This window comes from Dendrobates tinctorius, unplaced genomic scaffold (genome assembly GCF_039654945.1).
Source record: "Dendrobates tinctorius isolate UK_male_01 unplaced genomic scaffold, ASM3965494v1 ptg000007l, whole genome shotgun sequence".
NCBI lineage: Eukaryota > Metazoa > Chordata > Amphibia > Anura > Dendrobatidae > Dendrobates > Dendrobates tinctorius.
Genome location: NW_027361675.1, coordinates 38,267,105 through 38,545,000, shown reverse-complemented (window position 1 = coordinate 38,545,000; position 277,896 = coordinate 38,267,105). Strand labels below are relative to the sequence as shown.

At 44.5% G+C, this 277,896-nt stretch overlaps 4 protein-coding genes across 8 annotated transcripts in view; 2 read left to right on the top strand and 2 right to left on the bottom strand.

The window, feature by feature from the left end:
* Positions 1 to 15,335, top strand: part of RAD51D (RAD51 paralog D) — a 60,827-nt gene extending 45,492 nt beyond the window's left edge. For all 4 annotated transcript variants that reach the window (XM_073573581.1, XM_073573553.1, XM_073573571.1 and 1 more), the window contains 4 exons: positions 5,514 to 5,604; positions 5,680 to 5,750; positions 10,246 to 10,404; positions 12,342 to 15,335. In XM_073573581.1, the coding sequence (XP_073429682.1) occupies positions 5,514 to 5,604; positions 5,680 to 5,750; positions 10,246 to 10,404; positions 12,342 to 12,422 (402 nt within the window). In that variant the 3' untranslated portion in view covers positions 12,423 to 15,335. The remainder of the gene's footprint in view (positions 1 to 5,513; positions 5,605 to 5,679; positions 5,751 to 10,245; positions 10,405 to 12,341) is intronic.
* Positions 15,336 to 34,587: 19,252 nt separating this feature from the next.
* Positions 34,588 to 161,773, top strand: LOC141087742 (multidrug and toxin extrusion protein 1-like). The gene is made up of 17 exons (XM_073573518.1): positions 34,588 to 34,831; positions 79,564 to 79,665; positions 93,538 to 93,606; positions 101,138 to 101,286; positions 121,719 to 121,761; positions 128,147 to 128,191; positions 136,494 to 136,591; positions 137,045 to 137,142; positions 138,685 to 138,798; positions 138,881 to 138,948; positions 139,028 to 139,136; positions 142,919 to 142,994; positions 145,556 to 145,625; positions 146,228 to 146,360; positions 147,947 to 148,041; positions 159,555 to 159,621; positions 161,485 to 161,773. Exons 1-17 carry the CDS (start codon positions 34,730 to 34,732, stop codon positions 161,664 to 161,666), a joined length of 1,620 nt encoding a protein of 539 aa, XP_073429619.1. The 5' UTR covers positions 34,588 to 34,729; the 3' UTR covers positions 161,667 to 161,773.
* A 7,922-nt stretch (positions 161,774 to 169,695) lies between these two features.
* ALDH3A2 (aldehyde dehydrogenase 3 family member A2) lies at positions 169,696 to 266,039 on the bottom strand. Of its 2 annotated transcripts, XM_073573496.1 has the most exons (12): positions 265,886 to 266,039; positions 256,764 to 256,933; positions 256,207 to 256,438; positions 232,732 to 232,817; positions 231,754 to 231,962; positions 229,587 to 229,704; positions 223,654 to 223,795; positions 215,768 to 215,934; positions 207,314 to 207,413; positions 181,837 to 182,072; positions 175,176 to 175,278; positions 169,696 to 172,534 (listed from the first exon to the last, which is right to left on the bottom strand). In XM_073573496.1, exons 2-11 carry the CDS (start codon positions 256,917 to 256,919, stop codon positions 175,213 to 175,215), a joined length of 1,512 nt encoding a protein of 503 aa, XP_073429597.1. In that variant the 5' UTR covers positions 256,920 to 256,933; positions 265,886 to 266,039; the 3' UTR covers positions 169,696 to 172,534; positions 175,176 to 175,212. The 2 variants fall into 2 exon arrangements, with proteins under 2 accessions (XP_073429597.1, XP_073429607.1); XM_073573506.1 differs by lacking the exon at positions 175,176 to 175,278.
* On the bottom strand, positions 183,042 to 198,108 carry LOC141088917 (uncharacterized). Its single transcript, XM_073575155.1, has 3 exons — positions 197,444 to 198,108; positions 196,012 to 197,228; positions 183,042 to 183,056 (listed from the first exon to the last, which is right to left on the bottom strand). Exons 1-3 carry the CDS (start codon positions 197,643 to 197,645, stop codon positions 183,042 to 183,044), a joined length of 1,434 nt encoding a protein of 477 aa, XP_073431256.1. The 5' UTR covers positions 197,646 to 198,108.
* Positions 266,040 to 277,896: the final 11,857 nt, after the last annotated feature.

The following is a 277,896-nucleotide window of genomic DNA, read 5'->3' as shown; positions in this document are numbered from 1 at the left end:
ACCTAGGGGCACACCGGTGGGGTAAGCTCACAGCTGGGTTCTCATTACTCAGCTGTGAATCTATACTTCCTATAAGGCTTTCTGTGGGTTCCCTCTGCGTAGCCACCCCTGTACGATCCCTTATAGCCAGCCTCTGTGCACTATGCCGGGCTCAAGGAAGAGAACCAGGCAGGAATGTTTCTATGCATTCTGCACAGCCTGCAAAGCCACGCTCCCTAGTGGCAGCACGTATCCGCACTGCCGGGTCTGCATCCAGAACTCTGGGTCAGAACCCCAGGGAGTCCCTACTGACGCTTCAGTGTCACAGGCCACGCCGGAATGGGCAACTCAGATGTCTCAGTCTATGTCACAGTCCATAGACAACCTAACTGCTACATTGCTGCAAGCTCTGCAGAGTCGGACCCCGGCTATGGACGGTACACAGCAAACGGACAGCTTGTCTCAGGAACATGCTGCTTCCGACTCTCACAGACGTAAGCGGACTCACAGGTCTCGATCACCTGAGTCGCACTATAGCACAAGGTCGTTCCCCTCTAGGGAGAGACAGCGTCATTCCAGGTCTCCTGGGCAGTCCCCTGCCACAGACAGACAGTGCAATTTACCACAGGGATCCCCCACCACAGAAGACCCCCGCCCCAGGTCGCCCTCCAGGGATCACCTTAGTGAGGCACAGGATTCGGAGGGCATCTGTGACTCCGACTCAGATAATGAAACGGTCAGGTCCGTGGTACCTTCTCCCCCTAGCAATACAGCGCTAGTTGAGGACATAATTTCTTCTATTCATCGGGTGCTAAAAATTCCAGAGTCGCCCCCGGAAGTCCCAAAACATAGGATTTGCTTCGAAAGTGTTCAAAAACCACCTAAGGTCTTCCCTAATCACAATGAGTTTGAGAAAATACTTACCAAACAGTTTGCGCAGCCTGACAAAAAATTCGCTAATCGCAAATATCTGGAAGCGAAGTACCCCTTCCCACAGGAAGACACCAAACAATGGGCAGATCCACCTGAAGTGGACCCTCCGGTTTCTAGGCTAGCAGCGCAGACTTTACTCTCTCTGCCGGATAGCTCAACCCTCAGGGACGCAGCAGACCGGCAAGTAGAACGCATGGCTCGTTCTATTTTCGAAGCGGCAGGCGCCTCTCTGGGCCCTGCGTTTGCTTCAGTTTGGGCAGCCAAGGCCATCCTAGCTTGGGCCAAAAGACTACAGGAGGGTCTTCAGGCTTCAAATCCTGAACTCTCGGACCAAGCGGTCCAGATGGCAGTGGTAGCAGACTACATGATTCATGCAGCCCTGGATTCCGCCAGAGGTGTAGCGGGAATAGCATCAAACGCCATCACGATCCGACGCATCCTCTGGCTGCGAGAATGGAAAGCGGATGCGGCCTCAAAGAAGTCCCTCACGCGACTTCCGTATTCTACTGGTAGACTTTTCGGCGAAAAGTTGGACACCATGATAGCCAATGCCACCGGGGGTAAGAGTACCTCTCTCCCTCAACTAAAACCGAAACGCACGTTCAAACGAAGAAACCAGACGCGATTCCGATCCTTTCGGAATTCCTCGGGCTGGTCCGTTTCGCGCCCAGTGCAAAACCGCAACCGTTCTCCACGCAGAGACAACCCACGGACGCAGCAGCGACCGGACAGGGCTTGGCAGTCGAAAGCAGGCCAAGCGAAACCCAAGGGAGGAAAACCTCAGAACTTCACTTCATCATGACTCGAGACCTCCGGAAGACACCCCACCAGTAGGCGGCCGACTTTTACTCTTTCAGCAAGTCTGGCTGCCTATTACAGAAGACAGGTGGGTCAGGGAAATAGTGTCTTCCGGATACAAGATAGAGTTCACTTCCGTTCCACCGAACCGGTTCTTCCTTTCTGTTCCTCCAACACCACCAGAAAAGGCTCGTGTCTTCCACCAAGCGGTTTCCTCTCTCCTTCAATCAGGAGTTGTGGTGCCGGTTCCCGAGAACGAGAGATTCCGAGGATTCTACTCAAATTTGTTTGTAGTCCCCAAGAAAGGAGGCGGCGTCCGACCCATACTGGACCTAAAACAGCTCAACAATTACGTACGGGTCCGTCATTTCCGAATGGAGTCCCTCCGGTCCATCGTTGCATCCATGGAGCAGGGAGAATTCCTCGCCTCCATAGACATACAGGATGCGTATCTCCACATACCAATTGCTCCCGCCCACCAAAGGTTTCTCAGGTTCGCGGTCAACCAAAACCACTACCAGTTTGTCGCCCTTCCGTTCGGACTCGCCACGGCTCCAAGAACGTTCACCAAAGTCATGGCGGCCACCATGGACGTCCTGCACTCAAGAGGCATTCTAGTCGTCCCGTACCTGGACGACCTCCTCGTCAAGTCTCCCACTTTCAAAGACTGCGAGGTCAGTGTCTCAATCACTCTAGACACTCTGAGTCGCCTGGGATGGCTAGTCAACCTACAGAAATCGTCGACCATCCCAACTCTGACTCTAACATTCCTGGGAATGGTATTCGACACCACCAGGGGCCTGGTGCTCCTTCCCAAGGACAAGACACTGGCCATCCGTCTGGGAGTTCGCACACTCCTTCGCAGTCCTCCTCGATCTCTCCGGTTTGCCATGAGAATCCTCGGCAGGATGGCAGCAGCAATAGAGGCAGTGCCATTTGCCCAGTTTCACCTCAGGGTCCTTCAGCTAGCCATACTCAGATCTTGGGACAGGAACCCCTTCTCCCTCGACAGGGAGTTCAGGTTGACGTCATCGACCAGGAGGTCCCTGCACTGGTGGCTCAAACCAACCTCGCTTACACGAGGGAAGCCATTCCTCTCAGGACAATGGAAGATCCTGACTACCGATGCAAGCCTGACAGGCTGGGGGGCGGTACACCTACATCACAGGGCACAGGGCAAGTGGTCACCGAGGGAAGTGACATTGCCCATCAATGTTCTGGAAATCAGGGCCATTCTCTTGGCACTGAGAGCCTTTCATCACTTGCTTGCAGCCTCGCACATACGGATACAGTCGGACAATGCCATGGCTGTGGCATACGTGAATCACCAAGGCGGGACCCGCAGCGCCCAGGCAATGAGAGAAGTGGCTCATATCCTCCGCTGGGCGGAAGACACAAGGTCGGTTCTTTCTGCGGTACACATTCCGGGTGTAGAAAACTGGGAAGCCGACTTCCTCAGCAGGCAAGGAATGGACTCGGGGGAGTGGTCTCTCCATCCCGAGATTTTTTACCAGATCTGTCAACGATGGGGAACCCCGGATGTGGACCTAATGGCATCCCATCTCAATGCCAAGGTTCCCAATTTCATGGCCAGGACACACGACCCGCGGTCGCTCGGAGCGGATGCCCTGGTCCAGGACTGGTCCCAGTTCCGACTCCTGTACATCTTTCCACCCCTCCCCCTAATAGCCAGGGTCGTGAGGAAGGTCAAGCAAGAGGGAGTTCCGACCATCCTCATCGCGCCAGACTGGCCCAGACGTACTTGGTACGCCGACATCGTCCAACTTACGGCAGACGCCCCCTGGCGTCTACCCGACCGCCACGACCTTCTGTCTCAAGGTCCGTTCTTCCACCAGAATTCAGGGGCCCTCAATTTGACGGCATGGCCCTTGAAACCTGGATTCTAACCCAGGCAGGTTTTTCACCGGCAGTCATTGCAACTATGATCAGGGCAAGGAAGCCTGCCTCTGCCAAGCTCTATTATCGTACCTGGAGAGCCTTCTTTTCTTGGTGCGAATCTCATGGACAAGTCCCACTCCCTTATTACCTCCCGAAGGTACTAGGTTTTCTTCAATCGGGCCTAGATGCCAAGCTATCCTTAAGTTCGCTTAAGAGTCAGGTGTCGGCGCTTTCAGTCCTTTTTCAAAAGCACATTGCTATTAAACCGCAAGTAAGGACTTTCATCCAGGGAGTTTCCCGATTGGTTCCTCCCTACAAACGTCCGATGGATACGTGGGACCTCAATCTGGTCCTGACAGCATTGCAAGCTCCACCCTTCGAACCTCTTAGAGAAGTTCCACTCTCCATTCTGTCTCAGAAAGTGGTTTTTCTAGTGGCTATCACCTCGTTACGCAGAGTGTCGGAATTGTCAGCACTTTCCTGCAGACGACCTTTCCTAGCCTTTCACCAGGACAAGGTGGTTCTCCGCACGGTACCATCCTTCCTTCCGAAGGTTGTGTCCAACTTTCACCTTAACGAAGAGATTTCACTGCCTTCCCTTTGCCCGGTTCCGGTACATAGAGTGGAGAAGGCTCTGCATACGCTTGACCTAGTCAGGGCATTGCGGATTTACGTGTCCAGGACTGCACCTTTCCGGAAATCCGATTCCCTCTTCATTCTTATGGAAGGTAGTCGCAAGGGGTTGCCGGCTTCCAAGGCTACCCTTGCCAGGTGGATCAAGTCCACCATACATGAGGCCTACCGACTTAACAGTTCCCCTCTTCCGGCCGGTATCACGGCACACTCTACACGGGCAGTAGGGGCCTCCTGGGCCATTCGGCATCAGGCTTCGGCACAACAAGTGTGCAAGGCGGCCACTTGGACTAGCCTACACACGTTTACGAAACACTACAGTGTTCATACCCAGTCCTCAGCGGATGCGAGCCTGGGTAGACTGGTTCTGCAGGCGGCAGTACCCCAAGTCTAGGGGACTGTCAGCACAATATTCGTCCACTGCTTCCCACCCAGGGACTGCTTTGGGACGTCCCAAGGTTCTGTGTCCCCCAATTAGGCGACAGAGTAAAGGAGATTTTTGTGTACTCACCGTAAAATCTCTTTCTCTTAGCCTTTAATTGGGGGACACAGCTCCCACCCTGTTGCCCTTACGGGCCGTTGTTTCCTGTTGAGTTCTCATATTGTTCTTGAGCTCGTACATAGTAGCCTTCTTACAGGCATGGTTATGTTATTTGGTTACGTTCCTCCTTATGCTTTGGCACAAAACTGGAGAAGGCTGACGCCGTCCAGGGGTGTATACTGCAGAGGAGGAGCCAAAGTTAATCTTTTTTCAGATTATGCATAGTGTCGCCTCCTAGTGGACAGCAGCATAACACCCAAGGTTCTGTGTCCCCCAATTAAAGGCTAAGAGAAAGAGATTTTACGGTGAGTACACAAAAATCTCCTTTTTAACCCTTCCTAACAAATTAAATCATGTTTCCAAAATTGTGCTGATGTAAAGTAGACATGTGGGAAATGTTGTTTATTAACTATTTTGTGCGATATGGCTCTCTGATTTAACGGCATAAAAATTACGGTAAGCTTGAAAATTGCTACATTTTCAACATTTTGCCAAATTTCCATTTTTTTCATAAATAGACGCAAGTCAGATCGAAGAAATTTTACCACTAACATGAAGTACAATATATGACGAAAAAACAATCTCAGAATCAGAGGGTCCATTGAAGCGTTCCAGAGTTATTTACCTCATAAAGTGACACTTGTCAAAATTGTCTCGGTCACTATGGGGTTAAATGTAGATATATTTGGTATTATATAAATATAAATAATTACCCTGTTTTTGTTTTTAGCTACTAAGATCTGGAGAGACCCTTAGACTTGTGGTGGTTGATTCGGCATGTGCAGTCATATACCCATTATTGGGGGGCAAGCAGACAGAAGGTGGGTTTATTTAATTTCTATTTACATTTCAAGGGTTAGAATTGTGTAAAAAAACATCAGTTTTTACTTTTCCAGGAATGGCTGTTATGATGTATATAGCAAAGGAACTACAAACACTTGCACATGATTTCAGCTTAGCAGTACTGGTAAGTATGGAAAAAGACATTTCTGGGATCCCGGGAGTGGGTTGTCTCTGAGAGATGGTGCATCTAAACATTAATTTGTGGAATGCCTAAAAATCCATGTTGAAATGTGGGTGGTCTTCTAACATAGGTGCTAGACCTTTTTAACGCAATAGGTATATGTAAGAGCACTTCACCCCAAATGATCTGCTTGCAATTAAGATGAAAATAAATAAATAAAATATACCGTGTGTGTGTGTGTATGTATATATATATATATATATATATATATATATATATATATATATATATATATATATATATATATATGTGTGTATATGTATTTTTATTTCATTTCAGATGCAAGCATATCAGTGGGTGTGAAGTGCTCAGCTCAAAAGGCAGCCTGAGTGTGCACAAACAGCAGAGTACGGATTCAATAGAAAGTCTATGAGGAGTACGAATACAATAGAACGCATAGGTTTTCTATTGAATTTGTACTCCGTTCTGTTTGCACTTTCAAGCAGGAGCTTTGGCCCATGTCTTCTGAGGTGCGCACTTTACAAAGGTTTTTTGAGCGATTCATGGTTGTCTCAAGACCCAGGCGCACCAATCTGCTTGCAATTAAGAATAAAAAATGTTAAAACTGTTTTCAAAGGCTTAGTTACTCTTTAAAGGGAATGCGTCATGATTTTTTAAAACGTTTGAACTTTATGTTTAAAAGTTTATTAATAAGTAAGTAAAATTTAAATGATGTGTTGTTTTTTTTTCTAACTTTTTGACTGTTGCTGGAGGTAACCATTGTTGTTTGTTGGTGTGTGAGTTTCAGAGCACAACACTTGCACACCGCAACCGTAGCAGCCCCAAGCCATAGGAGAATGCTCTTGGTGTCTGACCCCATCTCTTATATTGTGGCTGCCTCCGTTGTGAACTGGGCATTCTCCACAATAACATGACTGCTCCGCTCAGATCACAATAATAACCAGTTAGCTGTGAGCACAGGACTGTAACTGTGAGTTTATCCTGTAGTGAGATCACTGGATAAAATAACCGCCGCAGCGCTGGTGCCCGGACCTGGTGAGTGCTCATTACAGTGATCTGACCGCTGCAGTGACATAAGCTCAAATCACAGTTCTTGTCTTTTACCATGAATCTAATCCTATCTTTTGTGACACTGACTGCTTACCTGTGTAATTACTGTGACCTGAGTACTGCAGCTGCAATAATATGATTCCTCCACTCCAACCTCTTCAAAGACCAGTGAACAGCACCAACTAACAGAATCAGCGCTGCCAGAGGTCCTCAATGACACTTTTCACATCTGTATCATATTGCAGTAACCAACAAAATGGCTCTTCATTGTTATCCGAAAATTCATGCTTTCTTATCGTTTTGCAAATGCCAAGAGGGGAGGAGTGACATCGGACACATCAGCAGATCCCACACACTTTTTCTGCAGTCATAATGCAAACTACAGTGGGGAAATAAGTATTTGATACACTGCCAATTTTCCATAGGTTCGCTTTAATTATTTAAAAATCATACTATCAGCTGTTTTGACCGCTATAAGATTCTGACTCTCAAAGACCTGTTATTTTTTCTTTAAGAAGCCCTCCTACTCTGTACTTATTACTTGATTAATTGTACCTGTTTGAACTCTTTACCTGTATAAAAGACCCCTGCACTCTCAATCACACTCCAACCTCTCGACCATGGCCAAGATCAAGAGCTACCTAAGGGTACCGTTACACTTAGCGATGCACCAGCGATCCCGACAACGATATGGATCGCTGGTGCATCGCTAAGTGGTCGCTAGTGAGCTGCGACACAGGCAGATCTCAGCAGCGACATAGCAGGGGTCGGGGGTCGCTACTTGCCTGTCAGACGCGGCGATCCTGACGTCCTCCCGGCCGCGTCCACGCGTCGCTCGTCGGCGCCACAGGAAACTCCCAATGAGAAATGGTCCAGGACGTTCTCGCGCGACCAGCAGCGGGGGAGCCGGTCGGAGGTAAGTATCAGACATAGCGATATCGCTAGCAATATCGCTGCTACATCACAAAATTGGTGACGTTACAGAGATATTGCTAGCGATATCGCTATGTGTAACGGGGGCTTAAGGATGCCAAGGACAAAATTGTAGACCTGCACATGTCTGGAATTGGCTACAGGGCAATAGGCAAGCAGCTTGGTGAGAAAGCAACATCTGTTTGATACACTGCCAATTTTCCAAGTTTTCCTACCTAAAAAGAATGGAAAGGTGTGTTATAATTATCATAGGTACACTTCAACTGTGAGAGGCAGAATCTAAAAATAAAAAAACAGAAAATCCCACAGGTTCGCTTTATTTAAAAATCATACTATCAGCTGTTTTGACCACTATAAGATGCGGCCACTGCCTTTCAGGGCTTATCTACAGCATTCTGTAATGCTGTAGATTAGCCCCCGATGTAACCTGAAAGAGAAGAAAAATAAGTTTTATTATACTCACTCGGGGGGGCGTCCGATCGGTGTCACAGGTCTGGGTCCGGCGTCTCCCATCTTCTTGCGACACCGCCCTCCTGCTTGCTGGCTCCCCAGCATCAGGTCGGATCAAGGGCTTATCTACAGCATTATAGAATGCTGTAAATAAGCCCTGAAAGGCATTGGCTGCATCTTATAGCGGCCAAAACATCTGACAGGGTCCCTTTAAATTGCATTTTATTGCATGAAATAAGTATTTGATCACCTACCAACCAGCAAGAATTCTGACTCTCACAGACCTATTATTTTTTCTGTAAGAAGCCCTCCTACTCTGTACTCATTACTTTATTAATTGTATCTGTTTGAACTCGTTACCTGTATGATAGACCCCTGCACTCTCAATCACACTCCAACCTTTCCACCATGGCCAAGATCAAGAGCTACCTAAGGACGCCACGGACAAAATTGTAGACCTGCACATGTCTGGGATTGGCTACAGGACAATAGGCATGCACCTTGGTGAGAAGGCAACATCTGTTGGCACAATTATTAGAAAATAGAAACACAAGATGACTGTCAATATTCCTCCGTCTGGGACTCCATGCAAGATGGCTGCACGGTGGCTCAGTGGTTAGCACTGCAAGGACAACATTTGCAATGAGTTTGTATATTCTCCCTGTGTTTGCATTGGTTTCCTCCTGGTACTCTGGTTTGCAGCGCTGGAGTCCTGGGTTCAAATCCCACCAAGGACAAAATCTGCAACGAGTTTATGTTCTCCCCTTGCTTGTGTGGGTTTCCTCCGGGTACTCTGGTTTCCTCCCACGTTCCAAAGACCTACCGATTGGGAATTTAGATTGTGAGCCCCATCGGGGACAGTGGTGATAATGTGTGCAAACTGTAAAGCGCTGCGCTATATAAAAATAAAGATTATTATTACTAAGATTATTAAGATCTTTCCTCGTGGGCTAAGGATTAGTCCGAGGAAGGTCAGGAATCAGCCCAGAACTACCTGAACTACCTACCAGAAGAACCTGGTCAATGACCTGAAGACAGCTTGGACCACAGTCTCAAATATTACCTCTAGTAACACTACGCTGTCATGGATTAAAATCCTGTAGGACGCACAAGGTCCCCCAGCTCACGCCAGAACATGTCCAGGCCTGTTTGAAGGTTGCCAATGACCACAAAGTAGCATAAGAACACTGGAGTGATGGTTGTTGGAAATGGGCCTCTATACACCTATGAAGATATTACATTACAAACCAGACGTTTGCAGCTAAAATAGTCATTTACCACATTAACAATGTATGGAGTGTATTTCTGAATCATTTAATGTTAGCTTCATTGGAAAAAAATGTGATTTTCTTTCAAAAATAAGGAAATTTCTAAATGACTCTAAACTTTTGAACGGTAATGTGATTTATTTTTTTTTTTTTAGATTCTGTCTCTTACAGTTGAAGTATTCCTACGATAAAAATTACAGACCTCTCCATTTCTTGTAGGTGGGAAAACTTGCAAAATTGTCACTGTATCAAATACTTGTTTTCCCCACTGTAGCAGTAGACCAGGTTTTCATGGCAAATTTCAGTAGCTCCTCCCCCTAGTGTTTAAATGCTGAAAATATCAAAACTTTATTGATCACTTTTCATATTTTATGCAATTAAACATTTGGTTTTTTTTTTAAATTAAAGCATACTACATGTACATTTTTGAGTAAAAAATGTTTTCTGATTAAATTTTCCTTAAGAACTCACAACCATCTAGATTTGATGGCATCACTTGCTTGCATTTACCTCACTGACAAGATTTACTGCCATTTTTAAACAGGGACTCAGACTGGAGCTGTTACAATAGAAAATTGGTGAAACCAAACGATATGACTGTGTGTTGACAACCCACTCCCACCACAGTGGCCAATGTCTGCACAATTTTCCATAAAACATGCAGTCATTGACCTCCGTAGGTCAACGTGGTTTGCGAACTATGCCATTTAGTTTCACTCTTTATGGTGGTGTCATTCTGATGTTCACATGTGATTAGTGTTGATATGGCTTTCTAGGTGACTAACCACATTACTAAAGATGGATCAGCAGGTTTTCGTCCTGCATTGGGACGCTCATGGAGCTTTGTACCCAGTACCAGAATTCAGATACACAGGGATGAGAGCAACAAGCAGAATGGGAATCGTTTAATGTCATTGGTGAAATCTTCTCGACAGGTGGGAGGATTAAATATTGATATTTGTGCGTTCTGAGTGACCAACTAGTCTTCTCATAAGTGGCATATGTGTAGTAATTAGTGAGCAAATGGTATGGGGAGTTTATTCTGCAGTATTCCGCAGCTTTAACCCCTTAGTGACAGAGCCAATTTGGTACTTAATGACCAAGGCAATTTTTACAATTCTGGCCACGGTCACTTTATGAAGTTATAGCTCTGGGATACTTCAACGGATCCCGATGATGCTGAGATTATTTTTCGTGAGATATTGTACTTCATGTTAGTTGTAAAATTTCTTAGATATGACTTGCGTTTATTTATGAAAATATTGGAAACTTGGCAAAAATTTTAAAAATTTTGCAATTTTCAAACTTTTAATTTTTATGCCCTTAAATCAGAGAGTCAAATGCACAAAATAGTTAATAAGTAACATTTCCCACATGTCTACTTTACAGCAGTACAATATTGGAAATATTTTTTTTGTTAGGACATTATAAGGGTTAAAAGTTGACCAGCGATTTCTAATTTTTCCTACAAAATTTAAAAAAAACATTTTTTTTAGGGACCACTTCACATTTGAAATGAGTTTGGGGGGTCAATATAACAGAAAATACCCAAAAGTGACACCATTCTAAAAATTGCACCCCTCAAGAAGTTTATTAAGCCTTCAGGTGCTTCACGAGAACTAAAGCAATGTGGAAGGAAAAAACGAACAGTTTACTTTTTTCACAAAACTTTGGAACCAAACTTTTTTTTATTTTCACAAGGGTGTCAGGAGAAAATGGACCACAAAATTTGGTGTGCAATTTCTCCTGAGTACCCCATATGTGGGGAAAAGCTACTGTTTGGGTGCATGGCAGGGCTCAGAAGGGAAGAAGCACTGCTTGACTTTTTGAACGCAAAATTGGCTGGAATCAATGGTGACGCCATGTCGCGTTTGGAGACCCCTGATGTACCTAAACAGTGGAAACACCCCAATTCTAACTCCAGCCCTAACTCCAACACACCCCTAACACTAATCCCAACCATAACTAACCACAACCCTAACCCTAACTTTAGCCCCAAGCCCAACTCAATTTAGCCCAACTCTAACCCTAATTGGAAAATGAAAATAAATACATTTCTTTATTTTATTATTTTTACCAAACTAAGGGGTGATAAAGGGGGGTTGGATAATCTTTATTTTTTTTTTATCACAGTGATCAAAATGAACCAGTAGGAAAAATTTCCTATTGTTGCCGGGTGCTCACCGGCAGATCTCGGCGGGCGCACTGCGCATGCACCTGCCATTTTCTCCCGGAAGAGCTCTGAGCTCTGAAAAAGAACAAGGTTTTTGTTTGAAACGCGTAGCCCATTTGTTCCTCATGTAAATTTTACGGTTTCTGGACTATATTTTTTACAATAAATTGGACTTTTTGTGAAGCTGGACCTTTGTTCCACTTTGCTCAGAGAAAAATTAAATCGGAAATCTGACTTTTTTTTTTTTTTGTGGTCGCCGTTATTCAGTGAATAACAGCAATCACAAGAATGGGGTCTGTAAAAACCGAAACGAATCAAAAACCGACTCAGTAGCCGAGACCCAGAGAAATTTTGACCCTGGAGGCGCTATAACCTTATTTCTCAGCACCGTTAAAAAGCGGCGCTGAGGAATAAGTACCCTTAACTGCCGACATTAAAAGGTGTATCGGCGGTCGTTAAGGGGTTGACTCTGTTGTGTCTTTTTATGTTGAGAGACGACATTATAAGACCTAAATGCACCCAAATTATTGTTATTTTTATATGCTGCTATTGCTGTTCTTTTTGGAGTCATTATTGTTTAGTGAAATTCCACATTATCATGTTCATAAGGGCAGTAAGTGTACTCGTTCTCAAGAAAAAGAATTTCAGACTGTGTGTGTATATAGCTATATGTAACCTAATATATTTCTTATGTTTTAGCCCACTAATTTACAGGTGGAAGTTGAGATTGGACTTTATGGAATATTAGAGGAGAATGTGAGCACAGCTTGTGGATTGTAATTTCATCAGGACTTTCCAATCAGACTTGACAAATTACTATTTGAAGCACTCCTATGGACAAATGACATGGAAACCTATTGTTTTGTTGAACTCATTTTTGACTTGCATAATTTTTTCTTCTGACTGTAGGAACACGCTGCCTTAATCCTGATTGTTGGGTATTTGCTAACACTGTGAGTACTATGCAGCACTTCATAAGAAATGTAGAATTGGGACCAAAGTAAGCTAAATGCTCATACATTAGTTGCCTATTAACTTAAGTGGCATGGCGTCGTGTAGCCAGTTTTGACTTCAGCACCCTTTCTAATAAAGGTCATTCTACATTGTTCTACATTCTTCTAAATTGGTCTGAGTTAGCTTATTTACACCAACAGATATTTTTGTCTTTTTATCTCTTGTAATCATCGTAAAATAAAACTCTCCCATTCTTTATAATGAAATGGTCTTTCAGGTATCTGCTTATATGTTACCTTCATATGTTTAGCAGAGAGATTTAAAAAAAAAATTCAGATCAATTTTCCAGCAGCTGAGTCAGATTTCAATAAGATCAAATGAGCATTAAAGGTGCCGTCACACTAAACGATGCACCAGCAATCCCGACAACGATATGACCTTGTCAGGATCGCTGGTGCCTCACTATATGATCGCTGGTGAGCTGTCTAACAGGTAGACACATCAGCGATCAGGACCAGCGAGGACACTGGTATCCAAGGTAAATATCGGGTAACTAAGCGCGCGCATCACTTAGTTACCCGCTGTGTACCTTGGATACCAGCTCCCAGTGCGAGCACGCAGGTATCCAAGGTACACAGTGGGTAACTAAGCGACGCGCACGCGCGCTTAGTTACCCGATATTTACCTTGGATACCAGCTCCCAGCGTCTGCTTACAGCGCTGGGAGCTTGCTGATCGTTGGTCTCCCGCTGCCACACAATATCCAGCGGGGAGCCGGGTCGGAGGTAAGTGTCACATGTAGCAAGATCGCTACCGATATCGCTGTTGCATCACAAAATCGGTGACGCCTTAGCGATGTCGCTAGCGATCTCGTTATGTGTGACGGGGACTTTAGAGACTCCAAGTTTGGCCTAGTTAGATAGAAATTGGTCAGATATCAGGAATTCTGCCAAGTGCTCCTGTGTTCCATTTGAGAGAGCCCCTGCTAGACATCTTTGATGACAGCTTATCTCAAGAGAACAAAAGGATTGTACGAAAATCAAATATACCGGATCCTTATCTCATCCAAAATTATCTGTTGGGCGCCCTATGCACATTAAAACAATATCTACAAGTTCAGCCAATGTGTATGATGGTCTTAAGAATGGTTTGGTTGTCTTAAACTTCACCATCCAAGCTTATTTTAAAGTCAAGATATTAGATGTCAGGCACCACCAGTAGATTGGTTGAAGGAAATGCAGAAAGATTCTCTTTTAAATTCACATTATGCCAGCAGTCCACATCGCCTTCTTGTATTTACACCTTATTGCATATTCTTCAATTTATATTTGAGGTTGACAAGACACACTTTTTAGTGTCAAGCGTATGGAATGACTTGTATAACATATGAAGTCATTGTATTTGTGCTTCATTTATGTTTTTTTGATTAGTAATATTTTTAAGATTAAAAGAACATTTTTTTCTGCAACTTGTTTATTAAGTAAATAGATATCAGGTAATATTTCTAATTGTGTTTAGATGCTTAATACAATACACATTTTTACAATCCTTTTATGCTAAATTTATTACTCCTAACCTTTTTTTTTTTATTAAGCCTCTTCACTACGTTTTTTGTTAAAAGGACCAAAACTATAAAAAAACAGAGGCGTTTTATCATTACAAGCACACAAACCAGAGAGCTGCCGGAGAAGGCATGTGGCAGAAGAAATAAAACTCCTTGGCTGGCTGAGCACAAGGGTTTTTTTCCCCACCAGCCTCAGTCCTTTGTGTACAGTCAGCTAAGAAGAAGATTAATATATTTTTCTGTCATAGCCCTTTTCAGGTAGCTTTGGTATATGTGCTTCTGATACAACTCCTCTGTCAGTTGCGACACAGGTTTTTATAGACTGCAACCTGTCTTGACGTGGCTAGGACTGGCTGCTGTTTGAATTACGTGGGTATTATATCTTTTTTTTTTTTTTTTTTTTTTTTTACTTTCAAGCTCTATAAACAAAGGGATCACCTCTAAGGGCAGAGACACACTGGCGAACTTTTAGTCCGAGAATCGGATCGTAAACTTGCCCTGGCCGGCACCTCTCCTGACCTGAACTTGACAGCTGCATAGTAATCCATCACGCTGTCATGCTAAATAATTATTATTTATTATTTTTAGTTATTTTTTTGTCACTATTCACATTTTTCCCCTTCTCATCCGGGTTTGTCTGTGGGTTATATGCTCAAGTGCGCATGTCTGCGGTCTGTGTACTTGGAGCATTGCCGGTGGCGCCTTGTTGTGACGTTTGGGTGCCAGTGACGTCATTGCGACGCCTCCTGACACGCGGCGCCATGTTAGTCGCTGCTGGTGATGCAATTTCCGGGACGCAGGACCGGATACATGCGCCGTTAATGAGCACCTGCTGATGGGGTATTTAACCCTGACCCACCACACAAAACATCACCGCACCTTGAGAAAGAGGCGACACACGCGTCGGTGGCGGCGCTGCACTTGTCCTGGTTTGATGATGGGTAGGCATATTTATATTGGATAATGGGTTTTTTTCATTCAGTGTGCGCACCTGTTTGTGACCTCCTCTAACTTTTAGAGTCCTTCATAATTGGCCCATCACCATTAAATGCACTAAGCACTTTATATTTTGTCTTGGACAAAAGCAGCTTCTAGTACCCTGATCCTTTTGTCATGTATTTTATATGTTATGTCAGTAAAAATTGATGTGATTAATAAATTGTACCTTTATTTACATTGGACGTGTACTCCATTTTTTTCTGTGCAATATGCTATGCAGGAGTGTCCACTCTAGATCCCCTTTTAATGGCCTGTCACACTAAGCGATATCGCTAGCAATATCGCTATAACGTCACTGGTTTTTGTGACGTTATAGCGATATTGCTAGCGATATCGCTATGTGTGATACATCAGTACTACATAGTGCATGACTTATCTGGGGGTCTTCATGTTTGTGTTCCATTTGGTTTTGTTATATATGCTTGCTGTCTGTGTTTTCACAGTTACCATTAAGGAACACATGGATTTTCGTGACCGCGAGAAAGCGTGGCAGACTGAACTTGATAAAGTATTTAATGAAGAATCTGGTATTAATACTTATTGTAAAATATAAAGAGCTACTCAATAAACGCATGCGATTGTGGTGGAATAAGGCATTCATGGATAAATACCTAGTCTGTGGCCTCATACCAAGAGGTTTACGGATACAGGTATTTCCATCTTTTAATATCAGTGATAGTGACTTTGTTAATCAATGGGAGGATGCTGCCTCTACATGTTCAAGAAAATATATGGAGTTATTATCCAAGTATAATGAAAAACAGCTCAAAGAATTGGATGTGGATATTGGATCAATACAGGATGAGATCAATAAAGGTCTCACTAGTGAGATGGTGACTAAGGTTAAAATGGAGGTGGATGTATCTTTGAAAAAATGGGAAACAGAGATTGTTCAGAGAAAAACTAAAAAAATATCAACGTGATTTGGTTGATTGACAACAAGATCGGGTTTGTAGATGGAGAGTAAGCCAAACCAATAATAACAGAAATTCCATAAGAGGAAGATCCACCTCTGTGTCATCGGTCTCATCCATGGAGGAGTCCACTAATTGTCCGGATGGTGTAAGATCTCTTTGGGAGAGGAGGGATCATGTGAGAGATGGACGGTGGAAAAATGGAAAATCTAATAAAAGGAAAATAGCTACTTCACCCAAAGGAGATAAAAAGGCTCGTACCAATACGTTGGAGGTAATTAACCTCTCATTGCGTGATCTCTCTGATCTACATAAAAATGTGTTGCAACTTGGTTTGTCTTTCTCTCCTGTAAGTAACTTTGACTATTTTACAGCGATAAAAGACCTCCACCTGTTTTCCCGAAAGATCGTCCTTAGAAGATTACACTTACGCCCCTTGCCAGACCAAGGATTTTCAGTCACAGAAGTTGAGGCTTTACATACTCTGGAAGAGTTGGAGAGTGAATCTAATAAAGATTTGGCAAGTGTACCATTACCTCCTATAACAGCTAGATGTACCACATTCCCCCCATTGTAATTATGTCCTCAAGTGGAGATCTTTGCAAGATTGGTAACAGAAGATCTTAAAACAATTAACAATTATAAAAAAGTGATTTAACTCCGCAACAAAGACAAGCTCTACATGAAATTAAGAGCTGGGATGACATAGTGATAAAACCTGCAGACAAGGGGGGAAACGTGGTGCTCTGGCCTGTGGATAAATATGAGGAGGCTTTGAGACAACTGAAGAACAAGGAAACCTATTCCCAGTTGACAAATAGTCCTCTCAATACATTTGAGTCAATTACATAATATCCTTGAAATGGCATATGAAAGGGGAATTATAACAAAAAAAGTGTTAAATGGTCTTTTGGTTCGTACTCCAGTTGTCCCTACTTTTTACCTTCTCCCCAAGGTCCACAAGGATCCTGTCTCTCCTCCTGGATGTCCTATTGTGTCTGGCATGGGGGGGCTATGTGACCCGGCCTGTAAATTTATTGAAAATTATTTACATCCACAGGTCGAGACACTGCCCTCCTATGTCAGAGACACAAATGACATTCTTAGGAGACTGGATAGTCTGTTTGTGGATGTGGATATGACTTTGGTGGCAGCCGATGTAGAATCATTGTATACCAATATTCGCCATGAGGATGGATTGAGGGCATCCAGATTTTTCCTGGAAACAAGCAATTTGGATCCAGACATGCGTGAGCTGGTGTTGGAGTTGTTGGAGTTCATCCTTACCCATAATTTTTTTACTTTTAAGGATCGATACTTTTTACAGAGGCAGGGCACTGCAATGGGGGCGGCGTGTGCGCCTTCTTATGCAAATCTATTTTTGGGATACTGGGAACGTGAGGTGTTCTCGGATGGCTCACACACCGCTCCCCAAATTGTAGGATGGTTTAGGTATATTGATGACATCCTTTTCATCTGGCAGGGCCCTGTCTCTGAGTTACATGATTTTATGGGGGGCTGAACCGAAACGACTCCAACATCCATCTCACGTATGTTTTTCACCATCGCCAGATTACATTTCTTGATGTATTGTTGAAAGTACAGGATGATGGGTATATTCATACGGATCTAAATAGAAAGGAGACTTCTGTGAATGCCCTCTTACACACATCCTCGTCGCATCCGCATTCCACGATCAGATCAATTCCAGTCAGACAATTTCTTCGTGCCAGGAGGATATGTACCACCGAGGCCTTGTTTGAGGCACAAGCTGTGGACCTTGGGGAGAGATTCTCACAGAGAGAGTATAGCAGGAGATGTATAAGGAAGGGATATTGGCGAGCCAAAAAGGCTTCTAGGACAGATCTTTTGGCAAACAGGTGGAGATCACCTAAAAGTAAAACTGATGGAGAGGTAAGATATATATCAACTTATAACCATAGGTGGGACATGATGAGATCAATCCTGAATAGACATTGGGCGGTCCTAAAAACAGATCCTATTCTAAGTGAATGTCTTCCTGATCGCCCTCTTATGACTGCACGGAGGTGCAATACCCTAAAGGACATGTTAGTTAAAAGTCATTATGTCTGCAAGAAACCAGTTTTATGAAACTGGTTTCACCAGTTTTATGAGTTTTAGCTCATTTTTATAAACTGTCTTGTGTTTTGTGCTGTTATATTTATTTATGTTACTCATTGTTTTGTATTGTATCTTTATATTAGTATGGTCTCGTGATTGGATTGTACATTACCATGACGTTTGAGTTGAAGATCTGGTGGGATTATTGGTGTAATTTTCATGGCTCTAAGGACGAATCAAGATGTGATGAAGCAGAACTTTTTATATTTCTATTATATCATAATGTAGTGCACATATTTGTATATAATTGGCATAATTCTTGATAAGCACTGTATATATTTAATATTTACATTCTAGTGAATGTCACAATGTTCACTGTTTAGAATTTTATGTATTTTTCTTTTACATTTTTTTTTTTTACTTTTTATTTTTTTTTCCCCTCATTATTAATGCTTATGCACTATTAATTGATATACACTGATATATGATATGCAGTGTCTTTTGATATTACATACACAGTTTTATTTTTTGTCACTATTCACACTTTTCCCCTTCTCATCCGGGTTTGTCTGTGGGTTATATGCTCAAGTGCGCATGTCTGCGGTCTGTGTCCTTGGAGCATTGCCGGTGGCGCTTTTTTGTGACGTTTGCGTGCCAGTGACATCATTGCGACGCCTCCTGACACGCAGCGCCATGTTGGTCGCTGCTGGTGATGCAATTTCCGGGACGCAGGACCGGATACATGCGCCGTTAATGAGCACCTGCTGATAGGGTATTTAACCCTGACCCACCACACAAAACATCACCGCACCTTGAGAAAGAGGCGAAACGCGCGTCGGTGGCGGCGCTGCACTTGTCCTGGTTTGATGATGGGTAAGCATATTTATATTGGATAATGGGGTTTTTTCATTCAGTGTGCGCACCTGTTTGTGACCTCCTCTAACTTTTAGAGTCCTTCATAATTGGCCCATCACCATCAAATGCACTAAGCACTTTATATTTTGTCATGTATTTTATATGTTATGTCAGTAAAAATTGATGTGATTAATAAATTGTACCTTTATTTACATTGGACGTGTACTCCATTTTTTTCTGTGCAATATGCTATGCAGGAGTGTCCACTCTAGATCCCCTTTTAGTCAGTACTACATAGTGCATGACTTATCTGGGGTCTTTATGTTTGTGTTCCATATGGTTTTGTTATATATCACTTGCTGCTTTTGTAAGCTTGCCCACTGACAAATGCGTGAACAGTCTATAACTTTAAGGGTAGGTGCAGTGCACCAAAACTCCTCCTGACGTGTGCAAATTTTATCGTCAACTACAAAAAACATCTGACTGCTGTGCTTGCCAACAAGGGTTTTGTCACCAAGTATTAAGTCTTGTTTGCCAGAGGTATCACTGCAAAATGCAAATCAATTTATATAATTTATACAATGTGATTTTATTTTTGATATTCTGTCTCTCAATTTTAAAATTAACCTACCCTTAAAATTATAGACTGTTCATGTCTTTGTCAGTGGGCAAACTTACAAAATCAGCAAGGGATCAAATAATTATTACCTTCACTGTACATAATACTGACCACAATACACATCCATCCATACACATTTGGCTAGTTTCACACTAGCGTATTTTTGTGCTGCGTTTCGAGCGCACATCAAACGCATAAAAGAAACGCTTACAAACGATTGTAAACGCAGCATTTTTTTGTAACATAATCGTGCGCGGTAAGCCAAAAAAACGCAGCGATTATATGCGTTTGTAAGCGTTTTGCATGCGTTTGCGTGGTTATTGCGCATAATGTCACAATCACAGGATTAAAAATCATTGACCAATTAGTGACTCATACTCCACTAATTGGACAGCAGTGGTCGTGTGTTATTGGAAATCCTTATCTAGACCCAGTTTACAGCTATTCTTCACAGTTGCTTGCTGTTTTGATTGAAGACATGGATCTGCGCTGGAAGTGCTTTCACTTCAACTTGGATCTGGACATCAGGATGACTCAAGCTTACGCAGTTGCTTGCCATGAACAAAGGGAGAGAGAGAGACAGCGAAGACAGCAGCGTCGGCGTTTGTGGATTCATGCTATTGTTGAACTCCGGGAGAGCCGTGGAGCGTACCACACCCTCTACAGCGAGCTACCGGCAAACCCGGATAAATTTACGGATGACCCAACAAAGCTTCATGTATTTACTTGGTCGTGTACAAGATGTTATCCGTAGACAGGACACACCACTCCGTCATGCGATTCCTCCCGAGGAACGGCTCTTGGTCACATTACGGTACGTAATATAGCATAACCACTGACTGCATAATATTATTTGTTCTTTGATGTACTGTTATATTCTGGCAGAATTCTTGATCTGCCATGTACTTAACAAAAGTATGCTGCATTGTTTTGAGGCCATTTTTTAAAGAAAAGGATGCATATTTACTGATTGGTGTGCCCTTTTTTGGGGGTTTTTTGTTGTGTTAAAAATCCCTATACACAAATATAAATTCTTGTTTCTTTGTGTCCCAGTTTCCTGGCTACTGGGGAGACCCTGTCTTCTCTGCACTTCCAGTTCCGTCTTGGTATATCCACCTTGTCTGGAATAGTTGCGGACACCTGCCGGGCTTTGTGGGACGTTCTCTGTCCAGAATTTATGCCTCTGCCCACTGTGGAAAAGTGGCTTGAAAAAGCAGAAAGATTCTGGACAGTCTGCAATTTCCCTAATTCTTTGGGTGCGGTGGATGGGAAGCACATCAGGATTATAAAACCCAAGAGAACTGGATCAGAGTACTACAACTATAAAAAGTACTTCTCTCCACAGCCATTAAAACTAGAAACTGTGGATGAGGTGGTGAAGGCCTGTGTTCTACACAATTTTGTGATGGCTAGAGAGCACCCTAATTTTGAACTAGATGATTCCTTACCTGAATTTAATCAGCACCCTCTACGGTCATCCGTTGAAGTAGGACAAATGAGGGACCAATTTGCGGCATACTTCACCTCTGATGTTGGACGGGTGGCCTGGCAAGATCAAATGGTGTAACCAAATTTGTATGTGTTGTGTATGTTAATAAACAGCCAGTGTTTATACCTCTATTGTTTTTTTCTACAAATTTCAAAGTATGATACAAGGGCAAGGTCATGAACATATGACGTGTATTTTCTACATCATCTCAGTTTCTAAACACACATTAGAGGATGAAGTTATTTTAGAAGGTCTATCTATAATAACCTTGTATTGTATTCCAAACAGTTAAATGATGTTAAAAAACAACATAGTAGATTAACTTATAAGGATACTAATCAAGGTAAAGGCCCCGTCACACATGACGATTTACCAGCGATCCCGACAACGATATCAACGTGTCAGGATCGCTGGTAAGTCGCTATGTGATCGCTGGTGAGCTGTCAGACAGCTTCACCAGCGATTAGCACAGCGATGCCGAGCGCGCGGCATCGCTGTGTACTGTTAGTTACCAGCGCGCTGATGCAGGCAGCTGGTAACTAACGTACACATCAGGTATCGAAGGGACGTGCGTCCCTTGGATACCCGATGTGTACGTTAGTTACCAGGTACCTGCATCAGCGCGCTTCGTAACTAATGTACACATCGGGTATCCAAGGGACGCACGTCCCTTGGATACCCGATGTGTACATTAGTTACCAGCTGATCGCTGGGCTCCCGCCGGTCACACGCAGCGATGCATGCTGGCCAGCGGGAGCCCAGCGACCAAAGAAATGTCCTGGGCTTTCCTGCAGCGATTAGCGATACCGGCAGGGGGGCCGGTCGCTGATCGCTGTCACACTCAGCAATCTCGCTGGTGAGATCGCTGTTGTGTCACAAAACTTGTGCCTCAGCAGCGATCTCGCTAGCGAGATCGCTATGTGTGACTGGGCCTCAACAATAGATAGACCTTGCAATCAACACCATCCTCTATTACGTCTTACCAGATAAGACACTGAGGGCATGTAAAAAATGCACGTCATAGATTTTGTTTTTTTGCAAATGCATATCTCCCAGATTGGCACATGAAACGTGTCATTTCTCGAGATGTGTTCACAAAAAAGCAAACTGTACGGCGCAGTTTGTGTAGGCGGCGAAAGACACATTAACCAAACATTCTTTGAACACAAAATATTCAATATTTTTTTTTTTAAATTAATTTCCCTTTGAAGGACGTTTGGGCGAAGAGTTGGATACTTTGGGGGTGTGGAGAGAGGAGGAATGGCTGGAAACTGAGGAAGGGGTTCTAGGTGAAGGTGCTACTAAATTACTGGGGGAAGGGAGGTCAGGAATTATAAAGGAGGAAAGTTGTGAAACATTGGAAGGAGAGGGGGGATTGAGTAACAAAGTCGTTTGTTTCTTCTTCTTTGGGGCAGGAATCACCTGCCTGGACCGACTACCACCGTGTGACCGCCTTACATGGCTTGACCGCCTAGAGTTGGTGGTCCGTGGACGAGTGGAAAAAAACACAGAATGTGGGTCTCCTCTAGGGGGATCGGTGGTGGCGCTGGCGGTGCTCCTTGAAGGTGAAATGGTGGTGTCGGTGCTCATGGAAGGTGAATTATGCCCAGTGCTTCTGGTGGGAGAAGTGTGGGCGGTGCTCCGATCAGGTGAAGTGGTGGCGGTGCTCCTCTGATGTGGAGTTGTGGCGGTGCGATGAGGAGAAGTGTTGGCGGTGATCCTGTGCAGAGTAGTGGTGGCGGTGCTCCTATGAGGAGATGTGGTGGTGCTCCTCTTAAGAGTGGTGGGGGGGTGCTCCTTGTATGGTGAGGAGTTGTGGTGGTGCTCTCATACATTGGAGAAGTGGCGGTGCTCTGATCCGAAGATGTTCTCTCTGTGCTACGAACCGGTGAAGAGGTGGTGGCCCAACCAGATTTTGCGCTGGAGGTGCGCCAAGATGTGGTAACGGTGGCAGTACTGGTGCTCCAGACAGGAGCTGCGCATGACATGGTGGCGGGGGCGGAGTGACCAGCATCACTCGACATTGGTGTGGTGTAGTGGTGCCCGGCTTGGCTAGGAATGCAGGTGGCTGTGCAGTGATATGCAGCAGAAGTCGGTACTGTGGTGAAGCGAGTCAGTGGTGGCACAGGTGGGAATGACAACACTGACTGCTGCACGTACTGATTCTGCTGCATAGCCTGCAAGTAAGCAGTGTTGCAGGCGTGTAACACAGCTGTTGCTCAGGACTAAGGTGATCCGCCATGCCCCGTTCAATTTTACTAAAGAAATGGTGCGCTGGTCTATTGAGGTCGGCCTCCAGCCAGTCAATGCGCTGGTCGAAAGAGTGGAGTATGTGTTCCATGTGGTTAAAACCACGTTCCATTAGTGAGAACCCACTTTCCACTCTTTCGGACAGTGTCTTGAGGCTGGCATGAAAGGCCTCGCTCAAGTACATGAACTCGGGCAAGACAGGCCTGTCCAAGGCTCTCTGCCGTTGGCGGGTAGTGCCCGCATAACCAGTGGCAGAGACCTGGGACAGGGGAACACCGGATTGACCAGCTTCCTGGTCACCAGCTGTCTGTGTTGCTGACCTGCGAGGTCGATCGATGAAGAACCGCTCCTGGGACAGGGTGCTGCTCCAGGTGCTGTGGAAAAAAAAAAATCAACATTACCATCAAGCATTAACAAGACGGATCAGCTGTGGAATATAATAGGGTCAATCCAAACAAAAAGAAATACGCTCTGGTGGCAAGTACTGGTTGTAAGAATTCCAAGGCGCGATGATAGCGGTACTTGGTTCTTGTCCTTGCAGATGAGCCACTGCGAACCTGTCCCTCAGCACGAACATCAGTGTTGAAACAATCCTTGATCGAGCGCCAACGTGTGCGGACTGTTAACTGTTGAAACAATGGAAAAGACCAAAAAAATTAGGTTGTACAACACAATGATGGTAACATCTGTATCACCACACACACCTGCGTTAAGTTGTCATCAATGCTGAATCCCAAAAAAATTGCAATCAAAATGCGTACACTATTGAACCTGAGGACACGTGTGTTTACTGCAAGGAGATCTCTTGCAGTAAACACACAAGTATCATCAGGATCAAGAGTGAACCACAAAAAAGATACAGCATGACAATACACAATGCGTACACTATTGAACCTGAGGACACGTGTGTTTACTGCAAGGAGATCTCTTGCAATAAACATACAGGTATCATCAGGATCAAGAGAGAACCACAAAAAATATACAGCATGACAATACACAATGTGCATACTATTGAACCTGAGGACACGTGTGTTTACTGCAAGGAGATCTCTTGCAGTAAACACACAGGTATCATCAGGATCAAGAGTCAATGCAGCATCAGAGAAATAACAACAGAGAAATACTGAACGCCTTTTTTACAGTTGCAGAGGCGCTGTCCCAGCCCTCCATCAATGCTGCGGCCACTTCATTCCATAGCCGCTGGGTCACCACAATGTCCTTGTACTGCTGGTCAAGGCTGTCACACAACGGCACACGCTCCTGGACAAGGCTGAAATGAGTTGCTCATTGTCGAGATACACGTCCTCATCCCGTTGTGAAACCTAGAAAAGAAATACATTTAGAATCTTTGCATTTATGGAGATTGATATAGATGGAAAAAAAAAGGGGAGAAAAGCAGGACAGAAAAAATAATTGAAAAAAAAAAAAGATTCCTACCATGCGTCTCCTTCCCGCTGTGCTTTGTGTACGCTGCTCCGGCTGGTCACCATCACTTGGCTGGTCCAATGCTGAGGTCTGTCAAAGAACAGAAATAATTACACTTTTGGACAGGCCGGTATCCTTCAAAAAGGCAGCAAACTACTCACCTCACACTCTGCGTCTGCCAATTCTTCCGCTGCTGGTGAGTATTCTGATCCAGAAGACATTCTAGCAAAAGCAAAAAATAACACATTAGTACATTATATATTTCAAAGCACAGGCTCACAGAAAGTGATATACTCACATAAAAGGTGCTGTTATCCCAAATATGGATTATCTCTGGCTGGGTGGGTGTCTTTTCTTCTTGCAGTCTGTCTGGAGAGTGATGATGTGGCACTACAAAGCCCTTCTTTTATCTCCCATCCTCCAAAACAATGTTTCTTGTTGAGGGGCTGGATTTAGACAGTGTCTAGACATTGTTTACTCTGAAATCGCACGCGCTCGCAAAGCGCTGACATGCGCACTATACAGTGCACCCATAGACTAATACTATTTTTTTGCACTTTGCGTGCGCTGATACGCGCATGCGCATTTTTAACGGTGTTGGGCGGAACGAAAAATGCAACATGTAGCGTCCGGCGCGTCTGATCGCAGACATGGAAAATGCGCAGCGCACTGAAACGCTGAGGCATGCGTGCAAACGCTAGACACTGCTCCCGCCATTTTAAAGATAGGGGACAAATGCGCATGCGACCGATAGCGCACAATGCGCTGCGCGATAAAACACAAGTGTGAAACCAGCCTTAGACTGGCAGAAACCATCAATATTAGGTAGTTTGCCTGTCATTAGTCTAATGTGTATGGGTGCCTTATGTATTAATATTAAATAAGTTGGCAAAAGTAAGTAGTACTGATGAAAAACAACTAGAGGATCAGTTTTCAACAAAATCATATGACTTGATGTTTCCATTCAGTGATAGAAAGCAGATGAAGATGTGCGGGCTGGATCTAATGTATGCATAAGGCCAGACACAAAATTGGTAAAGGTGTAGTAATCCTTAAAGGGAACCTGTCACCTGTTTTGGCCGCTATGAGATGCGGCTGCTGCCTTTCAGGGCTTATCTACAGCATTCTATAATGCTGTAGATATGCCCCCAGTCCGACCTAAAATATAAGAAAAATAAGATTTATTCTCACCGGGGGGGGGGGGGGGGGCGTGGTCCAGTGCGGTCCTGTCTGATGGGTGTCGTAGGTCCGGGGCCGGCGCCTCCCCTCTTGCGCCGCCACTCTCCTTGCTTCCTCGCTCCCGTCATTGTGCTTATGGGCAGGTATACTTCTCTGCCCTGCTGAAGGCAAAGCAAAGTACTGCAGTGCGAAGGTGTCGGGAAAGGTCAGAGAGGCCCAGCACCTCCGCACTGCGTGAGCATAATAAAGCTTATTTTTCTTATCTTGCAGGTCGGGACGGGGGATTATCTGCAGCATTACAGAATGCTGTAGATAAGCCCTGAAGGGCAGGAGCCGCATCTTATAGCGACCAAAACAGGTGGCAGGAGCACTTTAAATTGCTCTCACCAGTGTCTTAGGGGCCTCAATTAAGCCATTGTTCTCCCAGTTTTAGTCCCATTGTGTGAATGGGGATCATAGACCCAGTGGAGCCGTCACCACAGGGGGTCTCACATGCAGTCCTAGGTAAGGGGCTCGGCCACAGGAAAATACCTCCACCAATGCATAGTTAGCTGTTGCGGGGGGGGGCGTTTCCCAAAGGTCAGGCTTAATTCCGGAGAGGTGGTTTGAGGTATTTAGGACACTGATGAGGAAATGGAAGGATTGTTGTGCGCTGGAGCTGGATCCAAGTGCTATAGTCGTGGTATCAGTCGTCTGGAGGGGCATAGGCTGTCACTGCAGACTATACTGGCAGGAGACACAACAGCTGTGGGCCAACCAACATTTGGGAGACAGGAGATATTGCCTGGACTAGGGGCAGTAGAACTACTGGCCTCGTGTTGGAATTTTGTGGACATCCACCCAGAGTTGCTGTAAGACCATGGATGTAAGGGATAAAAAACAGATTCATTGTTAATCTGCATAGGTGATTATTACAACCCACAACTTCAGATCTCCAATCCATAGCATTCTGGTTTTCTTTGCATTTTACAATATGTCTTCAAGTTTTTTGGAATTGGGTTTGTAGTTTCACTGATTGGTTGACACCTGCGTTTGTTTTTCTTTTTTTCTGATTAATACCCTAATGACTACTTACTTTTGTTACTATTATTACTACCTTTATTTGTTTCATTTTTGTTGTTGTCATTTAAGCGTCTCCTTCTACAGTACACTACCACCTCTTCCTATCTCCCCTACAAGCCAATATCATACACGAGCAAAAACACAATGGAATATAGAACAAGTGTGTGTGTGTGTGTGTGTGTGTGTGTGTGTGTGTGTGTGTGTGTGTGTGTGTGTGTGTGTGTGTGTGTAATAGTTAGGTCCATATATATTTGGACAGAGACAACATTTTTCTAATTTTGGTTCTAGACATTACCACTGTGAATTTTAAACAAAACAATTCAGATGCAGTTGAAGTTCAGACTTTCAGCTTTCATTTGAGGGTATCCACTTTAAAATTGGATGAAGGGTTTAGGAGTTTCAGCTCCTTAACATGTGCCACCCTGTTTTTAAAGGGACCAAAAGTAATTGGACAATTGACTCCAAGGCTATTTCATGGACAGGTGTGGGCAATCCCTTCCTTATGTCATTCTCAATTAAGCAGATAAAAGGCCTGGCGTTGATTTGAGGTGTGGTGCTTGCATTTGGAAGGTTTTGCTGTGAAGGAAACATGCGGTCAAAGAAGCTCTCCATGCAGGTGAAACAAGCCATCCTTAAGCTGCAAAAACAGAAAAAACCCATCCGAGAAATTGCTACAACATTAGGAGTGGCAAAATCTACAGTTTGGTACATCCTGAGAAAGAAAGCAAGCACTGGTGAACTCATCAAAGCAAAAAGACCTGGGCGCCCACGGAAGACAACAGTGGTGGATGATTGCAGAATAATCTCCATGGTGCAGAGAAACCCCTTCACAACAGCCAACCAAGTGAACAACACTCTCCAGGAGGTAGGCGTATCAATATCCAAATCTACCATAATGAGAACACTGCATGAAAGTAAATACAGAGGGTTCACTGCACGGTGCAAGCCACTCATAAGCATCAAGAATAAAAAGGCTAGACTGGACTTTGCTAAAAAAAAAAAATCTAAAAAAGCCAACACAGTTCTGGAAGAACATTCTTTGGACAGATGAAACCAAGATCAATCTCTACCAGATTGATGGAAAGAGAAAAGTATGGTGAAGGCGTGGTACAGCTCATGATCCAAAGCATACCACATCATCTGTAAAACACGGCGGAGGCAGTGTGATAGCTTGGGCATGCATGGCTGCCAGTGGCACTGGGTCACTAGTGTTTATTGATGATGTGACACAGGACAGAAGCAGCCGAATGAATTCTGAGGTATTCAGAGCCATACTGTGTGCTCAGATCCAGCCAAATGCAGCCAAACTGATTGCTCATCGTTTCATACTACAGATGGACATTGACCCAAAACATAAAGCCAAAGCAACCCAGGAGTTTATTAAAGCAAAGAAGTGGAATATTCTTGAATGGCCAAGTCAGTCACCTGATCTCAACCCAATTGAGCACGCATTTCACGTGTTAAAGACTAAACTTCAGACAGAAAGGCCCACAAACAAACAGCAACTGAAAACCACCGCAGTGAAGGCCTAGCAGAGCATCAAAAAGGAGGAAACACAGCGTCTGGTAATGTCCATGAGTTCAAGACTTCAGGCAGTCATTGCCAACAAAGGGTTTTCAACCAAGTACTAGAAATGAACATTTTATTTACAATTATTTAATCTGTCCAATTACTTTTGGTCTCTTTAAAAACAGGGTGGCACATGTTAAGGAGCTGAAACTCCTAAACCCTTCATCCAATTTTAATGTGGATACCCTCAAATGAAAGCTGAAAGTCTGAACTTCAACTGCATCTGAATGGTTTTGTTTAAAATTCATTGTGGTAATGTTTAGAACCAAAATTAGAAAAATGTTGTATCTGTCCAAATATATATGGACCTAACCGTATATATGTATAATATCTATTTATATAATTGCCTTGTAATGATTTCATTTCATGTTCTGTCGAGATGTCACCATATCCCAGAATTCCAAGCGGAGGAAGTTCACTGACCGTCATATTGGGACACCCAAGTGATGGGTGTCTCAATATGGAATCTGCTGCTGGTACCAACCTATTGAGTGGTACCACCAGCGGAACACCGTAGCACCACACACACACTCTATATGCCGTACGCACCACACACACACACGGACACACACTCTCACATTCACAGTCACACACTCACATTCACACACTCAGACTCACACACACAGTCACACTCAGACTCACTCAGACACACACTCACACACTCACACTCACTCATACACTGAGACACACACACACACATTCACAGTCACACACATTCACGCAGCCTCTTGCACAGTACCACCAGCAGAACATCGTTGCGCTGGTTTTACAAATTGGTTTTAAAAATTGTGTCTGACCTTGTACAGAGCATACCACATCTCCTGGTCAGGGGAGGAAGCAAAAGACAATACTAACATTAAAGAAGGGGATCACAGAGGATTCATTTTGTGAGGTAACATATTTCACTGACTGTTTTTAAACAATATTTTACCTCACAAAATGTATCCTCTGCGATCTCCTGCTGTAATGTCAGTATTGTCTTTTGCTTCCTCCCCTGCCCAGGAGCTGTGATATGTTCTGTACATGGTCAGACACAGGGGTGAGAGAGGCAGAGCACAAGGAGGAGACAGTTCAAACGGGACAGCACATGAGGGGAGAACACAGCACAGGAAGGAGAGAGACAGCAGACAAGGGGGATAGCACATGGGGTAGACAGGTTAAATAAGAGAGCACAGACAGGAGAAGTCAGCACATGGGGAAAGAGAGAGTGGATAGGTGGGTGAGCACATGGGGAGAGAGTCTCAACGCTGCAAAGCCTGCCCCCTTCGTGACAATACCGCCCTCCCGATGTGATGGCATCGGGCCTCCATCTAGTATATGTATAATATATATATTTTTTTTATTTATTATATATTATATAGCAAAAGATAAAGGGACACTTAAACAACACAATGCAACTCCATGTCAATCACACTTCTGTGAAATTCACCTGTCCAGTAATGAAACAACACTGATTGTGAATCAATTTCTCCTGCTGTTGTGTAAATGGAGCAGACAGCTGATAGAAATTATAGGCAATTAGCAAGACAATCCCTATAAATGAATGGTTCTGCAGATGGTGACCACATACCATTTCTCTATTCTTATACTTTTTAGCTGCTTTTTTGGTCACTTTTTTGCATTTTGTCATTGCTCTCACCACTAGAGGTACAGTAGCATGAGGCGGTGTCTACAATACAACACACAGAAGTTGCTTAGGTAGTGCAACTCATCCAGAATGGCACATCAATGTGAGCTGTGGCAAGAAGGATACCTGTGTCTGTCAGCACAGTGTCCATAGCATGGAGTAGAGACCAGGAGACAGGCCAGTACACCAGGAGATGTGAAGGGAGTCATAGTAGGGCAACGACCCAGCAACAGTACTGCTACCTCCTCCTTTGTGCAAGGAGGAGCAGTGCCAGAGCCCTGCAAAATGACCTCCAGCAGGCCACTAACATCCATTGGTATTTTAGTGTTCCCTTTATTTTTGTAGAGCAGTGTAAATAGGGTACCCAGGGTTTGAGCTATACCCCATCCAAATGCAGCTGTTAAATACAATTTGCAGAATGTATCAATATGATTGGTTCTTATATTTTTGGCTGTAATGACTATTTCCAGAAAAAGCACTTCAGCTTTGTATTCTTTTCTGAAAAGAAAAGTACTTATGACAATATTAGTATCTCAGAGTATAAAGTGTACCCAGGGATCAAACCGAGAATGGATATTGTTATGAATGAGTCACCGTAGGAGGCAAAAGCAGAAATACAAGCTAAGTCCAGAAAACCAGAGAAGTTGGCAACTATCAGATTGCAGACCCCTGAACCTATCAACACAACTAGCAGTAGCCGTGGGGGGTTCCTACGACGCCTTAGACGCCTCGATCACAGCCGGAGAAATACATAGGCCTAAAGAAAGAAAGGGGAAATCTAAACTGCCCCAGAGCAGACCCCAAAGCAATAGGCAGCCCCCAACATATAATGACGGTGAAGCAAGATGAAAATACTAACACAGACAGAAAGATAGACTGAGCAAAGACGGGGCCCCAAAACTACCTAGATAGGAAAGGACAGGAAGGCTGCTGTCTGCAATCTGCCAAAACCCTATCAAAGATATAAGCCAACCAGCTGATATGAAAAAGGCCCTGAAGCAGCTAGGCTTCAAAAACTGAATCAGCACTCAGGTATTTTCAGAAGACAGAGCTAAATGAATTCAGCACACCCCAGCAGGGAATGGCAGAAATCCAGAAAAACAAAGCAAAAACAAAGTCAAAGCACAAAAGCAAAAGGCCGAGCAGCAAACTTAGCTTTGGAGGAGCAGGAATTCAGACTGGTCTCCAAGGATCCCACAGAGAAATCACCCGCAGGGCAGAAGGGCGTCGGCAGCCTTATATCCAGTCCGTAACTCCACTCAGCCAGTCGTCATCATCAGCCTCAGGTGTTTTACAATCAGGCTCACTACCTTTCTTTACCAGAAGAGGGAGTTCCTCGGGCCTCAGTAATGAAGGGGAAAATGAACTCACAACAGGATATATTTGGATACTATTCTCACCTCTTTAGCATCAGTCACGGAGTTTCCTCAGTAGTGATCAAAGCACTTTGATTATTATTTATTTATATCGCACCATTGATTCCATGGTTCTTCACATGAGAAGGGATTACATATAAATTACAGCTATCACAGTAAACAAACAATCGCAGACTGATACAGAGGGGAGAGGACCCTGCCCTTGCAGGCTTAAGGCCCCGTTACACATAACGATGTCCCAGCGATCCCACCAACGATCCGACGTGGATGGGATCGCTGGGACATCATTAGGCTGATCGCTGGTGAGCTATCACATAGACAGCCCCTCCAGCGATCAGGACCAGCGAGCAAGCTGGTTTCTAATGTAAACATCGGGTATCCAGGAGCCGCGGCTCTTGGATACCCGCTGTTTACCTTGGAAACTGGTGTACACGCTGGTTTCCAAGGTAAACATCGGGTATCTAAGAGCCATGCGACTCTTGGATACCCGCTGTTTACCTTGGAAACCAGCGTGCACGCTGGTCCTGATCGCTGGAGGGGCTGTCTATGTGACAGTTTTTACCAACCCCAGAGCTGCGATAATTGTTATTAACAGTATAACGGCGATCGGAAGTCCGATTTTTCCATTTAATTTCACTCTCCTCTGATGTGATCGCACATCAGAGGAGAGAGAAATTAGGGTCCCTGCAACCCCCCGTGAAGTCCCCGGACCGCTGACGTCTTCTTCCGGGAGAAAATGGCGGGCGCATGCGTAGTGACTATCACAGTGATCAAAATAAAAAAAAAAGTAAATCAAACACCCTTTATCACCTCCTTAGGTAAAAATAATACAATAAAAAAATGTATTTATTTCCATTTTCCCATTAGGGTTAGAGTTGGGCTAAAGTGAGTTGAGTTAGGGTTGGGACTAAAGTTAGGGTTAGGGTTGGGGCTAGGGTTGGGATTACCATTAGGGTTGGGATTAGGGTTAGGGGTGTGTTACTTTACATGGCCAGTTCATTTCTATATTACTGAGAATTCAGCACTTGAATTGGTTTGCAAATGAGGCTGTAGCTCTGAAGTCTCTGTCACTCCAGCTCTATTCCCTGCCCAGCACTGCCTCCTCCTGCTTGACTGACAGCTCCTTTGTCTAAAGTCTCACAGCATTGAAGCGGTCAGTGAAGCAGCAAGGGGTGGGAAATAGAGCTGAAGTGATAAAGGCTGCAAATCTATACTCTCATGTGCATATTAATTCAAACACTGATTTTTCAGTAGCAGATGAAAGGACTGGCCGTGTAAAGGTATTGCTGGACTTGCCTTTGAAAGTACTACATGTCAATTCTGCTTACAGATTCCATTAAAAAAATTTATTGCAACATATTTATTAGAAGAACAGACGTACCTTTAGGGTATGTGCACACGCTGCGGATTCTGCTGCGGATCCGCAGCAGTTCCACAGACAGTGTACAGAGGTAGCTATTGTTTGGAAGATGTCATGCACCTGCGCAGTCCCCTCTAGAGATCAATGACGCCGTTCTGATCTGCGCCTGCGCAGTGGAGACCAGGGTCCTAACTGGCACAGTGGATACCAAGTTTATATATGGGGCGCTTCAATGAAATCATGACCTGCGCCTGCGCAGTGAATATCAGGGTTTTGACAGGCGCCTGCGCAATGGATGCCAAGTTTCTATATGGGGTGCGTCTATGAAACCATGGTAACGCTGCTATGACCGGCTCCTGCACAGTGGGTGTACCAGGTGATATGTGACGCCGCTTTGATCTATGCCTGCGTGATGGGTACACCGGGCGACTCGATATGTCCCCTAAGTTTGTGTGGCAGATGGGATGCGCCTGCGCAGTCTTCCTATTGAGATCAATGACACCGCTATGATCGGCGCCTGCGCAGGTGGTGCACTAAAGTTCCAGATAGGGCGCGTCTATGTAACCACAGCAACGCTGTTATGACCTGCGCCTGCGCAGTGGGTATACCAGGGTGTATGTGATGCCGCTTCGGTTTGCGCCGGCGTGATGGGTGAACCAGGTGGCTCGCTATGACAGGAAGTTGTCAGCACTAATTATTCACTTCACATGTGTAGATAGGATGTATGTAAGGTGGCGCGTAATATAAAGACAAATGGATAAGCAGCCTCTTTGATGGCAATTCTATGATAAGAAGGCATTTACCTACATCATATCAACTCCCCTGATGATATGGCTAACAGTGAAACGCGTCGGGAGACGGGAGATGTACTGTATGGAGGAGCCCATTACTGAGTAACATGGGTGAGATCCTCCCTTTTTATATGCCATGAGTGCAAACTTCTATGTGTAAGGAGGTATTCATTGATCTTGCATATCCCTGAATGGGAAGGGGTTCTATATAAATGTACCTCAGTTTGCAGGATATGCCACTTTCAAATATATAAGTTACTGTCATTGCTGCTATAGTGTCTATGGAACTGAGTCCTTTTTGTATAAGGAAATGTATTGTGTTTGGTGCTCTGATTGAGCCAGTGCTATACCATAGACTACGAAGTATTCACTCCTATGATTATGAGGAAGGATATATATGGCTCGATTGGTTTATTGAATTGAGAGCTTACTATAGAGGGACGGTTTATGTTGTCCCCTAATACTTGATAGATGCTCTCACATTGATTACAATATGTGAGAAAAGACCCTTGGGGTTCATTTTCTGACTATCTGAAAAGTGCAAATCTGATAGTCTGTATATGTTTGTTTGTCTTTTTCTGTTATGTGCACTTTTGTCAGGATATATTTCCTTTTTAAGAATTTGAAATAAAGTAGATTAATTTTATTTGTATCTTTCTATATTGGCACTAGCCTTGCTGCTCATCGAATTTTATTAAGGCACCCCTCAGCCAAATTGTGACATTGATTCTTTGAAGATCACATTAAAAAAGACAGATAAACCAGTCTGGTGACAGAAACTTGCAGATCCTCCCTGCCTTTAACCCCAAAGCGTTCTCATTGTCATTTGTTGTATCGTTCTTTTAGTGTCGGACGTTAGGAGACTCTGATGGAACATTAGCAGCCATGATCATGACCGAACCATTTACTATGAGAAAATACTAGACGCTCATTGGACGAAGATATTGATACCTAGGAGATCTAATTTGTCGACATGCCAAGAGGTTGCTGTGCTCACATCTTGCACAGGATCAAGGAAATATACCATGAAAATGTGCATGAATTTAGGATTCTGCTTTGGTATACAGGACCCTTGGTAAGTTACTACATAGAACTTCTTGGCGATCTCTTCAATATGGTCATAAGTGTAGTTTTCTTTACAGTTATAATTTGAATATGACTTTGTGTAATTATAAGTGAATAGTAGTATACTAAGTAATATGCCCCTTATCAGTACAGAGGATAATAATTTGCATACTACTTTTGCGATAATCAACCAAATCATCTGTGCATGGCTAGCAGAGGCCTACATGATGACCCTCGTCCTGGACATTCCATAGGTTATGCTTATGAACCCTACTATCTGGGTCATTGGAGGATTTATTGGATGAGATGTCTGCAGTAATGTAGAAATAAATAATTACTTTAAATATTTGGTGACCTTGAAATCTCAAGGAGCCAAGCTATAGGTTGAATTAAACTCAACCTTCTGTAGGTTTTAACTAGGAGGATTTACAATCTACTACCATTATGCATTCCCAGTACATATTTTTTGTCAATACACTGTATTTTTAACTGCAGTGCACTTTGATATACTGTTCTAAGAGACAATTGAAGGCAAAATTTGTAAAAGTCCTGTTTAAAGATTAAAAGAAGCACTTTACATTAAACCGGTACATCGGGCTGTGTGCACACGGTGCGGATTCTGCTGCGGATTTGGCCCTGCGGATCTGCAGCAGAACTGCATGTGATGTACAGTACCATTAAAGGCAATGTAAATCAAAATCCGCAGTGCGCAGGCTGCGGATTTTTCCGCGCAGATTTGCTGTGAATTTAAAACTGCAGCATGTCACTACTTTTATGCGGATTTGCTCCAGTCTAGAAATGTGCAGGTGGAAAATTGCAGGGGAAAACCGCACAAAAACTGCAGTAAATCCGCAGGTAAAACGCAGGTCATTTTACCTGCAGATTTAGCAAAAACTGCAGGGAAAATTCCTCAGCAGTTTCAACACCGTGTGCACATAGCCTAAATATAATGTTTTAGCAAGTCTTTTTGTAACTAAAATTTGGTACATTTTGCTTAGTAAATTTCCCTTAGCATGTCTCAGTCATAATAATATTAATAATAATAATTTTATTTATGAAGCACCAACATATTCCACAAGACTTTACAATTGAGATCATGTATGTATGGGTTGGAGACAGGGAACATGCTGATCTTCCTCTTTATTTCTATCAAACTATTGCTCCCAAGGCTATGTTACTTATGTAGAGACTCAGACTAGGTTATACTGGTTTCTATAACTTCCCACGTCCGTGTAAGAGGTATGTTGGTTTAAATTTAGTTGAGTAAAGACATCTTAAGACAGTGCTTACATTTTTCTTAAGCTAGGACCTTAAATGCTGTGGGACACAACTGTGACATGGTTGTTTCAACATGGTTGAGGCCTCAGCAGTCTAAAAGTGCCGCCATGTGTCACTAAAGGGCAACTCTATACTACACATTTTACCCTGCCTGCAAGGCGGGAGACGTCATACACTGGAGGACTTAATAAAGCCACTGATCTATATGCATAAATTAACCACTTTCTGACATCATAATCCGTCCTTGTGCCCTGGGCCTATTTGACCAGGGACAGATTATTACATCTGCGTGATCGCCCGCGCTGATTCTGACAGATGACACCCGGCACTAAATGCCCGGAGCGGTCACAGACCACTCCCGGCACTTTTTGTGTATTATATAGCATGGCACTACTGTAGGGTGCACAAGTAGGTTACCCAAATCAAAATCCAATAATAAAGAATAACTTGGCACTCAACTTCAGGCGTAAGTAGAAGATCATTTTTATTTGCGCAGTCTGCAAACGTTTCGGCCTACATGGCCTTCATCAGTCTGCGACCAAAAAAAACAAAATAAATACAGACATATAATCAATATGTCCCATTCCAAACATACGAAAAATTGCATCATATAAGACGTGATAATTAAAATACATTAACACGATGAAAAATCATTACAAGAGGAGTACAATGAAGAATTTAATCATGTGGAGAACCAGATGGGAAGACTGGAAAAAACAAGGAAAAAAGAATGAACCTACTCGACTGCTTAAAATTGTTGTGGTAATATGAAGGTCAAGCTTAGGACCCTATTAAAATGCAATATATATCAATATCCGTGTGGAAAAAAATGGGGTTATCCACAAGAGAAAGAGACATAAGGTATAACAAAATCCCTGTTTACAGTAGATTATAGGTGAGCTGTCCAGCTCCCTATAGTAATGGGATATTGTGTATTAATGTAGGGGAAAAAAATCCCGAAGAACTGATGGATTCCTATTATGGTAGGATACTGTAAATTCACGACAGTCCAGAGTAGCTGATGGCAGAACCTTTGTGAGGCCAAGAGAAAAGCGATCATAAATATTGGAACCCCACAGGAGGTGTTGAATCAGTGATAATTAGGGAGATATAATAAAGATACCTGCTATATTGAAAACGAGGCTTATAATAGAATTTTCTGTTGGGAATATATACAGTTGTGGCCAAAAGTATTGACACCCTTGCAATTTTGTCAGATAATACACAGTTTCTTCCTGAAAATGATTGCAAACACAAATTCTTTGGTATTATTATCTTCATTTAATTTGTCTTAAATGAAAAAACACAAAAGAGAATGAAGCAAAACATTAATCATTTCACACAAAACTCCAAAAATGTGCCAGACAAAAGTATTGGCACCCTCAGCCTAATACTTGGTTGCACAACCTTTAGCCAAAATAACTGCGACCAACTACTTCCGGTAACTATCAATGAGTTTCTTACAATGCTCTGCTGGAATTTTAGACCATTCTTCTTTGACAAACTACTCCAGGTCCCTGATATTAGAAGGGTGCCTTCGCCAAACTGCCATTTTTAGATCTCTCCACAGGTGTTCTATGGGATTCAGGTCTGGACTCATTGCTGGCCACCTTAGAAGTCTCCAGTGCTTTCTCTCAAACCATTTTCTAGTGCTTTTTGAAGTGTGTTTTGGGTCATTGTCCTGCTGGAAGACCCATGACCTCTGAGGGAGACCCAGCTTTCTCACACTGGGCCCTACATTATGCTGCAAAATTTGTTGGTAGTCTTCAGACTTCATAATGCCATGCACACGGTCAAGCAGTCCAGTGCCAGAGGCAGCAAAGCAACCCCAAAACATCAGGGAACCTCCGCCATGTTTGACTGTAGGGACCGTGTTTTTTTTTCTTTGAATGCTTCTTTTTTTTCTCCTGTAAACTCTATGTTGATGCCTTTGCCCAAAAAGCTCTACTTTTGTCTCATCTGACCAGAGAACATTCTTCCAAAACATTTTAGGCTTTTTCAGGTAAGTTTTGGCAAACTCCAGCCTGGCTTTTTTATGTCTCGGGGTAAGAAATGGGGTCTTCCTGGGTCTCCTACCATACAGTCCCTTTTCATTCAGACGCCGACGGATAGTACGGGTTGACACTGTTGTACCCTTGGACTGTAGGGCAGCTTGAACTTGTTTGGATGTTAGTCGAGGTTCTTTATCCAACATCCGCACAATCTTGCGTTGAAATCTCTTGTCAATTTTTCTTTTCCGACCACATCTAGGGAGGTTAGCCACAGTGCCATGGGCTTTAAACTTCTTGATGACACTGCGCACGGTAGACACAGGAACATTCAGGTCTTTGGAGATGGACTTGTAGCCTTGAGATTGCTCATGCTTCCTCACAATTTGGTTTCTCAAGTCCTCAGACAATTCTTTGGTCTTCTTTCTTTTCTCCATGCTCAATGTGGTACACACAAGGACACAGGACAGAGGTTGAGTCAACTTTAATCCATGTCAACTGGCTGCAAGTGTGATTTAGTTATTGCCAACACCTGTTAGGTGCCACAGGTAAGTTACAGGTGCTGCTAATTACACAAATTAGAGAAGCATCACATGATTTTTCGAACATTGCCAATACTTTTGTCCACCCTCTTTTTTATGTTTGGTGTGGAATTATATCCAATTTGGCTTTAGGACAATTTTTTTTGTGTTTTTTCATTTAAGACAAATTAAATGAAGATAATAATACCAAATAATTTGTGTTTGCAATCATTTTCAGGAAGAAACTGAGCATTATCTGACAAAATTGCAGGGGTGTCAATACTTTTGGCCACAACTGTATACACATAGATATAGTAAAAAAATGTAAAATGAGTAGTGTTGAGCATTCTGATACTGCAAATATCGAGTATCGGCCGATATTTGCTGTATCGGAATTCCGATACCGAGTACCGATATTTTTTCAATATCGGAATCGGAAGTTCCCATAATGCAATGAGCCACTGTTGTGGCTCTGATTGGCTGCCGAAATGACGTCATCATGATGCGCGGTCTGTGCGCATCATGATGCGCCGTCAGTTCGGGCCTTCCGGGGGGTCTGTGCCGACTGCCCGGGGGTCTGTGCCGGCCTGCCCGAGGGTCTGTGCCGTCCTGTCCGGGGGGCTGTGCCGACTGTCCGGGGGGCTGTGCAGACATCGTCCGATGGGACTACAAGTCCCATCGGGCGATGCCTGCTACCATGACGGTGATTGACACATTAGCCAATGATGGGACAGTAGTAGTCCCATCATCCGGCTAATGTGTTGAATGTAAAAAAAAGCAAAAACATACTACATGCATGCAACATACATACTACATATATACCGCATGCAACATACATACAACATATATACTACATGCATGCATCATGCATACTACATATATGCTACATGCATGCAACATACATACTACATATATACCACATGCATGCAACATATATACTACATGCATGCACCATACATGCAACATACATACTACATGCATGCAACATACATACTACATATACAACATGCATACTACATGCATGCAACATGCATACTACATATATACCACATGCATGCAACATGCATACTACATATATACTACATATATACTACATGCAACATACTACATATATATCACATATATACTACATGCATGCAATATACTACATGCATGGAACATGCATACTACATATATACCACATGCATGCAGCATGCATACTACATATATACCACATATATACTACATGCATGCAACATACAACATATATACCACATGCATGCAACATGCATACTACATATATACCACATATATACTACATGCATGCAACATACATATACTGTATACTACATGCAACATACTGTGAGGTAGCGCTGTTATTCAAGGTTGGGGGACACTCGCTTGGCAGCCACACAATCAGATCCAGCTCGGGTTTTCATAAGCCATAACAGTCCATGAGGTTTATTTGCCATCATAAACCACAGCAGCAATATACAACAGCGCAGCTTCCATTATATAGCTTCACATGACAGCATAGCGTCCATTATACAGGCTATTTAGCCCCAGGGTTATCTCACCCACGTCAGGGTTCCCATGTGGCTGTTTCTCCAGGCTGCAGACATCCACTCACTCCTCAGGGACTCTCAGACACTGGCCGCCATTACCCACACAGCCGCTCCACAGGCTGTTAGTGAGGAGATCCTTCTCCTCACGGGACCTTCCAAACTGGACCAATCAGGTCCCAGCATTCACTCTTGTGACCTACCCTGGCTACGTTATATGGTCCGTAGCCACGCCCCCTGGGTCACATGGCTATGACCTCATCACAGGTCCTTCACCTACTCACACAGCCTTTTACTATAGGTGTTATCAGACACACCCCTGGGTGGGTTTGTGGGCAGCTAGAACCCACCCATCTCTCCAGCTGCCTGAAGGCTTCTCCCTAACACATAGGCACGACAGATCAGCTCTGCTGATCAGCACATAACCAAGCCTTCATCTCAAAGCCACCCACTTTGAGACACACCACGGCCACTGCGTATTCTGCCACTCATCCTCTCTCTTGGGACATCCACACAGCGCCCCCTAGTGGACACAGTGGTCATTACACCACAATACATACTACATGCATGCAACATACATACATGCTACATACATACTACATATATACTACATGCATACTAAATATATACCACATGCATGTAACATACATATATACAACATATATACTACATGCATGCAACATATATACTACATGCATGCAACATATATACTACATATATACTACATGCATGCAACATACATACCACATATATACCACATGCATGCAACATGCATACTACATATATACCACATATATACTACATGCATGCAACATACATATACTACATATATACTACATGCAACATGCATGCAACATACATACTACATATATACCACATGCATGCAACATACATACTACATGCAACATACATACTACATATATACCACATGCATGCAACATGCATACTACATATATACTACATGCATGCAACATACATATATACTACATGCAACATGCATACTACATATATACTACATGCAACATACATACTACATATATACCACATGCATGCAACATGCATACTACATATATACCACATATGTACTACATGCATGCAACATACATATATACTACATGCATACTACATATATACTACATGCATGCAACATACATACTACATATATACCGCAGGCAACATGCATACCACATATATACTACATGCATGCAACATGCATATATACTACATGCAACATGCATACTACATATATACTACATGCAACATACATACTACATATATACCACATGCATGCAACATGCATACTACATATATACCACATATATACTACATGCATGCAACATGCATACTACATATATACCACATATATACTACATGCATGCAACATACATATATACTACATGCATACTACATACATACTACATGCATGCAACATACATACTACATATATACCGCATGCAACATGCATACCACATATATACTACATGCATGCAACATGCATATATACTACATGCAACATGCATACTACATATATACTACATGCAACATACATACTACATATATACCACATGCATGCAACATGCATACTACATATATACCACATATATACTACATGCATGCAACATGCATACTACATATATACTACATGCAACATACATACTACATATATACCACATGCATGCAACATGCATACTACATATATACCACATATATACTACATGCATGCAACATGCATACTACATATATACCACATATATACTACATGCATGCAACATACATATATACTACATGCATACTACATATATACTACATGCATGCAACATACATACTACATATATACCGCATGCAACATGCATACCACATATATACTACATGCATGCAACATGCATATATACTACATGCAACATGCATACTACATATATACTACATGCAACATATATACTACATATATACCACATGCATGCAACATGCATACTACATATATACAACATATATACTACATGCATGCAACATGCATACTACATGCATGCAACATGCATACTACATATATACCACATATATACTACATGCATGCAACATACATACTACATATATACCACATGCTTGCAACATACATGCATACAACATATATACTACATGCATGCAACATGCATACTACATGCATGCAACAAACATACTACATATATACCACATGCATGCATACTATTTATATATACTACATATATACTACATGCATGCAACATACATATATACTACATGCAACATGCATACTACATATATACTACATGCAACATACATACTACATATATACCACATGCATGCAACATGCATACTACGTATATACTACATGCATACTATATATACTACATGCATGCAACATGCATACTACATATATACTACATATATACTACATGCATGCAACATACATATATATACTACATACAGTATATACTACATGCAACATACATACTACATGCATACTACATATATACCACATGCATGCAACATACATATATACTACATGCATGCAACATGCATACATACTACATATATACCACATACACTCACTGGCCACTTTATTAGGTACACCATGCTAGTAACGGGTTGGACCCCCTTTTGCCTTCAGAACTGCCTCAATTCTTCGTGGCAGAGATTCAACAAGGTGCTGGAAGCATTCCTCAGAGATTTTGGACCATATTGACATGATGGCATCACACAGTTGGCGCAGATTTGTCGGCTGCACATCCCTGATGCGAATCTCCCGTTCCACCACATCCCAAAGATGCTCTATTGGATTGAGATCTGGTGACTGAGGAGGCCATTTGAGTACAGTGAACTCATTGTCATGTTCAAGAAACCAATCTGAGATGATTCGAGCTTTATGACATGGCGCATTATCCTGCTGAAAGTAGCCATCAGATGTTGGGTACATTGTGGTCATAAAGGGATGGACATGGTCAGCAACAATACTCAGGTAGGCTGTGGCGTTGCAACGATGCTCAATTGGTACCAAGGGGCCCAAAGAGTGCCAAGAAAAAATTCCCCACACCATGACACCAGCACCACCAGCCTGAACCGTTGATACAAGGCTGGATGGATCCATGCTTTCATGTTGTTTACGCCAAATTCTGACCCTACCATCCGAATGTCGCAGCAGAAATCGAGACTCATCAGACCAGGCAACGTTTTTCCAATCTTCTACTGTCCAATTTCGATGAGCTTGTGCAAATTGTAGCCTCAGTTTCCTGTTCTTAGCTGAGAGGAGTGGTACCCAGTGTGGTCTTCTGCTGCTGTAGCCCATCTGCCTCAAAGTTCGACGCACTGTGCATTCAGAGATGCTCTTCTGCCTACCTTGGTTGTAACGGGTGGCAATTTGAGTCACTGTTGCCATTCTATCAGCTCGAACCAGTCTGCCCATTCTCCTCTGACCTCTGGCATCAACAAGGCATTTCCGGCCACAGAACTGCCGCTCACTGGATTTTTTTTCTTTTTCGGACCATTCTCTGTAAACCCTAGAGATGGTTGTGCGTGAAAATCCCAGTAGATCAGCAGTTTCTGAAATACTCAGACCAGCCCTTCTGGCACCAACAATCATGCCACGTTCAAAGGCACTCAAATCACCTTTCTTCCCCATACTGATGCTCGGTTTGAACTGCAGGAGATTGTCTTGACCATGTCTACATGCCTAAATGCACTGAGTTGCCGCCATGTGATTGGCTGATTAGAAATTAAGTCTTAACACACAGTTGGACAGGTGTACCTAATAAAGTGGCCAGTGAGTGTATATACTACATGCATACTACATATATACCACATGCATGCAACATACATATATAGTACATGCATGCCAAATACATATATACAACATATATACTACATGCATACTACATATATACCACATATATACTACATGCATGCAACATACATATATACTACATATATACTACATGCAACATACATACTACATATATACCACATGCATGCAACATGCATACAACATATATACTACATATATACCACATGCATGCAACATACATATATACTACATACAATACATTCATACAATACATACATATAGACATACAGTACATATAACATAGAGTACATACTCACCATCACTTGTCACTTTGTTCCCCGAAGCCATTATCATCTGTGGAATAAATATTAAAATAACAAACCACCCATATACTTACCCCTGATCCGCAGAAGTCCACGAGTGTCCCACGACGATCTTGTGTGGAGAACAGCAGAATCAGCTGATGCTACCGCTCTCTATGGGCTCCAGGAATCCAATGTCGGGAGGTAGGTATCCTTCCACACTGTATTCCTCCGCCACTGTAAAAAAAAAGTCCCTAGTCTCACTTTATGGCAAAAGCTGCATGGGAAATTTCTCACACAGCAATGCCATAAAGTGAGACTAGGGACTTTTTTTTTTACAGTGGCAGAGGAATACAGTGTGGAAGGATACCTACCTCCCGTCATTGGATTCCTGGAGCCCGTAGAGAACGGTAGCATCAGCTGATTCTGCTGTTCTCCACGCAAGATCGTCGTGGGACACTCGTGGACTTCTGCGGATCAGGGGTAAGTATATTGGTGGTTTGTTATTTTAATATTTATTCCACAGATAACAATGGCTTCGGGGAACAAAGTGACAAGTGATGGTGAGTATGTACTCTGTTATATGTACTGTATGTCTATATGTATGTATTGTATGAATGCATTGTATGTAGTATATATGTATGTTGCATGCATGTAGTATATGTGTAGTATGCATGTTGCATGCGTGTGGTATATATGTAATATGTATGCATTTGCATGCATGTGGTATATATGTAGTATACATGTATGCTGCATGCATGTGGTATATATGTAGTATGCATGTTGCATGCATGTAGTATATATGTGGTATATATGTATGTTGCATGCATGTAGTATATATGTATGTTGCATGCATGTAGTATATATGTATGTTGCATGCATGTAGTATATATGTATGTTGCATGCATGTAGTATATATGTAGTATGTATGTTGCAAGCATGTAGTATATATGTAGTATGCATGTTGCATGCATGTAGTATATATGTAGTATGCATGTTGCATGCATGTAGTAAATATGTAGTATGCATGTTGCATGCATGTAGTATACAGTATATGTAGTATATATGTATGTTGCATGCATGTAGTATATATGTAGTATGTATGTTGCATGCATGTAGTATATATGTAGTATGTATGTTGCATGCATGTAGTATATATGTAGTATGTATGTTGCATGCATGTAGTATATATGTAGTATGTATGTTGCATGCATGTAGTATATATGTATGTTGCATGTAGTATATATGTATGCTGCATGCATGTAGTATATATGTATGTTGCATGCATGTAGTATATATGTTGCATGCATGTAGTATATATGTGGTATGCATGTTGCATGCATGTGGTATATATGTAGTATGTATGTTGCATGCATGTAGTATATATGTAGTATGCATGTTGTATATATGTAGTATGCATGTTGCATGTAGTATATATGTATGTTGCATGTAGTGTATATGTATGTTGCATGCATGTAGTATATATGTGGTATATATGTAGTATGCATGTGGTATATATGTAGTTTGTATGTATGTTGCATGCATGTAGTATATATGTGGTATGTATGTAGTATGTATGTAGTATGTATTTTTTATTTTTTTTTTTTACATTCAACACATTAGCCGGATGATGGGACTACTACTGTCCCATCATTGGCTAATGTGTCAATCACTGCCTTGGTAGCAGGCATCACCCGATGGGACTTGTAGTCCCATCGGACGATGCCTGCACAGACCCCCGCAGCCTGCACAGACCCCCGGACAGTCGGCACAGACCACCGGCAGGCCGGCACAGGCCCCCGGACAGCCGGCACAGACCACCGGCAGGCCGGCACAGAACCCCGGCAGGCTGGCACAGACCCCCGCAGCCGGTACAGACCCCCGGCAGTCCGCACAGACCCCCGGACAGTCGGCACAGCCCCCCGGCAGGCCGGTACAGACCCCCGGAAGGTCCGTACACACCCCCGAGAGGCTGTACAAGGACAGAAAAGGGTTTTTCTTATTCCGATACCGGAAGTCCCATAGACTTGAATGGGACTATCGGAATCGGCGATACCCGATACTTTTTTCGTATCGGGCCGATACCATCCGATCCGATATTTTAGGGTATCGGATGGTATCGCTCAACACTAAAAATGAGATATAAATATCGGTATAGAGAGAGTTGTGAAACAGGAGGCACTTTTACCTGTCACTATAGTGGATTCCATATATCAGTATGTCAGCTCCCTGTGAAGCTGTAAATAAAGGTACCAAGAAGCTATTATAGTCCCATAGAAAAACGCCCAAGACTAATTTGGTATATTGTGAGTGTGTGGGCATAATAATCAAAGTAGTTCCCGACACTTTAACCCCCAAAATGCTGCAATCGAACAAGATAACAGCATTTCGGGATCCGGCAGAGGGCTGACCGCCCCTCTGCCTTTGGTCAGAGACCCCATGGCGTAACACAGGGTCCCGATCATTGACATGGTGACCCAATTTCGTCACGACGACATCCGGGTCACCAGACCTAGAAAACTTGCTGATCATGCCCAGTGCAAGTTTGCCTGACAGTGCAGAGCTGACAGTTTCTACAGCATAGGGATGCTGCTTCATCTCCATGCTATAGAAGCGATCAGCCTGCAAAAAATTATTGTCCCATAGTGGGACAAAGTAAAAAAGTTCGAAAAAAGTTAAAAAAAAAAAAAAAAAAAAAGCTTAAATAATTGTAAAAACATTAATAAAAAAAATAAAAAGATATTGCATCTAAATAAATATTGTAAAAAAAAATTCCTGTAAGCCTTTAGAAAAATGAAAAACTTGGAGCTAAAACAACATTTTAGTGGTAAAAATGTAATTTATTCATTCTTCACCGCTCAGTGGTATAAAACTCTGTGAGGCACACGTGGTGTCAATATGATCACTGCACCTCTAGATGAATTTATTGAGAAGTGTAGTTTGTAAAATGAGTTCACATATAGGGGGTTTCTGTTGTTCTGGCACCTCAGGGGCTCTGTCAGTGTGAATATGGCACACTCAAAGCATTCCAGCAAAATCTGAACTCCAATATGGTGTCTCTTCCCTTCTGAGCTTTGCACTGTGCCTCAAAAGTAGTATTCCCCCACATATGGGGTATCGGCATACACAGGAGAAATTGCACAAGAAATTGTATGGTGCAATTTCTCCTGTAATTTCTCCTGTTACCATTATGAAAATGCAACATTTTGGGCTAAAATAACGTTTTTGAGAGGAAAATGTGATTTTGTTATTTTCACGGCTTAACGTTATAAACGTCTGGAAGCACCTGAGGGTTCAAGGTGATCATCATACATCAACAGCTCTGGCAAAAATTAAGAGACCACCATATCAAAACCCTGTCATGGGCAGCCCATTCTCCAGACCTGAACCCCATTGAAAACCTCTGGAATGTAATCAAGAGGATGATAGATAGTCACAAGCCATCAAATAAAGAACTGCTTAAATTTTTGCGTCAGAAGCACTGTGAATGACTGGTGGCAAGCATGTCAAGATGCATGAAACCTATTTTTAAAAATCATGGTTATTCCACAAAATATTGATTTCTGAACTCTTCCTGAGTTACTGTTGTTTCTAATGATTATGAACTTCTTTTCTTTGCATTATTTGAGGTCTGAAAACACTTCTTTTTTTTTTAATTTCTCCTTTTCAGGAAAAAACAAAACAAAATGTATTGCTTGGAAATACGGAGACATATTGTCAGAAGTTTGTAGACTAAAAGAACAATTTACTCAAAAATATACCTATAAAGAGAAAAATCAGACAAACTGAACATTTGTAAGTGGTCTCTTAATTTTTGCAAGAGCTGTAGATCAGTTCCCCGAGGGGTCTAGTTTCCAAATAGTTGTCACTTGTGGGGGATTTTCACTGTTTAGGCACATCAGAGGCTCTCCAAATGTGACATGGTGTCTGCCAAATGTTTCCGCAAATTCTGCATTAAAAAAATCAAATGGCGCTCCTTCCGAGCTCTGCCGTGTGCCCAAACAGTGGTTTTCTCTCTCATATGGGGTATTGGCAATCTCAAGAGAAATTACACAACACATTTTTGGGGAGTTTTTTTCCTGTTACCCTTGTCAAAATAAAAAAAAATTGGATCTGATATAAATTTTTTTGTGAAAAAAGTTAATGTTCATTTTTTTTCCACATTCCAAAAATTCCTGTGAAGCACCTGAAGGGTTGATAAACTTCTTGAATGTGGTTTTGAGCACCTTGAGGGGTGCAGTTTTAGAATGGTGTCACTTTTGGTTATCCTCCATCATATAGACCCCTCAAAGTGACTTCAAATGTGATGTGGTCCCCAAAAAAATGGTGTAAAAATGAGAAATCAATAGTCAATTTTTAACTCATAACTTCCTAACCAAAAAAAAAACGGTTCAAAAATTGTGCTGATGTAAAGTAGACATGTGGGAAATGTTACTTATTAAGTATTTTGTATGACATATCTCTGTGAGTTAAGTTCTTTTATCCGTTTGTTACTTCTCATAAGAGCCATCGAGTGAGCACACTGTCATTGTACATTGAAAAGAATATTGCACAGGGACAAGGGAGCTCAAAGCATATGTAGGCAGGTTGCGGGATGCAATGACTGACAGGAGGCAGAGCAAGGGTTAACAGTTTGTGTTAGATCAACTTAGCCTGTCAGTCGTCTTTCAGGCCATGGCAATTACGGAGCAGGCGATGATGTCAACAGCAGCTGGTACGGAGTTGTTCCGGTGAGGTCCTGTAGTAATGATGGTCTGGCTTCTGGGGGCAGCGGTTAGTGTCCGGTACCTTCTGCTGAACCCCTAATCCATTTGCTGCAGTGCCTGACAAGGTGCGGGCCACAGCACTGTACGAGCCCAACGTGGCTCGGCAAATATACACTGATAAATCAGGGGGCAAGTGTCTGTCCTATACCCGGTCCCTCTAATGTGGCACGTGCGCTGTACTCACGGGCCCGAACCTTGCTCTCTGTAGTCACCGGCACTCTGCAGCTCACTCTGTCTCTCTCTAGTCCCCACTGTTGGTGAGGGAGAATTAACAGGCGCTGGCCTGCACAATGATGATGCTCGCAGGACGGGGCACTCCTCTCTCTGGCTGCTGCTGAGTGCACAGCTCCCCCCAGCACAGAGGTCCCTCTGCAGACAGCTGGAGACCCTCTCAATATGTCCTGTCGCGGCATCGGTACTCTGTGGGGGGAACGGAGCATGCCGCTCACCTGAATGCTCGCTGCCCTGGGTTGACGCCAAACTCCTTGCTGCTGCTCGCGCTTTCCCCTTTATATCCCCCCGCCCCCCTTGGTCAGGGGTTGGTGCGGCTTACTACTACTTCCCCAGGGAACAGAGGATCCAGCCTCGACATTTCCGGCAAGCAGGTACTCGCGGTGCAGTCCTCCCCCTTTTACAGTAGTGTGAGGGGAGCCAGGGCTGCAGTCGTGGCTGACATAGATTGCTCAATCATGCCCTGGTCTCCCGCCACATGCATACAATGTCCCCTTTGTAGCTTACCTTCTTTAACGCATTTTGAACCATCAGGGTCCTCTCTGATCTGCTGTGGGTTCATTCCTGTCGGTTCCATACAAAGAGAGACAGAGTCCAGTTTCAACTTGTAACAAACAATTTTACTTGAATCCAGCTCAGTTACAGCAACATCACAAGGAACATCACGGTCCACATCCTTGTCTATTCTTGTGCTTTTCCCCACTTCTTCTAGAATGCTCCCGGGTCGTACTGACTCGTCCGGTACCACAGCGTTCCTACTGTCCAGCTTAACTACCTTCAGGAGTTCCCCTGTCCATTTCACCCAAGATATAAGGGCATCTGCCCATGTAGTCAGCTGCCACATCTTGGGGCTGCCCTGCATTCCTCTGCTGCTGTGTCCTTCGGTTCCCAAGCCCTGGACGACTGGGCTTCTAGCTTGAACGTTACGTGGTCCACTGCACTGCCTGGGCCCTAAGGCCCTACTGGACTGTCTGGGCTCCCTGACCCTACTGCCTAAAATGCCGGGAACTTGCTGGCTTACCGACAGTTGGCCCCTCCTAAGTTAATTGTTGCCTATCCTAAATTAAGTGTGCTAAAATGCCCTCCTTCTAGTGGGCTAACTTAGTTACTACATTTTCCTTGAACAATAATATATATATATATATATATATATATATATATATATATATATATATATATATATATATATATATATATAGCAACTTTAAGTACATAACATTATTTTTCTAAGTAAGACATTCAGAACCGGGAAGTTTTTAGGGCATTAAACCGCTTCTGTGACCCCTTACACATACAACAGAATTGACAACCAGCACATGCTCAATAGAGCAGGAACTAGCCTGCCCCTGAAACAGACATTACTGATGGTGCTTTGTTTAAGGGTAGGGACAAAGGTTACAGCACTTACTGCAGCCTCTGCCCCCTGATGATGTCCCATTTGAATATCCCAGCATGCACTGTGGATTCTCAAAAGAAATGTCATCAAAACGGAAGTAGGTAAAAAAAAAAAAGCAATTATAATAAATAGACATTGGGGGCGGCATGGCCGAGCTTCGGATGGCACTGGCTGTTTACTGCAGGAGCTCCAGCAGAGATGGGCTTCAGCTCTGCACAACAAGGTGAAAAATCACTCTGGGAAGCCCTAAATAAGTTACCTGGTGACCTGAGGACACAGTAGTCCGGATGGTGCGAGGCAGATCAGCGAGAAGGAGCTCCCCAACGAAGGTGACTGCATATTTCTCCCAGGACCAGGTACTGAGTGCAGCCTCTAAAATGGCTGTGGCTTCTTCTTCCTCAGCTCCTTGTTCCCGCTTATCAAGGGGTGGCTCACAGGCAGCTGGCTCAGAAAGAGGTGAGGAGGAACAGACAGATATCCCCCTTAGGCCAGGGTCACATTGGCGAGGAATACGGCCGAGTGAGAGGCGCTAAAAGCACGCATTAGACACGGACCAATGATTCTCTATGGGGTCCCTCGCACCAGCCGTATATTTCTCATCCGTATTCTAGGCTCCGTGCCAATCGCAGCATGCTGCGATTGTCAGCGTACTACGCCCGTAGTACACCAATGCAAGTCTATGGGTGCTCAAAAAATACGGATTACACACGGACCACACATGTGACTTGCGAGAAATACGCACCCGGTGTCTTTTAGCAAAGCCGGCAATTCAGTGCGCTATACAGTAAACTCACACTGACAGGTTTAATAAAGAAACGAAAGAATAGATATAGACACACAGAATGCATATATGCATTCTATGTGTCTATATCTATTCTTTGGTTTCTGTTTAGAAACCCTGTCATCTCGCCATACGGATTGCATACGGATGCTGACATGTGCAAAATACCCGACCACACCTTGATTACGGATGACATACGGAGCACTGTTTAGGGGCCATTCATCCGTATTACGCATGTAAAATACTGACCGTATTTTGCGTCGGTTAGTGTGACCCCGGCCTTACACAAAAAGAAACAATGAAGGCTTTGCTGAAGTCTCTGAGACAAGAGCTACAATCTGATCTGAAAGTAATGATAGACTTGAATTGAGATTTGCTGGAGCTGGGAACTAGGACAGATCATCTGGAGCAGAAACTGGCAGAGCTTACTAAATCTCATAATGGACTAATAGATGCTAACGAGGTTTTAGAAAAATAAGTTTCCCAAATCTACAACAAAACCCTGGACTTGATGACAGGTCCAGGAGGAACAATATTCAGATTAGAGGGATTGATGAATCTATCCCTGACAGAGACTTGCCAGGTTCCTGCAGAGCTTTATACAAACAGTGATCCCTTCTGCAGACAGCAAGGACTTAATGGTTGATAGAATACACAGAATTCCAAAACCAAAAGGCCTCAGACCAGATTTACCTCGAGATGTTGCCCGCATTCATTTCTATACAGTGAAGGAGACTTTTATGTCTGGCCTCAGGAAAAGGCCGAAGCTTCCAGATAATTTGGCCCAGCTGAAGATATTCCCTGATTTATCGGCAGGTACTCTAGCTCAGAGGAGGGAATCTATGCCGTATACTACAGCCCACAGAGAACAAGGGATAAAGTACAACTGATGGTTCCCCACGAAATTGAAAGTCTTGAGGGACAATTCCATATGTGTCTGCATATCACTGGAAAAGGCTAGAGATTAGTGATGAGCGAGTATACTCCTTGCTCGGATGAGCTCTGAGTAATTTGGCGTGCTCGGAGATTTAGTGTTTGTCAACGCAGCTGCATGATTTGCGGCTGCTAGACAGGCTGAATATGGATCACCTGCCAGGGCAGTGGGGATACTCTGTACCGGGCCGCTTCTTAAAGGGGAAGTGTCACAGCAGCTGTGACCCGGTCCGTGGCCCTGGGTGTCCAATTATTATTATTATTATACATTTCTATAGCGCCATTTATTCCATGGCGCTTTACATGTGAAAAGGAGTAAGTATAGACAAGTACAATAAACATGAGCAATACAAGACACACAAGTACAGACGGAGAGAGCACCCTGACCACAAGGGCTCACAGTCTACACGGGATGGGTGAGGATACACTAGGACAGGGTAGAGCAGGTTATGCGGTGGTTCAGTAGACTGAGGATCACTGCAGGTTGTAGGCTTGAGAAGAGGTGGGTCTTCAGGTTCTTTTTGAAGGTTTCCATGGTAGGCAAGAGTCTGATGTGTTGGGGTAGAGAGTTCCAGAGTATGGGGGAAGCACAGGAGAAGTCTTGTATGCGGTTGTGGGAAGAAGAGGTAAGAGGCGTGTAGAGAAGGAGATCTTGAGAGCATCGGAGGTTGCGTGTGGGTAAGTATCGGGAGACCATGTCACAGATGTATGGAGGATACAGGTTGTGGATGGTTTTGTATGTCATAGTTAGAGTTTTGAGTTAGAGCCTCTGGACGATAGGAAGCCAATGAAGGGCTTGGCAGAGAGGAGAGGCTGGGGAATAATGGGGAGACAGGTGGATTAGTCAGGCAGCAGCCTGTAGGATGGATTGGAGTGGTGCTAGAGTGGAGGCCAGAGAGTAGGAGGTTGCAGTAGTCGAGGCGGGAGATAAGGGCATGCACTAGTGTTTTTGTGGTTTCATGGTCAAGGAATGCACGGATCCGGGAAATATTTTTGAGTTTGAGATGGCAAGAGGAGGCAAGGGTTTGGATGTGTGGCTGGAAAGAAAGGGCAGAGTTGAGGTTAACCCCGAGGCACCGAGCATGGGAGACTGGGGAAAGTGAGCAGCCACTGACATTGATGGATAGGTCTGGTGGAGGGGTAGAGTGAGATGGGGGAAAGATTATTAATTCTGTTTTGTCCATGTTCAGTTTTAGAAAGTGAGCAGAGAAGAAAGCTGAAATAGCAGACGTGGGATTTTGGTAAGTAAGGAGGTGAAGTCAGGTCCAGATAGGTAGATCTGCGTGTCATCGGCATAGAGATGATACTGCGAACCGTGGGATTCTATGAGCTGTCCCAGGCTGAAGGTGTAGATGGAGAAGAGTAGGGGTCCTAGAACTGAGCCTTGAGGAACACTGACAGACAGGGAACAAGGTGAGGAGGTGGTGTGGGAGAGGGAGACACTGAATGTTCGGTTTGTTAGATATGATGAGATCTAGGATAGGGCCAAGCCTGTGATTCCAAGAGATGAGAGAATCTATAGAAGACAGGTCCAGGAGAAGGAGGACAGAGTAGTGTCGCTTGCTCTTTGCGGTTAGTAGGTCGTTGGTGACTTTAGTTAGGGCAGTTTCAGTTGAGTGATGCAGTCGGAAGCCTGATTGTAAGCGGTCAAGAGGGAGCAGGAGGAGAGGTGGGAGGACGGTTCAAGATGAACATGCTGTTCCAGTAATTTTGAGGCATAAGGGAGAAGAGCTTTTTTTTAGTTTTTTTTTTTTTTTTTTTTTTTTTTAAATCAGATAAATTTTTATTAACAAAATTCAAACAGAGAACAAAGTCTAGACATTACAATGTACAACAAGGTCACATATTTTCAATTACAGCACATCCCCACCCTCCCCCCCTTATAGAAAAAACAGCAACATATACTCAGAAGTACGTCCTCCTTTTAGGATCATCATCTCTCCACCCACTGTGTCGACAATGAATTAAACATTTTTTCCCATTTTCTTTTGGCATAAATACCTTTTTCCATATTTACAATAAAGTCTTATTGTCTAATAAATTCTTGTATCGCCGGCAGTTCTTCATTTATCCAGTGCCTGGCTATTAATTTACGTGCAATGTATAACAACCTAGCTATCGCCAATTTGAACTGATTTTGAATCTGAATCTCCTACACATAACCCAAAATACAAACCACAGGATCCCCTCTATAGTGTTAATAACTGCTGTCCAGTATTAGTTCAGTCTGGAGCATTGCCACAACATGTGTAAGATCCCGGCCCCATCAGCCTGACAGCGAGGGCATCCAGAAGTCTGTCTCAGTCCTACTCTAAATAGTCTTTCAGGTGTCCTATATACTATATGGAGCACATATATTTGTGAGAGTCTACCTGGCTCACTCAGTGACAATTGGGGTATATATTCCATAATTGCCTCCCACTTATCCTCTTCTATCGGCCCCAATTCGTCTTCCCACTTCTCTTTAGCCTTATTCGGGTAATTAATTAAAAAGGTGTTCATTAAGTCCTTATAAATACCTGACATAACTCCTTTTGTTCCCCCATCACTAAACACATAGTCCACCAATATGTCTTTTTGGACCCTCATAGAAACCGTCTTAGGCCTCTTTCACACATCAGGTTTTCGGCGTCAGGCGCGATCCGGCGCTTTTGACTAAAACCGGATCCGGCGAAATGCAATGCCGGATCCGGTTTCCCCCCCATTGACTTGCATTAGAGCCGGATCGAGCCGGATGGCCATGCGTTTCATCCGATTTTCGCCGGATCCGGCAATGTGACGCGATCCGGCATCTGGAAAAAACGGCTACTGTAACGTTTTTTGTCTCCGGCGAAAAAGCCGGACACGCCGGATCCGGCGTGTCCGGCTTTTTCATACAATGAAAGCCTATGAGCGCCGCAATGCGCCGGATCCGGCGACAGCCGGATCCGGTTTCTTTGGTCTGAGCATGCTCAGTAGCTCTGCCCACAGGACATATATAAAAGCAAGACAGTGGGACCCTCAGCCACACCCAACATGCCACCCAAGCCAAGAACCAGGAGCAGGAGAAGGCAGCAGACATCTGCAGCAGCAGCACCATCAGCACCACCCCAAATGGAGCAGCATGCTGAACAACGGGAGGGGAGTCCAGCAGCAGATGAGAGACGGTAATTATCAAATCCCCCATTCCTCCAAACTAGGGCTATGGAATATCAAGATATTCATTGGCCCTTTGTTTCTCTTTATTCAACAGCCGCCCAATAGATGCAGCAGCAGCAATGGCAACAGCAGAAACACCACCCACAGCCATGGAGTCTGGCCATGAGGAAGACAGCACATCTTCTGGGAGCCCTCCCTCGCATCGTCAGCGTTTGACGGTAAGTTTTTATTTCCAAAATCCATCATCTCTGTAATATATGTGTATTCATTGCCTTTTATTTCAAAACAGGAATCACAAGATGAAGAGGAGCTCCCAGAAGAAGAAGGAAGGGGTGGACAGACACTTGGAGTGGGCTCACAATTGGTAAGTTTTTTGCATCAAACGCAGAAACACAACATCACACTACACACAACACATAGAAAACAATGTTCTGCAGACCACACACAGCAAACAAATGCCTACATCCAAAGACATAACATTTTTTGTTTTCTTCTCTAGTCTTCCCAATCTGGTGCTCGGCCAAGAGGTCCTCGCAGTGCCTCCCAGGGTCGTCGGCGACAGCAACGCGGCGGTCACCAGCGTGTAAGTATAAATATTTTTGCTTTGTTTTTTTTGCACTTTTTATTTCATTTCTTTTGTGGAGGCTAATTATGTTATTTTTGTCTTTTTCTTACAGCCTTCACAGCATGCTCCCGACTCTGACGGTGAGGATGGAGGGATTGATGTGGACCGTCTCATCGATCTCGTCAGAGAAAGGGAGCCGCTCTGGAATATGGCTGACCGCCGCCACGCTGACCTGATCGTTACCCGACGACTCTGGGAGGAAATCTGTTCGCTCCTTGTGGACCGCTGGGAGGACCTCGAAGCTCGGGCCCAGATTAAAGAGCGTAAGTATATACAGTACCGGTTGCTTGATTTAAACCAGTGTTTCCCGAACTCCAGTCCTCGTGGTCCCCACGGATCATGTGTTCAGGATTTCTATTTACTTTGGAAATCCTGAAAACATGACCCCTGGGGACCATGAGGACTGGAGTTTGGGAAACACTGATGTTGTATACTAACCACTTTGTCCTTTCTCGTTTCAGGGGAGAGAATTGTGAAGCGGTGGCGGTCTGTGAGGGATCGTTTCAAGAAGGAGTTCAATAAAGAGATGCGGGCCCCGAGTGGATCTGGAGGACGCAGGAGCAAGTACAAGTACGCACGAGCCCTGTCGTTCCTCCGGGAGACAATGCTCACCAGAAGGTAAATATTACACACCACATGTGACAAAAAAATGTTTAGATGTAACTTTTTTTTTTCAGCCAGGGCCATACCATGTCACTATTTTAATTGTTTTTTTTTCTCTTTATTCCACAGCACGGTGAGCAGCACTCGGGAGCCTGCACGATTGGACCCTTCTGAGGCGATCCCTGAGGAGACCGGCACCGAGGGACACTTCGACCGCCCCGGTACATCTGCACCTTCCCAGCCTTCCCACACATTCGACCCATCTGTCCCATCCACCAGCACAGGAGCATCGTGGCCGCCTACATTACATGAAGCTGCTGGTGAGGAGATCGCTTTCCCTTTACCCCACCCTTCTGCCCCTGCCACCTCTAGTACACCTGCGGGTACTGGGCGGCAGCGGCAGAGGGGTCAGGAAAAGAGTTATGCGCCAGAGTTCTTGCATCTGAATGCATCTTTCCAGAACTGTCTAAAAGTCTTGTCAGAGCAAATCTCCGCAGGCTTTCAGCAGATCAACTCCAACATTCTGGAGGTGAAGACACTTCTGCAAACCATGCATTCAGAAGCAAGATCTTCGCCAAACCACACCTTTTTCAGGTCTGTTGTGGAGCGCATGGCAACACTATCTCCTACCCAGCAGATGCATGTAATGCATTCGTGCCACGGTGCTCTACAGCAGGTTACCTCCCAACCTCCACCTCCCACCACTTTAGTTCCTCCACCTGCACCCCCTCCAGCCACTTTCCATCCTCCCCCTCCTATTACATCTGCACCCCCTCCAGCCACTTTCCATCCTCCCCCTCCTATTACATACCAGCAACCTGGCCAGTACCAGCAACCTCCCCAGTACCAGCAACCTCCCCAGTACCAGACATCTCCCCACTTCCAGCAACCTGCCCCGTACCAAACTCCTTCCCCGTACCAAACTCCTTCCCCGTACCAAACTCCTTCCCAGTACCAAACTCCTTCCCCGTACCAAACTCCTTCCCCGTACCAAACTCCTTCCCCGTACCAAACTCCTTCCCCATACAACTTTCCATCAACATCATCTGCTCCTACAGTCCCTGCCCAACCCTCCACTCCACCGCCCACCACCTCTTCTGCCTCCCACATGTCCACCCATTCTGTAGCTTTTTCCACACCATCACCTCTAACTGTTCCTTCCCCACCACGATCCCAGTCCTCTCTCCACACTCCCATTGTCGAAGTGTCCCGCAGCCCCTCCAGCAGTATTTCCACCCCACACTACACAGATTTATGATGTGTTTTGTAATAAAAATGCCCAGTTGGTTTCAAACCTTTATTAAAAAAGTTTTTTTAACTTTAAAAAACAGTTTACAAAAAAAATATATTTTAAATAAAAGTTAAATTATTGTTTACACTGGTTGTCTGTCATTTCTTTCTGCGGCGAAATATGTTTAAAAAAAAGGTTAAATACAGGGTATTTAAAAGGTAAAAAGGTATTCAAAACCAGGTATATAACTGTGGGTAAATTTTAGCTTTTTGCCACAGTTGTGTTCCTGGTTGTGTTTGAAGCAAAGTATTTCACCTAAAAAGTTGTGTTTATTGTTGGTGATTTCCTAACAATGTACACAACTTTTGTTAAAAGGTGAAATACTTTGCATAAAACACAACCAGGTACACACCTGTGGCCTAAAGCTAAAAATAGAGACCATGACAAGATAGCCAACTTTGGTTGGCAAAGGTATATACTGTTGGTACAGAAGGTACACAAGTTTGGTTAGGGCACAAATCTTTCACACTCTGTCATCCTGCCAGTGTACTCTGCCTTGAGGTGACATAAAGTATAGTGCAAAATTGTCCCTCATTACTGAAACCGTCACAGAACTTCTAGTGGTAATGTCATGGTAATCTTGCAAGGTGGTTTCTTCAGAGGTGTCCTCAATGGAAATGGGTTCCTTGCAGATAACAAAATTGTGGAGTACCACGCAAGCTTTGATCACCTCGTCCACAGTTTCTGTCTTGAGGTTGATCGCAGTCAATAGGACCCGCCATTTGGCTGTCAGAATACCAAAGGTACATTCAACCATTCTTCTTGCTCTTGTGAGGCGGTAATTAAAAATGCGTTTTGGTCTTGTCAATCCTCTGCTAGAGTACGGTTTCAAAAGGTGTTCTGAAAGCTGGAAGGCTTCATCCCCTACACAGACAAATGGCATAGGTGGACCAGATGTTTGCGGCAGTGGTCTAGGTGGTGGGAACTGGAAGGTGTTTCCATACAGTTTACGCCCCATGGCAGACAGTTTGAAAACTTGAGAGTCATTGGAGCGGCCATAGGCCCCAATATCAACCGCAATAAATTTGTATTCCGCGTCAGCGATGGCCATGAGGACAATTGAAAAATATTTCTTGTAATTGAAATATTCCGATCCCAATCCAGCTGGCTTTACAATGCGGATATGTTTCCCGTCCACAGCGCCCAAGCAGTTGGGAAACTGACATATCTGTTGAAACTTGTCAGCAATTTCAATCCACCTCTCTGTTGTGGGCTCTGGTAAAAACTCTTCAGCTAAGGAGTCCCACAGTGCACGGCATGTGTACTTCACAATTCCAGATATGGTGGAAATCCCGAGTCTGTACTGGAAATGCAGTGACGAAAGGGATTCTCCAGTTGCAAGAAATCTGTGGGGAATTAAAAAACAATAAATTAGTTTTAAATCACAGCATTACATACCAAAACTGAGCTATAACACTTGGAGATACAAACTACCACCAACAAGATTGCAGTGAAAGTGTGCTCTGATGCGATCACATCCAATAAATGTGGCTTACCTTAAAGTCACCATCAGACGCTCTGCGGGTGAAACAGAGAAGCGGCAATAGGTGTCCGCTTTTCTTATGAGGTGTGCAATGCGCTCCACCAAGTAATCAAAATTCTCCATTTTCATCCTAACATATCCAAAAAATTTATCCGGGTTTCGTCGAAGGTCCATGCAGAGTGTAGAATAGACCCCACGCGTCATTCTCTTGGCTGTGATGGGGTGGATCCACAAACGTCGTCTACGATGCCTGATGCGCTGCTGTCTCGCTCTCTCCTTCTCCAGAACAATCACCCTCAAACGATTCGCCTCCGCTATAAAATCCGCCAAATTCTTCAAAATATTTCCAATGACAACATCCATCTTCGCCAGTAACTTGCTCTTCTCTCCAACCTGCACTTTCTCCTCTACAACCTGTCAAAGAAGGGCTGTAGGAACATGCTATATATAGTTTTCCAGTAGCCAATCCCGTTCGGAAGGCCACAAGGGTCAATTTTAAAAACCGGATCCGGCGTAATCCGTCGAAAAACGGATGAACCGGATGAGACGGATCCGGTTTTGTCTGTCAAGAAAAAGACGGATCCGGCAGAAAACCGGATCCGTCACATCCGGTTTTACTAAACATTTGCCGGATCCGGCGTTCCGGCACGACGCCGGATTGCGCCTGACGCCGAAAACCTGATGTGTGAAAGTAGCCTTACTCTGTGCTATGTAAGCGTGACAGAGCTGTCTATACTGGAACCCACAGATCTCAGATAACTCATATTCCTCCTGTAGTTTCTCAAAAGTCACTAGTCCATGCGAGTCCTGTAATTGGTCCATGTATTGAATTCCTTTCCACTTCCAGTTTTTAAATTCCCCCATTTTGTCGATCTCCGGCAGTTTTCCATATTGCCATATAGGGTGTGAGGTGCCAAGGGGAGAGGTACTAGAAAACAGGTATATTTCTCCCCGTTTCATTTCATATGTCTCCCTGTACTGATGATGAAGCCAGTTTATTTCACTGTAATCCAGTCCTGGTTTCCTTAGTGATCAGCATGGAAAGGACTGGTAGTTCCCCCTCCACTTATTCAATCCAGGTTTTGGTTTCCTGACTGGTCCAGCTGATATAATCAGGAGGAGCTGGGATCTCTCAGTCCATCTCGTCTGCTGAGCTGGGAGCTGACACAGTAAGATTACATGGACTTGTTTGCTGTTATATAGGTTTATTTTGTAGTTAGCCTGCTATTGTTAGTTAGTGGCCAGACGGCCTTAGATGTTTTATTTCATGTTTGGCATGGGTAACATTGAATAACAAGTGTGCACAATAAATATGCCGTGTCCATATTCATGTGGAACTTGCTAGTCTGCTGAAGTGACTTCATAGCCACACGCTTGTGCCAAAGCAAAGATCCCAGCTGAGCTATCTAGTCCCCACAAATGGTGTTTCGAATGCGGGCAACTGTGGCTGCTGGACTGTGACTGCAGAGAAAACGCTGTGTATGTCCTGGCTGAAAGCTTCTGCGCTTTTGAAGAGCCAAGAGTCCAGTAATATGGAGGAACTAGTGAAGCAGTTATTGCAAGCAAATGTACAACAACAGCAGACTAATACTTGCTTCCAGAAGGCTCTGGAGCAGCAACACCAGATGCAGCAAGAGCAGTTGGAGGCAATAAAACAGGCCTTGGTTCGGCAACCCCGAGATGAGGGAGACCGTGCACAAAGCACTGCTAGTGCGCAGAAAGCCGTACAGAAGACTTTGTTTAAAATGACCGCAGACGATGATGTGGAAGCATACCTCACCGTGTTTGAACGTATTGCAGAACGTGAGCACTTACCGCTGGACAGATGGGCTGAGGTAGTTGCTCCATTTCTGAGCGGAGATCCACAAAAGGCCTATTACGATCTGAGTGGAGCGGATGCTATGGACTATATCAAACTCAAAGGCGAAATCCTGGCAAGGCTGGGAGTAAACACGTATGTACGCGCACAGAGGGTGCATTTATGGAATTTTGTGGAGCATCAGCCAGCCCGCTCACAAATGCATGATCTCATCCATCTAGTAAAAAAATGGCTGCAACTAGAGGCTTTGACGTCCGCATAGATGGTGGAGCGTGTTGTTCTAGACAAGTAACTGCGGTCCTTACCCGCTAAGATCCAGAGGTGGGTTGGACAGGGTGACCCAACTACCGCTGACCAGTTGGTGAATATGGTCGAACGCTACAATGCTTCTGAAAGCCTACTCCAAGGGACGTTAGCACCCCACTGGCTCCCCAAGAAATCGCTGGAGAGTCCTGCGAAACCTACTTCATCTTCAAAAGAAGAGCACGTCACAATGAAGGGTAGCAGACCTACAAAGGACTATGGAGATGGTACGGGCTCACATCAAGCCAGCAGACCTCGTCTGGGATCTCCATCGAGGAGACAAGGGCCTATACAATGTTGGCGATGTCACGGGCTTGGCCATGTAGCAGCTAACTGCCCAATGACTACAGAGCCAATGGACTGTAATGCTATGAGGCGTCTTTCATTATATGTGCAGTCAGTCTGTGTGGCAGAGACCCTCACGGGAAATGAACAACACGTGTGCCACGTCGAGGTTGACTGTTATAGTGTGAATGCCGTCTTGGATTCCGGCAGTCAAGTAACTTTGGTACATGCCAGTTTGGTGGACTCTAGCGCCCTAACGAACTTAACCGTGGGCATTAGTTGCATCCATGGGGATACTAAGAACTACCCCACTGCCTGGGTTACTCTTGCCACGCCAGTAGGGACCAAAGGACATCAGGCGGCAGTCATAAAGTATATGGGACACAGTGCAATCCTGGGGAGAGACTTTCCCTTATTTTGGGACTTGTGGAACTTCAAAAGTGGCATGAACCCTCTAGTTGAAGACGGTACTCCGGAGCTAGCCCCTGAACCATTGCAGCAAGACGACGGAGAACCCATCTCAGAGGAAGTACTAGAATCTGCGGACTCTCCTCTGGCTGTGTATGCAGGCGAGGCAGACCAGCTAGAGGATGTTTTAGAAATGCCTGATCTTGAGGTGGCCCGTGGTAAGTTCGGGACCGCTCAGCACCAGGATCCTACTCTAGCAAGGGCGTGGGAAAACATAAAGGTCTCCGAGGGAAGACCATTGTACCCAGGGGCTCAAAACGAGTTCCCACACGTGGCAGTGCAGCAGGATATGTTGTATCACATAGACAAGGTGCGAGGAGTGGTGGTAGAACAACTAGTGGTACCTAAGTCCTTTCGCCAGGTAGTTTTGGAGTTGGCTCATAAACATCCTTTGGGAGGACACCTGGCGGTAGAAAAGACAAAACACCGTATTCTGCAACGTTTCTTTTGGCCGGGTCTAGTGGGAGACGTGACCCAGTACTGTCGGTCATGTCCTACGTGTCAATTGACCGCACCTATGTCACATTTTAGAAGCCCCTTAGTGCCCTTACCAATAATAGAGGTGCCCTTCGAGAGGATAGCAATGGATATAGTCTGTCCATTAGTTAAATCTGCCAGGGGTCATCAGTACATTTTGGTAGTATTGGATTACGCCACGCGTTATCCCGAAGCAGTGCCCTTGCGGAATGCCAATGCGAAATCAATTTCAAAGGAGCTGGTAGATATGTTTTCCCGCACCGGCATTCCGAAAGAGATACTTACGGATCAAGGGACCCCCTTTATGTCTCGTATACTTAAGGATTTATTTAAACTACTAAAAATCTCCCATTTGCGTACCTCAGTATATCACCCTCAGACTGACGGTTTGGTGGAGCGCTTTAACAAAACCTTAAAGGGAATGTTGAAAAGGGTGGTGGATAAGGACGGGAGAGATTGGGATGCCCTACTACCATACCTCCTGTTCGCTATACGTGAGGTACCCCAATCCTCCACAGGCTTTTCACCTTTTGAGTTGGTTTATGGGCGGTGTCCTAGAGGCCTGTTAGATATTGCCAAGGAGACTTGGGAACAAGAGGTGACTCCTTATCGCAGTGTAATTGAACACATAACACTTAAGCAGGACCGAATTGCAGCAGTTATGCCAATAGTTAAAGAGTGTTTAGAGCGCGCACAACATGCCCAAAGCACGGTATACAACCGAGCAGCAAAAACACGAGTCTTTCAACCCGGAGACAGGGTGTTGGTATTGGTGCCTACCGTAGAGAATAAATTTCTTACGAAATGGCAGGGACCATACGAAGTGCTGGAACGAATAGGTGAAGTAAATTATAAGATACACCAACCAGACAAGAGAAAGCCCGAACAAATATACCACATAAACTTGCTTAAGGCCTGGCGGGACAGGGAGAGTCTGGTGGCAGGAGCTGCCCTTGAGGATGGGCTTCGAGGGGCACCACCTTCTAAGGTAAAGGACCCCCAGGTAGCTCCGCCAGAAGTGGGTATTGCAGACACGCTATCCGAAAGCCAAAAACGAGAGACCAGGGAGTTCATACAGAGGAACGCAGATATTTTCTCGGAACTTCCTGGCCGGACTCGCCTAATTAAACATGACATTGTTACTGATCCACAGGCGCGGGTATGGCTAAAACCATATTGAATTCCGGAAGCTCGGAGACAAGCCATTGCCCGGGAAGTGAAGATGTTAGAGCTCGGGGTCATTGAGGAGTCCCGGAGTGATTGGGCTAGCCCTATCGTACTGGTGCCCAAACCCGATGGGACTATCCGATTTTGTAACGATTTTCGGAAAGTAAATGAAGTATCGAAATTCGATGCCTACCCGATGCCAAGAGTCGATGAACTGATAGAGAGACTGGGTTCAGCCAGGTACATATCCACTATTGACTTAACAAAAGGTTATTGGCAGATTCCCCTCACGGAATCAGCCAAAGAGAAAACTGCCTTTGTTACGCCCCAGGAATTATTCCAGTACCGAGATATGCCATTTGGGTTGCATGGTGCCGCAGCCACCTTCCAACGTCTAATGGATATTGTCCTAAAACCCCATGGCCAGTATGCATCCGCGTACTTGGACGACATCATTATCTTTAGCGATGACTGGGACACGCATTTGTCAAAAGTACAAGCCGCCTTAGACTCCCTAAAAACAGCTGGGTTGACTGCCAATCCCAAGAAATGTACGTTCGGATTGGAAGAGGCTCGCTATCTGGGATACAGCATAGGGAGAGGCGTCGTGAAGCCTCAAGCCAATAAAGTGGACGCTATTCAAAATTGGCCACGACTGGTAACCAAAAAACAGGTTGGAGCTTTTTTAGGGATCGTTTGGTTATTATCGGTTCATCAAACATTTTGCGACCATCGCAGCTCCTCTCACAGATCTTACTAAGGGGTCGAAATCTGTCACAATAAAGTGGAACGCAGAAGCAAAGGAGGCCTTTCAGCGATTGAAAACAGTCCTCTGTGACCAACCAGTGTTGGTTGCACCAGACTTTAAACGCGAGTTTATTGTCCAAACGGACGCCTCTGGGGTGGGCCTCGGCGCGGTTTTGTCTCAAGAAGTAAATGGCGAGGAACACCCAGTGGCCTATCTAAGCAGAAAGCTTACGAGAGCAGAAAAGAACTACAGTGTAGTTGAGCGGGAAGCCCTGGCTGTGAAATGGGCCCTGTGCACCTTGCGCTATTATTTACTAGGTCGCCAGTTTAGACTAGTCACGGACCGTTCGCCCCTAACGTGGATGTCCCGGGCAAAAGAAGGCAATGCGCGGGTGACACGCTGGTTCTTAGCATTACAAGGGTTTAAATTTTCCGTTGAGCACAGGGCGGGCACAGCGCACAGAAATGCAGATGTGTTGTCTAGAACGCACTGCTTGGTGACTCGTCGTGTCTGACCCCATGGGCTCGAACAGAGGAGGGGGGTGTGTGAGGTGCCAAGGGGAGAGGTACTAGAAAACAGGTATATTTCTCCCTGTTTCATTTCATATGTCTCCCTGTACTGATGATGAAGCCAGTTTATTTCACTGTAATCCAGTCCTGGTTTCCTTAGTGATCAGCATGGAAAGGACTGGTAGTTCCCCCTCCACTTATTCAATCCAGGTTTTGGTTTCCTGACTGGTCCAGCTGATATAATCAGGAGGAGCTGGGATCTCTCAGTCCATCTCGTCTGCTGAGCTGGGAGCTGACACAGTAAGATTACATGGACTTGTTTGCTGTTATATAGGTTTATTTTGTAGTTAGCCTGCTATTGTTAGTTAGTGGCCAGACGGCCTTAGATGTTTTATTTCATGTTTGGCATGGGTAACATTGAATAACAAGTGTGCACAATAAATATGCCGTGTCCATATTCATGTGGAACTTGCTAGTCTGCTGAAGTGACTTCATAGCCACACGCTTGTGCCAAAGCAAAGATCCCAGCTGAGCTATCTATTCCCCACAAGGGGAACAATTCATCAGGGCCTCCACTCCCCTAATCCTTTTAATCTCTTCCCACACCTTGTGTACCAGGGCCAGAGTGGGGCATGACAGTCCCAGTTTCCTAAAACTACCTCCAGTCCTTGAACCAATGAGTCTCTCCCCAGCACCTGAGTCAATATCCGCCACGTCAAACCCGTGCCCTCAGTCTCTCTGAATCCCCTCAGCTGTTGGCCCTGAGCTGCTAGATAATAAATGCACGGCCTCGGGAGTGCCAGCCCCCCCTCATCTTTGGGCCTCTGTAATATTTCCATTCTAATCCTCAGTTGTTTTCCCCCCCCCCCACACAAGATCCCTAAATATAGAATTGATTGATTACCGCTTAAGTAACCATATGGGGGCATTGTGCAGCACATACAACACCTGGGGCATCAGTACCATTTTGATCAGATTGTCCTTCCTACCACTGATAGATGTAATCTACACCACGCTCCCACTTTGCTTCTGAACTTACCCAATAGCGGGATCAGACTTAAGTCTGTATAACTCGAGAGCGGGAGCGATATCTGAATGCCCAGGTACTTGAACTGCCGCACAACCGCCAGCCTACTACCATCCCCCTCTATCCTAAGATATTCATCACTACCGTCCACAGCTAGAATATTGGATTTCTTCCAATTGATTTCCAGGCCCGACATAGCCCCAAATCTCCCAATGATGCTCATCACACCCCGCAAGGATTCATCAGGGTCTTCCAGGAAAAGCAGCATATTATCTGCATATAAAGCTATTTTTTCCTCTATAGGTCCATATTTAAACCCCCTGACTGAGACTGCCTTTCTAATTGTCTTTGTCAGGGGCTCCACGGTCTGGTCCCGCTATGAAGAGCTAATTGTCTGGATGTCTGCCCATTAACCCTGACCCTAGCAGTTGGGGATGTGTACAACAGCCTTATCCATGATATGAAGGTTGGTCCAAATCCCATGCACTCCACCACCTTCCAAAGATAACTCCATTCGATACTGTCAAACGCTTTACGCGCATCCAATGATACTACTACTCTACAACCCCCGTTATCGGACTGCAGGTTAAGGTCTACATATGTTTATCGCTATAGACCTATTCAACATAAATCCAGATTGATCGGGGTGGACAAGGTCTTAAAGGGGTTTTACACATAGCGATATCGCTAAGCATCACCGATTTGGTGATGCAGCAGCGATATCGCTAGCGATATCGCTATGTGTGATACTTACCTCCGACCGGCTCCCCCGCTGTCCATCGCTGATCGCGCAGCTCCATTTCTCGTCGGGCGCTTCCTGCTGGCGCCGACGAGCGACGCGTGGACGCGGGCGTGAGGATGTCAGGATCGCCGCGTCTGAAAGGTATGTAACGACCGCTGTATCGCTGCTGCATCGCTGTGAGATCTGCCTGTGTGGCAGCTCACTAGCGACCATTTAGCGATGCACCAGCGATCCTGACCGGGTCGTATCGTTGTCGGGATCTCTGGTGCATTGTTAAATGTAAAGGGGCCTTTACACCAAACTCGTTAATTGGTTGGCCAGAATTTTTACATTTTTTTACATCCACCGTCAGCAACTAAATGGGTCTGTAGGACTCTGCCAACTTCGGGTCTCTACCTTCCTTAGGGATGATCACTACCACAGCCTCCATCATGGACATCGGCAGTGCACCACACTCCAAAGCCTCCTCGAAGACCGCCTTTAGTCTAGTTGCTACCATCTCAACCAACTGTTTATAGATCTCGCCCGAAAGTCCGCCCGCCCTGGAGCCCTATTATTTGTCAGACAAATATTCTCCCTCCACAGATCTATCATTCCAAGCTCTTTCACATAGTTCACAAATGATGTCAATTTTCGGCCGCCTTTTCCTATTCCCTTTTTATGCCTGTCCCATCCCTCATCCATCACATTATTAAAATCGCCAATAATTAACGGTAATCCCGTAGCCCTTTTGTACAACTCTTATCACCTCCTGGATCTTCTTCCCCGAGTACGGAGGTGGTATGAACATGGCCACTATACATGGCAATTGTTCATAAATTTTACAAATTAAAAAACACGTATTGGCCTTCACTGTCGACATGGCTTTCAATTTCCTCAAAGGGTGTGGACGCTCCCACCATCAACAAGACCCCCCTAGCATATGAGGAGTACATGGAGTGATATGCCTTCCCGATCCACTTTCTCTTCAATATCTCCACATTCTCCTTAATCAAATGTGTCTCTTGAAGGCACATCATATCCGGCCTCCCCTTCCTAATATAGTCCATAATCGCCGCTCTTCGCGTTCCATCAGACAATCCCCTCACATTTCAATTAATAATTTTAATCTTATCACCTACCATATTCTCCTATTTGAATACATTCCCAATCCCATAGAGGACAGTTCTTCTCCCAAGAACCAACCCATAGCCTGAAGGGCCTCCCCCCCCTCCTTCCCCACTGTTGATGAACATAACAAACCATTACCAAAGACTCCCAATGTGTTTCTCCCCTCTAAACCAGAGAGTGGTTAACTCTATACCTAGAAAACTCACAAACATTATCTTGAAACTTTAAATTACTTTCAATCCCTCCATTTCTCCTCCGCTTATATGTGCTATCATCTACAGTCCCTCCATTAACCATGATAACTAGAATACAGGAACAAATAGTCTCTGTATAACAGCACCATCTTTCCACTTTCACAAGTATACGACCTGCCAGGTCTCTCAGCGTGTCTTCTCACTTCTCCCTTCCTTTTCCGCTCTGATCCTTTTATCGTTCAAGTCCAGCCACTTACTTTTTTTCCAACTCCGGAGGAGGTAACTAACAGTTCCCAGGACCACAACCTTGAGCTTAGAAGGATGCAAAGTAGAGTACACCAGTTCCATATCTCTCAACCTTTTCTTCACCCCACCATTCTTTGCTCCTGAACCTCAGCTGAATATTCGGGGTATATGGACACTGTTTGGCCGTTTAATTAAGGATCCTGGCCAGGATGGTATGGGGGGAGGAACCTGGAAGGAGGGTCCTCATGGAGACTCGAGCTCTCTCCACTGCAAACAGCCTGGTCAGATTGTTAGCACCAATTTTATTCCGGAGCCAGTCCTCAAAAAATACTGTAGGATCAGTCCCTTCCGCCTTTTCAGGGATGCCCACTAACCGCAAATTATTCCGCCTGGAGCAGTTTTCTAACTCATAATTTTTATCAGCCAGAATGGCACACCGCTGCAGGCATTGAGTGTGAGACTTCTGCAGCTTAGAAAGTTGGTCCAGTGTGCTCACACTTTCTTCCATCACCCCCACTCTGGTATCAGCCTTGTTAATGGATGCCTTCATATTGATCATTTCCTCCTTTATACCGTCCACTCTCTTTGTAAGGGTAGTTATTGCAGTTTTGCAAAACTTAACCAGATCATATATGTCTCTCATTGTGGGCTCCCCTACTACAGGCTCCTCAGAAGTCTCTTGCATCATGCTTTCCTGATCCTGCCTTCTCCCCTCTCCCTCTGGCCCTTCCTGTGTTACACAATCCTCCATATTTTCTCCATCCAGCTTCTCACCGGCCCCCTCCTCAACTCTTTCAGCCATCTCCTGTGCTACTCCATCCACCCACGCAAATCTTTCAAGTTTAGCAGCAGTTTCCAGCTGTTTTTTGTATGCTGCATTAGCTGCATCCGATTTCTCCACTGCCTCCACACTGTTGGCACCATCATGATCCTGGCTCCCTGCACCCGCATCCTTTTGCCATCTTCTTACGATAGCCACAGTACTCAGTTACACCGCACGTCAGGGCTGGTTCCTACAATCTTCTGCCACCGGTATAGGGCAGTACCGGTACTCTGGAGGCACTTTTAACCGGATAAAATCAGGATTACAGCAGAGGAGTCCTGAAAGCAGTCTGCTCACATTGGGTGCTAGGCCACGCCCCCCTTCCAAAGCTTTACTCACAGTTCTGGTGCACACAGATGCCCGCTTGGTGCCATGTCCTTCAGGTGAGGGGTCCAGCAAACTCCCAGGTAGATCAGGATGCACCTTTCAATGACTCCTTTCTGTATATGCCTCTCCTGGCCATCTCACTGTGCTGGCTTTCCTCCCTTCCTGACCAACACCACAGTCAGTGTCCCGAGCCAGCAGCCACGTACCCTGATGGGTGACGTCCTCTCTGCGTCCCCTTGCTCCTATGTGGCTGCCTTTTCAGCGAAGTAACTGTGGTTGTAGCTGAAGCACCTAGAGGTGCCCCTGCCTCCGGCTTTCTAGCTGAGTCTGGTGATTCTCCACTAGTCTCGGGGGCCGGTACCCCACTGCGATCTGGTCCCTCCACTACTGGATATGGGCCCAACGGGTGGCTTCCGCACTTCCCATGTCCCAAGTAACCCTTCTGCCCTCCGGGGCTTCCATCTGTCGGTTTCTCTCCCTGCAGCTCCTTCTGACCAGGAACTGCTTCACAACACGTCTCTCCACTTTTCTCTCTCTTTCTTCACTCTCCTTCCTGCTCTCTAAGCTCCTCCTCTCTCTTCCTACCATCTCCACCCACTCCCCCAACACCTTTACTACCCAGCCTGGGATGAGACCATCCTCCCTCAGGGTACGTCCAGAGTACCCTGCTGCAATAGTCTGTGTTGGGTGCAGGTGTTAGAGTCCTGTATGGTGCTCCATCCTTGCCTGAGAGTGGGATACCATACCTCTGAATGAGATGCAGCACTTCTGTGGCGACTGAACCCTCAGGGGCGCCAAAAATACATGTGGGGATTGCCTGTTTGTTAGGAATTCCACACATGTTTTCAGGCTGTCTAACAGCCCCAAATCATGCAGCTGCGTTGACAAACACTAAATCTCCGAGCACACCAAAATACTCGGAGATCACCCGAGCATGCTCGGGAAAACTCGAGCAACGAGTATACTCGCTCATCACTACTAGAGATTTATTGCTAAAGTGGAAGTTTCAGCCTATATATCCGAAAAGAGCTCCTCATGCACAGAAAAAGAAAAAACTGGACCGAGACTGGTTTAAGGGATGATTGGTTACTGGAGAGCCGTTCTGCTTCCTGCTTTCTACTCTTTGCCTGGTGCAGTCGGCAGACTTTAACCCTAGAGGTGGCGAAATCTCTCTGTCTCTCTCTCTCTCCGGACGCTGCACGTGTCATCTCGTTGCGCACAGTGTAAGTCCTTACTCATTGGCTGAAAAAAATCACGTGCAAGCATTCTGGGAAATCCGACTTGGCGCTCGTTTTGCCGACCGCATGGCCGACTTCACGTTGTGGTCGTGTTTCGGTCGGCAAAACCCAACTTTGGTATAAGTTGGCGACTTATGAATCTGGCTGACCTGTTTCGCTCAACTCTAATCTTTATATACCCCAAATGCACACCAATTTTCATTTATCAGACAAACACATAGGAGAGCTCAAGTGTTCTCTAAAGGGTTTAAAATTGTCTGTGGGGATTTCAACCTCCCCATGTCTGCCGTCTTAGATTGCTCAAACAGACGGACTTCTAGGGAAGAGATGAAATCTCTTGTTTCAGAATATAACTTACATGATATCTGGAGATATCTCCACAGCTCTGAGAGAGATTACTCTGACTTCTCCTCTAGATTTAATTCCTATAGAAGGATAGACTATATTCTTGTTGATGGTAGAACTCTAGGTTTTGCACTTAAGGCAGCGATATTTGCCATCTCGTGGTCTGACCATGCTCCTATCTCGCTCACCATATCTGATAGTGATTCTTTGGTCAAAGCAAATAGGTGGCATTTAAATGATTTTTTACTGACCAACAAACAAAACATTGAGTTAATAGAGACCAAGTTAAAAGACTTCTTTGACATAAATGATAATAACTCCACCTCAGACTAAGTGGTTTGGTCAGCCAACAAGGTATATAAGAGGTGTTTTTATTAAAATGGCAGCAATAGAAAAGAAAAAGAGAGAGGTGGCAGTGTTAGACCTATTATTTAAATTAACAATCTGGAACAAATCAACAAGAAAAACTCTACCCCACAGTTGTCCCAAAAAATAACAGAACATAGAATGAGGCTGCGTGCTCTACTTTTATTCCAGTATGAAAAAAGCTGTTAAAAAGTCCAAAGCAAAATATTATGCAATGGGAGATAGAGCTGGAAAGATTTTAGCTAGGAGAATCAAAAAAGGGAGATAAGAAATAGGATTGCATACTTGAATAAACCTGATAGGACAAAAGTACTAAATCTGATCAAGATTGCTAAAGAATTTAGGAGATTTTACTACTCACTATACAACCTAAAGCCCCCGTTACACACAGCGAGATCGCTAGCAATATCGCTGAAACGTCACAGGTTTTGTGACGCAGCAGCGATATCGCTATGTCTGATACTTACCTGCAACCAGTTCCCCCGCTGGTTATCGCTGATCACGCGAGAACGTCCTGGACCATTTCTCGTCGGGCGCTTCCTGCTGGGCTTCTTGTGGCGCCGACGAGCGACGCGTGGACGCGGGCGGGAGGATGTCAGGATCGCCGCGTCTGACAGGTAAGTAGCGACCTCCGACCGCTGCTATGTCGCTGGTGAGATCTGCCTGTGTGGCAGCTCACTAGCGACCACTTAGCGATGCACCAGCGATCCATATCGTTGTCGGGATCGCTGGTGCATCGCTTAGTGTAACGGTACCCTAAGAGAGGATCCTCATACAGTTCAGCGTAATACACAGGAAATTATGACGGCACTAGAATAGTAATAGATCTGTTGAAGATAATGGAGACTACTTTAGTAAACTCCCCGGTGTACTATTGTCTCTTGATGCCGAGAAGGCATTTGATAGAGTGCACTGGGGTTACATGAGAGAGGTTCTTGATAAGTTTGGATTTGTGGGAGATATTAAAAAAGCTATTTTGGCCCTATATTCTAATCCGAACGCGGTGGTGAGTGAGTCGGTTTTTGGTGTCTAATGGTACCTGTTAGGGCTGCCCTCTTTCGCCAGTTATCTTTGCTTTGCTAATGGAGCCACTGGCAGAGGCTCTTAGAACTAATCCAAACATACTCTCTTCATTTCTCTTCATGTTACAGAAAGAGAAGAAATTCAAAGTGCACCTGAAGAAACAGAGGAATGGAAACATGTGACCCAGAGAACAGGAGGATCAGGAGGCAGTCAGCACCCATACTTCTCAGGAACCAGTAACAGGCTCTCAGGCAGGAAAACGCTGAAGAAATACATCAGGATAAGACTTTGCCCACTAACAGCAACCTTGTACGCCTTCAGAGTCCTCCTGGATGGAGAAAGAAAAATGTTGTGAAGAAGAAACGGAGAGTGGTGGTCATGGGGGATTCCCTGTTGAGAGGAACAGAGGCCGCTATCTGCAGACCGGATATAACTTCAAGAGAAATGAGCTGTCTTCCAGATGCAAAAATTAAAGATGTGTCTGACAGAACATCACGACTCTTCAGACCTACAGATGACTACCCATTCCTGCTACTACATGTGGGGACAAATGACACCGCAAGAAACTACCTGGAAACCATCTGCAGAGACTTTGAAAATTTAGGCAAGAAAGTGAAAGAACTAGGAGCGCAGGTGGTCTTCTCTTCCATCCTCCCAGTGGATGGCCATGGAACAAGGAGGTGGAATAAGATTCTGCAGGTGAACAACTGGCTACGTCGATGGTGCCGTCCGCAACGATTTGGCTTTCTGGATCACGGATTGAATTACCTATACGATGGACTACTTGCTAGAGATCGGGTGCACCTTACGAAGACTGGAAAACATGTATTTGGAAGTTGCCTTGCTACACTTGTAAGGAGAGCTTTAAACTAGAACAACACGGGAAGGGGAGCAAAAGACCAGAAAAAGCCATACACCTGACAAATGCTATTGAGAACTCTGCTATTAGAAGTGGAAAGGAAGAACAAAGACAAAAGAATCTAATTAATACAAATATTGGAGAAAGAGAAACCAATCACAAACTAAAATGTTTCTATACTAATGTACAATGCATGGGCAACAAGCAAGGAGAATTGGAACTACTAACACAGGAAAAGAAATATGATGTCATTGGAATCACTGAAACTTGGTGGGACAATACACATGATTGGAATACAAGACTAGAAGGATACAACTTATTTGCAAGAAACAGACTTGATAAACGAGGAGGAGATGTCGCATTGTATGTTAGAAACGCGTATATCTGCACAGAGATTGAAGCTTCAGAGACTGGGAGTTCTGTGGAAACTGTTTGGGTAAGAATACAAGGACAGAACTATGGAAAGGACACCATTGTAGGCATTTACTACAGGCCGCCTGTGCAAGCTGAAGATATGGATGAACTCTTTATGCATCAAATGGCCAAGTTCTCCAAAAAATGACATAGTTGTCATGGGAGATTTCAACTATCCAGACATTTGTTGAAAATCTCTCTCAGGCAAAACTAACAGGTCAAGGAAATTCTTATCCTCTCTTGCTGACAACTTTATCTTCCAAAAGGTAGGGGAGAAAACAAGGGGAACTGCTACCTTGGATTTAATCCTTATAAACAGGGAGGAAATGGTTGAGGAGGTAAAAGTGGCTGGGACCCTAGGAGGTAGCGACCATGCTATTTTAGAATTTTGGATAACTAGAGGAGGAAGACCTGTGAAGACTCAGATGTCAAGGTTAGATTTCAGAAAGGCAGATTTTAAGGGATTCAGAAAGAGAATTGGAGGGATCCAATGGCTGGATATCCTTAAAGACAAAAATGTCCAGGAAGGATGGGAAATCTTGAAAAATGAAATTCTCAAAGCACAATTGTTAACAATTCCGAAAAGAGGGAAGAATAGGAAGCATTTAAGGAAACCAGGATGGAGGAACACAGAACTTAAGCACATGCTAAAAAGGAAGAAAAAAATGTTTATAAAATGGAAAGAGGGAGGCATATCTAAAGAAGAATATAATGCTGTCTGCAGAACCTGCAGGGCACAAATCAGATTATCTAAAGTTGACAATGAATTGAGGCTTGCAAGAATAAAGGATTTTGGGGATATGTCAAAAGTAAAAGAAAAGTCAAAGATGTTATAGGATTTTTACAGGTTGAAAATGATGAAATGGTAAGACAGGATGTTGAGAAAGCCGAACTTTTAAATTCCTATTTTGCATCTGTTTTCTCTCAGAAAGGAAATGTAACATCAACTGTTCTTCACTGTCCTATTAAGGGAATAGAAGAATCCAGGATATCTATAAACAGAAAGATAGTGAGGAAGCACTTAGCTAACCTAAATGAATTCAAGTCTCCAGGTCCAAATGAATTACACCCCAGAGTACTGAAGGAGATAGCAGAAGAAATTTTTGAACCCCTCTCCATAATCTTTGAAAATTCTTGGAGAACAGGAGAAGTCCCAGAAGACTGGAGAAGAGCAAATGTTGTTCCTATCTTCAAAAAGGGGAAGAAGGTGGACCCAGGCAACTATAGGCCAGTGAGTCTGACTTCTATACCAGGAAAGATCTTTGAACAAATTATTAAACAACATGTATGTCCTGTACCTGGATAAGAATGAAGTGATTAAACAGAGTCAGCATGGGTTTGTAACTAATAAGTCATGTCAGACTAACTTAATTACCTTCTATGACGGAATCACTGATTGGGTGGATCAAGGAAATGCTGTAGATATAGTATATCTTGACTTCAGCAAAGCATTTGACAAAGTCTCTCATACAATCCTTATTGAAAAAAATGACTAAGTATGGAATGGACAAGGCAACTGTTAGGTGGATTCATAACTGGCTTAGTGATCGGACCCAAAGAGTGGTCGTAAATGGCTGCACATCCAGTTGGAAAAATGTCTCAAGTGGGGTACCACAGGGCTCTGTCCTCGGCCCTGTATTGTTCAACATCTTTATTAATGATTTAGATGAAGGAATTGAGGGTAAACTGATTAAATTTGCTGATGACACAAAGCTAGGAGGGATAGCTAATACTAGAGAAGAGAGAGAAAGGATTCAAAAATATTTAAATAAACTGGAGCAGTGGGCAGCAACTAACAGAATGGTTTTTAACAGGGAAAAATGCAAAGTACTACATCTGGGCAATAAAAATGAAAAAGCATATACAGAATGGGAGGAATAGGGCTAAGCAACAGCATATGTGAAAAAGACTTGGGTATACTAATAGATCACAGACTGAATATGAGTCAACAGTGTGATGCAGCAGCAAAAAAGGCAAATGCAATTCTAGGATGTATTAACAGAAGCATACAGTCTAGATCACGTGAAGTCATTATTGCCCTCTACTCCTCTTTGGTCAGACCTCATCTGGAATATTGTGTCCAGTTTTGGGCACCACATTTTAAAAAAGACATCAACAAACTGGAGCAAGTTCAGAAAAGAGCGACCAGAATGGTGACCGGTCTGCAAACCCTGTCTTATGAGGAAAGGTTGCAGGATTTGGGAATGTTTAGTTTGCAAAAGAGAAGACTGAGAGGAGACTTAATAGCTGTCTACAAATATCTAAAGGGCTGTCACATTGTAGAAGGATCCTCTTTATTCTCATTTGCACAAGGAAAGACTAGAAGGAATGGGAAGAAACTGAATGGAAGGCGACACAGATTAGATATTAGAAAAAACTTTTTGATAGAGTGATCAATGAGTGGAACAGGCTGCCATGAGAAGTGGTGAGTTCTCCTTCAATAGAAGTCTTCAAACAGAGGCTGGACAGACATCTGACTGGGATGATTTAGCGAATCCTGCTTTGAGCAGGGGGTTGGACCAGATGGCCCAGGAGGTCCCTTCCAACTCTACGATTCTATGATTCTATACATGGTGTCCGTGTGGGAGATATGGACCATGTGGTGGGATTGTATGCAGATGATGTGATATTATCTCTCACCGGAGTGGAGGGGTCACTGATGGGTGTCATGGACACCCTAAATGAATGCTCCAGAATCTCATATTACAAATTAAATGCCGCAAAGTCTAACATATTCCCCATAAATATTACAGCTTTGGTAAAGGATAGAATACTAGAGTATTTTCCCTTTAAGTGGGAGGAAGCAGGATTTACATATTTGGGAATTAAAATTACAACATTTGGAAGTCTCATTAAGTTGAACTGTGAATCTCTGATTTTGGAAGTTCATGGGGACTTGGAAAGGCAGACCCTTCTCTCAATGTCCTGAGTTGCCAGAATACAAATGGTAAAAATGATGTTGCTGCCTAAGATTACCTACTTGTTTAGATGTATCCCCCTCAAATTCACATCTAGATGGATAGGGCTCATACAATCCCTATTGAGTAAGTTTATTTGTAAAAAAAAAAAAAAAGCAAGGGTGGCGGTTGGGACTCTGCATTTCCAATATTCCCATGGTGGCATGGGTGTACCAAATCTGTCTTTGTACCACAAGGCAGCCATACTCAAGGCCGCAAAAGGATTGGTGGGCTGGGGATCTTAATCATAGAGGACTCCAAATAGAAAGACAATTTGCTTCCCACAGGTCTACTAGACTTTTGACTTTTGCTAGAGATCGAACTACTGAAGCCCTGAATTCGGATTTTCCCTTGCCTGCGATGTCCTCATTGAATTCTTATTGGAATAACCTTGATAGAACATTGACAAAATCCCTATTTACATTCATTTCTGTAAAAGCAATAGAGGCACACATCTCTGGGCTGTCGCTAGACCGGTGCGTAAGGACAGGTGTAAGCACCCTTGACAAACTCTTTGATGGCCCTGTTTTCCCCTCCTTTGCAGATTTGGTCTAACTTTACAAGATTCCCAAAACGTGCTTTTATCAGTACCTCCAAATTTGTCATTTTATCCATTCGTGTACATTTCCAGCTTGGTGGAGTTCTGACCCTTCAGACATGATGCATAAATACTTTAAAGTAGAATATCCAAATAAACATGGATTGTTTCTGTTTTATAGGACTCTTAATTCGCCAGTGGAGTCGGTTGAACTCCCCTATATGAATGTCTGGGAGAAAGCACTTTCTTTCTCATCCACCCCCGAACACTGGTGGACTGCGGCCACATTCACTCAAAGGTACTCCTCCTACATTAATCATCTTGTACAACTGAAGAAGATACATTTGAACTGGTATCGGACCCCTTATAAAATTTCCAAATTTAACAAATCATATTCCTCCTTTTATGCTGGAAGGGATGTGGTAAAAAAGGGGATCTGGGTCATGTGTGGTGGTGGTGCCCCAAGATAAGAGGATTCTCGAATCAAGTGGCAGACTTAATCAGGACTTTAATAGGTTTCCCTTTAACACTAGATTGGTCTTTGACAGTCTTAAATATTGGGTTGGACCTTCTTCCCCCAAACTTAGCTCCAGCGATAACCCACGTTTTGATAGTGGCCTGTCATTGCTTGGCTAGGCACTGGAGAGAAGCTACTACCCCCACACAGGAGGACCTCATTGGTAGGATAAATTCTCATTATCTACATGAACATTGTTTGTTTGGTTCACTTGATAATGCAAAAAGAATGAGTTAAGGCCCCTTTACATTTAGCGATGCACCAGCGATCCTGACAACGATACAACCCGGTCAGGATCGCTGGTGCATCGCTAAATGGTCGCTAGTGAGCTGCCACACAGGCATATCTCACAGCGATGTAGCGACGCAGCAGCGGTCGTTACTTACCTTTCAGACGCGGCGATCCTGACGTCCTCCCGCCCGCGTCCACGCGTCGCTCGTCGGCCCCAGCAGGAAGCGCCAGACGAGAAATGGAGCTGCACGATCAGTGACAGACAGCGGGGGAGCCAGTCGGAGGTAAGTATCACACATAGCGATATCGCTGCTGCGTCACAAAATCGGTGACGCTTTAGCGATGTCACTAGCGATATCGCTATGTGTAAAGGCCCCTTAAGTCACCAGTGGGAGATTTGGGAGACTTCTGGATTGGCGATAGCTCACACTTAAGATGGTTTTAATATTTTTCCTGGCTTTTCTGGTCTTCTCATAATCAGATTGGTATACAAAAATGTTTAAAACAAAGCTCCTAAAGCTCATTCCCCCGCCCTACTATCCATTAATTTACCTTCTGTGTCCAATCTTGGCGCTGTTTCCTTCTGTGTGATCCTTTCTTTCCTTCCCTCTCCTATAATATCCAATTTGGAATTGGTTTTCTAGTTGTGATTTTTTGGACATGACTGCTATACTGATGTAATTTTGTAAACAAGTTATTTCTGTTGTTATAAGATTTAATTGAATAAAAAGTTTAATGTTGAAAAAAAGAATAAATAGACATTTGGGATTAAAATCAATATTGGTTTCCAATCACCCCTTTAAGTCATACTGTAATCTCATTGTTGGCTGAGCTATGATTAAAAATTAAGACTAATTGAAATAACTTAAATTCCCAAAAAGTAAAGTATGTGGCTAGAATTGTACATGCTTAAAATTATGTTAACTAACTACCCATAATTTATTCCTTATATTACTTATACTAATATTATTTTTTATCATTGCAAAATGTCTGAATGCATAATTTCCAGGCAAATATTTTGATTCTGAGATTTGCAAAATGATTGTGAATGTAAGCGTTTGCATTATTTGCAAGCAGGTTGTGAAAGTAAAACTTTTGTTTAATAATTTGGATTTAGGTTGCTCATTCAGTGTATCCATGAATTGTATCAAAAATACAGTATGTTTAAAATTAATTGTCCATCATTTCTTTTATTTTTTTTGTTAATTAAATCATGATGACTATTCTGCTGGAAGAGACTTATAACTTATGTGTTAGCAATATCTACAATACATTTTCAAATTTAAAAATCCCATTCAAATGATATAATGTTTAACTAATGTTTTTTCAAAAATCTTAGGTGTTTATAAATTTGTTGGATTATGTACCATTCATTATAACCTGTGTATTTGTTGGACATATTGGAAAAGTAGAACTGGATGCAATGATGCTTGCCATCGCTGTAAGTATACATATATACTTGGAATGTATCCTTTCACTTATTTGTGTGTAATATGTGTATTTTATTTTCCACAATTTCTACAGTGATTATAATAATAAAACTGCTATTTTTCAGTGGTCAGCAATAAAAATATAAAACCATAATTTTTAGTTATGAATATATTTTTATATACCGTATATTAGTGAAAATAGCATAAGTATTTATTCATCCTGCTATAATATTATTTTTAAAAGGGTACCTGTCATGTTGATCAAGCAGTGTCATCTGCCAGATAAACTTTATAGACAAGGAGAAGATAAGCAAATTAATATATAGCAGACAGTGGCAAGGTGTGGCCCACAGGACACATCTCGCCCTTTAGCTGTCCTGTCCTACTTGGAACAGTATTATACCGCACCACATGGCCACACTCTGACCCGATGTCTCAAGTTCACTAGTATCTGCGATGGATGCAGATGCCAGTGAATACAATGGTTGGCTCCCTCTTCCACAATTCAGCATGTTCATCTGAGTCTTAGCACAGCTGGTGAAAAGATGTCAGTAGATCGTGCCTTGCTGAGCAGAGTTTGTGTTCACATTCTGCACAGACCGGATCAGTAAATTGGGGGAAAGGTTGGTTTAATTTTTTTAATATATTTATTTTTATAATTGTCAGTCAGTAGTTGGGGAAACTGTGAAGGCCATTATACTGTGTGGTAGACTGTGGGGCCATCATTCAGTGTGTGAAGGGCTGTGGTCTTTTGATATGCATTGGGGCTGTTTGGCCATCATACCCTGTGTGGTTGGCTGTGAGAACATCATACTGTGTGTGGGGCTGTGGAGTCCATCATACTGTGTGTGGATCTTTAGGGGTCAACATATTGTGTTGTGAGCTGTAGGGGTTCACTATATCATGTGGAGGAACTGTGGGGTCCATCATACTGTGTATCAGGAAGCAGTAGAGCCATCATAGTGTGCTGGGGGTTGTGGGATCTATCATATAGTGTGTGGGGAACCATGGGGTCCACATGCTTTGTGTGCAGTGCTTTGGGGCCATTATAATCTGGAAAAGGCTGATGTGGGGCAATTATAGTGTGTTTGGGACAGTGGAGTCTATAATACTGTGTGAGGAATTGTGGGAGAATATACTGTAATTGTACCATACCATGTGAGGCCTCTGTGGCCATCATATTGTGTGTGGAGATGCAGAGGTATCACACCGTGGACGGAAGACTGTGGTGGAATTATATTATATATGCTGTCTGGTCATCTTACTATATGGGAAACTGTAGGGACAGCTATTATGTATGGGTGGCTGTGAGGGAATCATAGTGTGTGAGCAGAGATGTTGATCATGGTTTTTATTAGCTACTTCTAGTAAGAAAACATATTACATGTTACAAATAGAGATGAGCGAACCTTTCAAAGTTTGGTTCAGTTCGATTTGCCGAACGGTTTGATGAATGTATCCGAACGCCATTAGATTCAATGGGAAACAAAAAGCTTCCCATACAGCAAAAATTAGGGGCGGACACCATGAAAAGTGGCATCAATTGACCCACAGTAGAAATTTGCAAATGGCACAGCAGCAGTCAGCCATATGCCATGCATGTTGTATCTGGGTCTGGCCCAGCATTTACAACTTGTAATTGAAGTTTCAATGAGGACTTGGTGTTTAAGGGAGCGATGTAAGCCTTCTTTGCTGGAAGCCCAGATACCTCATACAACAGTTGAATTTTTTTTTAGTTTCCTAGGCACACTCATGTGGCACAAACATCAGTTTTATAGACTACTAGTGGTAGAAAAATGTAAGAATAGTAACACAGGTAATTGACTGATCAATTGACTCACAGTAGAACATTTTCTAATGGCACAGAAGCTGTCAGCCATGTGCCATGCATGAGGTATCCGGGACTTGGACAGCATTTACAGCTTTGAATTGAAGTTTCAATTAAGACTTGGTGGCTAAGGGAACAGTGTAAGCTTTCTTTGTTGGGAGCCCAGATACCTCATGCAACAGTTCAATTTATTTTAGTTTCCCAGCCACACTCAGGGGACACAAACATCAGTTTCATAGACTACTGTTGGTAGAAAAATGTAAGGATAGTATCACATGTAGATGACTGATCAATTGCCCCACAGTAGAACATGTTATAATGGCACAGCAGCAGTCAGCAATAGGCTATGCATGTGGTATCAGGGTCTGGGCCGGCTGTGCTGGGAGCCCTGATACCTCATGCAACAGCTCAAACTTCTTTGTTGCTCAGCCACTCAGGTGGTACAAATATCAGCTTGGTAGACTACTATTGGTAGAGAAATGGATTGTAACACAGATAGTTGACTGATCAATTCACCCACAGTAGAAATTTTAGAATGGCACAGCAGCAGTCAACAATAGGTCATGCATGTTTTATCAGGGTCTGAGCCAGCATTTAGAGCTTTGAATTGAAGTTTCAATTAAGACTTGGTGGCTAAGGGTCCCCTTACACTAAACGATGCACCAGCGATCCCGACAACGATACGACCTGGTCAGGATCGCTGGTGCATCGCTACATGATCGCTGGTGAGCTCTCAAACAGGCAGACTCACCAGCGATCAGGACCAGCGAGGATGCTGGTATCCAGGGTAAATAGTGGGTAACTAAGCGTGCTCGCGCTGGGAGCTGGTATCCAGGGTAAACAGCAGGTAACTAAGCGCGTGCAGTGCTTAGTTACCCGCTGTCTACCTTGGATACCAGCTCCCAGTGTCTGCTTACAGCGCTGGGAGCTTGCTGATCATTGATCTCCCGCTGCCACACGCGATTCGTGCTGGCCAACGGTCAAAAAATGGCCCAGGACATTCCTGCATGATCAGCGATACCCGGCAGGAGAGCCGGTCGCTGATGCGTGCCACAGACAGCGAGATCGCTGGCGCGTCACAAAATCGGTGACGCATCAGCGATCTCGCTAGCGATCTCGCTTAGTGTGAAGTACCCCTAAGGGAGCAATGCAAGTCTTCTTATCTGGGAGCCCTGATACCTCATGCAACACCTCCAATTGTCACTAAATGAACAATCACTATTTATTTTCTTAGAGAGTTTGCCTGAACACTCTTATACCTAATGATTTTAAGTGGAAATCTGGCCTTCTGATTTGCCACTGAAACACAGTTTTATCATAACCGATTTGGAGTAGCTAATTGGGCCTCGTGATTGCACCCCAATATTAGGTCTAACGATTTTTAAGTGGAAATCTCGCCTTCTGATTTGCCACTGAAACACAGTTTTATCATAACCGATTTGGAGTAGCTAATTGGGCCTCGTGGCTGCACCCCAATATTAAGTCTAACGATTTTTAAGTGGAAATCTGGCCTTCTGATTTGCCACTGAAACACAGTTTTATCACAAACCATTTGGAGTAGCTAATTGGCCCTCCAGTCTGCACCCCGATATTAGGCCTAATGATTTTTAAGTGGAAATCTGGCCTTCTGATTTGCCACTGAAACACAGTTTTATCACAAGCCATTTGGAATAGCTAATTGGCCCTCCAGTCTGCACCCCGATATTAGGCCTAACGATTTTTAAGTGGAAATCTGGCCTTCTGCTTTGCCACTGAAACACAGTCTTATCACAAACCATTTGAATTAGCTAATTGGCCACCAGACTGCACTCCAAAAGAAGCCTAACGATTTTTAAGGGGAAATCTTGCCTTCTGATTTGTCCCTGAAACACAGTTTTATCACAAATAATTTGGAGCAGCCAAATGGGCCTCCAGGCTGCACCCTAATATTAGGCCTATTGATTTTTAATTGGAAATCTAGCCTTCTGATTTGCCACTCAAACATAGTTTTATCACAAACAATTTGGAGTAGCTAATTGGGCCTCATGGCTGCACCCTGATATTAGTCCTAACCCCAACCCAATCAAATCAATCAAATCAAATTTATTATCGCCAAGTACATATTACATATATACAAGGAATTATTTGTGGCAAAGAGGCAACATAATATATAGCAACAGATACAACAAGTAACATCTAACAAGACAAATACAGTATATAGTCTACACATGACGATTTAATTGTTGAACAGAGAGTGGATAGAAGCTGTTCATATGGCGGTTGGTGCTGCATTTGGGGACTCTGAAGCGACGTCCTGAAGGGAGTAGTTGGAATGAGGAGTGTCCCGGGTGAGAGGGATCGGATGAAATTTTCAATGCGTGGGATCGAATACTCTTATCATAAAGATCCTGGATTTTAGGCAGGGGGGAACCTATAATTCTCTCTGCTGTTCTGAAAGTCCTTTGTAAGCGGAGTTTGTCATGCGCAGTGGCTCCCCCATACCAGACTATCAGAGAGGAACAAATCACAGATCTGATGACAGCATTAAAGAATAAGATCAGCAGATTCTTAGACAAACCATATCTTTTCAGCTGACGCAGGAAGAACATCCTCTGTTGTGCTTTTCTTATAACAGCATCCACGTTTTTCCCCCATTTAAGATCATGAGAGATGATAACACCAAGGAATTTGGTCTCTGTGACCCTAAGAACCACTTCGTCATGGATGTAGATTGGAAGTATCTCATGTTGATCTTTCCTAAAATCCACAACCATCTCAGCAGTTTTTTTTAGTGTTGAGTACAAGATTATTGGCTTTACACCAGTCACATATTCTTTCCACCTCACTCCGATACAAGTCTTCAGCATTTCCCCTGATGAGACCAATCAGTGTCATATCATCGGCAAATTTCAAGATTTTTACTGAGTCTGCTGAAGAGATGCAATCATTCGTATAGAGAGAAAACAGTAACGGGGACAAAACACACCCCTGAGATGCCCCGATGTTTGTGACCAAGGTGTCCGAAGTGAATGGTCCAACTTTTACACTCTGTATCCTGGCTGTCAGGAAGTTATAAATCCACAAGCATAAGTTAAGAGGGACTCCAAGAGCTACCATTTTCTTATGAAGTAAATTCGGATCAATGGTATTGAACGCTGAGCTAAAGTCCATGAAAAGAATCCGGACATATGAGTGCAGTTCATCTGTATGATCCAAAATGTACTTCAGTGCCAGATTGACAGTGTCGTTTGCCGAACGATTCTCCTTATAGGCAAACTGAAGCGGGTCCCATAGCTTCTGCGTGAATTTTATCAGGTGGGACATCATAATTCTTTCGAAGACTTTCATAGCTACAGATGTGAGTGCTACTGGTCTATAGTCGTTCAACTCAGAGGATCCCACTTTCTTGGGGACAGGGATAATTGTGGAATTTTTCCAACACTGAGGTACAACGCACTCTTTCAGTGACACATTGTATATATTTGTCAGTATAGGGGCAAGCTGGGTAGCACATACTTTCAGACACATTGGAGATACACCATCAGGGCCAGGTGCCTTTTTGACCTTAAGTCCCTTTAGGATGCGTATCACCTCTGCCTCGGAGATCACTACTTGGGTGTTGCACAATGAATGATCTTTATATGAACATACTGAGGAGCTTAGAGATGAATAGCCACTGTGTGTAGAGCTTGCCTCAAATCTGCAGTAGAATTCATTTAACTCTGCTGCCAGACTTCTGCTGGGGTTCACTATAGTGGGGTGGCTTTTATAATTGGTGACCTCTCTTAATCCTCTCCATGCAGATCTATTATCTTTTGATGAGAACCTTTCCTCCAGAATCTTTGCATACTCGTGTTTGGCTAACTTGATCTCTTTAGATAGCGAGTTCCTAGGTTTCCTGAATTCAGTAATATCGCCTGCTTTATAAGCCTCCTCTTTTCTCTTACGGATCAACCTGACTTTATTTGTAAACCACGGCTTGTTGTTTCCCCGAAAGTGGACAGATTTGGATGGAATAAACGTGTCTTCACAAAAACGGATATATGAGGACACTGCATCAACCCATTCATCCAGACCCGAGCATGTTTCCTGGAATACCTCCCAGTCCGTGCATTCAAAGCATGCTTGTAGTTGCAATTTTGCCCCCTCAGACCATGTCTTCTTTGTATAAACTGTAGGTTTGGATGTTTTCAACCTTTGCCTGTAGGCTGGAATTAAATGAATTAGACAATGATCTGAAAAGCCCACTGCTGCTCTCCTCACTGCCCTGTAGGCCCCTTTTATGACTGTATAGCAGTGATCAAGCGTATTGTTCTCTCTCGTGAAGCAGTTTATATGTTGAGTAAATTTGGGGAGATCCAGGTTGAGTTTTCCTTTGTTAAAGTCCCCCATTACGATCGCAAATGCTTCTGGAGATCCTTTCTCCCATTCTGATATTTTGCATGCTAATTCACCAATAGCAGCTTTAACAGATGCTTGGGGGGGAATATATACTGCAACCAGAACCATAGATGAAAACTCTCTTGGAGAGTAAAATGGTCTACAATTGAGTGCAAGGTACTCTAGATCTGGAGAGCAGCCTTTTCCCAGTATGTTAACATCACAGCACCAGCTAGTTTTGATGTAGAGACATACCCCACCCCCCCTTTGTTTACCTGAAGCTACACAATCACGGTCAGCTCTGTAGATAACAAAACCAGGTAGATCCAGACTACAATCAGGGATGGTCTCATTCAACCAGGTCTCAATAAAACAAAGAGCAGCTGAATTGGCCATATCAGATCTCATGTTACAAAGTAAGTTCAGTTCCTCCATTTTGTTAGATAAGGAACGGACATTAGCCAAGTGGAGCGAAGGAAGAGCTGTTCTGAACCCTCTCCTCCGAAGGCGTGCCAGGACTCCTCCTCTCCTACCTCTCTTGCAGTACACCTCCACAGGTTTCACAGAAGTAATGGATTTTATGTGCTCAATTGTTGAATTAGCAATCATGCTCCAAGAAGGGGAGTCCATGAGAAATTGCGGATGATTCCAGAATAATAAATCGTCCCTTGAAATCATAAGAGTAGGTTTACAGAGTGCAGTGGCCATGATTACACTCAGCTTGTAGCTATAAAGACTGAACAGTCACAGCTTAGCAAAGTTAAATGTACAACTTTCCATAAAGGGTGCTTCCAGCACTGCTGGGGGGGAGGGCATGGGTGCAACAAGACAGGGACATCAGGGGACATGCCAACAGTCAGTCCAAACCTGCCCAGCTCACCCCTTCAGCTCCACTTGGACCACAAGATCTCCAGAACATCTCCAGCACCGCACACTCCACCAGCTTTCCTATCCCGGGATCATCTGCATTCTGGAAATGGGTACAAGTTGTAGGAAAGTTGGCAGGCAGCTAGCAGCTTCACTCTCCCCCAGCTGAAACCAGGCACGGAGCTCCACGAGGACAGAAATACACCGGTCCCAGCTGGTCGCAGTCTCCACACTACTCCCAGCTCTGCCGAATCCTGTAGCCCTACAGCTCCACGTGGACCACAAGATCTCCAGAACAACTCCAGCACCGCACACTCCACCAGCTTTCCTATCCCGGGATCATCTGCATTCTGGAATTGGTTACAAGTTGTAGGAAAGTTGGCAGGCAGCCAGCAGCCTCACTCTCTCCCAGCTGAATCCAGGCACGGAGCTCCACGAGGACAGAAAGACACCAGTCCCAGCTGATCGCAGTCTCCACACTACTCCCAGCTCTGCCGAATCCTGTAGCTACGCAATGGTGAGTGCTCCAAAGGGAGAATTAACAATTAAACGGGGTAAAAAACTAAAAAAACTCAGGAGCCTCATGCCAGAGCAGCCATCTCCTCGGCGCTCCTCCTCCTAACGATTTTGTAAGTGGAAATCTGGCCTTCTGATTTGTCTTTGAAACACTGTTTTATCACAAATGATTTGGAGCAGCTAATTGGGCATCGTGGTTGCACCCCAGTATTAGGCCTAACGATTTTTAAGTGGAAATCTGGTCTACTTATTTGCCACTGTAACACAGTTTTAGCGAACACAATTTGGATTAGCAAACGGAGACTGCCACACAGTTTTAGTTAGATTCTGGAAGATCAATTTCACACAGGACAAGATCCTATCTATCTAGCAGACAAGTTCACTTGCAGCACTGGAGTGGCTTCTCTGCACTGTGACATTGAGCAGAGGGCGCCAGCAAAGCAAGATGTCCGCTTTAAATATGGCCAGGAACATGTGACTTCGGCAGCCAATCACAGAAACCCTTGTGTCACAACGTTATGGATGGTTTCTGCGCCCTGAATGACTGCCGAAATCAACACACATAAAGATAATGAAAAAAAAAAAGAGCTCGCCGCTATTCTAACCTCTCCACATCCCCTCTACTCATCAAACACGTCTACCCATTCCCCTCGCTCATCATACAGCACCACTTTACTTGCCAAAGTAATAACAAAAGCATTAGTGGAAGAGCAATTATTTACCAAACTGTGACCGAATTTTGCCAACTTTGAGGAAAAATGCTTGTGAAACCGAACACAAATCCAAATGTGCTACCTTCGTGCCGAATTTCAGATTGGCAAACCTTTTCCGAACAAGTTCGCTCATCTCTAGTTACAATAAGTCATTTCCTAACATGTACTAGCAATAGCAGCTAGTGAACATACTTAATTCTGCTCAATATTAAGTTATACAAATTAGTATAAATTAATAATATTGAGCAAAAGATTGGCATATTAGTTCAGCCCTCCATAACAATCGCATTCTCATTGTATTTAAATTTCTGCCCATTCTAGGCTTAAGAATCGAGTAGCTGTTGCTACTCAATGACTGACATCTATGTTTGTTATCATACTCTTACACAGAAGGCTGTCAATTTTTGAGTGAGCCCACCCACTGGACTACTAAGCCCAAAATGAGAGTTTTGAATGCAAATTTTACTGAATCTTTTCACACAACACTACGGGCTAATACATCAAAGTATTTACCTCAAAACCTTTTCGTAAAACATTTTAGAAAAGTCACAACATTTTTAGTACAATTTGGGTTGTTCAAATATTTTGTGAGTTTGGCGCTTTCACACCAGATTGTAGCAGCTTTGCCAAAATGGGCATAGCTGTGAAGGGGACTGAGCAAAGCTATGCTGGTCCATCAACTTCACCAAAAGTGCTGGTGTTTCTTACACCTGAATAATTACTCTAGTATGGAGTAGCTTTTCTGTTTAGGTGCAAGGAGATGCACACTACTGAGAAGATGTGCCAAATTAATGGATTCTGGGCATCCTATAACAAAATGCTTCTTCATTAAGACTGGCATGTATAAAGCCATTCTTAATGAATCAGGCTCTATACTGTATATCCATATTAAGGTGGGTATCACACATAGTTTATGGGAGGTATGTATCACAGAGGTGATTGTCATCTGTGATGTAATCCTAGAGTATTGCTCTAGTGCACATAGTACTAAGAGACTTGTTTGGTGCATCTGGGCCAGGTTTTTCCAAGCAACCTGAGAGATGGGCAGGTCTGGCTGTCCACGTACCCCACCCCTGGGTGTGGTTCAGGAGGTAAAATGGAGTCTGTTTGTTTAACACCTGGTCTGTATCTTCTGTGTGGTGACTTGAGACTGAGCCGATATGCTGGTTGCTATCTAGCCAGTGTATCCTGGGCTGTCTCTCAAGTGATTTTGTTAAGAACTGGTTTTTTTTTTTACCTGCACTCAAAGGTCACTTATTTTTCTTTGCTTGTGGCTTAGTGTATGAAGGGCCAATTTACCAGCATGGACATTTAAATTGAAACCGTTCCTGTGTTACATCACCACACACCCAAGTGAGTAGCATTGCCACAGTTGGTGTTAGAAGTGCAGACAGCGTTCCCAGGGAACACGTGTGACTTGGTCCTGGGTAGAGGCAGCCATAAGCCAGCCATCAACATGATACAGAATGGAGGACCTGGTTAAACACCTGGAGCAAGCCCAGCTGCAGCAGCAGCAACATCAACAACAGCAGCTGGCGCAACAGGAGATGAATAAGTCCTCTCCCCCTGTGCAGATGGTAGAGTGAGGGGTAATGCACTCATTTTCGAGGCCAATACAGCCTTGAGTTGCCCAGGGTGATCCAAGGAACTCCGATGACCTGGTCGGACTAGTCGAAAGGTATCAGGGGGTGAATGGTTCCTTGGGAAGCCTAAGAACACCATCCCAACTGTGAAACACGGTGGTGGCAGAATTATGTTGTGGGGTTGTTATGCTGTAGGAGGGACTGGTGCACTTCACCAAATAGATGTCATCATGAGAAAAGAAGATTACGTGGCAATACTGAAGCAACATCTCAAGACATCAGCCAGAAAGCTAAAGCTTGGGCGGAAATGGGTTTTCCAAATGGACAATGACCCGAAGCATACTGCCAAAATGGTAACAAAGTGGCTTAAGGATAACAAAGTCAATGTCTTGGCCATCACAAATCCCTGATCTCAATCCTATTGAAAATTTATGGGTAAAGCTAAAAAGGCAGGTGCGAGCAAGGCGACCTACAAACCTGGATAAGTTACACCAGTTTTGTCAGAAGGAATAGGCCCAAATTCTGACCAACTATTGTGAAAGGCTTGTGGAAGGATATCCCAAACATTTGACCCAAGTCATTCAGTTTAAGGGCAATGGTACCAAATACTAATGAAATGTATATAAACTTTTGACATTGCAATAAGTAATAAAAATGCCTTACAACATTTTCTCTCTCATTATTCTGGCATTTGGCAAATGTTAATAATTGTGGTAATCCTAATTGACCTAAAACGGGAAAGGTTTATTCTGATTTCATGTCAAATATTGAGAAAAACATGCATCTGTGTCTTTTTATATAGTGTATGTAAACTGGTTTCAACTCCACATGTTGTTTAATAATTTGTTCAAACATCTTTCCTGGTATAGAAGTAAGGCTCACTGCCCTGTAGTTTCCTGGCTCCATCTTCTTTCCTTTTTTGAAGATAGGGGCAACATTTGCCCTTCTCCAATCTTCTGGGACTTCTCCTGTTCTCCAGGATTTTTCAAAGATTCTGGCTAGTGGTTCTGCAGTTTCCTGTGCAAACTCTTTCAGTACTGTGGGATGTAATTCATGTGGACCAGGAGATTTAAATTAATTTAAATTAAGTTTTCTCTTACCATCTGAGAAAGAACGGGATTGACATGTTCGGCAACTTTGTTTATTTATTCTACTTGATTATATAGCGCCATTAATTCCACAGCGCTTTTCAGACAGGTTTGTCACTGTTCCCAATGGGGCTCACAATCTAAATTCCCTATCAGTATGCCCTTCAATTTGGGAGGAAAGCAGAGAACCCGGCAGAAACCTAAACAAGTACTGGGAGAACATACAGACTCCTTGCAGATGTTGTCCTTGGTAGGATTTGAACCCAGAACCCCAGCTCTGCAAAGCAACAGTACTAACCACTTACCATATTTTACCCTCTTTAGGCCGGGATTACACATGCGAGAAACAGGGCCGAGTCTCGCATGTTAATACCCGGATTGGAGGGTGCGGCCGTATATCAATACATGCAGCCACACGCTCCACTCCTGAGTGCCGGCGGCAGTGCTGGGTATTAACATGCAAGACTCGGCCATGTTTATCACATGTGTGATCCCGGCCTTACACACAATCTGGTGTTCAAAATCCCGCAAAAATACTAGATTGATTTAATAAGATTGCTAATAATGTCATAATAAATTATTATAGGGATCCAAATATCATCCACCCACTGAATTTTCAATTGTTCATTTAAACATATAATCAGCTATCAATTGCTTAGGCAAACTGAGATAGCTACAATGGAAAGAAATCTTCCTGTGACAGGTACATAACATGGGGGCGTCCACTACTGAAGGATAGAAAACTTTTCTATCACCATACTGGGGGGATGCCTTGCAGTAAGACTATGGAACTCTGTTTCAGAGGTCTTTGTAATGGCTGATTTGCCATGACTGTAAAAGTAATAATATTATAATAATAATATTACAAAGATCCAAGGTTCACAAGAATTGCACAGTTTAGGGATCCAGGAAGATAAAGGTACTGTCACATTTAGCGATGTACCAGCGATCCCGACCAGCGATATGACGCGGTCAGGATCGCTGGTGCATCGCTAAGTGGTCGCTAGTGAGCTGCCACACAGGCAGATCTCACTAGCGACATCGCTGGGGACGGGGGTCGCTACTTACCTGTCAGACCAGGCGATCCTGCGTCCTCCCGCACGGCTCCACGCGTCGCTCGTCGTCACAGCAGGAAGCGCCGCAGGAAGCTGACGACGAGAAACAGTCCTGAACGTTCTCGCGCGATCAGCGATAACCAGCGGGGGAGCCGGTTGGAGGTAAGTATCACACACAGAGATATCGCTAGCAATATCGCTATAACGTCACAAGTTATAGCGATATTGCTAGCGATATCTCTTAGGCTAAGTGCACACGTACCGGAACTCTCGCGGAAATTACCGCGAGAATTCCGGAATTCCAGTCCGCGGGAAAATCGCATTTTAAATTCCCGCGATTTTCCCGTGGAAAAACTAGCATTTTGCAAGCGTATTTAGCTTGCAAAATGCTAGCGTTCTCCAAGCGATCTGTAGCATCGCTTGGAGAACTGATTGACAGGTTGGTCACACTCGTCAAACATAGTGTTTGACAAGTGTGACCAACTTTTTACTACTGAGGCCGCCTATGCGGCATCAATAGTAAAAGATAGAATGTAAAAAAAAAAATAAAAAATGGTGTTATTCTTACCCTCCGACGTCCCGCGCATCCGTTCCCAGTAATCCTTTGCGAAAATGCCCGCGATGACGTCAGTTCTCGCGGGATCGCAATGTCTCGCGGTCATTCGCGATGACCGCGAGACTTCGCGATCCCGCGAGAACGGACGCCATCGCGGGCATTTTCGCAAAGGACTACTGGGAACGAGAGCGTGAAGAGAAGCAGGAAGGCTGCGCGGGACGTCGGAGGGTGAGAATAACAATATTTTTTATTTTTAAATTCTATTTTTTACAGGGATATGGTACCCAAAGCCCGGAGGACAGTCTCCTCTCCTCCGGACCGTGGGTACCATCCGCAAATGTTCTGCTTACTTTCCGCATGGTGTGCACAGCCACATGCGGAAAGTAAGCGGAACAATGCATTCCTATGGGTGCGGGATCGCTGCGATTCCGCAAATTAATGAGCATGCTGCGGTTTTTACCGCGAAGCGATTCCGCCGCGGTAAAAACCGCAGCATTAGTACAGCATTGCGGAATCCCATAGGAATGCATGGGATGCTTATTTTTCGCGGCAAAATCACGCGGTTAAAACCGCCGCGGAAACGCGAAAAAAACGCCACGTGTGAACTCAGCCTTAGTGTGACTGGCCCTTAATTCTTGTAGACAGGAACAATTGGTCACCTTTATAGGGTTTTCTATGACTTCTGTATTTACACAGTAGGTTATTGATTTGCATTTAATGGACTTTGCCTGTTAACAAAGTTAATAGTTTTGTCACTATAAGGGCTCACTCATCAGATGAGTGATGTTTCATCGGATAGCACTCAAACCAATGTTATTCTATGGGGAAAGGCTGATCGGAGTTTTTTTTCTCATGCTGATTTGGCATGAGAAAAAATTTCAGCATGCTGAGAGTGGATCCACAAATAGGATGACACAGACCCATGCGAGTACAAGTCTATGGGTGCATGTGAAACATTGGCCTGCACTTGGATGTCAGCTGAGTGCAGTTTGATTTCCAAAGACTCAGACAATGGAGAAGATGGAGAAATTAAGTATTCCTTCTTCTCCACACCTGTGCTCTGATTTTCTCAAGCGAGAGGATCGGATCACTGTAAGCTGACACTCTGATTAAACTCGGAGCAGAGTTTGAGCAGAGTGTCAATAATCAATCCAATTCTCTTGCAGACAGAATATACGATTGTGTGACCCCAGCCTAAGTGTCAATTCAAGCGGAAACGTTATGTGACATGAAATTCTGCACTACTACTAAATGATTAAATCTGCACCCTGTCATCCAATGACATAACAATAATTCTATATGATTTATTTTTCATCAGTTCACAGCAGTGACTGGAGCAGCAGTGGGATTTGGACTAACTACGGCATGCGATACTCTCCTATCACAGGTAATAAAGTGTAGCATTGATTTTCTTCCTAAGGGTATGTTCCCACGGTCAGTAAACGCTGCGGGTTGAACGCTGCGTATATCTGCAGCGTCCAACCCGCAGTGTCCAGATGTTACAGCATAGTGGATGGGATTTCAAGAAATCCCATGCCCACTATGCGTGCTCCGACACCCGGGGTTCACCCGCAGAGACGGACATGCGGCGCGTCTTTCCTGACCGCAGCATGTCTATTTATCTTGCAGAAACGCTCAGTCTCCTCAAGATATATTTCACCCGTCCGATGTATTGGACGCGGTGATTCTACACGGTTCAATGAACACATGCGGAATCACCTGCGTTCAAAAGCCGTCAGCCAGTGGCGTAACTACAAAGTTATGGGCCCCGGTGTGAACTTTCAAATGGGCCCCCCAATGCCAAAATACACGCACATCTCCGCTCCGCACACCTCGTACATGCGTGACTCTGCACACCTCGTACAGATGCAGCTAATGCTCCGTACACCTCGTACACACGCGGCTCCGCTCCGTACACACGCGGCTCCGCTCCGTACACACATGGCTCCTCTCCGTCCACCTCATACACATGCGGCTCCGCTCCGTACACTTCACACACACGGCTCCGCTCCATATACTTCGTACACGCGCCGCTCCGTACACTTTGTACAGGCTCCGCTCCATACACTTCATACACACGCGGCTCTGCTCCGCACATAAGGCTCCCCTTCGTCCACCTCATACACATGCGGCTCCGCTCCGTACACTTCACACACACAGCTCCGCTCCATATACTTCGTACACGCTCCGCTCCGTACACTTCGTACAGGCTCCGCTCCATTCACCTCTTACACGCACGGTTCTGCTCTGTCCACCTTGTACACACACTGCTCTGCTCCGTACACCTCGAACACGCGCTGCTCCACTCCGTACACACATGGCTCCTCTCCGTCCACCTCATACACATACGGCTCCGCTCCATACACTTCACACACGGCTCTGCTCCATATACTTCGTACACGCGCCGCTCCGCTCCGTACACTTTGTACAGGCTCCGCTCCATACACTTCGTACAGGCTCCGCTCCATACACTTCATACACACGCGGCTCTGCTTCGTACGCACAAGGCTTCTCTCTGTACACCTCGCACACACACGGCTCCGCTTCGTACACACACGGCTCCGCTCACCTCGTACACACACTGCTCCGCTCCGCTCACCTTGTTCACACATGACTCCGTTCACCTCGTACACACACGGCTTCGCTCACCTCATAAACACACAGCTCCACTCACCTCACCTCGTACACACACGGCTCCGTGGCAATTGCAGCCTGGCAGCCATGGAGCTGCACAGCCAATGAGCGGCTGCAGCTCTGCGGTCAGGCCCCTAAGGACTCCGGGCCCCATCGCAGCTGCGACTGCGGTAGTCCCGTCCCTGCTGGCAGCGCTTTGGACAGAGTGGACATGTGCTGCGTCCAAAGCGCTGCCGGATACTGACTGTGGGGATATAGCCTAACTCTACTTGAATGGATCCTTCCACCTTTCATATGTAGGGATTCGCTCTGGTAGGTAATGGCAGGGCTGCAGTAGCGAGGCAACACACAGGCTTAAAGTCCAATTTTAGTGGTTTAATGTCACATTGCAAACAGCAGGTTAACAGAAAGTAAGGAAAAACATAAATATACTCCAGCTTGGAGAACCACTGGTCCCAGACTCACCCCTTGCACAGGACGGGCTTAACTAAGCAGCTGCCAGGTCCGCAGCATCTGCCAGGTGCCATTCCCAGGGTTGTTGAGAGTCTTGCTGCTATAGTCCTGCAGCATGGGGATCCTGTATACAAGTTCAGGCTAAGTCCAGCCAAGTTCCTGTAACTTCCAGACACACTCACCATGTGCCAAACACCAACCTCCATTACATAGCCCATAACCCCTCCCACAAGTGTGGTAGACATCACATGGGCTGATCACGTGACCATGACATCATCGCAGGTCCTGTCTTTAGGGAAAAACCAGGCCAAACATTAATCTGCCGGGCGAAATGTATCTCCCATCCAGTAAAACACACTTTACTGTACCACATACCTCCCCCCTATGTTCAACCTTAAGGGGGTGGACACATGACATACAGTGAACTCTGGACAGGGTATCTGCATTCCCCTGTAGTCTGCCTGCCCAATGTTCTACTGAAAAACTTAAAATTTTGCAGTGACAGGAACCAACTCCTCTCCTTAGCTTGACTCATCCACGTAAGAGGGGAGTGATCTGTCACCAACCAAAATGTTCTCCCCAGCAAATAGTAGCGCAATGACTCCAGTGCCCACTTGAGGGCCAGGCACTCTCTCTCCACAATACTGTACCTGGTTTCAGCCGGGGTAAGCTTCCGGCTTAGGAAACTAACGGGATGCTCTTCCCTGTTGACCTCCTGAGACAGCATGGCCCCGAGCCCTATCTCAGAGGCATCCGTCTGCACAACGAACTCTTTTTTGAAATTTGGAGTGATCAGGACTGGCGTACCACACAGTACCCCTTTTAACTTTGTAAAGGCTTCCTCTAACTGATCATTCCAGATTTCCTCTCTTTTAAGCAGTCTGTTAAAGGCGTGGACAGGGCTGCAAAGTTGGGAATGAACCGCCTGTAATATCCCACCAAACCTAAAAAGGCTTTTACCTGGTTTGTTGTGAGGGGATGGGGCCAGTTCCGGATTGCCTCCACTTTGTTTACTTGAGGCTTGAGAACTCCTCTCCCAATGACGTAACTCAAGTATCGAGCTTCCTCCAACTCTATGGAACACTTCTTTGGGTTGACAGTTAGCCCTGCTTGTCGCAGAGAATCTATCACTGCCTGTACTTTTGCTAAGTGACTTTCCCAGTCGGTGCGGTACACAATAATATCGTCAAGATAGGCTGAGGCATAGCGGCGATGGGGACGGAGAACAATATCCATTAATTGCTGGAACTTTGCTGGTGCGCCATGCAACCCAAAGGGTAACACCTTATGCTGGAACAGCCCCTCGGGTGTTACAAAAGCCATTTTTTCCTTCGCTGCCTCTGTCAGGGGTACCTGCCAGTAACCTTTTGTGAGGTCCACAGTTGTAAAATACCGTGCCTGCCCAAATCGCTCTATCAACTCGTCAACCCGGGGCATAGGGTAGACGTCAAACTTTGAAATGTCATTAAGTTTTCTAAAATCATTACAGAATCTTAGGAACCCATTAGACTTGGGTATTAGGACTATTGGGCTGGCCCACTCACTTTGGGACTCTTCTATGACCCCTAACTGTAGCATAGTTTTTACCTCTTCCGAGATGGCTTGTCGCTGGGCTTCAGGCACCCAATATGGCTGCACGGTGGCTCAGTGGTTTACACTGCAGCCTTGCAGCACTGGAGTCCTGGGTTCACCAAGGACAACATCTGCAAGGAGTTTGTATGTTCTCCCCGTGTTTGCGTGGGTTTCCTCCGGGTACTCTGGTTTCCTCCCACATTCCAAAGACATACTGATGGGGAATCTAGATTGTGAGCCCCATCCAGGACAGTGATGATAATGTGTGCAAACTGTAAAGCGCTGTGGAATATGTTAGCGCTATATAAAAATAAAGATTATTGTTATTATTATTATTTAGTCGGACTTTGGCCTGTGGCTCCGTGACAATGTCATGTTGGATAAGGGAGGTGCGTCCGGGTAGCTCCGAAAAAACATCTGTATTTCGGCTAATGAACTCCCAGACCTCCTGAACCTGTCTAGGAGACAAAGTGTCGGCAATTTTGACTGCAGGTAGGGCTTCTCCTGTCTCGCCTCGAGGTGATGGATCCTTCTCCATCTGAAACGCAGGCAGCGGACTATCCCCACCAAGGTTTTCTCTATCTTTCCATGGTTTAAGCAAATTAACATGGTAAACCTGTTCTGGCTTTCTCCGTCCTGGCTGGTGTACCTTGTAGTCTACTGGCCCCACCTTTTCCATGATCTCGTAGGGTCCCTGCCACCTTGCAAGAAATTTGCTATCTACGGTAGGCACAAGTACCAACACCCGATCCCCAGGGCTAAAGGTTCTTACCCGAGCCCCCCGGTTATAGACCCGACTCTGTGACTGTTGTGCTGCCTTCTGATGCCTGCCTCCATATGCTCCCGGACTAAGGGTAGGACTGTCTCCATTCTTTCTTGCATTTTTGCAACACGTTCTATCACACTTTTGTGGGGGGGGGGGTAGGTTGGTTCTTCCAGGCCTCTTTGGTTATATTGAGTAAGCACTGTGGATCTCTGCCGTACAATAGTTCAAAGGGCGAGAACCCCGTAGATGTCTGAGGCACCTCCCGCACTGCAAACAACAAATATGGCTTTTTTAACATGTTCTTCAGCATCTTATTGAATCTTTCTACCAGACCATCTGTTTGGGGATGATAGACCGATGTGCGCAACTGTTTAACATTTAGCAAACGGCAGAGTTCCTTCATAATTTTTGACATAAAGGGGTTTCCCTGGTCTGTTAAAATTACTTGAGGAATTCCCACCCGCGAAAACATACCCATGAGTTCCTTTGCTATAAGCTTAGCTGAGGTGTGGCGCAGAGGAATGGCCTCAGGATATCGGGTAGCATAATCTAGAACTACCAAGATGTGTTGGTGTCCCCTTGCCGACTTAATGAGAGGCCCGACCAGATCCATTGCCACTCTCTCGAAGGGTACCTCTATGATTGGTAAAGGCACCAAGGGACTCCAAAAGTGAGGCTGGGGACTGGTTACCTGGCACACTGGACAGGAATTACAGTACTGTTTAACTTCTTCATGGACCTCTAGCCAGTAGAACCGCTGCAGAATTCGGTCTAGGGTTTTCCTTTGGCCCAAATGCCCCCCAAGTACATGCGCATGCTCTAAGTTCATTACCAGCCTACGATATGCCTCAGATACCAGTAACTGTTCTACCATTTTCCCACGTATTTTCTCCACTCGGTACAACAAATCTTGGTTCAGCTCAAAGCGTGGCAACACTGTAGCTGCCCCAGGTTGTTGGGGTTCCCCATTAACAAACAGTACATTTTCTCTGGCACGGGCCAAAGTAGGGTCTCGGAGTTGCGCCATACCAAAATTATCACCTGCTACATTCAAGTCTGACAACTCGAGTCCCGGCGGCAAGTCTTCCACCTCTCCAGCCAATACTTCTATGGGAAAATTCTTCCCCTCCTCCACCAAAGGGAAGGTTACCCCTACCATCAGCACTTCTTTCTCTGGGCCACCAGGTTCATGCCCTACTTCTGGAGAATGTAACCTGGTTGCCTCTGGTGCCAGCAGTTGCTCCGTGGGTGGGACAACGGATGGCCACAGCACAGAAAATAAAGGAAAGTCTCTTCCAATTATCACTTCATAATGCAGATTACTCACAACCCCCACCTCATGGCACTGCCTTCCCGCTGGCGTGTTTATCACCACTAGTGCGGTGGGATAGGCTTCTAAGTCCCCATGTATACACAACACCCCTATTTTCCGACCCGTATACTCGCTGGTTTGTATCCAGCTGGCTTGTACCAGGGTTACAAGACTCCCTGAGTCCAATAGGGCCACAGCCAGGGTGCCTTCCACTTCAACCCGACACAAAAGTTCCATATTGGGACCTTTCGGGGTGCCCATTGCACACTGCACACATCGGTTCGGCATAGTGAGACTGGCGGTACCCAAAGTTTGTGTCCATGGGCTCAGCCAGGTGGGGGCAATCAGCTCTCATATGACCTGGTTCCTGGCACCGCCAGCAGATTATGGGGCTCCTTACTTCCCCAGATAAGTCCTGAGCAGCCTTCCTAGCCTCCGCTTGCCGAACCAGGGGTGGAGACTTAGGGAACCTTCCTGTTACCTTCCGGGGAGTTCCCCCTGTAGGTCTTTGGTAGCCCCATACCTTTCTATGAGGTCTATCATCTGTATTCCATTAGTAGGGGATGCCTGTCTGACCCATGTCTGGAGGGAGTGGGGCAAAGCCCTCCAAAACTTATCAGTCACTATGCGGTCCAGCATGGCCGTGGGGGATAACACCTCAGGCTGCAACCACTTTTGTAACAGGTGCATCAGGTCGTAATACTGGGACCGAGCCTGCTTGGAGGGAATAAACTCCCACTGGTGTACCCGCTGGGCCCAAACTAACACATTTACCCCAAGACGTGCCAATATCTCACCCTTGATGACCGTGTAGTCCGCCCTTTTCTCCGTGGGTACGTCCTGATACGCTTTCAAAGGTCCTGGGACCTGAAACGGAGCGATGATTTCTGCCCAATGGTCCCAGGGTAGCTTCTCTCTCTCAGCGACTCCTTCGAACATCTCCAGGTATGCCTCCACATCGTCCGACTTCTCCATTTTGGGAGCTGCTGTATGAACCGCTTTCCGGACATCATGGATTCCCCGGTTAGTTCCTTTTGTCTGCGCTGCCGGATTGGTTCCATACTGCTGCTGCATAGCCTGCTGTCGCATGGCCTTCTGCTGCTGCTGCATGGCCGCCTGCTGCTGCTGCATAGCCTGCTGTTGCTGTTTAGCTTGCTGCTGCATAGCCTGCTGCTGCTGTCGCATAGCCTCCTGCTGCTGCTGTCGCATGGCCTCTATGAGCGTTTTTACCGTGGCCTCCATTTCTGGAAAGTTCCCCGCCTGGGTCTGTGCCACTTGTTTCACCCAGGACATAGGCTGGGGTACAAATCAAAAATAAGGAAAACAGCCGGGCCTCACTGCGTCTACCCGCATTCTCCACCAATTCGCTCTGGTAGGTAATGGCAGGGCTGCAGTAACGAGGCAACACACAGGCTTAAAGTCCAGTTTCAGTGGTTTAATGTCAAGTTGCAAACAGCAGGTTAACAGAAACTAAGGAAAAACATAAATATACTCCAGCTTGGAGAACCACTGGTCCCAGGCTCACTCCTTGCGCGGGACGGGCTTAACTAAGCGGCTGCCAGGTCCACGGCATCTGCCAGGAGCCATTCCCAGGGTTGTTGAGTCTTGCTGCTATAGTCCTGCAGTACGGGGATCCTGTATACAAGTTCAGGCTAAGTCCAGCCAAGTTCCTGTAACTTCCAGACACACTCACCATGTACCAAACACCAACCTCCATTACATAGCCCATAACCCTTCCTACAAGTGAGGTAGATATCACATGGGCTGATCACGTGACCATGACATCATCGCAGGTCCTGTCTTTAGGGAAAAACCCGGCCAAACATTAATCTGCCGGGAGAAATGTATCTCCCATCCAGTAAAACACCCTTTACTGTACCACACATAGATCAGATCCTTTACTTTTTAATCTAAAGAATATTATCATTTGCTATAATAAAGCAGTGCTTTACAGAGTGTACATTGCAAAAATGATACTATCATACAATATCCAAATCTTAACACAAAGAAAAATAGAATGCAACAAGGGGAGCAACAGTTGCAATTATGGATGCCACATCTTTTAAATATGACAAATAATAAAAAAAATTAATGAATAAAGCAAACCATCAATATTCTTAGTCATAAGCTTGGGCTTTGTATTATTATAAATGATATGTTGCATTTTTATTTTTTTTAAAGATTTATGGTGGAAGAAACCTTAAGTACATGGGAGTCATTATTCAGCGAGCGATCCTTATTCTATCACTAGCTTGCTTCCCATGCTGGGCTTTGTATATCAATACAGAAAACATTATGCTTCTTTTTGGGCAAAACAAAGAAGTAGCAAGGTAAGTTTTGAATTTTTGTACCTATTATATGGCTTACAAATACTGTAAACAGGTAAAGGCCCTGAGCAAAACATTTTCTGAGGAAATCAAATAATGAAAGAATGCGGCATTCTATGTGGTTTTTAAAGGTATTATTTATTGATCCGATTAACAGTGTATAAATGTGATTTTTCAATCTTATTGACCTCCATTAAACATATACATGGTGATGAAATGGACCTAAAGAGAAGGAGGTGACTGTCGCAAGGCAACAAGGCGTATGATGTGACTAGTGTTGTTGTGAAGTGGCGCATCATACACCTTGTCACCTTGCCACAGTCACATCCTTCTCTTCAGGTCTGTTTCAGCACTATATGTATGTCTGATGAAGGTCCGTAAGACCAAAACGTCACACTTATACACTGTGAATCTGATTAATAAATAGTACCGTTAACATCCACATAGGGTGCTGGATTCTTTCATTAGATTTTCATGCTATAGGATCCAATCCGGGCACATAAACATTCCATGAGTACCATATTTCATCAACTGAATCCTTTTGTGAGAAAAACCAGGATGAAAATGATAGAAGTTTATAATGCCAAAATAACAGTGCTCTAATAATACCTTCTTAGGCTAGTTTCACACTTGCTTTTTTTTGCAGCACGTTTTTCCCGCAAAAAAACGCATTGAAAAAACGCATACAAACGCTGCGTTTTTTTCAAGCATTTTTATGCGCATGCAGGAAAAAAACGCAGCGTTTTTGTGCGTTTGTATGCGTTTTTTGTGCGTTTGCGTTTTTTTTACAGATTTTGGAAAAACCCCACAAAAAAGAAAAAACAACCATTCAACAACACACAAGACCAATGGGACTTCATTGTGGGTGTGGTATGTTAATATATAGACCCTGTCTACAGTATTCTTCACATTTGCTTGATTCTTCTCGTGACCATGGATCTACGCTGGAAGAGTTTTCACTTCAACTTGGATTTGGACATCGCGATGGCTCAGGCGTATGCAGTTGCTTGCCATGAACAAAGGAAGAGAGAGAGGCAGCGAAGACGGCGGCGTATGTGGATACATCCGATTGTTGAACTCCGGGAGAGCCGTGGGGCATACCACACCCTCTACAGCGAGCTCCAGTCAAACCCGGAGAAATTTACAGATTATATCCGGATGTCCCACGAAAGTTTCATGGATTTGCTTGCTCGTGTCCAACAATCCATCCGGAGACAGGACACACAGCTCCGTCGTGCGATTCCTCCTGAGGAACGGCTACTGGTGACATTACGGTATGTTTTAAAAACCAAAGGGTGCGGTCTGATGTTTTTTTTTTAAATTTAGTATTCAAAACCTTGGGTAATTAGTTTTCGTGAATGTACTAATATTTTATTTTATAGTTTTTTAAAATAATATACATAAATATTAATTTTACTTCTTTGTTCACAGATTCCTGGCGACTGGAGAAACCCTATCTTCACTACACTTCCAGTACCGTATTGGAATCTCTACCTTGTCTGGAATTGTTGCTGACACCTGCCGGGCTCTCTGGAATGTTCTTTGTCCAGAATTTATGCCCCTGCCCACCGCCGAAAAGTGGATGGAAATTGCTGACAAATTCTGGACAGTATGCAATTTTCCCAACTGTTTGGGAGCTGTTGATGGTAAACACATACGGATCATCAAACCCCAAAGAACGGGATCTGAGTACTATAATTACAAAAAGTACTTTTCAATAGTACTCATGGCGATTGCGGATGCCGGATGTATGTTTGTAGCAGTGGACATTGGAGCATTTGGCCGTGGTAATGACTCACAGGCTTTTAAAAACTCAGACATGGGCCGGAGGTTGTATGGCAACCAATTTAATTTCCCTATGCCACGGCCTCTTCCTCACACCGAAGCTCCGCCACTGCCCTTTGTAATGGTTGGCGATGAGGCTTTTCAAATGTGCGGAAACTTACTGAAACCCTACTCCAGCCGGGACTTGGACCACACCAAAAAAATATTTAATTACAGGCTGACCAGGGCCAGAAGAACTGTCGAGTGTGCTTTTGGGATTCTTGTCTCCAGATGGCGAATTCTGGGCACGGCCATTAATCTTAAACTTGAAACAGTCGATGAGGTGGTGAAGGCCTGTGTGGTTCTACATAACTTTGTGATGGCTAAAGAGCACCCGACCTTTGAACTGGACGATGATGCTCCTAACCCATTGCCTGAATTCACTCAGCACACTCTCAGGTCATCCGTTGAAGTTGGCCAAATGAGGGACCAATTTGCGGCCTACTTTATTTCTGATGTAGGACGGGTGCACTGGCAAGATGAAATGGTGTAATGTTTTTGTTTGTTTATGGTAATAAAAAACCTTATTTGATACCATTACTGAGTGCACTATATTTTTTAAACTCCAATTAAATAAAAATATATTGGAACGAGCAAAGCTGCAGGCCATGAATCAGGAAACCAATTTTTTTCAAGAGAAAATTGTGCAACTAGTTGAAAAAAAAGTATGTGATTTTCTCAAAACACAACCCTCAAAACCCAACCCCAATGAAAGTCCATGGGGAATACAAGTTAGCATTGAGTGGATGAATGTAATCTGCTCCATTCCAACTTACAAGTTATTACACTAGGCCTTGGAATGACTATACTAGGCCGTGGTATTTCAAATATGAGTATAGTAGGCCTTGGGCCTACTAGTATAGTCATATGTGAAATACCACGGCCTAGTATAGTCATACCAAGGCCTACTCGATTTTTGCCAACTAGGATCTTGTTTCACGAAAAACAAACTGGTGAAACTTGACAAGTTTCAACAGTTTGTTTTTCATGAAACCAGATTCTAGTTGGTAAAACTCGAGTTATTACACTAGGCCTTGTAATGACTACACTAGGCCGTGGTATTTCAAATATGAGTATAGTAGGCCTTGGGGCTAGTAGTATAGTAATATGTGAAATACCACGGCCTAGTATAGTCATACCAAGGCCTACTGTAATAACTCGATTTTTAACAACTAGCATCTTGTTTCACAAAAAACAAACTGGTGAAACTAGAAAGAAACTTATTTTTTAGACAAGTTTCAACAGTTTGTTTTTTATGAAACCAGATTCTAGTTGGTAAAACTAGAGTTATTACACTAGGCCTTGGAATGACTACACTAGGCCGTGGTATTTCAAATATGAGTATAGTAGGCCTTGGGGCTAGTAGTATAGTAATATGTGAAATACCACGGCCTAGTATAGTAATACCAAGGCCTACTCGATTTTTACCAACTAGGATCTTGTTTCACGAAAAACAAACTGGTGAAACTTGACAAGTTTCAACAGTTTGTTTTTCATGAAACCAGATTCTAGTTGGTAAAACTAGAGTTATTACACTAGGCCTTGTAATGACTACACTAGGCCGTGGTATTTCAAATATGAGTATAGTAGGCCTTGGGGCTAGTAGTATAGTAATATGTGAAATACCACGGCCTAGTATAGTCATACCAAGGCCTACTGTAATAACTCGATTTTTAACAACTAGCATCTTGTTTCACAAAAAACAAACTGGTGAAACTAGAAAGAAACTTATTTTTAAGACAAGTTTCAACAGTTTGTTTTTCATGAAACCAGATCCAAGTTGGTAAAACTCGAGTTATTACACTAGGCCTTGGTATGACTATACTAGTCCGTGTTATTTCACATATGACTATACTAGGCCTTGGGTTGGTTTTTAACATGTATTTACCCATCAGTGTGTGTGAGCGGCGCAAACAACATTAATGAAACTTTGTAATGGTGAACCACAAATGTAAATTTATTTTTAATCACAAAAATAAACCAAAAAATTATTTTTTCCGGCGTTTGGGGGCAGATGGTTTCAATTTGGGGGTGTGCAGGGAATATGCAACACTTGCAGTTGAAGACGGTGTTTGAGGGGAAGGGGCAACAAAACTTGTGGGGGAAGGTAGTCCAGTTAAGGGAATTAAACTAGGAACACTTGGAGGAGAGGAAATCTGTTCAGGTACATTAGTTGTAATGGCATGTCGCCGTAGGCTTGTGTGCCTGGACCGACTTTGGCCCAATGCCCGCCTTGATAGATTTCGCCTTGAACTAGGGGCAAATATTGAATGTAGGTCCCCCGTCTGCTGGTGTGGCTGCTGCTGCTGAGGTGGCTGCTGCTGCTGCTGCTGAGGTGGCTGCTGCTGCTGCTGCTGAGGTGGCGGCTGCTGCTGCTGCTGCTGAGGTGGCGGCTGCTGCTGCTGCTGCTGAGGTGGCTGCTGCTGCTGCTGAGGTGGCTGCTGCTGCTGCTGAGGTGGCTGCTGCTGCTGCTGAGGTGGTGGCTGCTGCTGCTGAGGTGGCTGCTGCTGAGGTGGCTGCTGCTGCTGAGGTGGCTGCTGCTGAGGTGGCTGCTGCTGCTGAGGTGGCTGCTGCTGCTGCTCTTCGTTGGCAGTGCTCGTCCTTGCAGGAGGACTGGTGGCGGCAGTGATGGTCCAGGTTTGCAGAGTGGTGGTGGCAGGGCTCCTACATGTTGTTGTAGCGGCAGGGCTGTTCCATGTTTGCCTAGTGGTGGCTGAGCTCCACGCATGCATGGGAGTGGCGGTGGTGCTCCAGACAGGAGCAGCGCTTGCCATGGTGGTGTCGGTGAAGTGACCAGCTGCACTCAGACTTGTGGTGGTGTAACGGTGGGTGTCCTGGCTTTGAATAGAGGTGTCCGTGCAGTGGTATGCAGCACAAGTCGGTAGTGAGGTGAAGCGAGTCAATGGTGGCACAGGTGGAAATGACACCACTGACTGCTGACCGTACCGATTATGCTGCATAGCCTGCAAGAAAGCATTGTTGCAGGCCTGCAGCACATTCAGCTGTTGCTCAGGACTAAGGTGTTCCGCCATGCCCTTTTCAATCTTACTAAAAAAATGGTGTGCTGGTCTGTTGAGGTCGGCCTCCAGACGGTCAAGGCGCTGTTCTACAGAATTGAAGTGGTGTTCAAAGTGGTTAAAACCACGTTCCATGAGTGCAAAACCGCTTTCAACTCTGTCGGACAGTGACTTGAGGCTGGAATTAAAGGCCTCGCTCAAATGCATAAACTCGGGCAAGACATTCCGGTCCAAGGCCCTCTGCCGCTGGCGGGTAGTGCCCGCATAACCAGTGGCAGAGACCTGGGACAGGGGAACACCTGATGGCCCAGCTTCCTGGTCACCAGCTGTGTGTGTGGTTGACCTGCAAGGTGCTTCCTGGCTGTCGGATGGCTGGGACGGGTCAGAGGACGTCCGAGGAAGGACCGCTCCAGGGCCAGGTTGCAGGGTGCTGCTCCAGGTGCTGTGGAAGAAAGGAAAATCATTACTATCATGCCTTTACAAGAAGCATCAGCTGTGGATTAGAAAAACACAGATTAATAAAAATAAAAACCCAAAATTTATAATACTTACGATCTCGTGGCAAGGACCGGTCTTAGGAACTGCAACGCGTGATAGTGACGGTATCTAGTTCTGGTCCTTGACGCAGATCCACTGCGAACCTGGCCCTCAGCACGAACATCACTGTTGAAGCGGTCCTTGATCGAACGCCAACGTGTTCGGACTTTGTCCACTGTTGTTAAAAAAAAAAAAAAAAGCCGTCAAGGACAACAGTCAATGCGGCACAATATAGCAATACAATACTCAAAGCAGTCACTGTAGACCCCGATGACACGGTTGGGTTTCATGCTAGAATACACCTAGCACGAAACCCAACAGTGCCGTCAAGGACAACAGTCACTGCGGCACAATGTAGCAATACAATACTCAAAGCAGTCACTGTAGACCCCGATGACACTGTTGGGTTTCCTGCTAGAATACACCTAGCACGAAACCCAACAGTGCCGTCAAGGACAACAGTCACTGCGGCACAATGTAGCAATACAATACTCAAAGCAGTCACTGTAGACCCCGATGACACTGTTGGGTTTCCTGCTAGAATACACCTAGCACGAAACCCAACAGTGCCGTCAAGGACAACAGTCACTGCGGCACAATGTAGCAATACAATACTCAAAGCAGTCACTGTAGACCCCGATGACACTGTTGGGTTTCCTGCTAGAATACACCTAGCACGAAACCCAACAGTGCCGTCAAGGACAACAGTCACTGCGGCACAATGTAGCAATACAATACTCAAAGCAGTCACTGTAGACCCCGATGACACTGTTGGGTTTCCTGCTAGAATATGCCTAGCACGAAACCCAACAGTGCCGTCAAGGACAACAGTCACTGCGGCACAATACAGAGCAGGGAAATACTCACTAAACGCCTTTTTGGAGGATGCTGTGGCGCTGTCCCAGCCATCCATCAACGCTGCGGCCACCTCATTCCATAGCCGCCGGGTCACCACAATGTCCTTGTGCAGCCGGTCACGGCTGTCCCACAACGGCGAACGCTCCTGGACCAGGCTGATGAGCTGCTCATTATCCAGGTAGACGTCTTCATCCCGTTGTGGAACCTAGACAAAACACATTCATTAGAATAATCAAATTTAAATTGAATAAAAAGTTACAAAAAAAGAAACATAAAAAAGAGTAAAAATAGAAGATAAAAAATAAAGAACATTACAAATCATTTGATACATACATTCCGTATCACCACCGGGACTTGGCTTCGCTGCTCCTGCTCTTCGCCCTCACTAGTCCCGTCCGCAGAAGATGATGATGACGATGTCTTAAAAAAGTTGAAAAAAATGTAAGAGATTTGGAGAAGCTGCAGATATACTTACCAGATGCACGAAAATAATCACCTCACGGTCTGCTTGCGCCAATTCCTGCCGCGATGGGGAATACTCGGATTCTGAAGACATACTGCATGTAAAAATAATAAAAATCATTAGTACATACATAATTTAAAAGGACAGGCATATAATGTAATATACTCACATTCTTCGCTGATAGAAGATGGGTTCCTTGTTGACTGTCTGCTCTCCAATCTGTCAGTGTAGTAGTGGCAGAGTTTTGGCAGGCACCTCCTTTATATAGACTTTTTTTTTTTACTTTAGAAGATTATAACTAGTACAACAAGTGGACACCACCAAAAAAACGCAGCGCTAAAAAAACGCTTACATGCGCATGCCAGTGCGCACGTATGCGCATCCATAGGCTATAATGGCCATTTTTAGCGCAAAACGTGCGCATACGTGCGCATGCGCTTTTTTGCAGGGCCAAAAAATGCAACATGCTGCGTCTGGAAAATACAAACGCACACCCCAAAAAAACGCAGCGCATGAAAATCGCATACGTGCACATGCCAGCGCGCAGGTATGCGCACCCATGTTAAATATAGGGGAAAAAACGCATGCGCACGTATGCGTTTTTTTCCAGCGCAAAAAAACGCAAATGTGAAACCAGCCTTAGACTGCATAAATAATAGTGCCATACACAGACCAGATGCCCTTGGTTTTCTCGCCCTGCATCAGAAACTAGTGTTGTCCCAGCTATGAACCAGCCTGAGGAGTCTGTTGACCACATGGCATTCACCCTTTTCCACTTGCAACTTTTTTTTTTATTGAATTTTTCTATTGTATTAGTTTTTTTCAAAGACATGAAGAGATTGAGACACATACTAAATTGTATTTATTAACGGAATGAACATAAAAATAGACTGACAATTCAAAACATTATTCATTTGTGTTCATCACTAAACACATTTATACCATAAAATTGACAAAAGTGACAATCTTCTAATAACCCTTTAAGGACCTAGAATTTTTTTTTGTTTTTGCTCTTTCTATTTTCCTCCTCTTGTTCTAAGAACCACAATTTTTTATTTTTCTGTATTCTGTATAGAAAAATATTTGTTTGTGTCATCATTTTTTTGACACACATAACTTTTCTATTTTTTTCATTAATGGAGCTGGTTAAGGGTTTCTTTTTGCAATCTGAGATGACATTTTTAGCAATAACATTTTGAGGCATATATCACATTTTGATCGCTTTTATTATTTTTTTTAAGGAAGTGTATTGACCAGAACATATGATACATTGAACTTTCTCAGATATGATGGCAACAAAAATGTTTATTTTTCATATTTTCATTTCTTTATTTTTTTATATAGGAATGCATATTACAATGTATGATACTGTAAGTTCAGCAACTGGAGCTGTACATAACTTCAACATGACTTCAACATGATTTCTAACAAATAATCTTGTATTTTTATGCACCTTATACCCGTCAATATGACTTACCTTCTTGCGCAGTGATTTTGTTCGTCTTCTGTATAGTGTGTGTTTTCATCTCCTTTGTTACTATGTTTTTATGAAGCATATTTAGTAAAGCTAAATATTTTTGTATATTACTTTGTATGTGCAGGATCTTTTTGTTCTTCATTGGTTTTCTGTATGGAGAATCCAGTTGCATGCATTGATCGGGTGTGATTTTGTCCCATTCTGCTACACAAACACTCTTCAAATCCTGAAGGTTCCATGGGCTCTTTCTATGAACTCTAACCTTTAGTTGCTTCCATAAATTTTCTATTGCATTCAGGTCAGGTGATTGGCTGGGACATTCTAGTAGCTTTATTTTCTTTCTTTGAAACCAATTGAGAGCTTCCTTGGCTGTGTTTGGGATCATTGTCTTGCTGAAATATCCACCTTGTTTCATCTTCATCATCCTTGTAGATGGCAGCAGATTTTTTATCATGAATTTCTCTGTACATTTGAAAAATATTCAGAATTGAGAGTCCCCAATGGTTTTTACCTTTTAATGGCTAACTGAAAAGATGGTAACACATTGCAAGCTTTCGAGACTCCTCGGGTCTCTTCATCAGGCATTGACTAATACAAAATCTGAAGAGTCACATATTTATGCACAACACAGCACAGAAAAAATGCAATAGATAAGACAAGTGACGTGAAGCAGAACTATCATTATGGGAGAGGGAGAAACATAAATATTGGACCAGTTCCGTGCACATCACCGTTTTACCTAAGCCAGGCAAAGATCCTTCTTACTGTAACAATTACCGGCCAATATCCTTAATAAAACTAGATATTAAAATTTACGCAAAAAGGATCGCAAAAAGATTGGGACCCCTTCTTCCGAATATGATAAATCAAGATCAGGTGGGCTTTGTTCCATGGCGGGAGGCAAGAGACAATACCATCCGGACTATTGATAGATATGGTGGAGAGGTAGGGGGAACCCATGTGTATCCTGTCGATTGATGCTGAGAAAGCCTTTGACAGGGTACACTGGGATTTCATGTTTCAAGCTCTACAAGGAATTGGCTTGAAAGGAATAATGCTCCAGAGGATTTCAGCTTTGTATACATGTCCTAGCTCACGAGTTAAGGTGAATGGTGCTCTCTCAGATGCATTCCCCATTAGGAACGGTACGAGGCAGGGATGTCCACTCTCCCCCCCTTCTATATATATATTAACAATGGAGTACCTTGCCACCGCAATACGTAATAACCCCTAAATCAAAGGAGCTAAATTGATGTCAGAAGAACACAAATTAGCACTTTTCGCTGATGATGTTCTCTCACATGTCACCTCCCCCACAATAAGCTTACCAAACATTATTTCAGAGCTGCATAAATTTGGCCTATTAAGTAATTTTAAAATTAACTCACATAAATCTGAGATTCTGAATATATCATTGCAACCCTCCGTGGTGGAAAAGTTGCATACCTCCTTCCCCTTTAAATGGCGTTCTGACTCCATCACCTATTTGGGAATCAAAATAACACCTAAAGTGTCCAGGCTATGTGATACCAATTTCAAGTGTGCCTTACTTAAAGCAGAATCTGACCTAGAAAAATGGCACAAACTCCCATTATCATGCTTTGGTAGAGCCAATGTAATTAAAATGAACTTATTGCCACGCCTTCTTTATTATTTCCAAACGATCCCCATATATCTACCTGCTTCCTTTTTTCCCGCCTTAAAAAAGTGATTTCCCTGTTTGTGTGGTCCCATACATGTGCTCGAATATCATACCACCTATTAAGTCGTCCTAAAAGAATGGGTGTAGTTGGCCTACCGGACTTTCTAACTTATATAGCCGTGCGTCATTGGGAACTTGTATTCTAGATTTATATCATAGCCGGGATAGTAAGAAATGGGTCAATTTGGAAAGTGATCTTAATGGTAGTGATCCTCAAATTATACTGTGGTCCACGGGGGGTGGGGGGAAGTGGGGAGTCACCTTGCCGTTCCTGACCAGGAACATGATCTTATTTACTAAAGAGAGGCACAGGGCGGCTCTTCAGACCTCAACATCTCCTGGGCCACTGACTCCTATTTATGATAACCCTAATTTCCCTGTCAGTTTTAATAGGAAATTTTATCTGGATAAGTGTAGGAGTTCACGTCCTATTGTTTATGATTTCATGGATCGATCTGATATGAGGTCATTAGATGAGATATTTCAGGGTGGAGTACCACCCACAGGTACCTGGTTCTTTTATGAATAACTAAGAAGTTTTATAATTGCTATATCCAAACAAAATGATATCAGGAGACCTTTAACTCCCTTCAAGGAGCTCTGTGTCACGGGGGACCCTCCGGCCCACACGGTTTCTTTGCTGTACAATCTTTTCCAAAAAAGTCAGACTCCAACACATGACTTCCCATTATTTTTCTCAAAATGGGAGCATGACTTGGGGAGATCCTTATCTCAAGAGGAGAGGGCAGGGTGCTTCTATTTACATTTAGAACGTTGTTACACTCGGTATCATAGGAAAGGAGCTACAAGATTTTAATAAGGTGCTATCGGTGTCCCTCTATGGTGCATTCTATGTTTCCGGTGATTCCAGACACATGTTGGAGATGCTTACAGGATAAAGGAACATATGTTCACATATGGTGGGACTGCTCACTTATAAAGAAATTGTGGTTGTCGATTTTTGATCTCTGCAACAGGCTATCAATATGTCAAATTCAACCTACAGTGGAACTTGCACTTTTATCTTTGTGATATGTCGATTTCCAGGTTTAAGAAGAATCTCCTCAGGCACTTTCTCATAGATACTCGGAATTTGATCCCCCAGTTTTGGAAGCAAGAGAAATACCCTTCTCGCTCTGAATTTGTTGCAGAACTCAATGATATTTATAGAATGGAGTATTTGCTAACCCAAACCGCAGAGAACCCTGACAGACTATATAACACTTGGGCTTCTTGGCTAGCATTCAGGGAAACCCCGGAATTAGATATCTGGCTATCGGGACCTTGATTTATATGTAGGATAGCATCATAAATATTCTGTACACACTAGATCTTGTTCACTTGGTTTGACCTGTTTGTCTTTGGCTTAAAATGGCCTTGACCAACTTATTATCTCCTCCGTCGTAGGACGGAGGACACAAAAGTGCTCAAGGGGGGGTCTGGAATACTTGACCCTCTACCTATAACTTTCTCCTTATCTCTATTTCCCCCTTTTTTTTTCTTCTCTCCCCCTCTCTTCCTTCCTCTCTTTCCTTCTTCTTTTCTTCTCTGTGACTTCTTTTTCATTTTTTTTCCTGTTATTTTAATGTTGTTCATCAAACCTCTATTTGAATTTTCATGAGAATACACAACACAGAGGTTGTTTTGTGTATGACAATTTTCTGGACTGAATGGCATTAATAGTTGTTATTCCAATTAGAAGATAATATTGGTGTCAAGTACGCAACAATGGAATTAATATGCAATTTGTTTTTCATTCAAGAACCAGACATGATATTGTTGAAAGCAATGTTTTATTTTAATATTGCTAATTCAATAAACATGATTTACACAATAAATATTGGACCAGTTCATAGGACTCGGACTGGTGAAACGCTGTGGTGGTAGGCCTAGGACAGCCACAGTGACAGAGCAGTGAGGGACGTCCATTTGCCAACAAAAGAAAGTGAAGGTACCCAGGCCTGTGTACCAAGTCAAGCAGCTACTGTGTGTAGCTGAGGGAATTGTTGAGCAGCTGCTGTGTGCGGCTGTGTAGAGTGACGATTAGCTGCTGTGTGCGGCTGTGGAGATTGTCAAGTAGCTACTGTGTGTGGCTGAGAGGATTGTCGAGCAGCTGATGTTTGCGGCTGTGAAGATTGACAAGCAGCTGTTGTGTGCGGCTATAGGTATTGTCGAGTAGCTGCTGTTTAAGGCTGCAGAGATTAACGTGCCGTTGCTGTGAGGTGCAGTGGGTCGTGGAAGGACGATCAATAATGAAGACCTGTTGAACACGATCCTGTCTCTGTCTCAAGTCTGTCTGCGGCAAGTAATGGACCACCCCCCGGTCGGTTGCCCTCACTCCTACCTTACCTACATTTGGCGTAGTCGGCAGGATCTTCACCGCAAATACAACATCTTCAGCGGTAAACCTGCCTTGAAGATTCAAAGGACCCAAGCTGAACGGGTGAAGATCTTTTCCTGTGGATTACAAACTGGACTGTGAATTGCTGGATTTCTGCAGGTGGATCTGGAGCGAAAAAGGCCTTGTTAAAAATGGCTGTGGCGATTTGGTGCCAAAAAGAAGCACAGGAGTTTGCAGCCATCTTGGACTACCAGGAACAGATGCTAGAGGAGCTGTTGCCAACCGTCCGTGCGGAGTCATCGGGCCTGGAGGCTGGCCCTGCCGGACGACTGGGTGAAGAACATCGGCTGCTGGAGGAGCTGCGGGATGGACTGTCGGGAGCCACGGTGCCGGGGAAGGTGAGCGCTACTCCAGGTCAGCCGGCGGCACCGCAGGCAGACCCCGTCCCCATGCCCCGTGTACAAGACAGGCTCCAGGGCCCTGACACCGGCCCCCGGCCTCCCCGCCTGACCTCCCGTTCTTCAGCGACCCCAGCCCTGGATGACTTTGCGGCTCCTGTCAGCGATCCTGAGCCGCCTCGTCCGGTGGCACTTCGTTCCGTGTCGCCGGCACGGAACCAACCTGTGGCCACCCCTGCCGCGCTCCATCTTCTGGTGGCGGCCTGTCCATTGGGGCCTGCCGCCCATTCGGTCCCTGCTTGCGGCCTTCTTGCCGGAGCCCGCGGCCGCCTTAATCCCTGCTGCAGCCTGCTCCGCAGCCAACCCGCCGATGCCGGTGGCCACCTCTGTCCCGTCCATGACTCTGGTTGCGGCCTGCTCCCCAATGTCCGCAGCCGCCTCTGCCCCGTTCTTGACCCCGACTGCGGCCTGCCCACTGGACTCTGCGGCCTACACCGGACCCTCTGCCTGGGTTGCAGAGATTATTGAACGGAAGGAGGCCAAAGAGTGGGAGGGAGACCCAGTCTCCTATTACAACGAATACTGCCCCTGCGGCTGCTATGCGGTAGCAGTCATCACCTACCCTGAGGGGTATGAGCCTCCATAAAAAGACACAAGGACTCCTGGGTCTCAGGCATCCGGGACACCCGAGGTCCAGAACATTTCAAGCATCCCGGGGACTTCATGGCTGTGGAGTTCCCTGCTAATTGGCTAAACATCGGCCGCCAGGAGGTGGCCCGGAGTATCCTTCTAAATGGACTGCCGGGACTGTCGTGCGCTGTTGCATGACCTAGGGACAGTTTGAAGTCCTCAATTGGGTAATAAGTGCCCACTCTTGGTGTAGCGGGAATGCATATGGGGGAGTGCTCTCAAAGGAAGGGTGAGCACTAATGTTCATAATATTTATGCTTTGGTTAAAACGAAAAATGTTATGCCTTAAAAAAAAAAAAATTAACTTTGATAGAATTAAGCATGGCATAGTAAAACCTATAGATGGTTTTGAAAATGTTATGCTTTGAAAAGTGCTAAATGGAAAATTTACAGAGTGATAGTCTAGTACGGTTAGAAGTAAGCATAAGATGTATAGTTAAAAAAAAAAACTGTTTAGTATATATAGCCAAGTTTGAAATGTTGAAGTGTTATCTAAAAAAAAAATGTTCAACAGGTCCCAAGTACTGCAAGTAAAGAGGAAAATGCCGACCATGACTGAAATTGATGGGATAGAAGATACAGATGGAATCAGAGCAGACAACAGTCCCTAAGTCAGACCCCGAGTACCAGACGTACACCCCAGAAGGTTAGGAGGACGTTGACGATGACCTGGTAGGTCATGACGTTAAGAGGGTGACAGAAGGGGAGAGCAGTGGGAGGTACACATCCGTAGAATTGTCTGGATGGACCTAACCCAACCTGAAGGAATTGTCATGATGGCGTACGCGCTGGCGAGTAAGCCGTGAGCTACTCGGAGCATGATTGCTCCCGGTTTGGTTCAGCCCCCGTGTATCGCAGGCCTGGCTCAACAACCGGTCCGACAAAAGAAGGTGGGAAAGTTTCAGAAAGGAAAAGAGGGAGACCAGATTGTCGAGGACGACAATGGATAAAGCAAGGAGGAGTGTAGGAAAGGTGGACTGATGTATGGACCTGTCTGTAGAAGGAGGGCGGAGGTGTAGTGTATAGAAGGTAGACTGTTGTAGTAAAAGAGGGGAAACAGCTGGAGATAGGAAGGAGGGCTGTAGTATTGGATTTTGACCATTAGAGGGCAATGGAGAGCTGTGAGGTTAGGACTGAACAACAGCCATTGGCTAAGAAAACTGTTGAGTCATGGTGGGAGGGGTTACCAGAACAGAAGTGCATAAAAGAGGGAGAGAAGGTTCTGGAAAATTCAGTCAGCAAAGGGAGCACAGCAAACAAGAAGCACGGCTGAGGAGAAAGGAAGTTCCTGAGAGGACTGACAGTTGTGCCAGTTACGGGGGGGGTGGCCCTGACAGGATTAGCCGCAGACAGAGACAGCGGAGGCCACAGACAGACAGAGACAGCCTGGGGTATCACTAAAACCGAACGTACTCGGACTGGTGAAACGCTGTGGTGGTAGGCCTAGGGCAGCCACAGTGACAGAGCAGTCAGGGATGTCCATTTGCCAACAAAAGAAAGTGAAGGTACCCGGGCCTGTGTACGAAGTCAAGCAGCTACTGTGTGTAGCTGAGGGAATTGTCAAGCAGCTGCTGTGTGTGGCTGTGTAGAGTGACGAGCAGCTGCTGTGTGCGGCTGTGGAGATTGTCAAGTAGCTACTGTGTGTGGCTAAGAGGATTGTCGAGCAGCTGCTGTGTGTGGCTGTGAAGATTGACAAGCAGCTGTTGTGTGCGGCTATAGGGATTGTCGAGTAGCTGCTGTTTAAAGCTGCAGAGATTAACGTGCCGTTGCTGTGAGGTGCAGTGGGTCGTGGAAGGACGATCAATAAAGAAGACCTGTTGAACACGATCCTGTCTGTCTCAAGTCTGTCTGCGGCAAGTAATGGACCACCCCTCGGTCGGTTGCCCTCACTCCTACCTTACCTACACATGCACACAGAGTATAGGTGTTAGAAGAACCATTGAAGAATAGTTAAATCGATCTGCAAACCAGCACGTGGTCAGGAACAAAGAACGGAAGCGCTACTATGTTGCCTTCTTTTAAGGCAAGTCCGCCAATCAGGATGCAGTAGCGACCACCAATCGGAGCTGAGGGGCCGCGGAAAAGGCAATGCAAATCCACGCCTATGTGACTCGCTTCTGAGTCGCTAATGAGGTCGTTGGTAAGGTGTCAAACATACCGACGCATGCTACCCAGCGGGACCTCAACAATTAAAAAAAGTCCAGATCATTCCGACACGACCAGCGATCTCACAGCAGGGGCCTGGTCGCTGCTTCCTGTCAAACGTTGCGAGATCGCTGCTGAGGTCGCTGTTGCGTCACAAAACTTGTGACTCAGCAGCGATCTCGCTAGCGATCTCGTTTAGTGTGACGGGGGCTTAAGAGAAATATAACATGGTAAAAATGATGAGCGGGGATTTTCCCTCCAGGCTAATTTAGAGTGTCAGGAAATCTCTCCTGGGCTTGCTACCTCAGCAATCTTTCAATTACACAAACACACCAGTAATGTGACCCACCTTTTTCTCTCAGTTACTCACTAACTGCTGACTCATTTTAACTAGGACATGAGACTCACCAAAAACTCTTCCCCACTGCTGGGTTGGCTAACTGTTAAAGGGGTTTTCTAGCTTTGGGGTTCAAGTCTGCAGTCACTCTATGTGAATGAAGATTTATGAATCGTGCGCACTGCAAGCATGTGATTTGCATACTTCTAGCCACTTTTCAACTAAACTCTGGCGTTGTTGAGTTCACTTGCAATGAGTGAAGCAGCACGTTACGGAGTATGGGTCCCGTTTCACTTAGCGACACACCAACGATCCCGACAACGATACGACCTGGTAAGGATCACTGGTGCATCGCTAAATGGTCTCTAGTAAGCTGCCAAACAGGCAGATCTCTTCAGCGATGCAGCAACGATCCAGCGATCCTCGGCGGTTGTTGGTACCTTGTCACACAGCAGCTCTTCTAAACGATTCCAGGTTCTGCGTCACCGTCGGGTCAAACACAGCGATGCGTGCTGGCCAGCAGGACGCCGACGACGAAAAAATGGCCCAGGACATTCGAGCACAATCAGCAATATCCAGCGCGGGGGGGGGGGGGGCGGTCGCCGCTGTGTGTCACATGTAGCAAGATCGCTGGCGAGGTCGCTGTTGCGTCACAAAATCGGTGACGCTTCAGCAATCTCGCTAGTGATCTCGCTATGTGAGAAAGGGGCTTATGTAGGCAAATCACATACTTGCGTGTGTCACTGAACGGTCAATCCTCACAACACTGGGGTAGCTGTTTTTTTTATTATTATTATTCCATATGTTATATAGTGGCGGCATCCAAGCCGTAGCCACCTGAACAGTGGGGATGGCACTTCTTTAACCTTACAATAGAAGGAACAAATGCACAGCAAATCGTTTTGATATTGCTATGCATATGATCATTCTTTTTTTTACATTTTTTAAGCTCTTTTTTTTTTAGATAGGTACCAGCCAGAATCTGCCTGAAAGGGACGTTATGTGCTAATACTCCTTTAATAAAAAACTGCACTTCCACGCGTCAAATCTTAATCTGGGGACATTAGCAGAACGGAATGTGTAAAAGAGCCATCTAGAGACCCATATCTCCAAAAAGAATTTGGGGTAGTCAGCACCATTGTAATATATTTTTTTTATTTATTAATTTATTAATGTATTCAGTTACATTTACTGTATGTATTGTCAGTTCACTTATTTTTGGTTTTGTAAAAAATAAAAAAATAAAAACAAAAAAAATGAAGAAGATTTATTAACATGTAGTTTTTACTAATTAGGTATACTCATAACTCCCTAGATTCATAGCTGTGGTACTCTTGCAGATTGGCCATATCAGCTCCAAATCATGGGCAGACATACCGCCTGTGCAGCTTGTGTGGCTGCACTGGGGCCCGAAGGTGGAAGGGGGCCCCTGCGGACGGCTAATAATGAGGGCAATCCTGTTTCTCCGGGCCCAAGGCTCCGGGGGGGGCCCTGGCCAGGTTGCCCTCATGTACGGCAGGCAGGGAGCGATCTCAGGAGCTCCGCTGCCTACAAGAGAAAATAGCAGCGGAGCTGCAGAGATCCGTCCTGCTTCCTGCCCAGCTTCCGCGCTTCTTGTCTCTGACACAGACAGCACCGTTGCTGAATGACATCATAATTAAGTGGCTGGCTGTGTCAGAGAGAGGAAGCAGCCGGAGGTGGTGATGCTGCAGCTGTGGGAGAGCGTGCGGACAGGTGAGAGGTGCTGTGTATGTGTGTGGTTTTTTCTTTGTAAGTATGTGTAGGAGGAGGAGTCCCCGCTTTGTGCCCGGAACAGAACCAAGAGGACTGTCACCAAGGTTTCTAGGGGGACTGTTTCCAGGGGACATAATTAGGAGACGGACCACAGAGTTCCAGAAAGGTTGGGGGAGGAGCTAGTATAAAAGGGGCTGAGGACACCAGCAGAGGGCAGTCGTCGAAGCAGGAGAGAAGGAGCAAGGAAGCGAGAGGGCGCCAGAGAGCCAGAGCGAGAGCCAGAGCCAGAGACCAGAGAGGGGATCAGTGATGGGAGAGACTGAGGGGAGACTCACCACGGACAGAAGGGAGAAGGCACCAAGCCGTCCAGCATAGAAGCACTGACCGACCATCTGCGCTCATAGCGGTTGCGGCCTGTCCGCTGCCGCCCGCGGCCGTCGCCGCCTCACCCCAGCCCACGGCGGCAGCCTGTCCGCTGCCACAAGCAGCTCCCACAGCTTGGCTCCGGCCTGCAGCTGTGGCCTGTTCGCCGCCACCCGCGGCCGCTGCTGCCCGTCTCCATCTTGGGGCTGCGGCCTCCATTGTCCGATCCCCGGGCAACGCCGTACCGCCTCCACCGGGAGGTGCAATGCAGAGGAACCCTCCAGGGGCGTGCTGTGCCCCTACTTCGCCTGGGCTTAGGAACGCCCGAAGTGTCAGCCAGATCCTCGTCGGCTGGGCCCAGCAGCTGAAACGCCGACGCGTCGCCGAACAGCACTCTGCCGGACGTTAGAGAGGATAAGTGACACATTGTAGTTGACATTCAGGACCCGTAGTCGGCCATACCGCGGCCTTATAGTGACCGGTCTTTACCGGGTTAGTCGTGTTTGTGTTACCAGTGTATTCTTGTTTTGATCCCTGCGAGGATAACTGCTGTTAGCTTATTTGGTTGCTCGAGATAGCCCCTATAGGCATCTAGATATACAGTATATATAAAAGTTACATCTTAAAGTTCATTCCGTCTCCCGCCTCATCACTGCATCTGCATGCCTGCGATTACTACATACGTGTGTTGTGTGTGTGTGTTTGTGTGTAGAGATGAGTGGTGGTGTGTGGGCGTGCATGCGTAGCGCTGTGGGGGATTGTGCAGAGAGGTGAAAGGTGCTGTGCGTGCCTGTGTATTTGTAGGTGGAGGAGAGGGCAATAATGGGGGTGATGGGGGAGGAGGCAATGATGGGGGTGATGGGGAGAAAGCATGATGAGGGTGATGGAGAAGGCAATGAAGGTGGTGATGGGGAGAAGGCAATGAAGGTGGTGATGGGGGAAGGCAATGAAGGTGGTGATGGGGAGAAGGCAATGATCGGGGTTATGGGGAGAAGGCAAGGATGGGGTGATGGGGAGAAGGCAATGATGGGGGTGATGGGGAGAAAGCAATGATGGGGTGATGGGGGAAGGAAATGATGGGGGTGATGTGGAGAAGGCAATGATGGGGGTGATGGGGAGAAGGCAATGATGGGGGTGATGGAGAAGGCAATGATGGGGGTGATGGGGAGAAGACAATGATGGTAGTGGTGGAAAGGGCAATAATGGGGGTAGTGGGGGAGGAGGAAATGATGGAGGTGGAGGAATGGGCAATGATGGGAGTGGTGGGGGAAGAGACAATGATGGGGTGGTGGGGGGAAGAGACAATGATGGGGGTGGTGGGGGAGGAGGAAATGATGGAGGTGGTGGAATGGGCAATGATGGGGTGATGGGGGAGATGGCAATGATGGGATGGGGAGAGGACAATGAGGGGTGTGGGGGATTGGGATGGGAGGAAGGGGGACTTATAATGGATTTAGGAACAGGGGGAGGTGGAAGAAGACAATATTATCACTTATAATGTCTAACACAGTCCCTTAGTATATAGTGTATGTACTTATTATGTATAACACGTCGTTTAGTTTATAGTGTAATCACTTATTATGTCTAACACAGTCCCTTAGTATATAGTGTACATACTAATTATGTATAACAGTCCCTTAGTATATAGTGTACGTACTTATTATGTATAACACAGTCCCTTAGTATATAGTGTATTCACTAATTCTGTATAACACCATCCTTGGTTACATAGTTTCCTCTTTTATAATGTATAACACCGTCCCTTATTACGTACCATCCTCTCTAGCTATATATGGTGCCGTCCCTTATTATACAGCTTCCTCTGATGTTATGTGCAGTGCTTTGTCTTACTTAGTGTATTCTTGTTAATTTTGTTTTTCACATTGCCCTCTTTTATTACATAGTCCCCTCTCTTTTTAGATCTAAAATGACTGCTGATGGAGCAGCCAGTGACCAGATTACCAGTCCATCAGCTCCTCCATTAGAAAGGAAGCTTTCCCATGCTCCATCAGCCATTATTGCATTATACAGCTAACAAGACAGGACGGTATGTAATAAAAATCAGGGCTCTATGTAATCCAATATGTAAGGGATGGTACTGTACATGACAAGAGAGAGCACTGTATAAGGGACAGCAATATACATAATAAAGGAGACTATGTAATATATATACATGTATGTGTGTAGCATATATATATATATATATATATGTAGCTTTGTCACCAAAAAGAAAGGGGGCCCAGACACATTTCTTGCACAGGGGCCCCAAGCTGTCAGTGTCCGCCCCTGCTCCAAATACAATACATTGTTTCATATTTGATATCAGTCCACATCTAAAAGAGAATAATGCAAAGTATATCAATAAAATCTAGTTTTATATCTACCTTCCTGTTAGGAATTGGCTGGGCTGCTAGTGGAGCTTTATGCCCTTTTAGTTCTTAACTAATACTGAATTTCTTTTCCTTTCACCCGAGACTAATGTGTATTGTTTCCTATTGGTGCAAAAAAGGTTTCCATTAAATTTTATTTCTTTTTTTATATTGTAACAGACAAACCGAATTGTGCGTTTTGATTTTAATTCCCTCCCTTCCAGTAAGTATATGTATTTTACTAAACTATCAAGTCTTAGCAAATACAGAATTACATATGTAGTAACAGAAGCACTCTTCAGTTTCATTATTAGGAACCCCATAGAGTTGTATGGTATGCAAAGTCTCATGCATTTTGGAGATCTTAATAATATCAATGGAAGGAGAGGGGGATGTGTTACTTTGTGATTCTCTAAATTAGCTATATACCATGTTGAAAATTATTATGGAAATTATATTTTGTTCTGATTTTCCTAAATGGATGACGCAATTATGTCAGTATAAATGTTCAAATCAGCAACCATATAAATAAAATTTTATTCGACAAACCTCCCAATATATATATATATATATTTTTTCAAAACTAAAAAAGCTCAAAATGTGCTGTTTAGTGATGAGTGAGCGTGCTCAGATAACATGTTATCCGAGCATGCTGGGATGGTATCCGAGTATCTCGGGCGTGCTCGGATAATGTGTTCGGGTCCCTGCGGCTGCATGTTTCGCAGCTGTTAGACAGCTGCAGCACATGCAGGGATTACCTAACAAACAGGCAATTCCTGCATGTGTTGCGGCTGTCCAACAGGACATATTACTCAAGCACACCTGAGATACTAGGATAACATCCGAACATGCTCGGATAACATGATATCTGTGCATGCTCGCTCATCACTATTACTGTTCCAAACATACAGTATTATAGGTTGTAAAGAACTGAAAAAGACCATTTGTTGAATTTGCAGCAGTAAAAGGTCACGTTTACTGAAACCAAAAGCTTTTTCAATCAAAAACATCTTAACAGGCCAAGTGTTAACATAGGATCCCTTATTTGATATCACCCTTACAATTCTTTAGTGCATTTAACTTGTGATTTTTTTTTTGTATAGTTTCTGCTTAAAATTCTTGGCAGGATGTCCGACTAAAAACTGCTTTTATATTTGCGCTAAATATAGTATCCAGATAATAAATAAAATCACATAAAATGTATGGTAAATGAGCGCACATAAATAAAAATTGCCCAGATAATGAATAATGCCTTGAGATAACTGATATATGCAACCAGTGGCCGTTAGAAAAATCCAAAAAGAGAAAAAATAGGACCAAAGAGCAAAAAATAAAATAGTACATTTTATTGCTTACAAAAATTGAATAAAATAAGTAATGTATGATATATAACAATATGAAAATGGGAATCAGCGACACCTAGATGCCACATTCAGACTAGGTTTGGTATATGAAAGGCAAGTTAGTAGGTAAAATCCATATACAACATATACCCAAAAAATATACAATTGGCCATAAGAGAACAGCAATATAAGTAAACAAACAATAGCCTCCAGATAAGAAATGTATGAGTAGTTGAATAAGCAAATATCTCTCAGTTACTGAGTATGAAGTGCAATAATGCAATATAAGTGGTCCAAAATACGGACCTACAAATAATAGTGCATAAGAGAATATATAGCCTGACAGCGAAAGTAGCGTTCAGTAATACCGGCCATAAGAATACATAGAGGAGGTATATGGAGGTAAGTAAAGTGATGAATGCATATAGTGCCAAAGAGCAACCTTGCTGAAATGTCGGCACGAGGACCCCAACGCGCGTTTCGCTTCTTTCTCTTACAGAGCATAAATGGGCGGAACATCCTTCTTAAGTAGTTTTCTTTTAATTTGGATTACTTGGCAAACTATCACAGGTGTTTGAGATTGATTTCAGTGATCCAAAGAGACCTGAGACACAATACCATCCATGAGTGTATTGGAAAAAAAATGACATCTTCATGGCACTTAAATCCATTTTGCATAATCATTTGGAATGCAGGGTATATTATCTATTATTACACTCCTTTTCATAATAGTAAAATCTTTTGGTAACTACCAGTGAGAATTTTCTTTTAAATACAATGTGTACAGCTTTTGAAATAAAGATATTTAAAGAAATTGTTTAGGGTTTTCACAAAAGTCTGCAGTCACATAGAGTGGCTGCAAACTTTTGTGATAAACCTGGACAATCACTTTAAGATCATAAACAATAGCCCAGCGAAAAATAATGTAATATATGTCTGGAAAGTGTAAATATTTACAATAAACACTAAAAACCAATATACCAGACCAGCACCCACAAACAGTAAAACAAATAGTAAACAGGGGAGCACAGATATACAGGATAGCCAACGTGCAAGCATATAGAAAATCAAATAAGAGGAAGCACAGCTTATGCAAATATATAAAAATACAAAACTTTATTAAGGTAATAATGAGACACAGTATACAAAGATGTAATAAAAACAAGGATGACAGTGGTAAAGTCGACTAGGAGTCTATGAGTCACATTTTCCCTGACTCTGCGCTAATTGGCCACATATATATATATATATATATATATATATATATATATATATATATATATAATGTATATATAGTGTGTCGGTCTTTAGAGATGCCATACCCCCAGAAGAAGGCACTGCGCCGAAACGTGCCGAAAGAGCCACGGTCTTTTCAGGTAAGCTCCTCGGGCATTCATATATTACCTCTTACCTTTGTTCTGCTTGGTTACTTTTGTGGCGGTTTAACCCTTGTGAGATCCCTTCTTGCACTTTCAGTGTTGATTTATATGGACAGTATTGCTTCCTTATTCACACTATTTATATAGTTTTACTTGTCTGCACAATGCACTTGCACTTTCCAAAGCAGACTCTAATTACAATTATTTATCTGTCCTGATTGTTTGCCTATTTTTTAGCCGTGGCTCCTCCTAGTCGACTTTACCACTGTCATCCTTGTTTTTATTACATCTTTGTATACTGTGTCTCATTATTACCTTAATAAAGTTTTGTATTTTTATGTATTTGCAGGAGCTGTGCTTCTTCTTATTTGATTTTTTACAATAAGCATTGAAGCTAGAGATGAGCTACTTTGGTCGGATCGGGTTTCATGAAACAAAATTTGTTTCAGATGAAACTGGTCCGACTAGGGCAAAAAAAGTCGGAGTTTCGTCTGGGGATTAAAAGTCGGCATTGAGTGGATAAATGTCATCCACTCAATGCCGACTTTTATTTCCTATTGACTTGCATTGGAGTCGGGTTCTTGGTATAGATAGTCCCCCTCATCCCCATCTTGGTTTACATGGTCCCATCATCCCCATCCTGGTACGCATGGTCCCCTCATCCCCATCCTGATACATATGGTCCTCTCATCCCCATCCTGGTATACATGGCCCCCACCCTGGTATACATGGTCCCCTCATTCCCATCCTTGTATACATGGTCCCCTCATTCCTATTCTTCTATACATGGTCCTTTCATCCTCATCCTAGTATACATGGTCCCCTCATCCCCATCCTGGTATACATGGTCCCCTCATCCCCAACTTGGTACACATGATCCCCTCGTCCCCATCCTGGTATACATGGTCTCCTCATCCTCATCCTGGTATACATGACCCCCTCATCCCCACCCTGGTATACATGGTCCCCTCATCCCCATCCTGGTATACATGGTCCCCTCATCCCCATCCTGGTATACATGGTCCCCTCATCCCCATCCTGGTATACATGGTCCCCTCATCCCCATCATGGAATACATGGTCACCTCATCCACATCCTGGTATACATGGTCCCCTCATCTCCATCCTTGTATACATGTCCCCTCATGCCCATCCTGGTATACATGGTCCCCTCATCCACATCCTTGTATACATGGTCCCCTCATCCCCATCCTTGTATGCATGGTCCCCTCATCCCCATACTGGTGTACATGGTCCTCTCACCCTCCTATCCTGGTATGCATGGCCCCTCCATCCCTATCCTGGTATACATGGTCCCCTCATCCCCATACTGGTATACAGTGGGGAAAAAAAGTATTTAGTCAGTCAGCAATAGTGCAAGTTCCACCACTTAAAAAGATGAGAGGCGTCTGTAATTTACATCATAGGTAGACCTCAACTATGGGAGACAAACTGAGAAAAAAAAATCCAGAAAATCACATTGTCTGTTTTTCATTTTATTTGCATATTATGGTGGAAAATAAGTATTTGGTCAGAAACAAAATTTCATCTCAATACTTTGTGATATATCCTTTGTTGGCAATGACAGAGGTCAAACGTTTTCTGTAAGTCTTCACAAGGTTGCCACACACTGTTGTTGGTATGTTGGCCCATTCCTCCATGCAGATCTCCTCTAGAGCAGTGATGTTTTTGGCTTTTCGCTTGGCAACACGGACTTTCAACTCCCTCCAAAGGTTTTCTATAGGGTTGAGATCTGGAGACTGGCTAGGCCACTCCAGGACCTTGAAATGCTTCTTACGAAGCCACTCCTTCGTTGCCCTGGCGGTGTGCTTTGGATCATTGTCATGTTGAAAGACCCAGCCACGTTTCATCTTCAATGCCCTTGCTGATGGAAGGAGGTTTGCACTCAAAATCTCATGATACATGGCCCCATTCATTCTTTCATGTACCCGGATCAGTCGTCCTGGCCCCTTTGCAGAGAAACAGCCCCAAAGCATGATGTTTCCACCACCATACTTTACAGTAGGTATGGTGTTTGATGGATGCAACTCAGTATTCTTTTTCCTCCAAACACGACAAGTTGTGTTTCTACCAAACAGTTCCAGTTTGGTTTCATCAGACCATAGGACATTCTCCCAAAACTCCTCTGGATCATCCAAATGCTCTCTAGCAAACTTCAGACGGGCCCGGACATGTACAGGCTTAAGCAGTGGGACATGTCTGGCACTGCAGGATCTGAGTCCATGGTGGCGTAGTGTGTTACTTATGGTAGGCCTTGTTACATTGGTCCCAGCTCTCTGCAGTTCATTCACTAGGTCCCCCCGCGTGGTTCTGGGATTTTTGCTCACCGTTCTTGTGATCATTCTGACCCCACGGGGTGGGATTTTGCGTGGAGCACCAGATCGAGGGAGATTATCAGTGGTCTTGTACGTCTTCCATTTTCTAATTATTGCTCCCACAGTTGATTTCTTCACTCCAAGCTGGTTGGCTATTGCAGATTCAGTCTTCCCAGCCTGGTGCAGGGCTACAATTTTGTTTCTGGTGTCCTTTGACAGCTCTTTGGTCTTCACCATAGTGGAGTTTGGAGTCAGACTGTTTGAGGGTGTGCACAGGTGTCTTTTTATACTGATAACAAGTTTAAACAGGTGCCATTACTACAGGTAATGAGTGGAGGAAAGAGGAGACTCTTAAAGAAGAAGTTACAGGTCTGTGAGAGCCAGAAATCTTGATTGCTTGTTTCTGACCAAATACTTATTTTCCACCATAATATGCAAATAAAATGAAAAAAAAACAGACAATGTGATTTTCTGGATTTTTTTTTCTCAGTTTGTCTCCCATAGTTGAGGTCTACCTATGATGTAAATTACAGACGCCTCTCATCTTTTTAAGTGGTGGAACTTGCACTATTGCTGACTGACTAAATACTTTTTTTCCCCACTGTATATGGTCCTCTCATCCCCATCCTGGTATACATGGCACCCTCATTCCCATCCTGGTATGCATGACACCCATCATTAAAAAAAAACAAAAAAACATTCTACTTACCTTCCTTGCACTCCCTCACAGCGTCCTGTTCTGATTCCAGCAGCTGATTTATGCCTCTAAGCAGCGCTTAGCAGTGAGGTCATGCAGTGCTTACAAGCTGAGTACAGCTGCTGGAATGCTCACTGCTCCCCAGGCCTGGAATTATGGGCATGTGGAGCAGTGAATATTCATTTCTCTTTAATAGCAGGCACACTATTAGTTGCAGCCGCCTGCTTCCTGCAGCGACTGGGTGATCATGTGTGTCTGCTACAAAAGAGAATTAATGTTTACTGCTCACCACGCCCATAGTCTATTGGACTTCTCTGCACCAGCATCAGTGCATGGAGGTGGGAGGGACTATGGGCATGGGGAGTAATGAATATTCATTCTCTTTAATAGCAGGCACACGCAATCACCCCGCCGCTGCAGGAGCCGACAGCTACAGCTAACAGTGTGCCTGTAACTAAAGAGAATGAATATTCACTGCTACCCATGCCCATAGTTCCTCCCACTTCTCCTCGTCAGCTTCAGTGCACAGAGGTCCGAGGGACTACGGGCGTGGGGATCAGGGAATGTTCATTTTTCTTTAACAGCGGACCTAGTGTTAGCCACAGCAGCCGGCTCCTGCCTCCCGTGACCCGCTCGTCCACCGCTGCCGCTCTCCCAAATTTTTGGAGGAAAAAAGTACGTCTCCTAATCCGAAAAAAAATGGTATAAATCCACTCCTTGTGTAAGATAACCTAAGACTATGTCCAAACTATGCTTCTTTGTATGGAAAATCTATTTATAAATTGTACTATCTAATGACCTCATGTGTTCTACTTCAACATTACTCATATATTTTGTGTATACTTTTTTTTTAGGCATTTTTCCTTTTCCAGCTTAAACTTCGCTATTTACAAAACCAGGTACAGCCTCTTATCAATGCAATCTGTCAAAATTGATAAATGGACATTTATTTATACTGCTGATAATTTTATGTTATTATTGTCCTTATTGTTAGTAGTAGTAATAGTAGCAGTATTTCATTAGTGCAGTGTAGCTTTAGTTTTGTAATTGATCTATATATGTTCTTATGGATGACAACCCCAGTTTTATAAAAATATGGCCTAGACCTGCCATGACTGTTATACCGTGGAAGGTGAAAACATTATTTCTGGAAGGTGAAAACACTTAGGTAACAAGGTCAGGATCAGTACCTAATAATATTTGCAAATGCAGGAGCCCACTGCAAGGGGTAAAAAAATACCATACTTCATGTGTAATAAGGAAAAGGGGTTTTAATAAATTGTAGTTTACTTCCCCACACAATTTAAACATATTTTGCTAGATATTGAGTCACCAATGATTATCTCCACACACTGTAAATAGAATTTTGATTTATAGGCTGAAGCTGACCCTCTTTAATATTGATATAGAAAATCTGTAACAGGAAAAAATCCAATCTTCACAGGTGATTTAAATAAAAGAAAATGTGTTTAGAATAAAGTTACAATTAAAAGTGATATATATCCTTATGGTATAATAAGGCATATATGGAATCCCTATACCTAGGAGAGAGGGATTTGCACTTTTGTAAAATGGTACAGTATTTAAATCATAATTTTGACTTCAGTACTAATTAAAAAATTCATAAGCAAAGTATAAGCAATTATTAGTTTTCAAAGATAATACAGTCGGAAAAGACATTGTGGCTTCTTGTTTCTGTGAGTACTTATGTATAGAACAATGTCTTACAGAACATTGAAACAATATCAGCCTTTGTTTCTTTTAGCTGAAACATGGCATGATTTTATAAAGCTGGTATATATCGTAGTTGGCATATAACAAGTAGTATAACATATTGGCAAATTCTATATAATAATAGTTGTATTGATTTTTTTTTATCAGTGCAAATGTTTAAAGTGGGGCCCCAAATGCTAACATACTGCACCATCAAACAGACACATTTGGTTTAGTATAATATGCTACCCATATCCTCCCTATAGTACAATGTACTCCCCATAGTCCTCCATATAGTATAATGCATCTTATAGTCCTCCACATTGTATAATGCACGTCTATAGTTCTCCATATCATATAGTACAATGCACTCCTTATACAGTTGTGGCCAAAAGTATTGACACCCCTGCAATTCTATCAGATAATACTCCGTTTCTTCCTGAAAATGATTGCAAACACAAATCCTTTGGTATTATTATCTTCATTTAATTTGTCTTAAATGAAAAAAAAACACAAAAGAGAATGAAGCAAAAAGCAAAACATTGATCATTTCACAATAAACTCCAAAAATGGGCCAGACAAAAGTATTGGCACCCTCAGGCTAATACTTGGTTGCACAACCTTTAGCCAAAATAACTGCGACCAACCGCTTCCGTTAACCATCAATGAGTTTCTTACAATGCTCTGCTGGAATTTTAGACCATTCTTCTTTGGCAAACTGCTCCAGGTCCCTGATATTTGAAGAGTGCCTTCTCCAAACTGCCATTTTTAGATTTCTCCACAGGTGTTCTATGGGATTCAGGTCTGGACTCATTGCTGGCCACCTTAGAAGTCTCCAGTGCTTTCTCTCAAACCATTTTCTAGTGCTTTTTGAAGTGTGTTTTGGGTCATTGTCCTGCTGGAAGACCCATGACCTCTGAGGGAGACCCAGCTTTCTCACACTGGGCCCTACATTATGCTGCAAAATTTGTTGGTAGTCTTCAGACTTCATAATGCCATGCACACGGTCAAGCAGTCCAGTGCCAGAGGCAGCAAAGCAACCCCAAAACATCAGGGAACCTCCGCCATGTTTGACTGTAGGGACCGTGTTCTTTTCTTTGAATGCCTATTTTTTTTCTCCTGTAAACTCTATGTTGATGCCTTTGCCTAAAAAGCTCTACTTTTGTCTCATCTGACCAGAAAACGTTCTTCCAAAACGTTTTAGGCTTTTTCAGGTAAGTTTTGGCAAACTCCAGCCTGGCTTTTTTATGTCTCGGGGTATGAAATGGGGTCTTCCTGGGTCTCCTACCATACAGTCCCTTTTCATTCAGACGCCGATGGATAGTAAGGTTTGACACTGTTGTACCCTCGGACTGCAGGGCAGCTTGAACTTGTTTGGATGTTAGTCGAGGTTCTTTATCCAACATCCGCACAATCTTGCATTGAAATCTCTTGTCAATTTTTCTTTTCTGTCCACATCTAGGGAGGTTAGCCACAGTGCCATGGGCTTTAAACTTCTTGATGACACTGCGCACGGTAGACACAGGAACATTCAAGTCTTTGGAGATGGACTTGTAGCCTTGAGATTCTTCATGCTTCCCCACAATTTGGTTTCTCAAGTCCTCAGACAGTTCTTTGGTCTTCTTTCTTTTCTCCATGCTCAATGTGGTACACACAAGGACACAGGACAGAGGTTGAGTCAACTTTAATCCATGTCAACTGGCTGCAAGTGTGATTTAGCTATTGCCAACACCTGTTAGGTGCCACAGGTAAGTTACAGGTGCTGTTAATTACACAAATTAGAGAAGCATCACATGATTTTTCGAACAGTGCCAATACTTTTGTCCACCCTCTTTTTTATGTTTGGTGTGGAATTATATCCAATTTGGCTTTAGGACAATTCTTTTTGTGTTTTTTCATTTAAGACAAATTAAATGAAGATAATAATACCAAAGAATTTGTGTTTGCAATCATTTTCAGGAAGAAACTGAGTATTATCTGACAGAATTGCAGGGGTGTCAATAATTTTGGCCACAACTGTGGTACAATGCAACCCAAAGTCCTTCACATAGTATAATGCATTCCTCATAGTCCTCGATACAGTATAATACAGGTCCCATATTGTACATATAGTATAATGCACTCCCCATGGTCCTTGATGCAGTATAATGCAGCCCCCATATAGTATAATACAACCCATAGTACTCAACAGAGTATAATGCAACCCCCACAGAGTACAATGCGGCCACCCCACAGAGTACAATGTAGCCCCCCATAGCGTATAATGCAGCCCCCCAGAGTATAATGCGGCCCCCAATAAAGTATAATGCTACACTTCCATAGAGTTTAATGCAGCAACCCCTCAGAGCATAATGCAGCAACCCCTCATAGAGTATAATGCAGCCTCCCTCATAGAGTATAATGCAGCCCCCTTATAGAGTACAATCCAACCCCCTAAACACACAGTATAATGCAGCTCCCTACACACACAGTATAATGCATTTCTCACACACAGTATTATGCAGCCCCCACATAGTATAATGCACCAACCCCTCTACACACACAGTATAATGCATCCCTACACACATAGAATAATGCAGCCCCCCAACAGTATAATGCATCCCTACACACAGTATAATGCAGCCCCCACACACAGTATAATGTATCACTACACACAGAGTATAGTGCATGCATGCAGACACGATGCATACTCTGAGCGCCCCTTCATAGAGTATAATGCAGCCTCCCAACACACAGTATAATGCAGCCACCCACATAAAAATAATAATGCAGCCTTCTACACACAGCATAATACAGGCCCCCACAAACATAGTATAATGCAGCCCCCCAAGACACGCACAGTATAATACAGCCCCCCACACATGCATATTATAATAAATCCCCAACACACACAGTATAATGCAGCCCCTCTACACACACAAACAGTATAATGCAGCCACCCCTACACACACAGTATAATGCAGCCCCCACACAGTATTTATTTATTATGCATTGCTTATATAGCGCTATCTTATTCCGCAGCGCTTTACATACATTATCATCACTGTCTCCTATCAGTATGTCTTTGGAGTGTGGGAAGAAACCTACGCTAACACGAGAACATACAAACTCCTTGCAGATGTTGTCCTTGGTGAGATTTGAACCCAGGACCCCAGCGCTGCAAGGCTGCAGTGCTAACCACTGATCCACCGTGCTGGCTATTGCAGCCGCCCCCCTTCACACAGTATAATGCATTCCTGCACACACATACACACACACACACACACACTATAATGCATCCCTACACACACACAGTATAATGCAGCCCTACACACACACACACACACACACACACACACACACAGTATAATGCATCACTGCAAAAACACAGAGTATAATGCTTGCATGAATACACACACACACACACTGTAATGAATATACACACTGCAGCCCCACAGTCCAGCAGTATTAAACACAGTATAACGCTGACACACACAATACCTACCTCTCCCCCTTCCCCCACTGCTTTGGCTTCTGCAATGCGTCTCATGAGCTTCACAGCGTGGCACCCGATGAATCATCATCATCATCAGTCATTGCGTGCCTGCTGTGTCAGAAGCAGAGGGGGAATGATGGGAGGAGTGTCATCTGACGCTCTCTCCTCCATCATTGCTACAATGCCGATAGGTTGAATGCACGATGGGGGGTGCAATCCCAGGCCCTGTCGACTCATGGGCCCCATAGCAGCCGTGTAGTATGCTGCTATTAGTGGTGTGCCACTAGTAGTGTGCCATTAGCGGCACACCACTGGCTGGGGGCCCCTGGGAGAGCAGGGGCTCTAGGCAGCTGCCTGACTTGCCTTCCCCTAATGCCGGTTTTGTACTTGGTATACCACAGTAACTGCTTAATTAAAGGAAATCTGTCAGTAGGATCCACCCCCCAAGCCATCTATATGGGCTGGTAGATCATAGGAAGCTGAATATACAGTGGGGAAAAAAAGTATTTAGTCAGTCAGCAATAGTGCAAGTTCCACCACTTAAAAAGATGAGGCGTCTGTAATTTACATCATAGGTAGACCTCAACTATGGGAGACAAACTGAGAAAAAAAAATCCAGAAAATCACATTGTCTGTTTTTTTTTCATTTTATTTGCATATTATGGTGGAAAATAAGTATTTGGTCAGAAACAAGCAATCAAGATTTCTGGCTCTCACAGACCTGTAACTTCTTCTTTAAGAGTCTCCTCTTTCCTCCACTCATTACCTGTAGTAATGGCACCTGTTTAAACTTGTTATCAGTATAAAAAGACACCTGTGCACACCCTCAAACAGTCTGACTCCAAACTCCACTATGGTGAAGACCAAAGAGCTGTCAAAGGACACCAGAAACAAAATTGTAGCCCTGCACCAGGCTGGGAAGACTGAATCTGCAATAGCCAACCAGCTTGGAGTGAAGAATTTAACTGTGGGAGCAATAATTAGAAAATGGAAGACATACAAGACCACTGATAATCTCCCTCGATCTGGTGCTCCACGCAAAATCCCACCCCGTGGGGTCAGAATGATCACAAGAACGGTGAGCAAAAATCCCAGAACCACGCGGGGGGACCTAGTGAATGAACTGCAGAGAGCTGGAACCAATGTAACAAGGCCTACCATAAGTAACACACTACGCCACCATGGACTCAGATCCTGCAGTGCCAGACGTGTCCCACTGCTTAAGCCTGTACATGTCCGGGCCCGTCTGAAGTTTGCTAGAGAGCATTTGGATGATCCAGAGGAGTTTTGGGAGAATGTCCTATGGTCTGATGAAACCAAACTGGAACTGTTTGGTAGAAACACAACTTGTCGTGTTTGGAGGAAAAAGAATACTGAGTTGCATCCATAAAACACCATACCTACTGTAAAGCATGGTGGTGGAAACATCATGCTTTGGGGCTGTTTCTCTGCAAAGGGGCCAGGACGACTGATCCGGGTACATGAAAGAATGAATGGGGCCATGTATCGTGAGATTTTGAGTGCAAACCTCCTTCCATCAGCAAGGGCATTGAAGATGAAACGTGGCTGGGTCTTTCCACATGACAATGATCCAAAGCACACCGCCAGGGCAACGAAGGAGTGGCTTCGTAAGAAGCATTTCAAGGTCCTGGAGTGGCCTAGCCAGTCTCCAGATCTCAACCCTATAGAAAACCTTTGGAGGGAGTTGAATGTCCGTGTTGCCAAGCGAAAAGCCAAAAACATCACTGCTCTAGAGGAGATCTGCATGGAGGAATGGGCCAACATACCAACAACAGTGTGTGGCAACCTTGTGAAGACTTACAGAAAACGTTTGACCTCTGTCATTGCCAACAAAGGATATATCACAAAGTATTGAGATGAAATTTTGTTTCTGACCAAATACTTATTTTCCACCATAATATGCAAATAAAATGAAAAAAAAAACAGACAATGTGATTTTCTGGATTTTTTTTTCTCAGTTTGTCTCCCATAGTTGAGGTCTACCTATGATGTAAATTACAGACGCCTCTCATCTTTTTAAGTGGTGGAACTTGCACTATTGCTGACTGACTAAATACTTTTTTTCCCCACTGTAATAGTTCTTGAGATCTATAATCTAATGTCTTATTCCAGAGAACTCCATGTTTTTTTATAAGTAAATGAGCTGTTCAGGACTATGGGCTGGGAACTGATTTACATGAGAATCTGCCCCCAGAGATTATTTTACATGGAGGGGGGGTTACCAGTGATGTGTTATGGCTGCTCTCTTGAGCTTACTGCGGAGCTGACACATCTGCAGGTTCCTCTCAGCTTCCATCTCACAGGCAGACAGGGCTGCAATATTGTTGCAATACAGCAGAGCTGTGATAAATGCAGTGGCTAAGGTGTTTGTTATGATACAAAGTTCAGTTCGACTTTTCTCTGTTAGTTACATATCACAATGGTAATGCCCCCTTTCATTTAAAATAAGCCCTGCAGACAGATTTTCATGCAGATCAGTGTCCTGCCTATAGCCCGAACAGCTCATTAACATATGAGAAAAACATAGTTTCATAGTTTTTGAGGTTCAAGTTAGACTAAAGTCCATCAAGTTCAACCTCTAACCCAACATGTTGATCCAGAGGACAACAAAAACTCCATTAGGCAGACACTAACGGCTCCATATTAGGGAGAAAAATTCTCCCTGAGGCAACATATGGCAATCAGAGTAGTTCCATGGATTAACGCCCCTTTACAGAATCTAGTGCCCATAGCCTGTAAAATAATATTTTTCAAGAAAGGCATCTAGGCCCTTCTTGAATTTTAGCAGTCAATCAACCAGCATGAAACATGGATTTTTCTGCAATAAAACATTGGATCACAGATATCAAGATAACACTTTATTCAGCTGCCTATAGACAGATTAGGAGGGTTGACCCTACTGACAGATTCCCTTTAAGGTTGTTTTCTAAGTGTTAAAAAAAAGTCTTAACATATGTAATAATACCACAATTGTAACAACTAGTAAAGTTATAAAGTTATAAAAGTTCTAATACTATAACAATATATAGTTATACAGTGATTATCAAAAAGTCATCACACCCTTGTTAAAATGTCAGGTTTTTGAAATGTAAAAAAAGATCATATGCAGAAGAATCATTTCAAAGCTTTTTCTACCTTTAATGTCATCCCATAATATGTACAATTCAATTAAAAAATAAACTACTTTTTAGGGTGGAAAAAGAAGTAAAATAATCTGGTTGCACAAATATGCACACCCTTAAACTAATACTTTGTTGAAGTACCCTTTGACAGCATTCAGTCTCTTTGGCTATCAGCATGGCACATCTAGAATTGACAATGTTTGCCCACTCTTTCTTGCAGTAGCGTTCTAAATTAGTCAAATTGTGAGGGCATCTCCTGTGTAAAAGACACTTCTCCTCAACACACAGATTTCCAGTTGGATTCATGTTTGACCTTTAGCCGGGTCATTTCAAAACTTTGATCTTCTTTTTGCTTGCATGGCTGAAACGTCCCAATTCTTCCTGTGTGGACAATGGTGTCAATCAAACTTTTTGGAAAGGAGATTACCCGATACCTTGGATTTTTGGATTGCGTGCAATTTTCACAGCCCGGAAGAGAGGCTGTACCAAGTTTGCACGGGTTATGGAGTGGTGGATGGGAATGGGATATATGTTTTACAAACGTAAAGCCACTTTTCCAGCTGTCATAAAGAAAATCACCCCAAAGCATAATGCTGCCTCTACCAATGCTTCACTATGGGAAAACTACCACTTATGCTATAAAAAAAGCCAATACACAGCTACGTACCTGGAAGGAAAAGCATCTCTAAATGAACTGACAAAATAAATAAAATCTGCCAAATTAGACTCAGAAGTGAAGCAGTTGGTAAACCCTCCAGGACTTAGTAAATTCAGCACTACATTATTAGTACTGATCAGACAGTCACTTACAATTTATGCTCATTTACGTATTTAGTTATATGCATTTTTACCTATTTGTTTGAATTTTAGGAAGTATTTTGGCCTCAAATCGTAGTGAACTGCCTGTCGTGCCTTCTTATTGCCCTCTTGAACTATTTGCTACTTTTCGTTTTCAAAATTGGAGTCAAGTAAGTTAAAGCAAGGACATTTTTTGGGTGAAGGACTAGTCTGCTCTCCTGACATGCCTGTTTAATAAGTACTTAAGACTTGTGAAGCGCACATGGAGACGCACGCCACTTGACAGATGCTCCTGATGCACCTCTTGTTGAACCAGGAGCGTCTGACCCCAGCACGCCTCCTCATCAAGACCAGTGTGAAAAATACCACTTTTATTGATCTGGTCCATAGTATAGGGCTGCAGAGAAGCAATAGACACAAAACAGTGATTCATTTTAAATCGAAAATATTTACCAAGCTCTTTTTTTTTCTTCTTATCCTTTTGTTGCAATAGTGTACATATCCTTGGAAAATTATAGAAGCAGGCCACTACTAATGAGGGGCCAAGACAACAGAAGCCCTTTTATGACCTATTCATTCAGCTATCATATAGGAATAATCAATTTCTCAACTTTCATCCTTAGAGGTGCAGCACTGGCGGTCACTATTTGTTCTATTTTTGAATGTTTACTTCTGTTCAGCTACATCCTAGTAAGAAAATTGTATCTTGCGACTTGGGCAGGTATGTTTTCTCATGTTATGTGTAAAATGTGTATTAGTGTAAAAAAAGTGGTTTTATATCTGATAAGATTGTAAAGAATGAGCATGTGTCAGTAAACCCACCATGAGAGAATGGAAAACGGTCTTAGGAGCGCAGGAAGGAGACTCAGACACAGAGATGGAGTTAAACCACAAAGAATTTTGACGGATCTTCGTTGTGGTTTAACCCCATCTCTTGTCTGAGTCTCCTTCCTGCGCTCCTAAGACCGTTTTCCATTTTCTCATTGCTCCTATCCTCCATCGGAGGTTTTCGGCTGGAGCTACGGTAGAGACCCGACACCCCGTCTACCCCTGGGCTGCTTCCTAAGCACTCCCCTATGACCGCTCATTACTGACTCTGATTTAAACCCACCAGTAATAAGACCACAGAAACTTCACTGTGGACTATTGTTTTGTTTTTGTTATATCTGTCCATAAACTTGTCTAAATCATTCTGGATGTCGGTCGATGTTTCACTTGACACATCAGTGCGTAGCAATCTTCCCAGGAGATCTAGGGATAGCTTTGTTGCATTAGATTATATTAAGCATGACTCCTCCATCTGAAAATCAACCTAAAGGTGTAGTGGAAACTATGGTTTATCTATCAGTTATTGGCCCAGGTGAACCATCTCAAATGGTATGGATGTCCCAGCTGCTCTATTTATTGCACAGAGCTCCCATATGGCTTCTGCAATGTTTTTTTCTGTAAGGTGCATAACTTGCTTAACTAATCTGGGTAACCGGTCAGGCACTTATAAAGCTTTTATAATAACAAGAAGCCAAAGATGCAGGAAGGTTAGTGGTCCCAATATGAGTATTTCCTACTTAGCTGCACAAGCACAACACATTACATGGGTTGTCCACTATTGTTATCTGATAAAGTCCCCCATGCAATTACGAAGGAAATATGTACTGGTAGTTACCTTCTGGAAAATTGCTGCTTCTGCGCCCGATATTGACGCTGTATTTAATCAGTGGTCACATGACATTGTAATGTCATGTGATGTCTGCAGCCAATTATTTGTTGTTAATTTGCTGCAGAATTTCAGGATTCCATCAGAGCAGATGTATGCTTTTAGGCAATAATGAAGGATTCAGCCAATCAGCGCCTGGCGATTAGCTGCAGTGGTCAAGTGAAATAACAATGTCACATGGCAGTCAAGAGACACAGCTTGACCTTAGAGGAACAGTGCCAGTGTGGAGGTATGTATGTGGTTTTTTTTTGTTGTTTGTTTTTTTTGCATTATACATGGTCACTTGTCCATTAATCAGATATCCACTAATAAAGGTGATAAACACTAGATCTTGTCTTTGGGGGCCATCACAACCGCTAGGACATGGAAGCAAAAACCCTGTTCAACAAGATGGCTGGAATGGAGAGAGGTTGTAAGGCGCGCTAGCAGAGCATAAATGTTGACACTTGCTAGAAATTATTTTGAATTTCAGAGATTGCAATGTGAGCCTTTTTTTTCTTTACATAGTATGTACATTTATGTTTTTGTAATTTTCCATTTTCTCTGTAGGATGGTCAGTTGAATGCCTGAACGACTGGGGACCTTTCTTAGCACTGGGAATGCCTGGAATAGGGATACAGTCACTTAAAGTTTGGACTTTCGAAATAGCAATGATACTATCAGGTTTATTACATTAAATCTTCCTTCCTCCTGGATCCCTGTTGTAATTCTAAAATTTATTTTTACCTTTTTGATATTTTTTTAGGTCTTATTAACCTAGTGGAACTTGGGGGACAATCCATTTTAGTTCAGTTGATAACAGTTTTGCTAAAGGTACAACAAATACTTTTGTATCCATGTGTATACTGCTTAATGCACTACTTTGTAATTCACTATGTCTTGTACTTTGCAGATTCCATTTGCACTTGAATTGGCTACCAGCATTAGGGTTGGCTTCCATTTAGGAGCTGGAGAGACTAATGAAGCCAAGAAATCTGCTACACTGAGCATCTTTATATCAGGTAGAAATAAAACACCAATATAAATATACCAGGAAGGAATGATCCTATGTATCCTAGTATATATGTCCCCCCATCCTGGGTTAATTCCTTTTAATTAATTATGTCCCCCATCCTGATACACATGGGCCCCCTAATCCCTATCCTGGTATGCATGGCTCCTCATCCCCATCCTGGTATGCATGGCTCCTCATCCCCATCCTGGTATGCATGGCTCCTCATCCCTATTCTGGTATGCATGGCCACCTCATCTACTTCCTGGCATGCATGGCCCCATCAGGAAACATTAAAAAAAATACACTTACCTTCCCGGCGCTCCCTCGCAGCATCCTGCTCCATTGCCAACAGCTGCTTTATGCTTGTAAGCAAGAGGAAGATGAGAGACACCAGACCCAACAATGCAGACGAGCTGAAGGCTGCTATCAAAGCAACCTGTGCATTTACTGAATATACATTTCAGTAGGCCAACATTTCGATTTTTTTTTTTTAAATCATTTTTCTAGCTGGTGTTATAAAGTATTATAATTTACTGAGATAATGACTTTTGGGTTTTCATTGGATGTAAGTCATAATCATCAACATTAACAGAAATAAACACTTGAAATATACTGCTCAAAAAAATAAAGGGAACACAAACAGCCTGTTGCAGATGTTATAGTATTCCCTTTATTTTTGAGCAGTATAGATCACTCTGTTTGTAATGACTCTATATAATATATGAGTTTCACTTTTTGTGTTGAAGAACTGAAATTAACTTTTTGATGATATTCTAATTTTGTGAGAAGCACCTGTAGTATAATGCATTCCCCATAGTCCTGTATACAGTATAATGCAGCCCCATAGTATGCCATATAGTATAATGTACCCCCTTTTGTCCTCCATATAGTATAATGCACTCCCCATACTCCTGCATATAGTATAATGCACTCCATAGTTCTCCTTACAGTATATTGCACTCCCCATAGGTCTCAATATAATAAAATGCACCACATAGTCCTCCATATGGTATAATGCACTCCCCATAAGTCTCCATATATCATAATGTACTTTAAATAGTCTTGCATATAGCATAATGCACTCCACATAGCTCTCCATATAGTATATTGCACTCCCCATAGTCCTCCATATAGTATAATGCATTCCCAAAAATTCCCCATATAGTATAATGCACTCCCCATAGTTCTCCATACAGTATAATGCATCACATAGTCCTCCATATAGTATAATGCACTCCCCATAAGTCTCAATATAGTATAATGCACTCCCCATAGTCCTGCATACAGTATTATGCAACCCATAGTCCTCAATGTTAGGAGTGGCGGAGGGCACTAAATAAAAAATATAAATGAAGTGCCTTCACCACTCGGGGTCCACTGTGCGGTAGATGGAGAAACCGCAGCTAAGTGACGCAGAGCAATCTGGCGGAAATGTGCACAGGGTTTAGTTAGCACCCAGGTGCACAAAGGGATCTCTGCTAAATGCACGGAGACAATAAAGCAAATATAACAGTGCTGAGCCTGTTCAGAGCACAGGAACTCAGCGGTGCACGAGCGGCATATGGTCACCGGAGTAGTTAAAAACGGCCCTTACTCCACCAGGACCTACCGTACTCTCGTGGAAAACTGCGCTGCAACTGCAGACGCAAATAATAGCTGCTACAGCAGCGCGGGGTGAGACTTGCCGCAAGGTAACACCGCAGTAACGCAAGCGCGATGTTAGACGCTAGCAGGTGCTATAGTGGAGCAATGGCGCGCTGGCGCTGACTACTGGCTATAACTCATTCCCTCACACAGCCGTAATATCAAAGGAAGGGGGTTTCAAATGAGTCATTCACCAGTCCATGCATCCATCCACATATACACAGCAGCAAGTATGACTATACTAGCGCATGGTGGAACAGCCATGCGCGCTTTTTATAGCAAACGGGACCTTCCGGAAATCTCCAGGTCTCCAAGAGGAGCCAATGGGATCCGACACAGGACCTGAACACCTGACTCCCCAACTCCAATGGGAGTTCGTCCCATGAGCATGCTCAGATGCAGGGGTAGAGGACTTAGCCTCTGAAGAGAGTTGCCGCAAGGCAATCTCCTCTGCAGTCTCCTCTACAGCAAGTGAAGAGCAGGAGGCTGCAGAATGTGAGGATCTAGATTTCAGCAAAGGAGAGGCAGAAATCTGACTCCTAACACTCATACAGTATAATTCATTCCATAGACCTCCATATAGCATAATGCACCCCATAATCATCTATACGGTATAATGAACTTCCCATAGTCATCCATACAGTATAATGCACCCCATAGTCCTCGACATAATATAAGGCACTCTATAGCCCTCCAAATGGTATTATACACTACCCATAGCCCTCCATACAGTTTAAAGCATCCCAAAGTCCTCTACATAGTATAATGCACCTCCCATAGTTCTCAATACATTATAATGCACACAATAGTCCTCCGTATAGTGTAATGCACTTCCCATAGTCCTCCATTCAGTATAATACACTCCCAATAGTCCTTCATACATTATAATGGCCACCACAATGCACTCACTGATTTTTTTTTAAAAATATAATAGTCACCTCTCCTCCTCATTCACCCGCTGCTCCGTTCTCTGCAGCAAGAGTTCTGAGGGACCACACATCTCAGGGTCAGGTGCCATATAGTTACATCATTGCGTCAGCTGCGCTGAGATGTCAGATACCGAGTGGGAATGATTTTCAACTGTATCAGTATCCAGGATGCTGATACAGTTGAACGTGCAATGACACATGGGAGCCCAGTGACTGCGCTTGTACCGGGACCCCATGGCTCACGGGCCCCATAGCAGCCACGTGGCCTGTTGCCATTGGCAGCAATCTCTGGCTATCATTGCATCCAAGACAAAAATAAACTCATCAAGGAAGAGGATAAATATCCATTTTAGCATGCATTGTTGTTTTGCTTTGCACCATGATAGCTTTCAGGGGAGTGGAGTGAGGTCACTGGATCAGCTGTAGCTGAAGGTCTGGCTCCTAGCTCAATGTTGTGCAAACACCTTCTGATGAGTTTTGTAGATACTGCTTGATACCTTAGGCTTTGTATGCGATGTCTAATTTTTCCATGAAATACAGAACCCATCACTATGAGCCATTCTTAGAATTTGACTAGACCATGTAGGCAACGCCATGAAGAGGCCTTCATTAGGGAATTTCGCATCAGTCCTACTCCAAGGATTTTGGTGTAGGATGGCAATATGTACAGTAGCTGGACATGTTTGGCCCCTTTAAAATAAAAAAGCTTATACTTACCTTTGGCAAATGAGTGGCCAACTGCATCGTTCACCTCCTATTGATTACTTATACGTTTGAAGGGGGAAACAGTGTAGCCGGCGGTGATTGGGTACAGGGCTCAAGTGTTGTAACAATCTTATGTGAACTGCAGGAGAGTGAGTGCCAACACCGCTGGAACATGGAAGGGGAGTATCAGCTTTTTTATGTTAACTGGGCCAAACATGGGTATTGAGAAGAGATTGTCCAAGTAGTGGACAACCCTTTTAAACAGTAAAATTAAAAATCCTTTTGTTTTTGAGAAATGAGTTTTTTTAGCAGCATGCAAATTGTAAAGTTGCTAGTTTTTTTTTACAAGTACTTTGCAATTTTACCCATTTAAGAAGTTAAAACAATTCCTTTGATATACAATTTACTGTAAAATATAGAAATCTGTATATAATGTATCACCATATAATATCAAGCTGGGTATGATGTTGTAATTATTTACAGTATATACAGTATGACGTGTCTCTTTCAGGTATTGTTGCAGTAATAAGTTCCATACTAATGATTGCTCTGAGGGGTCAGCTTGGAAAAATATTTACTAATGAAAAGTAAGTGACACTTTTTGTAATAATTTTATTCGCTTAGTTGAAGGCACATTGTGTCTTCAAAGTGAGGAGAACTTTATCAAACTAATATTATGAGGTAGGTTAAAAGAAAACACACCTTGTGAGTGCTCTCTACAAATGAATATGCAACCAGTTGCCAATATACAGTTGTGGCCAAAAGTATTTACACCCCTGCAATTCTGTCAGATAATACTCAGTTTCTTCCTGAAAATGATTGCAAACACAAATTCTTTGGTATTATTATCTTCATTTAATTTGTCTTAAATTAAAAAACACAAAAGAGAATGAAGCAAAAAGCAAAACATTGATCATTTCACACAAAACTCCAAAAATGGGCCAGACAAAAGTATTGGCACCCTCAGGCTAATACTTGGTTGCACAACCTTTAGCCAAAATAACTGCGACCAACCGCTTCCGGTAACCATCAATGAGTTTCTTACAATGCTCTGCTGGAATTTTAGACCATTCTTCTTTGCCAAACTGCTCCAGGTCCCTGATATTTGAAGGGTGCCTTCTCCAAACTGCCATTTTTAGATCTCTCCATAGGTGTTCTATGGGATTCAGGTCTGGACTCATTGCTGGCCACCTTAGAAGTCTCCAGTGCTTTCTCTCAAACCATTTTCTAGTGCTTTTTTGAAGTGTGTTTTGGGTCATTGTGCTGCTGGAAGACCCATGACCTCTGAGGGAGACCCAGCTTTCTCTCACTGGGCCCTACATTATGCTGCAAAATTTGTTGGTAGTCTTCAGACTTCATAATGCCATGCACACGGTCAAGCAGTCCAGTGCCAGAGGCAGCAAAGTAACCCCAAAACATCAGGGAACCTCCGCCATGTTTGACTGTAGGGACCGTGTTCTTTTCTTTGAATGCCTCTTTTTTCTCCTGTAAACTCTATGTTGATGCCTTTGCCCAAAAAGCTCTACTTTTGTCTCATCTGACCAGAGAACATTCTTCCAAAACGTTTTAGGCTTTTTCAGGTAAGTTTTGGAAAACTCCAGCCTAGCTTTTTTATGTCTCGGGGTAAGAAGTGGGGTCTTCCTGGGTCTCCTACCATACAGTCCCTTTTCATTCAGACGCCGACGGATAGTATGGGTTGACACTGCTGTACCCTCGGACTGCAGGGCAGCTTGAACTTGTTTGGATGTTAGTCGAGGTTCTTTATCCAACATCCGCACAATCTTGCATTGAAATCTCTTGTCAATATTTCTTTTCCGTCCACATCTATGGGGGTTAGCCACAGTGCCATGGGCTTTAAACTTCTTGATGACACTGCACACGGTAGACACAGGAACATTCTGGTCTTTGGAGATGGACTTGTAGCCTTGAGATTGCTCATGCTTCCTCACAATTTGGTTTCTCAAGTCCTCAGACACTTCTTTGGTCTTCTTTCTTTTCTCCATGCTCAATGTGGTACACACAAGGACACAGGACAGAGGTTGAGTCAACTTTAATCCATGTCAACTGGCTGCAAGTGGGATTTAGTTATTGCCAACACCTGTTAGGTGCCACAGGTAAGTTACAGGTGCTGTTAATTACACAAATTAGAGAAGCATCACATGATTTTTCGAACAGTGCCAATACTTTTGTCCACCCTCTTTTTTATGTTTGGTGTGGAATTATATCCAATTTGACTTTAGGACAATTCTTTTTGTGTTTTTTCATTTAAGACAAATTGAATGAAGATAATAATACCAAAGAATTTGTGTTTGCAATCATTTTCAGGAAGAAACTGAGTATTATCTGACAGAATTGCAGGGGTGTCAATACTTTTGGCCACAACTGTATGTGTCACTGGTCATTAAAGGGGTATTCAGCTCTGTATTAGGTTAGCAGAACTGGTCAAGTCACTTTTAGGCCAGGTTTATATGTCAGTATTCCACATCGGTATTTGGGTGATAAATACAGAAGTGGTGACATGTTTCTATTATTCTTTCCTTCTGATTGTTCCACTCCTGATTTTGGCTTACAAATAATATCACAAAATACTAACGATATACTGAATGTGTGAACATACCCTTATAGATACAATAGGACAGGTGCCCGATACTTGCTTACAGCGCATCAGTCCAGCCAGGTATCGGTATCTATGATGTCAAAAGCACCACTCCCCTCCTGATATAGAAGTAAGTGAAGACAGACTAAAGACTGTCCAAACTGTCTTGTAATTCCAAAAAGTTGATTTCACATTTAAAGAATAATTCTGAGTCTTCTTATTTCTGTATCAGGAGGTGATACCTGCTGGGATGCTTTCGCCATTGGTTGATATTGTTCACCTGTCCTACTGTCCTAAGGAATAGGACACATGCATGGTACCTGCCCATTGTGCAGGTATCTGTAGGCATGATGTCGCTTCATATGCTCTTCCTGTCACTAATGTACTAAGCTAGCAGATATCCGCGAACCAAGCTTCAGGTGTTGAAAACCACATGTGTCTTGTGACTCATAACTTCGGGACCCCTGCTTTAAGGAAGCTGGACTGGCAAGTGAGATGTAACAATTCAATCATGATAACAATTGTACTGATCATTTTACTGATTTGTTATAGGGATATCTTGACTTGTGTGTACCGGACCATGCCGATGTGTGCTTTATTTTACTTTTTTAATCCGTCAGTCGTAAGTATGCAAATATTTGTTATCTGATTCGTTATCAAATTATTGTTTTAGAATGACTACAAATATTACCTGTGTACTTGCATAACCTTGATGCGTCAAAGGGGTTGTCTGGGCATATAATATTTATGACTTATCCTTCAGATAGGTCGTCAATATGAGAATATGAGCTGATGTGCAGTACCAGGGTATGGTAGCTACGCATTGTATGGAGGGAGCTCTGCTGTTCAGCTCCATTCAGTGTTTGTCAGACAGAGCTAATACCAGCTGTTCACTGGGGGTGTCCAGCGATCTGATATTGATGAACAATTTTGAGGCTAGTTTATCAATATTATATGCCAAGACAATCCCTTTTAGAAAAATATAGTGTGGTCAGCTGGTACAAAATTGTGGTGGTTTGTGGGTACAGAATTGTAACGTCCTGCTGTTTTGATAACCCTGGGTGTGATTCCCATATATGTACCCAAGTCAAATAATTACTTTTACACTAAATAGACTTTTTTGGCACAAGTTTATCTATTTGTTATTTATTCCTGGATCCTGTGTGTTATAATTGTGAATATTGCCATAATGATATAATCTTATGTGTCTGCTATTTTTAACAGAATGGGTTTTTGGGGGTTCTCAAAGGCATTGGGAAGCCAGGAATTGGAGCATTAGCATTTTTCTTTGGCAATTGTCTAGTAGCATTTCCTATTGGAGTACCACTAATGTTTCCAGCAAAATTCGGGATAAAAGGTAAACCCCAAATAAAAGAAAAAACATGATCTAATTATTCTAGAAACATGTGATCTTAGCCATTATTAGGGTATGGTCAAAGTTTTCTCACTTGGGTTACAGAGCATATTCTGCACTGTACTATTTCGTATTGTCTTCAGTTGGCATTCAAATGGCAGTGGTTTGGAAAACCACTAGCGGTCTCTAATTGAAGATGTTTCCCTGCGGAAACTTTGGCAAGTAGCCACAAACTGATGACTGAGATTAACCTATGTCAGTTCAAACTACTATTGAGTGTGACTAACCTGAAGGTGCTGTCAATCCACAGCACAAATCTAAAGGTTAGTTTCAGATTTCTCATCAAAGAATAGAGAATATTTCCATAAAAAATTGCCTCACATGTGCTTAGTTATAATTCACTGACTGCAGATACATCATGTAAGAGCATATAGTGTCTACTTGGTTCCAAGTAATAAAAGAAAAATAAAAAGAGCCATTGCTCGTCAAGTTATTTGACCATTGGATGTAGCACAGATCTACACGGTTAGGTTCACAAGCCATAGCAGTGTTGTATAATTTTCGGTAACTGTTCTACTAATCTAAACTACACTTCAATAACTACATGTGAACCCCAATTCAGACAAATACAATTGGTTTTCAGTCTTAAATTTCTGCAACAAATCTGCTGTGTGTAAATATAACCTTAGAGAGAACATGTCATGGGATTCATGCTGCCCAAACCACAGGCAGCATGTATGTATTGGACATTGGCTGCGTTATTGCAGTCATGTATGATTACTCTGAAACACTTTGAAAAGGAGAATGGTGACTATGTGTCTTGGCTTACTAGTCAAATGCGCTTTTCTACTTGCTGTGATCCCTTTGACTGGCAGGTCTCTTTCAATGCACATAGGCATAGACCTGCCATTCAAGAGGATCATGACTGGGAGAAGATGCCGGGAATCCTATCCATCTAGTGTTTCAAAGTAAAACATACACAGCTGCAATAACGCAGCCAATGCCAACACATGCTGCCCTTCGTTCAGGCTACATGAATTAGATAACTGGTTCTCTTTTTGCAGCCAGATCATGGGATAATCCATAATATGATCTACATAATATACTCAAATATACGTACCCAAACGGAAAGTGGAAGAATAGGAGCCATCCACAAAGTACACTATTGAATATGGCGTGACTTTTATTATTATTACACTATGCAAGAAATTATAATACAATCACAGATAAGACATTCTAAAAATACCTAAAATGTCATTCATGCATACATACATCAATAGGAACTACTAAAATATGATTTGATGAATTCCTGTCCAAATAGAAATAGTCAAATGCAAAGCAAGTCGCAAAAGCTAATGAAAAACTCAAAGTAAAGAGTAAAAACATAAAATCCCTATCATATTTCTTTGATTTACAATTATATCTACCAGTCAAACATATGTTTATGGAAAATAAGGCAATTAATTACTGTGTGTGCTATTTAAAAGTGTTAGACCTGTTAAGTTCTCCATTCACCCATTCAATTACCGTAATACCTTTGTGCTGGAGCATGCAATGAACACAAATATCTATTTTTTTTATATTGTCAGGTTTTTGGAATGGAATGACAATCGGATTTGTGTGCATAAATATTTACTTTTTTATTTATTTCTGGAGAATAGACTGGAATCTTATGACAGAGAAGGTAACGTTTTTCCTGAGTAATGTTTATGCATGTACAGTTGAGGGTGGATAGTGACGGCAATATGAAGGTAGGAATGTGTGATTAACTGAAGTTCCCTCTAAGCTTTTTAATGATACCTTGAGGGATGCAACTAGGTGTGGATTAAGGGTACTCGGAGCCCTGCGCAGTTCACAATGTGAGGTTCACGGTCACCTAATGAGAAGATCACATATCACGTGACATGCCCATGACGGGTCATGTAATGAAGACAGTTTCTCAATCATGTGTTTGAGAGACAATAAAAAGTAGATAATTATGCATTTCCCTGCCTAAAGTAGTTTAATTCTCAAAATTAATAAAAACAACACAAAGGAGCATCAGGTAATATACAGTATATAGTAAGGGAGGACACTATGTAATAATGGATGGCTGTACACATATTAATGGAGGACACTGTATGTAATAAGGGATTGCACTTTACAGAATAAGAAAGGACACTATGTAAAATGGATGACACTGTATCTAAAAAAGGAAGACTATAAGAGACGATGGTGCTATACATTACAGTTCAGAACACTATGTGATAAGGGACGGTGCTATACATAAGAGAGCACACTATATAACAATAAACAGTTTTTATGCACTTAGCAGTTTACTGAAGTTTCCAATTGAATCGCTCTTTGAGTATATTTGTACTACATTTACATTTTATACTATTAGATAAGGAATTTGATATTTATTAATTCACTTGGATACTGGAGTAAAATTCCCCATATAAACACAGGTTTATATACTGCTGCTTATTAATGTTTGTACATGATATAGCCTTGTGATGCTTTCTTTTATATCACCTCATAAAATCCTTTGTGCCTATGTATTGTATTGTATTTTGTTTCAATAAAATATATATATTTTTTAAAACAAGCTCTCCAGTTTTTGATAGGATGTTTCATTACCCACTGAGTCTACACCCCTTTAGGATCTATAAATGAATTACAGATGAGAAATAAAAAAAATAAAACAAACACTTTCCGTCAACTGAATAGGCCTCTTCTGGCTAGGATCGTGCTATCCAACTGAATGATACAGGTGACGCTCTGACATCATCATGCTGGCTGCGTCATACAGAGAATACTAGCTTATTGCTGCACCACTAGTATTTTTAAGTATATCCACATCCTTAACCTCATAGCCATTTTCCGTTTCGTTTTTTGCTCCTCTTCTTCCCAGAGCCATGCCTTTTTTATTTTTCAGCCAATATGGCCGTGTGAGGGCTTGTTTTTTTGCGGGACAAGTTGCACTTTTGAACAACACCATCGGTTTTCATAAAATCATGTAATGGTAGAGTTGAAAGGGACCTCCTGGGTCATCTGGTCCAACTCCCTGCTCAAAGCAGGATTCACTAAATCATCCCAGACAGATGCCTGTCCAGCCTCTGTTTGAAGACTTCTATTGAAGGAGAACTCACCACCTCTGGTGACAGCCTTTTCCACTCATTGATCACCCTCACTGTCAAAAAGTTTTTTCTAATATCTAAGGCTGGTTTCACACTTGCATTTTTTTGCGCTGTTTTTTCGCGTTTTTTTTTCCCTATTCTTAACATGGGTGCGCATACACATGCATTTGTACGCGTTTGTATGCGCATGCGTTTTTTTGTAGTGTGCACTCGGGCGCACAAAATGCACTCTGTTGCATTTTTTTGTGCGTCCGACTTGCCCAAAAAAAACGCATGCGCACGCAATACGGTTTTTTTCACCCAACCACCCATTATAGTCTATGGGTGCGCTGACGTGCGCATGGTAATGCGCACGTCAGCGCAAAAAAAAATGCATTTTTTTTAAAAAACGCGCACAAACCCGCACAAAAACGCATGATACATTTTTAATGTGAGTTTGCATTGTGCACGGTGAGCAGCGCAAAAAAACGCAAGTGTGAAAGTAGCCTAATCTGTGTCTTCTCCCATTCAGTTTCATCCCATTGCTTCTAGTCTTTCCTTGCGCAAATGAGAATAAAGATGATCCTTCTACAATGTGACAGCCCTTGAGATATTTGTAGACAGCTAGTAAGTCTTCTCTCAGTCTTCTTTTTTGCACGCTAAACATTCCCAAATCCTGTAACCGTTCCTCATAAGACATGGTTTGCAGACCGGTCACCATTCTGGTTGCTCTTCTCTGAACTTTCTCCAGTTTGTTGATGTCGTTTTTAAAATGTGGTGCCCAAAACTGGACAAAATATTTCAGATGAGGTCTGACCAAAGAAGAGTAGAGGGGGATAATGACTTCACGTGATCTAGACTGTATGCTTCTGTTAATACATCCCATATTTGCCTTTTTTGCTGCTGCATCACACTGTTGACTCATGTTTAGTTTATGATCTATTAGTATACCCAAGTCTTTTTCACATGTGCTGTTGCCTAGAACTATTCCTCCCATTCTGTATATGCATATTTCATTTTTATTGCCCAGATGTTGTACTTTGCATTTTTCCCTGATAAAAACCATTCTGTTAGTTGCTGTCCACTGCTCCAGTTTATTTATATCTTTTTGAATCCTCTCTGTCTCTACTCTAGTATTAGCTATCCCTCCTAACTTTTGTGTCATCATTAAAATTAATCAGTGTACCCTCAATTCCTTCATCTAAATCATTGATAAAGATGCTGAACAATACAGGGCCCAGAACAGAGCCCTGTGGTACCCCACTTGAGACATTCTTCCAACTGGATGTGCAGCCATTTCCAACCACTCTTTGGGTCCGATCACTAAGCCAGTTATGAATCCACCTAATAGTTGCCTTGTCCATTCCATACATTTTTTCAATAAGGATGGTGTGAGATACTTTATCAAATGCTTTGCTGAAGTCAAGATATACTATATCTACAGCATTTCCCTAATCCACCCAGTCAGTTATTCTGTCAGAAGGAAATTACGTTAGTCTGACATGACTTATTACTTACAAACCCATGCTGACTTTGGTTAATCACTTCATTCTTATCCAGGTGCTTACATACATGTTGTTTAATAATTTGTTCAAAGATCTTTCCTGGTATAGAAGTCAGACTCAAGAGCTTGACTTTGGGGTACGGGGCATGAACCGGATATTCGGGGGGTCGACGGGAGGTCCCCGAAGGTCCGCCGGAAGCGGCGGGCATGAATAATTTGTTCAAAGATCTTTCCTGGTATAGAAGTCGGACTCGCCGGCCTATAGTTCCCTGGGTCCACCTTCTTCCCCTTTTTGAAGATAGGAAGAACATTTGCTCTTCTGGGACTTCTGCTCTCCAAGAATTTTCAAAGATTATGGAGGGTGGTTCAAAAAGTCTTCCATGGAGACTATTGAAGCATGCAAAAAGTAAAAAAAAAAGTTCAAATCACCCACTTGTGCCCTATTCAAAATAAAACAATAAAAAAATAAAAAATATACACATCGTTGGTATTACCATGTTCAAAATCACACGATCTATCAATATAAAAAAGGAATTAACTTGATCGCTAAACAGCATAGCGAGAAAAGAAAAACACCAGAATTACGAGTGATCAGAACATTGTATCTACACCAAAATGCTATCATTAAAAACGCCAGCTCGGCACGCAAAAAATAAGCCCTCGCACAGTCCCATATCACGAAAAATGGAGACGCTACAATTCTCTGAAAATGGTGCCATTTTTTTTTTTTTAACAAATTTTGGATGATTTGAACGTTATTCTGACTCATTTGCAACAACCACTTAGGGAAATTAGAGAAAAATAGTATTTGCATAATAATTTGGAATGCAGAGTACGGTATATATTAAGCCCCTCCCAATATGGCTAATTTCTGTTTATATATTTTTATTTTTGCCTTCCATTCTTCCAAGACTCATTGCATTTTTATTTGTCTATCCACATATACGTATGACAATTTTTTTTTTTTGAGGGGCGAGTTGTACTTTTGATTGACAGCACTAATTTTACCACTTAGTGTACTGAAAAATCTAAGTTTGGTGAAATTGCAAAAAAAAACCCCACAATTCTGACTTTGTTTTTTGGCAATTGTTTTTACGAAATACATTGTGTGGTAAGCATCACCTGGCAAGATGATTCTCCTCATTGGTACCAATACAACGATACCAAACTTGTCCAGTTTTTTTATTTTAGTGATGCAAAAAAAAAATTAGGACATTAAAAAAAAATTTGACTTTGTTGCCATTTTCTGAGGCCTGTAACATCTTCATTTTTTGGAAGATGGAGCTGTGTGGTCTTATTTTTTTGCAGAGTGATACAATGTTTTATTGATGCCATTTTTGGCTAGATAGATTTTGATAGCTTTTTACTGCATTTTTTGTGGTGTTGCAGCTACAAAAAAAATGCAATTTTATTGTTTTTTGACCCCTTAGTGACAAAGCCAAATTTAAAAACTCTGACCAGTGTCACTTCATGTGGTATTAACTCTGGAACGTTTCAACAAATTCCAGTGAATATGAGAATGTTTTTTTGTGACAAATTATACTTTTTGATGATGGTAAGTTTAGGTTGATATATTTTGTGTTTATATATAAAAAAAAATATAAGAAATTTGACAAAAATGTTAAAAAATTTGTACTTTACAAACTTTGAACGATTATCCACTTAATTCAGATAGTCATATCATAGCAAAACATTAATAAATAATATTTCCCACATGTTGGCTTTACATCAGCACCATTTGTAAAATTTTATGTTATTTTGTTAGCATTTTAGTAGGTTTAAAAATGAAGCAGCAATTTTTCATTTTTTTTCATGGAAAATTACAAAATTTTATTTTTTTAGGCACCTATACAGGTTTGAAGTGACTTTGGGGGTCCAATATATTGGAAACCCCCCAAAAGTGACACCATTTTAAAAACAGCACCCCCTGACATACTGAAAACTGCAGTCAGGTAGTTTATTAACCCTTCAGGTGATTCTCAGGAATTAATACAAAGTGGCATGATAGGAATGAAAAAGTTGATTTTCACCACCTAAATGTTACTAATGTCTGAACAGGTCAGTGTATCCGGCAGACTCTAAGGCCGCTATTTGCTCGTGAATTACGATGGCAAACATCAGGACCACACAATCATGATCTCAGGTTGCCGATGGGGATAAAGAGGGAGCAGTCACACTCTGTTGTATATGATGTAGTCACTATTGACAGCAGCATCTAAGGGGTGAAACAGATATGGACGATGCCAACACTGATCGTGGCTGATGCAGCAAGTTGTCAGCTCTAGTGTACAGCCGACAGCTGTTGGACTGTCATCTGTATGGGGATGCTAGTCTCTTATATCGCAGGTCATTGACAGTAGGGATGAGCGAGCATATTCGTGGGTATTCGTTACTCGGCGAGTAATGCGGTACTCGGGAAAATAGTGAGTATTTCACTACTCGCCTCGCAATTCGGTTCTCCCGCCCAGCAGTTGCCAATCACAGTAATGCCGCACCCTTCTTGGTTGTGGGCGACATTACTGTGATTGGCTGGCCGCCCAGCGTCCTATGAGTCATCATAGCCTGGCACTAAGCCCTGCCGCCGCCATTTTCTGCACATTGCATGCAGAACACAGCTAGTGTAGGGAGAATGTGAGCAGCTGCTAGGTAGAGTTGTGAAATCCTCTGTGAAACCCAAAAGCTCTTTTCAGAGCTGAAAGTATAAGGTCAGGGTGGGACTGAGTAGTGACCGTTTTCCCAGCTTTTTTTAGGTCACATTTACCCCTGCAGGGCAGGTTTTTTGTGCCGTTGCGGTGCTGTGTTCACAGCGAATAGGACGCACGCACGGTACTGCACAACTGACACGCAGCCAGCACCGCTGTCTTGTGTGGTGTCTGGGCTGCGTATTCTTGACTTACACCTCAGGCAGGGGCGTACATAGAAATCATGGGACCCCATAGCAAAAGTCTGAAAGGGCCCCCCCCCCAAAAAAAAAACCCAAAAAACAGAAAAGAAAAAATCAATGTAACTTGGGATGATCCCTGAGCGGTGTGACTGCCTGCAACCATCCTGAAATACATAGGGTCACTTTTTGTAGAGAGCTGGATTTACACTGCAGGATTCCTAGAACTGCTTATTGCCCAATAATCAGTGTGTAAACAGACAGCCGATCTCCCAAACAATGAACAAAACAATTATTGACTAAAATGATTTTCAATCTGGCTTAAAAATAATCCCACTCAGTAACACATCCTTCTTTGTAACCAGTATGTGCTGCTGAGAACAATAATAACACAGGTCAACAAAAAAAAATTTTTTTTCTGGTGTCCAAAATATTTTAATGAATTTGGGGTGCTGATTCTGAATATGCTATCAGTTTTGCCAGATTGGCTCAAGTTTTTGAGATTTTTGGTATCTTATTTATAGCACTTGTTGGTAAATGCGACGCATCATCTCATTAATTTCTTTGGATTAGTACTTGAACTGAGCAGTTCTCAATATAGTTTTGTGTTAATTAGTGTTCTAAAAGTTTGTTCATAGCTTGATTTTTGCACTAACTTTATGTTGTTGTCTGTTTTCCAGTGAAAAGCATGAACTCATCAAGAAGAAGTTGTCTTAACGATCCAGACTCATTCTGTTACATTTGTGGTGAATATACACTGCCAAAACATAGAAGAAACATAACAGACTTCGTTAAAAAAGTGTATTTTGCCTATTTTGGGGTTATGCTTGGGGACCAAGACAAGTTTTGGGCACCACACATAGTGTGCAAAGCATGTATCGAATTATTACGAAAATGGAGCAAAGGACAAAGAACAAGCTTCAAATTTGGTGTTCCAATGGTGTGGAGAGAGCAAAAAAATCATCATGATGACTGTTATTTCTGTGCAGTGCAAGTACAAGGATTCAATAAGCATAAGAAACGAAAATGGGAGTATCCTAACATGGAATCTGCAAGAAGGCCTGTCCCTCATTGTGAAGATGTGCCTGTACCTGTGTTTACCATGTTACCTGACCTTCCCCCACCTGATGATGATGAAATGCAGGGTATGGAGCTAAGCATTAGTTCTGGAAGTGAACTAGAATATGAAGGAAGTTTCAGAACACCTACGCAATTTACCCAAGGAGAGCTCAACGATCTAATAAGAGACCTCAACCTCTCAAAAAGTGCATCCGAACTTTTAGCTTCAAGGCTAAGTGAAAAAAATTGTCTGACGCCTGGAACTAAAATTACATCTTACAGGACCAGAGAAGAAGCACTTCTTCCATTTTTCTGTGAAGATGACCTACTTGTATATTGTAAGGATATTCCTGGCCTGATGCTGCAAATGGGTTTACAAGTATATCGTCCTGTAGACTGGAGGCTTTTCATAGATAGTTCTAAAAGGAGTTTGAAATGTGTTTTGTTGAACAATGGCAATCAGTGTGCATCTCTTCCAGTAGCTCACTCAACTAAACTTGCAGAACAATACCAAAATGTCAAAATGGTCTTGGAGAAACTGTGCTACCATGAACATTCGTGGCTGATATGTGTTGATTTAAAAATGGTCAACTTTTTACTTGGACAGCAAAGTGGATACACAAAGTATCCTTGCTTCATCTGCATGTGGGATAGTAGAGCAAAACATCAGCACTGGGAGAAACTGAATTGGCCTCCAAGGGACACCTTGACAGTAGGAGCATCAAACATAGTGAACGAACCTTTGGTGGACAGGGAAAAAATCATTCTACCACCACTTCACATAAAGTTAGGATTAATGAAGCAGTTCGTCAAGGCATTAGACAAAGATGGTAATTGCTTCATGTACATCTGCAGATCTTTCCCTGGTCTTAGTAGCGAAAAACTGAAGGCAGGAATCTTTGATGGTCCTCAAATTCGGAAACTCATTAAAGATTCAAATTTTCCTAAGGAAATGAATGACATTGAAGCTGCTGCATGGTGTAGTTTTGTGTTGGTAGTGAAGAACTTCTTGGGAAATCAAAAGGCAGACAATTATGAAGAACTGGTACAAAACATGCTATTGAGATTTAGAAATCTGGGTGTACACATGAGCATTAAATTGCATTATCTTCACAGTCACTTGGACAGATTTCCAGAAAACCTTGGAGATTTTAGCGAAGAACAAGGGGAGAGATTTCATCAGGATATTATGGTGATGGAGGAAAGGTACCAAGGCAGATGGGACAGACATATGATGGCTGATTACTGCTGGAATCTACAGCGTGACTGCCCCAATAGCTCACATAGAAGAAAATCATATAAAAAGCGCTTTTCCAGCGATTAAATGTCTCCTATCTTTCATGTCTTGTTCATTTTTGAAGATTACTTTCTAAAACTAGTTAAAATAAACTAAAATCAACATTTACTTTGTTAAATTTATTGTATTCATGACAATATCAATAAAATTAATGCGCGTGTAGCAAATTACGTCTTTTTTTTTACACATTTTACGAAAAATCTCAAAAACTTGAGCCAATCTGGCAAAACTGATGACATATTCAGAATCAGCACCCCAAAGTTACCCTAAATTCAATGAAATATCTTTGGCACCAAAAATGCTGTTGACCAGTTATGCACACAAAACAATCTATAGTGATCATCCTGTGAGCATAAGAAATGCCAAAATGGGCTATCAGCTATTGGCCAACAAGTAGCTGATTGATTGTCAATATATATAACACAGACATTTAGCAAGGCAGAATAAATCATTGGTGGCTCAGTGGTGTGTGTGTGTGTGTGTGTGTGTATATATATATACACACACACACACCTGCAGTGCATGCAGGGCCCCCTCCACAGTGCGTGCAGCCAGGGCCCCCTCCCTAAGGTGCAAAGTGCAGCCAGAGCCATTCTAAATGTAAAGTGCCAGACTGCCAGCACAGTGAGGGGACACATTTAACAAAAAAAATCCACCCCCAGCCGGGTTCACCGTCTTGTGTGTGTGTCCCGACCCTCTACCTGAGTGAGAGAGGCTCGTGAATGTTTTCTGTTTTCTGCTTCCTGCAATGCACGTGTGCTGCTCTCTGGCTGCCAGGAGGCGTGGCGTTCTTATGCAAATCAAGCCAGAGACTTCAGCCAACTGCTGACCAGGAAACAAGGAAAGGGGAGCTTCAAGGGGCCAGGGGGTATACAGCGGCCGGCGCTTACATTTAATTAAAGGAGATAGTACTGTGTTAGCACAGCTGCCAAACCGCAGTGGCCTTCGCGGGCCCCCTCACCCATCCGGGCCCCATAGCAGCTGCGTGGTCTGCTACTATTGACGGTACGCTGCTGACCTCAGGGCAATTTTTTAGTGGCAGCACCGCTGTCTTGTGTGGTTCCTGGGGTGTGTAATCTCACCTTAAACCTCAGGGCAATTTATTTCTGCTGCTGTGGTGCTGTATGTAAAACACAAAGCAGTACTAGGCTGTAGGGCTACCTTCCACAAAGCACTAACTGCTCCTTGTTCCCCAATATCTGCATCTGAACATCTGCAACTATGGCAGAAAAATCCAAAATTCCTAAAAAGGCTGTTGTGAAGGGACAGGGATGTGGATGTAGGGTCTTTGTTGCCCAACAAGGCAAGGAGTCTGGGAGATCGAAGAAGGTAGATGCATCTAGGTTCCTGGTGAAATTTCCCCGTCTGGAACATAAACGGGCCTGGAAGCCAGAAGAACAAGAGCATGCAGTTATATGTATGTATAATAGGTTCCATGTGAGGTGCATGTCCCTAATGCATCAGTTCACAGGCTGCGCCCCTGGGCAGAGGGTACACGATATTCTCCTTTTGTCCGCCCTCCCCCCACCTTTGTAATTCCCACAGTAAACATCGGCAGGCTCCGGCCACCTGCGGCTTTTGTAATGTTTGTCTGGCCTGCCGCTTTTCTATTGGCCAGCCCTCTGTATCTGTGTGATATATTCTGTGTCCTGTGAGTAAAGTGTTGTCAGACTGGAAATACATGGAGAAGCAGTGATCTCTTATATGCGCCCATGTAACCACGGAATTCCAGCCAGCGTCATTCATTCAGACTACAGCCAACGCAGAGTGGACCTCCGAAAACACGGGTTGGTACTGAAAGAGGTACCCCTGCTTGGTAGACGCCGTTACACTGGTGGCAGTGGCGGGATATGATACCCCTTCTGCAGGAGGAAAGGAATGAATGGAAAACAACTACCAGAAGTTAAAGAGGACTACATTAAAAGATCTGGTGGAAGCCCGAGGGTTGATCACCAGCAACAAAACAACGGCGGATTTGATAGCAGCCATCATGGAACACGACAGTGCAGCACCCCCCAATGTGAACGTGGAGGAGACCGAATTCCAGAGGGAGGTAAAGAACAGATTGGCATTCTATGGCCCAAACCCTGCGGTAGAGATCATACGAGAGGTGATGGCTGATGTGCGTACTGATCTGAAGGAAAAGATGGCCGAGCGGACCAGGATAGAACTAGCCAAGATGGAGATGGCAGAGCTGGCCAAGATGGAGATGGCAGAGCGGAGAGAGGAGAGTCAGCGAGCAGGGGGAGCTCTGGCCTTCGACCAGGTACCTTCAACAGTAAGCCACAAAAAGATCCAGTATAATGCCTTCCGACAGTTGGGGGAGGCAGAGGAAGACATTGATGGCTTTCTGCAGGACTTTGAGCAGCAGTGTGCCCTTCATCAAGTGAAGCCGGAGGAACGGGTTCAGATTCTGGCCAGCAAGCTGACAGGCCGGGCAGCGGACGCCTATCGCACGGTACCTGATGAGGACAATGCTGCAAAAATACAGTGTCTAAAAATCTCCATAAACTCATCGTGGGCACACAGCTGGTGGCACGTCATGACTGTGTGTCACAGCCATTATCTGCCGGGTATGTGGGTGAGCTCACCATTAAACTTGCTCCATGCACCCACTCCTGACTTGCATTATACATGTACAATGGATGTCGGTAAGCCATGAAAGACATTTGCTTTTTCACAATTGGTGCTATATGGAAATTAGATGTGCCCCAGAAAAAAATCAGAGTGATCAAGTTTTTTGAAGATCATTTTTAGTGCGTACACAGTAGATTGGGGAAATTGAGCAATTAGAATGCTTTTGGTTGAGGCATTTTCTTTTATGGTAGACTAGCCTAGAAAAAGTGGTGTCCCACAACACATGGCCACCACTGCCCGGCTTCTCACTTTCATCGGTATCTGAATCCTGTGCCAAAAGCAATTCATACATTTCCAGATCACAATGGCAGATTTACTTTTCCTGAAATCTGGCAAAGCTTTTATAAGAATAATCTGCTAGTAAATTAAGCATTGCTTAGAACATGTCTTATTAGGAAAAGTTACATTGTCAGGTCAAAGACTGAAAACTGACTATACAGTTTTGTGCTAAGGTCTCATGCACACAACTATATTTTACCTGAATCTTCTACAAAACTAGACACCCATGGAAGTGCATGGTGCCTTCATTGTATCTTCACTTTCCTCCAATTTCATATGGAGTGTTTTTTCTTTCCATTTCTGTGTGAATACATTGCATTCTATGGTATATGGATATATATTAGACTGTGCATCAGCCCATTGCCTCAATGTAAAATTAACAAAATTCCCTATACCGAAAAATCATATCTCACTTAGAATATTGAAATATGTTTTATTTCAGGCCAAAGAGCGTGTAGGTTTGAAAAAGGATCCAGTTCCATTTTTAGAAAGTCACATTGATACCCCAGGTATGTACCATACCATTTCTGTACAAGACCACTATACTATCTAAGAAATGTAAATTACATACGGTAATTAATCTGTGTGTACATCTGCCCAATGTAAATGAAATAGGTACATAGGTCACAGCTTCCCTTGTATAATTACGGAATATGTACATTGAGAAAGGTTCATGAAGGCCTCCAGACAGGTTCTGTGAACGGAAGCATTGCCACATGGGCTAATTAAAGGCCACTTTCTTCTTTGCATATTAATTGAAGTCTGCCTCCCATATGGTCTGCCGCAGGCCACAATGAACAACCTGATCAACTCTAGGCGAAGGAGATGTGTTGCAGTGCGTGAGGCAAATGGTGGTCACACCTGATACTGACTGGTTTTTGGACCCCGCCAATACTGTAAAATTTCACATTTTAGAATGGCTTTTTATTGTGGCTAGCCTAAGGCACAACTGTGCAATAATCATGTCTAATCAACATCTTCATATGCCACCCCTCTGAGGTGGATGGATTATCTCAACAAAGGAGAAGTGCTCACTAATGCAGATTTAGACTAATTTGTGAACAATATTTGAAAGAAAAGTGTCTTTTGTGTAGATAGAAAAAGTCTTAGATCTTTTAGTTCAGCTCATGAACAATGGGAGCAAAAGAAGTATTGTGTTTATAATTTTATTCAGGGTGTGTGTATATCGGTATATACTAGCTGAAGAGCCCGGCGCTGCCCGGGCATAGTAACTAACTACGGTTAGTTATAACAAATTCTAATGATTATATATATATATATATATATATATATATATATATATATATATATATATATATATAAAGCCGAGTGTAGAGCCCCACCCATTCCGCATAGCCACATTCACTATAATATCCCACATCATCTTGTCAGTACCAGAGCATTTGAAGGCAATTGCCCTGACTTCCATACCGGGGATCCCTTTAAGAAGGGCCTGGGGTCAGTACCAAAGCACAGAGTGGATTTGCCCTAAATTCCATACCAATGATCCCTTTAAGAGACCCTGGGGTCAGAACCACAGCACTGAGTAGAACGGTACTAACCTCCATACTGGGGATCCCTTGCTCTGACTTCCATACCAATGATCCCTTTAAGAGAGATGTGCCTACGGGATGGAGGATGAGTGATGCGTATATGGGCACGGGAGGGGGGGATTCATTTGTCATGTGCTCTCTGCTCCTTTCAGGGGGCAGACAATGGCTGGGAGCTTATGTGCCCAGGGATGCTATATTTCTCCCACCATGTCAGTGTCTGCTGAGGTGTTGTCAAGTGGGAAAACTGTTGGTCATAGCAACCAATCACAGCTCAGCTTCTTTTGAACAGCTCTGGTGAAATGAAAGATGCTTCGTTATTGGTTGGTGATACACACACATTCATTTTTATATATATATATATATATATATATATATATATATATATATATATATATATACACACACATACAGTGGATCTAAAAAGTCTACAGATCCCTGTTAAAAATGGCAGTTTTTTTGTTATATTAGAGGAAAAAAAAATAAAAAATCATACCAAGAAGTGTTTCTTTTGATGATGCAAAATGTTGGCTTTGCGCCAAACATACCTTTTGGAATTATGGCCAAAAAGTTCAACCTTGGTCTCATCAACTCAGAACATGTTTTCCCACACGCTTTTGGCATACTTGATGCAGGTTTTGGCAAAACATAGCCAGGTTTGGATGTCAGGTGCCAAGTGATGCTAATTCAGGAGTAGAAAGATGCACCTAGCTCAGTCCTTTATACAACTTTCCACACTCTCTTTAACAACTTACCAGACTGAAGCAGAGCTTAAATGATAACTTAATGAACATAACACATTACCTCCCTTTTTTGTGACAGACAATATGGAATTGAAAAATTACGCTTCCATGGACTCCTACAGCACAGAAACCGAGCCACTGGAGACTCTAGAAAAGCCAGTATCAAAGAAGTTAATCATGTGTCGAGCCTTCCAGGCAATAGTAGCGATTTCCACCTTTTTTATTGGACTTATTATAAAATTAACTGTTAAACAGCACTAGTGAAGAAATAAAGCCCCTGGATGTGTGACCTCTAGAATTAAAAGAATACCTAACTGCCAGATTCAAAAGAAGTAAAATAAAATGCATAGCTGCTCCATGCCATAATACTGCTGAATTGTATGTGTGTTTAATTTATTATATTTGTGTGCTTTACAGATAGGAACAAGATTTATTCAGTTTGAGTTTTGTGGTGTAAGGAGAAGTTTCTGTAGAGCGGATAGACTGTCAGATTCTCTTTATTTTCTTCTTTCATATTACTTTGTATGTATTTTATAGCATAAAGATCCCAATAATGAATTATTTGGCATAAATTGATAAAAAACGATAGAGAGCTTAGTTTAGTTCTGACTCAAACATGTACAGTTCATTTGGCACTTTTTTTTCTTCCACTACATCAATGGAACGTAAAGTATTCCAATCTCTAAGAACCTAGCAGGCCCGGATTGGCAATATAACCAACCGGGCATTTTCCCGCTGGGCCGCTGTCACGTGGGCGGCAGCGCCCAATCATCTGGCCGCTTGCCAGCTGCTGCGGCCACTGTTGCTCCTGCCGCTGGCCCTCTGCGGGCACGGCGGTGATAGTTTCAAGTCCCTCCCGCACTGCAGGGAGATAAGCCGCCACGACCCCCCATGCACCCCATCCTCGCCTTAGCATGAGACCCCCTCCCCCCCGCAGCCACTCACAGCGTCGCACTCGCTTGCCTGCTCGCTCTGTTCGCAGGACCTGTGATGAGGACACAGGAGGGGAGGAGTCAGGGGGTCACATGATCAGGAGCCTTTGTCCAGACCCCCGATCATGTCACCCCTGACTCCGCCCCTCCTGTGACCTCATCACAGGTCCTGTGCGCTCAGCCTTGCCTCTACCGTCTGCAAGACTCTGCTTTGCTGTTGTCATGGTGCTGGTTGAGGTAAGTATGTGTGGGGTCAGGATTTACAGTGTGGATGTAGCAGAGCAGTGTGTACGAGGTGTACGGAGCGGAGCCGCGCGTGTACGAGGTGTACGGAGCGGAGCCGCGCGTGTACGAGGTGTACGGAGCGGAGCCGCGCGTGTACGAGGTGTACGGAGCAGAACCGCGCGTGTACGAGGTGTACGGAGCGGAGCCGCGCGTGTACGAGGTGTACGGAGAGGAGCCGCGCGTGTACGAGGTGGACGGAGTGGAGCCGTGTGTGTATGGAGTGGAGCCATATGTGTACGGGATGTACGGAGCGGAGCCAAGTGTGTACAAAGCGGGCTTTTCCCACGGACACAGGAGTACACGGCGGAGCCCCGAGGAGCATTTTAAAACAAACACATGACGTTCCACCTGAAGTGATGTGCTGGAAGCTGACCGGAAATGAGATAATTTCTTGAGGAGATTGTGACGGAACCAGGAATGCTTCAGATCCATCACCGTGTCCTCCTCCGACAGCGCAGAAAGCAGGATCGCCTTGGAATCGGGGATGTCGGCCATGTGAGCGGATCATGATAGGTCCTGCTCAGGTGGGCACTACAATGGGAGCCGGGCTGCTATAGTATCTTTGTAGAATCTTTCTTTATTTCTTTCTCTCTTTTTCTTTCTTTCTCTGTTCTTTCATTCTCTGTTCTGTCTTTCCCTCATTTTCTTTCTCTCTCTGTTCTTTCTTTCTCTCTCTGTTCTTTTTCTCTCTCTGTTCTTTCTTCCCTCTCTTTCTCTCTGTTCTTTCTTTCTTTTCTTCTTTCTCTCTCTGTTCTTTCCCCTTTCTTTCTCGCTGTTTTCTTTTTTCTCTCTCTCTGTTTTTTCTCTTCCTTAGTGCCAGTCAGTGTGCCCATAATGCCAGCCACTGTGCCCTCAGTACCAGTCAGTGTGATCAGCAGTGCTAAATGGGTGCGATTAGGTGTGGACATGGGTGTGACTAGTTGTGAAATGGGTGTGGCTGGGCGTGGCCAAAAATTTGCAGCAGCGCGCCGCAGTCTTTGTCCATCTTTCCCTTCTTCAAAAGTTGGGAGGTATGATAGGGGCGGCTATGACCAGGGGGTCTGGTTGCCCAATAGAGAGCAGTTCTGCCAGGAATTCTGTAATCAAGCATACAAAAGGGGACAGAGCTTTGGGAGGAGTACTGTACCTAAAAGCAATAAATAGGACTGAGCTGAAATACTGGGCACAGCTGTGACTACATGTTATATAGTCGTGTTAATCTCCTCTCACTTCTTGTAAACTACAAGTGTACAAAGATATTATATAGTCACCATGTGACTAGTGGGCCTGTGTAACTTCAAATGCCAGGGCTGAATTTTAGTCCCAGTCCGGCCCTGGAGCCTAGCCTAATACATAGTAGGTGTAGTATTAACCCCTTCACCCTCCCCAGACTGTCTTCACCTTGACGACCAGGCCAATTTTTACAATTCTGACCAGTGTCAATTTGAGGTAATAACACTGGATTGCTTCAACAGATTCTGAGAAATTTTTCGTGACATATTGTACTTCATGATAGCGGTAAAATTTGTTCAATATGATTGTATTTATTTGTGAAAAAAAAAAATCTGAAATTTGTTGAAGATTTTGAAAATGTTATGCCCTTTAAATCAGAGTTATATCGCACAAAATAGTTAATACATAACATTTCCGACATGTCTACTTTTACATCATCACAATTTTTTTTGTTAGAAAGTTATACGGGTTAAAAGTTAACCAACGATTTCTCGTTTTCAAACAAAATTTGCAACACAATTTTTTTAAGTACCACATTACTTTTGAAGTGACTTTAAGGAGTCTATATGACAGAAAATACCCCAAAGTGACACCATTCTAAAAACTGCACCCCAAAAAGGTGCTGAAAACCACATTTAAGAAGTATGTTAACCCTTCAGGTGCTTCACAGGAATTTTTGGAATGTGGAAGAAATAAAATGAACATTTAACTTTTTTTTCACAAACATTTTACTTTAGACCCATTTTTTTTTATTTTCGAAATGGTAACACGAAAAAAAGGACCACAGAATTTGTTGTGCAATTTCTCCTGAACATGCAAATTCCCCATATGTGGGGAAAACCCACTGTTTTGGCACATGGCAAGACTCAGAAGGGAAGGAGTGTCATTTGACTTTAATGTAAAATTTGCTGGAATAATTAGCGGATGCCATGTCGCATTTGTAGAAAATGGAAACCCCCACAAGTGACACCATTTTCGAGACTACGCTTCTTAAGGAATGTATCTAGATGCATAGTGTGCACCTTGAACCCCCCAGGTGCTTAACAGAAGTTTATAATCTTGAGCTGTGAAAATAAATCACATTTTTCCTACAAAAATGTTATTTTAGCCACTTTTTTTTATTTTCACAAGGGTAACAGGCGAAATTGCACCATACAATCATTTTATGTTGATCTGTGAATGAAAAAATATATATTTTTCCCACAAAAATGTCTTAGCACTAATTTTTTTCATTGTCACAATAGCAGGACAAAATGGACCCCAAAATTTGTTGTGCAATTTCACCGATACTCCATGTGTGGTCAAAAATTACTTTTGAGGCACAGTGCAAAGATAAGACGGGAAGTAGCACCATATTGGAGTTCAGACTTTGCTGGAATGGTTTGAGGGTGCCATGTCACATTTACTGAGGTGCCGGAACAACAGAAGACCCATAAATGTGACCTTATTTTACAAACTACACCCCCCCCCAATGACAAGCTAGAGGTGCAGTGATCATATTGACACCACATGTGCCTCACATTTTATACCATTGGGCAGTGAAGAAAGAATAATGCCATTTTTACCACTGTTTTAGCCCCAAGTTTTTAATTTTTACAAGGGCTTATAGGAAAAAATGGACCTCAGTTTGTTGTAAAAATTTCTTCTGAGTGCGACAATACCCTACATGTAAATTGGGAAATACTTTTAAAGGCACAGTGCAAAGCTCAGAAGGGATGGCATGCCATATTGTAGTGAAATATTTATGGTTATGGTTTTCGTGTGCCATGACCCACTGGGAGAGCCCCTGAGATGCCAGAACAGCAGAACCCCCCCATAAGTGACCCCATTTTACAAACTACACCTCTCAATGAATTCATCTAGGCATGCAGTGATCATAGTGACATCACAAGGTGAGTCACAGAATTTTATACCATTGGGCGGTGAAGAAAAAATAACTACATTTTTAACCACAAATATTGTTTAGCCCAAGATTTTACATTTTTACAAGGAGAAATGTGTAAAAATGGCACCAAAATGTGTCTCACAATTTCTGTTGAATGTGGAAATACCCCATATATGGCTGTACAGTACTGCTTAGTCATACGGCGAGACCTGGGAGGGAGCATTATTTGCCAAAAGGAGCACATATTTTCCTAGATTACTTTGAGGAATCCATATACCATACAGGGTCCCCCCAAGTGATAGAAGAGCAGATTCCCCCCTTCCCCCTTAAGTGGCCCAATTTGGAAATTATACCCCTTTGAGAATTTATCTACAGGTGTAGAGACAATTTTGAGTCCAAGGGTGTGATCCAAAAACAACAAGCAGCAGTGGATGTTGCAGAGTAAATTGCAAACTGCCAGTGTAGTCCCCAGTACATTATACCCAGCTTGTGCTTCTGGAGACATGCACCCATAAATCATTGCATCGCTGTCACCGCTGCAGAAATACCAAACATGTCAACACTAAATGTGGTTTAGGCATACCGTGGTGCTCAGAAGGGAGGGGGTCATTTCAATTTGGGAGCGCAGAATTTGCTGAATTTATTTTGTGGGGCGAGGAACCATTTAGCTTTCTAAAGCCTTTGTACAATCAGTGACGTGGAAGCTCTCTAAATCTCCATTGACAGGTGACAGACCTGAGTGGGGGCTTGCTTTTTTGTTGACTGATTTAAAGCTTTGATTTGGGAACATTTTATACAACAGTTGGGATCACATTTATCCTGTGCTCTACACTGAGCACTTACTTTGGGGTTTCCATCTAAATCTCAGTGACGTGAAAACCCCCAAGGGATACATTCATTATAATGAGTCCGCAGAGTTACTCTGGACTCCCTCTGGCCTCTGTTCAGTGGTGTCCATTTCAAAAGTGCACAAAACTGTGGCGGACGCTGTTCGCTTTTATGCACGCCTAAAAAAAACCTGACACCGCCGGATCACAGGTCAGACAGCGTCCACAGTGCCTCCATCTGTCTCATTATAGGGAATCTTACACTGGGGGTTCCATGTGAAATCACGTATTTCAGGGATTTACACGGAAACCCAGATGCAAGCGCTTAGGATAAATGTGAGCCAAACCTTTCTGCGATCTTTGGAAGGCAGAATGAACAAGTCAACAGCAGGTGAAAAATTGGTTTTAAATATTTTTTACACCATTCCTCCTGCAGTATAAGTAATTAGACAACTTTATTCTTCGGGTCGGTGCAATTACAGCGATTCCAGATTTATAGCTTTTTTTATATTTGGCTGCTGTGAAAGCTATTTTTTTTCCATATTTCGGCCAACAGAGTAATGTGAGGGCTTGTTTTTTTTGAGGGACGAGTTGACGTTTTTATTGGTACCATTTATGGTCACATGACATTTTTTGATCGCTGCCATTATGGTTTTTTGGGAGGCAGAATGAACAAAAACCAGTAATGTAGGATTTTTTTTTTTTTTAATGCCATTCCACATTTGGTATAATTGCAAAGGCAACTTTATCTTTGCATCACTATTATGAGAGCTATAACCTATTTTTCAGCTGATTGAGCTGTATTGCAGCTTATTTTTTGCGGAACAAGATGACATTTTCAGCTATACTATTTTTATTTATTTGTATTTTTGATCGCTGTTTATTCAGCTTTTTGTTCGGCAATATGATAAAGCATAGTTTATTGCTTGATTTTTTTATTTTTTTTTAAACGGTGTTCACTGAAGGGGTTAACTAGTGTGGCCATTTTATGGGGAATGTTGTTCCGGACGCGGCGATACCAAGCACATACCATATATACTCAAGTATAAGCCGACCCGAGTATAAGCTGAGGCACATAATTTTGCCATGGAAAGCTGGGTAAGCTTATTGACTCGAATATAAGCCGGGTATGCATTGTCCCCTCAGCCCTGTCCTGGTATGCGTTGCTCCCCCCTCCCGTCCTTGTATACATGCTTCCTATTACAAAAAAACCCCAAAAACATCCTACTCACCCTCCAGCGCACCCTCGCAGCACCTCGTTCTGGCTTCCAGCAGCTCTTCCTGTGCCGAGCGATCACATCGCACTGCTCATTAAGGTAATGAACATGCACTCTACATCTATAGGAGTGGAGACGCATGCATATTCATTACCTTAATGAGCAGTGCCACGTGACTGCTCAGCACAGGAATTGCTGCCGGAAGCCGGCACCAACGAGGTGCTTTGAGGGCGCCAAGACCAATGAGATGCAGGGCACGCTGGAGGATGAATATGATGTCTTCTGGAAGCCGATGGCTGCAGCTGTCACAGCGCGCACTATAAGATAAATGAATATTCATTTCTTTTTAGCAGCGGCACAGGCTGTAGCCACAGCCGCCGGCTCCTGCCTCTGTGACACGCTGCTCCGCCTCTCCCCATCCCCCGCTGGCCCTCTGGGACAATTGACTCGTGTATAAGCTGAGAGGGGAGTTTTCAGCAGAAAAGAAAATGTACTCAAAAACTCGGCTTATACACAAGCATATACTGTTTTTATATTTTTATGTAAAAAAAAAATCCACAATGTATTGGTGCAAAAAATATTAATTTTTCAGCTTTTTTTTTTTTTTTTTTTAACTTCATCTCACTATGGGACTTTCACTTTCATGAATCTGGCTGGTCGTTGTTATAAACCGCTGCAAGGCAGGAGCATTGCAATGGCTTATAGCTGTCAGTGCTCACTGCGCATGGTCTAAAGAGCTTGATAAAGCCTGGTGACCTGTATGTCGTTATGATGACATCGGATCAGCATGACAACAATCGGGTTCCCGTGGGGGTGCCGATCGGAGGGCAGAGGGGGCGTCCTCCCTCTGCCTGCTGTCTAAATCCTGCGATAAATATCGATCGCAGCATTTAGAGGGTTAAACTGCCGCTCCTGGCAGTAAGATCTGGGTGTCAGATGTGATATTACCCGGCGGCGATCGTGCGCACATAGAAGCTGTGCGCGCAAAATCGCCATCACGTACTGGGTACGTCCAAGGTTGGGAAGAAATTAGTAATATTATCAACTACTTCCAATTAGAAGTTTAGTTCTTCAGGTTCGCCATGTCGATTACCTCATGTAGGGCATTGCAGTAGCAAAAGGTATAAATGGTTACGACCACTCATAGTGGTAGTTAGACGCTCTTAGTGTTCGTAACTAGAGATGAGAGAGTTTGTTTTGATTTTGTCTCCGAATCTGATTTTGACACATTCGAGCAATATTCGTGCCGAATGTATGACTTATGATCGGTTCCAAACATATTCGGTAATTTTTACTCCCATTGACTCTAATGACGTTCGGCTGTGTTCAACGAATACTGCAAAAACATGATCATATTCGGAACCGAATCTGAACAAATTCGCTCATCTCTAGTTGTAACCCTGGATACCTAAGCTACTGCAATGCCCTACATGAGTTAAGTGACATAGCAAATCAGAACTATGCTCAATTATTAATTGGAGGTATTTGCTAATATTCTTACACCTACTACATATTGAGATAGGATCTTGGATATGGGACTACCCCTATAAACTCTGGCAACACTCACTGACACTAAATAAGGGGGCCCACTTGCAACTGCAATGCGAGTCTCTCGCCTCAGTACCAGGCACTTCCACCGGCACTCGGGACCGGAGTGTGCAGCTACATGTATTTCTATGCAGCTGAACGCTCTGGTCTGAAATGACGGCGACAGTGCCGGGTATTGAGGCGAGAGTTTCTCGCATTGCAGTTGTAAGTGGGACACCGGCCTAAATGAGGAAATTGAATTGCAGCACACAGATCATTATGAAGCACAAATGACAACACTCTTCTTCAGTTATGTTACAACTTTACTTGTAAATGTTACCGTTGCAAATATTATTTTGTCAGATTAGTAAACAGTTTTGAAGCTAAAAAGAAAATACAACTGTATGCATTTAATTAAGAAAATCCATTTAATCTGATGTTGCTTTCTTATTAAAATCCACTTTTTAAGGTCATTTTATTACAGTGCAAAACTAAATTTTATAAAAATCACCAATCTCAGTAGTTTCAGGCTGTATTATAAAAGAGAAAACACGGTGTACTTCTATTGGTATATAATTCCCTATAGGCTTCAGCTTTTTAAGGGGAATGTGTGAGCACACCAAACAGGTGCTGCCCTCTCCTTGTTATCCAAGAGTGGTCCATCTTGAAGATATCTGGATGGCTCTGTGCAGGGAAAACTCTGATGCAGCGCGGAGTTCAGATGCCTACTAGTCATACACAGTGTTGGTATATCCTAGAGATGTGCCATCAACTTTCAAGATAGGAATAACCCTTTACAAATAAAATTCACTAAATTCATAGCGAGTGTTGATGTTTCTTTCGTCATTCGAAATTAATATTTTTCTAGACTCGTAGATTTTAATGAATAACTGCAGGAATTTGCTATCATTTTCTTGCTTTCCATGTGATGGTAAAAATGCATAACCATCATTATGTTTCTGATATGGGAAAGATAAAGGAATTTAAGTATGTACTGTTAGTAAACTGAATAGTCCTATATATGTAATATAGGAAGCAAATGACTCACAATGGAATGATGCAGAAATATGGGTACAAAGCAGTGAGCACCTTTTTATCAATTACGGTATCCACAGGTAGTCTCATAATGCTAAAATTTTTTTTAAAAAAATAGCCATTATGCCAACTGAATGGGTGATAATAAATCCACTCGCACAATCATAGAATCATAGAATCGTAGAGTTGGAAGGGACCTCCTGGGCCATCTGGTCCAACCCCCTGCTCAAAGCAGGATTCGCTAAATCATCCCAGTTAGATGTCTGTCCAGCCTCTGTTTGAAGACTTCCATTGAAGGAGAACTCACCACTTCTCGTGGCAGCCTGTTCCACTCATTGATCACTCTAACTGTCAAAAAGTTTTTTCTAATATCTAATCTGTGTCTCCTCCCATTCAGCTTCATCCCATTGCTTCTAGTCTTTCCTTGTGCAAATGAGAATAAAGTTGATCCTTCTACAATGTGACAGCCCTTTAGATATTTGTAGACAGCTATTAAGTCTCCTCTCAGTCTTCTCTTTTGCAAACTAAACATTCCCAAATCCTGCAACCTTTCCTCATAAGACAGGGTTTGCAGACCGGTCACCATTCTGGTCGCTCTTTTCTGAACTTGCTCCAGTTTGTTGATGTCTTTTTTAAAATGTGGTGCCCAAAATTGGACACAATATTCCAGATGAGGTCTGACCAAAGAGGAGTAGAGGGAAATAATGACTTCACGTGATCTAGACTGTATGCTTCTGTTAATACATCCTAGAATTGCATTTGCCTTTTTTGCTGCTGCATCACACTGTTGACTCATATTCAGTCTGTGATCTATTAGTATACCCAAGTCTTTTTCACATGTGCTGTCACTTAGCCCTATTCCTCCCATTCTATATATGCTTTTTTCATTTTTATTGCCGAGATGTAGTACTTTGCATTTCTCCCTGTTAAAAACCATTCTGTTAGTTGCTGCCCACTTCTCCAGTTTATTTAAATCTTTTTGAATCCTCTCTCTCTCTTCTCTAGTATTAGCTATCCCTCCTAGCTTTGTGTCATCAGCAAATTTAATCAGTTTACCCTCAATTCCTTCATCTAAATCGTTGATAAAGATGTTGAACAATACAGGGCCCAGGACAGAGCCCTGTGGTACCCCACTTGAGACATTCTTCCAACTGGATGTGCAGCCATTTACGACCACTCTTTGGGTCCGATCACTAAGCCAGCTATGAATCCACCTAACAGTTGCCTTGTCCATTCCATACTTAGTCATTTTTTCAATAAGGATTGTATGAGAGACTTTGTCAAATGCTTTGCTGAAGTCAAGATATACTATATCTACAGCATTTCCTTGATCCACCCAATCAGTAATACCATCATAGAAGGAAATTAAATTAGTCTGACATGACTTATTAGTTACAAACCCATACTGACTCTGTTTAATCACTTCATTCTTATCCAGGTATTGACATACATGTTGTTTAATAATTTGTTCAAAGATCTTTCCTGGTATAGAAGTCAGACTCACAGGCCTATAGTTGCCTGGGTCCACCTTCTTCCCATTTTTGAAGATAGGAACAACATTTGGAAACTAATGGATGTCCTGATATTACCAATCTTTCATATGGTTGTTCCCATTTCAGAATTGTATGCCATAAAAATCTGATAGATTCAGGTCCTCCTTTTAGGATGTCCATCTACCTCATGTACGGGGCCCCCCTATGTTGCTGTCTTAATGATAAAGTTAATGTGCAGACAGCTTGCCTTTTACATTAATGGGAGTTTTGAAAATAGCTAGTAATGAATCAGCAATAAAAGGCATAAGGCCCCCCTCATATACAGACTAAAGTTGGCCGAATCCGCCAATACAGAAGTGTTCGATCAACAGTCTAACGTGTATGGTGGTCTCTGACAGATGATCATCAGGAAAGATAAGGATCCGGCGTGTCAGACCTACTGCCAGACATCCATAGTCCATCATATAGAACACTGGAGCGCTAAACCAGCTGAGCATTATCGTAGATGGGCAAGATGGCTACCGGCTGATCAATGGATCGAATCACTGTTTGTCCGACAGCTATTTATTTAATGTGTATGGGGGTGCTGTAGATTTTGTGCCGAAGACATTTTTACATACAATAGAAGTAAAAGGTGCTTATACAATGCATAGACTTTTAATCGGAAAAGACCAGGAACAGCAGATTTGGATACCAGGCTCCCACCTTTAGATTACCTGTAAAATAAAAGCACCATATTTTAGAAAGACATTATATGAAAACCTGATTATAATATGAGGTCTATCATCTTTTCAGATGCTCAGAAATCATTTTGCATTTCTATTTTTGCAGTTAACTAAGAAATTAAAGATGATTTCATTTTCTAGGTAAAAAGTGAACTATTTTAGAGCAATACTTTGTGAGTTAAGGGGGTTTTCTGGATTTATTGTGATAAAGCTAGAGCAGTGTAAATTTGAGAACAAAATACTCTGTGTGTTACAATTCGACATCTCTGGAGCTTTCAGTGAATTGTGATGCAGGCCGTGTTACCAGCTAGCGTAAATGCTGCATTTCACAACTCAAGCAAAGTATATGTGATTCCATAAAATCTCATACCCACTGTGTATATTTAAAGATGCCGTTGAACTATAGAGCGGATTAAAGTGTTTACACAAGAATCCTGGCGCAAAATACCTCAAAGTCCTAATATCCTTGTGCAAATCAGAAGTTCCGTAAAAATATTGCAGCGTTATCAGATCGCAAGGTGACCGACTGCAAATAACAATGCTAAAATGATTCACTTAAAATCTGCAACTCACCAGAATATTATACAAATGCATGAAGATAAGTTACTTTTCTACTTTAATGTTGTTTAATAGAGGTTGGAAATTTGTCACTTTTGAGATAACAATGTATAAGATATACAGTTAGGTCCATATATATTTGGACAGAGAACATTTTTCTAATTTTGGTTCTAGACATTACCACAATGAATTTTAAACAAAACAATTCAGATGCAGTTGAAGTTCAGACTTTCAGCTTTCATTTGAGGGTATCCACATTAAAATTGAATGAAGGGTTTAGGAGTTTCAGCTCCTTAACATGTGATACCCTGTTTTTAAAGGGACCAAAAGTAATTGGACAATTGACTCCAAGGCTATTTCATGGACAGGTGTAGGCAATCCCTTCGTTATGTCATTCTCAATTAAGCAGATAAAAGGCCTGGAGTTGATTTGAGGTGTGGTGCTTGCATTTGGAAGGTTTTGCTGTGAAGGAAACATGCGGCCAAAGGAGCTCTCCATGCAGGTGAAACAAGCCATCCTTAAGCTGCAAAAACAGAAAAAACCCATCCGAGAAATTGCTACAACATTAGGAGTGGCAAAATCTATAGTTTGGTACATCCTGAGAAAGAAAGCACTGGTGAACTCATCAATGCAAAAAGACCTGGGCGCCCACGGAAGACAACAGTGGTGGATGATCGCAGAATAATCTCCATGGTGAAGAGAAACCCCTTTACAACAACCAACCAAGTGACCAACACTCTCCAGGAGGTAGGCGTATCAATATCCAAATCTACCATAAAGAGAAGAATGCATGAAAGTAAATACAGAGGGTTTACTGCAAGGTGCAAGCCACTCATAAGCATCAAGAATCAAAAGGCTAGACTGGACTTTGATAAAAAACATCTAAAAAAGCCAGCACAGTTCTGGAAGAACATTCTTTGGACAGATGAAACCAAGACCAACCTCTACCAGAATGATGGAAAGAGAAAAGTATGGCGAAGGCGTGGTACAGCTCATGATCCAAAGCATACCACATCATCTGTAAAACACGGCGGAGGCAGTGTGCTGGCTTGGGCATGCATGGCTGCCAATGGCACTTGGTCACTAGTGTTTATTGACGATGTGACACAGGACAGAAGCAGCCGAATGAATTCTGAGGTATTCAGAGCCATACTGTGTGCTCAGATCCAGCCAAATGCAGCCAAACTGATTGCTCATCGTTTCATACTACAAATGGACAATGACCCAAAACATAAAGCCAAAGCAACCCAGGAGTTTATTAAAGCAAAGAAGTGGAATATTCTTGAATGGCCAAGTCAGTCACCTGATCTCAACCCAATTGAGCATGCATTTCACTTGTCAAAGACTAAACTTCAGACAGAAAGGCCCACAAACAAACAGCAACTGAAAACCACCGCAGTGAAGGCCTGGCAGAGCATCAAAAAGGAGGAAACACAGCGTCTGGTGATGTCCATGAGTTCAAGACATCAGGCAGTCATTGCCAACAAAGGGTTTTCAACCAAGTACTAGAAATGAACATTTTATTTACAATTATGTAATCTGTCCAATTACTTTTAGTCCCTTTAAAAACAGGGTGGCACATGTTATGGAGCTGAAACTCCAAAACCCTTCATCCAATTTTAATGTGGATACCCTCAAATGAAAGCTGAAAGTCTGAAAGTCAACTGCATCTGAATTGTTTTGTTTAAAATTCATTGTGGTAATGTCTAGAACCAAAATTAGAAAAATGTTGTCTCTGTCCAAATATATATGGCCCTAACTGTACATGAAAGCAGAAGAGTTTTAAAGGTCATTGTTTATTTCTATATTTATTAAGACAATATATAAAAGTATGTTAATGACTTATTACCTTTGTATTTATTACCACATTTTTCAGTTATATAAAATCTGAAGAATGTAAAAACTCAACTCAAACAGTTAAACTGATGTATAATAAAAACCAAATATAAAGTCAGTTTGTCTAACCAAAATAAGGAAGGCAAATCGTTTATAACCCGGTTTATCATTTCAACATGTTCTCAATGAGTTTGTACTCCACAATGAAATGCTACGTAACAGATGTGGAATTGGATACCTTGCAGTAAATGTGCCCGTCGCTCTCTGCAATCTACTTAAAGCAGTCTGTGAAAAGCCAACGCAAGCTGCAGCCCTTTGCCTGCCAGTAGTCTACGGTATTTCTGAGGCAAAATAAAGAAAAAAAAATGTTTTCTGTAGTAAAAAGGAATGTCATATCTGAAAATGCCTCATGTCCCTTGTAACACGAAGCATGCTACATGCAGATGGATGCCAGGGCAAGTCACAAAAAATAAGGATCAGAAAATGGGGCATTAATAGGCATTTAGGCTACTGACAAGGGGATTTTAATTGAGCTGACAAACAAATAAGACTTGCATGTAGACTTCATGCACACTAATGTGTATCTTTTTTTTAAAAGAAGAATCATTACTGGTCATAAGGGCTTAGTTATTCCATCACACTCCAGAGTCAACTGGACTCAATGTATGGAAATCCTGGTAAAGTGTAAACAACAGTTTTGGAGACATGAACATTAGGAAAAGACTTGGGCCTCCTGCACTCGGCTGTTTTTGTCATACGAGTGCTATACATATTTGAATGACGTACGTCCCGCAGAGCTGTTCAGGAGACGCCGCTCCCTTCTCCATAGTCAAATGTACCATATTTTTCGCTTTGTAAGACGCACTTTTTTCCCCCAAATTTTGGGGGAAAATAGGGGTGCGTCTTACAATGCAAACATACCTTTTATTGTGCTGCCGCTGCGGGTGTCCGTTACTTGCCGCCACAGCGCTGGGTCCTCTGGGTGCTGCCGCCGCCACGCTGGGTCCCCCGATGCCTGCCGCCGCCAGGCTCTCTCCTATGCTGCGTGGGGGGCTCTGCTGTTCCATCCATGCCTGTGCGGTGCCTTGCTTCCTGGAAAATGGCCACCACGCAAGCGCAGATGGAGATCTCGGCACTGAAATCTCGGGAGATGAGATTTCAGCGCTGAAATATCATCTCCCGAGATTTGAATGCCGAGATCTCCATCTGCGCTTGCGCGGAGGCCATTTTCCAGGAAGCAAGCCACCGCACAGGCATGGATGGAACGGCAGAGCCCCACACACAGCACAGGACAGAGACCGGCGGCAGCAGCAGGCACCGGGGGACACAGCGTGGCGGCAGCAGCACCCGAGGGACCCAGCGCAGCGGCGGCAGCACCCGGAGGACCCAGCACGGTGGTGGCAGCACCCCGGGGACAGAGTGGGCGGCAGTACCAGGGGACAGAGCGGTAAGCAATAAGACGCCTGGATTATAAGAAGCACCACCATTTTATTAAAAAAACGTTTTTTCCTATTTTTCTCCTCAAAATTTGGGGTGCGTCTTATAATCCGGAGTGTCTTATAAAGCGAAAAATACGGTATTTGCGTCTACAAGACTGTTGCGCTGAGACTGGGGCAGAGCAGAGGGAGCCAGCCCTGACATGCAGTGGTGTGAGGATGTCAGCACGCTACTGAACTCAACACACTATTGCCAGGGTGAGGACGAAGCAGGTAAGGAGGAGACAAACATGAAATGTGCTTTGATTTTAGAGAGGGGGTGTTGGGGAAGGGAAGGGCTGGGGTTACTGCAAGGATAATGGAGCACATTATAGGGAAATTGAAGGATTATGAAAGGGGGCATAGCGAATAGCAATGGGGACATTATGGAGAAGCATTGTGGGTGAGCTATGGACAGGGGCCGTTTTGGGTGAGATTTTGTGCAGGGAAGCATGGTGAGGGGCAATTATTTATTCAGAACCACAGCATGGGAGATATTTTGGTTTATAGGGCAGTATAATGATACATTTATTATTTTTAAGGGCATTGTACTGCTGAAGACTGAGAAGAGGGAAATCGGCAGAGATGAACTTTGGGCATGGAATCTCATCATGGCGTCTGGACAAAATAGAGAAGAAAAGAATTAGAACAATTCCAATCAGAGATGTTGTCTATAAGGTGTAAATGCTTAATTTGTGATATGGACTAGGTCTCATCAGTACTATGGTTCCTGTGTGACCCATAGTCTGATGATGATGACTGATCACAACTCCCAGTATCTCCTCATTAATGAGGACACACTGGGAATTATAGGTTCATGTGATATAATTGCACATAGGGCTGACCTGAAATTGCAATTGATCACTGTACTAAGCTTGGTGCTATATACATGTGCCGACGGTTGGTTCTTGCGCCGCAGTCACCTTACCAATGGTGGTTCTGATTTTGTACACATGTAGCAATCCATAACGTACTTCATGGATATGTAAAAAACTTAAAAATCCTCGAGATTTGAGATTATAATGAGGATTTGGGGAGTTTCTGCTCCCAAAACTCAGTTTATGTAAGCGTGTTTTTTTTGGAGCAAAAACTTTTCAAATCCTCCTCAAATACTCAAAACTTGTTTCTGGTAATGTATTAATACAGGGTTCCCCAACTCCAGTCCTCAAGGCCCACCAACAAGTCATGTTTTCAGGATTTCCCTTGTATTGTACAGGTGATGCAATTATCACCTGGGCAATACGAAGGAAATCCTGAAAACATGACCTGTTGGTGGGCCTTGAGAACTGGAGTTGGAGAACCCTGTATTAATATACTGATGGTGGTTCTGGTGATGTATTCATGTAATTACCCCTTTAAATGTTTTTTTACAGCCCTTGGGATTAGTTCAGTATGGTAATGTGGCCCTTAGACAGAAAAATGTTGTGCACCCTGAAACAAATAGACAAAGCAGCAAATCCCAATGAGGTGATTATTATGGGGGACTTCAACTACCCCGACAGACTGGGAAACTGAAACCTACGTATCTCAGAAAGGAAACCAATTTCTGTCAGTAACCAAGGATAATTATCTGTCACAACTTGTGCAGGGCCCAACTAGAGGGACAGCCCTTCTGGATTTAATTTTAAGTAACAGACCAGATAGAATAACAGAAGTCCGAGTCGATGGGCACCTAGGGAACAGTGACCACAATATAATACAATTCCACTTGTCCTTCAGTAAGGTGCCCTGGAAGGGGGTTACGAAAACGCTGAATTTCAGGAAAGAAAAGTTTGATCAGTTTAGAGAGGTCCCTCGCCGAATTGATTGGGACAATGTCCTCAAAAATAGGAGCACAGAAAATAAATGGGAAATATTTAAATCAGTTTTACACACCCACTGCGAGCTAGCCATACCGTACAGAAATAAAAGGGCTAGGAACAGGAGAACACCAATGTGGCTAAATAAGGATGTAAAAAGGGCAATAAATAACAAGAACAAGGCATTTAAGAAGCTAAAACAAGAAGGCAATGAAGAAGCATTAAAAAGTTATAAAGAAAAAAATAAAATGTGTAAAAAGCAAATACATTTAGCAAAAGTGGAAACCGAGAGACTCATTGTTAAGGAAAGAAAAACAAACCCCAAACTATTCTTTAATTATATAAACAGTAAAATGATTAAAATTGATGGTGTCGGCCCTTTAAAGAACAATGAGGGTAAAATCATAGAGAGCGATGTGGGAAAAGAAAATGTTTTAAATACTTTTTTCTCAACAGTGTTCACACAGGAAAAGGATTTGCCAGGGGACATGCAGAGTGATAATGTAAACTCCCCATTAAGTATTACCTGCCTAACCCAGGAAGAAGTGCAGAACCGCCTTAGTAAGATTAAAATATATATTTAAAGACTCTATAGAAACAGGGTCTGTTCCTTTTGATTGGCGGCAAGCAAATGTGGTACCCGTATTCAAAAAGGGGTGTAAAAGGGAACCTGGAAACAATAGGCCGGTAAGCGTAACATCTGTTGTTTGTAAAATTTTTGAAGGGTTTCTAAGGGATACCATTATGGAATATCTCAATGTTAATAAATGTTTAACTCCATAGCAACATGGATTTATGAAGGATCGCTCCTGTCAAACTAACCTGATCAGCTTCTATGAGGATGTAAGCTCTCAAATGGACCAAGGAGAATCATTGGATGTCATTTATCTCGACTTCTCTAAAGCATTTGACACTGTCCCACATAAAAGATTGGTAAGTAAGATGAGAAAGCTTGGGCTAGGGGAAAATATGTGTAGATGGGTAGGTAGCTGGCTTAGTGATAGAAAACAAAGAGTGGTTATGAATGGGGCATACTCATATTGGGCCAGGGTTACTAGTGGGGTAGCACAGGGTTCTGTATTGGGCCCCCTACTATTTAATATATTTATTAATGATCTAGTGGATGGCTAAGGCCTGTTTCACACTTCCGTTTTTGTGTCCGCCAAACGGATCCGTTTCCGTTTTTTTGACGGAAACGGATGCAAACGGATCCGTTTTAAAAACCCGGATCCGTTTTTTTGACGGATCCGCGGTAACCGCTATGGGACAAAAACGGATCCTGCAAAAAAAATGGCGGATCCGTTTAACGGAAACCAACGGATTTTGACGGATTTGAAAAAACGGAAGTGTGAAACAGGCCTTACACAGTAAAATATCAGTATTTGCAGATGATACAAAACTATGTAAGGTAGTTAACACAAAGGAGGACAGTTTGCAACTACAGACAGATTTGAGTAAATTGGAGAATTGGGCTGAAAAATGGCAAATGAGGTTTAACACAGATAAGTGTAAGGTTATGCACATGGGAAGGAGAAACAGATGCTATAATTACTTACTAAATGGGAAACTGCTGGGGAAATCAGAAATGGATAAAGACTTAGGCATCTTAGTCAATAAGAAGCTAAATTGGAGTGCCCAGTGTCAGGCAGCTGCCACCAAAGCAAATAGGGTCATGGGATGCATTAGAAGAGGTCTGGGGACACGAGATGAAAACATAATTCTCCCTCTGTACAAATCACTCGTCAGACCACACTTGGAATATTGTGTGCAATTTTGGACGCCGGTGCTCAAGAAAGACATTACTGAACTTGAAAGGGTTCAAAGGCGGGCTACTAAAATGATAAATGGAGTTGGTTCACTACAATACCCAGAAAGGTTATCAAAATTAGGTCTATTTACTCTAGAAAAGAGAAGACTTAGGGGAGACCTAATATATATGTACAAGTATATCAGAGGGCAATACAGAGATCTCTCTAATGAACTGTTTGTACCAAGGACTGTGACAAGAACGAGGGGGCATTCTCTTCGTTTGGAGGAAAGACAATTTCTGCACCAGCATAGAAGAGGGTTCTTCACGGTAAGAGCAGTGAGGCTCTGGAATGCTCTTCCTGAGGAAGTGGTGATGGCCAACTCACTGAATGAATTTAAGAAAGGAATGGATGCTTTTCTTGTAACAGTATAGAAGGTTACGAATAACAGAATATTATAGGTAGATGGTTGACCCAGCTTAGGGGGAAGGAATTTTTTTCCCTATGGAGAAAATTGGCTTCTACTCTGTGGGTTTTTTGCCTTCCCCAGGATCAACAATGCAGAACAGCTGCACTAAATAGGCTGAACTAGATGGACATAAGGTCTTCCTTCAGCCTTCAAAACTATGTTACCCCTGTTGTAGACAGAACAGAGGATATGCAACATTAACAATAACAGAAGCAACTATAAAGGGGGCTTTACACATAGCGATATCGCTAGCAATATCGCTAAAGCGTCACCGATTTTGTCAACCCCTGAAGAAGTGCTGTACACTTTGAAACGCGTTGGGTAATAAATGGTTAATCCTGTAACATAACTTGGATGTGGTGGTTTGTCAAGCAGCGCACGGAAGTCCATAAATTTAATCCCTATAAAACTAATGGTTTGACTGTGGGATAGCAAATGTGCACATATACTGACTCTCATGCTAGGGGTCCCTAGCTGTTCCTATCCCCAGGATTACTCCTCAAGGTGGGGATGCCTGGGTCTCTTTCCTAACCATAGTTCTAAGCAGCACTAGTCTGCAGTGTATGGGGGGAATACAAACAAGACAGACAGGTAAAACTGAAGCTCAGTTACTGCACTCACTCACGGAAATACACAAAGGAATATAAAGTATATAACTTTGTTGCTTCTCGAGTTTTACAAAGATATCTAGGGAAAAAGGAAAGAAAAAACAAACACCGCTCGCAACAACGTTGGAAATAACCATTAATAGCCAGGACTTGAACACCTCTCCAGACAAGGAGAGATAAACTATTGCTGGCATTACCTGTAAGGCAGACGCAACTTAAATAAGAGAGAGATCAGACATGGCTGTTTCTCCAGCGGCATGTGACCAAAGGAATCAACAACCTCAGACCAGCAAAGATTCAACTCCTTCTATCCTGCCTAAGAGCTGCAGCTCTAAGAGTCGACGCTCTAGTCACCAGGCGCTGATCATAGCCATCAATGGAGTTACAAGGAGGAAAGAAAGAAAATCTGTGAAATCCACAGACCCTGACACCGCCATGACAGTTGGTGATGCCTGACAAAACCTCCTTGTGACAAAATCTCTCTGGGGCCAATAAGTATTGGTAATGTTGATTTCAACAAGCTTGATTGTTATAGCTCTAAAGAAAAAGGGAACTATAGCCTTTATATTTTGCTGGCACAGATTTGTTGAAAAGTAAATACTTGTGCAATAAGGGAAGACGGATGGAGAAAATTGGAAGCCTTTTGGGATCATTGTTAATTTTAAGATTTTACAAGTGGAATAGGCTATATAATTTTCAGCAACAGCCTGATGGGTAATAGGACTGGAACCTTTTATGTACAGCAATAATGTGTTTCTTCTAAGCTACTGTATACCAACACAATATGCATAAAAGCTCACCTTCAAAATCAAAGCTGCTACTACAGCAATAATAGGCAGGAGTACAAGACCCAGCTTCTTCTTGTTCACTTTGCTCATCAAAAGAAACTTGGCCCAATCCAGTTTCTTCTGGGTGTATGGGGGATACCGGAGCTTGTTTGCACCTTCCATTGACAAGGACTTGATAAGGCATGCCCGTTTATGAGAGAAAGTATCAAATGTATGTTTTCCATGGTAGGCACCCATGCCACTGTGTCCTGAGAGGAGTTGGAATAAAGAGAAAGAAAAAAAAGATTTAGATGAAAAGTTAGCAATTTTTATCTGCAAAATCCATTCGTTTATGATAGCAACATGTGAACATTTATTTTAAGGACCATTTATACGGTGTGATGCAGTGACCCCTGTGACAGCTAGGAGGCGCTGTATGGGACATGCATGCAGGTGTTCCTTCATTGTAATAGGGAAAATGGTGAGATGCGTGGGACCAGTCACCTACAAACCCACCCAGGGGCGTGTGTCTGAACGCCCAGGATAAAGTCTGTGTGTATGTGCTGTGTGAAATAGGACCTTTAGTGAGGTCATAACCATGTGATCCATACCTCACCTGTGGGTGTGGTTATGGACCATGTAATGTGCCTGAGGTCTGGTGACATGGGGAGAGAGTATTGACCTGATTGGTGCATGTGGAAGGTCCTGGAAGGCCTATGTGTTGAAAGGTGTGCTACCTCCCTGAAGAGTACATAGAGGCTTTGGACCTGGTGGCTTGTGTGTTGGACGGTTCCAAGTGAGGACAGAAGTCCTGAACAGCACACAGAGAGGCCATGTTTCCAGAGTCAGTGACAGGTCTGAGAGAGCAGAGCCTTAATATGAACACTGATCTGTCTGATGTAAGACTGTTGCGTTTTATGGTTTATGCTATATAATAAACCACATAGACTGTTTAAATGGAAAGTGTTCCTGTGTGCCGTGAAACCGCTGCCAAGTGAGTGTTCCCTAACACTAACAATAAGCGCTACCTTACAATGGGCTTATCATTTTCCTTCAGCAAGCTCTAATAGGCACTCTGTCACTGCATAAACCCTTTCAAGACAGGAGATTTGTTATTGCACTTTCATTTGTTTCCTGCCCTTCTTTCAAAGCCATTTTTTATCCATTGGCATAGCAGTATGAGGGCTTGTTTTTTTGAGAATGAGTTTTACGCATAGTTTTGAATGACACCATTTATTTTACCATGAGTTGCACTGAAAAACAAAAAACAAGGGTTTTGAAAAGAGAAAAAAAAATGGACAACCTCTTTTTAAAAAAAAATAAAAATATATTATATATATACATACATATACACACAAGTTAATTATTATTTTCCAGTCAATGGACCTTTGTGAAAGTTTGTTTATTGCGCTCTGGGCTTAGTTTATATTGATACTATTTTGGGTACATTTAGTGTGCTCTGATAGCTTTTTATTTCATTTTAATGGCAATTCTGGAGGCTTTTTTTTACACTTTATTGAAAGATTCCACAGAATAATACAACAAGCATATAACAATCAGGGCTGTGGAGTTGGTGTCGGTATAAAATGGTCCGACTCCGACAATATATAGTAAATTGGGTACAATAGTTCAATGCAGAATGTGCTGAATATTTTTTCATAGGAATTTGGGAAAGTTATGAAATGTCCTATAAATGGCTGTTCTATTCCTGATCTAAGGCTACATTCACACACAGCGTTTTTGCTGCGTTTTTTGTGGATACATTTTTCAGCTGCAAAAGCAGATCAGCTTTTTAACCCCTTAGCGACAGAGCCAGTTTGCAGCTTAATGACCAGGCCAATTTTTACAATTCTGACCACTGTCCCTTTATGAGGTTATAACTCTGGAACGCTTTAATGGATCCTGCTGATTCTGAGATTGTTTTTTCGTGACATATTGTACTTCATGTTAGTGGTAAAATTTCTTCGATAAGTCTTGTGTTTATTTATGAAAAAAACAGAAATATGGCAAAAAATTTTAAAATTTTGCAATTTTAAAATTTTAAATTTTTATGCCCTTAAATCAGAGAGATGTGTCACATAAATTTCTTAATAAATAACATTTCCCACATGTCTACTTTACATCAGCACAACTTTGGAAGCAAAATTTTTTTTTGTTAGGAAGTTATAAGGGTTAAAAGTTGACCAGCGATTTCTCATTTTTACAACAAAATTTACAAAGCCATTTTTTTTTTAGGGACCACATCATATTTAAAGTCATTTTGAGGGGTGTACATGACAGAAAATACCCAAAAGTGGCACCATTCTAAAAACTAGACCCCTCAAGGTGCTCAAAACTACATTCAAGAAGTTTATTAACCCTTTAAGTGCTTCACAGGAACGAAAGCAATGTGGATGGAAAAAATTAACATTTAACTTTTTTTGGAAAAAAATTAATTCAGAACCAATTTTTTTTATTTTCACAAGTGTTAAAAGAGAAAATCAACCACAAAATTTGTTGTACAATTTCTCCTGAATACGCCGATACCCCATATGTGGGGGTAAACCCCTTTTTCAGCACACGGCAGAGCTCGCAAGGGATGGAGCACCGTTTGACTTTTTCAACGCAGAATTGGCTGGAATTAAGATCGGATGCCATGTTGCGTTCGGAGAGCCCTTAATGTGCCTAAACAGTGGAAAACTCCAACAAGTGACCCCATTTTGGAAACTAGACCCATTAAGGAACTTATCTAGATGTGTGGTGAGCACTTTGAACCTTCAAGTGCTTCACAGAAGTTTATAACGTAGAGCCGTGAAAATAAGAAATCCATTTTTTTTCCACAAAAATGATCTTTTCACCCCCAAATTTTTATTTTTACAAGGGTAACAGGAGAAATCATACCCCCACAGTTATTATGCGATTTGTCCTGAGTACGCTGATACCCCATATGTGGGGAGGAACCACTGTTTGGGCGCATGGGAGAGCTCGGAAGGGAAGGAGTGCCATTTTGGAATGCAGACTTTGATGGAATGGTCTGCGGGCATCATGTTGCGTTTGCAGAGCCCCTGATGGGCCTAAACAGTGGAAACCCCCAACAAGTAACTCCATTTTGGAAACTAGACCCATGAAGGAACTTATCTAGATGTGTGGTGAGCACTTTGAACCATCAAGTGCTTCACAGAAGTTTATAACGTAGAGCCGTGAAAATAAGAAATCCATTTTTTTCCACAAAAATGATCTTTTCGCCCCCAAATTTTTATTTTTACAAGGGTAACAGGAGAAATCATACCCCCACAGTTATTATGCGATTTGTCCTGAGTACGCTGATACCCCATATGTGGGGAGGAACCACTGTTTGGGCGCATGGGAGAGCTCGGAAGGGAAGGAGTGCCATTTTGGAATGCAGACTTTGATGGAATGGTCTGCGGGCATCATGTTGCGTTTGCAGAGCCCCTGATGGGCCTAAACAGTGGAAACCCCCCACAAGTGACCCCATTTTGGAAATTAGACCCCCTAAGGAACTTATCTAGATGTGTGGTGAGCACTTTGAACCCCCAAGCGCGTCACAGAAGTTTATAAACGCAGAGCCGTGAAAATAAAAAGTCTTTTTTATTTCCACAAAAGTGATTTTTTAGACCCCAATGTTGGTAAATAGTGGAAACCCCTCAATTCTTGCTCCAACCCTAACCCCAACACACCCCTAATCCCTAATCCTAACCCTAATCCTAGTTTGCCCTAACCCTAACCCTAGCCCAACCCTAGCCCAACCCTAGCCCAACCCTAACCCTTAACCCTAGCCCAACCCTAACCCTTAACCCTAGCCCAACCCTAACCCTAGCCCAACCCTAACCCTAGCCCTAACCCTAGCCTAGCCCTAGCCTAACCCTAGCCTAACCCTATCCTAACCCTAACCCTAGCCTAACCCTAGCCTAACCCTAACCCTAGCCTAACCCTAACCCTTATGGAAAACTGAAAAAAAAAATATTTTTTTTTATTTCATTATGTGTGCCTATATAAGGGGGTGATAAACGGGGGGGTTATGTACTATTTTTATTATTTTGATCACTATGATCGTTTATCATAGTGATCAAAATAATGAATGGAATCTGCCAGCCGGAGCCAGCAGATTCCTGGCGGGCGCACTGCGCATGCGCCCGCCATTTTCAAGATGGCGGCGCCCATCGGATGACGCCAGCGGGCGCGGGACCACCGGGAGGGGACGGAGGACAAGGGAGAGGTACCGGGAGGGGACCGGGGACCCTATTTCTCTATCCTCTGATGTGCGATCACATCAGAGGAAAGAGAAATTAAATGTAAAATCGCGGCTTTTTTTTTTTTTGCGGTCGCCGTTATAGGGTTAATAACGGCGATCGCAAAAGCGGGGGTCGGTATAAACCGACCGATTCATGTTCTCTGGGGTCTCAGCTACCCCTGGCAGCCGAGACCCCGGAGAAAATCCGACACTGGGGGGGCGCTATTCACTTAAATCACAGCACCGTGAATTAACGGCGCTGTGGTTTAAGTACCCTTAATTACCGCCGTTAAAAGGCGTATCGGCGGTCGTTAAGGGGTTAAAAAAACGCATCACCTGAAAGGTTTTTGAGCTCATAGATAATGTTTTTAATATAGCAAAAGCAGATTAGAAAAACGCCACACAAACTGACATGCTCATTCAGCCCAAAAACGGATCCTCACAAAACAATGTGTCTGAATGTCATATCTTGAAACCCATTGACTTTGCTGGGATGCCCAGAGACACTGCATTTTACGGCAAAAAACGGATCCACAAAAACGCTGTGTGCGAATCATCGCCGTAGCCAGCGAGGGGCAGGGGGGGCAGCTGCCCCCCCCCAGAAGCAGGGGCACGCACCTATCAAAACTCACTTGTATGCTGCAGTGCTCCCATCCCTGCACCGGCTCCAGACTGCAGGGGGCAATCTCCCCTCCTCTGTCCTGTCTTCTGCCGTCTTCACCAGAGAGAGGAGGGGGAGGGGTGCCTGCCCTGCACAGGATCCGATTCCTGGGCCCCGAGCTGGAGAAAGTGAGAAAGTTGTGCACACGCTGCAGCAGGCAATAAGAGATGGTCTGCAAGAGGGACATGCTGGAAATCTGATTGGAAAAGTAAGGAAATTGGTTATTGCTGCCAGAACCCCTAAAATTGATTCCATCTTGAAGAGACGTGCTGGGAAAGGGGCAATTGTCGATCAAGCCACTCGGTGTGGCAGCACTTATTTAATGATTGAGCGATTGCTTCAACTAAAACCGTTTCTTATAGATAAGACCAACCCTCAGGTAACCCTAAATGAAGGTCAATGGACACAGGTGGCTGAATTGAAGTAATAGTGTCATCACCCATTTACCGTGACTAAAAAATTACAAGCTGAGGATTTAACTCCTGGCATTTTCATAAGGGAATGGAAGAACTTGCTATTTTGCCTGTCCCAAAGAGGAGGTCTAATTGCAGATGGCATTTCTGCTTCAATGAAACAGAGAGAGACACAGCTATTGGAAACTAAAATTTATCTGGCAGCTGTTTATGCGGACCCAAGTCATCGTATACTGCTTGATGATCAACAGCTTACTAAAGAAAAAAGGAGCTCTGACTGAGGTAGCAGTTAGGATGAGTGGCGTACAAGAGGACTGCCAGACAGTGCTACTGCTGCCATATCTTCATCCTCATCAGATGAGGAGTTTGACTTTGACAAGTATTTGGATGACATGGAGCAGGCAAAGCGTTCATCAAAACTGACTGTGCGTGAGACAATTCCTTTATACCCGGAAATTGTTAGAAATGTTGCCCATGTGGTTACGGCTTTGCTTCCAACCCAAGTTAGTGTAGAGAGGTTGTTCTCTGGCCTTAAAATTATTAGGTCAAATTTGAGATCATCTATGAAGGAGGATCTGATGGAGGCAATTCTATTTCGTAGAACAAGGTCATAGACTGCACAAATGTTATTTAGTATGTTTTTGTTGAAAACTGTTTTTTTCCACTTACATAGTTTATTACATAGTGATATACATATACATATACAGTGGGGCAAAAAAGTATTTAGTCAGTCAGCAATAGTGCAAGTTCCACCACTTAAAAAGATGAGAGGCGTCTGTAATTTACATCATAGGTAGACCTCAACTATGGGAGACAAACTGAGAAAAAAAAAATCCAGAAAATCACATTGTCTTTTTTTTTTTCAATTTATTTGCATATTATGGTGGAAAATAAGTATTTGGTCAGAAACAAGCAATCAAGATTTCTAGCTCTCACAGACCTGTAACTACTTCTTTAAGAGTCTCCTCTTTCCTCCACTCATTACCTGTAGTAATGGCACCTGTTTAAACTTGTTATCAGTATAAAAAGACACCTGTGCACACCCTCAAACAGTCTGACTCCAAACTCCACTATGGTGAAGACCAAAGAGCTGTCAAAGGACACCAGAAACAAAATTGTAGCCCTGCACCAGGCTGGGAAGACTGAATCTGCAATAGCCAACCAGCTTGGAGTGAAGAAATCAACTGTGGGAGCAATAATTAGAAAATGGAAGACATACAAGACCACTGATAATCTCCCTCGATCTGGTGCTCCACGAAAAATCCCACCCCGTGGGGTCAGAATGATCACAAGAACGGTGAGCAAAAATCCCAGAACCACGCGGGGGGACCTAGTGAATTAACTGCAGAGAGCTGGGACCAATGTAACAAGGCCTACCATAAGTAACACACTACGCCACCATGGACTCAGATCCTGCAGTGCCAGACGTGTCCCACTGCTTACGCCTGTACATGTCCGGGCCCGTCTGAAGTTTGCTAGAGAGCATTTGGATGATCCAGAGGAGTTTTGGAAGAATGTCCTATGGTCTGATGAAACCAAACTGGAACTGTTTGGTAGAAACACAACTTGTCGTGTTTGGAGGAAAAAGAATACTGAGTTGCATCCATCAAACACCATACCTACTGTAAAGCATGGTGGTGGAAACATCATGCTTTGGGGCTGTTTCTCTGCAAAGGGGCCAGGACGACTGATCCGGGTACATGAAAGAATGAATGGGGCCATGTATCGTGAGATTTTGAGTGCAAACCTCCTTCCATCAGCAAGGGCATTGAAGATGAAACGTGGCTGGGTCTTTCAACATGACAATGATCCAAAGCACACCGCCAGGGCAACGAAGGACTGGCTTCGTAAGAAGCATTTCAAGGTCCTGGAGTGGCCTAGCCAGTCTCCAGATCTCAACCCTATAGAAAACCTTTGGAGGGAGTTGAAAGTCCGTGTTGGCAAGCGAAAAGCCAAAAACATCACTGCTCTAGAGGAGATCTGCATGGAGGAATGGGCCAACATACCAACAACAGTGTGTGGCAACCTTGTGAAGACTTACAGAAAACGTTTGACCTCTGTCATTGCCAACAAAGGATATATCACAAAGTATTGAGATGAAATTTTGTTTCTGACCAAATACTTATTTTCCACCATAATATACAAATAAAATGAAAAAAAACAGACAATGTGATTTTCTGGATTTTTTTTTCTCAGTTTGTCTCCCATAGTTGAGGTCTACCTATGATGTAAATTACAGACGCCTCTCATCTTTTTAAGTGGTGGAACTTGCACTATTGCTGACTGACTAAACCACCATGGTTACTTACCGGTAGCCGGTTTTACCGGAACCCATGACAGCACCACCTGAGAGGGATCCGCCCCGCCAGGACAGGAACCTACTGAGACATAAGGGACGGCACCTCTCCCCCGCTTCAGTTGGGTTACAGAGCATTGAGAGGACTTCCCGGTTAGTTACATGTTTAATCCAACACCACAACACTCAAAACACCCTACTAATTGTGCACACCCATATAGTGAAAAAGGGGGGGAAATGTACGGGTGCTGTCATGGGTTCCGGAAAAACCGGCTACCGGTAAGTAACCATGGTGGTTTTCCCTTCACCCATGACAGCACCACCTGAGAGATTTTTGTAGACTTCGAAACACCTTAGGGAGGGACCACCGCTTGCAGCACCCTTCTACCAAAGGTTAAGTCAGCAGAGGAGGATAGATTTAATCTATAGTGCTTAAAGAAGGTTGAAGGTGAGGCCCAGGTAGCGGCCTTACAAATCTGTTCGATTGATACCTCTGCCTTTTCAGCCCAGGAGGTCGCCACGGCTCTGGTGGAATGAGCCTTGATGCTGTCAGGAATCGGGATACCACTAGCTGAATAGGCTACACTAATGGCTTCCCTAATCCATCTAGCAATAGTCCCTTTTGAAACCCCATAGCCTTTCCTGGCACCCTGAAAAGCTACGAATAGGGACTGTGACCTCCTCCACTGGCTAGTGGCAGATATATATTCTACGAGAGCTCTTTTAACATCCAGACTATGGAATTTTTCCTCCCCCAGATTTTTTGGATTTTCGCAAAAGGATGGAAGGACAATTTCCTGACCCCGATGGAAATCTGATACTACCTTGGGCAGATAACTGGGGTCTGTTCTTAATACTACCCTATCCTGAAAGACTTGCGTATAAGGAGGATTTACTGAGAGAGCCTGTAAGTCGCTTATCCTGCGGGCTGATGTGAGGGCTACTAACAGGATTGTTTTTAGGGTCAAAAACTTTAGGGGTAGCTGATGTAATGGCTCATACGGATCTTTTGTAAGGGCTTCTAACACCAGGTTTAAATCCCAGGGGGCTATTCTGGATATTGGAATAGGCTTAGCTCTATGGCAGGATTTAATAAATCTGGCTATCCACCTATCTGATGCCAGTTTGCAATTGTAGAGCGCCCCTAGTGCCGACACCTGAACCTTAAGTGTGTTTACTGCTAACCCCATCTGCAACCCAGATTGTAAGAACTCTAGGATGGCACTAATCGGGGGTTCTTTTCCTAACGGCTTACCCAAGAACTGTAGGAACTTATCCCATGTTCTGCCGTAGATGTTAGTAGTCACCGGTTTCCTGCTTTTTAGCAGAGTGGCCACCAGCCCAGGGGAGAACCCCCTATCCATTAAAAGCGACCTTTCAAATTCCACGCCGTCAGATGGAATCCTTTGACCTGAGCGTGCAATATTGGACCCTGAGCTAGTAGGTCCGGGATTTCTGGCAGAACCCATGGATCGGAGAGGGACATCTTCCGTAGCAGAGCGAACCAGGGCCTTTTTGGCCAGAATGGAGCTATTAGAATCACCCTGGCTTGATCGTTTCTGATTTTTCTTACCACAGTTGGGATCAGAGCTACTGGGGGGAACGCGTAAGCCAGTCTGAAGTTCCACTGGATGTGCAACGAGTCCACTGCCCATGGATTTTCCCTCGGGTTTAGAGAGCAGAACCTTTCTGTTTGCCTGTTGTGCTTGTTTGCAAAGAGGTCTATCACCGGTTCCCCCCAAAGCTGAATTATCTTTTGAAAAATGGACCGGTTTAGCGCCCATTCTCCTTGCCTCAGGGTATTGCGACTCAGGAAATCTGCCTCTGTTTTCTGCCCCTTTTATGTGTAGGGCTGTCACGGAGTGTAGGTGCTCCTCTGCACTGCTCAGAATGTCTGTTGCTGCTTCCATTAAGGAGTGTGATTTTGTCCCTCCTTGGTGGTTGATGTATGCCACTGCTACCTTGTTGTCTGACATGATGCGTACATCTCGACCCTGGAGTAGCGGAATGAAGTGGCTTAGGGCCTTGCCCACTGCCCACAGTTCTCTCAGGTTGGAGGATGCCTTCCTTTCTTGAGGTGTCCAGGAACCCTGACCTATGAGGCCCCTTAGGTGTGCCCCCCACCCCGAGGAGCTTGCATCTGTTAAAATTATATCTGTCGCCTGTCTGTCCCATGGTATTCCTAAGGTCAGATTTGTCTCGTTCAACCACCAGTTGAGAGAGTCTCTGGTTTTTGAGGAAAGCTCCAGCTTTCCTTCCAAACGCCCTCTTAGCGATCTTTGTGCTCTTAGTATCTCCCCCTGGAGTTGCCGGGTGTGAAACTGAGCCCACCTGACCGCCGGAATACAGGATGTTAGGGTACCTAGTAGGGACATTGCTTTTCTTAATGTCATACATGGTTGGTTTCGGCCCGCCAAGGCCAGATTTTGAACCTTCTCTATCTTGGACTCTGGGAGCAGACACTCTTGCCTTTCTGAGTCCAGTATAAATCCTAGGAAGGTCTGTTTCTTTAGGGGTTGTAATTTTGATTTTTTGAAATTGACTATCCACCCTAACTCTTGCAAGGTGTTGATCACCCGAGTCAACTGTGCTGTACAGTGGTCCTCTGAACTGCCCACTATAAGAAAATCGTCCAGGTATGGTATTATGACCGTATCGTGAATCCGGAGAAAGGCTGTCACTTCCGCTATGACCTTGGTGAAGACCCTCGGGGCTATGGATATGCCAAACGGAAGAGCCCTGAACTGAAAGTGCCTTAGTGTGCCCTGAATATAAAGCGCTACCCTCAGGTATTTCTGGTAATCTGGATGGATAGGGATGTGATAATACGCATCCTTTAAATCGACTACGGCCATGAAGCAATCTTGATGTAGCAGCTTCACTGCCGTAGTCACTGATTCCATCTTGAAGGTCGGGTTCCTTATCCATAGATTGAGGCGTCTGAGATTTATGATTGTCCTGAACGACTGATCCGGTTTTTTTATTAGAAAAAGGGGTGAATAAAACCCCTTTCCTTCCTGTAAGCGTGGCACCTCGGACAGTACCCGCTTGTCTATCAGGCTCAGGATTTCTGTTTCTAAGGCCAGTTGTTCTTCGGTCATCTTCCTGATAGGTGTGATGACGACCACGGGTTTTGGCTGACGAATAAAGGGGATTTTCAGGCCTTCTTTTAGGATGCTCAGAATCCAGGTATTGGAGGAGATCTTTTCCCAGGCCTGGAAAAAGAGTGCCAATCTCCCTCCTACTGGAATACCGGCGTCATTGTGGTGACTTTTTTGAGGTGGAGGTGCCTCCACCAAACATAAACCCTGATTCTTTCTTCCTTTTATCCTCCCATCTTCTCCTGTCAGCGGGAGGACGCCCTCTATTGAATCTCCCCCTCCGAAAGGGCTGTCTCCTCTGATCCATAGGGAATCTGGGGAAGCCTTTTTTCTTATCGCCTGCTTTCTCCAGAATATCGTCCAAGTTCTTGCCGAACAGGAATCGACCATCGCAGGGGAGAGAGCACAATTTGGCCTTGGACTGAAGGTCACCCGGACAGCCCTTAAGCCATAACGCGCATCTAGCAGCATTTGATAGTGACGCTGCTCTGGCTGTCAATCGCATAGAGTCCGCCGAGGTATCTGCCAAAAAAGCCGCTGCCCCGTGCAAGAGATACATGTCTGATAAGATCTTCTCTCTTGGGACCCTTGACGCCAGCTTCTCTTCTAACTGCTGCAGCCAGATCATGAAGGAGCGTGCCTTGCAGGTGCCCGCTATCGCCGGCTTTAGACCTCCTGCTGTCGCTTCCCATGCGTGCCTCAAATATGAGTCCGCTTTTTTGTCCAGCGGGTCTCTAAGAACCCCTGCATCTTCCAAGGGCAGGGCCGACCTTTTGGAAGATATGGACACCGCTGCATCTATTTTTGGGACTTTGTCCCATACCTCCGTATCCTTGTATTCAAAGGGGTATCGTCTCTTAGAGGTGGATGGAAGGGCCCCCGATTTTTCAGGCTTTTTCCACTCCTTCTCAATAAGCGCCTGGATTTTCGCGTTTACTGGAAAGGTTCGTTTTTTCCTCTCCTGAAGCCCCACAAACATGACGTCCTCTAGGGTTTTAGCCGCCCTTTCTTCCTGTAGGCCCATTGTGGTTCTAATGGCCTTTAGGAGGGCATCTGTATCTTCTACAGGGAAACATGGCTTACCCCCTGTGTCACTATCTGAGGAGTCTGAGGAGGATGATTTTTCCGCCTGAGATGATACTGACGCGGAATCTGAGGGGGAACTAGGGAAATCCTTCCTGCTTTTTTTCCCTTTTTTCAATAAGGACTTAATTGAGCCTTCCATTTCTGACCTGAGGGCAGATATTAGATTGGCTGCGAAACTAGGCGCTTCCTCTGCCATAGTCCGCTGAATGCACGAAGCACAGAGATCTTTTTGCCAGTCTCTTGCTAGGGGAGATTTACATATAGCACAACCCCTATTATTCTTCTTGCTTCCCGCTTTTCTGGGCCTTTCCTACAGGGTGAAGCATACAATAGAAAACCCCTATTAATATACTGTTAACATTCACGAAGATCACTCACCACCCGTAATCAAGGGTACCGGACTTGGAGGCTGCATCGGAGCACCTGACCCGCGCTCTTTGGACCTTGAGGAGTGCCCCGACCTGCGGCTGGGGCGACTGCTGCTTGAATGGCTTCCATGCTTTCTGCCAGAGGGCTGTGAGGGAGGCAGGGACGCTGAACGTTCCTGCTCGGACTCCATTTTGCACCGCCGATCTACAGCTATCTTCCTCCTTTTAAATTGCATGCCTCCGCCTGGTGAGCGTCTTCCTCCCCTCCCCCCTGCGACCGCCGGCCCAGTGCTTCAGAAAGCCGGCCGGCGTCGCACCCGGCGCCATTACACCGTCGCCAGCGTCTCTCCCCTACCACGGGGATCGAGATGCGGCGTGCGCGAGGGGAGGGCGGCGCGGTGGGGGCTTCCCGGAGCCACCGGGATCCCATCCACGCCCGCACGAACCCGGAGCCCCAGGGACTGCGCTTCCAGGACCCGACGGCGGCGCTACAGGTAAGCTACCTGTTCTTCCCGCGCCGGGACGGGCCTGGGTCTTTTATCTTTCTCTTCGCCCATGACAGGCACCGCCACAGTGGGATTCCTTCCAGGACAGGAACCCAACTGAAGCGGGGGAGAGGTGCCGCCCCTTATGTCTCCGTAGGTTCCTGTCCTGGCGGGGCGGATCCCTCTCAGGTGGTGCTGTCATGGGTGAAGGGAAAATACTTTTTAGCCCCACTGTGTGTGTGTGTATATATATATATAGGGATCCAGCAAAAGGATGAAAGTTCACCAGAATTGTAAAAACTTCTTCTTTATTAATCCATTATATCATACAAAAGTATGAGGAACTCCAATCAGAGTTCCTCATACTTTTTATGATATAATGGATTAATAAAGAAGAAGTTTTTACAATTCTGGTGAACTTTCATCCTTTTGCTGGATCCCAATTTCCTCATATTTCTATTTGTTGGGGCATACTCCCTGCCTGGATCCGTGCAAAGTATAGGGTGAACACTGATTACTGCATCAAGAGGAACTCCTTTATGGTGAGCTGGCTATATGTTTTTCACATTGTTTGAATATATATATATCTATATATATCTATATCTATATATATATCTATATATATATATATATATATATATATATCTCTATATATATATATATATATATATATATATATATATATATATATCAGGGTGGATTTGATTTAAATCTAACTGATTTAAATCACGATTTAAATCACTAGTCAGTAAGGCTTGATTTAAATCAGTGATTTAAATCAAAGTTTCTACCTAAACTAGTTCTTGCTACTTTAACATGCAAGTAGATGAAGATTTTTAGAATCACTTTTTATATTACCTTTTTCTCCCCAGTTTAATGGGTTAATCATTCATATTTGGACACCACTGTTCTGTTGTACTTAGGAAGGAGAAAAATAATCCTGACCTTAACAACAATTTAAAATAGATTTATTCAACTGAAACAATAACAACATTACAGCATAAGTTATTTGCTTAAACAAACATCCATGTTTGTTAACTAATTTGGCTAAACAAAATATATATATATTTTAAGAAACTTAGACTGTCAGCCCAGCCGACACATGAAAAACTTAAATACTACTGTCCCTGCTGTCCTCTGTAGCTCACTTGTCGTCATCTTCATCATCATCATCTTCTTCTTTGTTCCTATTCATAATCTGGAAAAGAAAAACAAGCTTTCCTGCTTTATTGGGTCCCAACCGATTTCTCAATTTAGAATGAATGAGTCCAAAGGAAGAGAATATTCTTTCAACGCCTGCAGAAGAAGCTACTGCTGTTAAAAGTGAAATCATTACTTGAACAGTCTCTAAATCCAAGCGCTTAAGTGACTTCCACCAGTTTACTGGTGTGACCTTCCTTAAAATATCTTCAGCAAACATATATTTCTTGAATGGTTCCCCCTTAGCTCTGAAGTTTATTATAGTTGGCATTAAAGATGGATGATTGCTGGATACCCATGTCATAGCTAACTCCTCTTCCTCAGCACTTAGGTTTTGACCCTGATATTGGATATTGACAATATTTGCCAAAAAATGAGCTGGAGTCAGTGCTTGTCCCATTCGTTTGTTTACTGCTTGTAATTTAATTCTGTCCATGTGTAGTTCTGTTTTTAAGTGTTCACTCAGTTCCTTCCAAATTTCAACAGCATCCGCAATAAAACAGCTATTTTTCTGTATTTTGTTTAAAGCTTGAGAGATGGGTTTCAGGAAGCTCAGCATATGTTCAACATTTCTCTTAAGCCCAATGTTGAGGATTTTGGCCGTGACAGTGCCATCTATTTTATCTCGATTTTCTTCACAAAGTGTCATCAGAATAGGCCAGTTTTTGATATACTGCTCAAAACAGTCCACCACAGAGTTCCATCTAACATCTTGTGGGAGCGTTAGCTTGGTTCCACCCATCCTTTTCAGAGCTGCTGCAGCAAAATGATTATTACGGAAGTACTTAGCAATTTCAACATTAGCCTTTATTTCTGGAACACTTAAGTCTTTGGCTAAGAGGTGCAGCAAATGAGCACTGCAACCATATGTTATTAGCAGCTTTGTATTCCCTCCCTGCTCTTCTAAATCTCTTCTCATCTTGGATACGTTTGCAGCATTGTCAGTGACCAAACTGCGTACTAGACATTTGAATTTTTGTTCACATGTCGTTATAGCTTTTACTGCCACTTCTTGTAAGTATTCTGCTGTGTGTGCATTTCCTGACGTATCAGTTGTTTGTGCAAGGAAGACTTTACCTTCTTCTGTTGTTATACAAGCACATACAATAGGATCATTGTGGACATTACTCCACCCATCAATACTTAGGTTAACAATTTTACCCTCCAGAGCTGTTGCACATTGCTCCATTTCTCTGTCATACACTTGAACCAGCAGTTTCCCTGCAACATCAGCTCTGCTGGGTGGACTGTATCCTGGTCTCAGTGACTGAACCATATTAATGAAATGTGGGTTCTCAGTCAGACGGAAAGAAGAGTTTGTTGCATAAATAAACTGGGCAATTTTTTCATCAATCAACTCTTTTTCTATTCTGCTAGTTCTTATCACAAACCTATCTATGGTGGTTCCAGGAGGTAAAGGTTTTTTCTTCCTTTTGGGTGATGGTGATATGTGGCTGTGGGTGTCTGATGATGATGCTGCTGCTGCTGCTAATGAAGCACTATCCTGGATGGATAACTCTGAAACTGTAGAACAGGATGATGGTGATCTTGGAGGTGGATAGTTTCCAGAATCCATGAATTCCCCTAAACAAAAAAAGTCAATGCTGTTATTTTATTGTTTATACAATTTCTGCTTATTGTACACAACACATCACTGCCCCTGCCCCAAAAGGAATATTTGTTTTTCTTCATAACTGTACCAAATGACAGTAACATGCAGTAATAATAAGAAATATAATTTTTCTCACACATGACAGTTCAGTCTTTAGAAATAGGATTCAATAAAAATGTTTACCAACCTGAAGATCCTGCCTGTTCAGAAGTGTTTCTTTGGTCATCTTCATCACCGCACTTCTCATGATGTTGCCTCATTCGCGCCACCAGGCCTTGCATCTCTTTGTTGCATCGTTTGCATTTTGCACGCATGCCTGCCTTACCGATAGGCGAAGGAGCGTCATTAAAATATTCCCAAACTGGGTCTCTTTTACGGCCTGCTGCCATTATAAGGAAAGAATGTAATAAACCTCAGATCGTACACACAAACAGATCCAGACTTGTCGGTCTGTGGCTATGCTGCAGTATTGTGCTCAAAGTTTCACTTTCATTTTCTTGTCTGCTTGCCCTTCCTCCTCCTCACACTTAGATTCACATTCTTCTTGTGTTGTGCAGATCTATGCCACTCCAAACAATCAGAAACATATTGTCTAACTTCTTGGACTTGGCACTGAAGGGGTTGATTCTGTATTCATAGGTTTGTAGAACAATAGGATTAAGGTCTTTTTCTCAACTCTGTTCATGTTGTAACATTTTTGCCGTGAAGAAGAGGCTGGGACCTCTGCGGAGTCAAATTCAGTTTTGAGAACTGCATAAGTAAAGCGAGCGTCTGTGATAATATAGGAGAGAAACTGCCCACTAATCCTACAGAAACCTCTGGAAGAGCATGGCATTGTGAATGTTACACATATACAGCCTTTATTCTACTGAGTTAAACAACTCAGCTTTATCTCATGATGGAAGAACCTTTGGATGGTAAAATATTTTCCTCAAAAAGCAGTTTATTGAAAAAAATCCGATTTAAATAAAAAAAATCCCATTAAAATAACAAAATCGATTTTTATCCACCCTGATAGAGATAGAGATATATATATATATATATATATATATATATATATATAAAAAAAAAACGATATTACACAGCGTATTACATATTTACAATTTTAGTTTTTTGCGTTCTACAGTTGTATTCCAATAAATATATATTGTGTTCTATCTAAATATCTTGATTATTGTGTCATAAAAATGATTAAATGTCTGATGTTCTTATTGTACTACAATAAATTTTTCACTTAAATATAAGCAATATATGAGGAAGTCGGAGTCGTGGAGTCGGTGTAAGGGAAATTGAGGAGTCGGGGTCGCAAGTTTGGCTTACCGACTCCACAGCCCTGATAACAATGCAGTGTAAAGTCAAAATAATCCATATAATCACCATTATTTTTTGCGGGACGAGTTGTACTTTTAAACGACACCATTGGTTTTACCATGTCGTGTACTCGAAAACGGGAAAAAAATTCCAAGTGCGGTGAAACTGCAAAAAGAAAGTGCAATCCCACACTTGTTTTTTTGCTTTGCTTTTTTGCTAGGTTCACTAGATGCTAAATCTAACCTGCCATTATGATTCTGCATTACGAGTTCATAGACACCAAACATGTCTAGGTTCTTTTGTGTAAGTGGTGAAAAAAAATTCCAAAGTTTGCTAAAAAAAAAAAAAAAAAAAAAATTGCGCAATTTCTGAGACCCGTAGCGTCTCCATTTTTCGTGATCTGGGGTCGGGTGAGGGCTTATTTTTTTGAGTACTGGGCTGTCGTTTTCAACGATACCACTTTTGTGCAAATACGTTGTTTCATAGCCCGTTATTGCATTTTAATGCAATGTCGCGGCGACCAAAAAAACGTACTTCTGGCATTTTTAATTTTTTTCTCGCTACGCCGTTTAGTGATTGGGTTAATGCTTTTTTTATTGATAGATCAGGTGATTCGAATTCGGCGATACCTAATATGTGTATGTGGGATTTTGTTTGTATTGTTTTATTTTGATTGGGGCGAAAGGGGGGTGATTGAACTTTTAGGGTTTTTTTGTTTTTAAACAATTTTTTTTTTTTTTCTTAAACTTTTGGCATGCTTCAATAGCCTCCATAGGAGGCTAGAAGCATGCACAACCCGATCGGCTCTGCTACATATGGGCAATGAGCAGATCGCCCATATGTAGCAGATTTACTGCTGTGCTTTGAGCGCCGACCACCACCATCTGCCTGGAACAACCATAGAGGTCTCTATGAGACCTATGGTTGTCCAGGCAACGTGACGCCGACCCTCGATCACGTGACGGAGGTCGGCGATGAGATCATTTCCGGCCCGGCGGCCGGAAGTGCTATTTAAATGCCCGCTGTCAGCTTTGACAGCAGGATTTAACTAGTTAATAGGCGCGGGCGGACAGCGATTCCGCTCGTGCTTATTGCGGGCACATGTCAGCTGCTCATAACAGGCTCACCACCGGAGCTCACCTCAAAGCAGGGGATCCTTACCGTTACCGTTGACGTACTATTCCGTCATCAGTAAGGAAGGGGTTAAGTAACGCCATATAGATTCCGAAGAAAATTTTGACACAGAATAATATTCACTTCTGGAGTGCTCAGCTCCATCACATACAGACCATACCTGGACGGTAAGGTATAGGTGCAATGCTGATCCTTAACTGAATTTCCAATTAAACTATGAATCATTGACGAATAGTGGCCATAAAAAACACAACAAGAGATGTCCATAAACTTCTCCAAACTGAAGCATAGGCATATGTAGAATTCTTATATTCTCTTCTATCAATCCGATCCACAAATAACAGTTATACCGAATTTAATGCATACCTTTAAAGTAATTACCCCACCCCAGAACGGCATGCAGAGAATTATTGGTCCGATCACTCAGTTTTTGCTAAACCCCAAGGGTAACCAAGTTCCCGGACCAGGAAGCATGGCGCCAGCGCCCCTGAGATGGGCGCCCCGCCACCCTCCCATTATAAATTATTAATGATGTCTTTTGTCCTCTCCAAAGATCAGGAGCCTGGGCAGCCATATACTCAGACCTCAATTCCACCATTCCAATGCCCACCCCCATAATCCCATAAGGCAGTACACTCAGAAGGGGGGGTAGATGTGACAACATCAGATTAACCAATATATAAGCATTTTAACAAACCTATATGGGAATAAGCAGTAGTAAAAGTATAACCATCAACCATTTCAGTAACCAAGTCCAGGCATAAATATAAGTATTTCAAGAGATTTAGAACAATAGTATGCAAATGTCAGTCAATCACCATCATAAGTATAAAATTCAGTGCACACAGTAAGCTTTACCATATTAATATGTACTAATCATTACTACTTCTGGCGCCCCTCTCTCGGAGATCCACTCCTCCGCTTCCATCGGGTTCTGAAAGAAAGTTACCCTCTCACCATCTACCACCCTAAGCCTGGCTGGGTACGCCATTGAATAAATCACATTAGAGCTCTTCAGGAGCCTCTTAACTGAAGTAAATGAGGCTCTTTGCTTCTGTAAGTCTGCCGAAAATCCGAACACAGCATCACAGTAGTATTTTCATAATTACTTGGGCCTTTCGTGCCAATTGCAGGATATAATCTCTATCTTTCCAGTTGAGAAATCTGGCCAGTAGGGGTCTTGCAGGCACCCCCAGAGGATTCAGTCTCCCAGGTACATGGTGTGCCCTTTCCACAGTGTACGCAGTAGAGAAGGTGGCCTCCGGAAACAAAGTACGGATCCATCGTTCTACAAAGTCACTCGGATTATTTCCTTCAGCCCTTTCCGGCAATCCAATGATACGGATGTTATTACACCTCACTATTTTCTAGATCATCCTGCTTTTCTACGCATAACACCAACTTTTATTCTAGCACTCTGATACGCTCAGGCAAAGGCGCTGTTTGGTCCTCCAGACTTGAAATTCTATCTTCCGCTTGTTGGACTTTCTCACCCAAATTTGATGCGTCATTACGGAAGAGTCCCAGGTCAGTTTTAATCTCCTCAATTTTTCACGTTAGTTGCTATCCAGGACAGTACAGCCTCCCTAACAGTTGTGCGGACACCTGTTTCAGAGTGGGCTCTGTGTACACATCCTCTGATTTCTGAGACACTGATGTCTCTTCCTGAGTTGGTTTATTGGAGGATCTTTGTGTGATCGTCAGATTGCTCCTGGCATAGGTCTTTAGCTTATCAGCTGCAGATTGCGACTTGGAAGGCTCATGATATCTACTCCGAGATATATGTATAATGTAAGATTGTGGCTGATTAATCAGTATGCTTTCAAAGGATAGTGATAGCGGCTTGGATGTTAACAGAAAAAAAAAAGAAAAAGGGATTACAGAGTCATTTCTCTATTTAATGTGATTGCAAAAATGTGCAACAGGCACAATTTCCAGAACAGGCTGGAATGCTAGATGCTGGTTGTAGCATACTGCTTCCAAGTCCATAGGATTTAATGAGTTACGCACTGTCGTCTTTACTCATAAAGATGGCCAACGGAGTACTTCACATCCAGCCCCAAGACTCTCATCGCAGCACACGTGGATTGTTCTCGGAGGCTGCCGCGCTCCTTGCCCCCACACCTCCTCCGTGGGGACCAGTCACCAGCCGGGGAGCACCCGCCAAGGCTTTGATACAATCGGTGCAGGTATGTGGACCAATAGGGGAGAGGGAAAGGGGGGGGGAGAGAACACCTGGAGCGCTGCGACCGCGCTATACCGGGAGCCCACACCAGGGAATCTCCTCAACTCACACGTCCTCGATGCTCTTCTGCCATCACCGGATTCCCAGGCAGTCTGAGCCTTCCGCTGCCCGCGATGGAGATAGCAATCCTCAGCCTCTTCTGGAACTCCTGCTCTACGCAGTTAATGACGCCTGCAGATCCCTTCTGGAGCCTTTTTTTTGGCCGTTTATTGTGCGGTTTAAATGTTTTTATATTTTGATAGATCAGACCTTATGTTGTACACGACGATCACAATAAGGTTTATTTTTAAAATTTATTTACCTCTGAATAAGAAAGAGGGCAAATAAACTTTAAAATTTGTTTTTTGATAACTCATTTTATCCTCATACTCATGATGTTTTCCTATAAAACCTAGCTTGTGGCTGGTCTTCATAGTAGGACCAAGATGGCACTCATGGGGGCCTTCAACAGGTCCCTGGCTGCCATGGTAATCCATTGGCTTCTCGCAATCAGAAGCCACGGGGTGCCTATGCGACACTTTAATCCTGACCAAATGTTATTAGCATCATGAATATGAATTTGCATCTAAATGTCAACTGATTACACTAATTTTGTTAGAATTGGAAGACAATCTGAGCTTTAACATGTGCTCACTCCCCTAACTGCTGATGCTGGAGACAGAAGAAACAATGTTTAATTCTACCCATGCAGAAGATTCACTTTTAAGGGTATGTGCACACGTTGTGGATTGTGCTGCGGATCCGCAGCGGATTTGGCCCTGCAGATCCACAGCAGATTCTGCTGCGTTGTACAGTACCATTCTATTCTATGTAAATCCAAAAACGCTGTGCACATGCTGTGGATTTTTCCGCGCAGATTTGCTGTGGATTTGAATCCGCAGAAAGTCAATTCTTTGTACGGAATCCACAGAGGTTTTGCACCTGCTCCATTATAGAAATCCGCAGGTGTAAAAATGCAGAGGAAATCCGCACAAAATCTGCAGAAAATCCGCAGTAAATCTGCACTAAATCCGCAGGTAAAACGCAGGTCATTTTACCTGCGGATTTAGCAAAATCCGAGCAGAAAAATCCGCAGCACAATCCGCAACGTGTGCACATACCCTTACACTCTCCCTATTTAAAGAAACAACGAACAAAAGACCAATAATTCATGCTTCTCAAGTAGTTGGGAGAAATACAGTGCCTACAAGTAGTATTCAACCCCCTGCAGATTTAGCAGGTTTGATAAGATGCAAATAAGTTAGAGCCTTCAAACTTCACACAAGAGCAGGATTTATTAACAGATGCATAAATCTTACAAACCAAAAAGTTATGTTGCTCAGTTAAATTTTAATAAATCTTAAACATACAAGTGTGGGTCAATTATTATTCAACCCCTAAGTTTAATATTTTGTGGAATAACCCTTGTTTGCAATTACAGCTAATAATCGTCTTTTATAAGACCTGATCAGGCCGGCACAGGTCTCTGGAGTTATCTTGGCCCACTCCTCCATGCAGATCTTCTCCAAGTTATCTAGGTTCTTTGGGTGTCTCATGTGAACTTTAATCTTGAGCTCCTTCCACAAGTTTTCAATTGGGTTAAGGTCAGGAGACTGACTAGGCCACTCCAACACCTTGATTTTTTGCCTCTTGAACCAGGCCTTGGTTTTCTTGGCTGTGTGCTTTGGGTCGTTGTCTTGTTGAAAGATGAAATGACGACCCATCTTAAGATCCTTGATAGAGGAGCGGAGGTTCTTGGCCAAAATCTCCAGGTAGACCGTGCTATCCATCTTCCCATGGATGCGGACCAGATGGCCAGGCCCCTTGGCTGAGAAACAGCCCCACAGCATGATGCTGCCACCATCATGCTTGACTGTAGGGATGGTATTCTTGGGGTCGTATGCAGTGCCATCCATCCAAACGTCACGTGTGTGGTTGGCACCAAAGATCTCGATCTTGGTCTCATCAGACCAGAGAACCTTGAACCAGTCTGTCTCAGAGTCCTCCAAGTGATCATGAGCAAACTGTAGACGAGCCTTGACATGACGCTTTGAAAGTAAAGGTACCTTACGGGCTCGTCTGGAACGGAGACCATTGCGGTGGAGTACGTTACTTATGGTATTGACTGAAACCAATGTCCCCACAGCCATGAGATCTTCCCGGAGCTCCTTCCTTGTTGTCCTTGGGTTAGCCTTGACTCTTCGGACAAGCCTGGCCTCGGCACGGGAGGAAACTTTCAAAGGCTGTCCAGGCCGTGGAAGGCTAACAGTAGTTCCATAAGCCTTCCACTTCCGGATGATGCTCCCAACAGTGGAGACAGGTAGGCCCAACTCCTTGGAAAGGGTTTTGTACCCCTTGCCAGCCTTGTGACCCTCCACGATCTTGTCTCTGATGGCCTTGGAATGCTCCTTTGTCTTTCCCATGTTGACCATGTATGAGTGCTGTTCACAAGTTTGGGGAGGGTCTTAAATAGTCAGAAAAGGCTGGAAAAAGAGATAATTAATCCAAACATGTGAAGCTCATTGTTCTTTGTGCCTGAAATACTTCTTAATACTTTAGGGGAACCAAACAGAATTCTGGTGGTTTGAGGGGTTGAATAATAAATGACCCTCTGAATAAACTTTTCACAATTTAAAAAAAAATTAAACAAAGAAATAACATTCTTTTTTGCTGCAGTGCATTTCACACTTCCAGGCTGATCTACAGTCCAAATGTCACAATGCCAAGTTAATTCCGAATGTGTAAACCTGCTAAATCTGCAGGGGGTTGAATACTACTTGTAGGCACTGTAACTGTCTGCAAAAAGAACATTGATGTGACAATTTCTACTCATGTTTTTCTCTTATTGCATTTTTTGATGTTTTGGTCTTTTTTTCCCCTTTACAGTGTTTAACAAGTGGATTAATTTTATATTTTGACACAGCAAACTTTTATGAACACAATGACACCAAGTTTGCTATTTTTTGAAAAAAATAAATTTTTATTGGAAAAATGGGGAGGGGGGAATTTAAAATTTTATGCTTTTTTTTTTCTTAATTTATTACATTATTTGCTAACCCTTTTAGGACAGTTGAACCGTCTACATACGATCACTTAGAATATTTACTTCAATAACATAGTATTGCATTATACAGTCATGGCCAAAAGTTTAGAGAATGACACAAATATTATATTTTCACATGATCTGCTGGCCTCTGGTTTTTATGTGTTTGTCAGATTTTTTTATCACATACAGAAATATAATTGCAATCATATTATGAGTAACAAAAGGTTATATTGACAGTTAGAATGAGTTAATGCAGCAAGTCAATATTTACAGTGTTGACCCTTCTTCTTCAGGACCTCAGCAATTCTCCCTGGCATGCTCTCAATCAACTTCTGGATCAAATCCTGACTGATAGCAGTCCATTCTTGCAAAATCAATGCTTTTATTTTGTCTGAATTTGAAGGTTTTTGTTTGTCCACCCGTCTCTTGATGATTGACCACAAGTTCTCAATGGGATTAAGATCTAGGGAGTTTCCAGGCCATGGTCCCAAAAGCTCTATGTTTTGTTCCCTGAGCCATTTAGTTATCACCTTTGCTTTATGGCAAGGTGCTCCATCATGTTGAAAAAGGCATTGTTGATCGCCAAACTGCTCTTGGACGGTTGGGAGAAGTTGCTCTCGGAGGACATTCTGGTACCATTCTTTATTCATGGCTGTGTTTTTAGGCAAGACAGAGAGAGCCCATTCCCTTGGCTGAGAAGCAACCCCACACATGAATGGTTTCAGGATGCTTGACAGTTGGCATGAGACAAGACTGGTGGTAGCGCTCACCTGGTCTTCTCCGAATAAGCCGTTTTCCAGACGTCCCAAACAATCGAAAAGGGGATTCATCAGAGAAAATGACTTTACCCCAGTCCTCAGCAGTCCACTCCCTGCACCTCTTGCAGAATATCAGTCTGTCCATGATGTTTTTTCTGGAGAGAAGTGGCTTCTTTGCTGCCCTCCTTGAGACCAGGCCTTGCTCCAAGAGTCTCCGCCTCACAGTGCGTGCAGATGCACTCACACCTGCCTGATGCCATTCCTGAGCAAGCTCTGCACTGCTGGTAGCCCGATCCCGCAGCTGAAACACTTTTAAGAGACGGTCCTGGCGCTTGCTGGTCTTTCTTGGGCGCCCTGGAGCCTTTTTGGCAACAAGGGAACCTCTCTCCTTGAAGTTCTTGATGATGCGATAGATTGTTGACTGAGGTGCAATCTTTCTAGCTGCGATACTCTTCCCTGTTAGGCCATTTTTGTGCAGTGCAATGATGACTGCACGTGTTTCTTTAGAGATAACCATGGTTAACAGAAGAGAAACAATGAAGCCAAGCACCAGCCTCCTTTTAAAGTGTCCAGTGGTGTCATTCTTACTTAATCATGACAGATTGATCTCCAGCCCTGTCCTCATCAACACCCACATCTGTGTTAATGGAGCAATCACTGAAACGATGTTAGCTGGTCCTTTTAAGGCAGGGCTGCAATGATGTTGAAATGTGTTTTGGGGGATAAAGTTAATTTTCTAGGCAAACATTGACTTTGCAAGTAATTGCTGTTAAGCTGATCACTCTTTATAACATTCTGGAGTATATGCAAATTGCCATTAGAAAAAATGAAGCAGTAGACTTTGTAAAAATTAATATTTGTGTCATTCTCTAAACTTTTGCCATGACTGTATAGTTAAAGTCACAGTTTCCTATGTTAGCCAGTCAGGCTGGTCTTCATAGGAGCACAGTAGTAGTAGACCTCCAGCTGCCATAGAGACTCTTCCGGCATGCTGCAAGCACATCACCAAGCAGGCCCTCAGAACTGAGTGCCCCCTGGGGTACGAGCTCTAAATGCCAGTCAAGAGCTTGACAACATTTAACTTGTTAACAGTAGCAGATGGAACTTTGCTCCACCCAATGCTGTTAAGAGGCAGACAGTGGCTAAATATTCGAGGCATCACCTGCTACACATCATCAGCTCCTGAGCCCACTCCATACACCTGTTCTACACATGCACCTTACATGTATGGCAAGGGGTTAATGGTTGTCGGAGGAATCTTCTGCCACACTGAATGCACTTGGGCACACAAATCATCTAAAGCAGCTCCCTTTGCAATTGCTGACAAATCGTGTCTAGAGACGCTACATGCCATGTTTGCACGTTTATGCCGCGCAGGTGCTTATACTCAACTCTGATCAAGGCGAAATATTTTGAAAATTGCGTTTCCATTGTTCATCATTTACATACCATTAGTATGTCTAGGTTTTGTGATTTTCATACAGCCACAACGTTTTCTTCTTCATGTTGCAATTTCAATGTTAAGCAGTGTGTCAATATGCTATAGGTTATGATTTTTCACCTGTATTTTTAACATATACTTACCAACACCTCCAAAAGGTAATTCTTTGACTGTGAAATGCATTATAACATCATTTCCAGTAACTCCTCCACTTGATGTCTGAGAAATCATCTTTTTTATTAACTGAAACATAAAGGTAAATGAGAGGCTATTATTGTATCAATAAAACAAAATCTACAAAAATAATACCTACCTCAGCCATGATTATAGTGACATAGTAATTGTTACACTGCCCATAGTCTAGTCTGGGGTTGTCAGTAAACCGGAAACGACACAAAGTTCCGTTCCGGCACACTAAATGAGCAGTGAAGTCCGTTTTGTAAATGTAAGACCCTGTTAAGGTTTATTATCTTGCCTCTGTTCAATGTGCATGTCAGAAAAAGCTCTCAACGCACATATTATCCCCTTAACGCCATTTTCTGTTTACCCTCCTCTTCTTCCCTGAGCCATAACGTTTTTAGATTTCCATCAATATGGTCGTCTGAGGGCTTGTTTTTTGTGGGATGACTTGTACTTTGGAACAACACCATTGTTTTTACCATATAGTGTATAAAAAAAAGCAAGGAAAAAATTCAAAGTGCGCTAAAATTGCAAAAAAAACCCCACCATGGTTACTTACCGGTAGCCGTTTTTTCCGGAACCCATGACAGCACCACATGAGGGATCCGCCCCGCCAGGACAGGAACCTACTGAAACATAAGGGGCGGCACCTCTTCCCCGCTTCAGTTGGATTACAGAGCATTTGAGAGGACTTCCCGGTTAGTTACATATTTATCCAACACCACATCACACAAATACACCAGACTATCGTGCACACCCAAACAGTGGAAAAATGGGGGGAAATATACGGGTGCTGTCATGGGTTCCGGAAAAACCGGCTACCGGTAAGTAACCATGGTGGTTTTCCCTTCACCCATGACAGCACCACATGAGATATTCTGGAGACTTCGACACCTTAGGGAGGGACCACCGCTTGCAGCACCCTTCTACCAAAGGTCAAGTCAGCAGAGGAGGATAGATTTAGTCTATAGTGTCTAAAGAAAGTTGAGGGTGAGGCCCAGGTAGCGGCCTTACAAATTTGCTCTATTGATACCTCTGCTTTCTCAGCCCAGGAGGTCGCCACGGCTCTGGTGGAATGAGCCTTGATGCCGTCAGGAACCGGGACGCCACTAGCTGAAAAGGCTACACTAATGGCCTCCCTAATCCATCGGGCAATAGTCCCCTTTGACACTCCATAACCTTTCCTAGCCCCCTGGAAGGCTACGAATAGGGACTGGGACCTCCTCCACTGGCTGGTTATAGACATATACTCTACTAGGGTTCTTTTAACGTCTAGGCTATGAAATTTCTCCTCCCCTGGGTTTTTCGGATTCTCACAGAAGGAAGGGAGGACAATTTCTTGGTTTCGGTGAAAGTTAGTTACTACTTTCGGCAAGTAAGCCGGGTCTGTTCTCATAACCACCCTATCCTGGTATATCTGGGTATATGGTGGGTTGACTGAGAGGGCCTGCAAGTCACTAACTCTACGTGCCGACGTTAGAGCTACTAAAATGATGGTTTTTAGGGTGAGGTTTTTAGTTGAAATCTGCTGTATGGGTTCAAACGGCTCCTTCGTAAGGGCTTCCAGCACCAGATTTAGATCCCATGGAGCTATTTTTGGTAAGGAGACTGGCCTAGATCTGTGGCAAGATTTTATGAACCTGACTACCCATTTGTTTGCCGCTATATTGCAATTGTATAATGCACCCAGCGCTGAAACCTGTACCTTGAGGGTATTAACCGCCAGGCCTAGCTGTAGACCTGTCTGCAAGAACTCCAAGATGGACTCGATTGGGGGTTCTTGACTTAACGGTTTTCCCAGGAATTGTAGAAATTTCTTCCACGTCCTGCCATATATGTTGGTTGTTATTGGTTTTCTACTTTTCATTAGAGTAGTCACCAACCCCGGGGAAAAACCTTTATCCCTCAAAAGTGCCCTCTCAAATTCCACGCCGTCAGATGGAACCCCTTGACTTGTTTGTGGAATATCGGCCCCTGAGCTAATAAATCTGGAATTTCTGGCAGTACCCACGGGTCCGAGAGAGACATCATTTGCAGTAGTGAAAACCACGGTCTTTTTGGCCAGAACGGGGCTATGAGGATTACTCTGGCTTGCTCGTCTCTTATCTTTTTTATCACTGCCGGGATTAACGCTACTGGGGGAAAGGCATAGCTCAGTTTGAACAGCCACGGGATTTGCAGAGCGTCTACTGCCCACGGGTTTTCCCCTGGGTATAATGAGCAGAACCTTCTCACCTGCCGGGTGTTTTTGGTGGCAAAGAGGTCGATCACTGGCTGCCCCCATAACTGTACTATCTTCTGGAATATTACACGATTTAAGGCCCACTCTCCCTGTTTTAACTTGTTGCAGCTTAGAAAGTCGGCTTGAATATTTTCTGTCCCTTTGATGTGTAGGGCCGTCAGGGAGGTTAGATGTTGTTCTGCTTTAAGAAAGATTCTTTTGGCTTCGTCCATTAGGGAGTTTGACCTTGTCCCTCCCTGGCGGTTGACATACGCCACTGCCACTCTGTTGTCTGACATAATTTGGACATTTTGACCCTGTAGCCTGGGAATGAATGCCCCCAAGGCTCTGTTTACCGCTCTTAACTCTTTTAAGTTGGAGGAAGCCTTCTGCTCTAGGTGACCCCAGGACCCTTGGGCTATTTGTTCTCTCAGGTGTGCCCCCCATCCCAAGGAGCTTGCGTCCGTCAATATTACATCGGACACGGGCCTGTGCCACAAAGTTCCCCCTGCTAAATTTGTGCTGTCTAGCCACCAAGTGAGAGAGTTTTTCCCCTTTTCGGAAAGTTCCAGCTTCCCTTCTAAACGCCCTTTCAATCGTTTCTGGGCTGACAAGATTTCCGTCTGTAGTTGTCGGGTATGAAACTGTGCCCAGTTGACCGCAGGGATACAAGCTGTTAGCGTGCCCAACAGGGACATTGCCCTTCTTAGGGTCATGCGCGGTTGTTGTATTGCTGTAAGGGTCATTTCTCTCACCTTCTCTAGTTTTTTCTCTGGCAAGAGACAAACTTGACGGTCGGAGTCCAAGACGAAACCTAGAAATGTTTGTTTCCTTAGGGGTTGAAGTTTTGATTTCTTTAAGTTCACCATCCAACCCAGTCTTTGCAGGGTTTCTGTTATTTTCTCTACTTGATGTGCGCAGTGATGTTCTGAATTGCCAATGACCAGAAAATCGTCCAAGTAAGGCACCATAATCACATTGTGGATTCGAAGGAAAGCCGTCATTTCCGCTATTACTTTCGTAAAAATTCTTGGCGCTATGGAGATGCCAAATGGAAGAGCTGTAAATTGAAAGTGTCTGAGGTCGCCCTGGATGTATAGGGCTACCCTCAGGTATTTCTGGTATTCTGGGTGCATCGGGATGTTGTAATAGGCATCCTTCAAATCTATTACAGCCATGAAGCAGTTGTGGTGTAACAGCTTTATGGCCGAAGACACCGATTCCATTTTGAATGTTTGGTTCATGATCCATTGATTGAGGCGTCTGAGATTTATTATCGTTCTGAAGGAGAGATCTGGTTTTCTTATTAGGAAGAGGGGAGAATAGAACCCCTTTCTCTCTTGATCTTTTGGGACCTCTATTAGAACTTGTTTCTCCAACAGTCCTAAAATTTCTGTTTCTATGGCTGATTGCTCCCCTGGTTCCTTTCTGACGGGGGTCACCACAAATGAAGCTCTTGGATGCTGGAAGAAAGGGATTTTTAGGCCATTCTTTATAATGCTCAGAATCCAATTGTTGGCCGATATTTTCTCCCATTCTTGAGAAAAGAGCTTCAATCTTCCCCCCACCGGAGGGCTGGCGTCATTGCGGGGATTTTTTGGCGGTTGAGGTAGTTCCCCCAAACATGAATCCTGGTTCTTTTTTCCTCTTGTCGTCCCACCTTTTCCGCTCTCCCGGGGGACGGCCCCGATTGAACTTTCCCCTCCGAAAGGGCGGTCTCCTTTGATCACCCATGAATCTGGGGAAGCCCTTCTTTTTATCACCGGCCTTCTCCAAAATGTCATCCAGGTTTTTCCCAAACAGGAACTGCCCATCACATGGTAACGAGCATAATTTCGCCTTAGATTGAATGTCCCCAGGGCAGCCTTTGAGCCATAACGCTCGTCTTGCGGCGTTCGATAGCCCCGCTGCTCTTGCCGTCAACCTCATCGAGTCGGCGGAGGTGTCAGCCAAGAAGGCGGCAGCTCCGTGTAGCAAGTACATTTCTCCTAATATTTTCTCTCTTGGTACCTTGGAGACTAATTTTTCTTCAAGTTGTTGCAACCAGACCATTAATGACCGGGCTGTGCAGGTGCCGGCTATTGCCGGTTTCAGACCCCCTGCCGCTGCCTCCCAAGTGTGCCTTAGGTATGAGTCCGCTTTTTTATCCAAGGGATCTCTCAAAACCCCTGAATCCTCCAGGGGCAGGGCCGACTTCTTGGAAGACCTAGACACTGCTCCGTCAATCTTTGGGACCTTGTCCCAGACGTCCGTGTCTTTAGCCTCAAAGGGGTATCTTCGCTTTGAAGAGGAGGGAAGGCTACCTGACTTCTCCGGTTTCTTCCATTCTTTTTCGATTAGGGCCTGAACCTTGTCATTGACCGGAAAGGTACGCTTCTTCCTTTCTTGCAGGCCGCCAAACATTACATCCTCCAGCGATCTCTCTACCTTCTCCTCTTGCAGGCCCATAGTGGACCTGATGGCTTTAAGGAGCGCGTCCGTATCTTCTACGGGAAAGCAAGGTCTGCCCCCCCGTATCACTGTCTGAGGACGAAGATGATCCGTGCTCAACTTGATACTCCGAAGAGGAGGAGCCTGACGAGGAACTCGGGGAGGCTCTCCTACTCTTACTCTTCTTTTTTAATAATTTTTTAAGTGAGCCCTGTACCTCAGATTTTATTATCGATATGAGGTTTGTTGCCAGGCTCGGCACCTCTTTAGCCATAGTCCGCTGGATACAGCTGACACATAAGTCCTTTTGGTAGTCTTTTGCTAAAGGGCTGTGGCATATGGCACATTCTCTATTTTTCTTTTTGGATATAGCTTTTTTGCCTCCCTAAAGAAAAAAGAAGACATAGGAAGGTCTATTATTGTCTAACTTTCACGGAGATCACTCACCACCCAGGAAAGACGGGTATCGGGCTCTGGGGCTGCGAAGGAGCGTGCGCTCTGCGCTCTTTTGATCTCGAGGAATCCCTCGATCGGTGACTCGGACGGCTGCTGCTTTTGCCGCTCGAGCGGCTCTTGCGACCAGAAGCTTGCGATGGGGGCAGAGACAATAGGGACGGTGAGCGATCCTACTGAGACGCCATTGTCGCCCCTGCAGCCGCTTCTGCTCCTTCTTTTATGCGGTGAGTGAGCCCCCATTACCCCTCCCCCCCGCCGCGACCGCCAGCCGCTTCTCCTGGCCGGCATCGCGCCCGGCGCCATGACCGTCGCGTCTTGATGACGTCAGCCGCCCCACGTCAGACGCCGGTCTCTGCTCCCGGCTTCCCCTGCATGCAGGGGAAGGAACGGGCACGCGCGCAGGGGGAGGGCGGCACATGGAGGAACCTCCGAAGGGAGGACATCGGAGCGTGCCCGCACGAACCCGGGGCCCGTATGAGGAAAACCCCAGGGACTGCGCTACCAGCTGCCGACGGCCAGCGTCGCAGGTAAGCCAGCCCTGCATTTTTACACGCCGGGACGGCCCTGGGTCTTTTCATCCTGACAGGCACCGCCGCTGTCAGAGGGATTCCTTTCCAGGACAGGAACCCAACTGAAGCGGGGGAGAGGTGCCGCCCCTTATGTTTCAGTAGGTTCCTGTACTGGCGGGGCAGATCCCTCTCTCATGTGGTGCTGTCATGGGTGAAGGGAAAAAGTGCAATTCCACAATTATGGGTTTTTTTTTTATTTTTCAAAATGTTCACTATATGGCAAAATGGACCTGCCATTATGATTCCCCAGGTCAGTACAAGTACACAAATTCCACACATGTATAGGTTTAGTTGTATTTAATTGGTGGGGAAAAAAATCCAAAATTTGTATGAAAAAGTTTTTGTGTTTGTCCCCATTTTCCGAGATATCTAGCGTTTCAATTTGTTGGGACCTTGGGCTGTGTGATGGCTTATCTTTTGTGCATTTTTTATTGATACCATTTTGGGGAAGATACAATGTTTTGATCACCTCTTATTGTAATGTTGTGGCAGCCCAAAAACATAATTCTGGCATTTTGATTGGTAAACAGCGTTAAAAGGAAAACAATCTGATTAATTTTTTATTTTGATAGATCGGACATTTCTGAAAGTAGTGATACCAAATATGTGTATTTTTTATTTTAATTACCGTATTTGATTTTCAATAGGGCAAAAAGGGGGGTGATTTGAACTTGTGCTTTTTTAAACTTTTTCTCTTTTTACTGTATTTAATAGTCCCCTAAGGAGATTCGAAGTTGCGATCGTCAGATTGCTTGTGCTATACACAGTGCAGTGTTTTAGCCCTGTTATGTATAGCAGAAAGAACAATCTATGAACGCAGACCACGAGCCAGTGTTCACAAGAGTATTGTTATGACAGGCACGAGGGTCTTCTGCAGAGCCTCAGCTGTCATGACAACCCAATGGCGCCCCGCAAACATGTGACAGGATGCTGACAACAATCCAGACTGACGCAATTAAATCAGCTGCCATGTGCGGGGACAGATGCGAGCTCAGCGTCAAAGCCCACATTAAAATCAGAGACACAACATGTGACGTCATATGTTGTGAAGGAGTTAAATTGTAACCATTTTAAATGTATTTTTTTCAGAACTCAATAGTGCACATGAAAATAAGACATTTTGCAATATACCATATTTTTCAGATAAGGCTCACCTTTTCCCCCCAAATTTGTGGGGAAAATGGGGGTGGGTCTTATAATGCATATATATACACCTTAGGCTAGTTTCACATTAGCGTTTTTTTGCGCAGCGCATCGGGCGCATAAAAAGCGTAAAGAAAAACGCAAAACAAACGCGCGGTTTTTTACGTCATGCGCACGCTGATGCGTCAAAAAACGCAGCGTTGCTTGCGTTTTACATGCGTTTTTGCATGCGTTTGCGTTTTTTTTGCACATGCGTTTTTAGGTGTGTCATTTTTTCCATTGTCTAGAGAACATTCTAGACTTTTTTAACTCAAAAACGCATGCGCAAAAAAACGCAACCGTGCGCAAGACCATGCGCACGCATGCGTTCCCATAGACTTCAATGTGTTGTTTTTGCGCATTCCGTGCGCAAGCGTTTTTTTGCCGAGACAGGGCGCACCAAAAAATGCAACATGTTGCGTCTGGCGCGCCTGGCGCGAAAGACAAAAAAACGCATGCGCACGAAAACGCAAGTGTGCGCAAGACCATGCGCACGGCATGTTAAACATAGGTGCGCAGTGCGCATGCGCACGGGTGCGCACGATGCGCTGCGCACAAAAGCGCAAATGTGAAACCAGCCTTACCGGTACCGTTGCTGCAGGCCACAGGCTGGGATGAAGGGATGTCCAGCGGTGCTGCATGTGCCTGGCGGTGCTACGGGGGTGTCCAGCGCTGGGACTCTGCCGACAGGGGCGGCCATTTTCCTGGAGTCCACTACACAGGAAACCATGGAACTGCCTGGGCTCTGGCCTTTCACAAAATGTTGGCAGAGCCCCGGCAGCACCGGAGACACCCTCGTAGCACCGAAGACACCTGCAGCAGCACCACCAGACACCCCCATAGCACCGCCGGATACCCGCAGCAGCGCCAGCCTCGCGCAGCAGCGCGAAATCCCGCAGCGACGCACATCGGAACACCCCCTCATGCCAGCCTGCAGCATCACCCCATTCCTGCCTCCTTCAGCAGCGGTTTACATAGCGTTAACACAGCCCGTTCCAACGCATAGCGTTGACGGGCTGCACTAACACTATAGCATAACGCGATATGCGTTATGTTATACCGCTAGCGCTGATGGAGCCTCAGACGCTGCAGCCCGCATCCGAGGCTTCGTCGGTGTTTGACGGCACATTGAGAACGTGCGCCGCTTTATGGCATTCGTCGTGATGAGCCACATAATGGGGGTTTATGGCAGCGTTAACGGACTGCGTTATACCGCGGTGTAACGCAGTCCGTTAAACGGACTGCCTAAATGCAGTGTGACCCCAGCCTAAAATTGTCATCTTTTATCCATAGCCTATAATGGCATCAGTTCAATCAATAGGTTATAAAAAGCTCACAACATATGACTAATGCAAGACAAAGTACTGTAGATCTAGAAAAAAAAAAAAAAAAGTATAGCACGTGAAAACAAATAAGTATCTTACGATGGCAGTTATCATATAAACAGTGTCGAGGACCCTCGGGAACAGGACCAGACTTTTTCAGTTGAAAAGGATTTTACTCTTTTAGTGTGAATGTGACTGTCCAGGATACTGTAATTTCTGCAGTTAAACAAGTACCTTTTTGTCGTTTGCAAATGCATAAAGTGCAAGTGGCTTCTCTCTCTCGTTGATGAACTGAATAGCTTCATCCACATTATTCACATTTATTATAGGAAGTAAGGGCCCAAAAATCTCTTCTTGCATGACCTTTGCTTCTGGCTTCACATCAACAAGAACAGTTGGTGCTAGAAAATATCAAGTCTTCAATAAGTGTTTGTCAGTAACGTGGATACGAATTATTACCAGCAAATAACATATCAGACTCTCACCTACCATCGAAACCTTCAAAAAGAGCCTGAAGACCCACCTCTTCCGACAAGCCTATAACCTGCAGTAACCACCGATCGACCAAACCGCTGCACGACCAGCTCTACTCTCGCCTACTGTATTATCACCCATCCCTTGAAGATTGTGAGCCCTCGCGGGCAGGGTCCTCTCTCCTCCTGTACCAGTTATGACTTGTATTGTTTAAGATTATTGTACTTGTTTTTATGTATACCGCTCCTCACATGTAAAGCGCCATGGAATAAATGGCGCTAGAACAATAAATAATAATAAAATAAGACAGACATAGCAAACAAATTTACAGGTAGTCTGCCGGTCTAATTTTACGCTAAGAAAGCTTATTTATTATATTGTAGAATGTTATGTAACTTTGTAACATACAGGGTGGCCCAAAAGTAGGGATAAAGTTTAATCAATTACATTCTAAAAAAATTTTACAGGTAGATACTGACACACTGAATGTCCACCAGGTTCACCCCACTTAACACCAATGAACTTTTTTTGGGGTGTACTATCAACATAACGGTGGAGAAGATCATTGTGGACCAATCTACGCTTGCATAAAGATCAATATTCCTACATAATGCTCATCCATCGAGTTGACGTGGCTCGAGATCAAGCCGAAGGCTGTCAACAAAATAAAAAAAGTAAAGAACAAGGTTTTGAAAGGAAACTCAGACAATGGACAAATTAAGAGTTCATCTTGGCTGTATTTGTAGAGACTAATGTAGACCAGAATTTATGTGGTACTCTGTCACGTTGTACTGAACAGGTCTGAGGAATGTTGTAACGTTGGTGGAACACATTTCAAGCATTTAGGAGGTTAAACAGTGAAAATGTAATAAACAAACAAAGTAACAAAAAAATTCGAGTAAACTTCTATTGTTGTGTGACAGTGTGCATTTACCCATATAATCGTTTTTGATCAAATTCATTGATTCAACCATCTACTTTCTTTACTTTAATACCTTACCATTTTCAAGACGAACATAAAACATTCTTTTAGGTATCAAAAAAGGTGAAAATCTGTACAGGCCAAGTGTTCTTCATAGCTGAGCTGGGGACACAACTGTATTCAGCATAGGCACTCCTTTACTAGTCAAGTAAGACAGGCAATAGGATAAGAAATTTCACGTAAAGGGGTTGGACTGCTAAACCCAGGCCTACTCTAGGTTTTATCTGTTGTTTTCATGTTAGAAATTGTTGGACATCTCACACACATAGTACTGCAACAAATTTACTATGTTTGGCTATGTTCACACATTGTGTTTTTGCTGTGTGTTTTTATGCAACTTTTAAGCTGCCTACAAAAAGCAGGTTTTGCTTAGCTTTTGGTGCGTTTTTACTGCTGCGTTTTTGTCGGTATATTTGTCTCTTTCGCATGCTTATGAAGTTTAGTGCATTAAAAAAATAATCTGATTCAACTTTGTCAGGTTTTGGCACAAAAAGCGCAGAAAAACCTAATACCTGTGTTTTTTGCACTATCCATTGCTTTCAATGGGTGAAAAAAAAAGCTTAAAAAAAAAAAAAGTGTCATGCTGCATTTTGCAAAAACGCAGCTCTTTAACAAAACAGACACGGAAAAAAAAAAAAAGAAAGAAAACAGGTGTGTATGAGATTTCTAAAATCTCAGACTTTGCTGGTACTGTAAAACCCAGCTGAAATTTTGCATTAAAAAAAAAAACCTGCAAAAACGCAACAAGTGAACATAGCGTCTTAAAGGCTTTCTCCACTTTTTCTAACAATGTGGCATGACTTTACTTTTATCCCTTCATGACCCAGCCTATTTTGACCTTAATGACCAGGCAATTTTTTGCAATTCTGCCCAGTGTCCCTTTATGAGGTAATAACTCTGGAACGCTTCAATGCATCCTAACGATTTTGAGACTGTTTTTTCGTGACATATTGGGCTTCATGTTAGTGGTAAACTTAGGTCGATAAGTTATGCGTTTATTTGTGAAAAAAATGGAAATTTGGCGAAAATGTTGAAAATTTCGCAATTTTCACATTTTTAATTTTTATTCTGTTAAACCAGAGAGTTATGTGACACAAAATAGTTAATAAGTAACATTTCCCATATGTCTACTTTACATCAGCACAATTTTGGAAGCAAAAATTTTTTTTTGTTAGGAAGTTATAAGGGTTAAAAGATGACCAGCGATTTTTCATTTTTACAACAAAATTTACAAAACCATTTTTTTTCAGGGGCCACCTCACATTTGAAGTCACTTTGAGGGGTCTATATGGCAGAAAATACCCAAATATGACACCATTCTAAAAACTGCACCCCTAAAGCTACTCAAAACTACATTCAAGAAGATTATTAACCCTTCAGGTGCGTCACAGGAACTAGAGCAACGTGGAAGGAAAAAATGGACATTTTAATTTTCACAAGAATTTTCTTTTAGCATCAATTTTTTCATTTTCACACGGGCTACAGGATAAAATGGATCCTAAAATTTGTTGGGCAATTTCTCCTGAGTACACCGATACCTCATATGTGGTCATAAACCACTGTTTGGGCGCACGGCAGGGCCCGGAAGGGAAGGGTCACCATTTGACTTTTTGAATGGAAAATTAGCTCCAATCGTTAGCGGACACCATGTTGCATTTGGAGAGACCCTGTGCGCCTAAACATTGGAGCTCCCCCACAAGTGAGCCCATTTTGGAAACTAGACCACACGAGGAACTTATCTAGATGCATAGTGAGCACTTTGAACCCCAAGTGCTTCACAGAAGTTTATAACGCAGAGCAGTGAAAATAAAAAAATCATTTTTTTTCCTCAAAAATGATTTTTTTTAGCCCGCTATTTTTTATTTTCACAAGGCTAACAGGAGAAATTGGACCACAAAAGTTGTTGTGCAATTTGTCCTGAGTACACCGATACCCCATATGTGGGGGGAACCATTGTTTGGGCGCATGGGAGCGCTCAGAAGGGAAGGAGCACGATTTTGGAATGCAGACTTTGATGGAATGTTCTGCGGGCATTATGTTGCGTTTGCAGAGCCCCTGATGTGCCTAAACATTAGAATCCCCCCACAAGTGACCCCATTTTGGAAACTAGACCCCCCCAAGGAGCTTATCTAGATATGTAGTGAGCACTTTGAACCCCCAAGTGCTTCACAGAAGTTTATAAACGCAGAGCCATGAAAATAAAAAAAAAATTTTTTCCACAAAAATGATGTTTTAGCCCGCTATTTTTTATTTTCACAAAGATAAATTGGACCCCTAAAGTTGTTGTTCAGTTTGTCCTGAGTGCGCTGGTACCCCATATGTGGGGGGAACCACTGTTTGGGCGCACGGCAGAGCTCAGAAGGGAAGGAGCGCCATTAGACTTTTTGAATGGAAAATTAGCTCCAATCGTTAGCGGACACCATGTCGTGTTTGAAGAGCCCCTGTGTGCCTAAACATTGGAGCTCCCCCACAAATGACCCCATTTTGGAAACTAGACCCCCTAAGGAACTTATCTAGATGCATAGTGAGCACTTTGAACCCCCAGGTGCTTCACAGAAGTGTATAACGCAGAGCCGTGAAAATAAAAATAATTTTTTTTTCCTCAAAAAAATGATTTTTTAGCCCGGAATTTTTTTTTTTCTCAAGGGTAACAGGACAAACTGTACAACAACTTTTGGGGTCCAATTTATCCTGAGTACGCTGGTACCCCATATGTGGGGGTGAACCACTGTTCGGGCACACGTCGGGGCTCGGAAGGGAAGTACTGACGTTCTGAAATGCCGACTTGATGGGCGTCATGTTCCTAAACAGTGGAAACCCCCCACAAGTGACCCCATTTTGGTAAGTAGACCACCCAAGGAACTTATCTAGATGTGTGGTGAGCACTTTGAACCCCCAAGTGCTTCACAGAAGTTTATAACGCAGAGCTGTGAAAATAAAAATAATTTTTTTTCCTCAAAAAATGATTTTTTAGCCCGCAATTTTTTATTTTCTCAAGGGTAACAGGATAAATTGGACCACAAAAGTTGTTGTACAGTTTGCCCTGAGTACGCTGGTACCCCATATGTGGGGGTAAACCACTGTTTGGGCACGCGTCGGGGCTCGGAATGGAGGGAGCGCTGTTTGACTTTTTGAACGCAAAATTGGCTGGAATAAATCGTGGCGCCATGTCGCCTTCGGAGACCACGTGATGTGCCTAAACAGTCGAAACCCCTCAATTCTAACTCCTACTCTAACCCCAACACACCCCTAACCTTAATCCCAACTCTAACCCTAATCACAAGCCTAACCCTAATCCCAACCCACCCCTAACCTTAACCCTAATTCCAACCCTAATTCCACCCCTAACCCTATTTCTAACCCTAATTCCAACCCGAACCCTATTTGTAACCCTAATGGAAAAATAAAATTTTTTTTTATTTTATTATGTGTGCCTACCTATGGGGGTGATAAACAGGGGGGGTGTATTTACTTTTTTTCATTTTGATCACTGTGAGAGTTTATCACAGTGATCAAAATGAAAAATGAATGGGCAGCCGGCAAATTCATCGGCGCCCGCCATTTTCCAAGATGGCGGCGCCCATGATCCGGGACGGCAGGACCCGGGAGCCACAGCAGGACATGCTATTACAGCATCGGTCATGGCTGGATTGTAATATTTCACCAAATTTCATTGGTGAAATATTACAAAATCGCTCTAATTGGCTGTTTCACTTTTAACGGCCAATCAGAGCGATTGTAGGCACGTGGGGTTAACTCTAAGGTGTCCTCTGTGTGCGGGTCGGGTGACCTTTCAGTGACCCCGGTCACCCGACCCGCAGGGGGGCAATCAATTCATGACGCCACATAAGTGTCATGGATCGTTGTCATGTCCGCCATGTACGTCATGTCTGTTTTGCCTCATGACCCTGGGAGCGGTATGCACGCGCATCTCATGTCTGCTATCCTGCATGTTCCCTAGAGCAGTGTGCACACTCACCTCATGACTGTTGAGCTGCGGGATGCCTGCGTTTCTGCTCTGCCTTCTGTGATCGTCTCGTCATGTCTAGCACCCCTGATCATGTGTCCTTCGTATGTTCCAGCAGAGGCTGGTTCTGCATTCATCTCTGCATGTCTGGAACTCTGATCATGTGACCTGCCTAGGTTTCAGCACTGGTTCTGCAATCATCCCTGCATGTCTGGAATCCTGATCATGTGACTGCTCCCTGTGATCCTGGAGGATTTGAACTAGAAGTTCTCCCCTGGTCCTGACCCGGAAGTGGAGGTGCTATGCCCTATATCAGACCGCCCCTTCCTATTGCTCAGGGCCTGAGTATTGTGTTGCTTCCCTGCATGGCTGCTTGGTCTTCTGGGTCGCTCCCTCTATTCTGTTGCACTTTGCTCTGTTGCACTTTGCTCTGTTGTGAGTCTCTGCACACGCTCCGTGCTCGTACGCCGTCTCATGTCACGTGCCTTGTCTTATGTTTGTCCGTTGTGCCATGTTCGTCCTTGTCCTGCTTGGACTTATAGTCCTTCTGTTATTCTCTGCCTTGCCCGTTTCTGCCATATCTTGCCTTTGCTTGCTCTGCCTTGCTCTCCTATGGCGCTCTGTATTGCTCCCTGGCAGACGCACTATTCCTCCTCTCTTACTTTTGGTGCTCTTTTTCCATGTCTAGTCCCAAGGCTCTGCCTTGGCCCGGCTCTGGGCTTCGGCCTACGCTCCGCTGCTAGCTCTGTTCTTGCTCCGTGTTTCTGCCTATGCTTCCGTTCCTGGTTCCGTACTCTGCCTATGCTCTGCCTGGTTTCTTATCTTGCCTTGCTCTGTTGCTTCGTGTGCCCTTTGCATGCGCCTGGCCTTCCTAGCCCCCTGTTTGTGCCTCAGCCGTGCCCGCCCTAGCCGTGCCCGCCTGCTTGTGCCTCAGCGGTGCTCGTCGGTCAGTGACAGCTGTGTCGCCTGCCATGCCTCAGCCGGGTTTGCTGGAGTCTTTCCCGTCTGTTAGTGCCGCAGCCCGATCAGCTAGCCAGTGCCCCAGCCGTGCTCTCTGTGCTCCCTTGCACCTCACGCTGTTTCTGCACTGTGCTCTACGTGCTCTCTATAGCATGTGCAGGTCCTCGCCTGCCCTTGGCATACCTACCCGTGCTTCTATGGAAGTACGAGCAGGTTTTGCCATGTATCTTGTCGTGCCCTCTTGCACGCACAGGCCCTAACCCTGTTCTTGTACTCTGTCCTTGGCGTGTCCTCGCACGTGCAGGCCACCGTCCTTGTACCTGTCCCTGGCGTGCCCTCTGCACGCGCAGGCCACTGTCCTTGTACTTGTCCCTGGCGTGCCTCTCTGCATGCACAGGCCTCTGTCCTTGTACCTATCCCTGGCATGCCCCTCGGCATGCGCAGGCCTCCATGCTATGAACCTGATCCTGGCGTGTCTCCAAGCAAGCACCCTGCCTTGAACCCTGGCGTGGCTCCAAGCACGCACCCTGCCTTGAACCCTGGCTTGCCTGCTGGATTCCCGAAACCTGCCGACCGCTGCCAGAGGTCCGGAACCAGATGACTGCGGCCTGATGTCCGGAGCTGATGTCCGCAGCCTGATGCCTGGACCCTGTCGGTCGTTGCCAGTAGTCCGATGCCATCGCACCACAGCTTGGATCCTGGCGTGTCCTTGCACGCACCCTGCCTTGGACTCTGGCGTGTCTCTCGGTGCGCACCTTGTCTTGGACGCTGGCGTGTCCTAGCACGCATCCCTTCTAGTAACTCTTGTGTGATCCCTAACACGTACCCTGCCCTGGACCCTGGTAAGTTTTCGTGCACGTGTTATGTCTGGAACATTTGGCGTGCCCTTGCACGCACCTTGCCGTGTTTCACTGTTTGTGCCCTGCACCTGATTCCCTGTTTATGCCTTGCACCTGAATAAAGTGTGAAACCACGTTTGCTGAAGAAACTCTGTGACTTCACTTTATGTTTGGTATCCTGTCCGTCCTGTTGCCAGACACTCAATAGTGTCTCCCTGAGCCGGCCATCTGGTCCAGCTGCCGTGGTGGCTCACCCCCTTGGTCTTGCCCCTAACACTCCCTGTACAGGGGGTGGGTTCTCACTAGGTCAGCTCGCCCTAGGTGGGTGGGTGTCTCGGCCCAGAGGGTCCACTCTAAAAAGGAAAACGACTCAGAGTAAGCTGACGCTCGTCACAGACGTATTGGCACGACTTTTCATGACGCATATGTGGCGTCAAAGGTCGGGAAGGGGTTAAAGGGGTGGGTTTAGGGAAAGTGGTATTGCCTAATGTGACACTGGGCTTCAAAAAAGGCATCATTTCACTTCCACCATTTGGTTATTAGACACTTTCTTCACCTTGTTCAACAAGGGGGCATGGTTTATCTCAAAAGCGGTGTAGCTCAACGCCATCCGCCAAATTTCTGGCACAATATGGTGGACACAGCACGATCCACTATTATAAATCTGGCACATTTTACGACTGTCTAGACCAAGTTTGTACTGTATTACTATTAGACCATATTGATAAATGTATTCTATTGTTATTAGCTGAATCTGCTTCCCAAGAATTTTGCAGTATAATGCAATTCTGGAACTGTAAACCCGTCATGGACCCAGGACAGAAAATGAAGAAATCAACTGATGATTACGTTAAAAATTAAAGCCATGCATCCGTGTGTTATTTACGGTAATAAGTACCTATATAGCAGGTTGACTCATCTTGCTCCCCTCCAATAGCAATTTTCTCCCCTTCAAGCAAGCCAAGAATGCGCTGAAAGTGACGTTTGTTAATAATCCTTTCATAATCTGCAGACTCCTTGGGATTATCACCATAAAACTCCTGCGGTGAAAAACAAAAACTTGGTCTTAGAACAAGTTCTAAATTATGACACAAAATACAATGGCATCTTGGACAGTGCTCACTGATGGGTAGTTTTTCCACTGTATCTTTTGTATTTTAGAACCTGCATGGCAAAAATATCTACAGAATTGCTATTAATTCTCACAATCACTGAAGGACAATGTGCAATATTGGTTTCTCTTCTCATTTCTTACTTTGGGCTAGTCACTCCATCACAGAGATTGAAAGGACTGAGATTCTGATTATCTATTTTAGGAGAAGTCATCAATATCAGATCTATGGAGGTTCACCGGAAATACGGAGACCAATCATCACAGCTCCATTCATGTTCAAATCTGTTGATCTTGTATACAAAAAGGACAGAATACAGCGTAAACTGCATTCTATCTTACGAAATGCATATTCAACTGGTTCTGCATTTATTAATTCTATGATTCGCACATGTGGATAAAAAATTCTGTTTGCTCAATTTTTGCAACAGAGAAAACGGAATTTATGACCAAAATGTATCCATTACATTTCAAAAGCAAATGGAAGCAACTGGACCCCATTGCTCACTATGGGGTAAGACCAACTAACCACCCTAAAACAGGAGTAGGGAACCTTTTTCTTTCAAGGGCCTTTTTGAAAATTGAGATAATTATTCTTGGTAACTTGCGATACCGAACATAAATGGGGCATGTTTAAAGATATACCACTAGAATACATTAGAAAACTTATACCCTCTGGTAATAAAATGTCCAGGAATAAAAAAGAAACCATTATGGATAAATAAGACCGTACATAGTGTCATAATACAAAAACAAAAAGGCACAGAAAATCTTGAAGGCAGAGAAATCAGAAACAGCATTTCAGAAGCATAAAGATTGCAATAAGAAATGTAAAAAAGAAAGCAAAGTAGCAAAGTTACCTAATGAAACTCAAATAGCCAGCAAAATTTAAATAAATCTCCAAAAAATTCTTACATACCTCAATGACAAAAGATAATGTTAATTATAGAGAACAAAGAAAAGGCTGAGATATTAAAACAGGCACTTTTCATCAGTGTTCACCAATGATCTGACTGTTCCAGGGATTATTCAACAAGGCAAAAATCAAAGTTCACCCCATGATATAACTAGTTTAACACGAGAAGAAGTATGCCTACGTTTGAGCAAATTAAACATTGACAAATCCCCCAGCCCAGATGTAATTCAACCACGGTTACTGAGGGAATTGAGCTTACTAACTGACAGACCGCTGTATCTTATATTTTTAGACTCTCTTGTAACAGGGTGAGTGCCACAGGACTGGAGGATGGCTGACGTGGTAACCATATTTAAGAAAGGTAAGAAGGTGGATCCAGGCAACTACCATCCGGAAAGCCTGACATCAGTATTGTGCAAAGTACCGTACATACTCGCGTATAAGCCGAGATATTCAGCCCATTTTTGGGGGCTGAAAGTCCCCCTCTCGGCTTATACGCGAGTCATATACCGGGGGTCGGCGGGGCGAGGGTGTAGGAGATCAAACTCACCTCTCCTAGCATGTCTCTTGCAGCCCCCCGTGCTTATTCCATCTTCTCGGCGCTGTTCTTCCTGCTTTCAGCGGTCACGTGGTGCCACTCATTACATATGCACATATGTAATGAGCGGCTAATGACATATGCGCATATGTAATTAGCGGCACCACATGACCGCGGAAAGCAGGAAGAACAGCGCTGAGAAGATGGAATAAGCATGGGGGCTGCAAGAGACATGCTAGGAGAGGTGAGTATAGCAGAAGGAGCCATATTCACCTGTCCCCCGTTCCACCGCTACGCGTCGCTCTGCTCTCTTGCTTCCTCTGGCAGTGACGTTCAGGTCAGAGGGCGCCATGACGTAGTTAGCAGGCGCCCTCTGCCTGAACAATCACTGTGCAGAGCCGGCAACGCTGAGGAGTAGCAGCTGCAGCAGCAGGGACGAGGTGAGTATATAGGTTTTGTTTTTTTTTTTTTAATTGAGGCAGCGGCAGCAGCAGCATTATAAGGGGCCACTAATAACTGTGCATCATTGTAACGGGCTGCTCACTGTGAAGCATTATAAGGGGCCACTAATAACTGTGCATCATTGTAAGGGGCCACTAATAACTGTGCATCATTGTAAGGGGCCGCTCACTGTGCAGCATTATAAGTGGCCACTAATAACTGTACATCATTGTAAGGGGCCGCTCACTGTGCAGCATTATAAGGGGCCACTAATAACTGTACATCATTGTAACGGGCTGCTCACTGTGCAGCATTATAAGGGGCCACTAATAACTGTGCATCATTGTAAGGGGCCGCTCACTGTGCAGCATTATAAGGGGCCACTAATAACTGTGCATCATTGTAAGGGGCTGCTCACTGTGCAGCATTATAAGGGGCCACTAATAACTGTGCATCATTATAAGTGGCCACTAATAACTGTACATCATTGTAAGGGGCCGCTCACTGTGCAGCATTATAAGGGGCCACTAATAACTGTGCATCATTGTAAGGGGCTGCTCACTGTGCAGCATTATAAGGGGCCACTAATAACTGTGCATCATTATAAGTGGCCACTAATAACTGTACATCATTGTAAGGGGCCGCTCACTGTGCAGCATTATAAGGGGCCACTAATAACTGTGCATCATTGTAACGGGCCGCTCACTGTGCATCATTATAAGGGGCCACTAATAACTGTGCATCATGGTAAGGGGCTGCTCACTGTGCAGCATTATAAGGGCCCACTAATAACTGTGCATCATTGTAAGGGGCCTGTGATGGTGTGATATGTTATGTGGATGTCATTTTTTGTATATTCCTATTTTTAACAATTCCAGTTATTTTCATAGTGCTTTTCTTATTACATTGTAAGTCTACAGCCTCACTGTATCTGTCTCTTGATGACCCCCTGTAGTGCATTAATCCCTAAGGCCTTTTGTTCTCCTCTGGGAGGCAACTTGTTGGACTACCCCTGGACAAGGAAGGGGGTGGGGGGAAGAACAGCAGCTGGACAGGTCAGTTCCGGTATAGACATGATGGTGAAAAGGATCCATTTTTATCCTCTGAATGCTAGAGTTGTGGAATCTCGTTTCCCTGGACATTTTATCCTGATACTGGACTGCATTCTTATTCTGGACTATCTTATCCTTTGTGTGGTGGACTGAATATGGACCTTTTCGGATTTTTGCCTGAATAAAGGTCTTGGAATTGTTCACTCTTCGCTTGCTCTGTTGATTGTGTGATACCAGAGAAGGACCCCGTGACAGGGCCGCTCACTGTGCAGCATTATAAGGGGCCACTAATAACTGTGCATCATTGTAAGGGGCTGCTCACTGTGCAGCATTATAAGGGGCCACTAATAACTGTGCATCATTATAAGGGGGCCACTAATAACTGTGCATCATTGTAAGGGGCCGCTCACTGTGCAGCATTATAAGGGGACACTAATAACTGTACATCATTGTAAGGGGCCGCTCACTGTGCAGCATTATAAGGGGCCACTAATAACTGTGCATCATTGTAACGGGCCGCTCACTGTGCATCATTATAAGGGGCCACTAATAACTGTGCATCATGGTAAGGGGCTGCTCACTGTGCAGCATTATAAGGGCCCACTAATAACTGTGCATCATTGTAAGGGGCCTGTGATGGTGTGATATGTTATGTGGATGTCATTTTTTGTATATTCCTATTTTTAACAATTCCAGTTATTTTCATAGTGTTTTTCTTATTACATTGTAAGTCTACAGCCTCACTGTATCTGTCTCTTGATGACCCCCTGTAGTGCATTAATCCCTAAGGCCTTTTGTTCTCCTCTGGGAGGCAACTTGTTGGACTACCCCTGGACAAGGAAGGGGGTGGGGGGGAAGAACGGCAGATGGACAGGTCAGTTCCGGTATAGACATGATGGTGAAAAGGATCCATTTTTATCCTCTGAATGCTAGAGTTGTGGAATCTCGTTTCCCTGGACATTTTATCCTGATACTGGACTGCATTCTTATTCTGGACTATCTTATCCTTTGTGTGGACTGAATATGGACCTTTTCGGATTTTTGCCTGAATAAAGGTCTTGGAATTGTTCACTCTTCGCTTGCTCTGTTGATTGTGTGATACCAGAGAAGGACCCGTGACAGGGCCGCTCACTGTGCAGCATTATAAGGGGCCACTAATAACTGTGCATCATTGTAAGGGGCCGCACACTGTGCAGCATTATAAGGGGCCACTAATAACTGTGCATCATTGTAAGGGGCCGCTCACTGTGCAGCATTATAAGGGCAGTAGCTTCGGCATTTTCCACAGTAGGCTTTTACGCAAGTCAATAAGTTTTCCCAGTTTTTTGTGACAAAATAAGGGGGGTCGGCTTATACACGTGTCGGCTTATACACGAGTATATACGGTAAGTTTTTGAGGGCATTATAAGAGACGACCTGCAAAAATACGTTGCAGAGAATAACTGAAAACCAGCAAGGATTGATTAAAGATAGGTCGTGTCTAACTAACATGTTGGGTTTCTGTAAGGTGGCAAGTGCAAATATGGATGTTGGTAATGCGGCTGATGTGATTTATCTGGATTTTGCAAAGGAATTTGATACTGTGCCACATAACCTTATACTAAAGCTACAGAAGCAAGATCTGGGGGAGACTATATGCAGATGGGTAAGGAATTGGCTAAAAGACAGGAAACAGTCATCATAAATGATACATTCTCTAAATGGGATATAGTCAGCAGCGGGGTACCGCAGGGATCTGTGCAAGGACTAATTCCTTTTAATCTTTTTATGAATAAGCTAGTGGATGGGATTGAGAGTAAAGTGTCAGTCTTTGCCAAGTAGGAGATCTGATTTGGCTAGGTGCGAGGCTCTGGATTGATGTCTAAGGCCGGGGTCACACTTGCATCTGCAATGCGAGTCTCTCGCCTCATTACCTGGCACTGCCGCTGGCACTAGGGACCAGAGTGTACGGCTGCATGTATTTTTATGCAGCTAAACGCTCCAGTCCCAAGTGCTGGGAATTGAGGCGAGAGAATTGCGTGAGTTTCTCGCAATGCAGTTGCAAGTGTGACCCCAGCCTAAGGGGCAATGTGGAGAGCGACACGTCAAGCCGAGCATGTCAGAGAGGGATTTGACTTAAAAGCCATGCATGCTCCTCTGGGAAATTAAATATGCAAATTGTCTTTTCAGAGAGGAAGAAATCTTGAAATCTAGAGCCACCTATTGGAAGCAGTGATCCTAAATCCCAATCCAGAGCCTCGCACCTAGCCAAATCAGATCTCATACTTTGCAATGAAGGGCAACAACCGAAACACCGTGTGGGCAATTTGCGATTCTGGTTTGGCTTCTATCCTATTTTGCAAGGCTTGTTAAAGAGTCAATATTGACTTTTAGGATCCCTGCTTCCAATAGGTTTCGCTATAGCGTTCAAGTCCTCTTCTCCTCTGAAGAGATGATTTGCAAATAAAGCATAAAATAAAAACGCACCAATCACTACATGTACTTTTTCCCCTCTGCTTCTGTTTGCTTCAGTTATGCAAGGGATGTATTTTGGGAATGAAATTTAATTTGGTCTGGTCCTAAAACCAAGGTGTAAAAATAGCCTAGAAAAAACAATGATTTCTCAAAATATTAAGAGTGTAGGGAAAGACATCTCCGGTGGATTGCTTATATACAGCACAATTTTGAATAGCAACAAAAGTCACTTATTACATTAGGAATACACTTATGTCCATAATATAAAAGATCACAATAATGGAAAAGTCATACAAAACAAAATAAAAAAGTGATATACCTTTAGTGTCTCCTTAATCTTTTCTACCAGTTTACTTTGGGTGGATTTATCACACAGAATGTAGTCAGGAGCGATACACGTTTGTCCACAGTTTACAAACTTTCCCCAAGTTATACGCCTAGATAAAAAGAACACATTTCCTTCAACACAGAAAAATAAAATATATCTACACCTCTAACCATCAATACACCTCCTTATACATATAGATATATACAACCATTGATTATTATACCTCAGCAAAATAGGATTAAAAAGTTGAGATTCATCTCGAAGAATCTGTGAGCCATAGGCAAAAATATAATCAAAACACATTAGTTTAAACATCCATAATATACTGTATCTTAAGCCATGTTCACACGTTGCATTTTTTAATGCAAATTAAAAGCTGTGTTTTACAGTACTAGCAAAAGCTGTAAGACTATAGAAAGCTCATGCACACACATTGTTGGAAAACTGTTGCTTTTTTGAAAACTGCAGCATGTCACTTCTTTCAGCATTTAGCAGTGTTTTTCCACCCATAGAAAGCAATGAATAAGGGCGAAAATGCAGGTATCAGGTTTTGCTGCCTTTTTTGGGCAGAACACTCAGGAACACCAGGCACTAAACTGTATCAGCATGCACAATGCACAAGAGACAAATGCACCAGAAAAACGCAACAAAACCTGCTTCTTTAAGCAGCTTCTTTACCGCCAAAAGAGCAGGTTTTGCCTGCAGAAAAAAAAAAAACGCTGCAAAGACGCAACGTGTGAACATATCCTTGGGCCAGTTTTACACATCTGACAGTCCGTCACAGTCATACTATGGACTGCAGTATGGCCGACGTTCTCCTGACATGGATGCAACAGCCTGCTGAGCTTATGTGGACATTTTGGTTCATACTTGGGCTGTGTATATCAGATTATGGATGTTAAAATTGCAATGTGCATTACAATTGTGTTTGATTTTTACTCTATTATGCTATTTTGCTTGTGACTCACAAATACTTAAAGACAAACCTCAATTTTTGGATGACATTTTGCAATAAATATAATTATTTTACTTGTGATCTGAAAGTCACAGATTTGTCAAAAATGTACAATTCCGGTATTATATACAAAGCTCATTGAAAGACTAATGGTTTAATGCTTCATTTATCCTAGTATCAAAAATTTAAAACAAGTGAAAAAGATTTATCTGACCTTGAATAATAAGAGTAAAAATAAGTATCTACATGATTGGCTAAAGGGGCTGTCCACCACTAGGACAACCCTATCTTAAACTAAATGTTCGGCCCTCAATAAAATAATAAAGCCTATACTCGCCTCCTATGTCGGCTCCGTTCCAGGGGTGTTGGCACTAGCGGTCTCGGAGCTGTGATGCGGTGTAATGACCCGCGATACCCGGCCCCCAATCACTCTGGCGTCTCCACCTTTGGACAAACCGAATATGTAGAGGAAGTCCAGAATGAGTTGCAATCTTGGCTTCCTCTACATGTTCAGTTCGTATGAAGGTGGAGACAGTGACGGCAGCGCTGATAGGGTGCCAGCGTCACAGCACCGCATCACAGCCCCGGGGGGGAGCGAGTGCCGACACCATGAGAAAAGCGCCAACACGGCAGGCGAGTATAGCAGGGCTGAGGAGTCGGTAAGCCAAACCACCAACTCAACCTCCTCAATTTCCCTTAACTTACAACCCCGACCCCACAGCCCTGGTCACTACTGAGAATGTACATAAAGTGCAGCACAGATTCATCTCAACTAAAAGCCGAGATCAGGGACAGAACAGACATTTATAGGACATTTCGTAACGTTCTCAAATTCTTATGAAAACATTTACAGCACATCCTGCATTGAACTACTGACCCCAGTTTATTATATATTTTAGCAATCGGAGTAGGCCCATTTTATATCGGCGCCACCAAAATGGATGCAGACTCCACAGCCCTGAAGTATAGGCTCTTGTTATTTTATCGGGGCAGAACATTTAGTTAACAAAGGGGCTGTCCTGGTAGTAGACAACCCGTTTAATGTCCTGAAACCTAAAAAAAAAAAAAAACTTCCGAAGAGAAATGCAGATCATGCAAATCATCATGACATTAGGTCTTTTCTATCAGGTCATAAACGCTTAATAATCAGATAGCCAAAGTCGCCCATCACCCATGACTTTTCATTTTCTCAGTAACACTCACCTGCTGGCAATATCAATATCACAGTCCTTATCAATGTAACACGGACTTTTCCCTCCCAGTTCAAGGGTGACAGGCGTCAGGAATTTAGATGCTGCGGTCATGATTATTTTGCCAACGTTTGTATTCCCAGTGTAGAAAATGTGATCAAATCTTTCAGCAAGCAACTCAGTTGTCTCTGCTACTCCTCCATTCACCAATGGGTAAAGTTCCTACAAGATCAAAAAAGAAAATAGAAAATTTGAATGGTCATTAGCGTTAATGGATACATCTCTTTTTTTGGGGGGGTGACTCTCGCTTACTTTGGGCTGTGCACTCTATTTTGCTTTCCATAGGCAGGTGTAAAACAGTCAGGTCTTAGGTCCTAGTCCTGCTCACCCCTCTCCACCAGTCTATTTACATTCTGAGGTTCGTTACTAGAGTAGTGGTCATCCTAACTGGGTGCACCTTGTTGTGGTGGGATTGCTTTTGCGTTCTTTTGATAAAAGTAGTGTAATCTGGATGCACTATTGATTTTTTTACAGTTATTAGCTCTATTTACCTCAGCGTATCCATTACATGTTTTTCCTCTGTCAGCAGACTGCAGCTTTACAATGTTGCAGCATACTTGTTTTCCTGCTACATGTGGATGGAGTTTTATATTATAATTTGCTACATATTGCAGTGTGGAAATCCACAACATCTGAACCCTGTGTTACACACTTTTCACCTACACAGACACACACATTTTACAAGTAACCCATGTAAATAATAACTAGAGACGACCAAATTTGTTCGGATTATGTTCCGAATACGATCGGAATTGAATATTGTTTTTCCAATATTCGTCGAACACAGCCGAATGTCATTAGAGTCAATGGGAGTAGAAATTACTGAATATGTTTGGAACCGATCATAAGACATACATTCAGCACGAATATGTTGAAATCATATTTGGGGACAAAAACCAAACAAATTTGCTCATCTCTAATTACAACGTACCTTGTCCAAGTATCGTGGGACAATTTTCTCCAAAAGTTTGGCAGTATGTTCGCTCACCTCAGATGGTTTGATCACCACAGAATTACCTTTAAAGAAATGTAATATTAAAGTTAAGTTCACACTGGGTGTTTTGCAGCTTTTTTTTTTATGTGTTTTGTTAATACAAATTTTCAACTGCTTTTTACAGTACCAGCAAAGTCTGAGATTTCAGAAATCACTTTTGGACAAAAGGAGCATGTCACTTCCTTCAGTGTTTTTCACCCATTGAAATGAATTGGTGGTGAAAAAAAAATGCACCAAAAAACGCAGGTATCGGATTTGCTGCGTTTTTGAGCCAAAACCTGGTTGTATAAAATAGGACTTTTTTTTTCCAACACTAAACTTCATCAGCCTGCACAGGAGACAAATGTAGCATGCCGAAAACAACAGCCAAAAACGAAGTCGAAGACACGCTTCTTTCTGCAGCTTCTTTCATGCCAAGAGATAAGGATTTGCGGCAGAAAAAAAAAAAAAAAAAAAGTCTATAGTGTTAACTTACCGTAAAAACCAAGGCCCTGAATTCATCGACATTTGTGAGGTCTTCTAAAGACATTTTTCTTTTTTCTCTTTTAATATTTAACTTTTTTTTTCTTGAGGCTACCTTCTAAACCTTGGGACATGGGCAGTGCGCGCCTCTGAGTGAGCAGCGTGCATGCGCTAGATTTGTATGAGCGGTGATGAGGCCAGTCGTGCAGATTACGTCATCATGCCCACAGGGACATGATAACATGGAAAGAGGGCTGACTAGTCATGGGCAACTAACGCCCCATCATCTAGAGAAATCCCTTATTAGCATAGGTAACGGGGGCAGTATAACTGTTGTTTTTTTTACCCTGTTTTCACCTCATTAACGTTATACAGGGCTGGTTAGGCAGGGAATTTACTCATACATAGGTGAATGCTGCTGGGTTGGAGGGCATGGGGGACCTGATAGGTTCCCATTAAACAGAAGCAGTAACTTCTCCCGTCCTGTAATGACTCCGGCACAGGCGCATTGCTCTGAGCAGAATTGTGCAGTGCGCAGGCGCCAGACCTCGCCCGACGCCTGCGCACTGCAGGACTCTGCTCTGCCCTCAACAGGGCAGAGTAGTGCGCCTGCGCCGGAGCCATTACAGGACGGGAGAAGAGGACGTCATCGCATGAAGAAGGGAGGCGCCGGACGGGACGGCAACACCTATCAGACCGGACCGCCCACCTCGGTGAGTATAATATAACATGTTTTTCTTCTCTTTCAGGTTACATCGGGGGCTTATATACAGCATTACAGAATGTTTTGGATAAGCCCCCGATGTCTATGCCGGCAGCTGCAAGGCCAAAAAAAGGGTGACATATTCCCGTTAAGCAGCCTTGGACATATTTTTACAGGGGATATCTACCGTACTTCCCAGTAACTTTTCAGAATAAACTGTCCTGTGTGTACATGAGAAAAAAAGCACTATCATTTGCCATTGAATGACAAGTAGCTGGCATTTTCACCAATTTCCCGCAGGCTCAATCTCTAAGTTGCAACTGACTTGGAGCTGTTGGGAGAGGATTAGCTGCTTCATATGGTATAATAAAAGAAAATAATACATCATCTCTCTGCTAAAGTTGAGAAATGCAAGCAAAATCTCAGGTAGATGCACGGATAACTCCAGACTGGTTTACTGAGTAATTTGTAATAAAAACAGGATTTTTTGGGTTGCTTACCGTAAAATCTGTTTCTCAGACCCTTCATTGGGGGACACAGAGACCATGGGTGTATGCTGCTGCCACTAGGAGGCTGACACTATGCACAAAAAAAGGTTAGCTCCTCCTCCGCAGTGTACACCCCACCGACCGGCAGGAAGTTCCTCAGTTAGTGAGAAAGCAGTAGGAGAAGTAACAGAATAGATTGAAAACAGAACAAACAACTCAACTGTAACAAACCGACAAACATAAGAACAGGAGTTGTAGAACATGGGAGGGTGCTGTGTCCCCCAATGAAGGCTCCGAGAAACAGATTTTACGGTAAGCAACCCAAGAAATCCTGTTTTCTCGTTCGCCTTATTGGGGGACACAGAGACCATGGGACGTCCCAAAGCAGTCCCTGGGGTGGGAAACAAACTTCCATCAGGCCAGTGGACTCGCCACCGCAGCCTGCAGAATCCATCTACCTAGGCTGGCGTCCGCCGAAGCGTAGGTGTGGACCCTGTAGAATTTCACAAAGGTGTGAACCGATGACCACATTGCAGCCTTGCAAAGCTGCAGCGCGGAAGCTCTGTGGCGCACCGCCCAGGAGGCACCCACCGCCCGGGTAGAGTGCGCTCTGATCCCTGGAGGGGCCACTTGATGCTTGACCCGGTATGCCTCCAAAATTGCCGATCTGATCCAGCGCGCAATAGTGGCCTTTGAGGCTGGGTGATGAACAGAGAGTCTGACTTCCGCAAGGAAGTCGTCCGGGCTAGATAGACTCTCAATGCCCTGACTAGGTCCAGCTTGTTCAAAGACCGCTCCCAAGGGTGAGCTGGGCTCGGGTAGAAGGATGGCAGAACAATGTCCTCATTGAGGTGAAACGAAGATTCCACCTTCGGAAGAAAAGAGGGCGAAGGCCGCAGAACTACCTTGTTCTGATGAAGGACCAAAAAAGGAGAGCTGCAAGAAAGTACCGCTAATTCCGACACGCGCCGGATGGAGGTAATGGCCACCAGAAAGTCCACTTTCCAAGAAAGGAGGGAAAGGGAAACGTCCCTGAGAGGTTCAAAAGGAGGACCCTGCAGAACCTGAAGAACCAAATTAAGATCCCAAGGATCCACGGGAGCTCGGTACGGAGGAACCGTGTGAGCCACACCCTGGAGGAAGGTTTTGACCTGGGGCCGGGAGGCCAGCGTTTTCTGAAATAAAATGGACAGTGCCGAAACTTGACCCTTCAAGGAACTGAGAGCAAGCCCCGCCTGAAGAAACGCCAGAATAGAAGGGAGCGAAAAAACCAAGGGCGCGATGTCATTGGCCTCACACCAGGAGAAATAGGCTTTTCCAAGTACGGTAATAGATCTTCGAAGAAGGCGGCTTTCTGGCGCGGATCACGGTATGAATTACCCGATCAGAGAATCCTGCCCGTCTCAAAACCTCGGTCTCAACAGCCACGCCGTTAAATTGAGCGACCGAGAATTGGGGTGGCAAATCGGGCCTTGAGACAGCAGATCTGCCCGTCGGGAAGCTTCCAGGGGGCGTCCGCGAGAAGGTTGACAATGTCTGCGAATCAAGACCTTCTGGGCCAATTCGGGGCGATGAGGATGACTGGAATCCCCTCTGCTTTGATTTTCTTCAACAACTTGGGAAGAAGAGGCAGAGGAGGGAACAGGTAGGGGAGCACGAACTGTGACCAAGGGACGGCCAGAGCGTCGGCGCCCACTGCCAGAGGGTCCCGAGACCTGGACACGAATTGTGGGACTTTCCTGTTGAGGCGAGATGCTATGAGGTCTACATCCGGGGTTCCCCACCGACGGCAGAGCAGATGAAACACCTCCGGATGTAGGGACCATTCCCCTGCCGCGAGACCCTCGCGGCTGAGGAAATCGGCGGCCCATTTGTCCACGCCGGGAATGTGAACCGCGGAAATCGTTGGAACAAAGGTCTCTGCCCATTGAAGAATTCTGGACACTTCCGCCAGGGCTGAGACACTCCGTGTCCCCCCTTGGCGGTTGATATACGCCACCGCTGTGGCATTGTCTGTCTGAATCCTGACAGGCAGGCCCTTGAGGCGCCTTTCCCAGTGGACGAGAGCTAGATGGATCGCCCGTATCTCTAGGACATTGATCTGCAGAGCTGGTTCCTGAGTCGACCATCGACCCTGAACAGTGTGATTGCGGAACACTGCACCCCAGCCGATGAGGCTGGCGTCCGTAGTGACAATCTGCCAGTGAACGGGAAGAAAAGACCGCCCCAAGAGAATGAGGGGAGACGTCAACCACCAGTTGAGAGACCGCCTGATCCGGCAGGAAAGGCGAACCGGACGATCCAGAGACAGAGCCGACCTGTTCCACCTGGACAAAATGGCCTGCTGGAGTGGCCTGGCGTGAAATTGGGCAAAGGGAACTGCCTCTATCGCCGCCACCATCTTCCCCAGGACCCTCATGGCTGTCCTGAGGGATGGAAATCGTGTGATCTGTAATGATCGCACGCCCTGCTGCAGGGAAAGAATCTTGTCTTGTGGGAGAAATACCCTTGACCGACGAGTGTCGAACAGAAGGCCCAGAAACACAAGGCGTTGAGTAGGGACCAGACAGGACTTTTCCCGGTTGACGATCCACCCAAAACTGGACAGGGTGTCTAGAACGATCTCCACACTTAGGCGGGCCTGTTGAAAGGAGGGGGCCTTGATCAGGATATCGTCGAGGTACGGAAAAAGAACGAGACCTCTGATCCTCAACAACGCCATCAACGCCGCCATAATCTTTGTGAAGACTCTGGGAGCGGTGGCGAGCCCGAAAGGAAGCGCGACGAACTGGTAATGTTCGTGAAGAATCGCAAACCGCAGGAACTTCTGATGTCCGGGAAATATGGGCACATGTAGATAGGCATCTTGGATGTCTATGGAACCCATGAATTCCTGCTCCTCCATGGAAGCAATTACCGAGCGAACTGACTCCATCCGGAAGTGGCGAAGGCGAACTCTCTTGTTGAGTAACTTGAGAACCAAGATGGGTCGAACTGTCCCGTCCTTTTTCGGCACCACAAACAGGTCTGAATAAAACCCTGAAGCGCGTTCCGATTCGGGAACGGGCACAATCACCCCGGAACTGAGAAGAGAGGCGATGGCCGAACCGAACCCCTGAAAATCCCACGCTGTCTGTCGTCTTTATAGAATCCACGCCTCGTCCAACCGTCAGGCTCTGGTAGGCGAGATGGTGGGAGGCGGGGGGCAAGGACCGTCCGTATAGCTGGCACGCACCTGTGCGAGGCTCCTGGTCCTGCCGCGGAGACCTATGAGGAAACGGGGTGGCAGTACACGCCGTACTCATAGTCTCTTTGTGGGAGTACGGATGTGACTGTTCACTCCGTATCCCTCCGAAACCTGTAAAGGAACGACGCACGACGAGGTAGATATGGGTCTAATAAAAGACCCGTGTCCACCTCCTACTGACACTAAGCTAAACTGAGGAACTTCCTGCCGGTCGGTGGGGTGTACACTGCGGAGGAGGAGCTAACCTTTTTTTGTGCATAGTGTCAGCCTCCTAGTGGAAGCATACACCCATGGTCTCTGTGTCCCCCAATAAGGCGAACGAGAAAGAAGGAATTTTGTTGTCTGGCACCAGATGAAATAATAAAAAAAAAAAAAAAAAATCAGTTTAATTCCATCTTCATTAAAAAAAGTTAATGAAAAAAAACAAAACATGCAACTTGAGACAAATGTTTGTTTTGAAATTCCAAGTGGCTCCATCGCAAATACTAAGAATAAATAGTCTAAAGTACTCCAAGGAAGCGGGTCCACCTTCCACACGTGGTCATTCCTTCATTATCTGCTGTGATGTCTCCTACACAAAGCACAAACACTCAGAGAGGCATTACTGCGCTTCACTCCTTAGTTAGGCCAAAGACAGAAGCAGCAGAGGAAATTATACAGAAATACACTGCTCAAAAAAATAAAGGGAACACTTGAACAACAGAATACAACTCCAAGTAAATCAAACTTCTGTGAAATTAAACTGTCCACTTAGGACGCAACACCGACTGACAATTTCACATGCTGTTGTGCAAATGATAATTGCCAATAATTTCCATCTGTTGTCTATTCCAAGACACCCTCAATAAAGGCGTGGTTCTGCAGGTGGGGACAACAGACGACATCTCAGTACCAATGCTTTCTGGCTGATGTTTTGGTCGCTTTTGAATGTTGGTTGTGCTTTCACACTCGAAGTAACATGTGACGGACTCTACAACCTACACAAGTGGCTCAGGTAGTGCAGCTCATCCAGGATGGCACATCAATGCGAGCTGCAGCAAGGTTTGCTGTGTCTGTCAGCGTAGTGTCCAGAGGCGCTACCAGGAGACAGGCCAGTACACCAGGAGACGTGGAGGGGGCCGTAGGAGGGCAACAACCCAGCAGGAGGACCGCTACCTCAGCCTTTGTGCAAGGAGGAACAGGAGGAGCACTGCCAGAGCACTGCAAAATGACCTCCAGCAGGCCACAAACCACCATGGTTACTTACCGGTAGCCGGTTATTCCGGAACCCATGACAGCACCACCTGAGAGAGGGATCCACCCCGCCAGGACAGGAACCTACTGAGACATAAGGGGCGGCACCTCTCCCCCGCTTCAGTTTGGTTACAGAGCATTGAGAGGACTTCCCGGTTAGTTACATGTTTAATCCAACACCACATCACTCAAAAGAGCCCTACTAACTGTGCACACCCATACGGTGAAAAAGGGGGGGGGGGGGGAATATACGGGTGCTGTCATGGGTTCCGGAAAAAACGGCTACCGGTAAGTAACCATGGTGGTTTTCCCTTCACCCATGACAGCACCACCTGAGAAATTTTTGGAGATTTCGAACACCTTAGGGAGGGACCACCGCTTGCAGCACCCTTCTACCAAAGAAACCTTCCCAGCTAGATATGAATAAACCAAATTAAAGTCCAAATTATAAAGACAAAGTTTTTATTAATTACACAATAAAAGGAAAACCAGACAAATTGGACATACCGTATATACTCGAGTATAAGTTGACCCGAGTATAAGCCGACCCCCCTAATTTTGCCACAAAAAACTGGGAAAACTTATTGACTCGAGTATAAGCCTAGGGTGGGAAATGCTCCATAGATTATTCCCCCACATGGTGTCCCCAGAAGAAGCTCCATAGATTATTCCCCCATATGCTGCCTCCATAAGAAGCTCCATAGATTGTTCCCTATTGTTCCCTCATATGCTGACCCCAGAAGAAGCTCCAGATTATTCCCCCATATGCTGCCCCATAGATTGTTCCCCCATATGCTGACCCCAGAAGAAGCTCCAGATTATTCCCCCATATGCTGCCCCCATAAGAAGCTCCATAGATTGTTCCCCCATATGCTGACCCCAGAAGAAGCTCCATAGATTATTCCCCCATATGCTGCCCCCATGCTGCTGCTGCATGTAAAAATAAAAAAAATGACATACTCGCCTCTCCGTCGCTGGGTGTCAGGTGCCGGTGTCACTGCTGGCACCTGAGATACTCACGTGTCCTGCGTCCATGGCTGCTCACCGCTATCTGCCACGTCATCAGTCAGTGACGTTCAGACTGCAGGGGGCGCGGCGCACACTAACCACGTCACCGTGCCCTCTGCTGTCACTGACCGATGACAGACAGCAGCAAGCAGCCATGGACGCAGGACAGGTGAGTATCGCTATACTTAACCGTCCTGACGCTGTGTCTTGAGCCCCTAGCTTCTCCCCGTGCTCTCTCTTCCTGCCTTCAGCGGTCACGTGGTACCGCTCATTAAAACTCATGAATATGCGCATATTCATGAGTTTTAATGAGCGGCACCATGTGACCGCTGAAGGCAGGAAGAGAGAGCACAGGGAGAAGCTGGGGGCTCAAGACACAGCGTCAGGACGGGTAAGTATGACCTGACACATCCGCCCCCCTTTGTATATGACTCGAATATAAGACGAGAGGGGGACTTTCAGCCCAATTTTTTGGGCTGAAAATCTCGGCTTATATTCGAGTATATACGGTAATACAATACCAAAAATGTCATAAGGAGATAGTTACATAGTGAACACATAAGCCATGAATAAATATAGTGATCATAAAAATTCCATCAGCAATGCTGATGGAATTTTTATGATCACTATATTTATTCATGGCTTATGTGTTCACTATGTAACTATCTCCTTATGACATTTTATGGTATTGTATTATGTCCAATTTGTCTGGTTTTCCTTTTATTGTGTAATTAATAAAAACTTTTTAAGTCTTTATAATTTGGACTTTAATTTGGTTTATTCATATCTAGCTGGGAAGGTTTCTATTGTCTTTCATGAATATCCATATATGCTATATAGTGAGCGATTCTCACTGGTTGTTGGCTTCTTCACCCTTCTACCAAAGGTTAAGTCAGCAGAGGAGGATATATTTAATCTATAGTGCTTAAAAAAGGTTGAGGGTGAGGCCCAGGTAGCGACCTTACAAATCTGTTCAATTGATACCTCTGCCTTTTCAGCGCAGGAGGTCGCCACGGCTCTGGTGGAATGAGCCTTGATGCCGTCAGGAATCGGGATACCACTAGCTGTGTAGGCTACACTAATGGCCTCCCTAATCCATCTAGCAATAGTCCCTTTCGAAACCCCATAGCCTTTCCTGGCACCATGAAAAGCTACGAATAGAGACTGGGACCTCCTCCACTTGCTAGTGACAGATATGTATTCTAATAGAGCTCTCTTAACATCCAAACTATGGAATTTTTCCTCCCCCAAATTTTTCGGATTCTCGCAGAAAGATGGGAGGACAATCTGGATTTATTGAGAGAGCCTGTAAGACGCTTATTCTGCAGGCTGACGTAAGGGCCACTAATATGATCGTCTTTAGGGTCAGAAACTTTAGGGGTAGCTGGTGTAACGGCTCATATGGCTCCTTTGTAAGGGCTTCTAGCACTAGGTTTAAATCCCAGGGGGCTATTCTGGGTATTGGGATAGGCCTAGCTCTATGGCAGGATTTAATGCATCTGGCTACCCATATATTTGATGCCAATTTGCAGTTGTAGAGCGCCCCTAGTGCAGACACCTGAACTTTAAGTGTGTTCACCGCTAACCCCATCTGCAACCCTGATTGTAAGAACTCCAGGATGGTACTAATCGGGGGTTGTTTTCCTAACGGCTCACCCAGGAACTGTAGGAACTTATTCCATGTTCTGCCATAGACGTTAGTCGTCAGTGGTTTCCTGCTCTTTAGCAGAGTGGCCACCAACCCAGGGGAGAACCCTCTATCCATTAACAGCGACCTTTCAAATTCCACGCCGTCAGATGGAATCCTTTGACCTGAGCGTGGAATATTGGGCCTTGAGCTAGTAGGTCTGGGATTTCTGGCAGAACCCATGGATCAGAGAGGGACATTCTTTGTAGTAGAGAGAACCAAGGCCTTTTCGGCCAAAACGGGGATATTAGAATCACCCTGGCTTGATCGTTTCTGATCTTCCTGACAACTGCTGGGATCAGAGCCACTGGGGGGGGGGGGGGGGAACGCATAAGCCAGCCTGAAGTTCCACTGGATGTGCAATGAGTCCACTTCCCATGGCTTTTCCCTTGGGTTTAGAGAGCAAAACCTTTCTGTTTGCCTGTTGTGCTTGTTGGCAAAGAGGTCTATTACTGGTTCCCCCAAAGCTGCGTTACTTTTTGAAAAATGGACCGATTTAGTGTCCATTCTCCATGCCTCAGGGTATTGCGACTCAGAAAATCTGCCTCTATGTTTTCTGCCCCTTTTATGCGTAAGGCTGTCCAGGAGTGTAGGTGTTCCTCTGCTCTGTTCAGAATGTCGCTCGCCGCTTCCATTAGGAAGTGTGATCTTGTCCCTCCTTGGTGGTTGATGTATGCCACTGTTACCCTGTTGTCTGACATGATGCGTACATTGCGACCCTGGAGTAGCGGAATGAAGTGACTTAGGGCATTGTTCACTGCCCACAGTTCTCTTAGGTTGGAAGACACCTCCCTTTCTTAAGGTGTCCAGGAGCCCTGGCCTATGAGGCCCCTTAGGTGTGCCCCCCATCCCGAGGAGCTTGCATTTGTTAAAATTACATCTGTCGTCTGAGTGTCCCACGGTATTCCTGAGGTCAGATTCGTAGCGTTCAGCCACCAATTGAGAGAGTCTCTGGTTTTTACGGAAAGCTGATAATATCTCCCCCTGGAGTTGTCGGGTGTGAAATTGTGCCCACCTGACCGCCGGAATACAGGATGTTAGGGTACCCAGTAGGGACATTGCCCTTCTCAATGTCATACATGGCTGGTTCCGGGCCGCCAAGGCCAGATTTTGCACCTTCTCTATCTTGGACTCTGGGAGCAGACACTCCTGCCTTACTGAACCTAGCATGAAACTCAGGAAGGTCTGTTTTTTTAAGGGGTTGTAATTTGGATTTTTTGAAATTGATTATCCACCCTAATTCTTGCAAGGTGTCGGTCACCCGGCTCAACTGCGCCATGCAGTGGTCTTCTGAGCTGCCCACTATAAGGAAATCGTCCAGGTATGGTATTATAACCGTATCGTGAATCCGGAGAAAGGCTGTCACCTCTGCTATGACCTTGGTGAAAACTCTCGGGGCTATGGATATACCGAATGGAAGAGCTCTGAACTGGAAATGTCTCAGTACACCTTGGATATAAAGCGCTACCCTCAAGTATTTTTGGTAATCTGGATGGATAGGGATGTGATAATATGCATCCTTTAAGACGACTACGGCCATAAAGCAATCTTGATGTAGTAGCTTCACGGCCGTAGCCACTGACTCCATCTTGAAGGTCTGGTTTCTTATCCATCGATTGAGCCGTCTGAGATTTATGATAGTCCTGAATGATTGATCTGGTTTTTTTTATGAGAAAAAGGGGTGAATAGAATCCCCTTCCTTCCTGTGTATGTGGGACCTCGTAAAGTACCCGCTTGTCTCTCAGGCTCAGGATCTCCGCTTCTAAGGCCAACTGTTCTTCGGTTACCTTTCTGATGGGTGTAATGACAACCACGGGTTTTGGCTGACGAATAAAGGGAATTCTCAGGCCATCTCTTAGGATGCCCAGGATCCAGGTATTGGAGGAGATCGTTTTCCAGACCTGGAAAAAAAGTGCCAATCTCCCCCTACTGGAATACTGGCGTCATTGTGGCAATTTCTTTGAGGTGGAGGTACCCCCCCACCAAACATAAATCCGACTCTTTTTTTCCTTTTATCCTCCCATCTTCTCCGATCAGCGGGAGGACGCCCCCTATTGAATCTTCCCCTCCGAAAGGGCTGTCTTCTCTGTTCTGTCGGGAGCCTGGGGAAGCCTTTTTTCTTATCACCTGCTTTCTCCAGGATATCGTCCAAGTTCTTGCCGAATAAGAACCGACCATCGCAGGGGAGAGAGCACAATTTAGCTTTAGACTGTATGTCATCCGGGCAGCCCTTAAGCCATAATGCGCGTCTAGCAGCATTTGAAAGTTCCGCTGCCCTAGCTGTCAACCTCATAGAGTCCGCCGAGGTATCTGCCAAAAAAAGCTGCTGCCCCGTGCAAGAGATACATATCTGCTAAAATCTTCTCTCTTGGGACCTTTGATGCCAGCTTCTCTTCTAACTGCTGCAGCCAAATCATGAGGGAGCGTGCCGTGCAGGTGCCCGCTATCGCCGGCTTTAATCCTCCTGCTGTCGCTTCCCACGCTTGCATCAAATATGAGTCCGCCTTCTTGTCCAGCGGGTCTCTAAGAACCCCTGACTCTTCCAAGGGCAAGGCCGACCTTTAGGAAGACCTGGATACTGCAGCATATCTCCGCATCCTTGTGCTCAAAGGGATATCGTCTCTTAGAGCTGGACGGAAGGGCCCCAGATTTTTCGGGTTTCTTCCACTCTCAATAAGCGCCTGGATTTTTTTATTCACTGGGAAGGTCCGCTTTTTCCTCTCCTGTAGCCCCCCAAACATGACATCCTCTAGGGTTTTAGCCGCCCTTTCTTCCTGTAGGCCCATTGTGGTTCTAATGGCCTTTAGGAGGGCATCTGTGTCTTCTACAGGGAAACATGGCTTCCCCCCGTGTCACTGTCTGAGGAGTCTGAGGAGAATGATTGTTCCGCCTGAGACGAGACTGATGCGGACTCTGAGGGAGAACTAGGGGGATTCTTCCTACTTTTCTTCCCTTTTTTCAATAGGGACTTAATTGAACCCTACATTTCTGACCTAAGGGAGGATATCAAATTGGCTGCGAAACTAGGCGCTTCCTCCGCCATAGTCCGCTGGATGCAAGAGGCACAGAGATCTTTCTGCCAGTCTCTTGCTAGGGGATTCCTACATTTAGCACAGTCCCTATTGTTCTTCTTGCTTCCTGCTTTTCTGGGCCTTTCCTACAGGGCAGAGCATACAACAGAGAAACCATATTAACAAAAAGCTAGCATTCACGAAGATCACTCACCACCCATAGTCAAGGGTACCGGACTCGGAGGCTGCGTCAGAGCACGTGACCTGTGCTCTTTGGACCTTGAGGAGTCCCCCGACCTGCGGCTGGGGCGACTGCTGCTTGAATGGCTTCCATGTTTTCTGCCAGAGGGCTGTGAGGGAGGCAGGGACACTGAGTGTTCCTGTTCTGACTCCATCTTGCACCGCTCGTTCTGCCGCTGCTTCCTCCTTTTAAGTGACGCGCCTACGTCCTGGTGAGCGTCTCCCTCTCCCTCCCCCCTGCGACCGTCGGCTGACCGCTACAGAAAGCCGGCGTCACACCAGGCACCATTACACCGTCGCCTTTTTCCTGACGTCAGCCGGCGCACCCAGAATCCACAGCGCCGCTGACGTCAGCGGCCGGAAGAAGCCAGTGTCTCTCCCCTGCCACGGGGATCGAGATGCGGCGTGCGCGAGGGGAGGGCGGCGCGGGCTCCCCGGAGCCACCGGGATCCCATCCGCGCCCACACGAACCCGGAGCCCAGAGGAACCCCGGGGACTGTACTTCCAGGACCCGACGGCCGGCGCTACAGGTAAGCTACCTGTTCTTCCCGCACCGGGACGGGCCTGGGTCCTCTTTTTTTTTTTTTCTTCGCCATGACAGGCACCACAGTGGGATTCCTTCCAGGACAGGAACCCAACTGAAGCGGGAGAGAGGTGCCACCCCTTATATCTCAGTAGGTTCCTGTCCTGGCGGGGCGGATCCCTCTCTCAGGTGGTGCTGTCATGGGTGAAGGGAAAATGTGCATGTGCAAGTCTCCTCATCTCAACATGCTTAGCATGCCATTCTCCGCAAGGAGAAATGATACTTCTTTTTTTAATCAGATCTTTTTTATTAAACATTCAGGAATCAATACAGAAAGAATATGACATCTTATATAGCTAGTAAAATTTACATTGAGAGCAAATATTATTTAAAGGGTAAAACTCTTCCTGTGTAAGAATAAATAAAAAGAAGAAATCTCAAAACACAGATATTTGCATAAAATTGAGCCTATAAACAACATGGCTCCACAAATAAACAAAAATCAAAATTATACATCAGTGCCTCATTTCAGCGGGAAAACCATCCCCGCCAGCCGCGCCACTCCGCATCATATTTCGCCCCCCCCCGCCCCCCACGGATATCAGGTCCAATCCACCCCAGCTCCCTCCCACCGCGCCACTCAAAATCTACTTCGCCACAAAGGGCACTAGACTTTATTTTCACCCCCCAAGCATCCCCTCATCGCAAGCACAACAGCAACTGGTCCAACATCGCATCCCGTACCAGTGCGCCCGAGGGGAGACCCGGTGACTCCATCCATGGCTGCCAAATTTTGTAAAACTTTCTTAATGCATTTCTTTTTAAATAAGCCCCCCTTTCCAATCTGATGACATTATTTAGTTTATTTTTAAGCTCTGACAATGTTGGTGGCATAGGATCCAACCAATGATATGCAAGTATCTTTCTTGCCTGATACAGGATGCGTGCTATTCCCAGGGCCACTGCAGAGTCCGGGTCAACCCCCTCCTCCCACAAATTCAACAAACATAGACGAGGTGACGGTCGTATTGTGATATGGTATACTTGGGCTATGAGTCCCAGGGTCTGCCTCCAGAAATCCCCAATGTGCCCGCACTCCCACATAACATGCATCAAGTGGGCATCATCCTGCCCACACCTAACACATTGTGTATTGGGCCTAAGTCCCATTTTAAATAATAAGCTGGGTGTTTTATATACCCTGTGAATGAGATATATTTGCGAAAGCCGCTGGCACTCAGAAACCGCCATTTTAGGGACCTGTTCTAGAATATCGGACCTCTGGTCCTCCGTCAGGGGGCCAACGTCCCGTTCCCACTTATTCTTAGGAGCAGTCAGTGGATATGTCTCCAGATGGGCAGGTAATAATCTTTTATATAATTCAGAGATAAGTCCCCTAGAAGACTCAGATGTAAGTAGCATATGTAGTGTTTGATTATGTGTCACTATCACCGGATTTGTCCTTCTCTGTTTTTCCAATGCATGTCTTAGCTGTAAGTACTGATAAAAGAAGACGTGCGGGAGGTGAAATTCTGTTCTCAATTGTTCAAAACTCTTAAGAGTATTATTTTGCAAAATTTGTGACACCAGATAAATCCCTTTATCTTCCCATCTTCCGAACCCCACCAGCTTTTTGATCTCTTGCAAATCCGGATTTCGCCAAAATGGCCACAATTCCGTAGGCCCATTTATCTTCAAAAGAGACTTACCCCTATCCCACACCTTGAAAATCATAGCCAACGTGGGGTATCGTGCCCCATTTATCTGCCGGAGAAATGATACTTCTTGGATATCAGTCAGACGCCGCTCTCACAGCCAAACCAGATCTCACACTTTGCACTGACGAGGGGCAGTACCCCGAAACACAGTGTCTGCAAATTGAGATTCTGGCTTGGCTTTTATCCTGAGTCATGTAACAAGGCTCGTTAAAGGGTCGACATTGACTTTTAGGATTGCTACTTCTAATAGGTGGCACTAGAGTTCTAGTCCTCTTCCTCTCTGAAGAGACAATTTGCATAATTAGCATATTTCCCAGAGGTGCATTGCGGCTTTAAGTCTCCTCATCTCGACATGCTTAGCATGTCAGTCTCCACAAGGAGTAATGATACTTCTTGGATATCGGTCAGATGCCTCTCTCACAGCCAAACCAGATCTCACACTTTGCACTGACGAGGGGCAGTACCCCGAAACACAGTGTCTGCAAATTGAAATTCTGGCTTGGCTTTTATCCTAAGTCATGTAACAAGGCTCGTTAAAAGGGTCGACATTGACTTTTAGGATTGTTACTTCCAATAAGTGGCACTAGAGTTCTAGTCCTCTTCCTGTCTGAAGAGACAATTTGCATAATTAGCATGTGTCTGCACAAACGGTTAGAAACCGACTCCATGAGGGTGGTCTGAGTGCCCGACGTCCACAGATGGGGGTTGTGCCCACAGCCCAACACCGTGCAGGACGATTGGCATTTGCCAGAGAACACAGTGTTTGGCAGATTTTGTTCTGTCCCCACATGAGGCGAATGGAGGTGTAGTTGATTGGGGCTGGGAGAGATTCCTACCTTCCGTTTCCTCAATGCAGAGCAGACAGGACCATTGTTGCTGGTTTGCTGTTCATGCGTCCGGAGAGATGATACACACCAGATATTGTGAAGTCCAGACTTGTTTATTGGAAATCTGGACATACAGCGTATGATTGGTAATGCAGTACTTCTCCAGAAATGCAGATGTAACAATCCTGGTGGTACAGCAAGATGATTCAGCAAGTTGTGTGAGCAACGAAGTGTGTGATAAAAAAACGGATGCCTTTCACAGCCCGTACAGGCAAGTCTCTCCCAAGAGAAAATGAAACTAATAATGGCCACCAGCAGGAAGAGAAGCAGTGACCCTGACCAGGAAGTGGAAGGCATGTACTAGAAATAATTAGCTGCAGTCTGCTATACAGAAAAAGGACAGCAGGTGGCAGCAGACCAAATGCAAAACTGAATATGAAGAAAGGTAACGTAACACAATTATATAAGCATACAATAATAACTTTAGATGGGACAGCACAGATTTGACATTGATGCCCTGTGCTCTTCACAGACGAGAGCAGGTTCACACTGAGCACTTGTGAAAGACATGACAGTCTGGAGACACCACGGAGAATATTCTGCTGCCTGCAACATCCTCCATCATGACTGGTTTGGCAGTGGGTCAGTAATGGTGTGAGGTGGTGTGACGGGGTCTACCAAGCTGGGGTACCTCTTTCAGTACCACCCCGTGTTTTCGGAGGTCCGCTCTGCGTTGGCTGGAGTCTGAATGAATGACGCTGGCTGGAATCCCTGGGTTACATGGGCACATATAAAAGATCACTGCTTCTCCATGTATTTCCAGTCTGACAACAATTTACTCACAGGACACAGAATATATCACACAGATACAGAGGGCCGGCCAATAGAAAAGCGGCAGGCCAGACATACAGTACAAAAGCCGCAGGTGGCCGGAGCCTGCCGATGTTTACTGTGGAAATCACAAAGGTGGGGGGAGGGCGGACAAAAGGGGAATGCTGATGCATTAGGGACATGCATCTCACATAGAACCTATTATCCATACATATAACTGCACAACATATTCTGGGTGCTGAGTGATTCTGTAACACGGCTCCCCATTTCAGCGACGCGATCGGCATACACAGTCTGATCCTCAACGGATCGGTTTGGGGATGACCGAAGTTTATGGGGTTGGTGGTACAAGTTCCGTTTGTTGACTTAGTCCATCGGCGTTACCGTTTTGTTTGCCGGGTCTGTAGTGGATGGTGAAGTCCAGAGGTTGTAGGGCTGAACTCCACCGCAGCAATCTGGTGTTGTCTCCAGAGACCCGATTAAGCCAGACTAGGGGATTATGGTCCGTTAGGAGGGAAAACTGTCGTCCATACAAATATGGTTGCAACTTTTTGAGTGCCCATACTACCGCCAGGCACTCCTTCTCGATGGCCGCATAGCTTACTTCACGGGGCAGTAGTTTCCGACTCAGGTAAGCTACCGGGTGTTCTTGGCCGTCCGGCCCGACTTGGCTCAGTACTGCCCCCAATCCAAACATAGAAGCATCTGTATGAACAAGGAAACGTTTAGTTGGATCGGGTGCGGCCAATACAGGGGTATTGGTGAGGGCGTCCTTTAGTTGGCGGAAGGCTTCCTCACACTCTGAGGTCCAGGTTACCTGGCGGGGTTGGTTATTACGGGTCAAATCAGTGAGGGGCTTGGCTACGCTGCTGTAATTGGGAACGAATTTCCTGTAATACCCCGCTGTCCCTAGAAATGACATGACCTGGGTTTTAGTGCGTGGGATGGGCCATTTGGCTATGGCCTCAATCTTGGCTGGTTCTGGTCGCTGTTTCCCACTTCCCACCCAATGCCCTAAATACTGAACCTCTGCTTTGCCCACGTGACACTTGTTTGGGTTCAGGGTGATTCCAGCCTGGTGGATCCTGTCCAATACTGTCTCTAGGTGATTTAGATGGTCTTCCCATGTCGCACTGTAGATGGCGATGTCGTCCAGGTAGGCACAAGCATAGTCCTGGAGACCATCCAGAAGCCGGTCAGCCAGCCTTTGGAAGGTCGCCGGGGCATTCTTCATCCCGAATGGCATAACTCGAAACTGGAATAAGCCGAACGGGGTGACAAATGCCGACTTGGGAATAGCGTCAGGACTAAGGGGAATCTGCCAGTAGCCTTTGCATAGATCGATGGTGGTCAAATACTTTGCCCCCGCCAGCCGTTCTAACAACTCATCCACACGGGCATGGGATATGCATCCGTCACGGTTTTCTCATTGAGCTTACGATAGTCTACACAAAATCGTGTAGTCCCATCCTTCTTGGGCACTAACACTACGGGGGATGCCCAGGGACTGACTCTTCAATGACCCCTAAACGCAACATCTCTTGTATCTCGTCGCATCCCCTCTCGTACAGACTCTTGGACACGGAAGGGGTTTTGTCGCAGGGGGTCTGATCCTGGGTCTCAACCTTGTGTTGTGCCAGGCGAGTGTACCCTGGTCTCTCTGAAAACATCCTCTGTCGCAGCCTCAACAACGCCTCCTGTCTCTCCCGGGGGCCTAGGTCTTCACCCGAGTGTACCTGGTCCCATGTTTTTGAGTACCTTTCCCCTAAGACATCCGGCAAGGAAAGTCCGGCTAAATCCTCTGCTTCAGGTGCACAGATGGCCACTACCTATTCAGGGCGCTCCCGGTAGGGCTTCAGCATATTCACGTGGAACATGCGGATAACCCTGGGGTCGTCACAATCGGCGACATTATAGGTTGTGTCGGCTATTTTCCCCACTACCTGGTAGGGCCCCTGCCATGCAGCTTGAAACTTATTCTGCTTAGTGGGCTCTAACACCAGGACCTTCTGTCCTATTTCCAAAGTGCGCTCTCTGGCCCTCCGATCGTACCATATGCGGTGGCGCCGCTGGGTCGCCTGCATGTTCTCACGTACAGCCTGAGTCAGCTCCTGTAGGCGGTCCCGGAATTCCGGCACATAGGGTACAATAGGTACCCCTTCTATGAGGCCCTCCCCTTTCCAGTGTTCCAGCACTAAGTCTAGGGGTCCCCTTACCAGTCTCCCGTATACCAGCTCGAACGGGGAGAACCCCGTGGATTCTTGGGGCACCTCCCGATAGGCAAACAGGAGGTGTGGCAAGAATTTCTCCCAGTCCCTGTAGGTCCTGGTAAAAGTCCCAATGAGCTGTTTTAATGTCCCGTTAAAGCGTTCACACAACCCATTGGTTTGCGGGTGGTACGGGGCGCTTCTAATGGACTTTACGCCGCACAGCTTCCACAGTTGGTTGGTCACCTCTGCTGTAAACTCGGTACCCTGGTCCGAGATAATCTCCCGGGGAAATCCAACCCGTGAGAAAACCTGGAGCAGGGCGGCCGCCACCGTCTCTGCCAGAATGTTAGGTAACGCAACCGCCTCTGGATACCGTGTGGCATAATCTACCACTGTCAATATATACTTTTTCCCGGATGGACTGGGTTTGGCTAACAGCCCTATCAGATTGACTGCTACTCGGCTAAATGGTTCCTCCACATTGGGGAGGGGGCGTAATTTGGCCTTGCAGCGATCCCCCCTCTTGCCAATGCGCTGACAACTGTCACAGGTCTGGCAGTACTGACGAACATCATAAGTTACCCCCGGCCAAAAGAAGTTTTGTGTCAGACGATGCCTGGTGCGACTGACGCCGAAGTGCCCGGCCAAGGGTATAGCATGAGAGATTCGCAGTAGCTCCTGCCTATACTTCTTGGGAACTACCAGCTGTTTTATAGTGGGGCTCGTCCCTGTGTGGTGCTGCTCTGTGATCCGGTAGAGGAGTCCCTGCTTCCATACAAACTGTTCCCCTTCCAGTACTCCTCTCCCCTCCTGTGCCTTCCCACGATATCCCTCTAATGAAGGATCCTCAAGTAACTCCCTCTTAAATTCATCTGGGGTGGCCCAAGAAATGTGTCTGGCTATGGGAATACATGCAGGGCTGGGATGTCTTACCTGGGCCTCCTCTGAGTGTGATTCCGCCTCCGCAGCTCGAGCTTGTCTCCGGGTGGTCACAGGATAGGTCTCAGCCAGAGGGGCCACCGAGAATGCAGACAACATGGGCCCCAAGTCATTTCCCAGCAAGACGTCTGCAGGCAAATCCTCCATCAATTAAACCAAAAAAACTATTCCACATAGTCAGGTGGAGGAGCCTCTAGACCAATTAATTATACCAAGAAAAACCAAAACAATTCAGAAAAAATGTCAAAAAAGTATTAACTGAGCATGCTCACATGTTAGTCATATATATTAATATGGTTAAATGCTCAAAATGTAATCGTAAACATCAAAAAAATAGAAGCTCAAAATGATTTCAAGAATAATACAAAATTTATTTAAGCATAAACAATGTGACAAAAAGAGTGTCTGGGTACGCACACATAAAGGTAGGAGAAGGGAAAAAAGGGGAGAGAGACTGTCCGGAGTCGAGTGATAAAGATAAGCATGTTCACAATAATCATTTATACGTTATGTGATCCAATAAATTGTAAACACACCCCAGACAAAAAAAAAAAAAAAGAGGGGGGGGGGCGAAAGCACTCCTCTGAATCTACCAAACAGGACACCGTGATTAGATCAATAATAAAAATACCAGTCTGATACAAGTAAGGGCCTGTCAGGGTTAAATTAACCAGATCTGAATAGGATATATAATGGCTAAGTTCTACTCTACACTATTCAGAACAAGGTACTGACATAAATATCGCACCCATTACATATGGAGTGCATTACCTTCAGACATGGTGCGGTGTGACCGTGGAGCAGGGAACAGACGGCGCTTCCATCAAGCCGACCTCAACAAGGCCATCCCCGACTCCCCAGTTCAGGTGAATCCTGGCAGTGGGTAGTCGATGTATAGCTTCCCCTGCTACACGGACTGCCACTGTCCGGTCCGTCTTCTCTTGGTCCCGGACGAGATGAGGCTTCACAAGGGTCAAAGTTGCTCCGGAATCTCTTGGTCCCTGCATACGTTTCCCATTAACCCACACGACCTGTCGATGCTGTTGTCGATTATCTGCCCGGGCTGCCTTCACGGTGTCTACTTCATGCAGCACTTCCTCCATCTCTTCCACCCCTTGGTTAGTCGTAGCCCCCAATGCCGGGTCAGCTTCGCCTTGGTAGCATTGTACAGCAGCCCGGCTGAAGGTAGCTGTTCCCGCCTTTGGCCACTGGGTATGCTGAGTCCGGTTGAGGCATTGTCTTTGCAGGTGGCCCAGCTGATGACAGGTGTGGCATCGTGCCCCAGGGGGACTGTGGTAGGCCGGGTTTCCAGCTGGTCCCCCTACAATCTTCGGTGGTTTGGGGCCCTTCAAGTCCATGGGCGGGCCCCTAGTGACCACCTTTGATCCGGAGAACTGCGGCCTCCTGGCATCATGATGTTCATCGGCCAGACGAGCGGCTTCCTCAACAGTCGTTGGCCGCCTGTCCCGAAGCCATTCCTGTGTCTCGGGGTTTAGTCCATTAAAGAATCGTTCTAACAGGAAGAGCTGGAGGACGTCCTCCTTAGTGGTTGCTTGGCTCCCTTGAACCCACTGTAGCAGTGACCGCCGTAATTTACAGGCCCATTCAGCGTGGGTATCGGCTACGCGTTTTATAAGTCCGCTGAACTTTTGGTGATAGGCCTCTGGTGTCAGCGCATACCGGGCCAAGATCACTTCTTTGATCCGCTCATAGTCCATACAGTCCTCATCAGGTACCGTGCGATAGGCGTCCGCTGCCCGGCCTGTCAGCTTGCTGGCCAGAATCTGAACCCGTTCCTCCGGCTTCACTTGATGAAGGGCACACTGCCGCTCAAAGTCCTGCAGAAAGCCATCAATGTCTTCCTCTGCCTCCCCCAACTGTCGGAAGGCATTATACTGGATCTTTTTGTGGCTTACTGTTGAAAGTACCTGGTCGAAGGCCAGAGCTCCCCCTGCTCGCTGGCTCTCCTCTCTGCCATCTCCATCTTGGCCAGCTCCACTTTGGTCCGCTCTACCATCTCCATCTTGGCTAGCTCTATCCTGGTCCGCTCGGCCATCTTTTCCTTCAGATCAGTACGCACATCGGCCATCACCTCTCGTATGATCTCTACTGCAGGGTTTGGGCTATAGAACGAGAGTCTGTTCTTTACCTCCCTCTGGAATTCGGTCTCCTCCACGTTCACATTGGGGGGCGCTGCACTGTCGTGTTCCATGATGGCTGCTATCAAATCCGCTTTTGTTTTGTTGCTGGCGATCAACCCTCGGGCTTCCACCAGATCTTTTAATGTAGTCCTCTTTAACTTCTGGTAGTTATTTTCCATTCATTCCTTTCCTCCTGTAGAAGGGGTATCAAATCCCGCTGTCTGCCACCAGTGTAACGGGGTCTACCAAGCTGGGGTACCTCTTTCAGTACCACCCCGTGTTTTCGGAGGTCCGCTCTGCGTTGGCTGGAGTCTGAATGAATGACGCTGGCTGGAATCCCTGGGTTACATGGGCACATATAAAAGATCACTGCTTCTCCATGTATTTCCAGTCTGACAACAATTTACTCACAGGACACAGAATATATCACACAGATACAGAGGGCCGGCCAATAGAAAAGCGGCAGGCCAGACATACAGTACAAAAGCCGCAGGTGGCCGGAGCCTGCCGATGTTTACTGTGGAAATCACAAAGGTGGGGGGAGGGTGGACAAAAGGGGAATGCTGATGCATTAGGGACATGCATCTCACATAGAACCTATTATCCATACATATAACTGCACAACATATTCTGGGTGCTGAGTGGTTCTGTAACAGGAGGCATTTTTTTGAAGGGCACCACAGCCCTCCATGTGCTAGCCAGAGGTACCCTGGCTGCATTAGGTACCAGGATGAGATCCTCTGACCCATTTTGAAACCACATGCAGGTGCACTGGGCTCTGGGTTCCTTCTGATGCATGCCAATGCTAAACCTCATGTGGCTGAAGTGTGTCAGCAGTTCCTGTATGATGAAGGCATTGATGCTATGGACTGGCCTGCCTTTCCCCAGACCTGAATTCAATCGAGCATATCTCGGACATCATGACTCGTTCCATCCACCAACGCCACTGTGCACCACAGACTTCCAGGAGTTGTCTGTTGCTTTAATCCCAGGTCTGGGAGGAGATCCCTCAGGAGAACATCGGCTGCCTCATCAGGACCATGCCCAGGCATTGAAAGGAGGTCGTACAGGCATGTGGAGTTCACACACACTACTGATCATCATTTCCTTGTCTTGAGGCAATTCCACTGAAGTTGGATCAGCCTGTAATTTGATTTTCCACTTTGATTTTGGGTATCATTCCAAATCCAGACATCCATGGAATAGTAATTTTGATTTACATTGATCATGGTTATGTTTTATCATTCTCAATGCATTCCACTATGTAATAATGAATAAAGATTTATAACTGGAAAATTTCATTCAATGACATCTAGCATGTGGTATTTTAGTGTTCCATTTTTTTGATCAGTGTACTAAACGGTGTAGATGTGATTCCAGATCTGGAGTAAAGTAAAAGACAAGTCAAAAAGATTAAAAGGAACCTGTCATGTCCCCCATGTCCTCAAACCCAGCAGCATTCTTATGTATTACTGAATTCCCTGCCTAACCAGCCTTATATCCTGTTAGTCACCAGTGGGCATGATAATGTGATATGCAAGACTCAGCATCATCGCTAGCATTCTGCAAAGCTCTCAAGCGTGTGGCTTTCTTTGGGCACTGCATTGAGGCTCAGAAGCTGGGTGTATGCTTCCCTGCTTCACAGGCGCACTGCACATGACCGAAAGTGCAGAAGATTGTACATGCTGTCAAGCTCGGGTCAGGAGAGCCGCGGCCAGGCCGAGCATTATGATGCCATCGCAGTCCGTGTTATATGGCAGTCTGATATGCTGGCTCGTGTGTGAGTGGCAGTCATTCTAATTAAAATAAAACAGGTGTGAGACAACTGTTGCTTGCAAACCTGAGCAGGCATATATCAGAAAGCACAACATCACCGACCCCGCTCACCACCCATTGCGGAAGCTGAAAGGACCCAATTACCCATTTAACCTACAGTTTGTAAGAATAAGTAAGAACAGTTAGGGTTGAAAAACGTAAGCTGCTGCCAAATATCTACATTTTTTAATATGGATTTTAGTATTTCACTTAAAAAAAAAAAAAAAAAAAAAAAAAAAAAAAAAACACACACGCAAGCTGAGACAGATGTGCCCTTCTATATTACGCTGGCAATTTAGGTGTACTAGTAATCAATTTCCAATATGTACCTGCTGCAATGGCTCCCACCACAGGTTGCAGAAGGACGGTGAGGGGGTAGTTCCAAGCTCCAATGACGAGGACAACACCAAGCGGTTCATAATTGATGTATACTTCATCTTGCATTGTCATCAGGTTCTTTTTCACGTGCTGAGGTGCAGCCCAATTATGGAGATTGTCAATGATCAGCTCAAGCTCAGCTAGAACACCCATGAACTCGTAAGCATATGAAGCACACTCACTCTACACAAAAAAAAAATATATTGTTAGGTCTGGCAATGGGACAGTTTTCATTTAGCAAACAGAAGACATGTAATCACCTAAATGAGAATTTCTCATGTAATAAGGCATTTCTCATTCCACACAATTATTTTCCAGCAATATGAATTACTGAACGTGAAAAATAATTCCCTTTATATAATGTGTAGGTTCTAACACTAACAAAAGCCACTGTTTGAAGCGGTGTGGATATGTCGTATATGAAACAGGGTTATACGTGTACACATTGTGATGGAGATTATCAGGCTTTGTCCCTCAGCTAATAAACCTATAATAATTACAAACGAACTTTGTGCATGTCAGCTTTTAAGGTCTCCTTCAAGGCAGCCTCATTCTCAATCATCATTTTCTTCATGGCCTGTAGCTGCTGTAACCGGAAATCCAATGAGCGCGTCTTCCCAGTGTTAAACGCTTGCCTTGCCGAGTTTACAATCTTTTTCATCATGTCGTCTGGTAAGCCTGAGAATGAGAATATGTGATAGTTTTATTGCCAGTTCTCATTTTACTAAAGTGGCAAAGGAACATAACAGCGCCGGTATATAACACCACCACGTTTCTATAAACCGTTTTCTATGTGCATCTTAATATAGTTTAGAATAAAAATGGCTCATATATATGTCACAGTTCTCACAGAGTTTTCACACTGTTTCCTCCACATTGACAGGTGTACAACTCTGATCTGGCTGCTGCATATTAAAGTAATACAAGGTGTGGAAAAGTGCTCCAAAAGTAGCGGTGAATTCATGGGAGAGGTAGCTGGAGATTAGCAGATAGCTTGGTGCAACCCTAGGGCACAAGCTGGGCCAGTCCTCTCTGTCTCCTCATCCTGAAAGATCCCTGTCTCTGATGATCAGCTGGGCTAGTGACACGTCATCTGTGTGTCACATAGATGACGTCAAGCCTAGCCGGCGAATCAAACACCGCGGTGGGGAACCTGGAAGATCAGTAAGTTCCCACTGCCCCCATTGCACAACCAAAGAGTAGTGACGTGGACCGTGGATGCGCTAAGCAAACAGTTCCCCCCTATTGAGAACTTATTGATTGGTAGGGGTACAACTGCTGGAACCCAGACTGATCATCAGAATGGGTCATTGTTATCCCTGTAAGGCTACGGTCACACTATCAGTTTTCACATCAGTATCTGTAAGCCAAAACCAGGTGAGGAACAGTCAGAGGAAAAGTAAAATAGAAACACGTCACCACTTCTGAATTTTTCACTCCCTACTGATTTTGGCTTACAAATACTGATGTGAAATACTGAAGGTGTGAACGTGACCTTAGAATGCAGAATCAGTGCGCAGGCTTCACCTCTGAGCCAATCAATCATTCTCTTTGGGGCTACCGAGTGCTGCGTTCCAGGTTTTTCCAGCACCCCATAAAGAGTGAAGCAGTGGTCAGGTGTTCGATCTGCTGCTCCATTTTCTGACAGGTATAAAAGTTCAGAAATTCCCAATAATAATTCCACCGATCAGTGAGGATCCGAGACAACGGAGGTGCACCAAGTTATTACCCATCTACTGGATAAGTGATAACTATCTTTCACTGGACAATCGCTTTAAGCTAGCCATACACATCACATTTACGTTGTCAGCATCCGCCGATTTTGGCAGGACTGGCTGACAATCCCATGGTACTCTCCTAAATTTCAACTGATTATAAGGGGTTAGAAAAGGATAGGGCGACTGAATTTCAACATGCCAGTCCATTGCGAAAAGTAAGCCACAGTCTGATGTCTGCACATGCACGCTTGGCTGAGGTGAGCATGCAGGTGTGTTCATTGGGTTTGGAAAGATAGCTATCAGAAAATTAGCGTTTAACTGACTGGTTCTTAAGCAGATGCCTGAAAAACTTACTGATGTGACAGTTGTCACATGTACTGTAATCTAGAAGGATTAAAGCTCTCTGGAAATCCACACCCTGGCTTATGAAAAACAAAGATTATATGTTTTAGCAGGAGAAAAAAAAAATCTTTGTTGGATGCCAAGATCTATTGATCGCCTGGTTTATTTGCGTGCATTTGTGATAGGGTTGGGTGACTAAAAACCTGAGTTGGTGTGTTCATTACACGTGATCAGTTTTTTTTTTTTTATTATAGATATAATGTTCAATGCAATTTTAGAGAAATAAAAAATAATGATTATGTGTGGGAAGTTGTGACTGCTGGGAGCATTGTAAGGCCATGTGCACACGATGCAGATATCCAGCGGATCGGCTGCGGATTTTACCGCGCAGAAACGCTGCATATCCGCATTGTGATGTACAGTAGCATGTCAGTCAATAGAAAAAAAAACCCGCTGTGCAGACGCTGCAGATTTTTCCGTGCGGTTTTCTTGTAGTTCAAAATATGCAGCATGTCACTTCTTTTGTGCGGTTTTCCACCTGCTCCATTCTCCAAATCCACAGGGGGAAATCCACAGGGGAAAACCGCACACAAACCGCAAGAAAACCGCTAGAAAAAAAAAAAGGAAGAAATCCGCAGGAAAAATGCAAGTCATTTGACCTGTGGATTTCTTCAATTCTGCGCGGAAAAACAAATGGGACAAGACAGGGTTGCCCCCTGTCCCCAATTATTTTCATTCTGAGTCTGGAGCCTTTGGCTCAAATGATAAGGGACTCGGGTAAGATAAGGGGTATCCAGTTGGGAGATACAGAGCACAAAATAAATCTTTATGCGGATGACATCATCCTCACATTGACAGACCCTGTTGCCTCTCTGAAACAGACTTGGGACATCATTGATCTGTTCGGATCAGTCTCATATTATAAGCTTAACAAAGAAAACTAATGTTTTGTCACTTTTCATTCTAGCACCCATTAAACAGCAACTAAGAGAAAGGTACCCTTTTAATTGGGACTGTACTAAGATACCATATCTCGGAATATGGCTCACAGGTAATCTCACACACATGGGCAAGGTGAACACTGAATGTCTTTTTCAATCTCTTGAGCTCAAGTTGGGATAACTGTCAAAGACCCCAGCCACATGGATGGGTAAAATAGTTCTGTATAAAATGTTCTGCCTCCCAAAGGTATTGCTCTGTTATAGAAATGTACCTTTACCTCTCTCAATGCAGTCCATACAGAAACTCACCTTTCAAATGAACAAATATATTTGGAACAACCAAAAATCTAGGGTGAGGAAGCATACTCTGCTAAAATCCAAAGAAAATGGTGGGATAGCCCTCCCAGACCTAGAGGCATACTATTTTGCTACTATGGCTGAGCTAACAAAAATGTGTTTTACAGGACAGACCGAGTTGGGGTGGCCAGAAATTGAGAGAAATCTGATGCCTAACAAAGAGCCACTATTATACATATCTTATTTTCTCCTGCACAGGAAAGAGATTACAAATATAGAGAACCCAATACTTAGAGCTTCTATGATTTGCTGGTCACACATGTGCAGGAGGAAATTTAATGCTTACACTCATTCGACTAAAAAGTTGAGAATTCCTTTTTTGTCGCCTGTCAGAATCTCTTTGAGACCATTGTTTGACAGCTGGACAAAATTCTCCATTATGTTTGTTGATGATTTACTTGATAACAATAGAGTCATACCTTTTGAACTGGTTAAAACCAAGTATGGAGTCCCCAATACTGAATACATGACATATCTCCTGCTCAAAGAGGAGTATGACAGGTATAAGAAAAATTTCTGTGGAGTGGTCATGATTAATCATACTATTTACAATTTTTTAATTAACACACCTCCCAGCCACAAAAGTTCATTAAAACCCTTATACACTACTCTAACTAATAAATATATCTTTTCCAATAAAGGATGCTTTGAGAAGTGGGAAACCACTTTACAGAAACAAATACAAATTCCCCAATGGACAACATCATTCAAAATAGCGGCAAAAGCCACAAAATGTATGAATATTCTTGAGACTCATTATAAGCTGGTCCACAGATACTATCTCACTCCAAATAGACTCAGACACTTTGGAGGAGGGGGGTCTGGTCTATGTTGGCACGGATGTGGATCACAAGCTGACTTGCTTCATGTGTTCTGGGGATGCCCTATTCTAAAGGTATATTGGCTCAAGGTTTTTCAATTAATCTCGATTATATGTAACTGGCGTGTCCACCCACACCCAGCTCTAGCCTTGTTACTCATTGGAATCTACAGGTTTAAAAAAGAAAAATTTTTGGTCGCTCATGTCTGCTGTGAATCTAATAGCGAAAGGTTGGAACAACAAGCAACCACCTGATGTTGTTACATTGATTATGTTGGTCGATAAACATTATACATATGAAAAAATTCATTATATTAATAATCTATCAATAAAATTATTTGGAGATAGATTGAGTAAATGGCTCTAATAAAACATTGTTTAAGAAAAATCCGCAGGGCAAAAAAGTACGTGTGCACTTGCCTTATGGTTCCCCATATGCTTTTGATGTGATTTTTCCCATTTTAAAGGGGTTTTCCAGGGAGATTAAGACAAAATTTCAACTGTCTCTGCCCTCACTCGGACTGGAGCGCTCAGCTGCATAGAAATACACGTAGCCGCACACTCCAGTCCCGAGTACCAGCGGCAGTGTCGGGTATTGAGACGCAAGACTCGTGCGAGTTTCTTGCAAGTGTGACCCCGGCCTTACACTTGTAATTTTGTGTGACAGGAGCTGCTTCTCAATCCTGTCTGGTACATTACATCACATGTCAGTGTGCAGCTTCCCCCTGTGAGTAACTGTCAATTCGAAGTGAGGGGGCATTAGCACGCCCCCTGTTCTCTGCAGAGAACCATCTATTAGAAGACTGGCTGGTAGTAACAGCATGGAGCTGCACACTGCTGTAATGTCCCAAATGGATGGGTGAGCAGTGAGGAGCAGCTGCTGTCACATCAGACTCCTGATACAGTCTCCCTGTCTGCAGTCTGGGGAGAGGGAGTTTAGGCCTGCTCCCTGCTGCTAGCCCTGCAGTGAGGGAGACATGTTCAGGGGGCTGGAGGCTGCTGATACTACAAGTCAGGAGCACGACAGGACCCCACCACTCCCTCTTCTGGAACTAGCTGTTTCTCACAGTGGGGGAGATGCACACTCTTGTGATGTATTGTCCCAGACGGGAGGGGGGAGCCAGTGAGGAGCAGCTCCTGTCACACGGAGTTCCAAGTGTTCTAAAGAAAATAAAAGTGCACACTGGGCATCTCAACTTTATAGTTTATAAAAGAAGGCACAGTGGAAACATTTTTTTTTTTAATCTCCACAGAGTAACCCTTTAAGTACTAATTGACCGTTACAGCCCATAGGAGTTGCTCACAACTTAGAAATTAAATGGCCATTCACTAATGTGTATAAGCCTAAATATTTGCCCAGAAAGTTTTATTACATTTTAAACCTCATTTACACAATTTTCACAGAGAAACCTATTAAAGTGTATGGTGATAATAACATGACCGGGTTTTTTCCATACTGAGCGCAGTGGGTGTGTTATCCATTTTTATCACTGTACTTGATAGGATAAGCTTTGCAATTTTTTAAATCAGAAATTCACTGATGAAACACTGATGACAAAAACTGAAACAATGAACAAACAGTAATAAAAATCTGATGCAGCACGCTCATCAAAATTGGTCTGTGTTTTTCTTTTACAGATGTAAATAAAAACCAGGATATCTGAATGAAGCTTTAATATGCATTTTGGACACTTTCAAACTTCATATGAAAGGGGGAAAAGTTTAGAATGTGAGATTATTTGTGAAACACACAAAAAAAACAAAAAAAAAAAAAAACAAAACAGTGCAAGGAAAGCCAAACAAGAAGTGGAAAGGTAGCCAAAACAACCAAAATATATCACCCAACATAAGCCATTGTGATAAATGTTTGTGCACCTTTCAGATCCACTGACTAAATATTGGTCAGAATTGTTTAATATGCCCCCTTGAGTTCCTTTGGATAATAGCTGTAGCTTGACGGTTAAAATATGAAAAGTCTGTATCATCTCAGCCATGTATGGGTACACAAAGTTGGTATCACATGATGATAAAAGGGCTCTAGGGCTTTAGCTGCAGTTTTCTTCCAGGAATTAGGCCGGTTTCACACATCCTGATATTTCCAGTACCGTATAAACCAGTACCGGAGATATAAGTGTCTGTACTACGTGCGGCAACCATGTGCTACTGTAAGCGCTGTTCCCCGGCGGCAGGTGCTGAAGCCGGCTGTCATTCTCCCCTGCCGGCGGCTGTCTGAGAGGGGAGCGGGCAACGGGGGAGTCAGCGGGTATGGGCACCCGGGGCTGAAGGACAGGGCTGGTGTCTGGCACCAGGTGAGAGGGGAGCACACAGCGGAGGATACCAGGAGGGCTCCAGCTGCAGGAGCCAGGCTCCTCCATCGCTTCTGTGGGTCATGGAGTCCTGCAGACAGGGGGCAGAGCTTTAGCTGATGTCATAGACTACAGGGTAACACAAGCCTTGATGTTCTGATGTGTCTGTGATCAGACCAATTCATGTGCTATCCTATTCTTACTGGTAAAAGGTACAGGATCCCAGCAGTGGATCTCACGGAAGGTGTGACAGCTTTAGTTTAGTATATTTGCAGCCCATAACTTAGGCCACACAGGAGATGACTGTCTGCTGAAGTAACATGTGAATGTCGGCCATCTCTCCTGATACTTTCATACACATGGGGATCCAGTGCCGAAATTCCATTTTTTACCTAATCCATCTCTCCCTGCCAAAATAATTTGTTGGGTTAGAGTCAGGAGATCTCATTACACACGAAGTGCCTATACTTGGTTTGAGCAGTCACTCTGTGCTGTGTCCCTCTAATGAGGCCACCAGAGATAGGCAATCGCTGCGCTCGGCAGGTCCCATTAAGAATGAATGGAACAGATGTACGCATGATTGACCACCACTCCCCTGAACAGCACCAGTTCTTGTGTGGGTCCCAGAAATCGGACTGCCAGCGAAACTTGAGACAACCCTTTTAAAGAAAAAAAAAAATGGAGGCATGTTCTACTCTGGTCTATTTTGTGGACAAACAGTGATGGGTCAAAATACGGATAGCACGTCGATCATTTAGGAAATCTCATTTTATTGGGTACAAGTAAAACAGATGCTGCATGGATGATAAATACAGATAGATGAACCAAAACTGGAGCAGCACAATGGTAATAACAGGTCTGTCTGCAGATGGGATAAATCACTGATCTGTAAAAAGGCCTAGAAGGCAGAGGTCCAATCAGGGGGCCACAGGACAGGCAGGAGAGGGGAGAGCGGTATCACCCAGGCGCTGCCACAAGAGAGGAGAGCGGTATCACCCATGCGCTGCCACAAGGGAGGAGAGCGGTATCACCCATGCGCTGCCACAAGAGAGGAGAGCGGTATCACCCATGCGCTGCCACAAGAGAGGAGAGCGGTATCACCCAGGCGCTGCCACAAGAGAGGAGAGCGGTATCACCCAGGCGCTGCCACAAGAGAGGAGAGCGGTATCACCCAGGCGCTGCCACAAGAGAGGAGAGCGGTATCACCCAGGCGCTGCCACAAGGGAGGAGAGCGGTACCACCCAGGCGCTGCCACAAGGGAGGAGAGCGGTACCACCCAGGGGCTGCCACAAGGGAGGAGAGCGGTACCACCCAGGGGCTGCCACAAGGGAGGAGAGCGGTACCACCCAGGGGCTGCCACAAGGGAGGAGAGCGGTACCACCCAGGGGCTGCCACAAGGGAGGAGAGCGGTACCACCCAGGGGCTGCCACAAGGGAGGAGAGCGGTACCACCCAGGGGCTGCCACAAGGGAGGAGAGCGGTACCACCCAGGGGCTGCCACAAGGGAGGAGAGCGGTATCACCCAGGCGCTGCCACAAGAGAGGAGAGCGGTATCACCCAGGCGCTGCCACAAGGGAGGAGAGCGGTATCACCCAGGCGCTGCCACAAGGGAGGAGAGCGGTATCACCCAGGGGCTGCCACAAGGGAGGAGAGCGGTATCACCCAGGGGCTGCCACAAGGGAGGAGAGCGGTATCACCCAGGCGCTGCCACAAGGGAGGAGAGCGGTATCACCCAGGCGCTGCCACAAGGGAGGAGAGCGGTATCACCCAGGCGCTGCCACAAGGGAGGAGAGCGGTATCACCCAGGCGCTGCCACAAGGGAGGAGAGCGGTATCACCCAGGCGATGCCACAAGGGTGGAGAGCGGTATCACCCAGGCGATGCCACAAGGGTGGAGAGCGGTATCAGCCAGGCGCTGCCACAAGGGAGGAGAGCGGTATCAGCCAGGCGCTGCCACAAGGGAGGAGAGCGGTATCAGCCAGGCGCTGCCACAAGGGAGGAGAGCGGTATCAGCCAGGCGCTGCCACAAGGGAGGAGAGCGGTATCAGCCAGGCGCTGCCACAAGGGAGGAGAGCGGTATCAGCCAGGCGCTGCCACAAGGGAGGAGAGCGGTATCAGCCAGGCGCTGCCACAAGGGAGGAGAGCGGTATCACCCAGGCGCTGCCACAAGGGAGGAGAGCGGTATCACCCAGGCGCTGCCACAAGGGAGGAGAGCGGTATCACCCAGGGGCTGCCACAAGGGAGGAGAGCGGTATCACCCAGGGGCTGCCACAATGGTGGAGAGCGGTATCACCCAGGCGCTGCCACAATGGTGGAGAGCGGTATCACCCAGGCGCTGCCACAAGGGAGGAGAGCGGTATCACCCAGGCGCTGCCACAAGGGAGGAGAGCGGTATCACCCAGGCGCTGCCACAATGGTGGAGAGCGGTATCACCCAGGCGCTGCCACAAGGGAGGAGAGCGGTATCACCCAGGCGCTGCCACAAGGGAGGAGAGCGGTATCACGCAGGCGCTGCCACAAGGGAGGAGAGCGGTATCACCCAGGGGCTGCCACAAGGGAGGAGAGCGGTATCACGCAGGCGCTGCCACAAGGGAGGAGAGCGGTATCACGCAGGCGCTGCCACAAGGGAGGAGAGCGGTATCAGCCAGGCGCTGCCACAATGGTGGAGAGCGGTATCACCCAGGCGCTGCCACAAGGGATGAGAGCGGTATCACGCAGGCGCTGCCACAAGGGAGGACGAGCAAATTGAGGCAAAAAGGTTTTATTTTATTGTACAACTTTATATAAAGGAGTCATTATCTGCTGTAATATCAGTAAGGATAATCCTGTCTGTGCTGATAATGTATCTGATGTAAGCATTGCTCAATCTCGGTCCAAGTGTGACCAGACGCGGCAGCAGCGCAACCGCCTAATGCACATACAGCATACATCCAGAACGGGGCCCTGCCGGGGCTCCCCCGGAGATAAGCGGCTCTAGAGGGCCACAGCCCGGACACATGGCAGCAGGGACGCCCCAAAGCAAGGAGCTATCCGGGCACACACCGAACAGCAGCAATGTCGCCGGGGTGGGGACACGCTCCAAGCCGACAGGTATGGCGCAGAATACAGAAGTAACGCATATCACGACATGACTCGTAGTGAACACTCACCTGCTCACGACTGTATGAGACGCACACTGCCCGGAACACTGACACCGACTGAAGTCCAGGAAACCGTCCTGAGCACGCCCATACTGTGGTCACATGACCTCGGCTGTGGACTAATCGAGCAACACTGTGACAGGAGATTGGGAGTGTGATGGTTTCCAGAGGCAGACGCATTGTACGCCGGCGTGTGGTTACCACAGGAGGAATGTCAGGGTGTGCGTATCTGTGTGTGGTTACCACAGGAGGAATGTCAGGCAGTGTGTGTCTGTGTGTGGTTACCACAGGAGGAATGTCAGGGTGTGCGTATCTGTGTGTGGTTACCACAGGAGGAATGTCAGGCAGTGCGTGTCTGTGTGTGGTTACCACAGGAGGAATGTCAGGCAGTGTGTGTCTGTGTGTGGTTACCACAGGAGGAATGTCAGGGTGTGCGTATCTGTGTGTGGTTACCACAGGAGGAATGTCAGGCAGTGTATGTCTGTGTGTGGTTCCCAGGGGAGGAAAGTCAGGCAGTGCGTGTCTGTGTGTGGTTACCACAGGAGGAAAGTCAGGGTGTGCGTATCTGTGTGTGGTTACCACAGGAGGAATGTCAGGCAGTGTGTGTCTGTGTGTGGTTACCACAGGAGGAAAGTCAGGCAGTGTGTGTCTGTGTGTGGTTACCAGGGGAGGAAAGTCAGGCAGTGTGTGTCTGTGTGTGGTTACCACAGGAGGAATGTCAGGCAGTGTGTGTCTGTGTGTGGTTACCACAGGAGGAATGTCAGGCAGTGCGTGTCTGTGTGTGGTTACCACAGGAGGAATGTCAGGCAGTGCGTGTCTGTGTGTGGTTACCACAGGAGGAATGTCAGGCAGTGCGTGTCTGTGTGTGGTTACCACAGGAGGAATGTCAGGCAGTGTATGTCTGTGTGTGGTTCCCAGGGGAGGAAAGTCAGGCAGTGCGTGTCTGTGTGTGGTTACCACAGGAGGAAAGTCAGGGTGTGCGTATCTGTGTGTGGTTACCACAGGAGGAATGTCAGGCAGTGTGTGTCTGTGTGTGGTTACCACAGGAGGAAAGTCAGGCAGTGTGTGTCTGTGTGTGGTTACCAGGGGAGGAATGTCAGGCAGTGTGTGTCTGTGTGTGGTTACCACAGGAGGAATGTCAGGCAGTGTGTGTCTGTGTGTGGTTACCACAGGAGGAATGTCAGGCAGTGCGTGTCTGTGTGTGGTTACCACAGGAGGAATGTCAGGCAGTGCGTGTCTGTGTGTGGTTACCACAGGAGGAATGTCAGGCAGTGCGTGTCTGTGTGTGGTTACCACAGGAGGAATGTCAGGCAGTGTATGTCTGTGTGTGGTTCCCAGGCGAGGAAAGTCAGGCAGTGCGTGTCTGTGTGTGGTTACCACAGGAGGAAAGTCAGGGTGTGCGTATCTGTGTGTGGTTACCACAGGAGGAATGTCAGGCAGTGTGTGTCTGTGTGTGGTTACCACAGGAGGAATGTCAGGCAGTGCGTGTCTGTGTGTGGTTACCACAGGAGGAATGTCAGGCAGTGCGTGTCTGTGTGTGGTTACCACAGGAGGAATGTCAGGCAGTGTATGTCTGTGTGTGGTTCCCAGGGGAGGAAAGTCAGGCAGTGCATGTCTGTGTGTGGTTACCACAGGAGGAAAGTCAGGGTGTGCGTATCTGTGTGTGGTTACCACAGGAGGAATGTCAGGCAGTGTGTGTCTGTGTGTGGTTACCACAGGAGGAAAGTCAGGCAGTGTGTGTCTGTGTGTGGTTACCAGGGGAGGAATGTCAGGCAGTGTGTGTCTGTGTGTGGTTACCACAGGAGGAATGTCAGGCAGTGTGTGTCTGTGTGTGGTTACCACAGGAGGAATGTCAGGCAGTGTGTGTCTGTGTGTGGTTACCACAGGAGGAAAGTCAGGCAGTGTGTGTCTGTGTGTGGTTACCACAGGAGGAAAGTCAGGCAGTGTGTGTCTGTGTGTGGTTACCACAGGAGGAAAGTCAGGCAGTGTGTGTCTGTGTGTGGTTACCAGGGGAGGAATGTCAGGCTGTGTGTGGTTACCAGGGGAGGAATGTCAGGCAGTGTGTGTCTGTGTGTGGTTACCACAGGAGGAATGTCAGGCAGTGCGTGTCTGTGTGTGGTTACCACAGGAGGAATGTCAGGCAGTGCGTGTCTGTGTGTGGTTACCACAGGAGGAATGTCAGGCAGTGTATGTCTGTGTGTGGTTCCCAGGGGAGGAAAGTCAGGCAGTGCGTGTCTGTGTGTGGTTACCACAGGAGGAAAGTCAGGCAGTGCGTGTCTGTGTGTGGTTACCACAGGAGGAAAGTCAGGCAGTGCGTGTCTGTGTGTGGTTACCACAGGAGGAAAGTCAGGTAGTGCGTGTCTGTGTGTGGTTACCACAGGAGGAAAGTCAGGCAGGGTGTGTCTGTGTGTGGTTACCAGGGGAGGAAAGTCAGGCAGTGTGTGTCTGTGTGTGGTTATCACAGGAGGAAAGTCAGGCAGGGCATGTGTGGTTACCACAGGAGGAATGTCAGGCAGTGTGTGTCTGTGTGTGGTTACCACAGGAGGAATGTCAGGCAGTGCGTGTCTGTGTGTGGTTACCACAGGAGGAAAGTCAGGCAGTGCGTGTCTGTGTGTGGTTACTAGGGGAGGAAAGTCAGGCAGTGTGTGTCTGTGTGTGGTTACCACAGGAGGAATGTCAGGCAGTGCGTGTCTGTGTGTGGTTACCACAGGAGGAAAGTCAGGCAGTGCGTGTCTGTGTGTGGTTACCACAGGAGGAAAGTCAGGCAGTGCGTGTCTGTGTGTGGTTACCACAGGAGGAATGTCAGGCAGTGTGTGTCTGTGTGTGGTTACCACAGGAGGAAAGTCAGGAAGTGTGTGTCTGTGTGTGGTTACCATGGGAGGAAAGTCAGGCAGTGTGTGTCTGTGTGTGGTTACCACAGGAGGAATGTCAGGCAGTGTGTGTCTGTGTGTGGTTACCATGGGAGGAAAGTCAGGCAGTGTGTGTCTGTGTGTGGTTACCATGGGAGGAAAGTCAGGAAGTGTGTGTCTGTGTGTGGTTACCATGGGAGGAAAGTTAGGCAGTGCATGTCTGTGTGTGGTTACCAGGGGAGGAATGTCAGGCAGTGTGTGTCTGTGTGTGGTTACCAGGGGAGGAATGTCAGGCAGTGTATGTCTGTGTGTGTTTACCACAGGAGAAATGTCAGGCAGTGCGTGTCTGTGTGTGGTTACCACAGGAGAAATGTCAGGCAGTGCGTGTCTGTGTGTGGTTACCACACGAGGAATGTCAGGCAGTGCGTGTCTGTGTGTGGTTACCACGGGAGGAAAGTCAGGCAGTGTGTCTGTGTGTGGTTACCACGGAAGGAAAGTCAGGCAGTGTGTGTGTGTGTGTGGTTACCACGGAAGGAAAGTCAGGCAGTGTGTGTCTGTGTGTGGTTACCACAGGAGGAATGTCAGGTAGTGTGTCTGCGTGTGGTTACCACGGGAGGAAAGTCAGGCAGTGTGTGTCTGTGTGTGGTTACCACAGGAGGAATGTCAGGCAGTGTGTGTCTGTGTGTGGTTACCACAGGAGGAAAGTCAGGCAGTGTGTGTCTGTGTGTGGTTACCACGGAAGGAATGTCAGGCAGTGTGTGTCTGTGTGTGGTTACCAGGGGAGGAAAGTCAGGCAGTGTGTGTCTGTGTGTGGTTACCAGGGGAGGAATGTCAGGCAGTGTGTGTCTGTGTGTGGTTACCACAGGAGGAATGTCAGGCAGTGGGTGTCTGTGTGTGGTTACCACAGGAGGAATGTCAGGCAGTGGGTGTCTGTGTGTGGTTACCACAGGAGGAATGTCAGGCAGTGTGTGTCTGTGTGTGGTTACCACAGGAGGAATGTCAGGCAGTGTGTGTCTGTGTGTGGTTACCAGGGGAGGAAAGTCAGGCAGTGTGTGTCTGTGTGTGGTTACCACAGGAGGAATGTCAGGCAGTGTGTGTCTGTGTGTGGTTACCACAGGAGGAATGTCAGGCAGTGCGTGTCTGTGTGTGGTTACCATGGGAGGAATGTCAGGCAGTGTGTCTGTGTGTGGTTACCACAGGAGGAATGTCAGGCAGTGTGTGTCTGTGTGTGGTTACCACAGGAGGAATGTCAGGCAGTGTGTGTCTGTGTGTGGTTACAAGGGGAGGAAAGTCAGGCAGTGTGTGTCTGTGTGTGGTTACCACAGGAGGAATGTCTGGCAGTGTGTGTCTGTGTGTGGTTACCACAGGAGGAAAGTCAGGCAGTGCGTGTCTGTGTGTGGTTACCACAGGAGGAATGTCAGGCAGTGCGTGTCTGTGTGTGGTTACCAGGGGAGGAAAGTCAGGCAGTGCGTGTCTGTGTGTGGTTACCACAGGAGGAAAGTCAGGCAGTGCGTGTCTGTGTGTGGTTACCACAGGAGGAAAGTCAGGCAGTGCGTGTCTGTGTGTGGTTACCACAGAAGGAAAGTCAGGCAGTGCGTGTCTGTGTGTGGTTACCACAGGAGGAAAGTCAGGCAGTGCGTGTCTGTGTGTGGTTACCACAGAAGGAAAGTCAGGCAGTGCGTGTCTGTGTGTGGTTACCACAGAAGGAAAGTCAGGCAGTGCGTGTCTGTGTGTGGTTACCACAGGAGGAAAGTCAGGCAGTGCGTGTCTGTGTGTGGTTACCACAGAAGGAAAGTCAGGCAGTGCGTGTCTGTGTGTGGTTACCACAGGAGGAAAGTCAGGCAGTGCGTGTCTGTGTGTGGTTACCACAGGAGGAAAGTCAGGTAGTGCGTGTCTGTGTGTGGTTACCACAGGAGGAAAGTCAGGCAGGGTGTGTCTGTGTGTGGTTACCAGGGGAGGAAAGTCAGGCAGTGTGTGTCTGTGTGTGGTTATCACAGGAGGAAAGTCAGGCAGGGCATGTGTGGTTACCACAGGAGGAATGTCAGGCAGTGTGTGTCTGTGTGTGGTTACCACAGGAGGAATGTCAGGCAGTGCGTGTCTGTGTGTGGTTACCACAGGAGGAAAGTCAGGCAGTGTGTGTCTGTGTGTGGTTACCACAGGAGGAAAGTCAGGCAGTGTGTGTCTGTGTGTGGTTACCACAGGAGGAATGTCAGGCAGTGTGTGTCTGTGTGTGGTTACAAGGGGAGGAAAGTCAGGCAGTGTGTGTCTGTGTGTGGTTACCACAGGAGGAATGTCTGGCAGTGTGTGTCTGTGTGTGGTTACCACAGGAGGAAAGTCAGGCAGTGCGTGTCTGTGTGTGGTTACCACAGGAGGAATGTCAGGCAGTGCGTGTCTGTGTGTGGTTACCAGGGGAGGAAAGTCAGGCAGTGCGTGTCTGTGTGTGGTTACCACAGGAGGAAAGTCAGGCAGTGCGTGTCTGTGTGTGGTTACCACAGGAGGAAAGTCAGGCAGTGCGTGTCTGTGTGTGGTTACCACAGAAGGAAAGTCAGGCAGTGCGTGTCTGTGTGTGGTTACCACAGGAGGAAAGTCAGGCAGTGCGTGTCTGTGTGTGGTTACCACAGAAGGAAAGTCAGGCAGTGCGTGTCTGTGTGTGGTTACCACAGGAGGAAAGTCAGGCAGTGCGTGTCTATGTGTGGTTACCACAGGAGGAAAGTCAGGCAGTGCGTGTCTGTGTGTGGTTACCACAGGAGGAAAGTCAGGCAGTGCGTGTCTGTGTGTGGTTACCACAGGAGGAAAGTCAGGTAGTGCGTGTCTGTGTGTGGTTACCACAGGAGGAATGTCAGGCAGTGTGTGTCTGTGTGTGGTTACCATGGGAGGAAAGTCAGGCAGTGTGTGTCTGTGTGTGGTTACCATGGGAGGAAAGTCAGGAAGTGTGTGTCTGTGTGTGGTTACCATGGGAGGAAAGTTAGGCAGTGCATGTCTGTGTGTGGTTACCAGGGGAGGAATGTCAGGCAGTGTGTGTCTGTGTGTGGTTACCAGGGGAGGAATGTCAGGCAGTGTATGTCTGTGTGTGTTTACCACAGGAGGAATGTCAGGCAGTGTGTGTCTGTGTGTGGTTACCACAGGAGAAATGTCAGGCAGTGCGTGTCTGTGTGTGGTTACCACACGAGGAATGTCAGGCAGTGCGTGTCTGTGTGTGGTTACCACGGAAGGAAAGTCAGGCAGTGTGTGTCTGTGTGTGGTTACCACGGAAGGAAAGTCAGGCAGTGTGTGTCTGTGTGTGGTTACCACAGGAGGAATGTCAGGCAGTGTGTCTGCGTGTGGTTACCACGGGAGGAAAGTCAGGCAGTGCGTGTCTGTGTGTGGTTACCACAGGAGGAATGTCAGGCAGTGTGTGTCTGTGTGTGGTTACCATGGGAGGAAAGTCAGGCAGTGTGTGTCTGTGTGTGGTTACCACAGGAGGAATGTCAGGCAGTGCGTGTCTGTGTGTGGTTACCACAGGAGGAATGTCAGGCAGTGCGTGTCTGTGTGTGGTTACCACAGGAGGAAAGTCAGGCAGTGCGTGTCTGTGTGTGGTTACCACAGGAGGAATGTCAGGCAGTGTGTGTGTGTGTGTGTGTGTGTGTTTACCACGGGAGGAAAGTCAGGCAGTGTGTCTGTGTGTGGTTACCAGGGGAGGAAAGTCAGGCAGTTTGCCTGTGTGTGGTTACCACGGGAGGAAAGTCAGGCAGTGTGTGTCTGTGTGTGGTTACCACGGGAGGAAAGTCAGGCAGTGTGTCTGTGTGTGGTTAACACAGGAGGAAAGTCAGGCAGTGTGTCTGTGTGTGGTTACCACAGGAGGAAAGTCAGGCAGTGTGTGTCTGTGTGTGGTTACCACAGGAGGAATGTCAGGCTGTGTGTGTCTGTGTGTGGTTACCACAGAAGGAAAGTCAGGCAGTGTGTCTGTGTGTGGTTACCACAGGAGGAATGTCAGGCAGTGTATGTCTGTGTGTGGTTACCACAGGAGGAATGTCAGGCAGTGTGTGTCTGTGTGTGGTTACCACAGAAGGAAAGTCAGGCAGTGTGTGTCTGTGCGTGGTTACCATGGGAGGAAAGTCATGCAGTGTATGTCTGTGTGTGGTTACCACAGGAGGAATGTTAGGCAGTGCATGTCTGTGTGTGGTTACCACGGAAGGAAAGTCAGGCAGTGTGTGTCTGCGTGGTTACCATGGGAGGAAAGTCATGCAGTGTATGTCTGTGTGTGGTTACCACAGGAGGAATGTCAGGCAGTGCATGTCTGTGTGTGGTTACCAGGGGAGGAAAGTCAGGCAGTGTATGTCTGTGTGTGGTTACCACGGAAGGAAAGTCAGGCAGTGTATGTCTGTGTGTGGTTACCAGGGGAGGAAAGTCAGGCAGTGTGTGTCTGTGTGTGGTTACCACAGGAGGAATGTCAGGCAGTATGTGGCTGTGTGTGTCTACCACGGAAGGAAAGTCAGGCAGTGTGTGTCTGTGTGTGGTTACCACAGGAGGAATGTCAGGCAGTGCATGTCTGTGTGTGGTTACCACTGAAGGAAAGTCAGGCAGGGAATGTCTGTGTGTGGTTACCACAGAAGGAAAGTCAGGCAGTGTGTGTCTGTGTGTGGTTACCAGGGGAGGAAAGTCAGGCAGTGTATGTCTGTGTGTGGTTACCACAGGAGGAAAGCCAGGCAGGGCATGTGTGTGGTTACCACAGGAGGAATGTCAGGCAGTGGGTGTCTGTGTGTGGTTACCACAGGAGGAAAGTTAGGCAGTGCATGTCTGTGTGTGGTTACCAGGGGAGGAATGTCAGGCAGTGTATGTCTGTGTGTGTTTACCACAGGAGGAAAGTCAGGCAGTGTATGTCTGTGAGTGGTTACCACAGGAGGAAAGTCAGGCAGTGTGTGGCTGTGTGTGGTTACCACGGGAGGAAAGTCAGGCAGTGTGTGTCTGTGTGTGGTTACCATGAAAGGAAAGTCAGGCAGTGTGTGTGGTTACCAGGGGAGGAAAGTCAGGCAGTGTATGTCTGTGTGTGGTTACAAGGGGAGGAAAGTAAGGCAGTGTGTGTGTGTGGTTACCACAGGAGGAATGTCTGGCAGTGTGTGTCTGTGTGTGGTTACCACGGAAGGAAAGTCAGGCAGTGTAGGTCTGTGTGTGGTTACCACAGGAGGAAAGTCAGGCAGTGCATGTCTGTGTGTGGTTACCACAGGAGGAATGTCAGGCAGTGTGTGTCTGTGTGTGGTTACCACGCAAAAAAGTCAGGCAGTGTGTGTCTGTGTGTGGTTACTAGGGGAGGAAAGTCAGGCAGTGTATGTCTGTGTAGTTACCATGGGAGGAATGTCAGGCAGTGCGTGTCTGTGTGTAGTTACCACAGGAGGAAAGTTAGGCACTGCATGTCTGTGGCATTTAACAGGGTAACATCCGCGGGCAGACCTCCACTTCACTCATGGCTGTTAGAGGCAGATGATGGCTGAATGAGACAGCTATCCTTTGCCAGGAGTGGATTAGGCTTAGCCAGGGTCAGTCTGGCTTGGCGGGGTATAGGGGAAATCCCTGGTGGGCCCTTGGCAGTGGGAAGGAGAGGAGGAGAAAAAGGAGAAAAAAAAAAGTCTGTGGTTTTTAGGGGCTCGGGCCTTTTAAAAGCGCAGACAGAGAAGCAGGGGCGAGCGCATGCAGCCCTCATTTCCTCAACCGCAGCGTCGCACGTCCTGATCGTATGTGTCGTGTGCGCCCGTGGTCACCGGCGCATGACGTTAGTGTCATGCGCCGCATGCGAGGGGAGCACATCAGCTGCCGGCCTCTGCTAGATCAGCGGCCATTTTACTATGTGCGCGTCGGACTTGCAGAGAAGGAGGACACCACCCGGCGCTGGGAGCGCAGGAAGGTAAGAGGAATCTTTTTTTTCTCGCTCTCTCTCTGTCTCTCACCACAAAACCAGGATAAGGGGCCAGGATGGATATATGGAGGGTGGCAGGATGGATATATGGGGTGCAGGAAAAAAGGAACAGGATGGATATAAGGGGGCGGCAGGATGGGTATATGGGGGGCAGAAAAAAAGGACCAGGATGGATATAATGGGGGTGGCAAAATGGAAGGATGGATATATGGTTGGCAGGAAAAAAGGACCAGGATGGATATAAGGGGGGTGTGGCAGCATGGATATATGGGGGGCAGGACAAAGGAACAAGATGGATACATATGAGGGGCTAGGATGGATACATATGGGTCACGGAGAGCCAGGATGGATACATATAAGAAGGCCAGGATATATATATATATATATATATATATATATATATATATTATATAAATGGGAGGCAGGACAAAGGACCAGGACGCATATATATGAGGGGGGGCAGGATGCAGATATATGGGCGACCGGGATGGATATATGGTATAGCCAAGATGCATATACAGTATATGGGGGGGCCAGGATGGATTTATGGGGGAGGCAGGACAATGGAACAGGATGCATATATATGGGGGAGCCAGTATACATATATATGGGAAGCCAGGATGGCTATATGGTAGAGCCAGAATGCATATATATGGGGGGGCCCAGGATCGATATACAGTTAGGTCCATATCTATTTGGACAGAGACAACATTTTTCTAATTTTGGTTCTAGACATTACCACAATGAATTTTAAACAAAACAATTCAGATGCAGTTGACGTTCAGACGTTCAGCTTTCATTTGAGGGTATCCACATTAACATTGGGTGAAGGGTTTAGGAGTTTCAGCTCCTTACCATGTGCCACCCTGTTTTTAAAGGGACCAAAAGTAACTGGACAATTGACTCCAAGGCTATTTCATGGACAGGTGTGGGCAATCCCTTCGTTATGTCATTCTCAATTAAGCAGATAAAAGGCCTGGAGTTGATTTGAGGTGTGGTGCTTGCATTTGGAAGGTTTTGCTGTGAAGGAAACAAGCGGTCAAAGGAGCTCTCCATGCAGGTGAAACAAGCCATCCTTAAGCTGCAAAAACAGAAAAAACCCATCCGAGAAATTGCTGCAACATTAGGAGTGGCAAAATCTACAGTTTGGTACATCCTGAGAAAGAAAGAAAGCACTGGTGGACTCATCAATGCAAAAAGACCTGGGCGCCCACGGAAGACAACAGTGGTGGATGATCGCCGAATAGTCTCCATGGTGAAGAGAAACCCCTTCACAACAGCCAACCAAGTGAACAACACTCTCCAGGAGGTAGGCGTATCAATATCCAAATCTACCATAAAGAGAAGACTGTATGAAAGTAAATACAGAGGGTTCACTGCACGGTGCAAGCCACTCATAAGCATCAAGAATCAAAAGGCTAGACTGGACTTTGCTAAAAAACATCTAAAAAAGCCAGCACAGTTCTGGAAGAACATTCTTTGGACAGATGAAACCAAGATCAACCTCTACCAGAATGATGGAAAGAGAAAAGCATGGCGAAGGCATGGTACAGCTTATGGTCCAAAGCATACCACATCATCTGTAAAACACGGCGGAGGCAGTGTGATGGCTTGGGCATGCATGGCTGCCAGTGGCAAAGGGTCACTAGTGTTTATTGACGATGTGACACAGGACAGAAGCAGCCAAATGAATTCTGAGGTATTCAGAGCCATACTGTGTGCTCAGATCCAGCCAAATGCAGCCAAACTGATTGGTCGTCGTTTCATACTACAGATGGACAATGACCCAAAACATAAAGCCAAAGCAACTCAGGAGTTTATTAAAGCAAAGAAGTGGAATATTCTTGAAAGGCCAAGTCAGTCACATGATCTCAACCCAATTGAGCATGCATTTCACTTGTTAAAGACTAAACTTCAGACAGAAAGGCCCACAAACAAACAGCAACTGAAAACCACCGCAGTGAATGCCTGGCAGAGCTTCAAAAAGGAGGAAACACAGCATCTGGTGATGTCTATGAGTTCAAGACTTCAGGCAGTCATTGCCAACAAAGGGTTTTCAACCAAGTACTAGAAATGAAAATTTTATTTACAATTATTTAATCTGTCCAATTACTTTTGGTCCCTTTAAAAACAGGGTGGCACATGTTAAGGAGCTGAAACTCCTAAACCCTTCATCCAATTTTAATGTGAATACCCTCAAATGAAAGCTGAAAGTCTGAACTTCAACTGCATCTGAATTGCTTTGTTTAAAATTCATTGTGGTAATGTCTAGAACCAAAATTAGAAAAATGTTGTCTCTGTCCAAATATATATGGACCTAACTGTATATGGGGCCAGGGTGGATTTATGGGGGGGGACAGGACAAGAGAACAGGATGCATATATATATGGGGGTCAGGACAAGGACGGATATATATGCGGGAGTCAGGACGGATATATATGGTAGGGCCAAGATGCATATATATGGGGACAGGACAAGGGACCAGGATGTGTATATATATATATACTAGATTATGGCCCGATGCTATCGCATCGGGAGGATGCGATAGCATCACACCTCTTGCCATGTTAACCCTCAACACACACACTCCTCTCACCTTTCACCATCTCCACTCACTCTTTCACTCAACATACGACCCCTTCTCTCACTCCGTCTCTCATACTCACGCCGTCATCGCCGCTGCTCCACGATCCCCGACATCTTACGCCGGCGCCATCCTGGATCCAGACGTTGTCCACGCCGGCGACATGTTCTTGCGGCGACGCCATCTTGAGTATCGTGAAATCCCGCGATAGTCAAGATGGCGTCGCCGGAAGAACATGTCGCCGGCGTGGACGACGTCGGGATCCAAAATGGCGTCGGCGAAATCTCGCGAGTTTTCGCCGACGCCATTTTGGATCCCGACGTCGTCCTCGCCGGCGACATGTTCTTCCGGCGACGCCATCTTGAGTATTGCGGGATTTCGCCGATCCAAAATAGTGTCGCCGCAGGAACATGTCGCCGGCGTGGATGCCGTCGGGATCCAAAATGGCGTCGGCGAAATCTCGCGAGATTTCGCCGACGCCATTTTGGATCCCGACGTCCTCCACACCGGCGACATGTTCTTGCGGCGACGCCATCTTGACTATCGCGGGATTTCGCCGATCGTAAATGGTGTCGCCGCAAGAACATGTCGCCGGCGTGGAGGACGTCTGGATAGAGGATGGCGCCGGCGGAAGATGTCGGGGATCGTGGATCAGCGGCGATGACAGCTTGAGTATGAGAGACGGAGTGAGAGAAAG

Coding starts and splice junctions, on each gene's coding strand:
- LOC141087742 (XM_073573518.1), top strand. CDS start 34,730: ATGCCAAGAGGTTGCTGTGCTCACATCTTGCACAGGATCAAGGAAATA. Junction 93,607..101,137: donor GCGATACTCTCCTATCACAG/GTAATAAAGTGT, acceptor TTTTTTTTAAAG/ATTTATGGTGGAAGAAACCT. Junction 148,042..159,554: donor GGAATCTTATGACAGAGAAG/GTAACGTTTTTC, acceptor GTTTTATTTCAG/GCCAAAGAGCGTGTAGGTTT.
- LOC141088917 (XM_073575155.1), bottom strand. CDS start 197,645: ATGGCAGCAGGCCGTAAAAGAGACCCAGTTTGGGAATATTTTAATGAC. Junction 197,229..197,443: donor TGAACAGGCAGGATCTTCAG/GTTGGTAAACAT, acceptor TTTTTTGTTTAG/GGGAATTCATGGATTCTGGA.
- ALDH3A2 (XM_073573496.1), bottom strand. CDS start 256,919: ATGATGAAAAAGATTGTAAACTCGGCAAGGCAAGCGTTTAACACTGGG. Junction 256,439..256,763: donor TAAAAGCTGACATGCACAAA/GTTCGTTTGTAA, acceptor TTTTTTGTGTAG/AGTGAGTGTGCTTCATATGC. Junction 232,818..256,206: donor GGTGGGAGCCATTGCAGCAG/GTACATATTGGA, acceptor ATTTCTTTAAAG/GTAATTCTGTGGTGATCAAA.